Below are 288358 nucleotides of genomic sequence, written 5' to 3'. Positions count from 1 at the left end.
CTTCACCAGATGAAAGATGCCAAAAGTGAATATTTAAATGTAAAAAAATGAGAACACATTGCAGTAAGCCTCCTAGGTAAGGGAGACTTGAGAGGTTATGATGTACTCTGGATTCAATTTGATATTTTCCCTTATTGTTTGGATACATTCCACCCAACTAGTTAATTGAAATACAGAAACACTAAGCCAAGGGTTATTATTCAAGACTGAATAACACTTACAGATACAAACATTCATCCGAACATTTCAGATTGTACGATTTTCAAAGAGAGCCTAAATTTCTGAGAACAGGCACGGTATCATTTTCATTTGTGACCTTCATATCTTTTCTCATATTATGGGAAACGAAGATTCTTTAGCTCATTATTTTTCATTATTTTTAGAATAATCAAATAAGTACTTTTGGCATCTCTACAATATCTCACTCCCTTTGTTAGATTGGAACTCTAGCCATACTAATTCCATCAAAGCAAGTTCTATAAACTCTCAAAGCCTCTGTTTTGACATCTGTAAAATGGGGATAGGAACAAAATCTATATATAAAGAGTTCATCTGATTGTTAGCTTATACATAAGATTTATTTTTCACACACTAATCACTTAATAATGATTTATCATCACGTTGCCATCAGTCATCAAGAGTATCCCAGAATTAAATAGAAAAGAGTACCCTAGAATTTTTAGACTTTATGTGCCTATATATCTTCTGTTGAGTATGTATCAAACTATCACACCTTGTGGCTCAGAACAGTACAAAGATATTACCTTATAGTTTGCAAGTACAGAATAGGTTTCACTGAGCTAACCTCCAGTTGTTCACAGAGCAGCATTTTCTCTATGGCCTCTAGGAGGAGAGTCCGTTTTCTTTCTTCCTCAGCTTCTGAAGGCCTCCCCAGGCCTTGGCTCCTAACCCCTTCCTCCATCCTCAAAGTCAAAAACATAGCACCTGCAACTCTCTCAGACCCCGTTCCTCCTGCTTTCATCATTCACTTACAAGGACCCGTTGGGGTTATATTAGATTTGTTTTGATAAACCAAGAGATTCTTTCTGTTTTAAGATGATTAATTACTCACATTTACCAGGTAAGGTAATATATTTACGTGTTAGGTGGTAAGGTAACATTTAAATGTTTGGGAAATTTCAAAGTGGGTATCTTTGGGGGCAATGAGTTGATTGTAATGACTCCCATAGTTTCCATGGTGGATTCAGTATTGGCTATATTTCTTCTATCTCTGTGTGATACATATACAACAGTAATGATGAGATATATTAAGTTCATTACTTCCATAAGGTAATCATGACACCTATTTCGGTGTATTTTAAACAGTGACTAGATCCTCTTTAGGATATTTTATTTAAATGTGGAATACTTGGTAAAGCATATAAACCATTTTGACACTTTAATTTTTAACAAATTTTTAAAATCTTTACTGTTGAGAGTATTATAGATGTCGCCGTTTTCCCCACCATTGCTCTTCTCCACCTGAATTCAGCCCCACCCCAGGACTTCACCACCCTATTGGCTATGTCCATGGGTAACTCATATATGCATATAAGTCCTTAGGTTAATCTCTTTCCACTATCCCTCCCCTCTTCCCTCTGAGATTCCCCAATCTGTTCCATGTTTCCGTGCCTCTGGTCCTATTTTATTCATAAATTTATTTTGTTCATTAGATTACTTATTCATTTATTTTGATTTTTAGATTAAATTATTGATAGCTATGTATTTATTGCCATTTTATTGTTCATATTTTTATTATTTTCTTCTTCATCTTAAAGAAGACTCTTCAACATTTCATGTTAGGTGGTGATGAAATCCTTTATTTTTTCTTGTCTGTGAAGCTCTTTATCTGACCTTCAATTCTAAATGAAAGCTTTGCTGGGTAAAGTAATAATGGTTGTAGATCCTCGCTATTCATCACTTTCAATATTTCTGGCCTGCAAAATTTCTGTTGAGAAATCAGCTGACAGTCATATGGGCACTCCCTTGTAGGTAACTAAACGCTTTTTTCTTGCTGCTTTTAAGATTTTCTTTGAGTTTGACCTTTGGCATTTTAATTATGATGTATCTTGGTGTGGGACTCTTTGCATTCAACTTGTTTAGGACTCTGCACTTTCTTGACTTGTAAGTCTATTTCTTTCACCAAGTTTTCTGTCATTATTTTTTCAAATAGGTTTTCATTTTTTTGCTTCCTCTCTTTTCTTTATGGTACCCCAATAATGTGAATGTTGGTACACTTGAAATTGTCCCAGAGACTCTTTACACTGTCTTCATATTTTTTAATTCTTTTTCTTTTTGCTCTTCTGATTGAGTGTTTTTTGCTTCCTCATATTCCAAATAATTGATTTGATTCTCAGAAAACTCTACTCTACTCTCGATTTCCTATAAATTATTCTTCATTTTAGGTAATGTATCCTTCAATTCTGACCGGTCCTTTTTTATGTCTTCGATGGTCTTACCAGATTCCTTGAAGTTCTCACTAAGTTCCCTCACATTCTCACTAAGTTCCTTGAGCATCCTTATAACCGTTATTTTGAACTCTATATCTAGCAGTTTGCTGTTTCCATTTCTTTTAGTTCTTTTTCAGGAGATTTCTTTTGTTCTTTCATTTGTGACATATTTCTTTGTCTCCGCATTTTGGATGCTTCCCTATGTTTGTTTCTATATATTAGATAGAGCTGCTATGTCTCCTGGAGTTGGTAGAGTGGATTTATGCAGTAGGTGAACTGTGGGGCCCAATTGTTTAGCCTCTCCAATCACCTGAGGTGGGCACTCTAGGTGTGCCCCTGTGTGGGCTGTGTGCACTATCCTGTTGTAGTTGAGCCTTGATTGTTGTTGGTGTCACTGGGAGGGATTGACCCCCCAGGCCAATTGGCTGTGAGGACCAGCTGTGACTAAAGTGGAAGAGATGTTATGCAGGAGGCACCCCTATGGAGTAGGACTTGCTTCAGAGGGGCTTTGGTGCTCACCAAGTCTGCCCCTTGTGTATGTTGCTCATGGATGTGGTAGGATTGTAGCTTCACATGGTCTGAAGCTGTCCACAGAGTTCATTGGCTCTGGGGCCTCCTGGGAGTGCAAAATCAGCCACTGCCTGTGCACTGCTTGGGGCCATTAGGCAAGAACTACAGAGTGATCTGAAGATGGCTGCTACTTGTGTTGGGTTTGGAGGTTCCTAGCAGAGACCAAGCTATAAATCATGGCAAGCTGCTGCTAGTGTGAGGTCTGGGGCCACTCATCAAAAGGTATGAGGCATGCTGAGTCCAGCTGCTACTTGTTTGAGAGATTTTAGGAAAGTCTGAGACAGGACAGGCCATTCACATGGAAAAGCCACTACAAACAGCTTGAGTGGAGCTACAAATTGGGTGGGGTGAGATCTCAGGGAATCACCAGGGCAGAGAAAACAGTGTGGACCAGGCTCGTGGAAACTCAGATATGGCTGCCAGTCAGCTCTGTGATGGGGGAGGTCTCAGTGTAGGAACAATGACCCCTGCAAGTACCCCTGTCTGGGAGAAATGCCACCCCCAATTTCTTGCTCTGATGGCAGACAATACAGTTGCTCCCTCTATGTCCCTGGATCCCACGAGCCACTGCCCCTGCTGGAGCTCAGAGGGAGTGAGTCTGAGTAAGTCCCTGTCCTGGCCCTTTAAGAGGAACTGCCTGGGATTCCAACAGTGTCTGTGTCTCTCAGCTACACTCACTGCTGTTTTTTAACAGACCCAAGTTGCGGAGACTTTTCTTCCCAGCTCTGAACCCTGGGCTGATGGTTCTGGTGGGGGGCTTGGACCCCTTGCTCCTCATGGGATGCCTCTGCAGCCAAGATGTACCTCCCAATTAAAAACATACCTCATGTTCTGCACCTCCATCCCTCCTACCAGTCTTAAGGTGGCTTCTTTAATTCTCTAGTTGTAGAACTTCCATTCAGCCAGATTTCCAACAACTGTGAATGATGGCTGCTCTGTATCTTAGTTGTAATTTTGGTATGGTTGTGCGAGGATGTGAGTACTGCTTTTACCTACACCGCCATCTTGGTTCCTCTCCATTTTGCCACTTTAGAATTGGTAGTTTCCTTAAAGGAACACAAATGTATGTTGAAGGTTGATTGAATTGATGCATAAGAATAAACTGTTAATGACATCTCTATAACAATTTTTCCTGTATCCTGGGGATATATCTGTGAGTGCTACCTTATTATCCAATAAGAGAAGGTACTTTGTGAATGCCATCAAAATCAATTACTATTTGTCCATCTCGGGGGGCCAATGAGGCAAAGAATTAACCTCCAACAAATTTCAGAAATCATTTACGAGTTGATGGCTAAATCATTTACTGCTGCAGGCGCCAGACCTGTGGAACATTTGCAAAAATGCAAGTTGTAGGGTACAAGTGTCATGACAGCATTTAAAAAATATTTGCTTATTTATTCTAAACTTTCAAATTACCCTGAACTTTAGGACTTACATTTTAATTTTACTAATAAATAAGTCCCTAAAGCCAAACAAGAGATTCTTAGGTTCTCTGAAGCAACCCGAAATTCTCCAGTCACTTAGTTAAATCATTCCAAAATCTACATTAAAGTTAAATGTTAATGTCAAAACCTGAATCTATATTAACATTGCATTAAATTTCTGTGATAATGAACACTCTTGTAAATTTTTACTTCTATAGATGATGAATTGTAGTAAAAATCAATTGCCTAAGATGAAAAAAAATTCATATCTTAACACTTTTTCATGACCCAGTTACCTTTTAAGTTCTAAGATATTGAAGTAGATAATAAAAATATATTAATTGAAGTTCTATTTTGGTAAATCTCTTTAAAGAATTTTATCATTTGTTTTGAAATTTTAAATATTAAAAGCAAAAATCTAGTGTTTTCTACTCTGACATGTTGTGAGCTTGAATCGTCACTTCCATTCTCAAAACAAAAAATAAAATAAAATGAACAGCCTGAAAATCAACAGCTCTTAGATCCATCACGGAATTGAGGTCACATGGCAAACTTCGGCCCCCAAAATAGGAAAGCGAAAGAAAGGTGGGTATCAGTCCATTAGTATCCAGGAATAGAAGCCCAAGAGCAGAAGCCCCAGCTGGGACCAATGTTGGTAGGAAGCCTTTAATTTCTGATTGACAAATGGCTAGAGACTAAGTGTAGACTAGTATGATGATAATTAACCAGAAGACTATAGGATACTTCCCCTGCCCTTCACACCTTATCACCACATCAGTCAGAGCACTGTATGACAATGGTATTAGAGCTAAAAATTACAATGCTCAGACCCTAGTTAATGAGTCTTTAGAAAAATTCATTGACAGCAAGGGTGACAAAAACAAGAATAATACAGAAATTTTAGCATAGAATACCACTACAAGAAACTGTAAACACAGCTCAACTTCTAGACAGATACACTAAAACCTCATGTATGAGAGATGAAAATTATAAGAAATAAAAGGAAATGCTAAATATCAAAACAATGCAATGGAAATAAAAAAATACATTTGATGGGTATTTCAGTAAACTGGATATATTAAGGAAACATCAGTGAGCTAGAAGATATGTTAATGGAAACTTCCAAAACTTAAATGCAAACACATAAAAGAATGAAAAAGAGGGCCCCAAAACACCCAAGAACAGGGGAACAATTCCAAAGTTTAGAATATATTTGTAATGAGAATACCAAAAAGAGAAGGTGAAAAAGAAAAATAAGAAACATTTGAAGTAATAATGGCTGAGAATTTTACAAAATTAATGACAGACTACCAAACCACAGACACACACACACACACACACACACACACACACACACACAAATGCTAAAAATAATAAGTTTATTTTCTAGCTATTTTATTTCTCATGTAATTTTATTGCAAGTCCCCTGAGGCAAATATTATTATCACTATTTCACAAAGAAAAATTACTGAACTTAAGTAATGAGCAACTACAAGTAAACTACAACATGAGTGACGTTTTTACCTTCAGCCTCATGCTTACATTTTAAACTGTCAGTGCCTTTATGTGTGTGTTTTTCCAAAATGACCCAAGTCATTGGAGACTCAATACTTAAAATTTCAGAAAACTAAAGCTAATGAATAATGAGGTTTCCTTTTCCTGCAAGAATTTCCTGGTGTATTTTCTGTACTTAAAATCTTTGAATTTAGGATTTGTGATTTTCTGTGCAATATCCAAAAATACTATGCATAAAATTCTCCAAATTGCTATTTAACTCCTTCAAGAAATCATTTCAAAGAGACACAAATTTCAAACAGATCTGCAATGAAATATTAAAGAGAGCTAAATTGTTCATCACTGGAGAGTAAAAATGTACATTATATTATTTTGGGCTCCTAACCTATGAGAATGTAGATTTTGAAGCAAAGAGAAATATTTGAAAATAAGTTTATCCTGGCTACATATAGGCAATTTAATCACCAAAGCTTTAGTCTGTTTGAATGTCTTTGTAAAATTCAGAACATTTTATTACTTCCATGTGAGGGTATCTTTTCCACTCCTCTATAGATAATATATATTCATTTCTATAAAATGTTCCTAGAATAAAAATAGACTATGAATAAAATTACTAAGAAGATGTCTGATATTTATGAGTAACAGAATAAAGACACTTAATGGAATGGTATAAGCATTATCAATATTTCTTTAAAATCTTTATTATGCATTCTGGTATATTGCTCAATTGATCCACGTCAGCCAGAAAAAGAAAGATAAATTAATGAGGGTACACGTGAAAGTAAATTCATACTAGGTCAGGAAAAAAAAGAAAGAATAAATGAAGCATTTGTTGGAATGTTTTCAGACTACTCTGGCAGTAATTAGGTGATTCGATGAGACTTTACATTTCATTTTCAAAAGACTAAAGATAGTTTAATAGTGTTTATCTCTACATAAAATTAACAGATACAATGTTTCCTAATACCACCTGGTGAGTTTTTATTTAAGTAATTTAGATATTTAGGTATTTATTATTTGAAGCTTTTATTGTGAAAATTGAACCTCAAAACAAGTACCACAAGAGGTAAATATATTTGGAGGGATGGCTAGTGAAGTTTGATATGCCTAATAGGAAAAGTAGAATGATTTCAGGATTACTGAGTAATCTGTATTTACTCAAATATCTACTCCAACACTTGAAATACTAACTTTAAAATCAATAACATACTATGTGTGAATAAGTCTCAGGAATGAGGGAGAGAGAGAGATGCAACCTGTGTTGGGACAAGGAAGTCCAAAGTTGAACTGGTAAGATGCCAGAGATCAGGCTTTTCCTAAAATGAAATAGAATGACAAAAAAAAAAAAAAGCCTTGCATGGCTCAGAAACATTGTGCCAAAAATGGCATTATATTATTTGTTCTTTCTGGACCAACAGATGGGAATTTTAATAAAATAATATCCACCAATACAAAAACATTTACACAAAATTTAATGTAATAGTGTTCTCCAGGTCCATCCATGCTGTCACAAAGAGTAAAATTGTCTTTCTTTTTATGGCTGAGTAGTATTCCATTGTGTAAATGTACCACAGCTTTTTTATCTACTCATCGACTGATGGGCACTTGGACTGCTTTCAAATCTTGGCTGTTGTAAATAACACTTCTATGAACATAGGAGAACATGTGTTCTTTCAAATTAGTGTTTCAGGATTCTTCGGATAAATTCCCAGAAGTGGGATCACTCAGTCCTTAGGCAGTTCCATTTTTAATTTTTTTTTAAAATATATTTTAATGATTTTTTAACAGAGAGGAAGGGAGAGGGATAGAGAGTTAGAAACATCGATGAGAGAGAAACATCGATGAGAGAGAAACATCGACCAGCTGCCTCCTGCACACCTCCTACTGGGGATGTGCCTGCAACCAAGGTATATGCCCTTAACCGGAATCGAACTTGGGACCTTTCAGTCCGCAGGCCGACGCTCTATCCACCGAGCCAAACTGGTTTTGGCCATTTTTAATTTTTTGAGATAACTCCATTCTGCTTTCCACAGTGGCTGCACCAGTCTGCATTCCCACCAATAGTGCACAAGGGTTCCATTTTCTCCACATCCTCACCAACACTTGTTGTCTGTTGATGTATTGATGATTGCCATTCTGATAGGTGTGAGGTGTTATCTCATTGAGGTTTTAATTTGCATTTCCTGATCATTAGTGACATTGAGTATCTTTTCATATGTCCATTGGCCATCTGTATGTCCTCTTAGGAGAAGTGACTATTCAGGTCTTTTGCCAATTTCTAAATTAGACTTTTTTGGTGTTGAGTTTTATAAGTTCTTTTTCATTAACACTTTATCAGACATAACATTCTGATAAAGTGTTATATCTGATATACGTGAATATACGTATATCAGATGGGTGAATACGTTCTCCCATCAGTGAATTGTCTTTTCATTTTGTTGATGGTTTTCCATGCTGTGCAAAAACTCTTTTGTTTTGTTTAGTCCCATTTGGTTATTTTTTCTTTTATTTCCCTTGCCCGAGGAGATATATTAGAAAAAAATATTGCTCCAAGAACTGTCCAAGATTTTACTGCCTATGTTTTCTTCTATGACTTTTATGGTTTCAAGTCTAACATTTAAGTCTTTAATCCATTTTGAGTTTATTCTTTTGTGAGGCAGGTGGTCTAGTTTTATTTTTCTTATGGATCTGTCCAATTTTCCAAGCAGCATTTGTTGAATAAATACAAAATAAACCAGTGAGCGAAAGTCAGTACCATATTATTTCATTCGTTGTGGAATTCAATGAACAAACTTAACTACCAGGAAAAATAGATACAGATTCATAGAGAGCAGACAGACAGCTCTGGTGTGTGTGTGTGTGCGTGTGTGCGTGTGTGTGTGTGTGTGTGTAGAAATTTGGGAAGTGGAAGAGGAATTGAGAAAGAAAAAAAGAGGAAGAACTCATGGAGTTGGACAACAGTGAAGTTAGTGATTGTGGCAGGGGGTTAAGGTGGAAGAGGGCACAGAGGGGATAAATACTGATGGATAAAATAAAGTAAATTAAAATAAATTAATGTAATAAGTTTAGAAACAATAGTAAAACAATCAAGAATGGGAAAATGGTATTTAAAATATGTATTCCTATATAACCTAAAATTGTGCTCTCATCAAATGATATACCTAATAAAGATTATACACACTTAACTTCACATTAAATATTATTTGAATTGTTTTAAAAATGTAAGTAAATGAAGTGGCTATGTAGCATATTCAAATCCCTTTCATTCAATAGTAATATCATTAGTGAATTTGATTCTGTAAAGTGAAACAGATGGCAAACGTCAATTGCTTATCCCAATACATAACATGTGCAAAAGGTTAATTGAATTGCCCAATTATCAATTCAGAAAACAAATATGCAATACTATCCTCAAAAAATTAGACATAAGTCAATGTACTTTTTATTTATAGTTCAACTCAACTAGTGTGGTTATATTAATTACTATAATGATTTTAGCTTTATTAGAAACAAATATTTAAATGATTAATTTATTTTATAAATCAAATGTTCTTTGATCTCTTAAAGGAGAATTTTATGCTCATGACATTGCAAATGACATTCAGATATGCTTTTACTCAATATGAGTGCAGAGCAATCTTTAACCAATAATGGTGGCAATTTGTTGATCTGTTCCAGGTGCAAAACCCAATACACCAATTTCAAGCCCTGGAAGTTCTCTCAGGCAAAATTAACCCTGGAAATCATATTGAAGTGATTAAAAATTCTGTGAAGAAGATAGTGATGCTAGCTGGCTCTAGTCTCTGAAATATATGAAGAAAAAAAATGGTGGAAAAAGTCAATCCTGGATCATAAATTTCAACTCTGCAGTCAGTAGGCATCTCACTTGTTACATCCTTATTTTTTTATGTTTTCATAGTTTTTATCTCCATATTATTCCTTTATAAATTTCATTGTCCTAACTGCAATTAGCTCCATAAATGGAAATACCCTATATAATTCTCACCTCTATGTGTCAGATTTAAACTATATATATATATTATTTTAATGCCTGTGTATGTGGGTATGGGTGGGTCTTTAAGCTTGAAAACTACCTATCCTCAAGTACCTTAATGGAAGGTTCAGTGATAGAGATGAACACCTAGTAGTAGTTTAAATAAATTTCAAATGAATAAATTAATATTTCAGGTTTTAATGTTCAGCAATTTCTAGAATTCTTAGCACCACTGGAGAAAATGATAAATGTCCATGTTAATAAAACTTAATGTAGAATATCTTTCCAAGGTCCATATTCATATTTTGGAATTATTACTGGCCATTACACAAATGCCCCCATTGAACCCCAAAGTTAGACTATCAAACCTCAAACTCAAACTATTACGCCAATACCTCAGTTGAACCTCAAACCTAAATTAAAACATACTATTTTATTTTTTCAAGTATGTGCTAGTCATTAGTGTCCTAGAGTTAAATCTCCACTGACTCTTGACTATGACCTTGACTTTGAGTTTCTCAACTACTCTCTAAATTTGCCTAAAAACTATAATTGTTAAGTCCACTCCACTGCCTGAAGATGTTGATAAGTCTTCTACAATTTGAACCACATTTTCTCTTTCCCATGCACTTCTACTTCAAGCCACTAGCATTTCCCCTAACATGCTCTGCAGTCTTCCACTTCTAAGCCTTTCCTCAAAGTGTTCCTTCTATGTGGGAAGCGCTCTCTCTCTCTCTCTCTCCTCTTCTCCACACCTTTCATTTACAGTCATACAACTCTTAGTAATAAAGTAAATAAATTACCTTCGCTTCCTGACAAAACAGGAAAAAGTGAGCCCCAGACACTAAATACATTGTAGGTCATTATATTTTAAAAAGTGTTTTGTGGGTTATGACCTATTATCAATTATTAAAAATACCTATTGACCATAAATAAATGAAAAACTGGATAAGATTAGAGCTTGTAGAAATAAGCAATTATAGTCAATATAATGGGGAAAAAAGTCTCTCTCTCAGAGCTACTGGGAATCAGTATTCAGTTATCAGACTGAAGATTTAATAATACCAGAGCAGAGAATTGAAAGCAAGAATTGTGATAAGAGAAGTTGGTGGAGGTAGGCAAAGGGGGACATCAGTAATATTGTCAACCATAAAATTAAAATTAAAAAAAGAGCTCAGTCAAATAAAAGAAAAAGAACAATGATAATCATTACGGATTGCTCACCCAAGGAGCACAAAGATCAGCTGGTGACAAACTATGGGACAAATCCAGAGTATATTGTGGCTTACAGAAAACTGCCTAGGGTTCTTGCATACACATATGAAGGAGAGAGGCTTCCTTCATCTGGAACAGGTTTTATCATTAACCCAGGTAAGCACAGCTCATATGCTACAGCCCTTAGAAAATTAACAACTCAACTGTATTTAAAGAGAGAGATAAAGGGAGAGGAAAAGGAAGTAGAGACAGAGGAGGAGGAATAGCAAAAGTAGCGGGATAATATTGGCATGGTAATAAGACTCCTTGTCATTATAAAACAATTCCAGAAGAAAATAATAGACTTAACCAATACCTGAACTGTATAGATTACTGGCCCGTAGTAACTCTCGAATGGGGGTTACTAGGTCACATTCAGTCAGTAACAAATAAAAAAACAACTAAGTAAACTATGATCAAATGAATATTTTCCTAGGAGTCAGCAATTCTGTGTGTGTGTGTGTGTGTGTGTGTGTGTGTGTGTGTAAAAATATATGCATTAAACAAACATACATTGTTATGCTTTTTAACAATCAAATTCCATGGTGGAAATTTTGCTTTCACTAATATTGTCCAATATGGTTGCTGCTGGCAAGTATGGCAATACTAAAGATACAAGGCATGTGGAACAGCTTTATAAATAAGGGAATCTTATATTAGACAAAGGTCAGTGGACATAATTTTATTTTACCAACAGTACACATGCAAAAGGCCAGATTGAATATCATTTTTTCTTTTTACCCTCCTAGGCATTTTAGTGCTTGAATGGTCAGAATGTGTATTTTGCATCTACTCACAAACACTCTGCATTATTAAATTTTAGAAGAACCACATTGAAAATTAACCTGACAAAAGCATGTGAAATTCCTGTAAGCGATATTCTGTGCATTAGAAAGAAAGAAGCATTTTGAACACAGCGGATGTTGAGAATCACACAGTGTGAGAGGGTATTGCCTCCTAGAGACACTGTGTCTTATTTTTGAGGTCTATCTGGGCAGCAAGGAATTAGAAAGGCAGGGCAGCTTTTAGCTAAGTGTTCCCACCGAAACTCTAAGAAATGGAAATGATAGCACTGAACAATCCTGCTCTCATCAGGGTCCATTGGGGCCAGCAATGCCTCCACTGATGCCTGCTGCCAGCATTGCATTGGCAACACCCACCAGGTTCCACCGCCTGGTGGTCAGCATGTCATAGCTTGAGGTCAAACTCCCAGTCAAGGGGACAATTTGCATATTAGGCTTTTTTTATATAGGATAACATCTTAGTTTCATCATTTGAAGAAACAACGTGCTAAACACTGTCTGACAAAAAAAAATAAATAGAATCATGTGTGATTTGAAAATTTATCTCCCTAATTAAAAAATACTTGGAAATTAAGTCAACAAGAAAACAATGAAGAAATAAGAAGACAAGAAATAAAGAGAAAATCATTATCTATCTATCTACATCCCATCTACCCCTCTTTCTGTCTTTAGATACATTTTTAAGTAAATATCATGATTGAAACTTCAGTAGCCATCATATAATCATGAATGGTAGCCGGAGGAGGAAAGTTGTTACACCAAGAATAGCAAAAACCTAGGGAGAACTTTGGCCTTAGCTGGCATCATGACACCGTGAAATAATCAATTCTGCAATAGCCAACTCCTAGTAAGTTACCTTGATAGTGAGTTACCTTTAGATATACAGTATATTTTCTACCTTGCAATTAATAGCAATATATCCCAACCAATGTTTATGATAAAAAGAATCTGAATCTAATATAAGCATAGTAAAATACCACAAGGGAAATAACTTTTTTGAATAGAAGAGTTTGGTCACACATTTTCTGTCTGGAAAGATGTTCTTACATCATTAGTAACTGTGGCACTGAGTCCTTAGCCCCTGAATTATAGGCTTAAATATCCTTGAGGACTTCTCTACAATTGCATCTCAGCTTCTATATTATAACTAGAGTCCCGGTGCATGAAAATTCATGCACTGGAGGGGGCGTCCCTCAGCCCAACCTGCCACTCTCACAGTCTGGGGGCCCTCAGGGGTGGGAGGCAACCCGGTGATCAGGGGAAGGCGACACCCCATTACACCTCTGCTGCTGCCACTGCCAGCAGCGCAAGCCTTGGTCGGCCTGGTTACCTGAGCCTAGGGCCGCCCTGGGTGGCTGGGCAGCTGCCATCTGAGGCTTGCCTGTGCCATGGGCCATCCCTGGGTGGCTGAGCAGCTGCCATCCAAGACTTGTCTGTGCCTCAGGCCAGCTCTGGGCGGCTGGGGGCTTTAGGGATCGGGGGACTCTGGAGGCAGGTATGCGAAGTGGCTGGGCTCTCCTGGGGGCAGGCCTGGCCTTGCCGCGTGCCTGCTGCCCCAGGGGAGCTGAGAGGACTGGGCGCCGCCATCTTGTGACTGTGGGCGCTGCCATCTTTGAGGGTGGGACAGTCATAGTATTCTATGAGATTAACCTGGGAACATATATGCATACTAGGGGCCCAGTGCATGAATTCGTGCACCTTGAAAGGATCTGTGGGCTGGGAGGTTGCAGTAGGCACAGGTGCGGTTCTCTGGTCCCTCCCACCCCAGCCTCCAGTCCCCTGTCTGCCAGCAGCCCCGTTCCTACCACTACTGCTCCCAAACACTGATGGCACCAGCTCCGCTCTCACCCACTGATGGTGCGGAGCAATTGGGGCTGGCGCCAGCAGCAGGTACAAGCGGGGCCATCACTGTCAGCAAGTGTGAGTGGTAGCTGCTGCCTCTATTGCCCCTCAGGAGCAGGGGGCAGTGGAGAAGCCCTCAGGGGCGATCAAGGCCAGCAGCTGCCACTCACACTCGCTGATGGTGCCGAGTGATCGGGACTGGCACCGGGCACTGAAAGCAGGTGCAAGCGGCAGCTCTGGTGCCAGCTTCAGGTGCGAACAGGACCTGTGCTGGCAGCAGGTGCAAGTGCCAGGTGGGACCGTGGCGCAGGGGAGCAAAGAATTTCCAGTAACCACCAGAGGCTTGCCCCAATGACAGCAACTGGCACCCCACCTTGGTTTGGTGCCCAAGCTCACCTGCTCCACCATCCCACCATGGCCAACGCCTACCATGTTCCTCACATGCCCCCTGGTGGTCAGTGCACATCATAGCGACCAATTGTTTGGTTGTTCCTCCATTCAGTCTATTTGCATATTAACATTTTATTATATAGGATATGCACAGCCCATGGATACAGACAACAGTGTGGTGAAGGCCTGGGAGGGGCAGGTACAAGGTAGGGAAGGTCAATGAGGGGGAAAAAGGGACATTGGTAATACTTTAAACAATAAGGACAAATTAAAAACTAAAAAATAAATACATCAAAATAAGAAGAAAAAATGGTTAATGTATTATTCATTTGTATCTTTTATTTCTTTGGAGCAGGCTATATTTGGTTAATTGATTTTCACAGCTCATTGAGTTATGTCTACCTGCCAAATGTCACCTTATTTTCTTCAGTGATTTTTTTGCACTGACCACTGACCACTGTTCCTACCTGATACTAAGCAATGTTCAAGAATAGATGTTTCTCATATTATATGTAAGCTTTGGTTGATATCCAGAATGCTAAAATGGTTGTTTTTATAAACTTTGTCCATCTGTATGGTTGTTTTTGTGGACAGGATTTGCTAACCTTCTCACATAGTGACAGTGGATAATTTCTCCCCAGCACTTTTGGATCTCAAGTTATAAGATGTTGAATAATTCAGAGTGACTGAGGTAAAGATTTGCACTATGCTGAAGGTTATGGGACAGATACAGCTTTTCCAAGGGCAAAGTCTATAAGACAGTTCAATGAGAAGCACTATTTTTGTTTAGCGTGGACTGGAAAGGAAATATCATGCATTCCCTTGGATGAACCAGGTTTTAAAAAGATTCCAAAGTACAATTACCTAAATTGCTACATTTCCCTTAGTCATGGTACCATTGATATGTCAGTATCAATATTTAGAAATAGTGAAATGACATTTTACTTGGAAATATATTCTGATGTTAGTTGCTGACACTTGCTTAGTTAATGAATGCCCAATAAAGTGCTAGATATTACCTGAAAGAAATCACCACTTCATTTCGCCAAATACCCACTTAGGCTTAAGTGACATTGGATTGTTCTCAGTGGGGTAGTCACAAAACAAATTAGGGAAGAGTGATAGAGTTTGAACATGAGTAGATAGCAATCTACATCCATAGCTTGTCCTTATCCATATATATTTAAAATATTGATACATCTACAGAAGGGAAATAAATGTATTGACAAGAACATCATGTTTAATTTAGTCCAGAAAGTGAATAGGAAGTAGTCACAGTCTTCAGAGGCTTTACGAAAATAAAAGGAGCATGTAAACCTGTTATTGCAATCATTTTGTGAATTAAGCTATAGCAGAGATCTGAGTCTTGCTAGGTAGTAAAAAGAGAGAGTGACTAATTACACCTGGGTTGGGGCAGATGGCCAGCAAAGACTCACAAAATCATATACTGTTAAAGCGTCTTTGGTGCTCATATGGGACAAGGGATAAAACTTTGTTCACACAGCCATATCATAGACAACATGACCCTTGTTGACATCATCCACAATATACATGCACATTGTATATTTAATACAGTTAATATTTTATATACATTTAGTTATGGTTCAGTTACTTTCAGTTTCCTTCATGGTGACATGTAGTCTTTCTATTGCTTCAAATTTTCAATTTTAAAGTAAATTAGGCACCAGGAATGCTATAACCCAGCCAGAGTAGCTCAGTGGTTGAGCATGCACCTAAGAAGCAGCAAGGTATGGTTTGATTTCAGTCAGGGCACATGCCCAGGTTGCAGACTCAATCTCCATTGTGGGATGTGCAAGAGGCAGCCAATCAATGATATTCTCTCTCATCATTGATGTTTCTATCTCTCTCTCCCTCTCCCTTCCTCTCTGAAATCAATAAAAATATATATTTAAAACACAAGAAATGCTATAAACCAAACTGTTAGCTTTTGAGGAAGTGTTTTGCTTTGTTCTTTTAGCAGTAGCAATTGATTGAAGATACACACTGTTTTTGCACTCATTTCCTTAACCTTTCAATTCTACTTATCCATACTTTATTTCTACAAAGAAAATATGTTTTCCCCCAATTTTATTTTTTAGTTCAGCTTCTAATGCTTTCCCATATATATTTGTTTCCTCGCTTGGATATAGCTTAATATCCAAACAAATATTCATAATTTGCAAACCATTTATAAAAAAATTTTAAGTGTATTTGCATTAATCAAAATCATCAAAATATTTAGATTATTCAGATATATTATATCCAAAGTTGAATACCGTCTTCTTAAAAGGCAATACTCTTTAAACTGCAAAATTAGATTTCTATTCAACTCAGCATTGTTTTCTTTACTTTTTCATTGTTTTTTAAATTATTTTTATTTTTTGAATCCTAACCAGAGGATATTTTTCCATTTATTTTTAGAGAGAGTGGAAAGAAAGGTGTGAGTTTGGGAGAGAGATAAATACTGTACCAATGTGAGAGACAAATCAATCGGTTGCCTCCTACATGTGCCCTGACCCTGGTTGGGTATTTAGCCTGCAACCTCAGTACACGCCCTTGACCAGGAATCAAACCCACAACCCTTATCAGGGGTGGGCAAACTTTTTGACTTGAGGGCCACAATGGGTTCTTAAACTGGACCGGAGGGCCGGAACAAAAGCATGGATGGAGTGTTTGTGTGAACTAATATAAATTCAAAGTAAACATCATTACATAAAAGGGTACGGTCTTTTTATATTTTAGTTTTATTCATTTCAAATGGGCGGGATCCGGCCCGCGGGCCGTAGTTTTCCCACGCTGCCTTAGGTCCATGGGCCGATGCTCTAACCCAGTGGTTCTCAACCTTCTGGCCCTTTAAATACAGTTCCTCATGTTGTGACCCAACCATAAAATTATTTTCGTTTCTACTTCATAACTGTAATGTTGCTACTGTTATGAATCGTAATGTAAATATATGATATGCAGGATGGTCTTAGGCGACCCCTGTGAAAGGGTCATTCGACCGCCAAAGGGGCCGCGACCCACAGGTTGAGAACCACTGCGAGTCTAACCACTGTGCAAAATTGGCTAGGGCTTTCATTGTTTGTTTTTAAATAATCTGTCACATCTTCAAAATTGATGAAATTTTGCCATCACTGGTTACCAAGAGTGATGAAACTCATTTTACTTTAAGCATAATATTACATGCTCCAAAATATTTTAAACATTTTAGCTAATATTCTTTAAAAAGTTCTTGTTCAATTTGGATTTTAAGCAACCGTGTGCTTCTAGAAGATTTCCTGTGCTCTATTTGTTTCCAAAATAATCATGACAGGGAAAGCTGACTTGACCCAGCAAAATCAGAAATGCATTAATGTTTCAAAAAAAAAGCTGAGATAGTAAGATTAGAATATTTACACCTGAAATAGTAATTACAACTAACACTATGATACAAACTAAGCTTCAGGTGGCAATATAGACCATTCAAGACACCCCAGGGGGTTGCAGCATTGCCTGGCCAAGGGGCCTAACACCCCTAGGAGGAAGGACCAGTTTTCCAATCTCTCTGAGGTATACCCACTCCACCGGCCAGGCTATTTGGGGAAGGAATAAGCAACAATAAAGGGAAAATGCCTCTGCTGGGCACATGTGCAGTAGAAGAAAAGATGGTGAAGGGGATGGTGTTTTCCTGAGACATGCACAGTAAGAACTAAGATGGCAACCATAGGGGCCATACCCAGCCTAAGGAGGGGGTTGGATAAGAAACACAGAACAGGAAAATTCTAGGAAATGAATTGGTTGGGACAGGAACCCAAAGCAAGTCCAAATGGATTGGGAAATTGATTGGTTAGTTTGAAAAAGCACATGGTCCTTCCCAAGCCCAAGAAAATAGAATCCAGAAGAACAAAACTCTCTCTCACCCAGTCATGTGCACTCTCCCCTTTCTCTCTGCCTAGCAGCCATGCGGGCTTAGCAGCTGCCTGGGGTCCTGCCACTGTGTGGGCTCCAAGAGCGGCTCCAAGTGCAAACCTGAGTATAGCAATGCAGAGCCAGCATGAGCATGGCCAGGAGCAGAGGCTGTATTAGCTGGACTTGACAGAGGCTAACTTGGACTAAGCTTAGTCATGACAGAGAGTTTTTGGACACTGGCCTTTGTTCTGGGCCTGGTGAAGACAAGGTTGGACTTGTTCCCCAGTGGGACAGAAGAAGAGGAGACATTAGGAACCTGGGTGCAGCCTTCTATTTCAATCCAAATAAATCTTACCACTAACTCCCCCCGACCCACCATGTGTGGATCCTGGGAAATGCTTTTCTCACAACTACATGAAAAGAGCCCATTTCAACTAGCAACAAATATACCAATAATAAAATGTAAAAAGATGTTATTACTGACTATTGTAATTGAAATAGGAATATTGTGAAAATTGAAGGACATTAATTAAATACTGGTAGCTTTGTTGAAATAGAATAATGACTCAAAGTGAACAAATGACCAAAACCAATTCAAGAAGAAATAAAATACATATATAGACTAACACATTCAGAAATAAAATTATTGATTAAAAATCTTCCCCCAAAGTAAGGCACCTATGGCTTAAGTGGTGAATTATATCAAGCATATTAAAGGTTTGAAGTAGAAATAACACCAAATCACTAATACACTTTAAAAAAAAAATGAACATTTTTCAACTAATTTATTCTGAGGCCAATATTTATTACCCTGATACAATAATGAGAACAATATATTGCAAGAATATAAAATTAATGTCTAATGTCCATCATGAACATATCTGCAAAAATTCTTAATGAAGTATTAACATAATTCATTCAGTAAGTAACATGTAATAGGGATTAGGCACTATGACCAAGTCAAATGCAAGGTTGATTTAATATCTAAAACTCATCCTATTTAATAAAAGAGAAACATGATAATTAGCGTACATCCACTACCTTTCCCATTGGCTAATCAGGGTGATATGCAAATTAAACTGCCAGCCAAGATGGTGGCCGGAGCCAGGCAGCTTGAAACTAACATGAGGCTTGCTTGCTTCAGTGACAGAGGAAAACAACATTTCCCGCCTGCCTTGCCGGCCTCTGAGCTTGCAGTTTGAAATATTGTTACAAATATAGAAGCTAAACAAAACCCTAGAAACCTGCTTTCAGCCCGCTGGGATCTCAGAGCTGGAGTTGATACAGTGTTTCGATTATAGAACCCAAACAAACCAGATACCTCCTTTCAGCAGCAGAGGCCTCAGAGCTGGAGCCAGAGCTAAAGCTGGCCCAGAATAAAAAAAAAGAAAAGAAAAAAAGGAGCAGTTGGGAGCTTCAGTCACCCGCCAGCCTGAAAACAGCCCTCATCCCCTCACCCAGACTGGCCAGGCACCCCAGTGGGGACCCCCACAATGAAGGGTGTGTGACCAGCTGCAAGCAGCCATCAGCCCCTCATCCAGGCTGGCCAGGCACCCAAGTGGGGACCCCCACCCTGATCCAGAACACCCTTCAGGGCAAACCAGCCAGTCCCCACCCATCACCCCAGTGGGGACCCCCATCCTGAAGGGTGTGTGACCAGCTGCAAGAAGCTATCAGCCCCTTACCCAGGCTGGCCAGGCACCCCAGTGGGGACCCCCACCCTGATCCAGGACACCCTTCAGGGCAAACCAGCCAGTCTCCACCCATGCACCAGGCCTCTATCCTATATAGTAAAAGGGTAATATGCCTCCCATCACTGGGATCAGCGGAGCCGCGAGGCCTCCTGGCACCGGGATCAGCGTGACAAGGGGCAGCACCCAACCCCCCTGATCTCCCTGAGGCTCTGTATGTGACAGAGAGCGGGGCCACAACCTCCCTATCCGCCCTGCTCTGTTCATGACAGGGGAAGGCGCTCAACCCCCTGATCAGCCCTGCTCTGTGCCTGATAGGGGGAAGCTCCCCAACCCCCTGATCAGCCCTGCTCTGTGTGTGACAGGATGTGGTGCCCCAACCCCCCCCCCCACCACCATGGGCCCTGCTCTGTGTGTGATGGGGGCAGCGCCCCAGCCCCCTGATCCCTGATCAGCCCTGCTCTGTGCCTGATAGGGGTGAGCTCCCCAACCCCTGATTGCCCTGCAGCTCTGTGTGTTACAGGGGGCGGGGCCACAACCTCCCTATCCGCCCTGCTGCTCTTCGTGACAGGGGAAGGTGCCCCAATGCCCTGATCAGCCCTGCTCTGTGCCTGATAGGGGGGAGCTCCCAACCCCCTGATCACCCTGCGGCTCTGTGTGTGACAGCATGTGGTGCCCCAAGCCCCTGATTGGCCCTGCTCTGTGTGTGATGTGGTAGAGCCATAACCTCCCCATCAGCCCTGCCCTGAGTGTGACAGTGGCGGTGCCCCAACCCCCTGATCCGCCCTGCTCTGTGTGTGAAGGCGGGTGGTGCTCCAACTCCCCTATCGGCCCTACTCTGTGAGTGATGGGGGGAGCTCCCCAACCCCCTGATTGGCCCTGCTCTGTGTGTGACTGGGTGGCGCCTCAACCTCCCCATTGACCCTGCCTTGAGTGTGACGGGGGCGGTGCCCCAACCCCCCAATTGTCCCTACCCTGAGCGTGACTGAGGGTGGCATCACAACCTCCTAATTCGCCCTGCTCTGTGCATGACAGGGGTCAGTGCCCCAACTCCCCAGTTGGCCCTGCTCTGAGCCCGACCAGGGGCTGCACCTAGGGATTGGGCCTGCCCTGTGCCACCTGGGAGCAGGCCTAAGCCAGCAGGTTGTTATCTCCTGAGGGGTCCCAGACTGCGAGAGGGCACAGGCCGGGCTGAGGGACTCCCCCCCCTCCCCCCCCGAATGCACAAATTTTTGTGCACCGGGCCTCTAGTTTAATATAATATACTATATTAATAGAACAAAAAACAATTGTATCTTAATAGATACAGATAAAGCATTTGACAAAACCAGACTTCTTCTTTTTTTAAAAAAATATATTTTATTGATTTTTTACAGAGAGGAAGGGAGAGAGATAGAGAGTTAGAAACATCGATGAGAGAGAAACATCGATCAGCTGCCTCCTGCACATTCCCCACTGGGGATATGCCCGCAACCCAGGTACATGCCCTTGACCGTAATTGAACCCGGGACCCTTCAGTCCGCAGGCCGACGCTCTATCCACTGAGCCAAACCGGTTTCGGCTAGACTTCTTGATAAACTTACAGTAGAACGAATTTCCTCCACCTGATAAAAGACATTTATGAAAAAACAGCAACTATCCCTAAACGTAATGGTGAAGATGCTGATTGCTTGGTTCATCAGATCACAAACAAGGAAAGGTTCTCTTTCATCCCTTTGATATAATATTTTACTCGAGATTTCAGCCAGCAAAATAAGGCCAAAGAAAGAAAGAGCAGACAGATTGAAATGAAATAAAACTCTATTTGCAAATGAAAGAATCTCATATGTAGATAATACCAAATACTTAAGAACAAACAAAAAACAAAATTATAGGCTACAAAATGGATTTGTAAAAGTCTCATGTATTTTGAAACTCTAGTAACAATTGCTTGGGAAACAAAATTAAGAAAATAATTCTATCATAATGGAATAAAAAAAATAAGATGCTTAGAAATAAAATTTAACAAAATTAGTTCAAGGATTATAAGCTAAAAACAAGAAAACATTGCTGAGAGAAATTTTAAAAATCTAAATAAACATCAATACATTAAAAGATAAAATATTATCAAGATAGAAATTCTCCCTCAAAGTGATCTAAAATCCAATGCAATTCTTATAAAAATGCCAATAGGTTTTTCTTTTTAATAGAAATTGTTAAACTGATCCTTAAAAGCATATGGAAATGCAAAGAACCTAAAAAGCAACAATTTTGAAAAAATAACAAAGTTGAAGAACTTAACTATCTTATTTCATAACCTCTATAAAGCCAGATATATCCAATAGTTTGATATTTGGCAAATAAGCAATAAAACAGAATAGAAAATCCAGAAATAAACTTTTATATTTATAACAAACTAATTTTTGATAAATATGTCAAGACAATCCCACAAGGAAAGGATAAACTTTTTTACCAATGGTAATGGGAAATGGAAGAAGAGAAAAACTGAGACTCTTACCTTACAGATTACATAAAAATTAACACAACCTGGACAAGTCAAAATGGAAGTGGTAAACTATAAAACTTCTAGAATGAAAGATGGAGCTTTTCTTCTGTGCTTCACTCCATAAGTTTTACAGTTTTATATTTCATAAGGGAACTGTATACAGGATATACATACAAAACTTTTACAGGTTGATAACATACTTATAATCGGTGAATTTAATAATATGTAAATTGTAAAGCGTTTTGTAAAACAACAAATTATGGTGAAATCTAGTATAAGAAGGATGGGGGAGAGTATAGGAGGATATGGTGAGGCCAAATAAATAAAAGAAAAAATTGAGGATTAGTTGCCAAAATTGTGGCATTCTTACCACTGGTATCACCTCTTGAATCTAATATCAACACTTTACATACATATATAATTTTTAAATAAGGACATTTTTTAGAACAAGGCTACTATGAAATGAATGTTTGTTTCCTTCCAAAATTTACATGTAGAAATCCTAACCCCCGAGGTGATGGCATTTGGGGATGGGGCCTTTGGGAGGTGGTCTTAGTGCCCTGATAAAAGAGGTCTGAGAGCTCCCTTGTCCCTTCTGCCACATGCAGGTACCACTCGCAGATGCCTTCTGTGGACCAGAAAGCAGGACCTCGCCAGGTATGGAATATGCTGGTCTTGATCTTGAAATCCCCAACTTCCAGAACAATTAGAAAAAAATTTCTGCTTTTCATAAGCCACCCAGTCTGTCATACTTTGTAACAGCAAATCCAAATAGACTGAGACAAAGGATTATAGTTGTGCAAATCAATATTGATTTGCCATTCTTGGTTTGGATAGAATAATCACTTCTTTCCAAAACTACAAAGCTTCTATATCACTTGACTTGAATTATTTTTTTTCCCCCACTCACACCAATAGCACAAAATGTACTTTCAAAACTAGTATCTCTGTTATCTATGGTGTAGTTACCAGGCAAAAAGCACCTCTGTTATATTTTACACCAACAACCTTGTAATCTTCTGGCCTCTAGCTATTCTTCCATTTAGCACATTCTCCACCCTGTAGCTGAAGTGATCTTTCTAAAATGCTAATCTGATTCCCAGCTTCACAGATTAAACCTCATTGATGGCTTCCCATTTCAATCACTATATATTTTAATTTTCTGAACATGGATGAGCTGCTATGTATCTGCATCGTGTTCCACCTCACATCATGTTCCAGCTTACATGCCAGCTAGCTCAAGTCAGAATGTGCCATATTCTTGCTTGCTCCAAATCTTTATATATTATTTTCTCTGCTTCCAGCATCTACATCTTTACATCATCCAACAATGTATCCCCTATTCCAGCTGACTTTATCTAGCTCATTCCTAATCATCCTTTTAGACTTATCATATTCTCTGGAAAGCCTTCCTTAAAGTCCTTCAAAATCAAAGCTCCTGCTATGCACTCCCATTGTATTATTAACCTTTGGGGCAATCAGAGCTCCAAAGTACTGTGTGTATTCAATCTCTCTATATAAAAGCCTAAGTGACTGAAGGACCAAACAACTCGACTGGTCGACCGGTCGACTGATCACTATAATGTGCACAGACCACCACGGGGAAGATGCCCAATGCAAGCATTGTGGTCAGTGTGCTCCCATAGCAGGAGTGCTGATCAGCTGACCAACCATTCCAGGCAGCCCACCAGCACGGTGGCAGCCACTCATTCCTTCAGTAGTCCTGCAGGTCCAATCTCCAGAGAATGGGCCAGGCACCAATGGACCGTCACTGCCAGCATGATCCCGACAGTGCTACCAGCCTCCTGGAAGTTGGCCTCGGGCACTGCAGCCATTTACCCTCCCTAGATGCTCCACAAGGTAGAAATGATATAAAAGTGGCTTCCAGATGGCTCCCTACAACGGGTGTGAACATCTGCAGGACGGATCCAGATCCCAGGCCGGCAAGGGCATCCCACTGCCCAACTGAAAGGCCTATCCTGTCTCAGGCCCTCCCCCCACCCCCCTCGGGACGGGCGCCATATGCAGGGCTCATGGCTGGCAACCACCACTGTGATGGTGTGAGCCTCTCCTGATCAGGACTGACTGGGTGTGAGCCTGCAGCAGGCGCAGAGGGGCCGGGATGAGCAGGAGTGGCAGGCAGGAGTGGCAGGTGGCATTGAACTGCCTGTTTTGGCCCAATCCCCACCGGCCATGCAGAGGGACCCCACCCATGCATGAATTCATGCACCAGGCCTCTAGTAATTATATAATGGAGAAATGAATGAATGACTTAATTTTGAATATAATATCAATAATTCAGCTGAGCAAAATTTAATGTTAAGCCCTGTGAAATTTGGCATATCGGTTAAAGTATGCGCACATTTCTAAGCTCTGGCCAACTTTCTATGATTAAAGCTATAAATTAAAGAAACAACTTGCTGACACTTTGTCAGCATTCAATCAACTCCCCCAAGTGAGTACCTAATTTTCTTCTCAAATAAATTTTCTCCTTCCACACTCCCTCTGGCAATAGACTGGGTAAATACATGAACCTTGAACTGAATTCTGTAGGACATTTAGGCTCTTTTAATATGGAAAACCTATTTTAAGATTTAGAAATTTACATTCTTATTTATATTTATGTCTCAGCACCTGGGAATAAAATAACACATTGGTAGATTAAATATTTGTTTTTATGTTATCTATTAATAATTTACATTGGTAGTATAGAGAGCTGGGAATTGGTATTGAGTGTATTTGTCATTTTTAATAAATATGTTCTGAAGGGCAAGCCATCAAATGACTTTATAAGCCCAGGAATGATTTATTAGCTTGATATGTTCTACTTTTCATAACTAAGGTATTTAAAAACTCCAGAATGAATATATCTGGGAAGGCAGTAAGGAGAGTGCTGATTAATGTGCTCTTCCATGTGCAAAATGATATATTTTATTATAATTATATAGAAAATAAATCTTAGATATTAACATCAAAACTATATATGTTATATTAAAATATGAGCTTTACATTTATGTCTTAGTAGGGGCTAAATAGGGATTGCACCAGAGCAGATATTTCCATTTAAAAATTTTTAATTTTATTTTTTATTGTTTATTGACATTATGATAACTCTTTCTTCTAGTAGAAACAAATAATGCTGAAGGGCACACTAACAGTTTTATTAAGGTGAGAAGAGAAACAAATATTACTTTTGAATATGCTATCATATTTATACATAATATATACTTGTGTATATATGTATATAATTTATACATACACACTCATCAGTGAGAGCAATGCAAAAATAATCTCTTAAATATTAATTTAAACTTGGAACATAAGTAAATTGAGACATATTCTGTTAACTTTAATAGATGTTGAGTGAGAAGTTGAAAGTGAAGATGACTATTATGAATTGAATTATACTTTTCTAAAATTCAGATATTTAAGTATCTCAGAATAAGACATTATTTGTAAATAAGATTATTGCAGATGCAATTGATCAAGATGAGGTCACACTGAAGTAGGGTAGTCTTTTAATCAGTATGCTTGATGTCCTTACAAAAAAAAAGAATTCATATGAAGAGAAAAGACATGCAAAAAAAAAAGAAGATGACATGAAAACATAGTGAGAATGCCACCTACAAGCCAGGAATGACAAAGATTGTCAGGAAAACACCAGAAGCTAGGAGAGAAGGATGGAACAGGTTTTGCCTTATAATCCTCAGAAGGGAACAATCCTGCGAAAATACTGATTTCAGACTTCTGTGAGACAGTAAATTTCTATTGTTTAAGCCAACTGGTTTGTGGCAGGTACATTGTGACAGCCGCCCAAACAAACTAATGAAGATTTTAGCTGACTTGAACTCTAAGTACATTTGTCAAAGGTACATTAACTCACGATGATTAGTTTGACCAACATGCATGCATTGGTGTGAGGTGCACATCCATCTTCCTCAAGTGAGTGTCAATTAGAACGGTTACCTGTGCCTGCTCTGTCTCTTCAAATTACGTTTTTTGGCCGTTAGTATGCTTGTGATTTTTCTTGATTGTAGGACCTGTTGTAATTGGTAAAAGAAGCTGTTTAAATAGGCTCTTAGTGACGTGGTGGTAACTGTGGGGAAAGCATTCTGTAGTCCTATGGTTAGGCCTCAGACTTGTAGAAAAACAATGCCTTTGGACTGTGAACTTCATAAGTGTTTCTCAGTTTTTTCCTCTTCCCCTTGCTTGGGACAGGGTGGCCAAAATGAGCTGAAGATGTTATTTCCTTCTCTCACACGGAAGGCTAGAGTGGGCTGGCTTTGGGTATTTCCCTTCCCCCAGGCTTATTATGCTCTGATAATAGCCGAGCTGTAGGTTGGCTCTGATTAAGTAGTTTCTCCTAAAGGCAGGGCTTGTTAGGAAGAAGACTGCTCTGGCATATTTCACTATTCTCACAGAGAGATATCCCCTGTGTGTTCCAATGCCAATCACCATGAGCCTATTTGGATATTTTAGTAAAAAAGATGCTAGTCTATGAAGCTCAAGTAGAAACTATTTGTTTTCTTGACTTTGTCGTGTGTGTGTGTGTGTGTGTGTGTGTGTGTGTGTGTGTGTGAAAATTTGTAGCCTGTAAAGTTTAGGATTTAAGGTATTAGAAATCTGTATCTCCAGTTCCATTGTTTTTCATACTGTTAACATTCTACTTGTAAGTCACATGTTGATTATTTGTTCACGTTTCCCTTTTCCCTGCACTAAACGCCTAAAAGATATGGAGCAGATATTACCTACATGCTTTTCTTGGATAACTATATGTCTGCCAGATACTTGATTCTTGCTGAATGACAATTGTAAAGACTGACAGAAATACTGAATGAGCTATTGGAAGAACAAAAAATATGGATGTGATGATATTGTACATAGAAACCCCTAAAGACTCCACAAAAACTACTAGATTTAACAAATGAATTTGGCAATATAGCAGGATACAAAATTAACACCCAGAAATCCATGGCATTTTTATACTCCAATAATACATTCTCAGAAAGAGAAATTAAACGGATAATCCCATTTACCATTGCAACAAAAAATTAAGATACTTAAAAATAAACTTAACCAAGAAGGTAAAATACCTGTCTCAGAAAACTACAGGATGTTGAAAAAAGAGATAGAGGAAGATATAAACAAGTGGAAGAACATACTGTGTTTATGTATTGATAGAATTAACATCATAAAAATGTCCATACTACCCAAAGCAATCTATAGATTCAATTACACCATGAAATACTATGCAGCAGTAAAAAAGAAGGATCTCTTACCCTTTGAGAAAGCATGGAGGGAACTGGAGAGTATTATGCTAAGTGAAATAAACCAGTCAGAGAAAGACAAGTATCACATGATCTCACTCATAGGTGGAATCTAACGAACAAACTAAACTGATGAACAAAATAGATCCAGAGACATAGAAGCATGGAACAGACTGCAGAATCTCAGAGGGAAGGCTGGGGACAATGGGTAGGTGGGAAGAGATCAAATAAAGAACTTGTATGCATACATGCATAACCCATGGTCACAGACAATAGGGTGGTGAAGACCTGGGGCGGGAGGAAGGAGTGGTCTAGAAAGGGTCAATGAGGAGAAAATGGGACATATGTAAAAAATGAAGATTTAATTAAAAAATGGATGTGATTAGTTCAATGTCATTTATATTATTCTCTGCGGGTGCTGAGGAAACTCAGAGAGCGGCTACAACATCCTTGTAATTTTGTACATGTGCTACAATGTAGAGACAACTGCTAAATAAAGATCAAGTTAATGTTTATATTTCCCCAGAGGAAATAGTTGAATCTCAAGACAAGTTGTTGCCTTCAAGGTAGTAGATGGGTTTTCATCTGCAAAGAGGAGAAAAAACAAGAAATTTAATCTTTTGTTGTATTTCCAAGCTAAATCGTCTTAACCTCTTAGATATATTCCTCGTACTGTTCACAAGAGGCAAAGGGCAAAAGTAATTCCCAGCACTGCTTCCCTCTCCCTGGCCGCCTGTGTATCAATGACTTGGGCCTGCACATGCTCACTGCTGAGGGAAGATATTAACCTTATTCTCTCCAAACACAGCAGACGCCTAGAAAGTGTCCTTCCTCGCTTTGGGACCGCAGGCTATGTTCAGAACAGCCCTGCAATGACAGCATTTAGACGGCAAGGAACCATCAGGATGATGTAAGCTTTCATGAGGTGGCCATGTGCTGATTTTAAAGGATCACTACCTGTGATCTGGGAGTGCATCACCTTGTGAGAAACAATCTAGTGTGCTTTCTGAATTGTGAAATTTTGATGTCACACTTAGCATGGTGGGTTTCATTTATTTTAATATGATGACCTCTAGTTATTTCATTTTTATTCACATTTAGATGTATGAAATCATTCTAAATATTATAAAAGCTAATAATCCATCTTAAATACTAAAAGCACAATGACAACCTTACATATTTTGTTATTTAACTGTCATGCCCATAGATGATGATTTAAATGTTAAGTAAAAATAGATTGCATTATTTTAGAAATGCATTTTAAATTCTTCAGAATTATAACATTCATTGCAATTAATTTATAATTCTTAAAACCAACTGGCAATTGCTATTCAGAATTCCATTTTCTGTACTGACTGTAAAAGGGCTAATAGCAGGGAAGCAAATTCATCCTTCACAATCCAGGAATACAAGATACTGACTGGGATGATGGAACTTCATCACAGTGTTTCATCCTCATACCCAATGCCTCTGGCTGCAATTGAGAGGTATGATTCCTCTTCTCCATGTGTCTCAATAACCCATTTCACACTTTGCTTTTTTTTCAGTCCTTACCTGAAGACATGCTTATTGATTTTAGAGAAAGAGGAAGGGAGGAGAGAAAGAGGGAGAGAGATTGATTGATTGCCTTTTTCTTCTGATGATATTTTAAGCAGACAGAGTAGAAGTCAACCTGGGGAGCAATTCACCTGTGGCAGTAAAAGAAACTTCTACTTCAGTGGTTACCTCCTACAAAAACATACTTTAAGATTTTTGTTGTTGTTGTTGTTAATCCTCACCCGAGGATGTTTTTCCGTTGATTTTCTTTAATATATATTTTTATAGATTTCAGAGAGGAAGGGAGAGGAAGAGAGAGATGGAAACATCAAGGAGGAGAGAGAATCATCAATTGGCTGCCTCCTGCAAGCAGCCCCACCGGGGATCGAGCACGCAACCCAGGCATGTGCTCTTGACCAGAATCAAACCCGGGATCCTTCAACCTTCAGGCCGATGCACTATCCACAGAGCCAAACCAGCCAGGGCATTCCACTGATTTTTAGAGAGAGTGGAAAGGAGGGGAAGAGACAGAGAGAGAAAAAACATCAATGTGAGAGAGACACATTAATTGGTTGCCTCCCCCACAGACCAGGACCCAGGATCAAGCCTGCATTGGAGGTATGTGCCCTTGACCAAATCAGACCCAGGACCCTAAAATCACCAGGCTGATGCTCTATCCCAGTGATGGCGAACCTTTTGCGCTCGGCGTGTCAGCATTTTGAAAAACTCTAACTTAACTCTGGTGCCGTGCCACATATAGAAATTTTTTGATATTTGCAACCATAGTAAAACAAAGACTTATGTTTTGATATTTATTTTATATATTTAAATGCCATCTAACAAAGAAAAATCAACCAAAAAAATGAGTTCTCGTGTCACTCTGACATGCGTGTCATAGGTTCACCATCATTGCTCTATCCACTTAGCCAAACCAGCTAGGGCCAAAACACACTTTAAATAAAATGTTTGGCAAATTATAGTTTAAAACATGAGTTTTATAAAATACTAGTAGCCCATCGTGCGATGTTGACCGCAGTAGACTGCCCGCCGCTTCCGTGGGAGCCGCTGGGAGCGGTGCTGCTTCCGCAGGAGCCGCATTGCTTCCGCGGGAGCCGGGAGGGACCTGTGCGGAATCCACCGGAGGCGGGAGGGAGCCACGCTGCTTCTGTGGGAGGCGGGCCCGCTATCTCCTCTCTGGGCCTGCACTTGGCCATGGAGGCTGCGGGCCAGCCCCCTGTCCCTATCCTTGTCTGCTCAGGCTCTGGGGGGCCAGCCCAAGCTGGGATGTGGCGGCTCGCTGGCCCCCTCTCTCTGTCTCTGTCTCGGGCCTCTCCTGCGGTCACAACCTCCTCCTGTCTGGTCGTGATCCGTTATGACGGCCTGGCCACAGCCCCTTCAGTGTGGGGGTCCCCGCTGGGGTGCCTGGCCAGTCTGGGTGAGGGGCTAATGGCTGTTTGCAGGCTGGCCAAGGCCCCCAGTGGGGACCCTCACCCCATGAGGGTGTGGCCATCCTGGGTGAAAGTCTGATGGCTGTTTTCAGGCTGGCCACAGCCCCCAGCCACCCAAGCTCTCAGTGGAGGCTGGCTGGAAGCAGGTATCTGGGATTCCTCTGATTGGTTTTCATATTTGAGTTCAGTGAGAGATAAAAGGTGGTATCTCTTTATCTTATCTGCATCTGGAACCCTGGTTTTACATTTTAACTAATTTGCATATTCTCTCTCTCTCTCTCTCTCTCTCTCTCTCTATATATATATATACACATATATAAATATATATGTATATATACTCTCTCTCTCTCTCTCTCTCTCTCTATATATATATATATATATATATATATGATGTAATGATATTAGTATTCATTTTTTCTTCCACTTTTATGTATCAGGGAACCACTTCCCATACAAAAATTAATTGACTGAATATTGTATTAAAATGTATGAAATAAAACAAAGTACTTTATCAAAGAGAATATGAAAGTTTACTATGAAGTTACTTTTTTCAAGGACAATCTGTATGTACTATTTATGTATTATTTTTCCACAAAACCTTAATGAATCAGAATAGACACTGCATCTGTTCTCATTTTTTTTTAAGGTTTAAATAACAGGTGTCCAAGAAATTGATGCTTGTAGGGGTCATTTTTATACTATATTGGGTAAAACATTCAAGCTCTGGAAAAAATAAATTTAGAGGAGCAAAGGATTATTAGGAAGAGTGAACCTGACTTAGAAGTGCTTTGTCCAGTAGCTTACATGCAGTGAGATATTAATAGTTTTTTTTAAAAAAATTGAAATTTAATGATTTCTAGGACAGCTTCTTTTTTCCTAATAATAATAAACATTTATATTTTTATTTTGCAGGGTATATTTTTATTTATTCAGAGGAATAATATTTATTTACATTAAAAATTACCTTCTACTAAGTGTCATAAAATAAATATATAAACTTGGCATGAACAGAAATTAGTGCTCTAGTTTAGTTAAAAACAAAGGCAATTCTTTGAAACTTATTTTTTAAAAAGTCATTGCCAAGTATAGGGAAAAAGGCAGTTAGTTGATGGCTACAACAGCTATCTAGTTCAAACTACCAATTTGTGTGCAAATATATAATTTTGATGTTATGATATTAAATGAGGAGATTTAAAACTCATCAGCCATATTAGAATCATTAACCAATAAGGGGTTACATCAACATTGTTTTGTAGTTTTTAAGCTGATTATTTGGCTGGCCAGGTGGAGATTTTGCAATAATTGTGTTGGAATATCTCCACTTGATGGGTTATTTTCCCGCTGATTCTGTTAGAAAATGTTATTTCCTAACTAGCATGTCAATCTCACCACTGATCATGTTTTCTTTTTAGAATCCTCAAATCCTCAAATTGGTTTTCATATTTGAGTTCAGTGAGAGATAAAAGGTGGTATCTCTTTATCTTATCTGCATCTGGAACCCTGGTTTTACATTTTAAATATTTATAGGATTACCTATCTACACTAATAAAAGACAAAGATGCTAACTGACCATACCTGCACTATGCCCAAGCCACGCCCACCAGCCAATCAGAGCAACTATATGCAAACTAACCCAACCAAGATGGCAGCCTGCAGCCACGGAGCTGGAGCAAGCAGGAGGCTTGGTTGCCCCGGAGGAAGCCAAGCTTCCCGCCTGCCCTGGCTGGCTGTGGCCTACCCAAAAAGCAACAAAGTTTCAATTATAGAAGCTAAATAAATCCCAGATACCTGCTTCCAACCAGCCTCCACTGAGAGCTTGGGTGGCTGGGGGCTGTGGCCAGCCTGAAAACAGCCATCAGACTTTCACCCAGGATGGCCACACCCTCATGGGGTGAGGGTCCCCACTGGGGGCCTTGGCCAGCCTGCAAACAGCCATTAGCCCCTCACCCAGACTGGCCAGGCACCCCAGCGGGGACCCCCACACTGAAGGGGCTGTGGCCAGCCTGCAAACAGCCATTAGCCACTCACCCAGGCTAACCAGGCACCCCAGCGGGGACCCCCACCCTGAAGGGGGTGTGACCAGTCTGAAAACGGCCCTCAGCCCCTCACCCAGGCTGGCCAGGCACCCCAGCAGGACCCCCACCCTGAAGGGGGTGTGGCCACTCTGAAAACGGCCCTCAGCCCCTCACCCAGGCTTGCCAGGCACCCTAGCGGGACCCCCACCCTGATCCAGAACACCCTTCAGGGAAAACCAGCCAGCCCCCACCCATGCACCAGGCCTCTATCCTATATAATAAAAGGATAATATGCAAATTTACCCTAACAGCAGAGTGACTGGGAATCACTGATCACTATGACACACACTGACCACCAGGGGGCAGATGCTCAATGCAGGAGCTGCCCCCTGGTGGTCAGTTTGCTCCCACAGGGGGAGCTCTGCTCAGGTATAAGCCAGGCTGACTGCTGCCAGTACAGTGGTGGCAGTGAGAGCCCCTCCCTTCTCCCTAGCAGCACTAAGGATGTCTGACTGCAGCTTAGGCCTGCTCCCCCCTGGCAAGTGGGCATCCCCGAGGGCTCCTGGGCTGCCAGAGGGATGTCTTATTGCTAGCTTAGGCCCAATCCCCTGGGGAATGGGCCTAAGTCAGCAGGTGGTCATTCCCCAAGGTGTCCAAGACTGCGAGAGAGCACAGGCCAGGCTGAGGGACCCTCCCAAATGCACAAATTTTTGTGCACCGGGCCTCTAGTCTACATATATATAAAAGCCTAAACGACTGGCCAACTGGCCGACTGGACAGTAGCTATGATGTGCACTGACCACCAATGGGCAGACACTCAACACAGGTGCTGCCAAGCTGTGGTGACTTGGCAGCTGTGGTTCTTGGGTAACACACCCAGAACCAGAGAGGAGGAAGCCCGACTTCAGGGTGCATCACCTGAGAACCACCCTATCTAAATCTAGGACCCCTTGTAGGAGCTGGTTCCGGCCTGATCCCCACAGGCCATACCAAGGTACCCCACTGGTGCATGAATGGGCCTCTAGTTTTTTATAACTGATTAAGCACTCCATGTTTTGTATATAGGTATATAACATCATCACATATTGCAATGTTGTGTTTAATAGTTATTATTCTCTAACAAAGTAGTATAACTGGATCCATAGAGCTGGAATCTTAAACCATTGAATTTTCTTCTAATTGAATAAAAATCTTTTAATTTATAATTCTTAATATATTTTCTTTTATGTCCTCGGAGGAAGGAGTTAAAATAGATGAACTATAATCTATTTATTCACTCCAAAGTGTCTAGGGAAATAAAATCAGAAAGTATAATACCTGCTCTAATCTTTCTGTCAACTGGGCTCCCAAGGAAATCACTTGATATGTGCCAGGAGAAAGATATTCTGCCTTTAAAATGCCCCTAGTATAAATGATCCTGGCTAAAGGATGCTATCTAGTATCTAAGACCTATGATCTATGGTTCAATGAGGCATGAATCCCTGGGGAACATCACAGTGTAAAATTGAGATGTTTTATTGAGGAAATGCTTCCCATTATGTGAGGAAACCCACAAACCTCACTTAGAGGCCTCATCTAATCTGGGCCAGATAAGGTGAAAGAAGTACCTGGGGAGACCCTTGATGTTCTTGACTTCCCTATTCCTTGTCAGAATGTCTTGATTATCCTATTCTTTCATTTATTTAGTAAAACTAGACTCTGGTTAAGATCTATGACTTGTATGAGTCTGAACTGATGATCATATACTATGTGATAGCACATGTTACAATATTTAAAATGTTTTCTGGTCATTTTTACTTATCGCTATTTATTATATGCCTCCTCATTTTTTTTTTTATGTTTTTATTTAATTTTTTTTCCTGGAATAGTTCCTTGAGAGATTATCTTTCCCTTCATGAAGGGAGCATCACCTTATAAGTGCTTCCTTCTTCTTAGATGGTACATTCCTGAAATTCATTTGGAGCAAAAGGTATATAAACTTTAAAAGTGTGTTTCTTACTCTAACTGCTCCCATAATTGAAGGGTGATGAGGAAAAGGAAAAAAAATTACAGTGAAAAGTTCACGTATTTAAACAAAACTACATAGGTATAATTCCCATCAAATGGTGTTGATAATGTAGTTCCTTTCCTAAGTTTTATTAAAACATATAGAACCTACCTCACAAGTCTTCCTTTTTTGCTTATGAACATAGTATATTTATGGTAAAAATGAGAAACAATGTTTAATCTTGGGTTTATATATACTTAAAAAGCCTCATAATTTTGAAAAAAATCTTATGTAATTAGAGAAAAATACAAATGAAAGACACAACATATAAAAATAAAATCCTTTAAGATTTTGACTAGAACTTTCAATTATTTCCCTTAGCATTCATGTGAATATATTTTATGGCATGTTCTTTAGTGTTCAAATTAAGTTTTAAAAGTTCTTTTTAAGGACAAAGAGAGGGAGCGATTACAAGAACCCAGACATAATTGCTGATACAGTGGCAGTCTCTTGTACAGGAGAAGTAGCCAGAGGTAGAGGCATGGGACCACTGCCTACCTGAGGCCCCAGGGAACACATTGTGAAAATAAATACCCCAATCCTCTCCTTCTCCAACTTCGCATAGGCTTTACTAAGTAGGAGGAGTTAGCAGGCCAAATATTTGAATTGAAGCAAACCATGAAGGTCAGACTACTGATTCACATAAGAGAATAGGGAAAGTTGGGAGGCATAATTAGCACTTTGCCTAATTAACACATAAAAGTTTCCATTCTCAACTTAAAAACAGGCTCTGTTTTGCATGGGTGAGAATGCCAGAGCATATTGGCTTAACTCTCAGTGTGCCTTGTGGTAGGATTTTGGTGCTGTCTGCATGAGAGCTTTGATTTTGAACAACTTCTCATCTGAGTCTGCTTCCTCTTCTCCCCCAAACAGAGTCCTTTATGTTTAAGAGGTGATAAATATAATTTCATTTTTTTCAGATTTTCTCTGTATTCTATCCCAATAATGGACTCTATCACCTTGTCTGGACAAGGCTGTGTACAGGCAGAAATGAGAGACGGCTTAGCTAGGGCCCCAGCCACTAACATGTTCTGCTGCACCAACTTCAAGAACCACTCTTTTGCCATCTGCTTATTTTCCATATTCTTGATGCTGAATAAGTTTATTAAGATTATTTTCCTCTATTTAACAGATATATTTAATACTTTTTCCCATTCAACTCCTTGCTTGCACTCCATCTGTACATTTCCCTTATGCATACATTATGTCAAGAAATCAAACTCCCTAAACAATTCAGAAAGTACAGGCTAGCATTGCAAAATTACCTAGAAAAGGCACGTTCGTGGAGGGGTGTGTACTTTCCCACACTTCTAAAGCATTTAAACATTTGAGTATCCAAGCATGTAGCCAGCATCCCCATTATTTCACGTTATGATGTTTAAAAACTAAATTAAATTATTTCTGAGCCAAAAAAAGAGATATAGTTAAAATGTTAGTAGCATATTGACATTAGCATTTTAATTTAGTGATTTTAGAAAACATGATTTATTAAGGAATTGGGTGAAATTGTAAACATGGATTTCTTAAATGAACTGGAATCCAAGAAAAAATTAAATGCACTGAAAGATTAAATATCGAGTAAATATATTTTTAAAATTATATATGTGTATAATATATATATTTATTTAATATATAGGCAAACATACTTCACAATTATTTTAAATGTTATCAAGTATTTATGTGCATGAAATAATAAAACTAAAAATAATAGCAATAAAAATGTTAAAATCAATAACAATTCATAAATATAAATTTATGAGGTTTAAAATAAATACAGATATAAAAGATAGGAAAACAAGAGCATCAATTGCATGCAGGAGATAAACAAAATTTTACTTTTTGTATTATGACTTATACATTATAGTATCATTATTGATTAGACAATGATAAATTAAAGATGCATATCTTATTTTAGAGAACAACCACTAAAATGGTTGGAATGGTATATCTAGAAAGTCAATTAAGATGAAAATGAAATAAAAATTAAGGTGAATAAAAAGTTTTAAAGATGAGAAAAATAAGAAACAAATATCTAGAGCTGATAGACAAAAATATATTTACATGAAATAAAAACATACTAAATTCTACAATTAAAAAACAGGCCCTGGCCATTTTGGCTCAATTGGTTGGGTATTATCCAGTGTACCAAAGAGTTGCTGGCTCTTTTTTTTTTTTTAATTTATATTTATTGTTGACATCACAGATGTCCCCTTTTTCCCTATTGACCTCTTCCACCCTGCACTCACCCCCTAGGCCTACCTCACTCTTGTCTGTGTTCATGGGTTATGTATATATGCATATAAATTTCATGGTTAATCTCTTCCTTCCTCCCATGCCCATGCTCTATGTCTCTGGATCTATTTTGTTCATAAGTTTATTTTGTTCATTAGATTCCACATATGATTGACAGATTATTTAAAAACAAACAATGAAAGCGCTAGCCAATTTTGCTCAGTGGTTAGAGCATTGGCCCATGGACGTAAGGGCTGTGGGTTTGATTCCTGGTCATGGGCATGTACTGAGGCTGCAGGCTGGATACCCACCAGGGTCAGGGCACATGCAGGAGGCAACCAATTGACATGTCTCTCTTACATTGGTGTTTCTTTCTCTCCCTCATTCACACCTTTCTTATCATCAGAAAAGTAGTCTGGGTTTGTATGCCAATGAATTTGAACACAGTTGAAAAGGGCAAAAACTTTGACAAACAAAATTTATCAAAACAGACAGAAGAACCATGATTCTGAACTCCCCAAACAACTTTATAAGAAAGGCAAATTACTAAATAGTATATTTGATTAATTTTGACACACATTGCTTAATAAAGTTTTAGACAAGATCAGGTGCGTTCAGGATGGTATAGAGGTCAAATATGTGATGAGGGAAGATGATTTGACTTTGAGTTTGATGCACATAATCCAATATACAGATCATGTATCATAGAAATATACACTTGAAACTTATATAATCTTATTAACCAATGTCACCTCAATAAATTTAATTTAAAAAGACTGTAGAAGCCATGGTAAAAAGAAAAGTTTTAGAGGTGAAGCATACCATTTTTTATAAAGGGAAATAATTTGTGCCATTGAGTTTTATTGTAGGGATGCAAAGTTGGGGAGCATCTGAAAAGCAATCAATGTAAGTAACTATATTAAACAAAGAAACTCAATTTTCTCAATAGCTGCAGAATGCACTTCCCAAAATTGAACACTATTCATGATAAAAAAATAAAAAAAAAGCTGTGCAAACAAAGATCAGAAGGAAATACTCTCAATCTGATAGAGGATATCACGTGATTTTTCTAATAGTGTTTAATTTTAATATGTAGAATGTTCTTTTTTAGAAATATTTTCCCTCTAGTTATAAGTTTAAATCCAATTTAATTCATTTCTGTGTTTTAGTTTAGACTTTAAGACACTAACCATGGTTTCATCTTACTTATACTTAACATCATTAAAATGAGTATGCCCTGGCCAGTTTGGCTCAGTTGGTTGAAGCATCGTCCTATACACCAAAGGTTGCAGGTTCAATCCCTGGTCAGGGCACATGACCAGGTTACAAGGTCGATCCCTGATTGGGGTGCATTGGGAGGCAACCGATTGAGGTTTCTCTCACATTGATGTTTCTCTTTCTCTGTCTCTCCCTCTCCCTTCTTCTCTCTCTAAAATCAATAGAAACATATCCCCAGGGGAGGATTAAAAAAACAAGAAGTATGAAAAAGGCTCTTGTTCACATTCTGTTAGGCAACGTGGCATATGGTAGTTTTGGAAATAAAAGGAAATAGATATCAGTTATTAATACATGTTGCCCTTTGGGAGCCTGATATGGAAATAGTCTAGTTATAAATACCTATTTTATCTTTATAAATGCTAGTTGCAAAAAATCATATAAAATTAAATTCTATGTTCAGTAAACCAGTATGCCTGTCTTCCTTACACATTTTAAAACACATTTCCAGTGTGTTTATCTTCTCTAAAAGCCACTCAACTGAAGTGATTAAACACATCATCGCCATTGCCATCCAGATCATTTACTTGTGCTACAGGCTTTGTAGGTTCATTACCAAACAATTGTTGTGCCTATTAGATGGATCTTTTCCATAGCGCTCTAGTCCTTTCTAAATACTCATATGGGAATCATGTCGTTACCACATTAGTGTAAGATTCTCATTAAATTATGTGGTTTGCTAGTAGTTTACTAAATTAATATCTGTATGTAATCTGGATGATCGTTCAGTAAATCAGGAAAGTATCAGGAATAGAATATTATTTCTAATATTTAATTATCACCCAAAACCCCAATGGCTTGGTCAGCATTATATATACTTGCTGTAATAGCTAAAGGCATAAAATTTCAAATTAGCTCTTATTGTGAAGGCACTTAACTAATATATATTCATTTTGCAAATATTTTTAGAATCCTTAGTCTGAAATATTATATTTTTAGTATTTTAATTTTGGTGCTAAGTCTGAGGAGAAGGGAAACATTTTCAGACTCATGAGTAATTCAGTTTTTTGCTATTTATTTTAAAATGTTTGATATAAAAACAGTTCATTCATCTAATTGTAAGCATTTACAAATAGCTTTTTAACATATTTTTAAGGCATGATTTTGATAAACTATGTCATTTTTCTCCTTGGAATTCTATTTTAGTCATCATGATAAATAATTTTATATTCATCTATCAAATCTGGACTTAGGAAATGAAAATTAGTTCAACGCAACTGTAGATTGAAAAATGAGAACACAATTAGAGTTGTTGTATCAGGAACAGTTTCATTTCCTTCACCGGTAGTTTTCAAAAAGGAAATAAGAATAGATTAGTTGTTCCAAAGATGGAGTAAAAAGCTCATAAAGCAGATATAAAGCTCAAAGAAGACTTGAACAAAAGTGGTTGAAAGGCGCCACCGCCTAAAAATAAAACCTCGAGAAAATCACGTTCAATTATAAGTGGAATGGCTCTCGACCACTTGCTAAGGACTATGCTCCATTTGCATTGCCCAAATTCCATCTGCATTGCTGCATTCCATCTTGATGAATTGGAGAGTTATGAAAACATTTATAAAATTAACAACTTCCAGCTTTCCAGCGAGAATATATTGACTCATTGCTAGGTTTTAAGCTTATAGTATTGCTATTATTTAATTCATATAGTAAATCATTGGGGGGGGGGGAACCCTTCAGCTTCATAATCCATTGTCAGAGAAGAAACAAGCATTGCATAATAAAAGTAAAATGTTCCTTTGTCATTTTCCTCTTTTAAGCTTTGAATTAAATTATTATAAGTCTTATTTAAATTATAAAAAGGTAAAACATCTAGAGAACCAAATGAACAACAAAATTGAAACAGATTCATAGATACAGAGAACAGACTGATTATTGACAGAGGAGAAGATGTTGAGGAACATTGGTAGCTATAGAATAGTCACAGAGATGAAAATTACAGCATAAGACATACAGTCAATAATATTGTAATAACCATATATGGGGCAAGGTGGGCTCTTGAAATATCGGGGGAACTATTCTGTAAAGAACATGATCGTCTGATCATTATACTGCACATTTGGAACTGATACAGAATAATATTGAATGTAAACTATAATTAAAAAATAAGAATAATAAAGGACTTTGCAAAACAAAATCTTTTCTTTGTAATTAAATTTTTATTTTTCTAATTACTGATTCACACACAACTTTGATCATCCCGTGTAATTATTTTATTTTTATATCTGAAAATGAGGGCCTGAATTTTGGGTGCTTAGATTTTCTACAACTATAAAATAATTTCTAACAATGGCAATGACAAATTGAAGTTAATTACTATTAGATGGGGGAGAAACCAAGATGGAGGCATAGGTTAACACCGGAGATTGCTGCCTCGAACAACCACTTCAGAGATATAACTAAAGGACTGAACGGACATCATCCAGAACCACAGGAAGGCTGGCTGAGTGGAAATTCTACAACTAGGAGGAAAGAGAATATCATACCCAGACTCAGCGGAGGCGCAGTGCTGAAGTGAAATACTCAGGTGCGGAGTGCGCGCGCGGAGCGGGCTGGCAGCGAGGGCACAGTTGTTGTTTTCAATTGGGAGGGAGTTTCAGACTCTGAGCTCCAGATCCGGGCGAGTCTCTGGGGACCCAGACTCAAACGGGAGAAGCGGGACTGTCTGGCTTCGGTCGGAACTCGAAGGCAGCTTTCTCTCCAAGGTTTGCAGAGGTTGCTGGGACTCTGAGAGGCAGAGCCCCTAGGGACGGAACTGAGAGCAGCCATAACTGCTTGCTCTGCCCACCCTGTAGATCCCCGGGGACCCGCCCCGCCCAAGCCTTGCGCAGAGCCATTTGCCAGATAGCCTCAGGCAAACGCTAGATTAGCACCGCCCTAGAGATCCAGCACAGAAACTCTCCCACTGCAGACACAGCTAACTCTCATAGTCAGTTAGCCTGGAGGTCAAATCACCCCCGGTATTGCCGACAACAATCAAGGCTTAATTACAACAAGACTGCGCACAAAGACCACTAGGGGGTGCACCAAGAAAAGATAAAAAAATGCAGAGACAAAGAAACAGGATGCAAATGTCAGAAATGGAAGATATAGAGCTCAAAACCACACTTTTAAGGTCTCTCAAGAACTGTCTAGAAGCTGCCGATAAACTTAGTAAGGCCCGCGAAAAGACTGGTGAGACCGCCGATAAATGTAGTGAGATCCTCAAGAAATCTAATGAGATCCTCGATGTTGTGATAAAGAACCAACTAGAAATTAAGCATACACTGACTGAAATAAAGAATATTATACAGACACCCAACAGCAGACCAGAGGAGCGCAAGAATCAAGTCAAAGATTCGAAACGTGAAGAAGCAAAAAACACCCAACTGGAAAAGCAAAATGAAAAAAGAATCCGAAAATACGAAGATAGTGTAAGGAGCCTCTGGGACAGCTTCAAGCATACCAACATCAGAATTATAGGGGTGCCAGAAGATGAGAGAGAGCAAGATATTGAAAACCTACTTGAAGAAATAATGACAGAAAACTTCCCCCACCTGGTGAAAGAAATAGACTTACAGGTCCAGGAAGCGCAGAGAACCCCAAACAAAAGGAATCCAAAGAGGACCACACCAAGACACATCATAATTAAAATGCCAAGAGCAAAAGACAAAGAGAGAATCTTAAAAGCAGCAAGAGAAAGAAACCCAGTTACCTACAAGGGAACACCCATACGACTGTCAGCTGATTTCTCAACAGAAACTTTGCAGGCCAGGAGGGAATGGCAAGAAATATTCAAAGTGATGAATACCAAGAACTTACAACCAAGATTACTTTATCCAGCAAAGCTATCATTCAGAACTGAAGGTCAGATAAAGGGCTTCACAGATAAGAAAAGCTAAAGGAGCTCATCACCACCAAACCAGTATTATATGAAACGCTGAAAGTTATCCTTTAAGAAGAGGAAGAAGAAGAAAAAGGTAAAGATACAAATTATGAACAACAAACATGCATCTATCAACAAGTGAATCTAAGAATCAAGTGAATAAATAATCTGGTGATCATAATAGAATCAGGGACATAGAAAGGGAATGGACTGACTATTCTTGGGGGGGAAAGGGGTGTGGGAGATGCAGGAAGAGACTGGACAAAAATCGTGCACCTATGGATGAGGACAGTGGGTGGGGAGTGAGGGCGGAGGGTGGGGCGGGAACTGGGAGGAAGGGAGTTATGGGAGGGGAAAAGAGGAACAAATTTAATAATCTAAACAATAAAGATTTAATTAAAAAGAAATAAATAATAAAAAATAAATAAATAAATAAATACTATTAGAAAAATCACCAATGACTGAACCAAACTTGGATTATGTCATATGGAATACACTTACCACCTTTTAAAATATTTAAATAAATGTATACTTAACAATGTATTCTGGTTTAATGAAAGAGCAAGAGGTGACTGAATTGGAGCATCTTGAAATAGGCAATCAATAATGAAAATCAACAAAAATGAACAGAATTATTATTTTTACTTCAGAATTATTTGCGTCTTAAACCCTATGGTTATTTAAATAAAAACACATGATCCTAATGTGAGTTACCCTATCCATTGATTGACATTTAGTAAAAAAAAAACAAACAAACAAAAATGGGGAAAGCAACAGTCAGCTTCCCTCCAGAATGAAGCAACCATGGTGCTCATGTCAACTGGCTGTTGAGTAAGAAGTTAGGAAAAGAACTCAGCATCTTGCTGAAATACAGTATTGTAGGCTGGCTATATCTTCAGGCAATTAGATATAACAAATAATTATTGTCAAAGAAAATTTGAGCAGCAGATAATTACTTTTTAAATATTATATTTATAGCTAATACCTCTGTATAAATCTAAGAAAGGATATACAGGATGTATATTAAAAAAGCAATAATACACTGATTAAAAATAAAAGAACAAAATAAATGAAGAGTTACCATATTTATGAATACATGACTCGGTACAGTTAAGCTATTAATTCTTCTCAATTTGATCTATAGATCCAATGCAATATCACTCAAAATCTCAGCAGGCTATTTTATAGATATTGATAAACTGATCATAAAATGTATATGGAAAGGAAAAAGATTTAGTATAGCCAAAGAATTGCGAAAGAAGAAAAACAAAGTTACTGGATTCATACTACTGTGTTTCAAGGTTTAATACAAAGCTAAAACAATCAACATACCGTTATGGAGGAAATAAGAGATTCAAAGATAAATGAAACAGAATGGAGAACCCAAAAACAGAACAGTAAAAATGTGTTTGTTTGTTTTTTGTTGTTTTTCTCAGAAGCAAAAAGAAAATTCAATAGATAAATGAAAGTCTTCAATAAATTATTATGGAACACTTGGTCATCCATATGCAAAATTAAAATTAATGTACTTTAAACCTTACCTAAAAATTATCAATATAGAGCATATTCTTAAAATTCAAAGCTAAAAATTTTAAAAGAAAACATAAGATAAAGTTTATGTGACCTTGGTTTTAGGGATCAGTTTATAGATATAATAACAAAAGCACAATAACAAAAAATAAGTTGGGTTTTATTAAAATTTAAATTATTTGCTCTGTAAAAACACTGTTAAGACAATGAAAAGACAAGTCACTACTGGGAGAAATATTTGAAATTTATGCACCAGACTTGTATTCAAAATATACAATGAACTATTAAACACCACTTTAAAAATTAATAATACATAAAGGACCCATATAAACCCTATAGCAAAGGAGATGTATGGGTATTAAATAAGCATATGAAAATATGCTCCACATCATTTCGCTTAAGGGAACTGAAAATTCAAATAATGAGTTATTAATAAACACCTACTAGAATGGCAAAAATAAAAACACTTCACACTATCAATTGCTGGTGAGGATGTAAAGTAAGAGGAAAACATACCTACCATAAGGTACAGCAACTGTTATTCTCCATGTTTACCCAACAGATTTTAAAACATATGTCCACACAAAAACCTTGCCAGTGAATCTTTATAACAGCCACAGTCTTAAGCACCAAAAACTGGAAGCAATGGAAATGGCCATTTAGGCCAATCCATAAGTGGATAGGCAAGTAAGTTGTGGAACATTAAAAAAATGAAATACTATTCAGCAATAAAAATGAAATAGCTGTCAAGCCACACAATATTATCATTGTCTTGTTGGGGTTAAGTAAAGAAGTCAGTCTGAAAAGGCTACATGCTGTATGAATGCATTATATATTCCTAGAGAATGCAAAACTATTGAATCTGTCAATAGAGTAGTGATTTACAGCTAGTTTGGAAGTTGGACAGGTAAAGCACAGATGATACTTTTGGGGTGGTGAAACTCTTTTGTATGATACTGGATGACAGATACTAGATACTACACATTTGTCAAAAGTCAGAGAACTTCACAGCACAGAGTTGAACTGTATTGTCTGCAAATTTTAAGACGTCATCTAGGGAGTAGGGAGATTCCAGAATCGAACATGCATTGAGACAAATGAATCTTGCTGCATTACAAAAGTTTGATATGACCTCATGTAAGAAGATAGGCTGAAATGGTGCTGACCTAAGTGACTTTGGAAATGAGTGGAGAGAACATTAGATGATCCCAGAGAATATTTAGTACCAACAAGTAAGGAAGTGCTACAAAATAAAAGCAAAATTATGACCTTATGTCAAGGGACATGGGTGCTACCTGAAAGTGTTACCAATAACCAAAGCTGTAACAATTTAAGCAACACAATAAATAATGTAGTACTAAATTATAACCCAAAGTATAAAAACTACCCATGAGCCTACATTGATAGAAACAAATGATCAAATAAGTGAATAAAGGAGATAAATAACCTTAGCAGAAGAATTCAAAATAATTTATGTAGATACACCTCCCTTGAAGAGATGGAGCCTAACTCTTACTCTTTATGTGGGAGCTGTTCGTAGTGATTTTCTTCCAAAGAATACAGTATGAAAGGGGGGGAGGGAAAGAATCACTTTACAGTGGAGAAATCTGAGAAACATTTCCTCAGTCAGGTGACTAAGTTTAGCATCAACAGTGCTAAATCATTTTGTTAGCATGTACACTTGATATGATGTGATAAGAATGGAACCTTACCTCTGTGGTCTTCCTTCCAATAACCTTTAACTCCAGCCTAACCAAGAGAACATCAGAAAAAATATCCCAATAAGGGTTATTCTACAAAGTATCTTACATGTATTCCTCAAAACTGTTAAGGCCATTCATCAAAATCAGAGAAAGTCTAAGAAATGTTCACAGTGTGGAGGAACCTACCAGACATTATGACTAAATGTAATGTGCTATCCTGGATAGGATCTTGAAACAGAATTAAGACAGGTAAAAGCTAAGGAAATATATAGACCTTACTAAAAATCTAGTAATATTGGTTGATTTGTTGTGCCAAATATACTATACCAATGTAGGATGTATTAATTAAACAAAGAGGTCATTAGACTGAGATGGCTCTAATGTCCTGGTGGCCACATGAGCAAATCAAAATCTACACCTGCAAATGCCTCATGGTTACAAAATCGAAACCTAAGGACAGCCAATCAAAAAAGGCCGTCTAGGCTTTAAGCTATAGCCAGCCAATCATAATTTTCTTACTTTGCTTCTGTCTTTTCTATGTAAATGTCTCTCACAACTCCTGTTGTTGGAACTCTCTTAATCACTTCCAGTTTGACTCCCTGATTCAAGTAAATTGTGTTCATATAAACTCTTAAAAGTTTTAACACACCTAAGTTAAAATTTTCAAAGATATAGAAGAAACAGTGGTCAGGCTATATGGGAACTCTATGGACTATCTTCACAACTCTCCTGGAAAGCACTTCTAAACTTAGATTTATTTTTTAAAATGGGTTTCTTAGACTCCTTAGTGAAAAAATGAATACTTTATTGCATACTAAATGGTCTTTTACAGGATGGATTAAATGAAATTCGCATAAGATGCATTTTATTTGTGAGATAATAAATGAAACCATTTTAAACTGCTACATTTAGCACAGCCACCATGGCTCAGTGGTTGCACGTCAAACTATGAACTTGGAGATCCTGGTCAGGGCACAGCCTGGATTGCAGGCTCTATCCCCAGTGGGGGATGGGCAGCAGGCAGCCGATGAATGATTCTCTCTCATCATTGATGTTTCTATCTCTCTTTCCCTTCTTGTTCTCTCTAAAATCAATAAAAAACATATTTTTAAAGAAATGTTAAACTGCTACACTTAAATTTGTTATATTCTAATAAAAACTTCTAATATTATTCAAGTTATGTCTTATTAAGGTAGTCTTTCACTAGGATTTATAAGCACTATGATTTTCTTATTAAATATATTCTTAATTACTTAAGGCATTTGCATATAACCTTTTAAAATTTCAATAGCTATGTTACCAATTACTGAATATTAGAACTGAGGTAGCAGTGGGATGCTGGGAGAGTGGGTCATCCACATATCTATGATACATTTTCTTTTCAAACCCTTAAGCCTTTGCCCCATCCATTATCCTTTCATTATATAGGTAGAATGAATTATCTTATCACTGAATATTGGAAATAACTGGCATGTGAAACTCAGCTTTCTCCATCCTCATTCCTTTGGGAGTTTTATACATATACAGATGCATTCTGGTCACCTGACTTTAATAGAGACAGACCCTCTTGCAGAGCCTAATCATTGACATAGGTGTACAAGAAAGTTTATCTAATTTGGGGTGCAGGCCAATTTTTCTGCACATCTAAACTTTATCCTAGTATATCTATGTTTTTAGTAAAATAAACGACACTTTGAATACCATTGTAATGAACTAGTTGTTAATAACAAGAAAGGAGAATAGAGAAGGCCAGAGGTTATGGGCATATTCCCTGCAAAACACTGGGGGAGAAATCCAACAAAGGAAAAGCAGATGCATACTCAGTAAAGTTAGGGTGACTAGAGAAAGTTCTTGCCTGTCAATCACACCTGGGAACAAAGATGATTGGCCAGAATGGGCATGGCCATTGCAAGGGCAGGACAATTTGGGAATAGATAATCGCAGAAACAAAGACATTCACTCTCTTGTTGCGTTGGACTATTGGCTTATGGGGCTCTTTTTCTCCTACTCTCTTCCATTCACCCCAATGGCCCTTGGCCACGTAGACCCCAAGAGCAGTGGAGGAATGGACTGCAGTGGAAAAAATGCAGGCTAAGCTGGCCCAATGCTGAACTGCACATCTCAAAGTCAGTGTCCAGCTCAAACATGGGAGAGAAACACTGGACACTGGCTTTGATTTTAGCTCTACTGAACCCTCAGCTACACTTCTTCCATGACTGGACTAAGGGATATGGGATTTTAGAAATGAGGGGGTATTATTCCATGAAAATAATGCTTTCTACTATACCTCATTCTCCCATGGGGGCCTCAGGAAATGCCTCTTCCAGAGGTACCCTAGGAAGCCCACTCACATGAGCACTCCTTTGTCAATCTCAACTGATTCTAATCCAAGGCAGGGAGCATAGACATAGTATTAATCGTGACTTTCCCAAGTTCCCATTGGACTCTAGAGAAAAACATGGACTTGTGTTTGTTTATTTTATAAACTAGTGACCCAGTCTACAAAATTCATGCACAGGATATGGGGTGGGGGGTCCCTTAGCCCAGCCTGTACCCTCTTGCAGTCCAGGAGCTCTTAGGGGATGTCCGACTGATGGCTTAGGGGAGTGGGCCTAAGCAGGCAGTTGAACATACTGCCAGTTGTTTCACTGTTCAGTCGATTTGCATATTAGGCTTTTATTCTGTAGGATATATTTTATTTTAGTTAGCTTGAGCTTTTGAAATTAAGTCCTGATGTTGGGTGATGTATATGTGTTTTGTGGTAGCTGGAAGGCACACTAGACAAGGATCTATGGCTGACTTTGTTCTTCAGGCAGATGCCAGTGCCTTTCCAGACACATGAAGGAGGACTCTCTCCTGTCTAATCTTCATGCCTTCTCTCAGCTCTAGCGTCAGGGAGGAGAAGACAGAAAACTTGTTGAGATTCTTATCCACTTCAGTATGCCAAGAGATCTGGTACCACCAGAGAACAGTTTACCTGTGTTTAATCAATGATTTGTTCTTTTTGAAGATTCTGGTGCTATAACTGTTACATTTTTATTTATAGTGGAGAATAAACTAGAGAATGTAAGGAATTAAGGTAATTTCTATGAATTAGAGTGGCAGGATTGAGAACTGCCATTGCCAGGTGAGAAATCAAGCCTTGACCCCATGAGATCTACTCTTGTCTTTTCAACCTGTTCAGAGATTCTGTATATCCTGCAAAACACAGGTGGTTATAAGATATAATTAAAGTTTTAAAGGACAAATAGCACTTATCCATCATTATGTATCATTTAGTAACCATTTATCACTCAGTTGCTGAATAATCTATCATAGGCCCCTTGTTATTTTGATGTAACTTAAGCTCATGTTGCTCCAAAGGATCCTCTTATTAAACAATGAAATAGCACTTCAATAAAAACCTTGGGGTATAGTAGCAGAAGGGGAAATACAACTTAGTAAGCTAACTAATGGTCTCTATGGATAAGTGTATATTAGACAATGTGCATTTCTAAATAGAGGAACTGATTTGTCCTTATCTTATATAATAAAAGGATAATATGCAAATTGACCTAAAGGTGGAATAACTGGTTGCTATGATACACACTGACCACCAGAGGGCAAATGCTCAATGCAGGAGCTGCCCCCTGGTGGTCAGTGAGCTCCCACAGGGGGAGTGCTGCTCAGCCAGAAGCTGGGCTCACAGCTGGAGAGCACAGCAGCAGTGGTGGGAGCCTCTCCCACCTCCATGGAGGTGCTAAGGATGTCCAACTACAGGGAGTGGGCCTAAGCCATCAGTCAGACATCCCCTGAGGGCTCCCGGACAGTGAGAGGGTACAGGACAGGCTGAGGACCCCCCACCCCCCACCACTACCACCAAGTGCATGAATTTCATGCATCGGGCCTCTAGTATGTAAATAAGAGAGCCTTGGGCTAGAAAGCTGTTTCTAGGAGTTTTATTCTCATAGGAACTTCTACTTTACTTTATGCTTCTCCCAGTTCTAAGTTATAATGGCACAGAATAAATGTTTGGCACTTTGAAGTGCATTATTGTTACCGAAGTACTACCTGGCACAGTGATCTAGGCTGCAGAAAGTGCTTAATGCCCATCCCAGCTGAGAGTGATAGCCATGCCTCACTGACATTCTTGCAAAATCTATGAGTAATTCTAACCAGATGGGTGATAGTCACAAATCTCAACAGAGCTTTCAGTTGTTTCCAACTCCCAAGACCTCTAAGATTGTGAAATTTAGCAAAAGGAAGTAGTATGGTAAGCAAAGTTAGAGCATCTCCTCATACATAATGAAATATTCAATAAAGAGCAAAGGGACATTGTTGAGAGCTGCCGAATTCTTGTTGTGAGCAGCACTGCTACATGACTTCTTTGCAGGAACTGAAGGGACCAATCATTTGCCCATATTTCATGCACAAAAGCCAGCATTTCCCTGAATTTCTTCAAGTAATCACATTTTTAACATAAATTCTATGTGTGAACTGACAGTAAAAAGGGCAAATTAGAAGATCAAGGGGAGATGAGCAACAAAACAGGTGTCTAGAGACTCTTGAAGCCATAGACATTACACTTGGATACTTATTATTACTTGAATACTTACTTCTAACTTCTATATTTCCAATCCAGATGCCACAGAGGACTTGTAGAAACTGTACATCAACAGTTTTAATGTGGACACAGAAATCTTAAATAGGAAGAAATGCTGTATGTTCTGCCTACTTCACTTGACATAGATAACTCTATTTCTGATCTTAAGAAGCAATCAAAGTTAAACCTAACTAAATAAACAAGTAACCTCTACTGAACTTTGCCATGGGATGATAAGTGCCAGAACTAAAAATACCTTTAGTATCTAATTAATATTTTCTGACCATAGATTGCACAACATTTATATATTTATAAAAATAATATTACATTAATACACTGAAACTAGTCAGAATGTATGAAATAAATGGCATGTTCATATTTTTAGATATTAATGGTCCTATATTCTTTTCTTCAAGAAGAGTCTTCTATATGCATGTGTTAGATCACAAAAACATTAAAAAGACATGGCTCTTGCCTCAAGGAACACACAGTATAGGAGTTATACAGTCTGAATATTTTCAAGTAATGTGGACTACTGGTATTTGGATGTACTGAATCATTCATCTTCTCTGGATATTTGGCATTGTAACCAGTTCTGTAAAGACTGTCATCATTAAAGACAGCTGCTTTCAGATGTGCAACATATCTCCAATTCTTCTTTGACCTGATTAAGCTTACGGCATCTTCTAACAGAACCTCATGACAAACTCTAGCACATGAAAGCCTGAAATTGGTTCAACTTGCAGAGTCAAAATTCCAAACCGTACACATCTGCTTGCTGCCACTATTCCAATTATAAATGTCAGTCACCAAATGTTTTTTAAATGTATCTTTATTGTTGAAAGTATTACAGATGTCTCCTTTTTTCCCCACATTGACCCTCTCCGCCCTCCCCCACGCCTACCACTAAACATTATGATCACTGCAACACTCTACAAAATATTGAAAGTTCATATCACTTTCAGAGTTTGTTTGTAAGTCTGGACATGGGACTGGTTCTGTGCCTCATCCCACCATCACTACCCCACTCTGGCCCATGCATCATTTGGTAAGGTCCTGAAGAACAGACCCCACGTCTTATTCATTCATTCAGTATTTGAAGCATGAGTAGAGCATCGAAAATGGAAGAGTGGCTCAGCATGATGAAGCCCCCAGTGGTCGGCATACTGCGGCTCGCGAGCCACATGCGGCTCTTTGGCCCCTTGAGTGTGGCTCTTCCACAAAATACCACATGCGGGCGCGCACGTACAGTGCTATTGAAGCTTCGTGGCTTATGCGCAGAAGTCGGTATTTTGTGGAAGAGCCACACCAAGGTTCCAAAGAGCCGCAGTTTGCCGACCACTGGGATAGACTATAAGATGAGGAGTGAAGCAGATCATATTGTTAGAAATCTGTTTGCAGTGGAAAATGTAAATAGCGTGCATATCTCTTTTCTTATTCTGTACAGGAATTCTAAGGCTGCCTGTTTCATCATTAGGTGATTTGAACATACCTGAATTGATATCATGCCAGAACATAATACTATACACTAATTATAAGAATTTTCTACATATATAATTTTATATATTTCAAGATTACTTATTTAAGGAAGATTTTTATATTTATACTTAACTAATTTTTTATTTTAGTTTCACTTCTATCTTTCCCTAGATTTCCAATTTTTGCAATGTGTGTATATGAAATATGTTAATGTGTGAGGGTTCACGTATAATTCTGTATTTTGAATGCCCCAAATGTATAATGGGTTCTCATAAAATTTATTAGAAATGTAACATTTATACCTCATTCATCACACAGTTTGGACAATAAGTATAAAATTTCTATATAAGAACAAACTTCCTTTAATGTAAAAATATTATCAAAATATGTAAATTGCTCAAAAACTTTATATATACTCTGTTTACTTACATAATATGTTCTGAATATCATATATATTTTTTTCTTTTTCCTTTCTTTCATTACCTCTTTGATTCAGACCACAATAATGTGAGTGACAGCTGTTATCCCTTAACTAACCATAAGCATTTCATCACACCAATACCTTACAGTCCCTAAAGGTATCTTTCTATAACACAAAATTGAATACAAAATTTAAGAAAACACAATTAAAATACAATTGTTAACAATATTTAAAAAACAAAAATTACACACACATAAAATCTAAAATACCTTTATATTTCACACATTGCCCAAAGCATAAAGTCCACATTACTGAGTATGATATAAAAGAGCCATTGCAATCTTACCACAACTTGATTTTCCATTAGTCTCTTAATTGTCCATGTCCCAGAGACATGAAATATCTCCATTTTCTAAATGAATGTTGCTATAAAATGATTTTTGAGTTGCTCAATGAAAAAAAGTATATTTCCAATATTTCCTACATGCTATTTCCCCTGCTTAGACTGCCCTCCAATGCCAGTTGCTTAAGGGGCTCTACAACTCATTCATTATGACCCAGTGTATGTCCACCTTCTGCAAAGTTTCCCTCAACTCCCGCCTCTGGCTCTCCAGCGTGCTTCCCTGACTATTCGCATTATGATTTCTTATTTACAAATCTATTTTCATGTGAGGAGGCAACAAATCTTTAGCTGCCAGTTGTATCTTCCATTTTAGTTTTGTAGTTGGACTTGTACTCAGAGAAGAGCCATTTTTTTAAAAAGAAATTATTGAATTTGAGGTCCCAGGAGAAAGTGAAATTATTCATGGGTCCATCTCTTGAAGAATACCCAGGTGTGAAGTATGCACATACAATCCAAATGGAGAGAGAATCAAAACAAAGAATGGGTCTCTTATTCCCTTGATAGTGACTTTAGAGAATAAAGGTGTTTGGTGGACAACTTTTGCCTAGGAATTGCTGAAATGCTAATTTCTAATGTGGAGACGAGGCTGGAGCTTGAAAGTAAAAGCATCCAAGTAACTAAGAGATTAAACAAGCACTGTGGGGACCAAAGAGAACCACACTGACAATAAATGGGTTGGTATAGGATCCTCAAACTCTGAGGATGTGTTAAGTTATGGAAAAATGGGGACCTATTTTATAAACGTATTTGTTTTTATCTATATTGTTTACTTTTGAGTAATTCTTTGAGTTCCAGATTTTATCAGTTTAACTACGAGGAACAAAAGGAAGAGTTTTTTGTAACCTAGAACCTCCCAAAGGTGAGATACAATTTAAGGAGACAGAATTGATCAGTATTCTTTCTTACCCTTATATCCTGTTTCAATTCAGGGGGAGTTTGAATTTTATTATTCTTGAAGATTTGGTAATATATTGTGCTAATTCCTCAATAATAGTTCCTCAAAGCTCTATAATACATCAGTTGTGGTTTAATCCTTGTTTGATGGCTCTTTATATGTATGTTCTTAATAGAATCTACACTAATAAAAGAGAAAAATGGTAATTGGCGTACAGCGATACTTTTTCATTGGCTAATCAGGGCTATATGCAAATTAACTGCCAACTAAGATTGGCAGTTAACTGCCAACTAAGATTGGCAGTTAACTGCCAACAAGATGGCGACTAATTTGCATATGTAGGCATAATGCAGGGAGGCGAAAGGGAAAGCAGGAAGAAGCCCCCTGCCACTGATAGTGATCGGAAACCCAGGGGGGAGCTAAGAGCTGGGGGGCAGGGCAAAGGCGGCCCTGGGGCCGCCTTTGCCCTGCCCCCCAGCCATGATCAGAGAATCAGGCACCTTTGCCGCCCTGGCCAGTGATAGCAGGAAGTAGGGGTGGAGCCAGCAATGGGAGCTGGGCACGGTCGAAGCTGGCAGTCCCAGGAGCTAGGGGTCCCTTGCCTGGGCCTAAAGCGAAGCCCACGATCGCGGCGCCCCCTGCTGCCACTGCAGGTCCCTGCTGCCTGGGCCGGACGCCTAGGCCAGAGGCGTTAGGCCTGGGCAGGGGCGGAGCCTGCAACCGTGGGGAGCTGGGGATCCCCTGCCCAGGCCTGACACCTCTGCCGGAGGCCTCAGGCCTGGTCAAGGGGCCGATCTGGTGATTGGTGACCGGAGGTTGATGAGGGTCAACTCCTCTGGCTGAGGCATCAGGCCTGGGTGGGGGGCGGAGCCGGGGATTGGGGGGATATGATGGTCCCCTTGCCCAGGCCTGAAGCCTGGGTCAGAGGCGTCAGGCTTGGGCGGGGGGTGGAGCAAGCGATCAGAGGGAGATGGGAGTCCCCTGCCCAGGCATGATTCCTGGGCCAGAGGCCTCAGGCCTGGGCGGGGGCCAGAGCCAGTGATCGGGGGGAGATGGGGGTCCCCTGTCCAAGCCTGACACCTCTGGCGGAGGCGTCAGGTCTGGGCAAGGGGCCGATCAGGCGATCGGAGGGTGATGGGGGTCAATGCCTGAGGGCTCCCAGTATGTGAGAGGGGGCAGGCTGGGCTGAGGGACACTCTCCCCCACACACACACACCCAGTGCACGAATTTCGTGCACCGGGCCCCTAGTTGTATTATAAAATACTAGAGGCCTCATGCACAAAATTCGTGCAGGGGGGAGGGGAGGGCCTCAGCCTAGCCTGCGCCCTCTCACAATTTGGAACCACTGACTCCTAACCACTCACCTGCCTGCCTGCCTGATTTGCCTAAGTGCTCCCCTGCCAGCCTGATGGCCCTAACTGCTCTCCCCTCCTGGCCTGATCCCCCTAACTGCCTATCTGCTCTCCCCTCCTGGCCTGATTCCCCTAACTGCCTATCTGCTCTCCCCTCCTGGCCTGATCCCCCTAACTGCCTATCTGTTCTCCCTTCCTCTCCACACCCTTAGGACCCCTGGCACAGGTGTGCTGAGAGATCTCCGCCGTTGCTCTGCCCCTGTGCTGATTGGTCATTACATGACAGTGTCCTGGCCAATTTGCATATTCCTCTATTATTAGTATAGATAAATAAATGTATCAATGAATACATTTTTATTCTGTACACCTGATATGCTCTTCTGCAAAAATACTATTCACAAGACCTAAAGTAGGTGGGACCATGAAAGTCTTTGCCAACATATGAGTACACAAAAGGCTACTATTTGTTTTAAACTATTAGTTTTCATTTTAACTTTTTTCCTAGATGTTGAATGAATCTCCCTCCTTTTAGCTACTGCCAGAGAAAATTATTGTAAAAGAAATCCCCCCACCTTTTATTCATTGTATTTAGAAACCAGGGAAGCAATCTTTTGTAGAAGGAATTAAAATTCTCTGAAGGAAACAGATATAAGAATATCAATTTGCTGTTTTACAAAGCATTTATTTTTTTCATTATCTCCAATGTAGTCTGATTAGTTGAGATTGACTGGTCAGTGCCAGTTTAGTTAGCAAAGTCCAACTTTAACAATAGAGGTTAACGTTAAATATTTCATGTATACTTCGTTTAGGGAAATTTGTGTTATTAAGAAGAATACATATTAGCATTGATAGTTGATAGTAAACACTGGAGTGCCATTTATATCCCCTCCTACATTATTTCCATAAGTTGATAAATCTGTTTTATCCTCTTTATATAGTTAAGGTAATCACATCTGTACTTTTTATGAAATACTGTCCACAAATTTCCAGGAAAGAAGGTTCTTATAAATGACTTAAGTTAAAATGTTAAACTAATAAGTGTTGGCTCCAGTTAAATATTAAAGAAATATGCTCAAACTGTGAGTATGGGTAGATCTTAATTTTTGTAGGTGATAGTTGATGCCTGCACCTGTCAGACTGTAAGCTGACCTGATCGTCGGAGTTTGGTTTAATTTGCAGGTGTTATTTCTGATTGTACTGCAACAAAAGCCCCCAACTGCCAGTTTACTTATTGAAGCTGGAAAGGAATTCATCTGAGAAGAGATTTATCAAGCATCATTTGAAAAGTATTTGTCTATACTCAATGGAGTTTTTATATTTCTTTGATAACATTTTTCTTGCTATTGATAATTTGAAATGTTTATGGCAATTTAGCAGATGCACCTTAAGCTGCCATTTTTTTTCCAGAATCTGTCAGATGACTGTGTAAATTTCTTGGTAGTAATAGTTAAAGCCTGTTACTATTGTATAATTACTCATATCTTTATAGAAATCTGGGTGGAACAACTTATTCCAGATATATGCCCAGACTTATTCCAGAATTGAATAGTAATTCAACTCCATCTCTGTGTGCCTGTTAAGTGGAAAGGAGCATTTGAATTTATAATTTATTATTTATTTCACTTTCAACTGAGTGTCCACTTATTGGAAAAGGAGCCAAAATAGATTTAGGTGACTAATTATTTTGCTGCTTCATTCAAATGTTAAGAATGCTTAACAATATCAAACCAAGCAGAGGGATACGTATTTTTTTGTTCTTAAGTTTCAGTATTTTTACTCTTGAAACAACCTGGTTAAAGATTGCACATTTCAAACTGCAGCTCATTTTTATAGTTTCAGTAACCAAAACAGTGTTTTCAAAATACTGCAGCCAGCTGCTGGCTGGTCTATGCCAACCTAATCTAATAACTTGGGTGGGAACCCTTGTCTTCACTCCATTGCTTTTTCCTTCATGCAAAAGGTAAGTGATTCACTGTTTTGCAATAAGGGGTTGCAAAAGCAGTTGATTAACTTTGATGCTCTCTGTTGAAATAGCATTTAGATATGCTTTGTTAAGGATAGTAAAAGTCACTGTTCAAGACAATACCAACTTTATTTCTTAAATTTCTGATCCTCTAGAGCAGATTTCTTGAAAGGCATTAGTTAACTGCTGTTAAACCTGACCTTCAGGGAATTGTTGACAAATACTTCACTTCATTCTTTCATTTCAGGCTTTCTAAGTCTTCCAACAAAACACTTATTGGCTTCCTCCATCTGATTTTTATAGTCATTCATTTTGCTACTCTTAGGAAATTAAAAGAATCTATTCTTTGTCTTATAATTGGTATTGGCACATAACATGCCTGTGTTAATGCAACCAACTTACTAATTTAACAATAGCTTTGTTAGGACTTTACAAATCTGTGGGGAAATCAGTCAGTGTAGTCATATTCATAGCCTACCATCCACACAGAACATGTAAGAGAGAGAAGAAACCATAAACCCCATGTCAATACTGTTAAACTCAGTCACAGTGTTTTTTGAATAGTAAAACTACAGCAGAGCACTTTCTGGAAATGAATTTGGTTTTAATAGCACATGGCTCTAGGGATCTTTTCATTGTCTGATTTAGAATGCCAGCCCAAGTGTGGGATTTAAAAGCTGAAATAGCTTGGTTATTCATGACATTTTACTTTAGTGCTACTAATGTGGATTATTAAAACATTTGTTTTCCCAGTGGGGTTTTCATTCCTGGTGTTTTGATTGTGATAAGAGCGGTAATCCTTTAACTCTCCCCTTGGGTATAACAAAATTCTTCCAAGAAATGAGACTCAATCATAGATTTCCTATAAACAGGGTAACCTTTAACCACTGCAGAGAGAGCTGACATTGACATTTCTTGCTTCCGCGTGTCTATTAATTTTATGTTTCACCTATGTCTATGTTAGCACATACCATTTTTGTTTTATTGGCTGGCTCCTCTTCTGTGCTAATTTGTTTTCTATCCTGTGGGCTAAACTGTTCTCTGCATATTGATAAAAGGAGAGCTTTTTCTGATTATTCCTATTAAAACAAAATAAGCCAGCTTTCCATTTCAGCAGTGATTAACAACCAAATGAAGCTTACCTATGATGACTGTAATATCAGAGCAAATGTGCATGCATCCATACACACACATTGCCTTCTGACGCACTCTCCAGCAAACTGTTCATTGTTAGATCATCAATCCTATCAATAAAATGTTTTATGAATTTTCTGATTTTTTTTCTTTGCAGTTAGTAAATTAGAATGACTTCTTCATTCCTGGGGGTAATTTACTAATGACTGACACAGTCTCTCATTTTCAGCAGTGTGTGCAACACAGCTTCACCATGCCCTGTCCCAGGGACTGGGCCCATACAGATAGCTGACTTGAGCAGGCTGATAACTCGATGGCTTTCAAATGGATAATCTTTATTTTTTGTGGAAAATGTTTCATTTATTCTTTTTAAATTGAATTTATTGTGGTGCCATTAACTAATAAAATTGTATCCGTTTCAGGTATATAATCTGCAATACATCATCTGTATGTTGTGTTAGGTGTTTACCACAAAGGTCAAGTCTTCTTCCATCACAATTTATACCCCCTTTACCCTCTTCTACCTCCCTCCTCTACCCTTCCTTTAAATATTTACTCAATACAACTTCAAAGATGTAAGAAATATAAAACAATTGTATTCATGGGCAGTGATACACCTATGATAGGGGGAGAGAGAGAGGGAGAGAGAGAGAGAGGGAGAGAGAGAGGGAGAGAGAGAGGAGAGAGAGAGAGAGAGAGAGAGAGAGAGAGAGAGAGAGAGAGAGAGACTTAGGGGCAGAGGGAGACAAAGAGACATTAGTTAGTCTCCTTCCTTTCTCAACCACACACATATTATGTACATATATATGAGAGAAAAAGCAATAAAAACACAGAAAAGTACATATCTTAGCAACAGCAAGCGTACTGATGAAAACCTAACCATATAAAAAATCAGAGGAAGAAAAGGAAACAGATGTCAGCTACATAGTCAATCTCACAGGGGTAAATAGGGGTATGTATATGTTTCTTTGACTGTATTATAGGTACATAAAATATAATTTACACACACAACATCACACACATTAATTATACTAATTAAGTCTTATGGAGCATGACTCATTCATTTATTCATTCATTCATTCTTTATACACTAGTCCATTCAGCATCCGTTATGTACTTTTACTAAATGCCAGATGATATTATAGCTGTTTTTAATCCATGTTAAATGTTATCTCTTTTTAATAAAAGAAATTATTTTTTCTTGGTACATGAGGTTTACATAAAAGTAATATTATTCAATGTCAGCACTTTAAAAAATCAGGAAATACCACAACCATTTTAGTAGTTCCATATATATTTTATGTAATGGTAAATGGTAATTAAATAAACTGAGGGAAATCTTTTTTTAATTTTTTAAAAAATATTTTTTTATTGATTTCTGAGAGGAAGAGAGAGGGAGAGAGAAATAGAAACATCAATGATGAAAGAGAATTGCTGATTGGTTGCCTCTTCCCGCCCCCTACTGGGGATTGAGCTCCTACTGGGCATGTCCCCTTGACCAGAATCAAACCCAGGACCCTTCACTCCCAAGTCTGACTCTCTATCCAGCTAACAGCGATGGTGAACCTATGACACGTGTGTCAGAGGTGACATGTGAACTCATTTTTTTGGTTGATTTTTCTTTGTTAAATGGCATTTAAATATATAAAATAAATATCAAAAATATAAGTCTTTGTTTTACTATGGTTGCAAATATCAAAAAATTTCTATATGTGACACGGCACCAGAGTTAAGTTAGGGTTTTTCAAAATGCTGACATGCCGAGCTCAAAAGGTTCGCCATCACTGAAAATATTATGAGAAAATATTGAGAAAATATTATGTAATGACTTGTTTCAATTCAGATTAATTAACAATGGGGCTTTTATTTTCATCTACTAAAATTACACTTTTCTTATACAATATCCTAAAAAGAATAGTTGAAGATAAGTAGACACAAAGGTTGTTCTCTTAAAACACTCCTAGGTATTTATCTGGATTAATTTTAGTAACTTGTTTCTAATCAGAAATGTGTAATTAATAGCGGCAGGAAGAAATCATCTTTCCAATTACTGAGGAGATGACATGCACTAATTAAATCATATAAATTCTTTAAGCTTCCACTCAAATTTTATTTTACCTTTAAATTTTATCTAACTACTTTCTTTTAAAAATTTGCTATTTCCTCATCTCCACTCCCATAACACAGTTACTCTTTTACAGCACTTATAGCTCTTTCTCATATACCTATTTTCCTGACATCAAGGACAGAAATTAATCATGTTCTTACAGGTTTTGTAGCTCTAGCTTCCAAATGGCCTTTGCCTCCAGCTTCTGAAATGTCTTCTAACTACCTTCATTTAAGAACTTCCTATTTCTGCCTCTCTACTTCCACAATGCATTGTTCATCTCTCCTTTACAGCATATATAGCTCTTTTTCATATACCTCTTTCAGACTTCAAGGACAGAAATTAATCATGTTTTAATGGGCTTTGTCGCTTCAGCTCCTAATTCGTGCATGTAGTAGTGTGGATGTTTTTCTATAAGGGATTGACGATAAAAGACATAAGAATGTTAAATAATGTTAGAATGAGACAATTCTTACCTTACATACAAAATACCAATGTGAGTGTGTGGAAGACACACCATATATATGATGTATATTCATACAGATAAAATGTGTGTATATATATATATATACAAAATGTATAAAGGAATCATTGGAAAATACTGTTTCTTGTCTTTGGAATCCCTCAAAGATGTAAAGTGTTTATTTATTTACTTACTTATTTATGTATTTTTTAAAAATTCTTTATTGTTGAAAATATTACATATGTCACCTTTTTCCCCTTTTAGCCCCCTCCAGCCCTCCCAGCCCCCCCCCCTATTGTCTGTGTGTGTGGGCTATGAATGTATGCATATAAGGTCTTTGATTGATTACCTCCCACCCACCCACCCCAAACTTCCGTCTGAGATTCGGCTGCCTCCTGCACACCCCTTACTGGGAATCAAGCCTGCAATGGGGGCATGTGCCCTGACTGGGAATTGAACCGAGACCTCCTGGTTCATAGGTTGATGCTTAATCACTGAGCCACACCAGCCGGGCTCCATATTCTCTTAATGGCACTAGTAAAGCTGCTTCCTGTGCTCCCCACTAGGGTATAAGTACTAAGGAAGGACAGAATATTTTAACACATATAACTCATATATATTTTATACCTTACATAGAATTTTTGAGGTATTAAGTGCCCATCAGTAGATGAGTAGATTAAAAGATGTGGTACATTTACACAATGGAATACATGCAGCAGTAAAAAAAAAAAAAAAAAAAAAGGATATTTTACCCTTTGAGACAGCATGGAGGGATCTGGAGAGGATTATGCTAAATGAAATAAGCCAGTCAGAGAAAGACAGGTAACACCTGATCTCACTTATATGTGGAATATAATGAACAAAATAAACTGAGGAATAAAACAGATCTAGAGACACAGAAGCATGGGACAGACTGATGAATTTCAGAGGGAAGGAGAGCGGAGAAGTGGAAGAGATTAACCAAAGAACATATATGCATAACCCATGGGCACAGACAATAGTGTGGTAGGCTTCGGGGAAGGAGGTGCAAGGTGGAGGGGGTCAATTGGGGGGGGGGGATCTGCAATGCTTTCAACAATAAAGATAAATTTTTTTAAAAAATATTAATAAAAAAATTTGCCCAAAAGAATGATCACTAGTACGAACTTAGGTCTTTTAAAATCGATATGCCATAAAAACAATTTATAAATATTACTTTAATCCTTCACAAAAACTTAAGAGGTAAATAATATTACTGTCCATCATTTACAAATTAGAAACAGTCTTTTACAGGTCGAATAGTCTAAATAATATTATCTTTCCAGGCTTAAACCACATACAATATGAGTCTGTATTACTTGTTCAGCCCATATAAACGACTCATATCATTCATTGTAGCAACTTAAAAAAAGTATTAAAATATCAATGGGATATCACATTTTTAACAATACATTTCTCTGAGAAGACCTCAAAGATCAAGTAGATTCCAATGTATAACTCTAAACAACTGAATTCTTTGACATGCTATCTAGTGTTTGAAATTGAGTTATTTAGGTTTTGAAGTTATATACCAATATGGTTTCAGGCTAATTCATGTTAAGTCAGTCTTTCTAGAAATAATTAATTGTAGTATTGATTAACTGGTTAGGCTATCTCCAGTGTTTAATAATAAAACTATAGCAAAAGCAGTGAGAACAAATTACTTAAATTTCTAGTGTCAATAACTTTGATATATGCATTAGGTTATCTTCCAAAATTTTTCTAGCGACCTGATTCAAACAGCAAACTAATATGATACTGTATGTCAACTGTAATTGAAATGATAAAAAAAAAACCTAGAAGAGTTCACCTTTGTCTGGTGCCTGATATGGCTGCTGGGGCTCTTCATTCTCAGACTTTCCCTGGGCCCTGCCAGGCTCCACCCCAGGAGATAGTTTAGAGGGCACCCAGGGTTGGGTTAGGGGGGGTTGGGTCAGGGGGGTTAGGTTAGGGGGCCAGTGTGAAGGGGCCTGCGCAGGCTGCCACTGTGAAGGCACTACAAGGGCTGCAGGGAGCTCAGAGCGTGGGGAAGACTTCACCGGTGAGTTCAAGGACAAACACATCACCACTTCGCAGGCATCATTCGAAACAAACAAGTTAAATACTGGTGGGAAAAGAGTAAATCTTGCTATATGGGATACAGTAGGTCAAGAGAGATCCCATGCATTGGATCAAATTTCCTATATGCTGAGCTGGTAAAAGACATTGTAAATTACAGATTCGATATTTTATCTGCTTTTACACGTGCAAGGTGCAAAAATATGTCCATTAGTTTCATTGATGACTGTGAAGTGATTAGTATTTGGAATAATGCCTAATCTTTCTAACTCTGACACACAAAGATCACAGCTCCCTTCACTTATGTCTTAACTTAAAGTGGAATGTTTAAATTTTCACATATAATTTACTTGAACTATTGCTGCTGTCACATGTTTGGCCTCTGAAAGTCCATCTGATGACTGAATTACAACATTTGCCTTTTGGTGTGTGTTGTTTCCTTTATGTGTATGTGTGTGTATGAAAGAGATGGTGTCTGCCGATTTTGCTTTAGAATGCTTCTCTTAGAAATCTTTGAGTGGAGCATGCTGAGTTTCACTTCTTCAATGTCTTTAGTTTTTTTCTTAGCCTTCATATGAGACGGGTTCACTAGTGTGAGAAGAGAGGAAGAGGTCCCGGGTAGTAGCCACTCACCAGGACGCATCATACAGCATATCAGTGTGGTTTATGCTCCGGAGGCAGCACTTTTAGATCTTTTGTGAGTGAGTTGCATTCGTTCAGTGCTTGCCAGAGATGAACACAGAACATTACACTTAATTTTGTAAGAGCTGTTCCGAGTTTCTGTGAAGGGAAACATTTCATGTAATGCAGTTACAGCAAACAATGGAAAGATTTATTATGAAATTATATTCTTGTATACTTTGTAAATTAGCCTCTCATCAGATTTTTTTTCATTAAGCATAGGACTGAAATTAAATTTGTTAATTTTAATAGAATCAGGTACTACTAACAGAAGGAACACAAATTATAAAAATTAACATAAATTGTTTTCATTATAATATGTATATATGTATATGTATGTATGTTTCTATTTCTGTTGTACTTGGAAAACAAATATTATGTCTAAGAAAAAATGAAATGAAATGAAATAAAAAAAACCTAGAAGATTAAGGATCAAAGCACATTTCTATTATGTAGTTTTCAGTATGATATTTTGCCTTATATCTAATTCAAACCAATACTAACCCTTATAGTAAAACAAAGGCTGTTATTAATATCTCTAACTGGATGCTGACATTTAATTCATATAATTCAATATTGAGTATTCATATTATCCATAACCACTTCTGATTCATAGAGTAAAATAGAGTCAGAGTTAGTCATCCCTGAATGATGCTGCTGGCAGTATGAGAGAATAACAATGATTAGTTATGGAGTATTCATGACTGAAAGACATCTGGTCTTTATGATGAATACTGGCCTGAGAGATCTGAATTTGCAATTTGTGATGATAGAATATGGTGGACAAAAGAATGACAGGCCTATAGTGTTAGATGCCTGCCCTTTGAAAAACTGGGGTTGAAAGTCCTTATCCATCCAGGCAATAAAATACTCATTGGGTGAATCAGGATACACAAATGGATAAGAATTCAAGATTATAACATAAAGTGAATATTAAAAAGTTCTGGTTATAGAAAATCCTTAAAATTTAGTTTTGAATAATTATATATGAAAAATGATTTATTCTATACAATTAGAAGGGTGTTTGGAAGTTTCAAAATGTAGGGTAGTTTTTCTCATGTTATAAAATATAAGAAAAGTGGGATTTGTATTAACTGGGATCTGGGATTTGAAAGTGTTACCAGAGACATAGGGATATTCTCAAAAATTTCCATTTTTGTTTGACATGATATCTGGGCTAGGGAGTCCACAAAAACTGATTTTTTTAATGGAGATAAAATCTTTAAATAAGAGTTTAAATTTAAACTGATTTTGAGTTTTTTAAAGCCCCATGGAACATTATTTTCTCACTAAAATAGAAAATAATTTGTTGAAGGGCTAAAACATGGCAGCCAGCAAGACTGGAGTGAGAGAGAGAGTGTGAGTGAGTAAGGGAGTGAGAGGGGACTGTGTGGATGTTCATGGTAGGTGTGTGTGTGTGTGTGTGTGTGTGTGTGTGTGTGTGTGTGACAGTTAGATCTCCCTGGAATCAGGTTCTTCTGGACAGGGAGCCCCTGCTACCACAGCGGGCACTCTCTGGGCTAGGACACCACTCCAGATTGCTCAGTGAGCTTCAGAGAGCACCGTACACTGGCCAGAGTTGTGCCACCTCAACTACAGTCATCAGGACCCCCGTCACCCCAGTGCGGACTCCAGGACTCCTGCAGTGAGTCCTAGAATGCATGCCACAGTAGCCAGAGTCGTGCTCAGAGTTGCAGAGTGCACCCCAGCCCAGCTATAGGCTCTAGGACACCACAGTGAGTCCTCACAGGGATAGGGATCCCACAGTGAGTCAAAGAGTTGCACACCACTCTGGCAGCAGGCTACAGGACTGCACAATGAGTTGCAAGCCAGTGAGACATCAGGCAACACTTCCCATGAGTGCGGGGCCCTTGAGCACATCTACAACAGCTTGCATGAAGTTGGGGATGAGTCACATACTCAGACAACCTGTGAAGAGACTCCATCTGTGAATGGGACAATAACATTCAAGACCTAACTACATCAGGAGAACCCAAATAGCTAAAGTAGGGAGCTTTCCTAGAGCACCCAGCTCAGGAGATCTGAGAGACTGCAACACTGGGTCCCACAAAGCACCTACTACATAGGACCACCCCAAAAATCTGGTTGGCATAGCATTTTGATCTAATGCATAGAAACAAATGCAATGGGACAGTCAAAATGGGAAACAAAAGAAAGAAAAGGAAGAATCACAAGAAAATGGACTAAATTAAATGGAGGAAATTAATTTTTCATAGACATAATTCAGAGTAATAGCTATAAGGGTGCTCAAACGTCCTGAAGACAAATACATGCAACTCAATGAAAATTATAAGGAGCTGAATGAGAAATACACCAACATGAGTAAGAATCAAGAGGAACTGAAGAATGACATAGCTCCAATGAAATATACAATGGGCCCTGGCTGGTTTGGCTCACTGGATAGAGCGTCGGCCTGGAGACTGAAGGGTCCCGGGTTCGATTCCGGTTAAGGGCATGTACCTTGGTTGCAGGCACATCCCCGGGGGGGGGGGGGGGGGCGGGTGCGGGAGGCGGCTGATCGATGCTTCTCTCTCATTGATGTTTCTGGTTGTCTATCCCTCTCCCATCCTCTCTGTGAAAAAGCAATAAAATATATTTAAAAAAAAAAAAGAAATGAAATATACAATGGAAGGTTTCAACACTAGAATAGAAGAAGCTGAGGGCTGAATCAGCGAGTTAGAAGACAAGGTGGAAAAATCACCCAACTAGATCAGCACCCAATCAGAGCAGCAACTAGATAAAAACAAAATTAAAAAGCAGGAGGAGATTATGGGAGTTTTGGGACAACACAAAATGAAACAACATCCACATAATAGGGATGCCAGAAGGAGAGGAAGCTGAGCAATGAATAGTAAACCTGTTTGAAGAAATAATGACAGAAAACTTCCCTGACTTTGGGAAGAAAAAAGTACCACAAGTCCAAGAAGCACATAGATTCCCAATCAAGATGAATCCAAAGAGACCTACATCAAGATACATCATAATTAAATTAGTAAATGTAGAAGGCAAAGAAAGAATCATAAAGGCTGCAGGAGAGCAACAGAAAGTTACCTACAAGGGATCCCCCATTAGACTATCAGTTGATTTCTCAACAGAAACACATCAGGCAAGAAGGAAATGGAATGAAGTATACAAAGTGGCGAAAATCATGAGGCTGAATCCAAGAATACTCTATCCAGCAAGGCTATCATTCAAAATTGAAGGGGAAATCTGGAACTTCACAGACAAAAAAAAAAAGAAGAAGAAAAGAAAAGACTAAGGAAGTTTATTAGCACCAAACCAGCAATGCTAAAGGAACTGTTGTAAATAAATAAATAAAAATGGAGGAAGGAGCACAGGCGTAAAGAATAAAAATGGCAACAAACAGGTACCTATCAATAATAATCTTAAAAGGTAAATGGATTAAATGCTCTAATCAAAAGACATAGGGAAGCCGAATGGATAAGAAAACATGTATACTGGCTACAAGAGACCCACTAAGAACAGAGGACTCACACAGACAGAAAGTGAAGGGATGGGGAAAAAAAATATTTTTTCAGGCAAATGGAAGTGAAAATAAAGCTGGGGTAGCAATACTTATATCTGACAAAATAGTCCTCAAAGAGAAGGCCATAACAAGAGATAATGAAGTTCACTTTATAATACTAGATTGATGCAAGAGGATATAACTTTGGTAAACATTATTGCACCCAATACAGGAGCATCTAAATACATTAAAAACTTCGGAAAGATATCAAGGGAGAGATAAACAACAATACAATCATAGTAGGGGACTTTAATACCCCATTGAAATAATTGGAGATATCTTCTAGACAAAAGATCAACTAGGAAACAACAATCCTAAATGACTCACTAGATCACATGGAACTAACTGACATCTTCAGAACATTTCACCCCAAAACTATGGAATATACATTCTTCTCAAGTGCATATGGGACATTTTCAAATATACTAGTAGATCATATGTTAGGACACAAGCTAAGACTCTACAAGTTCAAGAAAACTGAAATCATATCAAGCATATTCTCAGATCACAATGGCATAAAATTAGAAATCAACTACAATAAAAACACTCAAAAACAATCAGACATATGGAGGCTAAATGGCGTGATATTAAATAATGAATGGGTTACCAGAGAGATCAAAGAAGAAATAAAAACATTCTGGAAACAAATGATAATGAAAATGCAACAATCCAAAATCTGTGGGACACAGTGAAAGCAGTCCTGAAAAGGAAGTTCATAGCACTATAAGCTTACCTCAAAAACAAGAAAAACTTGTAATAAGTTATCTGACACTACAACTTTAAGAATTAGAAAGAGAGCAAAAAGAAAAGCACAGAGTAAAGCAGAGGAAATAATAAAGGTCAGAATGGAAATAAATGACAAGAGACTAAAACAACAAAAAAATATAAAAGATCAATAAAACCAAGAGCTGGTTCTTTGAAAAGATAAGCAAGATTGATGAACCTCTTGCCAGATTTACCAAGAAACAAAGAGAGATGACCCAAATAAACAAAATCAGAAATGAAAGAGGTGAACTAACAACTTACCCCATAGAAATACAAATGATCATAAAAAAAAATACTATGAACAACTTTATTCCAACAAACTAGACAACTTTGACCAAATGGACATACTCCTAGAAAAATACAATCTTCCCAAATTTAATCAGGAAGAATCAGAGAATCTGAATAGATCGACAACTACTGATGAAATTGAAACAATAATCAAAAAACTTCCAGCAAACAAAAGCCTTGGTCAGGAAGAATGGCTCCACAGGGGAGTTTTACCAAACACTCAAAGATGAACTAATACCTGTCCTCCTCAAACTATTCTAAAAAATTCAAGAGGAAGGAACACTTCCAAGCTTTTTATATGAGGCCATCGTTACCCTAATCCCAAAACCACATAAAGACACTACAAAGAAAGAGAACTATAGGCCAATATCACTGATGAACATGGATGCTAAAATCCTCAACAAAATATTAGCAAATTGGATCTAGCAATACATTACATACAAAGTTTATACATCATGACCCAAGGGGTATTTATCCCTGGGATGAAGGGTGCTACAATATCCACAAATCAATAAATGTAATATATTACATAAATAAATTGTAAGATAAAAACCACATGATCATATCAATCGATGCAGAAAAAGCATTTGACAAAATCCAACATCCTTTCTTGATAAAACCTCTTAGCAAAGTGGGAATAAAGGGGCCATACCTCAACATAATAAAAGCCTTACATGACAAACCTAGAGCCAAAATCATACTCAATGGACAAAAACTAAACCTTTTCCCCTAAGAACAAGAACAAGACAGGGATGCTCTCTCTCACCACTCTTATTCAACATAGTACTGGAAGTGCTAGCTAAAGTGATCAGACAAGAAGAAGAAATAAAAGGCATCCAAATTGGATGTACAGAAAGCTATGTACAGTAGACTCCATAAAAAAAACTACCAAATTTAATAAATGAATTTGGCAATGTAGCAGGATACAAAATTAACACCCTAAAATCCATAGCATTTTTATACACCGATAGTGTACTCTCAGAAAGAGAAACTAAAATACAATCCTATTTACCATTGCAACAACAAAAAATTAATATACTTAGGAATAAACTTAACCAAGGAGATAAAAGACCTGTAGTCTGAAAAATACAGGATGTTGAAAAAAGAGATAGAGGAAGATGTAAACAATTGGAAGAATATACCAAGTTCATGGATTAGTAGAAATCAACATCATTAAAATGTCCATATCACTCAAAACAATCTATAGATTCATTGCAATCCCTATTAAAATACCAAGGGCATATTTCACCAATCTAGAACAAACACTCTAAAAATTTATATGGAACCAAAAAAGACTCCAAATAGCCACAGCAATCTTGAGAAACAACAAAGTTGGAGAGATCACAATACCAGATATCAAGTTATACTACAAAGCCACCATACTCAAAACAGCCTGGTACTGGCATAAAGAACAGGCATATAGATTAATGGAACAGAACAGAGAACCCAGAAATCTACCCAACCCATTACGCTCAATTAATATTTGACAAAGGAGGCAAGGAACATACAATGGAGTCAAGACAGCCTCTTCAATAAATGGTGTTGGGAAAATTGGACAGACACATGCAAAAAAATGAAGCTGAGCCTTGCTGCAGACGGACCAAAGGCCTGGGTCCCAGGTGCCAGAGGAAAACTGGTGCGGGCAGCCAGGGGATGGAAGGCTTATTGCACAAATCTCTTCATGCAATGGGCCTCTAGAATATCCTAAGAAATCAGAAACACTCATCAGAAAGAATATATGCACTCCTATGTTCATAGCACCACAATTTATAATAGCTAAGATTTGAAAACAGCCTAAGTGCCCATCAGCAGATGAATGGATTAAGAAACTGTGATACATCTATACAATAGAACACTACCTGGCAATAAAAAATAAATAACTCTTACCATTTTCAACAGCATGGATTGACCTGGAGAGTATTATGCTAAGTGAAATAAGCGAGTCAGAGAAAGGTAAGTATCACATGATCTCACTCATGTGTAGAATCTAATGAACAACATAAACTGATGAACAAAAATAGACCCAGAGACAGAGAAGCATGGAACAGACTGTTGAACCTCAAAGGGGAAGGAAGGGATGGTGGGTGGAAAGGGATCAACCAATGAACTTGTGTGCACATATGTGTAACCCATGGACACAGACAATAGGGTGGTGAAGGCCTGGGATGAGGTTTGGGGGGTGTGATGGGAGAGATCAATGGGGGAAAAGGGGTCATATGTAATACTTTCAGCAATAAAGATTTAAAATAAATAAAATGAAAGGTAATTGTAAACTTGAAAATATATTAAAGTCATAAAAAAGAGAATAATTTGTTGTAGTTTTTATTAGTTTCTATTCATCTTTTGCTCACGACTGTATTTTTCGAGCCTTGAGTAGTAGTAGCAAGCCTTATTTTCATTAAATAGAAGCCTATTTTATTTTATCTACGGATGAAGCACTAAAGAAAGGAATAGTTTTCTCAATAAAACTGAACACAGTTTCAGTAGAACTCAAATAGCACTCAACCAGGATCATGCCCGGGATTTTTCTGTGAATGAGTTGACAGAAATTTAGAAGCTGTTTGACCAGCTGCTCCGGCTGTTTGGCCAGCTGGTCTCATCTGGTGTTTGAATCTTATTAAATATTCTCAGCTTAGTTCTGTTCTTCCGTTTTGTAAAATTCAGAAGATAAACATGTATTCATAGAAAGGTATTGAGTTCATGCTGAAGTTAGCTAATTTTCTAATTTATAATTAGAACATTGGTGTATTAATTTGTAATTTATATATGGAAAGATAATTGCTATTTTGAATTTTTAATATGTTCATAAAGCAATATAAATTGCAAGACCTGCAAGTTTAATTTTCAGCAATAAAAGGAAAAGATGATTATTTATAAGAGCATCATGACTTGTTTCTTTGTGAGTCTTTTTTTTTTTTTCACAACTAGGAATATTTCTGTCTAGATAACTGGCATCTTCCTTTACTTGTGGTATTTTGTTACACTAACTCACCATTACCCTGTGCCAGGATATAGCTATGCTACAAATTAATTAATCTCATTTATGTTTAAACTTTTTAGATTGCCATCTTTGATGGACTTTTGGAGAAGCCCCACAGTCTTTTGAGAAACTGTCAGAACAACCCTGGTTATATGACCCTGGCCATAGGCGTTTTCTACAGGTACCTAACGCTATTCTACTTATGCTCATTCTTACTTTTTATTTATTTTTTTTTCTTTTTAGAGACACAGAGAGGAATAGGGAAGGAGGGAGGGAAACATTGATATAAGAGAAAAATATCTATTGGCTGCCTCTTATCCTCTACTGGGCATCCAGCCAGAAACCCAGGCATGTACCTTGACCAGGAATCAAACCATAAAACCAGCACTTTCAGTGCCCGGGACAATGCCCAACCACTGAGCCACACCAGCCTGGGACTCATTCTTATTGAATTCAGTTTCATTAGGCAAAATTTAGTAACACATTAAATTTTGAAAGTTTGTTCTATTTGGGTCACTGTTAGTTCTGTGCCTTAATAACCCCTTCCCCCAAATGCCTGCATTTATCAATCTTTTATTGGTCTCATTAAGAAGCTCCAAGAATGTTTGATGCAAGTTTTATTTAATAGTAAGAAACCTGAGTTCTTTGCTTCATGTTTTCGTTCTCTATTTTAATTTCACAAAATTAACTTTAATTTTTAACCACATAATATAATATGCCAATTCAAGTACAAAGGATTCTTCCAAAATTAGGCAGGGGAGAACCTAACAACCATAAGACAATATTTTTAGGAAGAAAATTTCCTCTTACTAATTATGTTTATTGCAAGTCATAGAGATGTTTACTTAGAAAATGAAAAGTTGATGCTAATCTTTATAAAAGATTTTGAAGTAAAACTTAAAGGTCTGGATCTCATATCAAACCACTCAAATACCTATATTCTTGAAGGAATGGTATTAAATCATTCTTATATATCATTATAACTGTGTACACATACAGAGCATATTTATGACTCTAATTTTTTAAAGTACATACAGAATGATCATTCTATACAAATATTAAGTGAGCTTTTGCATTTAACTGTCTTTAGTTTGATATTTTCACACTAATATTTATAAATTGACATTTTTAAACAGTTATTTAGTACTGAATTGTATAGAAGTAATAATCCATTCCATATACATGAACTTGTTGCAGTTTTTGAAAATTTAATAGTTAATGTTGTAATAAGCTATCTTGTTCATATAGTTTGATAGATTTGCTCAAATTTATCATTAAGGCTCATTTTTATAAGACAAATTGATGAGACAAGGAATATGCATGCAACTTGCAAATGTTGACTTTCAAATAACACTCAAAATAAGCTATTTTTATTTACTTTTGAATCACAAAATACCAAAGGCCTGTTGTTTCATATATTATTAAACATTTATTATTTTTTAACACAGTCAAAAACTGGCACAAAAATGTATTTTAATAATATCTTACTAAAACATAATTACTACACCAGATAAATATATCTTGATGGTATTTTTCTTTATCATCATCTTCTTTTTTAAATGTTACATGTAGCCTATCATACTGCTTAATAAGCAGAATTCATTATATGTATTTTTATTTTATAATTTTAATCATAAAACCTGTTTATTCAAAAAATCAGAAGTTAGCTGGTATAGAGAAGGTGTTCATAAAAATTTCATTTGTATTTACCTTATAAAACACAACATTAATGAAATATAACAACAGGCTTGGAAAGCAAAAATATTTAAGATATGATATTTGATAGTTATATAATCTTTTGCCAAAGGGTTTCAAATTATTCCTTCCCCCCACATCACATTGTATAATACAAATGTATATAGAATTCACATTTTCCATAAGGATTCTCTTAAATAGGGAAAAGGATCCTTATGTGTAAAAGAGTAGAATTGTTTATGCCTCCTTTTTATGTGTTTTTTTAATTGATTTTAAAGAGAAAGGAAGGGAGAGGGAGAGACAGAGAGAAATAAACATCCATGTTAGAGAGAAACATCAATCAGTTGCCTCCTGCATGCACCCCAATCAAGCGAGGATTGAACCCATGACCTGGGAATGTGCCCTGACCAGGAGTGGAACTGGCAACCCCCCAGTGCATGGCACAGTGCTCAACCAACTGAACCACGCCAGCCAGGGCTGTTTACACCTTCTTTTTATGATTACTTTAGATATATGTCTATCAAACATCTATGGAGTAAGAATACATAGAGAACACTATTCTATTATTAGGACTAGAGGCCTGATGCACGAAATTCCTGCAAGAGTAGGCCTTTCTTCCCCTGGCTGCTGGCACCGGCTTCCCTCTGACCCGGGCTTTCTTCCAGCCGCTGGCAGGCACCCGCGACCTGGGCTTCCCTCACAGTCCCAGCTTTGTCTGGAAGGTCGTCCAGATGGACATCCGGAAGGATGTCCATATTATGCTTTTATTATTATAGATGTTTATTTTGTATGCATCTAAGACTTGATAAAAAAAGAATGAGGAAGTTATTTTAAAAATCATGATAAATTAAGTTGAATTTTAGATTTATTAAAGTCATATTCTGAAGTCTCAGGAGGTGCAACCAGGTTGTTATGTTTTAAATAATTTGGTCAGATTAAGTAACAAATTAATTGAGCAGTTTAGTACCCTCATGGGGTTAATTTATTCAGTGTTTTAATTTAAGGGTAAATGTTTGTAAACAGACTATTTGAATGGCTAACCACGTTAAAACACTCTTGCCTCTTGGCAGAAGTAATAATCTATTCCATATAAATGAACAAAAAATATATATACTGAGATTTCAAGGATATTTTTTCTAAAGGGCTAATATAGTAGACAAGCATATAGCACTTCAATATTGCTTGGCGGAGTGTTAGGATTAATGCATAGCGCTCTCTCTAAGTGGTAATGTAAGCCAAAATTTAATCATGCACTTAAGCAATCATTCTCGGTTTAAATTTCTACTTACCTCAACAATTGACTAGTCATCAATGAGACTGCTAATCCCTTAAATAGAAAGGATGTTTGCATCTAATTCCTCTCAGTAAAAAGGTTTGCATTGCCAAACTAATTTCAGAAATCTTTACAAAAGGTTTAATGTTGCATGAACTTACTCAAAGTTATATTAAAATAAAACTGTACTTTTCTTTAATAGTTTAACACTCTGTTTATATTTTATTTGTTTATTAATTTTGTATCTTTTCAATGTGCTTTAATTGCACTGGAACTTTAATTGAGCTGTAATTACATTTTATTGCATGCATTGGTATGAATTTAAAAATATGAAAGCTGAAATGTGGTGGATGAAGCAATTTCATACATATAGCAAAACTGTTACGGTAAAGAAAAGTTTTGTCATCTTTTTTATAGTATCACTATCAGGCACTTTTAAAATTAAGCTTGCAATCCAACCGCATTTCATTAATCTGTTCTTTTTATTTTCTGATTATCCCTTTTCTCACCTCTCTCTGTCCTCTGTGCTCTGGGAGTTTCAGCCTTTGTGAGTTTCCTTGTTGTCTGGCTGTATGTTGGATTCAGCCAATGGGAAGGCTCTTGAAGGAGGTGAAAGCTGTGAGGGAAGACTGGTCTGGGTGTTTAAACTTACTGTTCTGTCCATGGCTCCCTTCCTCTGTCCTCACCAATGCTGAGGGCTGTGCCTCCTCCAGACACCTAGCTGGAGCTGGGCTCTGGGAGAAACTCACCTTCCACCCAGGATTGTACTAGCTTCATGCTGTTACTAGTTCCTGGGTGTTTATCTCTTCGTGGTGACCTGACCTTCACCTCACCTCTGTGTAGAGTTGTCTGTGAAACTTACTTCAGTTAAACATTTTGAAGACCATCTGTTTTCTGCTGGGACCTTAACTGATACATTATCCCTACAAATTTATGTCAGTTTCTATTATGTGTCTTTCCTTATTCACTAAGCACCAACTAAAGTGTGACTATACATCAGTTTGCAAAACTGTTGGTTCAAGCTCTCATTATTGCTTAGACTAGAATAAGGGCTCTTCTATTACTCATTTATGTGGATGTTTACTGATTGGATTAGGCTGGCATGCAAAGTCCACTTATTAGCAAACTTTGTGGAAAAGCAGGTCATCTGAAAATACTATAAGACTTTCTTTTGTTCTGCCAGCAGGGATAGGAAACCTAATAATACACAAAGAGCAAGATCTCGAGAAAAATGATTCTTAATATAAATATTTATTTCATGTACCAATCAGTTCCTACAGCTTTTTCTGCTGTTAATAAGTATCTATGGGGAAGTGATAAATTTTTCATCGTCTATATTGTAGTGATGCTTTGACAGTATACACCTATGTCATAACTTAACAACATGTATGTATTAAATATGTGAAATTTATGGAATGTCTAAAAAAGATGAAAAAAATATAAGTACTGATATTTGTTTGGATTTTTACTTGTTTGTTTTTAACCATCAAAACTGCATTTTCCCCCAAATCCTACAGAAACCTTGATGTATAAACAGATATATAGATATATTGTGTGGCCTGGAGCAGAGATGGCTGTTTGCCTATCCCTTGGCGTATAAGCACCAGCCCTATGAAGCCAGTGTCCTTCTGATCCAGTGAACCCTGATACGTTACTCTGTTCATGGAGGACATAAAGGACAATCCTTTGTAGAAATATTTCTAATAACTTATGCTTACACATTAAAGATTTAATAGTCAAATGCCTAAACTCCAACTATGGGCAAATAGTCATTTATAAAAGCTACCTTTCTGTAGTACCTAATGTGTGACTAATAAGATCCTCGGCATTTTGTATGAATGATCCATAAATTCCTTAAGAACTCTTTAAAACGCGACTTTTATTTATAGATGAGAAGCCAAAGATTTTGAGAGTGTATGTGACTTCCGCAGTCATATGAGTAGTAAAGGAAACAGCCAAGACTCAACCCATATCTGTCTCCTTCAATTCTATTCCCTTATGACTTGTGTCCATATGAAGATATTCTAACTTTCAAAGACACCAAGATACTGACTCATAGGACATCAGAATTGGAAAAAGAGATAAATAATTGCCACTAAATCTCTTAAACAAAAACCAAAAAAAGGAGAGAAACAAAATGTGTGTTCTAAGGCCATACTTGTTATGATGAAACCCTCTTGGGTTCTACTCCCACTCAACCTCGCAGTTGTCAAAATGATCTATCCACTGAGACCTTGAAGATGGGCATGAAAAATAATAAAAGTGTGTGAATCTGGAGGTCCTTGATTATGTTATGTTTGGTTGGTTGGTTGGTTAGTCTCCAGTAGACTTAATTTCTTGAAACAGGGATATTAGAAAGGAAACACTTTACTTTCTTTTCTACTCTCAGTGTTTCCTCTTTTCCTCTATAATGCCATTATTCAATAAAATGCTACTGTAAACTTAATTTTGATTGGAGACAATTTTTTAAGTTAATAAAAACAGAGCCATGGCTACAAAAAATATTGTGGAAAAATTAAATTGAACCTACAATTCTATACTAAATTATTAAGTGGGATAACAAGATAAAAATATTGTTTAGACTTTCAAGAACTCAGAAAGTTTATTAACCATCAGTGTTCCTGAAAGAATATACTGATTTTTCATTTTAGTCCTTATTCGAAACTTAAATTCACTTAATGCAAAAAGTGTGTATCATATATTCTTTCTCTAATGTCTCTGATAGAGGTATACTTATTCACATTTTAGTTTATATTCTCTCTACACATTAAATAGAGTTAAATAACAAACACAGAAATACATTTACATACAAATCTACACACACTCTTTCAAACACACAGCTTGCTCTCTTACACATATAAGGGTCAGCACTACTAATTTGTTGTGTTTTAAATAATTCTTATTGCATACTGGATCTTTAGTATTGATTAATTCACTAGGACAAATGTATTTTTTAAAGTAGAAAATCGGGTCTATTCAGAACAGGTTCATAGATATAAGGTGTCCCAATAATGTATACACACACTATGAATAATTATAAAGGCAGTGTTTATTGAATACATTTCATTTTCAAAACTGAGCTATATGTTGTTAAAGTATGTATAGTGTACTTTTTTTTGGGGGGGGGGGTTCTGTATTTTACCCATTCTTTATCATTATTTCTTTTTCCACCTTGACCACCTCAATTTAGAATACAACATTTAAACAAAGATACAGAGCAATATAAATAACCAAAAAGAGTTTTTACAGAGTACATGCTGGAATCTCAAAGTATTGATCCAACAAAGTAAGTGGAACAACGCATTGATCTAGGGAGAATGAGAAGCAGGTGAGAGCCAGAGAACGGGAGAGATACTAGATCTCACAAAGATTAGAGCCCATCTTGCAGAGAAAATCAAAGGAAGACTGGAAAGTTGAAAGCGCAGAGAGATTTTAAAGTGAAACTAAGGGAATTGTGACCCAATAATCTTGTTTTGAAAGTACAAGGTGACACCATCAGCAGAGAATAAAGTTTTGAGGAAAGTCTCAGAGGAGGAACAATACTCAGATGGGTGAAGTTTAGATCTAGTTCCTGTCTAAACAGAGGATTGGAGAAAGGCACTCAATCCCACCAGTTAGTTTTCTCTACGTGTTCAGTCAGAAGCTGGTCCACCCCAGTGATTGCTGTGTTCTAATCATAGGGCTGCCCTGAACCCATCCCCAGAGTTTATCTGAGGCAGAATTCACTGGGTCACATAACTGGTAAAGTTGTTGCCAATTCTAAATGAACAGTGAGTTTCCCAGGATAAATTCTATTCAGACCTTACTAAATCAAGAGGTAGCTCGGTCCACCTTGATAAAAACAGAATATAATAAAGACTTTAAAAAAGGAATAAAAGTAGAGTGTTCCTGTTGAAATCCAAAAAGCGAATGCTGAATCCCCCCTGCCTCCAATCTCAAAATCTATATTATTCTCCGCATGAGTAAGAGAGAAAGAGAGAGAGAGAGAGAGAATAGAGAGATAATAGATAGAGAGTTCTTTCTAAAAATAAAATTGGAGGTCACCCACAGTAGCATAAAACCTTCCCGTGCTTCTCATTTTGCAGAACCACACTGCCCCATACGGTAATGTCAAGTTACATGTGACTACTGAGTACTATAAATGTGCTGGTTCAAAGTAAGGTGATCTGTACATATAAAATACACAGTGTATTTCAAAAACTTGGCAGAAATAAAAAAAGTAAACTATGCCAGTCATACTTTGTATTTGGATTCTTGATTGTTAATATTTGGATATACTGGGTTAAATGAAATATTACCTAAAATAATCTCACCTATTTGTTTTTATTCTTTTATAAATGCACCTACTAGAAGATTTAAGATTACACATGTGGCTTGTTAGTGCTTTTTGCATATCTGGTAGCCTAAATGGCCACATGAAAACTGAGAATGCGGTTCTCTGTTCAAAATGCAAGGAAAAAGTTCTCTTCTAGGAGCTAAAATTTTCTTCCTTCTGCAGTATCTCTGTCCATCTGTCATGGGGTGTCTCATTTGCTATTTAATATTTCTCTCTCTTCAGCATGTGTGTCATGTTGTGCAAATATACTTCAGGGCAAGGACAAAGGCAGACCCCATGACTCAGCACATGTGCTGGCCACCAGCTGAGGAGTTACTCCTCCCGGCTGCACTGGTTGGACACAAAAGAAGTTAGTTAAGTCCTCAATGTCAAACTGTGAGTTAGGGTCCATTGAAAAGTCAAAAAAAAAAATTCATTGGTTTCAATTTCAGCACTTCAAGTAGATAAAATGGAATAGAATATATCAGGAAAGGGTAGTAAATAAAATATTAGCATACAAAAGAAACTAGTGAAATATTAGTATTTTGTAACATTTTTGTATCAGTGTGTGTGGGTATACGAGGTCATAATATAAAACATGTATTCTCCATGAGTTGTAGTCAAAAAGTTTGTTGGGGGTTAATGGGGGGGATGAGGACACATTTGTAATACCTTAACTAATAATAAAAAAAAAAATTTAAAAAAAGTTTGAAAAGTCCTGAAATATACCACATAGACCTTTTCTTATTCCTGCCCCTTCTCTTCTTTCTATACTAAAATCCTTACATTTCAGGCATAGTTTAATTTTCTGAGTAAACCACACTCTCTGAACCATTCTACATAGAAAAATTCTACACGCTGAGTTTTTTCTTCATATGTCACCGTCAACTTAGCAAAATCTTACTCATGTTTAAAACTTAGTTAAAATACCGTTGACTCTGTAAGCTTTCCACACACTCTTCTTAGCACAATTCCTCCATCCTTCACCTACCACTGTTGTTTTGAGCTAGCGTTTTGGTAGATCTCCAATAGGGTGATAGCAAGATAGTCCCTAAAAGCTTGAAAAGTATTAGGATGCAAATCACCTCTTTGACCCAACTCTGTCACACAGACTTTTATTAGCAAGTAGGAACCAAACCTCAGGCAACCTATTCAGTGGGTTTAGAGAGTCTTAGCTTTGGGTATTTTTGAAACACTTTATGATAGCCAGGGAGAAAGGGGACTAGGGGCGAGGTGGAGGTGGACAAAGGGGGTGGGGAAGTGACTTTGCTTGGGATGATGAGTACAGTGCAGTGTGCAGATGACGTTTATCGCGTTGCACACTTGAAACCTGTATGGCCATGTGAACCAATGTCACCGCAATAAATTAAATTTTAAAAAAATCACTTTTCATGAAAAATTACCTAAGGCAAGTGTGACTACATTTTAGGGGTGGGTTTTGGAGACCAAACCTCTTTAGACTAAATCTTTTAACAGTCCAGCATGGAGGTCGATGCCTGAATATATTAGACACATATGAGGATGAGTAGATTCTTAGTTGGTCCTGTTAATGCTGGGGGAAGGGAAGGTTATCTCTAAAATACTTTAGCTAGTTAACATACTGGTATATTGAACTTAGTACCATATGTTGAATTTACTAATCTGTACACTAATTTCTTTACTAGGGTAACCATAAACCTACATAGTCTGGCCAGTATGCTCAGTGGTTGAGCATTGGCCCACTAACCGGGAGGTCATGGTTCGATTCCTGGTTATGGGCTTGATCCCCAGTAGAGAGTGTGCAGGAGACAGCTGATCAATGTTTCTCTCGCATCGATATTTCTCTCTCTCTCTCTCTCCTTCTCCCTTCCTCACTCTAAAATCAATAAAAATATTAAAACACACACACACACACAAAAAAAACAACCCACCTACATAGTAGAACCTATGAAATCAAGCTAAAAACCCTTTAAAAGAAAATCTATAACTTTAAATTCTCACATTATCAAACAATAAATTAAAATACAATGCTAAAAAGTTAGGGTATCTGTCAACATCTTCATTGCTAATAGAGCAAAGAAAAAATTAGTCAAGAGACCACACCTGTAAAGTTACTGAAGAGTTAAAGAACTATTTATTGCTAAGTTTTTAAACAAGAATTATTAGCAATTATTTGGAAGTACTTGTAATTTATTATTTCTTTCCTGTTTACTATTTTTTTTATCTTTCTATTTTAAACTTTCTTAAATTCATTTTGTTGCATGGAAGCATCTCAGTATATTCTTTCAGGTATGCTGGTAATCAATAAACTTTCTTAGTCTTGAGAAAAATATTTCTATGCCACTGACATACACTCTATAGTATTATAGGATCAATTAAATCATTTTCCAAATACTTTTGTAGATAACTGTTCTATTGTCATAAGCAATGATTTTTATATTTAAAAATTACTGGTATATTTTTAATTCTAACATTCCTATAGATCATATGTTCATTTTTAAATTTTAATATAGGTATTAAAATGTCACTAAAATATGCCTTAATGAAGATAACTGTACATTCTGCCTGGTGTTCATTGGGACTTTTAACCTGATGATTTGTTTCTTCAGCATTAACAAATGTTTTATTATTTCTTATATCCTCATCTTTCTCTTTTAGGACTTCTTGTGACTCCTATTTGAATAATGATGTAATTTTTTATATATCTTCAATTTTTCCTAACTTTTCTCAGGTATATTATTTTTATGCATAATGTTGCAATGATTTCACAGAAGATTTTCTGGTTCAATCGTCTAGATCACTAATTTTTGCTTAAGAAATTTTCATTCAGGTAATCAGTGCCTTTATTGTTTTTCTCCCTTACCCACTTTAGTTTAATTTCCAAGATAAACAATGATTTTCTTGTAGATGTAATATTATAAAAAAGCAATAATCTTTTAGAAATGCTGAATGAATAACTTACTTGAAAAAATAGCATTTGTGGAAAAACACAGACATTGATGATTAAGAATTGGAAACGATTCAGGTGAGTTGGCCTCAGAATTGAAAAATTTTAGGCCTATGAAATCAATTACTGTTAGTTATGCTTTTCTTTTAATATATTCAAAATGTGATCTATTTTAATGTATGATCTGTCTAACCATCTTGTTTTTTAAAAAATAGAAACTACATTTTTAAAATAAAAGAAATAATTGTCATTTTAAAAAGCATAATGTCCTTGTTCTTATTGGCTTATAAAATAGGGGTGAATCATAGATTCAAAGAATTACTGCATTTAAAGTAAATGTCATGATAAAGGACAGAGATCCTTAAAAATATGATGCAATGTTTTGAACTTTGCAAATTACATATGCATAAGTTATTAAATAGCAATTGGTTCATATGCAAAGCTACTGCTACTATGTCTTATTCTGTAGTTTTTTAATTACCGTAGTCAAAAGGGTTGGTTATTTCAAGTATATTTCAGTTAGGATTAATTTTTATGTAATTTTTAAGTAAGATCAGTAATCTCTGTATATTACTGAGAAGACTCTATTAGTAGGCCACAGACTTAATAGGTGAATTAGGACACAACGTATTTACTTTGTGTGGGAGTAATATTTTGACTGTATTTGAGAGGATCCTGAAACTTAGAAATCCCTTATTTTGCTTCTGACCCCAAAGTGAATTAGAGCTTGGTCGGACAAAACATTTGCTTCAATTACATTTTAAAAGAACGCTATTTATCCTACAACTAGGTAAAGCATTTATTCTAGAGTTTTATTTTTTGTCATTCGGCCCCATCATTCCTCAATTGTCTCTGCCTCTTCCTTAGAAGAAATAAGAATTCTCCTGTAATTATAAAAGTTGAAACCGGGGACATGACCACAGGCAGGTAGTCAGAGGTGCAAACAGGTGTTACCACTTCCTGCGGTAAAGCACCAGTTTTGACACAGGAAGAATCTTAAAGAGAATCTCCTTTACCACTGCCTTCAGGTTGTTGGGAAACCCCGGCTGCTTTCAATCTCCCTGGTTTCTAGTGAATCTCACACTGGAGATTAGATAACAGTAGTGGCCTCACCCTGCCTTATAGTCAATTTTAAGAATCATTAACAGCAGTAAAGTTGCCAGATGTGCCTTGAGTGTGAGATTTAATTGTTCAAAAATCGGGTCTGAGGGTCAAAAGTCATCTAAGCCTGGTAAGCTGGTGTGTTGTGTTAGGTAAACTCATCAGTAGAAAAAGTTTTAAATCTAAGAGGCAACTTCACATTATTCATAAGCAGCTCTCTATGAGTTACTGTGTCTCTCTCAAAGGCTTAAGTTTTCTTCGTAAGGATTCCTGCTACAGGTAAAGGACTTCTGAGATCATCACTTATCCCAGAAGGGCAGTCACTGCTTTGTCAGCATCCATACAGAAGCAGCTTGAAGAAGGAGTGTATTCTCCTTTAACTCCAAGAAGATGCTAATGATTGCTCCCATTTTCTCAAGCTGCAGACTGTCCCTCTGCCTCATGACAGGAGTTTTGGGTGCCCTTCCTCCACCCACGCTGATGAGAGGGCCCTGTTCCTGTTCTTCATCAACTTTAGGGAAAAATCCTAGAATGACACAGGTGTCTGTCATTCCCATTGGCTTCCCTTTTGCTTCAGAGGCTGGACACCTCCTTGACTTCATTCTACATTTTCCCGTAGCTGCTCTGTTCTAAATACCAGCTCAGCACTGAACTTGACAATTTTTTGAACAAACATTATCTCGTCTTTTTGGCTTCTTCCCAGAGGCAAATATTTATGTTCTATCATTGTTTCAGATTCCACTTGTATCATTTAAAAGAAAAAAAAAAAACCCTGTGTTGCTTTTACTTCATGAAAAAACTAATTTTATATCTACATTAAGCTGAATGCAAAGGAAAACAAGCCCGGGGTGCATGTTTATAGATTCGTGGCCACTGTCCTTTGGCCTTAAAATGTCAGGAATGGCACTTTGGATGGCTTTCTGTTTGCATGTTTCAGCCCCTGAGCATAGGAATTGACTCAGACATTTATTGTCAGACTAGAGGCCTGGTGCACGAAATTCTTTCACCGGGGTGGAGGAGGGGGTCCCCTCAGCCCAGCCTGCATCCTCTCCAATCCGGGACCCCTCAGGGGATGTCTGACTGCTGGTTTAGGCCTGATCATATCTAAACTGGCAGTTGGACATCCCTCTCACAATCCTGGACCGCTGGCTCCTAATTGCTCACCTGTCTGCCTGCCTGGTTGCCCCCGACTGCCCTCCTCTGTCAGCCTAGTTGCTCCTCACTGCCCCCATGCCAGCCTAATTGCCCCCAACTACCCCCCCCTTCTGGCCTGGTTGCCCCTAACTGCCCCCCTCTGCTGGCCTGGTCACCCCTCATGCCCCTCCCCCACACCGTCCTGGTCACCCCATGCAGCCTGCTTGTTCAGTCATTTGGTCGTCCCTCACTAACCCTCCTGCCAGCCTGGTTGTAGGCAGCCATCTTGTGAGGGTGTGAGGGTTAATTTGCATATTACCTCTTTATTATATAGGGTGTTCTTCAGCCACCAGAATATCAAGTCTCTGTAGCAGGTCATTCTTTGGTGGATAAATTACTCCCACAAATCCTCCATCCCCTGGCTGTGGCTTAGGTCTTACATGTTTCAGCATCATCAACATTAATCATTACTGTCATGATGTTTGTGGTGCAGTTGGACAAACCTGGATCCATACATACAGCCGGAGAACATTTAGCAACATCTTAATAGTCAATTTCTTCCTCAAGCTCCTCAGGAGAGATTCTGGCCTTTCTTTATTGTTTATGTGAACTAGGGGAATTCTAGGCATAGCCTCCGCTTGGAGATTGGAAGGACACATTTGCCAGAAGGCCATCTTCATCATAAAGAGCTCTCCCGCATGGGGATGACCCCCACACCCACATTCCAACCTTTTCCTGGTTGTATGTTTCCGTTTCCCAAGTTCTCTTTTTACCAGAAGGATCTATTGTATGTTGTTTTTTCAAGCTTGACTCATTTCCCCCTGAAATTAGCTTCCATGACATAATAGACTATTAGGTATGTTGACAAGAGTCTATTGTTTCTTGGTTTTCAATTTTCAAACTAGTGAGTTTTCACAGTCCTTAGGCGAGAAGTTCATGCATAACATGTGGAGCGAAGGGAAGAGTGCTCCTTGGGGAAGGGGGATGAAAGGAGAGGAGCCCTAGGCTGCAGTCTCAGGAGACGCCAGGGCTTCAGAGACATGCTGAGCCAGTTTTAGACTTCTCCAGAATTGTAAGACAATCATTTGTGTTGTTTTAAATCACTAAGCTTGTTAGAGCAGCAGTAGAAAACAAATAGAGGTGAGAAAGGACATTCTAAAAGAAGAATCTGCAAAATGCAAAGGCCTTAAAGCATAACCAATTTAGAGAATGGGGGAGGTTTGGAGGGTTTGGAGTCGCATAGTCAGGTAGAAGGGCTATGGTAGAGATTCATATCAATAGAGGCAAGTAAGGTTACTCACAGCCAGACCAAGGTCTTCTGCATTTGATTTTGTTCCTACTCACCTCAGGATATTTTTCCCCTTGATTTTCAGAGAGCGTGGAAGGGAGGAAGAGTGGGATAGAGAGAGAGAGAGAACCATCTGTGTGAGAGAGACATATCAATTGGTTGCCATCTGCACAAGCCCCTAGCAGGCTGGGGAGTCAAACCTGGAACCCAGATATGTGCTCTTGACCCGGAATCGAACCCGTGATTCTTTGGTGCCTGGGCCAGTGTTCTAACCACTGAGAACACTGGCCAGAGCTGGTCTTCTGCATTTTAAAGCAGATTTCTATCTTTAACATAATTCTGGCAGTAATGACCTGGAAAAACTGGAAGTATGAGACCAAGAGGATTTTTACAGTCTATAGAATTTTACTACATTCTATCCACATTAGCCCTTCACAGAAACTTAAATTAGATGAATACAAGAGAATAGGTTTTGTTAAACATAATAATATTCTCTACCATGCTTTTATCTTTGCTCATAATGATTCTTCATTTTCACTTATTTCATATAAGAATGAGCATAAGGGACCATTATAATAAGTGTAGCAGTGTACTGTAATTTCTCCTAGGACTTTACCATATGGCACCTGTCTCTTTGTTATTTAATTTAACTTGAGCTGTTAAAAATCAGACTGGTAAGAGCTCATATGTCATACTCATTAAAGTGTCATATTCTTTAAAGAATCTACACCCAAAGAGACATAAATCCCTTTGATAAGGTAAGAAATATTTTTATGCTGTACAGCTAAGAATAAAAACTCAGTAAATGCACAAGAAACAAAAATTAAATGCATTTTAAAATAGAATTGCAGATAATTTTGCCTATTCAAGTCCTTGCTTTAATAACTCATTTGTCTTGAAAATGCAATTGATTTTATTTTTATTTTTTAAACAATTTTTTCTTTATTTATTCTTAGAGAGAGGAGAAGGAGAGAGAGAGAGAGAGAGAGAGAGAGAGAGAGAGAGAGAGAGAGAGAGAGAGAGAGAGAAACATCAACCTGCTGCCTCTTAAATATCCCCTAATGTGGATCAAATCCACACCCTGGACATGTGCCCTGACTGGGAATTTAACCAGAAGTCTTTTGGTGCATGGGACGATTCCCAATCAACTGAGCCATACCAGCTAGGAAGGAAAATGCAATTGAATTTAGATGAATGCAATTAACTATTTAGGTGAATGTAACTCATCATTTAATTTGCCTACTTATAATGATAAACAACTTAAAAAATGACTCAATCCAAATTATATGGAAGTAAAGATTATTGTGCTCACTTCAGCAGCACATATACTAAAATGGGAACAATACAGAGAAGATTAGCATGGCCCCTGCGCAAGGATGACACGCAAATTCATGAAGCCTTCCATATTTTGAAACACCAATCAGAAAGGATATATGCATCCCTATGTTCATGGAGGCACAATTTACCATAGCTAAGATTTGGAAACAGCCTAAGTGCCCATCAGCAGATGAATGGATTAAAAAACTGTGGTACACAAGGGAATACTATGCTGCAGTAAAAAAGAAGGAATCCTTACCATTTGCAACAGCATGGATGGAACTGGAGAGCATTATGCTAAGCGAAATAAGCCAGTCAGAGAAAGATAAATATCACACGATTTCACTCATTTATGGAATATAATGAACAACATAAACTGATGAATAAAAACAGATCCAGGGACAGAGAAGCATCGATCAGACCATCAAACCTCAGAGGGAAGGTAGGGGAGGGTGGGGATAAGGGGGAGAGATCAACCAAAGGACTTGTATGCATGCATATAAGCCTAACCAATGGACACAGACACCAGAAGGGTGAGGGTATGAGTGGGGGGGAGGGGGGCAATGGGATGATAAGGACACATATGTAATACCTTAATTAATAAAGTAAAAATAATAATAATTTTAAAAGATTATTGTCAAGCATCAGCATTAATAAAAATGCAAATTGCCTAAACCAGTTTGGCTCAGTGGATAGAGCGTCAGCCTGCGGACTGAAGGGTCCCAGGTTCGATTCCGGTCAGGGGCATGTACCTGGATTGCGGGCGCATCCCCAGTGGGGGATGTGCAGGAGGCAGCTGATCGATGTTTCTCTCTCATCGATGTTTCTAACTCTCTATCTCTCTCCCTTCCTCTCTGTAAAAAAACAATAAAATATTTTTTAAAAAATGCAAATTAATACAACCTTGAGATATTTTACACTGACTAAAGCAGACATTATAAAAAAGTACTCTAGAAATACTGTGGTGATATTAGTATACATATTCCTTACAAAGAAGATTTTATAAACTCTACATTTTTGTACCAAATAAATGGCATTATATAGCAAAAACCATAAGATGTTTGTCCTCTTTAATATAATTATCTTATTCTTATAATAATTCAACAGTCTATAATGATTTTATCCCTATTTTTAAAGACATATTTTTATTGATTTCAGAGAGGAAGGCGAGGGAGTGATGAGAGAGAATCATGGATCGGCTGTCTATTTCATGTCCCCTACTGGGGATTGAGCCAACAACCCAGGCATGTGCCCGGATCAGGAATTGAACTCTGACCTCCTGGTTCATAGTTTGACGCTCAACTACTGAGTGACTCTGGCCAGGCTCATTTCTAATTTTAAAGATAATAATTCAACAGAAATAAAGAGTATATTATCGCAAAGATGTTTCCTTATAGTATATATTACATTCAATTTAAAAATGAGAAATAATTGTATTTAACGTTAAACTGCTAAATCATCCTACACCAACACTGTCAAGTATTATGCACACATTAAATATAGCCATGATGAGGAACATATAGAGAAATAAAAATGGCTTATTATAGATAAGGTAAAAATATCATAATACTCTGAGCAAATGTTAATAAAATTGTATTTATGTGTAGATTCTGGGATGCCAAAATGAAATCAATGCGGTGAATTGTTTTTATTTTCTGTTACATTTTTAGGAAGAAAATATTTTTTTAAGTTAATGAAATTTTATTTACAACAAAAGGAATAATTATCTTTATGAACAATGTGAAATTCAGATTTATATTTACAATTCTGGTGTAAAAAATGCAAAAAATGTAGACAGAAGTTACATTTTTAATTACCTAAAATATTTGAAATGCATTTTTTAAAGATTTAGTTTTAAATGTAGGAGTACCTATATTGAAACAATATCCTGAACTTTTTTAATATAAAATAAATGACTACTGCTGCTTTTAGGGATGTCATTATTCTGGCCTTATAACCTGCTTACTAACATCCAGAGAAGATTTCTCTTTGGCTCCTTCATCTTGCATATTAAATTCACACTGCTAAAGTGTCTATGAAATTCCTTGGAGAAATATTGATATCCTCAGAATTAGCCAACATGGTAGCTGGGGACACAGAGATATTGTGTGATCTGAAAGGTTTTATTTGCATCCAGCCACCCTGGTTTTCTAAAGATCTGCTATTTATAATAATTATTTCTAGAAATAGAAATTTTAGAAAATTTAGAATATACTAAAAATATTGTGTATTCGTAAGAAGTATGAATGTCTTATTTCTGGTTCTGATATTCATGACCAAAGTTTTAGATTTATATGATGTGTAAATTTTGGAAAAGATTTTCTTTACATACTTGAGCATTTTTTATATAGTTTAATTTTATTTAAATTTTTATTTATAATATTTACTCAAATTCATCAAATGCTTTTTAAGCACTAAACTATGTCATCATAACATAATTCTTAATTTGTAATTATAAGATCCCTGAAATTTTAAAAAAGTGCATTTTTGTAACCAGTCTATTATTGTAAATTTTTATACTGAATTCAATTTTATCTTACTTTACTCAATTTTTGTATTTAATTTCATTACTAAAATTTCTCCACATTTCTTATGTACTGTATTTGTCAAGCTTTGATGTTACACTAATGATGGATTGATTATTTTTGGTGTGTTGTAAACACTTCTATGAAATTGATATTTCTGTTCTATGAAACTTAACTTGAACTCCTTCCAAATCATATAGGCCTGGTACATATTTTACTAATAGGTATTTTTAAATGTCTTTTCCTCAAGAAAACCATAACCTTCTTAACTGTTTTTTAAACCTTTATTGCTGAAAGTATTGCATAGGTCCTCCTACTTCCCCCATTAAGATCAGGAACAAGACAGGGATGTCTGTTTTAATCACTCTTATTCAATGTAATTTCGAAAGTCTGCACCACAGCAATCAGAAAAGAAGAAATAAAGGGTGTCCAAACTGAAAAGGAAGACTTAAAACTGTCATTATTTACAGATGATGTGATACTGTATATAGAAAACCCCAAAGATTCTACCACAAAACTACTAGAATTTATAAGTGAATTTAATAAAGTAGCATGACACAAAAAAATCCAAAAATTAGTTGCATTTTAATATACCAATAATGAACAATCAGAAAGGAAAATTAAGAAAACATTCCAATTTAAAATTGCATCAAAATGAAATAAAATTCCTATGTATAATTTTAACCAAGGATGTGAAATACCTATATTTGGAAAATGTTCAACACTGAAGTAAGAAATTGCAGAAAAATATAGATAAGTGGAAGCATATAATGTTTTCATGGGTAGGGAAAAATAATATCATTAAAATGTCCATACTGCACTGGCTGGTTTGGCTCAATGGATAGAGCGTTGGCTTGTGGACTGAAAGGTCCCAGGTTCGATTCCAGTCAAGGGCATGTACCTTGGTTGCAGGCACATCCCCGGTCGGGGTGTGCAGGAGGCAGCTGCTCAATGTTTCTCTCTCATCGATGTTTCTAACTCTCTATCCCTCTCCCTTCCTCTCTGTAAAAAAATCAATAAAATATATATTTTTTTAAAAATGTCCATACTACCCAAAGAAATACATAGATTCAACACAATCCCTAGGAAGATACCAATGGCATATCTCATAGAACTAGAACAAATATTCCAAACCTTTATGTGGAACCACAAAAAAAAAAAAAACCAAATAGCCACAGCAATCTTTCTTTTTTTAAATATATTTTATTGATTTTTTACAGAGAGGAAGGGAGAGGGATAGAGAGTTAGAAACATCAATGAGAGAGAAACATCCATCAGCTGCCTCCTGCACACCCCCTACTGGGGATGTGCCCGCAACCAAGGTACATGCCCTTGACTGGAATCGAACCTGGGACCCTTGAGTCCACAGGCCGACACTCTATCCAGTGAGCCAAACCAGTCAGGACACCACAGCAATCTTGACAAAGAAAAACACAGTTGGAGAATCATGCTGCCTGATATCAAATTATACTACAAGGCCATAGTAATCAAGACAGCATGGTACTGGCATATAAACAACTACATCTATAATAATAAAGGCATAATATGCTAATTAGACTGGATGACCTTCCAGACGAAGCCAGGGCTGTGAGGGAAGCCTGGGTCCTGGGTGCCTGCTGGAGCCAGAGGGAATCCCGGGTCCCGGGTGCCAGAGGGAAGCCTACTCTTGCACAAGTTTTGTGCACTGGGCCTCTGATATATCAATAAAACCGAATAGAGAACCCTGAAATAAACCTCTATTTTTATGGTCAATTAATATTCAGTAAAGAAGGCCAGAACATACACTGGGTTAAAGATAAATGGTGTTGGGAAAATTGGACAGATATGTGCAAAAAATGAAACTAGACCACCTTCTTACAATATACACAAAAATAAACTGAAAATGGATTAAAGACTTTAATGTTAGACTTAAAACCATAAAAATTCTAAAAGAACACAGAGACAGTATAGTCTTAGACATTTCTCATGGAAATATTCTTTCTTATCTATAATAATCCTATCTAATAAAAGAGAAACATGGTAATTAGCATATGACTGCTACCCTTCCCATTGGCTAATGAGGGCAATATGGAAATTAACTGCCAGCAAAGATGGCGGCCAGCAGCCAGCCAGCTTGAAACTAACATGAGGCTTGCTGGCTTCAGTGACAGAGGAAAACAACATTCCCTGCCTGCCTTGCCGGCCTCTGAGCCTGCAGTTTGAAACATTGTAACAAATATAGAAGCTAAACAAAACCCCCGAAACCTGCTTTCAGCGAGCCGGGATCTCAGAGCTGGAGTTATACATTGTTTCAATTATAGAACCCAAACAAACCAGATACCTGCTTTCAGCAGCGGAGGCCTAAGAGCTGGAGCCTCAGAGCTAAAGCTGGCCCCGAATAAAAAAAAAAAGAAAAAAAGGAGCGGTAGGGAGCTTCCGTCACCCGCCAGCCTGAAAACAGCCCTCAGCCCCTCACCCAGACTGCCAGGCACCCCAGTGGGGACCCCCACACTGAAGGGTGTGTGACCAGCTGCAAACAGCCATCATCCCCTCATCCAGGCTGGCCAGGCACCCCAGTGGGGACCCCCACCCTGACCCTGGACACCCTTCAGGGCAAACCAGCTGGCCCCCACACGTGCACCAGGCCTCTATCCTATATAGTAAAAGGGTAATATGCCTCCCAGCACCGGGATCAGCGGATCCGAGAGGTCTCCTGGCACCGGGATCAGCATGACGGGGCAGCGCCCAAACCCCCTGATTGCCCTGCGGCTCTGTGTGCGACAGGGGGTGGGGTCACAACCTCCCTATCGGCCCTGCTCTGTTCGTGACAGGGGAAGGCACCCCAACCCCGTGATCAGCCCTGCTCTGTGCCTGATAGGGATTGCGGCTCTGTGTGTGACAGGGTGCAGCGCCCCAACCCCCTGATCGGCCCTGCTCTGTGTGTGACAGGGTTCGGCGCCCCCCCCCCCCTCACGGGCCCTGCTCTGTGTGTGACGGGGTAGAGCCATAACCTCCCCATTGGCCCTGCCCTGAGTGTGACAGGGTGCAGCACCCCAACCCCCTGATGGGCCCTGCTCTGTGCGTGACAGTGTACAGAGCCCCAACCCCACTGATGGGCCCTGCTCTGTGCATGAAAGGGGGCAGCGCCCCAACCCCCCTGATGGGCCCTGCTCTTTGCGTGACAGGGGCAGTACCCCAACCCCCTGATCAGCCCTGCTCTGTGTGTGACAGGGGGCAGTGCCCCAACTCCCCTATCGGTCCTACTCTGTGAGTGACAGGGGGAACTCCTCAACCCCCTGATGGGCCCTGCTCTGTGCGTGACAGGGGGAGCTCCCCAACCCCCTGATCGACCCTGCTCTGTGCGTGACAGTGTACAGAGCCCAAACCCCACTGATGGGCCCTGCTCTGTGCATGAAAAGGGGTGGCGCCGCAACCTCCCCATCGACCCTGCCTTGAGTGTGACAGGGGGCGGTGCCCCAAACCCCCAATCTGCCCTACCCTGAGCGTGACTGAGGGTGGCATCGCAACCTCCCGATCCGCCCTGCTCTGTGCATGACAGGGTCAGCACCCCAACTCCCCAATCGTCCCTGCTCTGAGCCCAACCAGGGACTGCACCTAGGGATTGGGTCTGCCCTCTGCCACCCAGGAGCAGGCCTAAGCCAGCAGGTCGTTATCTCCCGAGGAGTCCCAGACTGCGAGAGGGCACAGGCTGGGCTGAGGGAGCCCCCTTTCCCCCGAGTGCACAAATTTTTGTGCACCGGGCCTCTAGTCTATAATAATAAAAGCTTAATATGTTAATTAGACTGAACAGCTGAACGACCTTCCGGACATCATTCCAGATGAAACAAAGGGGACTACATCAAATTAAACAGTTTTTGCACAGCAAAGGGAACCATCAACAAAATGAAAAGCCAGCCCACTGAATGAGAGAACACATACGCCAATGATACATCTGACAAGGGGTTAATATTAACATGTAATTTTCTTTTAACCCTGTTGATGCTATGGATTACATTAATTGACTTTTAAATATTGAACCTGCCTTACATATCTAGGAGAAATCCCATCTGTTTGTCTTAATTATTCTAATAATTGCTGAATTTTATTTGCTAATATTTTGTTGACATTTTTTTGCATCTTTGTTCATAGGAGATATAGAACTATAGGTTTTAGTTTGTTTTTTCTTATTATGACTTTGACTGGTTTGGGTGTTAGGGTAACACTGGCCCAAGTGATGAATTAACAGCAATTCATCTGTTTCTATCTTCTGAAAGAGATTATACAAAATTAATACAAGTCCTTCCTTAAATGTTTGGTAGAATTCACTAATTAACCTATCTGGATTCAGTGCCTGCTAATTTGAATTTTGCATTGGATAATATCTGCTAAAATGTTGACTGTTAATGAGAAGCATGGGGTATCTTTTTAAAAAATTTTAATGGAAGTATCACTTGAATTTCTGTACTTAGTAAAATACTGGTTTTAGAGTTAAGATTATATAAATTATGCACGTTATAAAAAATTAAACATCAATTATTATTTCCTTGAAGGTACTTTTCCCCCCCCTGAAATGGGTTAAAAATTATGCAAAAATATTTCCATTGCCTGTGGAGAAAATCTCCTTAGATCTATTAATAAAGTGTGCAAAAAAGCATTAACATAGCAGATCCGATTGTAATTCTTTGAAAGACCTGCTTAGCAGTTTGACCACTGGCTGGTGCCCAGGAACTTGGATTTGGGGGAGGATTATTATCACTCTAATGGATAAGAGTGGCTCACTGTGCCTAACCTGTTTGTACAAACTATGTGATTCGTACAGGTACTCCCTTCTTTTCTTCTAGGAGTCTGAAATTTTGATACATGCTAAGCAGAGGGTGTTTGTGTGACCAGCCCCTTATAGAAACCCTGGACACTAAGTCCCTAACGAAATTCCTGGTAGATAACATTCCACATGTGTTGTCAATTCTTGTCGCTAAGGGAATTAGGCACAGATTCTGCGACTTCATTGGGAAAGAACTCGGAAACTTGCACCTGGTTTCATCCAGACTCTGTCCCATAGGCCTTTTCCCTTTGCTGGTTTTGCTTTCTGTCATGTCCCTGTGATAAATTATTGACTGTATGCTGACTTCTGTAAGTCCTCCTAGCAAATCACCCAACTGGGGGCTGATCTTGTGGATATCCAACACATAAGGTGTTTTATAGCAGAGAATTTCCGAATATTATATCAACCTTTTATTCCTAGAATAAATCCACTTGATTATGGTATATCAGTTTCTTAATGGGGTGTTGTCTTCTGTTCGCTCATACTTTTAAAACTTAAATCAGTACTAATGTTAAATTTGTCTGTAATTTTTATTTCTAACTGTTTTTTTTATCATGTTTAAGTGTAATTTAGAAGTTTCCCTTTATTTTCTATGAGCTTGGAAAAGTTGGAAAAACACAGGGACTATCCAGTCTTTGAAATGTTAATAGAATTTTCCTTTGAAAGTACCTGGGTTTGATGATTTATTGTGAGGACGTTTCTTAGCACATTAATATATGATAAATGGAAATTAGCCTACTTACGTTTTAATCCATACTAAGGTTAGTTTTAACAAATCATATTTCCCTAGTAAATGATCATCTTATCTTTCAAATAAATTGCAGAGAGATCTTAGAGTCTTAAAAGAATGTACTCTGTTTCAATGATTACTTCCTCCTTGTCTCTTCTTAATTTTTTTTTTTTTTTATAATTTATGTTTTCATCTTTTCTCTTAAGTTGTCTGGTAATTGGTCTTTTTGAATACATTTTTACTAAAACAAATCATTTTTATTAATTATATACCAACTGTTTCCCAATCTTTACATTGTTGAATTTTGCTTTTGTCTTTGTTCTTTCCTAATCTTGTTCTTTTATTTTGCTTATCTTTCTTTTTCCATTTTTTAAAGCTGGGAATTTCATTTACTTATATTTTTTATTAAATTTATTAGGGTGACATTGATTAATAATTTATATTGGTTTCAAGTATACATTTCTATGATACATGATCTGTATACTGCATTGTGTCCCCAACACCCAAAGTTAACTCATCTTCTGTCACCATATATTTAGCCCCTTTTATCCTAGACTACTTCCCAATCCCCTCTCCCTCTGGTAACCACAATACTGTTGTCTGTGTCTATGAGTTTCACTTTTATATCCCACATATGAGTGAAATCATATATAGCTCTTAGCTTTTTCTGACTAACTTATTCCACTTAGCATGATATTAATAAAGTCCATCTATTATAGAAGACTGGAGAAAAAACAAGCAATGCTTAGAGAAATGGAGTTACACTTTATTATTTTTACACCAGTGGGCTCAGAGAAAAATTTCAAAATTTCAAAAATTTCAAATTCTGGGCAACAACATGGAGGAAGTTGTCTATATCTTTTTCAGTCCTTTGTCTCCCAAATATGGGGTTTTCCAGTCCCCCTTGCAAGTTCTTAAAGAGTCCTATGTGCTGGGGCTTTGAGACCTTAACCAAAGGCCTGGCCTGGCACCAGCACTAATAACTTCGTCTGGGGTAGGTTTGTGGCCTCTCTAATATGGGAGTAAACAGGTCTTGCAGGACCAGACAATTAAAGGGGCAGTGACTAGATTCAGATTACTAGCCCCCAAAAATGTCTCTTTCCCCATCACATCCATATTGTTACAAATGCTATATTTTATCTTTTCTTATGTCTGAGTAGTATTCCATTGTATACTAGTATATGTACCACATCATCTTTATTCAATCCCCTATTGAAGGACACTTTGGTTATCTCCATGTCTTGGCCACCATGATAATGCTGCAGTGAACATAGGGGTGTATATATCTTTACAAATAAATGTTTTCAAATTTTTGAGGTCGATACCCAGAAGAGGGGTTCCTGGGTCTTAATTTTTTTGGCATCTGCCATACTGTTTTCCAAAGTGTCTGTACCAGTTTACATTCCCACCAACAGTGAATGCTGGTTTCACTGTCTAGTTGAAAATAGACATTCTAACAGGTTTGACGTGGTATCTCGTTGTAGTTTTGATTGGCATTTCCCTAATAGCTAATGAAGTTGAGCATCTTTTCATATCCCTGTTGGCTATTTGTTTCTTCTTGGGAGAAGTATCTCTTCAAGTCCTCTGCCCATTTTTTAATTGGATTGTTTGTTTGTGTGGGAAACTCTTATATTTTTTAACTTTTTTGAGAAAATGATTTAAGGCTATAAAACTTTATCTGGCCACTTCCTTAAGTTTCCCCTACAGTTTGATGTAGAATATTTTTATTATGATTAAGTTTTAGAAAACGCATTGCTATTTATTGTAATTTATATTTTATCCACAGTTTAATATAAACAGAAAAGTTTATATTAAGGGGAGGCTATGCCTAGAATTCCCCATAGTTCACATAAATGATAAAGAAAGACCAGAATCTCCCCTTAGGAGCTTGATGAAGAAATTGACTATTAAGATGTTGCTAAATGTTCTCCGGCTGAATGTATGGATCCAGGTTTGTTATAGAAATAGTGGAACTATAGTTAACATACAATTAGCATACATTATAAATATCAAAAAGGCCACTTGTTTTAAATTTCCAAGTTGATCATAAGTAGCTATAGCAGTATAACACCTGTGAAATATAATTCATTATAACAATATAACAGCTATATATAGCCTTCACTTTTCACTAAAGAAATAAAACAAACAAACAAAACCCACAAAAACTTCCTAAAACAGAACATGAAATAGCTTGAAAGTAATGAAAATATCCTGTGTTAGAAATAAAAGAGTTTTCTTGATTTCCTATTTCTACCTGACAGAGGCCAAAGAACTTCAATAGTTCACAAGCTATGCTGAGACAAATTAGATAAGAAACATAAAAAAAGATATTTGTGTAGAGTACATTGCTCACAGATGCAACAAATTGGTCTTTCTGAAAATGATACCAGAGCAGTGGAGGCAGCTAAGGGCTTGTTAGCAAGTCCTACAGGTCTCAGGGGGTTCTAACTGTTCAAAGTCAGAGCAGAACACAGTCCAGTCTATTTCCACAGAGGTTCAAAAGAGGTTGCAAAACTTACTCTGGAAATCTTCAGGGAAAAAAATACTTCACTACTGTTTTCCGGTAACTTTCTATACCAGTATTCTCCGAATAATTTTCAAAACCATTTTAGGTTGGCCCCCATGACCCATGAATCTGGCGACACTGATGGGAGTCATATCATTCTGACCTCACTGAACCCATGTTAGTGGGCAAGAGTGTCCAGTTACTTTTAGCCATGATAGGCAGGTTTCCTAAAGTGACCTTTGTTGTGAGGTTTGTTCTGTATATTGTTAGCTCTCCTTTATAGAACATATTTTACTATTTCTCTTCCTATTTTTTTTCTTTTTGTTACTTATTGTCAAGAGATAGATAGAAGCCTGCACAAGCACTGCTGCTCTGAGTTGCTCTGAGTCCATATATTCTTCTAAATTCTTCCCGACTACGCCAGGGCAGGTTCCTTCTCAAACCCTGCCCACTGTACTAACTGTGGGGAATTTAGTCCACGTTCCTCCTTATCCTCTGCTCTCTAGTTACAGGTTTGGGTTTGAGCCCCTCCACCTAAGGCTGGACCTCCTTAGACACCGGGTTGTAGACGAAGAAGCCATGAGAAGTTGAGGGTATATAAGAATGAGTCTTTATTGCAGGAGCCAGTGACCATAAGCCATTAGACAAGATAGTCCTTCATAACAGTGTCCCCATTAGGCAGCCAAAACCCTGCTGGTAAATACATATCTTTCCCACACAGTAGTAGCAGTCTCTGTACCCACAGTTATTGTCTGAGCAGCCACACGCCTCCTCCAAACTCATTGCCTTGCATTGTAACAGTACCTGGGCGCTCTGGCTCAGCAGTTTCTCCTGTCTCTCCTGCCCACCACACTGTCTGGTTAACGTAGTAGCTATACCTGAGCTCTCTGCGAGCTTTTAGCCTTACATCGTGGCAGTATCAGCTCTCAGCTCCATCTGAGCTCCCTAGTCTTTTACCCTTCCTAGCTGCTCTCTAGCAGAATAGCTAGTCAGTAACCTGTACATTACTCCAGAGACAAAGAAGGCTAGTTGCCAACAGTGACACCAATCATTTGGGTCACAGAAGGGCACAGCATACTGTGAGATCGCTGTGGCCTTGCAGCTATTTATGATCTCAGCCTTGGACATTTGATTAGGATTCCCATGCTCAGAGCAGCCTTGGCCATCAGGCATACTTTCCATAAGGCCTCTACACTCTAATTAGCCTAGGATATTCAGGGAATCTGGCGTGGTTCCCACACTTATTTTTGTGCGAGCATCTAGTATTTTAATAATGTCTCCTATGTTTATGTCTATAATAATAAAAGGGTGATATGTTAATTAGACCGGACATCATTCCAACGTCATTCTGGATATCCTTCTGTACGAAGTGGGGGCCAGAGTGAAGCCCGGGTCCCAGGTGCCTGAGGGAAGCCTGGGTTCTGGCAGCCGGGAGAAGGAAGGCCTACTCTTGCACAAATTTCATGCGTTAGGCCTCTAGCTTTTCTATAATTTTCATTCCCCCTACATTCTCTCTCACATCATGTACTTACTCATACAGGCCATTGCAAAACTTTTCTCTATTGGTTCCATGTAGTTTCCCCTCAGTAACTGGTTAATCTTGTAAGGTTCCGTGATTAAGGCACCACTCTCTCTCACCTGAATTATTGCAGTAGTTATCTAACTGGCTTTTGATTTTTACCCTTTTCTCTTAAAATTTATTCTCAACATGGAAGCTAGTGTGATTTTTTTAAATGGCAAACAAATGTTATCCCTCCTCTGTTGAATAATGACTCCAATAATAATGGCTTTCAGTATCTCCAAAATTACTTAAAATGTTCACTGATGTCCAACACGTTCTGAGCCTTTCTTTCTTATATCTCCTTGACTCTATTTCTTACTACTTCTCCTTTATAGCATTTCACACTCCCTGGATGTAGGGCTATCGGTATTACATTGATATTGCTCCTGCTTCTTCAGTCAAACTTTTTCACGTGGTGAGGGAATGGAGGAGCTTCTGAGATTCCTGTAGAAAATAAGGCAAACATTTAATCAATTTTAATGGCACTTTAAAAAATAAATAAGAGCTGATAAAAATACAGTTTTAGAAAAATGTTTCATTGAGATCATAAATCTGTTTGCTTATGATTGTGAATAGTTACTTAAAGAGAATATTTAAATTTCTATTTTTGAACTTATACTTTAGAGTCATTTCCTTTGAATAACAGTGAGCCTAGGATGCTTCCCAGGGTCGTGTCTCCCGATGCCGGAGAATGAGCTCCGTGGACCAGAAGATTCAAGCAAAAGTGTGAAAAATTCATTACAAGCAGATTCAGACTCCCCACATGGGGATGGGGGCCCAATAATGGGCTGCCCCCTTTAAGCCTTGTAGTCCAGGGATATATATTTGCTACAAGCCTGCTTCTATATCTATCTCTGTTGCCACCTGATTGATTCCAATTGTTCTTGCCCAGCAGGGACCTGAACTTTCTCTGCTTCCATGCATTAGTACACCTTGTTGCTGCAGGCTCTCCCTTGTTTTCCCATGCTCCTGCTCTGAGTCCAAAAACATTTTATTGTTTTTGCTTGGTCCATTTCTGTGATTAGGCTGCTCAAACTGCCATGTCTGCCCCTGCCTATGTTCTGTCTGCCTTTGTTTTCCACTGGACCCCTGCCCTATCTGCCTGCGTTTCAAATTAACCCTTTCAGGTGAAAATTAATGATGCCTATTCCAAAATAACTTCTGCCTCTCAAGTGGTTCTTCCCTCAAATTTTGGGAGTGTGTGGTCACATGTCCTTTCTAAAATCCCAGTGTAGTTCTGATAGACTTTGTAGGGAGGACAAGCTCCTTATTCCCACCCCAGGACAAATTTCCCTTGAGTCTGAAATTACTATGGAAAGTAATTACCTTATTGGAAAACCATAAAGACAAATTATTTATTTTTTGAAACATTTTCATCCTCCACCGTTCATTAGATTCCAACAATTTAACATAAAAATTATTTAATAAAAAGTTTTTAATAAGAATTTCTAAATAAGCCAGTCAAAGAAAGATAAGTATCATATGATCTCACTCATATGTGAAATCTAAGGAACAACATAAACTGATGAACAAAAATAGACCCAGAGACATAGAAGCATTAAACCTACTATCAAACCTCAGAGGGAAGGTGGGGGAGGGTGGGTGGGAAGAGATTAACCAATGAACTCATATGCATAGAGGTTAATAGGGGAAAAAGGGGACATAAGTAATATTTTTGTAGACAAATAAAAGGCCCTATGCTAACCTGACTAGCTCAGGGAAGGCCTGCATGGCGGTTTTGCAAACTCAAAGACCTAAAGTAACTACAAAGGATGGTCTGAAATTAAAACTTCAACTAAAAGCAATTTATAGTGGTTAGTCATGTCCTAGGCCAGTATCTTCCCTGACAAAGGTCAATCTTTACCTTACCTGAGGCTATTGCCTTTTTGCATCTAAGATAACACACCTGTGAAGTCAGGGTAACTTGTAACTTCCCTTTTTCTGGACCCCTCGGGGCAAAACCAGCTGAGCCTGGGCAGCCAACACTGAGACCATAAATCCCTTCATTGTTATTGTCATCATGTTAATTGTTAGCTGTTAACTATCCTGTACCCGCCTCAATTAAAGAAGTATGTGTCTATCATTTTACTTTTTATGCTTTCCAGAGGCTTCTTACATTATCTTCCTATTTTTAAATTCTTTTTTTCTTTTTGCTCTTCTTCTTGGATGTTTTTTGCTCCTCATATTTCAAATCATTGATTCTCAGATTCCTCTACTGTTGAATCTCCGTAAATTATTCTTCACTTCAGTTAGTGTAGGCTTGATTTCTGACTGGTCCTTTTTTATGTCTTTGACTTTCTCACTAAGATCCTTGGTATGTCCATATGTTTTAGGAATCAACTTGTCAGTTCACACATCCAAAAATAAACAAACAAACAAAAACAACAAACACAGCTGGGTGGGTTTTTTTGTTGTTATTGTTTTTGGGCAGGACTTGCGTTGAATCAATAGAGTAATTTAAGGATTATTTTTATTTATAAAACAATGTCTGACAAATCATAAGTGTTAGGTCGGAGAGAGCCCAGGTTCGGATGCATGCAGACATGTGATGAGATAATGGACTTCCCCTGGAATTTCTCACAGATCAAGGTGCCAGACACAGATACAGGCTTCTTTCCCTTAATCCACATACCCCCCCCCCCTCACCGCCCCCCCCCCCCATTCCCTGCAGCAGAGAATTCCTCAGCTCATGTCCCCGCCCCTCACCCAACCACAGTATAAAAAAAGCGCCCCCTCCCTGTTGGCGTGAATCCATGTGCCCTGTCCTTGGGGTACGTGGGTCTCCGGGGGACGCAGAATAAACCTTTTCCTTTCCTTTCTTTTCTGATTCACTGGACTCTATTTCTTGCGCCGCCTCCTGAGCCACCTAACCTAACAATAAGTACTGGATACTTTTCCATTTCTGTAGGCTTTCTTTAATGCCTTTCAACAATGTTTGTAACTGTCAGTATACAAGTGTTGAGCTTATTTTGTTAAGTGAATCCCTAAGTATTTTTTTCATGCTATTGTAAATGAAATTGTTTTCTAAATTTTCAAGTTTTTCATTGCTGTTGTGTAGAAATGCAACATTTTTATATTGATCTTGTGGAGAAAATACAGTTTTGCCGACTTTTTTATTTCGGTCAAGTGATATTAACTTTGTACATCTGGCTTCCAGAACTATGAGGAAATAAATTTTTGTTGTCTTTAGTACAAAATTTATGGTATTCTTTTATAGTAGTCAAAGGACACTAGTTAAATATCTATTCAGATTTTCTATTTGACTTGAGTCAATTTCTATAGTTTGTAATTTTCTAGAGAGCCATCCAGTTTAATCCGGTTAAAAAAATTAGTTGGTGTTATGCCCAGAATTCAAGATCCCCAAGAAACCACGCCAGGGAGCCAGTCCGATGCAAAAGCAGAAGGTCCTTTATTGAGTTAGCTAACCCGACCCGGGCATCCAGTCGACGCAGCGACCGGAAACCGAGTGCTACTCACGAGAAAATCAGGGCTTTTAATAGTGAGGGGAGGGGAGCTGACTGTGGGCCCTCCAATTGGCCAGGCGCCAAGTTGGGTCTTGTTCCCGGGCGTGGCCAGCAGGGGCCTGGACCTCCGGGAAGAAGGCACTCCTCTGCCTCTGCCCCAACATGGAGGATCCAGGGCAAGATAGAGGGCATAGCCCTCGCCCTTTCAGTTGGAATACATGTTTTTGGTGTCCTCTTATAATCACTTTGTTTCTCTATGATTGGCATTAATTTCCCTTATTTCACACACATGTTTCTCAAAGGACATGGACAGAATGTTCATAGAAGACTATTTATAATGGTCATGCAATGGTCCATTTTATGTGTCAACCCCACTAAACTATATTGCTCAGTTATTTAATTAAACACTAATCTAGCTTTGCTGTGAAGGTATTTGCAGATGGGATTGACATCTATAATCAATTAATTTTTAAGTAAAAGAGATTACTCTTATTAATGAGGATGGAACTCATCCAACCAGTTGAAGACTTAAAAAATAAAAACAGGTTGCCCAGGAAAGAAGGCCTCAAGACTGTAACATCAAATCCTTCTGAGTTTCTAGCCTGTCAGCTTGCCTTGCACCCTTTGGACTTGCCAAAAGTCCCAAAACTGTGTGAACTGATTCCTTAAAATATGGAAAACAAAGACTAGTTTAAGAAGCCAGAGTAGTGGCTGTCTTTGAAGGGAAGCATCATGAGAGAACCTTCTAAGATGGCCATACTCCTTTACTTGACCTGGATGGTGTTAACACCAGTGAGTTCACTTTGTGAATATTCATTAAGTTGAGGCTTTATGATTTGCTTATGCATAGTTTTTCTCTCTCTTTCTTTTTCTCTCTCCCCTCTCTTGCTCTGTTGGGTATATATAGTAGTGACATGACATTGATTACATTATAGCAGTGGTTCTCAACCTTGGCTGCACACTAGAATCACCTGGGAATCTTTTTTTTTTTTTTTTTTTAATATATTTTATTGATTTTTTACAGAGAGGAAGGGAGAGGGACAGAGAGCTAGAAACATCGACGAGAGAGAAACATCGACCAGCTACCTCCTGCACATGTCCCACTGGGGATGTGCTCGCAACCGAAGTACATGCCCTTGACCAAAATCGAACCCGGGACCCCTCAGTCCGCAGGCTGACGCTCTATCCACTGAGCCAAACCGGTGCTGGCCTGGGAATCTTTTTAAAATCCTGATTTCTGGGCCTCATCCTCTGGAAATTCTGTTTCTTTGTTATGGGGTGGGGCCACAACATTAGTAACAAAGAAACAGAATTTCTGGAGGATGAGGCCCAGAAATCAGGATTTTAAAAAGATTCTCAGGTGATTCTAATGTGCAGCCAAGGCTGAGAACCACTGCATTATAGTCATACTTCAAATTTCCACCATTTTTTCTACCGAGTCAGGGATTTCTGAATAAACAGTGCTGAATACAAGATGATGGGCTAAGAGCAAGCCTTGGAGAAGTAACACAACTGTAGGCTAGTTAAAGAGCTCCAGAGAGCTCTTTATTGTACTTAAGGGACAATGAGGTCCAAGGTCCTGGAGATTATTTTTTTTAACTTTATTTTTATTGTTGACACTATTACAGATGTTTCAATCGCCCCCTGACCCTTTGTCCACCTCCACCCAACCCTCAATCCCCTTCCCTCTGGCCATCACCACTCTGTTGTCTGTATCTATGGGTTATGCATGTATGTTATTTGGCTAATCCCCTCACCTTCTTTTATTCAGTCCCCCCTCTCCCCTCAGCTCTGACAGCCATCCTTCAGTTCCATGTATCCATGCCTCTGTTTCTATTTTGTACCTAAGCACCAGAGCTAATTTGAGGCTTAAGAAGATGTATTTACATTTCAAAAGATTAGAGGGAAAATCCAGAATTCTCTATACTTTTCTAACCTCATCCAAGGAGTGAATGTTTTGTCTCTCAGGGAGAGAAAGGAGCAGCTCCCACTTTTTTTCTGTATATAAGCAGAGAAATCCAGTTTTATTCATCCCTTATAATGAAAGTTCTGGCCACTTATATAGAAAATCTTTACAGTTGGCTTTTGTAATACTAGCCCAGGGGTAAGCAATTGAGGAAGGGAGCTAACACATTACCATATAAATAATAATAAATAATCTGGGTCATAAAAAATACACTTCATGTACACATTATAGATAAAATCAACATGAAAAACTAGATAATTTTGGTATCTTTTAATACACTTATTAACCATTTGTGTAATAATTTTTGAAGTGCGGGCTGAAGGATTTTGATCCATTTTTCTTTTGGGTTCATGTCAATTTTAATTATAGGTTTTAGTTGCTGGGGTAGCACTTCAATCACAGGAGAGGAATCCATTGGAAAGGGAACAAAAGGAAAGATAAAAGACACAGAACAGGTATGAACCTAAAGGGAATAATCCCCATGTGAATCAGAAAATTCGAGGTTTATTAAAAAACATATCAATAACAGTCATTGACTCTTTATTGTTTGTGAGTTTGGGAGAAGAATAATGATATCAAAGTTGACAGCCATTAGTTGAAAGTTCTGTTAGTTAAAAAATAGCACTATATGGAAGAATAGAGAATAATTGCTTTCTTTGATTTATTATTAATGAATAGATAAGAGTCATAAAAGAGGGTACTTCTGTGATGCTAGACATTTCTATGCAGTTTGTTTCTTACGTAGCCTCACTCTTTACCTTCAGGATCCCTTTAATCCCAGTATGGATTAAATAAATAACATGAATCACAGTCTTAAATCTGTTTTAAATCTATTATTTGTGGTAAAAAGTCTTCAAACACTGTTTTAAAAATAAAAATCGCTTTGTTATTTGAGATTCACTGTGGTGTAGCAATTTCATCTTTCTGAGGAAAAAAAAAAGAATAGTCCTGCTGATACACAAGGCAGAGGCTACAAATAAACTGAATGAATGGTAACTCCCTAGAGCAAGTATTTCAACAGTAAATTTTAACAACATGATTGAAAAAGAGTGAACTAGTCCATTAAGTTTGTTTTATTAGTGGGCAAGCTTTCACACCAAACAGAAGCAGTTGCCACCATCCCCACAGAGTGATGTGGTCTTCCCTAAGTAATTCTCTCTTCCTCGCGGGCAGAGTCATGAACTCTACCTGGATTACATGGGTTTAGAGAAAAATCAGCTGAGCAGTTGACATTCTTTACATAATGCTTTTGATAATGCGCTCTCTGCAGTGAAATACACGATCTTCCTCTGTGAATTATATTCAACTAAAGGAGTTATTACTTTTTGGGGGGATTTTTGAAATTTTCTAATAATCCTATTGTTTTCTCCATTTTAAAAATTGAACTGTCATTTTACAATTAATTTGAACTTCCCTTTTTATATTAAGGATATGAGTACTTTGTTAAATATATTTAGTGCAAGTATCTTCTTTTTTTTTTAATACATTTTATTGATTTTTTACAGAGAGGAAGGGAGAAGGATAGAGAGCCAGAAACATCAATGAGAGAGAAACATCGATCAGCTGCCTCCTGCACACCTCCCACCAGGAATGTGCCCGCAACCAAGGTACATGCCCTTGACCAGAATCGAACCTGTGACCCTTCAGTCCCCAGGCCAACACTCTATCCACCGAGCCAAACCGGTTAAGGCAAGTATCTTCTTTCTTATCACTGTTTGCCTTTTCTCTGTTAATTGTGTTTACTTAATGAACAGAAATTGTTAATTTTAATGAAGTCAAATCTATCAATCTTTTCTTACCTGGTTAGCATATTTTGAATCATGTGTAAGATCTCTTCTGCTATCCTATATCATGGAACTATCCTCTTAAAGTTTGTTTTTGTTATCTGTCACATTTAAGAAAATTATTTTGCTGATATAAAGTTTGTGTTTCATTTAAGGGAGAATTCAATTTTTGGTTTTTTTTTGTTTATTTGTTTGTTGTTTTTCTTATGGCTATTCAATTGACTCAAGACTTTCTTTTAAAGTCCACCATTTTCCTTGGTATTATTAGCTATCCTTATGTCATCTCTTTATAATACTCTCTTAAAGAAACGAAAAGGTGAGTGACTTGAGAAGATATGAAACTTATGGTGAATCCACTTAAATTAAGGCAGATATTGAGTGTTGGTATAACCCTATTGCTGTGTTGGGTTATAGTTAAATGGCTGTCAACTCTAATAATTACTTGAGATGCATACTATGTTTTATATATTTTTATATATTCCACAATGGGAAAAATTGTAATCTTCACATTAGAAGAATTTAGCATCGAGCTGTCAAAGACATTTAACAAAATGATTACAACAACAAAATAACTTGGACAACGTAGATAGATTATTTAGCCCCAAAATTGAAAGTTTAAACATCAAAAACATTATGGTTCAAAAATTTTGATAATCTATTTTAAAGATAATACTCTATTACAACTAAAATATAATTAAGTGGAAAGTTTTGTGTAGCACTATCAATGAGCAATCAATACTTGAGTTCTGACAATTCTAAGAATTTCACACATTGCATCTGGAAACAAGGTAGTGCTTTTTAATGGGTCAAAATATTTCATTTGTTGCGTCAAATTATTTAAATTCTCAATATATTGCTAATTAGGAATAGGTCAGTTTCAAATATTCTGCTTAACTGATTTTTGAATGCATGACCAGAATGCCGTTAAAGAACAAGGGCAGATTTGGAAATGCCTCATCCACACACATCATGCTCTTATGTTCTTTCATTCTGCAGTTTGACAAGGATCTCTCCCATTCATCCAGTTCTTCAGTCACTCAGTCAGCACCCAACATGTGCCAGGGACACTTCTGATTCAATGTTTAAAATCCTTAAGAAAATAAACTATTGAACCCCTAACAATTTCTATGTTTAATAATAATAATAAACACCTTATTATTCTCCTCCTTGTCTTCATTATTAATGAAGTTATTAGTTTTTTGTTTTGTTTTTAAATATGGCTTATGTCCTAAGGTAGTATTTGAGAAAAACAAACTGTCTCCTTAAATTCCCATGATAAACCCTAGTTATAAACATGAAGATTGAGATTCACAAAAGCTTAAGTATTTGACCAAGATACTGTAGCCAGTAGAGCTGGAATAACAAACCTAGTTTCCTTGGCTGTATATCCTTCTTTCAAAGAGATGTGGATAAAGAAAGAAATGAATTAGCTCAGTGAGTCCTGAGTAAGTTTGAGTATGTGTGTAGCATAAATAGATAAATTGCATGTGGTAAGGCACCATTTTCTTAGACATGTTATTTAAGACTTCCCTCTTTGTCCACATTTTTCACACTATACTCTATTTCTAAACAGACTGGAAGAAGAACTACACCACACCAACCTGCTGTATAAAGTTCCTTACAAATTTACAAATGCACAGCTAATAATAATAATTAATATTATCATTGAGAAGCATAATTCAGGCAGCTTAATACTCATGTAATCCTCTTTAATAGCCCTATAATGTAGATGACATTATTATCCCTATTTTACAGATGAGGAGACTGTGGTACAAATGGCTATTTCTCTAGATCACAAAGATATTAAGTGGCCCAGCAGAATTTTAGTTCAAGCAGTTTGGCTCCAGAGTCCACATAAAAACTTCTACAAACTGCTACTTTTTTAAGGTATATGTGTACAATATATATGTTTCTTCATATAGCTGTAACCTCTGTGAACTAGCTTTACATGTTGGAATAAATAGTGAATTTAGGATTTCTCTAGATAAATATGTATTTGAAATTAAGCTATTTACATCACTAGGTTGAATATTTTACCTCACATAGCCAATAAAAAATAATGCCTGACTTTAACAGATACCCAGGAGGTAGTCAATACAGATAATGTTAATTCTATTTTAAATATTAGGAAATTATACTCATATAGAAAAAGTGTAGAAAGTAATTAACACATAGCAGAGTTATGACTAAATCTAAGCTCTTCTGTTTCAACGTATGCTCAATTGTAACACATGTACCACTCTGGTGGCGGATGCTAATAGCATAGGAGACTCTGCATGTGTGAAGGCTGGGTCCATAAAGAACATGTCCCCACATTCCTCTTCATATTCTATGGAACTAAAACTGAACTAAGCTAATGTCTATTAAAAAGTACAATGAGCACTAAGGAAATATTGGAAAACTCATAACTTATGTGGATAAACAAGATATTGTAATAGCAAATGTAGATAACTACAGAGATCATAAGAACAAAAGTAATTAATTTTAGAGTAACAGTAGTAGAAATTGAGCATGATAATGGAATAAGTATGGAGAGTGGTATAAGACAATGACAATGTCTGAGGTCCTTGCCTTCCAGATTTGGATGGAAATGACGAGGTGTATTACATTAGGAAATATGGAAAAAATGTCTGCAAATAAGGAGAGAAGTTTATGAGGCCAGTTTGGTATGTATTGAATTTAAATTCATTTGGAATTTTCAAAAGGACACCCATATCTCAGGATTCAAAGGGGAACTCTGGATTGGTGTTAAATTGGCAAAAAATGAAACTAGACCACAACTTACACCATACACAAAAATGAACTCAAAATGGATAAACAAACTCAAAATGGATACAGGACTTAAATGCAAGACAGGAAACCATAAAAATCTTAGAGGAATCCACAGGCAGCAAAATTGCAGACATATGCTGAAACAATATCTTCATTGATACAGCTCCTAGGGCAATGAAAACTAAAGAGAAAATAAACAAATGGGACTACAACAAAATAAAAAGCTTCTGCACAGCAAAAGAAACTATCAACAAAACAACCAGAAAGCCCACTGCATTGGAGAACATATTTGCCAATGTTATCTCTGATAAGGGTTTAATCTCCAACATTTACAGGGAACTCATACAACTTAACAAAAGGAAGATAATTCAATCAAAAACTGGGCAATGGACCTAAATAGATACTTTTCAAAAGAGGACATACAGAAGGCCAAGAGGCATATGAAAACTTCTCAAAGTCACTAATCATCTGAGAGATGCAAATCAAAACGACAATGAGGTACCCAGACACATAGTTTCACTTATCTGTGTGTCTGCTTCTATGCCTATACCAGGGGTCCTCAAACTACGGCCCACAGGCCACATGCAAATACAAATATTGTATTTGTTCCTGTTTTGTTTTTTTACTTCAAAATAAGATATGTGCAGTGTGCATAGGAATTTTTTCATAGTTTTTTTTTAAAAACTATAGTCCAGCCCTCCAACGGTCTGAGGGACAGTGAACTGGCCCCCTGTTTAAAAAGTTTGAGGACCCCTGGCCTATACCATGCTGTTTTGATCATTATAGCCCTATAGTAGAGTTTGATATGAGGTAGTATGATGCCTCCAACTTGTTCTTCTTTCTCAGGGATATAAAGTACAGCATGGATAGTATAGTCAACTAGAGGCCCGGTGCATGAATTTGTTCAGGGGTGAGGTCCAGCTGGCCTGCCCTGATGGGGAAGATTGGGAGGTTGCTGCTGGCCCTGCCCCAATTGGGGTGCAGGAGGCAAATCAGGGGTGGGGCCCCAAGTGGTTGGCAGGCCAGCCCCACCCCCTGGTCTAAGTCTGGTCAAATTCTGGTCAAACTCCCAGTCAAGGGGACAATTTGCATATTACCCTTTTATTATATAGGATAATAATGTAATAACTATGTATGGCACCAGGTGGGTACTAGGCTTACCTGGGGGATATTAATGTCTAACCACTATGCTTTACCCATAAAACTGATATAATACTGAACGTCAACTGTACTTGAAAAAAAAAGAAAGTGTCAGATCAGGGAGGATACTAGTTTGTAGGCTCACACATTGGGCTTCCATGATTTGGTAAATAAAATCACTTTTGAGCAAGAAAAACAATTAGAAAGTATTCTGTAAAAAGGAGATGGAACATATTATATATATATATATATATATATATATATATATATATATATAATATGAGCAGAAGCTAGCAAGTAAGAAAGCTTAAAAAATGAAGATACTTAATAAATATTTCTAATAATTATAACATTGAAAAGTATGTTAACAATAGATAAATTTGGAGCTACAACAACTGTTTGAAAAGATAATATATAAATGCTTAAAAAGTTAAGATAAAAGTGAAGCTATAGAAAAGAGAAAATAAAGATAATTGCTCAATTATTTACCAATATATTTTAAGGCATCATTAAGAGGATAATATTTAGTAAAATATAATTTACCCAAACTGTCTCCTGGAGAAATGCAATGTATTCACTCAATTTCCACCCAATACAGAAATAATATCAACAGCTGCCTACCAGAGACGCACCACCACCAAGCGTTTTCGCAGAACTCAATCAACTCTTTAAGGTAGGTAATTCTGATCTTATTTAAATTATGTCAGAAATTAGTTTTTAATTTAATCCTCCAAATTTTGTGAAGCAGATATAACATTAATACCAATATGTAGCCAAAACTGTATAAAAAATAAAACTACAAAGAAACTTTGCTTAATGCTTTCAGTTCAAAAATCCTACATTAAATATTAACAGCAGCATGCATAAGCACATTAAAAAAAGAATACACAATGAGGAAGACAATTTTAAATCAAAGACTGGAAAATACATTTTTAAACGTTGATAAATAACCTTGGCCAGTTTGTGTAGAAACTAGCATTCTCTTAACCCTTATAAAGAACAATGTGTTAATATCTACTAAAATTACAAATGCAGTACTGTTGTCCTCAGCAATTCTACATTAGGAAAATCAACCCAATATATACCACACATGTGAAATAATGTGTGAACATGGTTTCTGAATTTTCATAGAAGTAGCACATTGAAAACAACTTACTAAACATCTATGGATCCAGGATAGACTCAATACATTTTTACATCAAAAGAACAACATTGCCGAAACCGGTTTGGCTCAGTGGATAGAGCGTCGGCCTGCGGACTGAAAGGTCCCAGGTTCGATTCCGGTCAAGGGCATGTACCTGGGTTGCGGGCATATCCCCAGTAGGAGATGTGCAGGAGGCAGCTGATCGATGTTTCTCTCTCATCGATGTTTCTAACTATCTCTCTCCCTTCCTCTCTGTAAAAAATCAATAAAATATATTTAAAAAAAAAAAAAAAAAAAAAAGAACAACATATTGTGTCTGTACAAAAGTGCATTCTGTTTATTTATTATCATGAGTAGAACTTGAATATATTCTGAAAACTTTAAAATGAATGTATTAAATTCTGTGAATTAGTTCACTTTCGTGTTAAAAGGAAAAATATGTATTTACTATATATATCTGCATATATACATATATATATATGTGATATGTGTGTGCATGTTTGTCAATATATAAAAATGACAGTATTTAATGACAGTGAATACCTGGATAAGAGAAAAGAGAGTATGTAGAAGCATAAGTAAAGTTTTTGGTTTATACATTTTTATACTTTTTGATTTTCAAATATACAACTGTATAAATCTTTAATAATTAGATAACAAACGAATTTTTGAAACAAAATAGCAGGAGCAGTTAATGATGATAAATTTACTTTCCTAAATTTACTTGACCATTTGTATCTCCTTCAAATAGCCCATAATAACAAACAATAAAAGTAGTGTTCTGTAGACTACACTTTTGGAACATATAAAATTATGAAAATTATTCCATAAAACTAAAGGGAAAAAATTCTTAGTATTTTGTCATACACTGAAAATTGCTGCCTCAAAAAACTCCATAATCTGGTGAACATGTAAAGCATGTGTTTCTAACAATAAAATTATATGATTTCATAAAAGTGACATAAAATTATAAATATTGTGACAGGAGGTTTGCAACAGAATAAGATAAAATATTTGGATATGCGTAAGCTTGAAACCACTTCATGCTAAAATAGCACCACTAGTCCTTTGAATGACCTACATTTTTAATTTGGCATGAAAACATTTCAAGCTATGTAGGGAAACTAATGAGGCTGATACAACTGTGAAAAGCAATAACCTCCACTACTTTATTTTGGAGAGTTTATTAAGTCCATGCGTGAGGTAAACTAAGACATCTTTTCTTTAAGAAAGAAGACATGTGTTTACATTGTTTGACTGAATAAAAATAAATATTCCAAATGTATAAGATGCCTGGAAGAAGTCCAACATCATAAGTTATTTTCGAACAAATGTGTAGTTCTGAAAATTACTCCATGAAATGATTACAAACACAGTTTTAGTATTTCTTGGAATGTTTCTTTAACTATTAAAGAAACAAGAGCACTGTGAGGAAACTAATGATATTAAAAGACAAAAGCAGCTACTCTGGCTTTAGATTGGATATAAACTTGCACGTATACAAGCTAAAAACATAGCTCCAAAAGTAATCTTCTTAACAAAATAGTGTCTTTCTTCTAAAGCGATTTTGATCAATGATAACAAATCTAAATATTTCACCCCAATACATCTGATAAGAAGTTCATTCAAGTGCCATAACATGACAGAAAAAACAAAACAAACAAACAAACAAAAACAACAACTATAAAACTGCTGAATCTCATGAATAATATTTTGTTCTTTCTTTTTCTTGAATGTAAGCAAAACCATATACAGGGGTTTCTAAAAACAAAACAACAGTTCTGTACTATTCATTATTTTTGGAATAAATTTCAAGTTAAGACCAAAGGAGATGGGTCTTGCTGCCACTACATATAAATTCTAATAGCCCTTATATAAAAAGGTGATGAGATGAAAGCTAAGCAAGCAGAGTATGTGATACATATATGCTTTGATTTATTCAACATCCACTCACCCATTCACTAATTTCTCCAATAAATACTGAATGCAATGTGTTCTCAGCACTGGGTTTAGATAGCTAAACCACGGAGCTCATGGACCGGTGGTGGAGAAGCATTATTCATGCTACTAGGCTTTCTCAGATTAGGAGCTGTAAGGGGACAGGGTGTCTAATATAAGTGGGGCATCAGGGAAGACTTCTTGTATGGTTGACACTGAAGAAAGGCTTGAAGGTTGACGAGAAGTCAGTCAGAGGAAGAGAGCAGTGAAAACCAGAAGAAAAAGTTTTTAGGAATCAAGTCATCGACAGGAAGTCAGTCCCTAAAAAGCCACCAAGACAGGGAAGCAACCCAGATGCCCATCAATGGAAAATTGGGTAAAGAAAAGTCAGTACATATACATACAATGGAATATTACTTGGCCATACAAAAGAGTGAAATCTTACCATTTGTGACAACGTGAATGGACCTAAAGGGTATTATGTTCTATGAAAATGTCAGGAAGAAAATGACAAATACTATATAATTTCACTCATATGTGTACCCTAAAGAACAAAATAGATGAACAAACAAAATAGAAACAGACATACTTATAGAGAACAGAATGATGGTTGTCAGAGGGAAGAGGTTTTTGGAAACTATTTGAAAAAGGATTAAGCACAAGTTGGTAGTTACAGGGATGTAAGTTTTATAGTGAGTAATATTGTAAAAGTTATGCATGGTGCCATGTGGGTACTAGAATTATTGGGGGGAATCACTTCATAAATTATGTGATTATTTAACTACCATGCTGTAAACCTGAAACTAATCTACACTAATAAAAGAAAAAAATGGTAATTGGCGTATGACGCTACCCTTTTCATTGGCTAATCAGGGCTATATGCAAATTAACTGCCAACTAAGATCAGCAGTTAACTGCCAACAAGATGGCGGCTAATTTGCATATGTAGGCACAATGCAGGGAGGCAAAAGGGAAAGCAAGAAGAAGCCCCCTGCCTCTGACAGTGATAGAAACCCAGGGGGGAGCTAAGAGCTGGGGGGCAGGGCAAAGGCGGCCCTGGGGCCGCCTTTGCCCTGCCCCCCAGCCATGATCGGAGAATCAGGTGCCTTTGCCGCCCTGGCCAGTGATAGCAGGAAGTAGGGGTGGAGCCAGCGATGGGAACTAGGCACGGTCGAAGCTGGCAGTCCCGGGAGCTAGGGGTCCCTTGCCTGGGCCTAAAGCGAAGGCCACGATCGCGGGGCCGCTGCAACTGCGGGTCCCCGCTGCCCGGGCCAGACGCCTAGGCCAGAGGTGATAGGCCTGGGCAGGGGCGGAGCCTGCAACCGCGGGGAGCTGGGGGTCCCCTGCCCAGGCCTGACACCTCTGCCGGAGGCCTCAGGCCTGGTCAAGGGGCCGATCCGGTTATTGGTGACCGGAGGGTGATGAGGGTCAACTCCTCTGGCCAAGGAATCAGGCCTGGGTGGGGGGCGGAGCCGGGGATTGGGGGGATATGATGGTCCCCTTGCCCAGGCCTGAAGCCTGGTCAGAGGCATCAGGCTTGGGCGGGGGGTGGAGCAAGTTATCAGAGGGAGATGGGGGTCCCCTGCCCAGGCATGATTCCTGGGCCAGAGGCCTCAGGCCTGGCCTGGGGCCAGAGCCAGTGATCGGGGGGAGATGGGGGTCCCCTGTCCAAGCCTGACACCTCTGGTGGAGGCGTCAGGCCTGGGCAAGGGGCCGATCCTGCGATTGGAGGGTGATGGGGGTCTACACCTCTGGCCAAGGCATCAGGGGTAGACCAGGGGCAGAGCCAGCAATTGGAGGGGTCTGGGGGCCCCTGCCCAGGCCTTATGCCTGGGCCAGAGGCATCAGGCCTGGGCTGGGGGCAGAACCAGTGATGGGGGGAAATGAGGGTCCCCTGCCCAGGCCTGACGCCTCTGTCAGAGGCATCAGGCCTGGGCAAGGGGCCGATCCTGCAATTGGAGGGTGATGGGGGTCAACGCCTGAGGGTTCCCAGTATGTGAGAGGGGACAGGCTGGGCTGAGGGACACTCCCCCAACACACACACCCAGTGCACGAATTTCGTGCACCGGGCCCCTAGTCCTATATAATAAAGAGGTAATATGCTAATTTGTCCGTGATAATGTCGGAGTCAAGTCCAGGCAGAAGCTGGTGGGCAGGGATGGGGGTGGGGACTTCTGCCCTCAGCGCAGGCAACGCTGGTCTGCCCAGTGCTAATGTCAAGCTGCCTCAGAGGCAGAGGCTGCTCCCAACAATTGGTGGGCGAGGACAGGTCCACGGCCAAGCCCGAAGCCACCCCAGCCCCCACAGGTCCCGGGATGGATGGTGGCTCAGCGATGTCTCCATGCACAGCTCCCAGGGGCGGCTGCAAGGGGCGTGGGGCCTTGCTGTGGGCTGCTGTGCTCCTGCTGTGCTCCCGCTGCGCTGCCGCTGCGGCGGCCTAGAGCCAGAGTGGGTGTGCACAGACTGAAGACTGTGGAGCCTGCTAGCACCACTCCAGCCCCACAGCTGTGAGCCTCCTCTTCCTGCCTGGAGCACCGGACCCCACCCCGTGCTTCAGGCAGGGAGAGGAGGCTCGCAGCTGCTTGCACCCTAGGCCACACTGCCTACACCGCCACCTGCCTGGCTAGCAGGGACCACAGTGTTGCAGGAGATCTGCTCCTGCCCCTGATGGTGGGATGAGTAGGAGGGCACTGGATGCAAGGAGGGGACCTCAGCCCCGATGGGGAGCTTAGGAAGTCTGACTGAGCAGGCGCTGTTTCATATCAACTGTTATTCTGCCATCTTCCTCCAGCTCTCCAAGCTAGTCACCCTGCCCCACCTGCCTGGGGGAATTGGCTCCGGGCTCCCTCCCCAAGCACAGACTGTGGGCCCAGAGACTTGAGGAAGAGTGCCTGGTGGGGCCCAGGCAGGGGCCAGTGCAGAACTACCAGGGCAGAGCTGCTTCGGTGTCTCGGTGAATTTTGCAACCGACCCAAGGAGGAAACCAAGAGGGGAGAGGCCGGGAGCTGTGGATTTCCAGCACTTTAGTCACTTGAAAACAGCCCCGCTATGAATGTGAGGCAGCTGTACGTTCAGCTAAGAAGTGAGGGGGCTAGACACCACCGTTGCTGGGGTCTGGTCAGTCAGAGGCCTGAACGTCCACCACGAGAATGAAAAAATGGAGGAAGGGGCCCGGAGGAAGGGAGGACAATAGAAGGAAATGTGTCTAGTCTTTCCCCAGCCCTCTCCCTCTTTACACTGCCTACAAAAGCCCAGACCCAGCCACAGTTCTGTCTCCACCTTTTAGTTCCCTATTCTCCAACCACACCGAAAAGAAATAAGGAAGGAGTCAGAGAAACCAAGATGGCGGCATAGGTAAACACCTGAAATTGCTGCCTCGCACAACCACTTCAAAACTACAACTATAAGACAAAACGGACATCATCCAGAATCACAGGAAGGCTGGCTAAGTGGAAATTCTACAACCGGAAGGAAAGAGAAAAGCACACTGAGACTCAGAGGAGGTGCAGAAATAAAGTGCAGAGGTATGGAGACACACGCGGAAAGGGATGGCAACTGAGGACGCGGCTGTCTTTTTGAATCAGGAGGGAGTCAGAAGCTCCCGACTGCTCTGAACTCCAGGTCCAGGTGAGTCTCTGGGGACCCAGACTCAAAAGAGGAGAAACTGAACTGTCTGGCAGGGGGCGGAACTCGAGGGCAGCTTTCTCTCTGAGGTGCTTGCAGCGATTACCCCAGGTCACTGATACTGGGGGCCTCTTAGGGCAGGGCTGAGGATCAGCCATAGCTGTTTGCTCCTCCCTGTTGATTCCCTGAGACCCCACCCCACCCAAGCTGAGGCTTTTGCATAGGAATGGCCTGTCCCTTTGCAATCTAAAATTACCTAACAAACTGCAGCTGGTCAGAGAGACCCAGAACATCCAAAAGAAGGCCCAAGACCCCACAGCAGCTTGCATTGCTTCATAGCTGGATGTCATCTGGGCACATCAAAACCCCAAACAAAGAAAAGGAATCAGCAAATCTCTCTGTAGCTCCTGCTGGGTGGCCTCAGGCAGAGGCTAAATTAGCACCTCCTTAGAGATCCAAGAGCCAGTGTACCCATTGGTCAGAGTGGGCCCATCCAGATTACAACTCCTCAGATCCATAAGGGACACACTCAGGGGGAAGACTCAGTGAGCACCAAAGCCTCACTGAAGCAAGTCTTGCCCCAGAACAGTGTCTCCAGCACAGAAGTTCTCCCACTGTAGACACAGCTGATTCTCACAGCCAATTGGCCTGGAAGTCAATTCCTCCCAGTGAAACCTACAACAATCAAGGCTTAACTATAACAAGACTGTGCACAAAGCCTACAAAGGGGTGCACCAAGAGTGTCTACCTCAGGTAATTGGGGAGGTTGAGCCACTGGGCCCTATAGGACACCTAGCACAGAAGCCACTCTATCAACACAGGGAAGCAGCCAAAATGCAGAGACAAAGAAACAGGTCAGAAATGACAGAAATGGAGGAAAGCAAACTACTGGGTATAGAGTTCAAAGCCACGGTTATAGGGTTTTTCAGAAATTTTCTAGAAACTACTGATAAATTTAGTGAGACCCTCAATAAACCTAGTGAGACCCTCGAGGATATGAAAAAGGACCAACTAGAAATTAAGCATGCACTGACTGAAATAAAGAATATTATACAGAGATCCAGACTAGAGGATCGCAAGAATCAAGTCAAAGATTTGAAATACAAAGAAGCAAAAAAAAAAAAAACCCAACTGGAAAAACAAAAAGAAAAAAGAATCCAAAAATATGAAGATAGTGTAAGGAGCCTCTGGGACAATTTCAAGCATACCAACATCTGAATTATGGGAGTGCTAGAAGAAGAGAGAGAACAAGATATTGAAAACCTATTTGAAGAAATAATGACAGAAAACTTCCCCTACCTGGTGAAAGAAATAGACTTACAAGTCCAGGAAGCGCAGAGAACCCCAAACAAAAGGAATCCAAAGAGGACCACACCAAGACACATCATAATTAAAATGCCAAGAGCAAAAGACAAAGAGAAAATCTTAAAAACAGCAAGAGAAAAACAGTCAGTTACCTACAAGGGAGTACCCATACGAATGTCAGCTGATTTCTCAATAGAAACTATGCAGACCAGAAGGGAGTGGCAAGAAATATTCAAAGTGGTGAATAGCAAGAACCTACAACCAAGATCACTTTATCCAGCAAAGCTATCATTCAGAATTGAAGGTCAAATAAAGAGCTTCACAGATAAGAAAAGCTAAAGGAGTTCATCACCACCAAACCAGTATTATATGAAATGCTGAAAGGTATCCTTTCAGAAGAGGAAGAAGAAGAAAAAGGTAACGATAAAAATTATGAACAACAAATGCACATCTATCAACAAGTGAATTTGAAAATCAAGTGAATAAATAATCTGATGAACAGGAAAAAAAAAAAGAAATAAAGGAAGGAGTCTGCTGCCTCCAGAAAGTTATCTATATACCTGATCAGCAGGTTGCCTCCTGCAGAGGTTGGCCTGACTGTGGCCTAGGCCCGCTCCTCATGGGGACATGGGGAGCAGGCCTAAGCCATCAGTAGGACATCCCGTGATGGCTCCTGGACTGTGAGGGGGGGCAGGCTCGGCTGAGCACCCCCCCCCCACATCATGCACAAACTTCGTGCACCAGGCATCTAGTATAAAATAATATTGAATGTCAACTGTAATTGAAGAGTAAAAAAAGTTTTGCTCTTTCTGGACTGATAACAATTTTGGTTATAGTTTGAATACTAAAATTTTACTTTAAAAGTATTTTTTTTATAATCAGAAAAATAACTTATCAAATGAAAATTTAATGGGAATTCAATGATACCCTTAGTTCTTGGACCACCCAAGTGTCTTCTGCCATTTGGTGGGTATGTCCTGTGCACACTGATAGTTTTTTGCCTCAGATTTGCATCTCTCTGCTTAGAGATTCCTCTGGCTATAGTAGTTTGCTTGAGCCAAACTTAGGAAGTCAGGGACAAGACTGGGAGTCACTGTCTCCAGGAGGAACCCTCTCACACTGCGGGAAGGAGGTAGATAAATAAGCCATGTTTCTTGCTCCTCAATGAGGTGATCACACTATACGTACCAGTCAGTCTATCAAAATGATTTCAGAAGAAGCTGAAACAGTTGCTCTACTGTTGGGCATAACAGTAACCCATGCATGAACACACCCTTTATTGTTTCCTTCTGCCAACTACCTCATTTCCCCAACCCCTCATCTGCTTTCCTGATTTCTCTAAAATAAAGTGCTTAACACCACATAACTGTCTCAAGGTCTAATGATGCCATTATCCAAGTTTAAAAAGAAATATGTTAATTTTATATTTAACATGTCATCAATTACAATATGTATGAATGATAACCTTTTGCACTTTAATAATGGAAAATTATAGAAGTCATCTAAAATATAAAAGGGAATATTAAGTTTTTCAAAATTATTTTAAAGGGTACATGAGGAATATCACTGTCACATAAAAACATTTTGTCTGTTTTGGAGGGAACATGGGATTAGAAACACAAAGTGAACAAAGAACCAAGGCAAACAAAAGTAGTTCATATAGTGGAGAAAAATGACATAGTCTTCAGTTTGGTCTTTACATTCTTCTTTCCTACCTTTCATTTTGGGGACAATGATCTGGTAGTGAAGGCATGAGGGAGATAGAGAAAAATGAATGAGAAGAATATGAAGAAAATACCTAACTATGAAATCAGTTCCATTCACTATTTAACCACCAGCAAGCTATTTAACTTTCTTAAAATTGAATCAGAACTTTATAAAAGACTCATCATATTATATTTTAAGTAAATACTCTTTTTAAATTTATCTTTATTTATTTATTTTTTTTATTTCAGAGATGAAGGGAGAGGAAGAGAGAGATAGAAGCATCAATTATGAGAGAGAATCACTGATTGAGGGGCTACCTCTTGTACACCCCCTACTGGGGATTGAACCAGCAACCCGGGCATGTACCCTGACCTGGAATCAAACTAGAACCTCCTGGTTCAACCACTGAGCCACACTGGCTGGGCTTATCTTTATTTTTGAAAGTGAAATCAGTCAGAAAGAAAAAAAAATATTGTATCATCTAACTTACTGGTATATGTGGAATCTAAAAACATTGAACTTTTAGAAACAGAGAGTAGAATGGTGGTTTCTGTTGTTAGTAGATGAGAGGTAGGAAATGGGGAAATATTGCTCAAAGGGCATAAAACTTTCAATTATAAGACGAACAAGCCTCAGCTTCTGATATATAGCACTAGAGGCCCGATGCATGAAATTCATGCACCGGTAGGGTCCCTAGGCCTGGCCAGACATCAGGGTTGATTGGGGCCTTCTGGGCTTCCTTTTGGCTTCTGACCAGGGCCTTCCTTCCCTTGGCTGCCGGCTGCCAGCCAGGGCTTTCCTTCATTCCACACTACCCCCTGGTCCTTCGTTCTGCACCACCCCTGGTGGTCAGTGCACATCACAGAGAGCAGTTGAACTCCAGGTCAGTTGAACTCCCTAGGGACAGTTTGCTTATTAGCCTTTTATTATATAGGATGGTGAATATAGTTAAAAATACTGTCTATATACTTGAAAGTTGCTATGAGAGTAGAGCTTTAATGTTTTTATTATGGTAAGAATATTTAACAGCAACTACAGAAAAATTGTAATTATGTGAAGTGAAGGATGTGTTAACTAACTTTACTGTGGCTATCATTTTATAATATATATGTTTCAAAGATCATATTGTGCATCTTAAAATTATACAATATTATATATCAATTATATCTAATAATGTTGGGGGAATGGATATCAGCAGATTTTTATCCATAATAATAATTGATTAACTCCAGATGGGTACGTTTTAAATATAGGTTTTTATTTATTTATTATTTAGACAACTTTGATTATTACCATCCCTAATTCACTGGTGAGGAACTGAGCCTTGATTATACGAAACTAAGGCCATATGTTATTAGGAGAAAGAGCCAATGTTTGAACTCAGGTCTGTATGCTTTGAACTCAGATCTGTATGCTTTAATGCTCATGTAATTAACCAAGTAGACCTGATATTGTTTCAGTTAAAATGTAATTTAGATAATTTTCCTCATTGTGAGAAACAATGGGTCAATATTCACTAGAATAAACTCTCTAAATAGCACACTTCTCTAATTGCATCTTTTAAGCCACTACTGACTAAAAAGCCAACATGATTGATTGGCATGTCTCATTTTGTTTCACACCATTATTTAAATTTCTTAGTACTTTACTACTGTGTAAGCTAAACTGTGAAATATTTATCAAATACCTATAAAAATCAATGACCTCTCAAAAACCAAATTTATCCTGCTTCCAGCTTACTGCTTGATAGTAGATGGGATACTAGACTTTCATTGGTGTTAAATGAGAACTCCTAAACCTTCTTGCTGCACAGAAAGTTTCCAGGAATAATGATATTTGGCAGATTGTATTGACCATCCTTTAAGATGGGGATAGCACTATTGTTCCTACTTCAGTTAATAATGCCAACATTGAGAGCTGCCCACGGAAGAGACTACAGTGTGATTTGAGAGACATTACGAAGAAATTTTTTCCCTTTCTTCAAAAAATCACAAAAGAGTGCTCGCTTCGGCAGCACATAAACTAAAATTGGAACAATACAGAGAAGATTAGCATGGCACCTGCGCAAGGATGACACGCAAATTCGTGAAGCATTCCATATTTAAAAAAGAAAAAAGAAAAAAAAATCACAAAAGACAGACAGATCTAATCACATAATAGTTATTTGCCTAAGTGATGCCTATTCAAATTATACAATCAGGTTTTTTCTAGCACTTTAGTAACTAAAACCAACCAACTGAGAGCAATATATATATATATATATATATATATATATATATATATATATATAGTCTTTAAACTTTGCTGGAATAAAGTTGGAAGCCAGGCACTGAGCCATCTGGATGTATGAACCTGTGCTGGAAGGCACAGCACCAAGTGAAGAAGTGAGAGGACAATGAAGAGACACTTGCTGTTGACCTGGTTGTTAGATACACAGATGTCCAAACTTTTGGGAACTTACTCAGAAATAGGAGCTTGACCAATCAGAATTTTTGAACTGTACCATTTCTATGAGTTTGACTGTCTATAGAACCAAAACTGTATTACTAACAAATAGTCCTTCTTCTGAACAGAGTAACTAATACAAACATTAATTTAATAATTTATTATAAATTTTTTAAATAGTATACACCAATAAGTGATACTTGTAGCTAGCAGAATGCTTAGTACCTTAAAATATCATCTATTTAATTCACACTAAAACACATTAAAATTGTAAGAATTCTCCCCAGGTTTATAGATAAGCAGACTTCCTCAAACTGGTTTACATCATTGTCAAGGATCAAGGTATTAATGTCAAATTTGAGATACAAATCTACATCTATCTTACTATAGATATTTTTCATCTTTTTCTATCACATTCAGAAATAAAGTTTCATCATTAAAATATTTATCCTTCATTCACATCATTTTAATTTAATAACTAGCTGATTAAATTTGGTATGATAAAAAATTTCAGTGTACTAATGTCTTATGGGCTAGAGGTATTTCTGTTTGAACAAAGATTAGATATATTTAGCTTCAATAACTTGACTCATTTTCTATTATGAGAAATCAAGGCATTAATCTTAAATTAGTTCCTATTTATAAATTTGGTTTATAACAACAGATTTATAATTTTTTCTAATATTTTATTGTCTTATAAAATCTGTCCTGGCAACTTTTGTAAGTTAGATATGATTAGGTAAATTGGGGTCCTCATTGGAGAGGTATATTTAAGTAATTCCAGATCTAGACAAAGCCAGCCATTCCTCCTCTTGTCTGGAAAAAAAAAAGTTATGGCACTATTTTATAGAGAGATAGGCAGTCATGTCAGGGGAATGAGTGTGGGCTTTCCAAGTCTGACAAATTTTGGATTTATTGTCAACCTGAGTCATTTACCAGGTGTGTGGCCTTGGGTCTATTTTTGAACCTCATTGGGCTTCAGTGTTCTTGTGTTTCTCTAAAATAAAATGACCGTCCACCTGTCATCCAAGGCAGCACACAAACACCAGGAGTTGTTTAGCAAATGTGAGATAAGTCAAGTAAACTACTATGAGACCTGGCAGGTACTCATTAGTATAACTCATTAGTAATACTCCTTAGTATTACTCATACCACTCATCCCTATTATTAATTGGGTTGTTAGGCTGTTTAGGGTTTCCTTTTACTCATTGTACTACCTTATACAGTACTAGAGGCCTGATGCATGAAATTCATGCAAGAGTAGGCCTTCCTTCCCTGGCTGCCAGCACTGGCTTCCCTCCAGCGCCCGGGACCCAGGCTTCCCTCGCAGCCCTGGCTTCGTTCAGAAGGTTGTCCAGAAGGACCTCCAATCTAATTAGCATATTACATTTTTATTATTATAGATAGTACCCTCATATGTTCTATTTAATGGAGGCTTAATGACTGTGTGCTTCTGACTATGTGAATGTGTGTGTGTGAGTGTATGCATATGTTTGCATTCTTGAGAGAGAGAGAGAGAGAGAGGTGGTAGGAAGAAGGGAGAGGAGGAGAGGGAAGAGAGAAGAAAGGAGACTGGAAGTACAGAAGGGAAAGAACAAAAAAATCAAAGTTAAAGGGGAAATAAATACACATGTAAATAAGACTTTTTAGGATTAAATAACAAACATTTGATTATTAAAGAAAGTAGTTTGTAATAATGACATTGGTTTATAATAATCTGAAGAAAATAAAGCTAAATCTAATGCAACTGTCTGCATTACCCCCCCCACCCCCCCGTAATACTGTTAATTGAAGGTAGAGGTTGAAATCTGAAGTAGGAAATTCGACATTAGACTTTTATTCTCCAATCCACAGGCTTTTAAAATTGTATACATTACTCACATTAAGCCCTTGACAATTAGGGGTAAATTCGGAAATATTGCACACTGACATATTTACAGAAACGATTGATGTCAGTATGTTTAAAGAAGACACAGCAAATACAGTGTTTGCTTAAAGGGCATCATGCAAATTAACTTTTATCAAAAATGTTCAGCGCTGTTTATTATTTTAAATTGTAAATTGCAGTCTAATTATCTCTCCACACATTTGCAGCGCTTTTGGTTGCATCAGGGAACGCACTAAGATTGTGAGGCTGTTGATGGAGGTTAGGAGTAGTCCTGGCACATTTGCATTGGACCCTTTCCTGGTGGCCTTCTTGGAAAGAGATGTACTTTGCCTCCCCCACGTTGTTGTCCCATGAGCTGCCAGGCATCTGGTATAGCAGATGGGCTCTGAGTGTACCTGGTACAGTGACACAAGCACAATCAGTGCTTTCTCCACTTCTGCGTGAATGTGCTTGGACTTTACTAGTTAGAGAGCATTTGTCTACCCTGAAAATATGTATTGAGCCTCAGAAATGTGGCAGACCGTGATGGCTAAAAGTTGAATACGGACAGGAAATTTTACCTCAATTATTTTTCACTCCAAGATAAATGCTCTGCCCAATTTTAGACTTAAATCCTATTTGATGTTTTTCTCCACAGGTTTTCTAGGTTCTGGTAATCCTGTCTCTTTATGCCATATTACTTTCATTTTCATGTGATGTTTCTTTTTATTTTGTTTGTTATATTCTTTTATTTTATTCTTTGATTTATACCCTCTTCTATGTGCTTGCTTTGTAAGTAATACTGGGTCTTGGATCATTATCATTCTAAGTCATTTGAAGAACTTCTTTTCAACATGCACATGTTTTAACTTTGCCCCAAGTTTTCTGAGTATGTCTAAGTGTGCCTTAGTCATCTGTTTCTACCCGGTTGTGTATTTCCTACTGACACTAATCAATCACCAATTTAAAAATGACCTTAGGTTCATTACAATATGCCTTTTCCTTGAATTTTAGGATTCAAATTTTCTGTGGGGGGAGCATCAGTAAAAGTATGCCATGACTTTGGTAATAACCTTGTATATTTTTATGGCATAGACAGATGGGGGGAGATGCTGTATTTAAGGGTCTAGTACAATATACTTAAAACTGAATGGGCAAAAATAAACCCTGCTTATAAACAGCAGTTAATTATCTCTGGATATGTTTTTGCTCTACTCTGTAGAGTCTTTGAGCTGAAAATATTCAGTGAGTTGCAGTGTCTTGAAATGTACCCATCATTTATTTTAAATAAACTAGTTTGTTAGTTTTGCTTTTATGAAATAATTCAAACAAACCACAAAGTAAATAACTCCTGAGATCTTTGATATGTAAAAATCATTATATTCTAACTGACCACCAATAAAACAGACTCAAATTAACCAATATTTAAAAACTCTTTAAAGCTCTATTTGCCAAAATTACCTTTTCTTTCCTACTTATCTCTACCTCCTTCCATCCTTCCCATGTTAGATTCAAAAACATGAATTTGCCATATAAAATTGAACATACTGTTCTTCCCCTACAGTTTATATTCCTATAAAGATGATCTAAATAAATTTGAAGAGAAATTATCATACTTCATTAATTTTGATTTGTCACATGATATTTATCTTTAGTCCCTATGTTTATTTCTCCCACAAGAAGACAATAGCATATGACTTCTTTCATAGTTTTGTGTAGAAGCTATCACACAGTTACTGTGATTTGTCAGGAGCAAAATCCAGACAGGGAAAAAGTAGACTAGCATCAGAAACATCTCACTAAGTACTTTAGAAATAAAAACTGGGGTGATCATTTCATAATATATACACATATAGCATCATTATGTTGTATACCTGAAGCTAATATAATGTTCTATGTCAATTATATCTCAATTAATATAAAAATAAATAAAAACTGTTCATAATCTATATACGGCTGAATTTAATATTTACTATTTACATTTCAGACCATGCTTCAGAGACAACTGATTTGTTTAATAAATGTCTTCATTTAGTCATACAATTTTGTGTTAAGTGAGTGATACCATATCCTAAAAATCATCACATTCCTTTGCCGTGAATTTGAAATGATAATGACCCAGATGTTTGGACGTTCAGGTATATTGGAAAAATAACATTATTAAAGCAAGGCAAGACACATAACAAACAAAAACATGTGCAAAAATGAATAATGGGTCAGTCATCTCAAATTCAACAAGTTTAAGGGCTAAATATATTTGAAGAAATTGGTACATTTTGCCAAATTTTTACACTCTCCAAGTTTGATTCCCTGATTAGTTGCCTCTTATGTATCACCCTTATCTCCCTCCCCACTGGTCCCTACTGACAGTCTGGACACAAACCACGCTGTTCTCAGTGGAAAGCAGATGCTCTGAGCCAGTGACAGTCTCATCCCGTGGCTGCCCAGCACGTTTCTTTGTCACTAGGGCAGCATCACAAAGATATGCTCTGTTCTTTACAACCTCTGTACCTTGCTTCTGTTTTCTCCACACCTCCCAGGGCTTTTAATGGTTTGCGTCTCTTTATCCTACATTAACATTTCCTGTAATAATCTATTGAAACTTCGCTACTGACCTATTTTAAAGCATATTATTTGAGAATATTACCAACCGCATTATTTAGAGTACCCTGTATAACAATTCACAGAACAAAAAGGGTTATAAACGAAAACATCAGGGAAGTAATTGCTATCTGTTCTGCCTTTTTCCTTGAACAATAGAACTGAGATTTTCCCTGCTTTTCTTTGGATACCAAAAAGTGCAGTGCCAAATTTGCAGCCATAGTTTAGAATAATTATACCTAAGTCTACATAGAGCTTTCATGTCTGATATTTTTTCTTATGTATATTTTCCCTGCGCCAATTAAATATTTGCATTTCAATATTATTGCCAATACTTATATAATTTCGGAAATGATCTCTCTTCTTTAGTATCATAAGGGAGTTTATGTGTAAAGAGACAACACAAGAATGTCTTTTGAGCCATTGCTATTCAACATTGTATTGAAAGTTCTAGCCAGAAATTATTAAAAAATAAAAACAAATAAAAGGCATGTAAACTGAAAAGGAAGTAAAATTCTCTCTATTCACAGATGACATAGTACTACCTGTAGAAAATTCCAATGACTATAAAAGAAAGCCACTGGAGCTAATAAACAAATTCATCAAAATAGCAGGATACAAGATCAATGCACAAAAAATCAATTACATTTCTATAAATATGCAATGAACAACTAAACAAAATTAAGACAGCAATTTCTTTAATAATGACATCTAAAGAAACAAACTATCTAGGAATAAATTTAACCAAGATGGTAAATGAACTATACACTGAAAACTATAAAACATGGCTAAAAGAAATTCAACACCTAAATAAAAGAAAAGACAACCAGCATCCACCTATTGAAAGACGCAGTATTGTTAAAAGGGCAATACTGTCCACAATGATCTATAGAATCAATTAATCCCTACTAAAACCCCCCAAACCTTTTTTATTTTTTCACAAAAATGGAAAAGCCAATTCTCAAATTCATATGTAATTTAAAGTCCCCAACCCCAAAATAAAAATATTTTTAATTAAAAGATTAGCAAATCTGGAGTACCTACTTTTCTTAACTTCAAAACTTAATACAAAGCAAAATGATCAAAACAATGTGGTACTGGCCTCTAGTAGTATATAAATGCTTTTATAACTCAACAACAAAAAGACAATGAAATCAACCTAAATATGAGCAAAAAACTTGAACATGTATTTCTCCAAAGAAGAATACAAATAGCCGACAACATTTGAAAAGATGCTCAACATTTATGTCATTAGGTAAATGCAAATCAAAATGACAATTAGATACTACTTCAAACTCACTAGAATGACCATGATTCAAAGAAAACAAATAAAAAATCAGCACATAAATGTTTGCAAGGCTGTGGAGAAATGTGTGTGTGTGTTTTTTTTTCATTTTAAGTTTTTTTTCTTTCTTTATTGATTAAGGTATTACCTATGTGTCCTTATCCCTCCATTGCCACCCCCCTCCCCCCATTCATGCCCTCTCCCCCTCGTGTCTGTGTTCATTGGTTGGGCTTATATACATGCATACAAGTCCTTTGGTTTATCTCTCCCCCTTACCCCCGCCCTTCCCTACCTTCCCTCTGAGGTTTGAGCATCTGATCGATGCTTCTCTGTCTCTGGATCTGTTTTTGTTCATCAGTTTATGTTGTTCATTATATTACACAAACTAGAGGCCTGGTGCACAAAAATGTGTGCACTCAGGGGGATCCCTCAGCCCGGCCTGTGCCATCTCGCAGTCTGGGACCCCTTGGGGGATGACCACCTGCTTGCTTAGGCCCGCTCCCTGGGGGTTTGGGCCTAAGCTGGCAATCAGACATCCCTCTGGCAGCCCGGGAGCCCTCAGGGGATGTCCACTTGCCAGCGGGGAGCAGGCCTAAGCTGCAGTTAGACAACCTTAGTGCTGCTGAGGAGGCAGGAGAGGCTCCCACCATCACCGCTGTACTGGCAGCTATCAGCCTGGCTTGTGGCTGAGCAGAGCTCCCCCTGTGAGAGCACACTGACCACCAGGGGGCAGCTCCTGCATTGAGCGTCTGCCCCCTAGTGGTCAGTGTGTGTCATAGTGACCAGTCATTCCCAGTTGTTCTGCTGTTAGGGTCAATTTGCATATTGCCCTTAATATATATGGGAGTGCCTGGCCAGCCTGGGTGAGGGGCTGATGGCTGTTTGCAGGCTGGCCACAGCCCCTTCAGGGTGGGGGTCCCCACTGGGGTGCCTGGCCAGTCTGGGTGAGGGGCTGAGGGCCCTTTTCAGGCTGTGTAAGCCATCCAGTGGGGACCCTCACCCCATAAGGGTGTGCGCAGCCTGGGTGAGGGGCTGATGTGATATTTATCATAAAGTTACTTTATTCCTGCATCTTCTTAATTGTTTCTTCCTTGTATTTGCACTTTTTTCTTTCCTATTTGGGGAGACTTGGCTTTTTGAGGTCTTTGTCTAGCTCTAGTCTAGTGGTAACCACCTTGCTGGGGTGAATGTCCACATGGACAGTTGTACTGTTAGTTTCCTCCCATTGCACTCACTCCATGCAGATGACATATTTCTTCCTGTAAACCTGGAGTACATTGCCAATTTGCTGCCCTTCATAATGTCCTCAACAACCTGAACTTCATCATCCTTTCAGAGGTGCATGGATCAAACATTGTTCTTCTGCTCAGCTCTTTAAAAAGAGGAGAAGGCATCATCTTTCTGCAAATGTGGGAAGGTGCATGGAAATGCCTTTTAGTTCCGGCTCAGGTCAGAAGTCACAAAGGGACTTTGGGAAAGCAAAAATGGTTCAGCCATTAAAAAAGAAGTTTGGAGTTTTATCAAAAAGTTAATCATGGGATTATATATGACCCAGAAATTCCATTCTAAGATATGCAACCAAAAGAATTGAAAGCACATACTCAAACAAATACAAGTATACACACGTTCATAACACTATTCACAGAATTCTAAAGGTGAAGCAACACAAATGCCCATCACCTGGTGAAAGGATACAAATTGTTGTCTATACCTGCAATAGGGTATTCTGCCCTTATAAAAATGAATAATGGATACATTGGAGTTCCTGATGGGAAAATGACTGCAGGAGTAGGGTTAAACTAAAAATAGAGTTCTTAGGGTAAGCCTTCATGAAGACAGTCAAATGCTAAAGTAGATTTCAAAGCTCTAGGAAAGATGGTTTAGCATTTATTCCAGGCGAGAGCGCTCCAGGCAGGGAGGACCATTGGAACAAGGCTGACACTTGCCTGGCATGTTGCAGAAATTACATGGAAGGCAGTGTGTATTAAAAGGTGTGTTTAGCAGGGAGAGCAGCAGGAGAGAATATCACAAAATGTCATAAAAGCCAGAACATGTAGGAATTTTAAGGGCTTTTTTCTTTTTGGAGAAAGGACATCACTGCCAGGATGAAAATGATCAAACTAATATTGTAGATGACCTGTGCTGATTCATAGGGACAGACAGTCAAAAGGCAAGGAAAGAAGAGTTAGGATCCCAGGTAAGAGAACCTGTTGGTTTGGGCAAGTCTGAAAGCAGGAGAGAGAGTGGGATATGGTTGGGCTGTAGAGAGTTTGTGGGCAGCATCTTTTTTGTGGTGTGAAATGGCAGTGACCTCAAGAATAAGTCCCTTGTTTATTGGCCAAAGCATCTGGATGGTTTGAGTTGCCATGAGCTAATATGAGGAGGGTTGCAGATAGAGTAAATGGTGTGAAGGAATATCATATTTTTAAGGTTATAATCCTGTAAAGCTTATAGACTTTTCCACACCAATTTATTTATTATTTACTTAAATAATTCACTATTAATCATTTCAACATAGAAATTTTTAATTTTTGTATTTGTTCATTAGTTTTAGTATAATATTCAATAAATAAATCATTCCATCTCTCACAATAATACCATGTTTAGGAACGATTGAATGATGGCCTTAGTTTTTATTGATTAATTTAATTTTTTGAAATTTACTTACAAATGAATAATATACATCACTTCAGGTTTTCTTTTCCAAATAAGGGTAACAGGTGTTCATGGAGTAATTTATATTCTTCAATCTTTTATAGGTATGTATCATGACCCAATACTAGTGGTGCAACCTTACACCTTAAAATAGTTTTGTTTTTAATAAGGTGAAAGTTTGACTTCTGTATTAAATCTCCTTCAACCATCTATTCACCAACTGATCTCTATGATAAATCTATTTAGAAAAATATATCAACTCACATTTTATGCTTCCTAGAAGAAGCTGACTGCAATAAAGTTACTGTGTGTTTTGTACCCCTAAAGATTTTAGGCCTACGCAAATCATAAAAAGACAAACTTAAAGAAAAATCTAAAATAAATGTACTGGATTAGTACTCCCCAGGACAGTTTTGCTCATTTAAATGACCAAACATGCATCAAGGAACAGAGCCTTGGGGCTAATTTTGCCCAGAATCTAGTTGTGGTTAGTGTTTACTCAACCACAGATAAGTCAACTTGGTTTGACAAGGAAAATAAAATATAAATAGTTTTGCTCTAATCAATATCCTGTACAGAACCATACAAAGATCAACAGTGAGAAGAATTACTGCATCTGCTACTGTAAAACCAAACAGAAAAAGCTATTTTCATTGTTGTTGTGTTCTTTATGCTGACTTCAAAAGTAACTGAAATGTTTTCAAATATAACTTTGAAAGGTAAACTATAGTAGCTAAATAGAATGAAGATTAATTATATGAGACTTAAAAATTCAACTGAAATGTGAATGTATTTTTGAGTAATATATCATATATGACAGAGATTAGAGATCTGAAAGTACAATGCAAATTGATAAATAGCACATTGATTCTCAAGATCTTTTAAATAAACTTATTATCCTAAAAAATTCTATATAAAATAAGAAATAAATTCTTCATATTCTACATGACAATCTTATTACCACATGCAAATTTAAAGGAAACTATTTAGACATAGTATAAATATATTTGCACTACATACTCTTTACCCTTCCTTTAGTGAAACAAAAACCATTTTAGCAAAATTCTTCAGTGCTTGCAAGATGAGCAAAAGGTTGTAAGAAAAAAATATTTATAGAAGAAGTGTCTGGCGGTGGTAGGGGTTTCACTGCCAATAAGCGATTCTCTCAGACACGAGCTGACACAGCCCAGCCAGCTGAATGTCTGTCCTACAATTCATCTTAATTCTGACTCTCCCTATCTGAGGATAGTGTAAGATCCCACAGGTTAAGGGTTCAACTACAAAATCACACTCCCTCCCCCAACTTCAGTTGTTAAGTACAGTTATTACCTGTACTTCTGACTTGCTTATAAATCAGAGATTCCAACAACCCCTGCACAAGCAGCTCACAAAAGTCAAAGAAACATTTTACTCACTGGATTGCTCATTTATTATAAAAAAAAATATATATATATAACTCAGAAACATCCAGATAAAGGGGATACATAGGGCAAGGTATAAGAAAAGGACACAGAGCTTCCAAACCTTCTCTGAGGAAACCATTCTCTTCAAATCTCCATTTGTTCACCAACCTAGAAATAATACAAACCCTGCCCTTTTGGGTTTTATGAAGGCTTCATTACATAATCATGATTGATTACCTCCTTGGCCATTGGTAATTAATTCAACTGCCAGCACCTCTCCCCTCCCTGGAAATCAGGGCATGGGAATAATAGTTCCAACCCTCTAGTCACAACTGGTTCCCCTGGCAACCAGCACCCATCTTTAGACGTTTTCCTAAAGTCACCTCATTAATATAATCCAGTTGTAATGAAAAGGGACTTGTTATGAATAACAAGACACATATTTCACCTCTATGGCTCAGAAGATAGTTCAGAAAGTGAGGGCAACAGACCAAACATTATACAAGATGCTTCCCCTTGTTCTTGCCTCTAGGAAATTCCAAGGGTCCGTGGTTGGCAAACCGCGGCTCCTGAGCCACATGGGGCTCTTTGGCCCCTTGAGTGTGGCTCTTCCACAAAATACCACGTGCGGGTGCGCACGCATGTGCAGTGCGATTGAAACTTCGTGGGCCATACGCAGAAGTCGGTATTTTGCAGAAGAGCCACACTCAAGGGGTCAAAGAGCCACATGTGGCTCGCAAACGACAGTTTGCAGACCACTGTCATGCTGGGAGCCAGGAACCTTGGACAAAGACCAAATATATAAATATATAAATATATATGAGACTTATATGTTGAATATCTGAATGACCAGCTATTTATTTCTTATACATTACAATAAAGAAATTTGCTTTGTATTTCGATTTGCTTTGTATTTTCGGTTTTTTGACAATAAGGAAAAAAAAAGACCGCCGTTAGAAATGGAGTCCTTTCTTGCCGAAACCGGTTTGGCTCAGTGGATAGAGCGTAGGCCTGTGCACTGAAGGGTCCCAGGTTCGATTCTGGTCAAGGGCATGTACCTGGGTTGCGGGCACTTCCCCAGTAGGGGATGTGCAGGAGGCAGCTGATCGATGTTTCTCTCTCATTGATGTTTCTGGCTCTCTATCTCTCTCCCTTCCTCTCTGTAAAAAATCAATAAAATATATTTAAAAAAAAGAAAAGAAATGGAGTCCTTTGAGTCACGAGAAAAAGCATTTCAGGAGACTCACCGTGGGAGGTTGGGGTTTCCTGGTAAGATTCATTGTAGAAGCAAAATCAAAGCACTGTTCCTGTGTTCCCCGTGTCCCATTTTCATCCCTCGGCATAGAAAAAGTCAAATATTGTCTCTATCCAGCCCAGAAATAAGGCCGGATTGGGCATTTTATGCCATTGGTTCAGTCCATGTCTGTCCACATCTGGCTAGTTGTAGTCTGTTCCCCACTGCGCTTCAGCTGACACTGTGGCCAGCCCTTGAGTCTGCCTTGGCCCCAGGTCACTGCTAGGGCCATATCCAGGCCATGGAGACAAAATGCAAATGAAAGGGGCAGCACATGTGTCACTGTGCAAGAAATAGAGAGCTTCTTTGATAAACTGACACTATATTATCTGAGGCTTGGGCATGGCCAGGCACTTCTTCAGCCTGACCAATCAGCTTCCCAAGCTTTTGCAGGCTGGGGATGGGTTTCCCCCTAATCAATCCATTTTTTAGATCTTCTGAGGTGGGTACCGGAAATATTGGGGGGAATAGTTTATACAGTGTATGATTATCTAATCACTGTGCTGTTCACCTGAAACTAATACAAAATGATACTGAATGTAAACTGTAACTGAAAATAATTTTTACATTAAAAAAATTCCTAACTGTAGTGGGTCATGATGGGTAATCAGAGCCTAGGCCTGTATCGTGCTTGACAAAGGTTTGTTTTCACCTTAAGGAAGCCTGTTCATTGTCTTTGTGTATCTAAGAAAACATACCTTTGAAATGAGAGGGTAATTTTCTTTTCCTTCCCTTCCAAGGCATAACCACTGGCACCAAAGGACAAGACTACAGGACACAAGGCCACAGAACCCCTCACTGTTACCTTGCTGCCCGCATGCCATCTCTATGCACTGTAAATGTTAACTATTAACTATCCTTTGCGCACCAATGTAACCAATGTATGTGTCACTCCATTTTTCTTTTTACCAAATTTTAGAGGTTTCCTGCTTTGCTTTCTCCTGTCTCCTTAATCTACCACTGCTGAATTTCATGCGACCCTTCTTGTTTCTTCTCCTTTAACTCTAATGTATAAGATAAGCCGCAAAACAGAAATTTTCTTGAGTATTTTCTCAATCTGTTGAGATTGTGCTTCCAGGGATGTTCTCAAAATTTGGATCAAATAAACTATTAAGACTATTCTATAGGCTGAATATTCTTCTGTTGACACCTCATGTGAACATCCTCTTGACCATTTAAGAGGTTTGATTTAAAAAAAAAAAAAAACTATTGGCTTTAGTGTGACTTTTAGTTACTATTGCCTCTTTTGGGTCTCAATGCAGTATTTAGAAGAGATGATATCTCTTGTCTTGAAGCTAGTTATGTTCTCCTGGCCCTTTTTTGTCATTCCTGTTGGAGAGAGACCACCTGTTGGCTGATAGTTGCCCAAACGTATTTTAAACTTTTGAGAGAATACAGCATATTAGGGAGATAATAATAATTATTTGCAATTAAACAGTGCCCATGGTTTGGAGAGCACTCCTGAGCCAGGATCCCCATGACCCATGCCATCTGGAATCAATTAAGTCAAGAAATAATCCCAAAGAGAGAGATACTTCTTTGAGCCAGTTGGCCTGTTTATGTATTTCATCATGTAACTGTGTGTTGTTTCTCCAGAAGTGGCCATCCAGTGAGCTAGTCCTGAGAAATGGAGGCATTGGAAATCAGGGAGAAGTTTGTGAGGGAAAGTACTACAGGATTACTAACATAGCAAATCCAACAGTCAGTTGAAGGTTAGATTACCCACTTTTGCAATAGCCTGATATATGTGAACAATGGTATTATCTTTCCAGGCGAGCACAAGGCAAAAGGTGGACAAAGAATGATATGGTGTAAGAATTAGGGTAAGGATGGTTATAGGCAAAAGGAGGAGTAGAAGGAAATATTCTTGATCTGACATTTTTAGATAAAATAGGTTGCCCTAATGTCAGGTACTTCTATTCCTAATGAATTTGATTTTGCTGCCCCTGCATTTATGTAATACCAAATGTCAGGTGGAGCCTTCTTTATTTGTGAAGTATGTACCCAAGGTTCAGCACCTTGAAATTTGGCAATGATGTCAGTGGTCAAGTGTAAAAGGTAGGGCCCTCACCATGAACTCACTTTTGCAAAAGCATCAGAGTGAAATAATAACTATCTGTAAATGATAAGACTTACTGCCCATGATTAAGAATCTGATGAGAATTCATTGGATAAGAAAATGTAGCTATTTCTGTGGCAGGAAATAATTTAAGATAATAGTTGGACAATGAGAATAGTGACAAATTTCTGTAAAATTTAAACAGTTTATGGAATATTTATATCAGTCTCATATATGCATACACATATAACCTAAGAAGGTTTAACATAATTTCTGATTTGATAGTGCTTCCCACATAATTTAACATACCAAATATTATATAGTGGAAGAAATACATTTTTAAGATGTTCCTGAGACCCTCTATAAAATCCCCAAATTAGTTTGATGTCAAAAAGAATTTATTTAGAATTAGACTTTGGGGAAGTTTATGAAAAATATTTATATAAACAAAGTAATGAAGACTGGAGGCAAAGAGAAAGTTACACAGTTGTGAGTACAACTTAGCTCTTTTAATACTGAGAAGACTGGGTTTCCTAAGTCATCAAAGATATTATAAACATAATGTGGAACACAGTAAATTATTTTGTGAGACACAAATTCTTTGCTGTCCAGGCAGGTTACCTAAAAGTTAAAAACAATCACATAATCAAAAACACCCTTTGCTTTCAATTTCTTATTCAGAGAAGACCAATAATCTAAGAAACCTGTTCTTTTAACAGAGAAAAACAAAAATTCTAATTTTGCACTAGTGCATTTTTTACATTAAAACTTGTATTTTAAAAAGCTTATGTAAATTCATTTCAATTTAGCCAACATGACCACATAGAAAATATCCTTCTCACAAATCTACATGTTTTTATATTGATTCAAGTTTTGTCATGTCTTTTGTTCTGTTTTTGTTTTCTCTTTTTGAACACACAGGCATTTTACTTTCTTTATCTATTTTTTTTACACAGTTGATTCCTTGCACCCTTATTATTTCTAAGTAGATTTAATTACATATGTTGATTAGATCTTAACCCTTATAATTCATTACCCCTGGTAAAACTAACAATTAAGAAACTGTGTATTGTCTGTTTTACTGGCATTCTGTGAATTGGCTAATGTATAAATACATTTTATAATTTCTAGAAGTACATTTTTCCTTATAGTAAATTTTTCAATGCGTGACAAAACATTTTTACTAGCAGACCAAATTATATTTAGGTACTCTGTAAAAGAAAGCCCACAGTGCATAAACCTATATTCAATAATGAATTTTTCAGTATTTTATTCAATTTAGAAATGATTTAGATATGTAATGAATATCTATCATTTAACTTTCTCAGTCTTATACCTTTAAGGTTTCAAGTTACCAAAAATATTTTGGAAACTGTTTTTAAGTATATATAATATTGCACATAATCATTGTTGAAAAATTCAATTATAAATTGTATCACTCAATCATAAAATTCTATCTTACTTATACCTATTAACTTGCTTAAATTACTCATGAAAACTCCATGAGGCATTAAACAGCTAACCATTATCTTAAATTATTTTTCTTGCTGACAAATTCTTAACAGATACAATAAAAGTTACTATCCTCCCAAAGACCCAAAAGGACTCCTACAGATAGGGAAAAAAAAAAAAAAAAAAAGATCTAGACAATTCCCCCAAGAGCTGGCAACAGTAAGGAGGACCCACGCCACAGAAAAATGCAACTCACATTCTTATTTAAGCATATTTTGGGGCCCCAAACATAGTATCTGAGCTGCCTGTACACACAAGAACTAACAGCCTGCATGGCATGATCAGGCAGAAAGCCAACCCAAGTTCTCGGGACACAAAACAAGACAAGCAAGAAGGCAGCAGCTGTCCTTAGGAAAGGATTGATGCCCGCCGTGAGTATTCCAAAACCAAATTCATGAGTCAAGTTGCTACAAAATGTCACCTTCCTTCCCTGACCAGGCACTACAGGGATCCAGGAGAGCACATTGGCAAGAATTCTCACCCACTGACACTTCTGCCGGTTCTCCCAGGATGCAATCTGCAGGCTTCCAAGAGAATGGGGTTTGAAGTAGAAAGTGTAGTCCCATGTCTACCAGAATTTAGAAAGTTTTCCATTATGAATTGTAATGTTTGTTGCATAAAGTAAGCCGATGTTCTTAAAAGTGGCGTGCTCAATTCTTTGAAACATCAGGACACCACTTCTTGAGCTGAACTTTGAGTTTCTCATAAACAAATTAATACCTACGAGGGATATGCATTTGGTTGGGGATTCTGTAGTGTTTTACACTGTACCTCACTGCATTAAAAGTTTCTAAAATAGGTGGGTGACCTGGTGTAAACATATTCTATGAGCAACTTATCCTAGCAGGGAAGTCTTAGAGTTAGTTCTAACAGCTTTAAGTGCCCAACCTGTGCCCATTAATTTTGCAGCTTTGCTTCTGAGAGTCCTCTTAGATATATTATTCCTTTCACTAGAATATTTGTTTAGAGTGGCAGGTACCCTAATGGCTTTTAGTCGTCCAGTGTGTGCGTATGTAGATTTTGATGGTCAAAACAGTCTGCTTTCTTGTCTGTATTTGCTAACGTCCCTGGGCTGTTTACGCTGTGGACTTGCTTGAAGCTTTCTGAGCTCACAAACGCTAGCATCTGCTGTGGGCTCCCTGTGTAATTACCCCAGAACTTTCCAGTGCCCCAGGACATTTCTGGGGGAAATATATATCACTCAGAGGGTTCCGTGAAGCCTGGCCTGGGCATCTTCTTGGCCTATGTGCCTTTATTAGTCAGCTTCCGATACCATTACTGGGGCCAAATGTGTGAAACACATAAACAAGTAACATAGTTGTCTATTATCATTGTCAAGTACGTATACTGTGCATAATTGTATTACAATGCCTTTATAGAACTAGTAGCACAATAGCTTTGTTTATATCAGCATGACATATACACATAAATGCACATATACACATGTACATACACATACATGTTTTTAAAGGTATATATATATCAAAGCTGCCAGAGAGTGGAGCTCAAATCTGAGAGTGACTTTCCCACAGCCCTCCCTAATGTCAAGAGGAACAGTGAACTCAATGTCCCCTTACCTTTAGCATCAGCTTCATATCTCATTGTTGTCACCAATCCGTGAAAAATTATTTAAAAAAAAAATTCAGGTGTTATAAACAAACTTTAATGCTTCATGAAGTGGACAGTCTCCTTTCAGAGACTGCAAAATAGGCATAAGGCAGTAAGCTTTATAGGATAAAGAATAAAATATAAGAAAGAGGAAAATATAAAATATCTGATTGGCTGGGGCCACACCGCCAACTTATTTGGGAGTGAGAATGAACAAGGAAATAAGAATAGACTCCAGAGTCGGCTTGGTGTTTGGGGATTGACTGACTGGGTCTACGGTCATGTGCTCTGTAATGACAAAGATACATTCTGAGAAGCGTGTCATTAAACAATTTTGCCCTTGTGTGAAATCGCAGAGTGTACTTACACAAATCAAGATGGTATAGCCTGCTACGTACATAGACTATGTGGTGTAGCCTCTTGTTCCAAAGCTAAAAACATGTACGGCATGTTACTGCACAAAAACATGATATTGAGTCAATCACAAGAGAAAACGATGAAATCAACAGTGAAAATAAATTAGAGCGGTATGAGCCTGCTGCTGACGCAACATGGCAAACTGTTTTACAGCAAACTCTAATGTGTCGACTGAAGAATAATATTGACTTTTTCATAAAAAAGGATTTATTTGGGAGAAAGAAAAAGTGACAACTCAATGCATGCAGACATGATAAGCCACATGCACACGCTGGTCTGAGTGATAAGATGGAGGGCTATTTATAGAAAGGAGAAATTTTAATGATAATTACAATATACTTCTAACTAAAAGATAAATCAAATTAATACAAAATTTTGCATTGCAGTTTAATATTTAGAGAAAAGGAATATTATAGCTTTAAGAATTTATTTTAACTCAAGAAAGAACAGTAAAAACAAATTATCTAAATGTTCAATTTATTACCAGATAACCTCATGATTTTTATGGAAATGCTGAAATCATTCCATTCATTCCATCTTCTACTCTGTTAAGGAACTGAACCAGCAACCACTTGGTGCGGGGAACGACGGTCAACCAACTGAACCACATAGGCTGGGCTGTTTAGCAATTTTAAAATGAAACATCAAATTCTCTGAGTATTAGGTTTTACGTTGGTAAAATAAGTGTATGGATTATGCTCTTCCAAGAGTAATTTTTTGGGTGCATAAATTTTTTTTAAAGTGCTTAAATGTGGAGATAGCATATCAGTTTGGATTGTTAAACACTATCAACGTTGCATTTTTTCTGTCCTCTGAATGTTTTGTATATTTTATGCCATTTTAAAAGTTTTAATATATTAGTACAAATTTTAAACAGAAAAGTATAGCAGTGACATCAGTTAAACCCAGCTTTTGTTTTAAGAATTCTTCAGCTTCTTTTAACAGATTATTCTCATTTCATTGTGAGTAACAAGTCTGTGTTGGATACCTCATTTTTAATAACCAGGCTTTCTAGGAAAGAAAAATTGTAGACACTGTCATTCGGCACCAAATATACAAAAGCCCTGGAATACTTCAAGTTTCAGTTATGGCCTTCTAATTTTGAACTCTTCACAGAGATGACAGAGTCTATTCTTTCCAGAAGGTTCTGCCTTCCACTGCTGCCGCCTCTGCCCATGGTCCTTGTCACTCTGTCAGTTCCTCCTTTGCTAAATTTAAAACTGAATAATGAGGTTACCCACAGGGCCCACTTCTAGGACGTTATCAGGCTGAGACTTTTAAAAAATGTTCAAACTGCATCTCAAATTCAATTCTTATGATGGAAATATGACACTTGGGGTAAAAGTAAGAATGGCTGGTCTGGAATTTCATATCAGATTTTAATAAGGAGTGTATCTCATGGTATTTTCATTTTCATTTCGAGAGAATTTTTGTTAAGCGGTAGAGCAGTTCTGATTTTTACTTGGGTAACTTCTCTTTGAACAGAGCATTTAAATAGATTGGAGGCTTATTTGCTTTTTCTTTTATGGTATGAGGGGCTACACATTTCTTAAAAAGAAGGATATGGATACATTATTTCTTGGGGTTTTATTTAAATTGCTGTTGTACTTTTGGAAAATATTTCATCTTACATTTAAAAAGTCTGATTGTGCATCTTGGTAATATCCTAAGCTTATAGGCACAAAAAGAAAATAATGACTTTTGAGAAGTGATATTGAACCACATAAAGGCAAGATGAGCTTTTCTCTTTAGGTTGTATCAAAAGACAAGATCTATAGTTCAGGTTTGTATATTTAATGGATTCAGCAATTAGCTCCATTTGATCAGCCATTGTAGGGAATCACTAAGTGTGTTGCTTTTCAGAAATGCAAGAGGCTTACATTAATGGGTTTCTGCTTCAGTTTTACCTCTGACTTTAAAGGATGTAAAACCCAACTGTTGTCAGGGTTTAATGCTTATGAAATATTGTAATATGTCTGAAACCCCGTTAAGTTAAGACAAAGATGAAAATATGGCTTATTTCATTTTAGTTTATATGGTCTCAACTCCTAATATGACACTCCCCTCTAAATGTGGTGCCTCAAGTAGCAATACCAAGGTCTAGAATAAAATACTCTAGACTTGGTATGTAAAAAAGTTAAATACATTATTATTTTGTGTGTACTTAAGGAGATGCATTAATATGCTTGAGATTCCTTTGAGAGTATCTTACCATCTTTATGGGATTTGACTCTGCATTCATCTTTTTGGATGATGAAAACCATTTTTTTGTTTCTGTTTAAGTACAGAGTTATAGTTAATTTAACTTAACAATTATTTTGTATTGATTGAATTGAAGAAACCTTAGAGCTTACCACACATGTCATATGTGATATGTGTGTATTTATATCTACAAAACAAGTAGAAATTTACTAACTTGATGAAGATCAAGAATTTAGTTCAATAAGTAGAAATCAGGTAACCTAATTTAAAATTTAATGTTTTTTTTCATTAATTTTTTAGCTAACAATATTATTATTGCATCTACATTTATTGACATTTAATGTGAGCTAGGCATTTTACTCTACAACATGATATTAAGTGGCATTTTTTGTTTTATCTAACATTAATTTGCTATTCATTCACATTTATGCAAGATTTCTTTAAAAGGAATATAGACTGGTTAATCAATCAGCACCAAGATCTACTACATATGAGAGAAGGCTAAAGAGCAAGTAGAAGGCCTTTTCATTGATTTATATGAATAGAGAATGCTAAGCATTTTGCTTTCTCTTTTCATTCCTGCACTCAGCTCTAACTCCAAGCCAAGTGAGATGGCATCAAGAGAACTCTTTGAGCCTAGCTGGCATGGCTCAGTGGTTGACCTATAACCAGGAGTTCACGGTTCAATTCCTGGTCAGGACACATGCCTGGATTGCGGGCTTGATTCCCAGTGTGGGGCATGAAGAAGGCAGCCCGTCATTGATTCTCTCTCATCGTTGATGTTTCTATCTTTCTCTCTCCCTTTCCCTTCCCCTCTGAAATTAATAAAAATATATTTTTTAAAGAGAGAGAATTCTTTGAGATATTAGGAGAGGTAATCTCTAAGAGAGAAGTCCTACATATTACCTATCTGTCAATGCTTGGTAAGCTTCAGAATCTTTTATATTAATTTTAAGCTGCTTCATAATATTTTTTAAATATTTTTATTGATTTGTGAGAGGCAGGCAGAGGGAGAGAGAAATAGAAACATCAGTGATGAGAGAGAACTATTGATTGGCTACCTCCAGCACATCCCATACTGGGGGATCAAGCCCGCAACCTGGGCACGTGCCTTTGACCGGAATCAAAACCAGGACCTTCAGTCCGCAGGCTGATTCTTTATTCACTGAGTCAAACCAGCTAGGGCTCAATCTGCTTCTTGAGTGGTACACAAGAGAATTATTAATATACACTCACCCATGTCCTTATAATTTGGGAGATTTAGAGACTGGTGTCTGAATCTCTTCTGGAGAATTCAGAAGGGGTGTGTTGGCTTGATTAGCTATCAATGGCATGGAGTGAAATAAAGACATGAATGAGTAAGGCTTGCTTTTTCAGGTTTTGACTCTTTGGTTGAACCATAAGGACAAGAGTGGAAATAAATGACAATAAAAAATATCAATGAAACCAAGAGCTGATTCTTCAAAAAAGATAAATGAAATTGATGAGCATTTAGCCAGACTCACCAAGAAAAAAAAAGAAAGAAGACCCAAATAAATGAAATCAGAAATAAAAGAGGCAAATTAACACTGACCCTACAGAAATACAAAGGGTTGTAAGAGAATACTATAAACATCTATATGCCAATAAACTGGACAACCTGGGTGAAATGGACCAATTCCTAAAAACCAAAAGTCTTGCAAAACTCAACCTTCAGGAATCAAAAAGCCCAAATGGGCTGATAATAATTATTGAAATTGAAACAGTAATTTAAAAAAGAAAAGAAAAAAGAAAAACTACCAGAGAACAAAAGTCCGGGACCAGATGAATTTACAGGGGATTTTTACCAAATGTTCAAAGAAGAAATAACACCTATCCTCCTCAAACTATTCCAAAACCAGATAATCCTTAAAACATACACACACACACACACACACACACACACACACAGAATACGGGGGGGTGGGGGGGGGGGAGCATTAGTAAATCAGATCCAGCGATGCATTAAAAAGAGCATACATCATGACCAAGTGGGATTTATTCTAGGAATACAAGATTGGTACAATATTAGCAAATTAATAAATGTGATACATCACATAAACAAAATGAAATATAAAAATTTCATGAGCATATCAATACACACAGAAACAAAACAAAACATTTGACAAAATCTAGCACCCACTTTTTGATTAAAAAAAAACTCTCAGCAAAATAGAGGGAACATACCTTAACATAATAAAAGCCATGTATGACAAACCTACAGCCAACATCATACTTAATTGGCACAAACTAAAAGCATTTCCTTTACAAAAACAAGATAGGGTTGTTTGCTTTCAACCCTCTTATTTAAAATAGTCCTGGAAGTCCTAGCCACAGCAATCAGACCAGAAGAAAAAAATGAAAGGCATCCAAATTGGAAAGGAGAAAGTAAAACTGTCATTGTTTGCAGATGACATGGTATTTTACTTAGAAGACCCTAAATACTCCACGAAAAATAACTAGATTTAGGAAATGAATTCAACAAAGTAGCAGGATACAAAATTAACATCCAGAAATTAATGGAATTTTTAAACACCAATAATGAAGTCTCAGAAAGAGAAATCTAAAAAACAATGCCATTTACCACTGCAACAACAGCAATAATGAGATACCTGGGAATAAAATTAACCAAGGAGGTAAAAGACCTGTACTTGGACAACTATATGACATTAAAAAAGAAATAGAAGAAGAATCAAATAAGTGGAAGCATCTACTGTGTTCATGGATTGGAAAATTTAACATCATTAAAATCTCCATACTATCCAAAATAATTTATAAATTCAATGCAAGTCCTATTAAAATACCAATGGTATATTTCACAGATCTAGAACAAATACTCGAAAATGTATATGGAACTGAAAAAGATCCAGCATAGCCACAGTAATCTCGAGAAAGAAGAACAAAGTTGGAGGAATCACAATACTTGATATCAAATTATACTATAAAGACATTGTAATCAGAACACCCTGGCACTGTTATAAGAACAGGCATATAGATCAATGGAACAGAGCAGAGAACCCAGAAAATGTCCCATGCCATATGGTCAATTCATGTTTGACAAAGGAGGAAAGAGCATGAAATGGAGTAAAGACAGCCTCTTCACTAAATAGTGCCAGGAGAATTGGACAGGTACAGACAAAATAATGACACAAGACCACCAACTTACACCATACACATGAACATAATCAAAATGGATAAAGACTTCAATGTAAGTCATGAAACCATAAAAATCCCTGAAGAAAGCATTGGCAATAAAATCTCAAACATTTCACATAGCAGGAGGTGTATTGCTGATACATCTCCCATGGCGAAAGAAACAAAGGAAAAAATAAACAAATGGGACTACATCAAACTAAAAAGCTTCTGCACAGTAGAAAAATACTATATCTTTTGATTCAGACCTAGCATGATTGTGAACTCAAGTAAAAAATAAAACTAAAATGTAGAACTTTTACTTTCAGGAAAAGTTAAAAATGTGGCAAAATAATCTTTAATCATCATCCTCAAAATGAAAAGGGAACCCACTGTATGGGAGAACATATCGTCAATGATATATCTTATAAGGTGTTAATTTCCAAAATACATAACTCATACAACACAACAAAAGGAAGATAAACAATCCAATTTAAAAATGGACAAAGGACCTGAATAGACTCTTTCTCAAAGAGGATATACAGATGGCCAAGAGACATATGAAAAAAGCTCAATGTTACTAATCAGAGAGATGCAAATTAAAATGACAATGAGGTACCACCTCACCTCTGCCAGAATGGCTACCATCAATAAATCAACAAGCAACAATGCTAAAGAGGATGTGGGGAAAAGGGAACTCTAGTGCACTGCTGGTGGGAATGCAGACTGGTGCAGCCACTATGGAAAACAGTATGGAGTTTTCTCACAAATTTAAAAGTGGAACTACCTTTAGACCCAGCAATCCCTCTTCTGGGGATATATCCTGAAAATCCCAACACCAGTCAGAAAGAATATATGTACCCCTATGTTCATAGCAGTGTTATTTACAACTAGAGGCCCAATGCACAAAATTCGTGCAAGATTAGGCCTTCCTTCCCCCAGCTGCCAGCTCCGGCTTCCCTCTGACACCCAGGACCCGGGCTTCCCTCGCAGCCCCAGCTTCATCCAGAAGGTCACCCGAGAGGATGTCCGGTCTAATTAGCATATTACACTTTTATTATTATAGATAGACAAGATCTGGAAACAACCCAATTGCCCATCAGTAGATGAGTGGATTAAAAAGCTGATGTATATTTAGACTATGGGATACTATGCAGCAGTAAAAAAGAAGGATCTCTAATTCTTTGAGACATCATGAATGGTTCTGGAGATTATGATGCTAAGGGAAATAGGCCAGTCAGATAAAGATAAATAATACATAATCTCACTTATATGTGAAATCTAATGAACAATATAGGCCCAGAGACATGAGAGCATGGAACAGACTGACGGATCTCAGTGGGAAGGGGCATTGGTGCAGGAAGATAATAACCAAAGAGCTTATATGCATAGCCCATGGACACAGACAACAGTTCAGAGAAGGCCTGGGGAGGGTGGAAGCTGAGTGGATGGGGGTAAAGGGAGGAAAATAAGGGACATCCATAATACTCTGAACATGAAAAATAAAGAAGTTAATTAATTAAAAATAAGACTACAGTTTGCATGATACATGAGTGCTTTTGGTGTTTCCTTTAACTTCTACACAATTACATGGTGCAAATCTGGGTGAGTAGCAATGGAGTCACAAGTGAATTCTTAAATACTGGCATCTGAGCATTTGGCATCAGATTTACAAAGCCCTTTTCCATGTGTAACTGAAATCAGCAAGTCAGATAAGAGTAAACTTCCAAATTTGCCAAAATAAATTTGCTGGAGATATAACTCAGCTGTCAGCAGCTGACAGGGTCAAAAGTTGGTTGGCTGAGCTAGAATGTAGAATTTGAGAAATGAGCAGCTGAGTTGGAAATGAAAATGCTATGCTTTCTTAGAGGCGGAAAGCAAATAGGACATGGTGATATGGTCTGCAAGGTAGATCTGAGAAAGCACTGATTTTTTCATTGTGTAGCTATGCTTCCCTTCCATTTATGACATGAAGTTATTGCTGAAAATGAATGCCTTGTGCCAGAAAGTAAGCCAAAATTTTAAAGATGATTTGAAAGCATCACTAGTTGAGAATAGTAACCAAGGAACAAAATGAATATATATATATATATATATATATATATATATATATATATATATATCCTATCTAATAAAAGACAAAAAGGGTAATTGACCATACCTTCGCTACGCTTCCCATTGGCTAATCAGGGTGATATGCAAATTAACCGCAAACCAAGATGGTGGCCAGCAGCCATGCAGCTGAAGCGAGCAGGAGGCCTTACTTGCTCCAGTGATGGAGGAAGCCAAGGTTTCCCACCTGCCCCGTCCAGGCTCTGAGCTCCGAAAGCAGCAAAGTTTCAATTATAGAAGCTAAACAAACCCCAGATACCTGCTTTCAGCAGGCCATGGCCACAGGGCTGGAGCCGGCTCTCAGCTCCAGTGACAGCAACGAAGTTTCAATTATAGAAGGTAAATAAATCCCAGAATCAAAAAAGAGAAAAAAAGAAAAAAAGGAGAGGCTAGGAGCTTCAGTCGCCAGCCAGCCTGAAAATGGCCCTCAGCCCCTCACCCAGGCTGGCCAAGCACCCCAGTGGAGACCCCCACCCTGATCTGGGACACCCTTCAGGGTAAACCAGCTGACCCCCACCCATGCACCAGGCCTCTATCCTATATAGTAAAAGGGTAATATGCAAACTGACCCTAACAGCAGAAAGACTGGGAATGACTGGTCACTTTGACACACACTGACCACCAGGGGGCAGATGCTCGATGCAGGAGCTGCCCCCTGGTGGTCAGTGCACTCCCACATGGGGGAGCTCTGCTCGGCCACAAGCCAGGCTGATGGCTTCCAGTACAGCAGTGGTGGTGGGAGCCTCTCCTGCCTCCTCAGCAGCGCTAAGGATGTCTAACTGCAGCTTAGGTCTGCTCCCCGCTGGCAAGTGGACATCCCCCGAGGGCTTCCAGGCTTCCAGAGGGATGTCTGCCATCTTAGGCCCAATCCCCCAGGCAACAGGCCTAAGTCAGCAGGTGGTCATCCCCCGAGGGGTCCCAGACAGCGAGAGGACACAGGCCGGGCTGAGGGACCCCCCCCCCCCGGAGTGCACAAATTTTTGTGCACCGGGCCTCTAGTGTGTATATATATATATATATATATATATATATATATATATATATAGTTTCCAAGGTAAATGTTCTAGTGCCGTGGTTGGCAAACTGCAGCTCGTGAGCCACATGCGGCTCTTTGGCCCCTTGAGTGTGGCTCTTCCTAAGCCTTAGGAATACCTTAATTAAGTTAATAACAATGTACCTACCTATATAGTTTAAGTTTAAAAAATTTGGCTCTCAAAAGAAATTCCAATAGCTGTACTGTTGATATTTGGCTCTGTTTACTAATGAGTTTGCCGACCACTGTTCTAGTGGATTGAATGTATCAAAAAACCCATCTGTAATTTCTGTTGATAGATTGTTCAGGTCATGATACAAAGAAATTTAAAAATTACATACCAATATATTGCTCCTGCATTTATGTGTTTCATATTTATACTTTATGGTATAAATTGTGTTTAGTAGTGTTTTTAGCTGAGATCTTATTATAATATTTGAGATGTTATTTTTTAATACATCTGTATTATGCACAAACTACTTGTTGAAAATCTCAAATTTATCTAAAATATTATTTACTATTGTGCACAATGCAAAAAGTCATTTGACTAAACTCAGCTGTTAAAAAAATTAAAAAGCTTTTTATTGCATGTGTTTGGTCCTATGTAAGAATTTTATTGGTAGATAACTATTTCCTAGAAGTTTAACATTAGTTTATTTCAAAATAAGCTATTTAGTTAAAGCTAGCTAAGATTAATTTTGAATAATAATATTCTTATTGCATTAACATTCATAACCAATTCAACTAATCACTCTCATCCTCTATTTTTGAATGCTTCATAAAACAGCTGTATACCACATTTTGATGAACTAAAATTAGATTAAGTTATCATATTGAATTTCATCTTAGGCCAAGATCATAATATTGAATAACAGAATAGCAATTGAGTATAAATAATAAAGTAAAATGAAGAATTTCATTAGAAACATTTTTACATCCAAACTGAGTATTTCTGGAATTACATTGGAGAAGGGTATTTGAATGGCATTCTGAAGCCCTAAGAAATTGTCTAGATTTATAGATCAGGAGGCCACTAAGAAGTCAGATCTTATATTACTCCAGAACATGTTTTTAAAACCTAGGTCTCAAACTATATATCAAGGTATTTGAGGTTTGATAAACTTATACAATTAAATATGAAGGATTTAAGAAATAAATAGAAGAAAGTATTCATTTATTCCTAAAAGGAAAAGTTGATATCTGGTATCATGTAACCTAAAAGACCATATGAATTTTTTTCCAAAAAATTTACTAAGTGAAATTTTATTTTCCAGATTTTTATATTGTACACACAATTTTGAAAAGTCATTCCATTTTCTAAAACTATAGACAATGCATACTTATAATGGGGAAAAAATCCCTCCTAAATCTTAAAGTTTTGCATGTTTACAAATTAAAATTTCATTGCAAGTCTATTAATATCTGCATTTCCACTTTTTATGGTGTACTTTTTACTAATTAAATAGAATTTTAGTGTAGTAGAATTTTATTTATAGTCTTGTTTTTATAATCCACCGTACGTTTTTCTAGCTATAAAACTTTTTATTCATGTTAACTTACATGCTGTGCTATATTAAATTAAGCTCATTAACATAGGTATCTTATCATTTTTATTTATAATTTAGATAGGTGGTTTCAGTACTTGATTTTCGTCCTTAGGCTTTTAAATATTAGTGTACTGCTGAAGAATAGGTTACCACAGTAAACAGAATATTTAAGTGGCAATGTATAATAATTTAAAATGGCATGGCAGAACAATTAAAATAATCTGCTTCTAAATATTAAATGTTGAGAAAAATTTTGAATTTTTATAAAAAGATCATAAAACATAGTTATGTTAAAAAGATAGCTTATTTTTCATGGATCCTAGTTAATCTTTATATCAGTTGATGTCTAATACAGTTTACTTTGTTAAAAGTATTACTTTGATTTCATTCTGAAAGTACTAGTGCTACTCTCCACTTCTTTTACTGAAAAAAATTTAGATGACTGTGAGCATTAAATGTTTTATTTTCCTTATTTTTTGCTCAGTATCTACATTTACATAAATATAATCCAGATCAAGTAATATACATCTATTTTAAAACAGATACTTGCTATTATTACAAACAAGTAATTTTCATCTCTCTGAAGTTTAACTGTGAACACTTTTCTTTTGTTCTTCATCCTTCATTCTTTTAGCTGACTGTGGCATAATAATTTACCCATACTGTGTGCTCAAACTTATAATATTGTTGACCAGAGGATGTGAGTTAAATGTGACTGCTTAAAAGTCAATAGCTGGAGAGATGCCCTTTTGGGGATGATAGTAGTTACCTGGTCTGCAGGTTTTTGGCTAGCTCATTTTGAAGCTCAGCAATCACCTTGAAGTTTTCATCTTCCATTGTCAAGTACTAAGGAGAGGCCTGATTTGCACTTGAGTGAGACTACCTGTAATGTAGCAAACGGCATGAAAAACAAAAAAATCTTTCACATCAGGGTAGACATTTCATTATTTATCTGCAAAGATAGCAGTTTCAGCTAGGGACATACAACAATGTAGGTTTGTCACAAGCTTTTAAAAAGTCATAGCAAATCAAAAGGACAATGCAGTATCATCTCACACCTGTCAGAATGGCTATCATCAACAAATCAACAAATGACAAGTGTTGGAGAGGATGCGGAGAGAAAGGAACCCTCATGCACTGCTGGTGGGAATGCAGACTGGTGCAGCCACTGTGGAGAACAGTATGGAGCTTTCTCAAAAAACTGAAAATGGAACTCCCATTTGACCCCGTGATCCCACTTCTAGGAATATATCCCAAAAAACCAGAAATGCCAATCAGAAAAGATATATGCACCCCTATGCTCATAGCAGCACAATTTACCATAGCTAAGATTTGAAAACAGCCTAAGTGCCGTTAAGCAGATGAGTGGATTAGAAAACTGTGGTACATCTACACAATGGAATACTATATTTTGGTAAAAAGGAGCGAATTCTTACCATTTGCAACAGCATGGATGGAACTGGAGAGCATTATGCTAAACGAAATAAGCCAGTCAGAGAAAGATAAATATCACATGATCTCACTCATTTGTGGAATATAATGAACACCATAAACTGATGAACAAAAACAGATCCAGAGACAGAGAAGCATCGATCAGACTGTCAAACCTCAGAGGGAAGGTAGGGGAGGGTGGGGGTGTAGGGGAGAGATCAACCAAAGCACTTGTATGCATGCAAAGTCTAACCAATGGACACAGACACCAAGGGGGTGAGGGCATGAGTGGAGGTGGGGGGCTATGGAGGAATAAGGACACATATGTAATGCCTTAATCAATAAAGAAAAAAAAGCCATAGTAGACTAAAATACGCACTCCCAACTAAGCAGCATGAGTGATGGTTGCTTCATATCATTTACAGAATTGTAATGTATAATGCCTTATGGAATCTGTAATGATGTATTTATCCTAAATGGTGAGATCACTGTTCAAATTAATTCATATATTGGATTTTTAATAATAATTAATATTATTTTTTTCAAAGATTTAAGCCTATTTTGTTTATTTGCTTGGATTGTGTGTGAGTGCAATAGATGCAAGCTTTACATAGCATAAAGGTTTTGTACACATTAATAATGCCTAAAGAAAGGGCATTTAATTTGGAAGATTGCCATTGAAATAAACACAATCTCCAATTTCTTTATAAATTACTAGAGGCCCGGTGCACAAAAATTTGTGCACTTGGAGGGGAGGTGGGGGGTCCCTCAGCCCGGCCTGTGCCCTCTCACAGTCTGGGACCCCTTGGGAGATAACGACCTGCTGGCTTAGACCTGCTCCTGGGTGGCAGAGGGGAGGCCCAATCCCTAGGTGCAGCCCCTGGTTGGGCTCAGAGCAGGGCCGATTGGGGAGTTGGGGCGCCTTCCCTTGTCATGCACAGAGCAGGGCGAATCGGGAGGTTGCAATGCCACAATCAGTCATGCTCAGGGTAGGGCCAATTGGGGGGTTGGGGCACTGCCCCCTGTCACACTGAAGGCAGAGTCGATGGGGAGGTTGTGGCTCCACCCCCTGTCACGCACAGAGCAGGGCCCATCAGGGGGTTGGGGTGCTGCCACTCTCACACTCAGGGAAGGGCCGATGGGGAGGTTATGGCTCTACCAAGTCACGCACAGAGCAGGGCCCATGGGGGGGGTGGTGGTGCGCCGCACCCTGTCACACACAGAGCCGCAGGGCGATCAGGGGGTTGGGGAGCTCCCCCCTATCAGGCACAGAGCAGGGCTGATCAGGGGGTTGGGGCGCATTCCCCTGTCAGGAACAGAGCAGGGCCGATAGGGAGGTTTTAGCTCTGCCCCCTGTCACACACAGAGCTGCAGGGTGATCAGGGGGTTTGGTTGCTGCCCCTGTCACACTGATCCTGGAACCAGGAGGCATATTACCCATTTACTATATAGAATAGAGGCCTAGTGCATGGGTGGGGGCTGGCTGGTTTGCCCTGAAAGGTGCCCTGGGTCAGGGTGGGGGTCCCCACTGGGGTGCCTGGCCAGCCTGGGTGAGGGGATGATGGCTGTTTGCAGCTGGTCACACACCCTTCAGTGTGGGAGTCCCCACTGGGGTGCCTGGCCAGTCTGGGTGAGGGGCTGAGGGCTGTTTTCAGGCTGGGGGTGACTGAAGCTCCCAACAGCTCCTTTTTTTCTTTTTTTTTTCTAGCCTGGGCCAGCTTTAGCTCTGGGGCTTGGCTCCAGCTCTGAGGCCTCTCCTGCTGAAAGCAGGTATCTGGTTTGTTTGGATTCTATAATCGAAACACTGTATCAACTCCACCTCTGAGATCCTGGTTCGCTGAAAGCAGGTTTCTGGGGTTTTGTTTAGCTTCTATATTTGTAACAATGTTTCAAACTGCAAGCTCAGAGGCCGGCAAGGCAGGCAGAGAACGTTGGTTTCCTCCGTCACGAAGCAAGCAAGCCTCATGGTAGCTTCAAGCTGCCTGGCTGCCGGCCGTCATCTTGCCTGGCAGTTAATTTGCATATCTCGCTGATTAGCCAATGGGAAGGGTAGCGGATGTACGCTAATTACCATGTTTCTCTTTTATTAGATAGGATTTTTGCTTAATCCCTTCACCCAGCCCTCAACCTCTCCCCTTTGACAGTTATCAGTTTGTTCTGTGTATCTATGCTTCTGTTTCTACTTTTTTGTTAAATTATTTTATTTATTAGATTCCACATATAAGTGAAACCATATGTAATTTGTCTTTCAATCTTAATTACAAACACCATGCATTAGATAGCATATGTATATATAGATCGAGTTGTTTTGCAAGAATTATTTTTTCTTGGCTAATTTAGTGTACAGTCAAACCTTGGTTCACAAGTGTCTCCCATCTCTAACAATTCACTTTTCAACCCAACATCCCTTTCATGCTGATACTTGTGTGATGAGTCACATGTCTCTCAGGCAACAAAGGAGAGAAAGCTCGAGTATGAGTCAGTTTATCACAAAAGCTCACATTAACATTTCAGGAATTGTGTTGAGAATATTCTAATGTTTTTTTTTCACTTTTGTTGCTGCTTATTATTATTAAATTTTCATCTAATTGTACATCTCATTTCCTTTTTGTTAAATTTTTATTTATATTTTATGTCCTTTTTGTTTTTAAAGTGTTTACTTATAGATTAAACAGTACACTAGTCATGTACTGTAAATAAGAAAGGTTAAAACAGGGAAGCATCTGGGGTCTAGAATGCATTGATTTAATTCACATGATTTCTATGGGGAAAAATGCTTTGGTTTTTTGAGCCTTCCAGAACGAATTAAACTTGAGAATTGAGGTTCCCCTATATAGAATTTGATAGGTCTGCAATTTTATTTGGAGCTCTATTTCATGTTCTCAGATACGATTACAACCCTATGCCTTTTTTTTTTATTTATGACTTCACAGAGGTTTTCTAATTTATTTAAACATTAAAACACAACTTATGCATATTGATCTCCCTCTATATACTAGATAAAGCAGTCATTAAAAATGCATAAGGATGAGGAACATGCCATGAAGGAATTTAAATAGCAGGAAGAAATAATACTACACTATTATAAAAGTGTGTGCTTTATGAAGGAGTAAATATGAAAAGGGCAGAGAGGTGTCTGAACTCCATTTGTGAGAAAATGGAAGGTCTGAAATTGGCGAGTATCCTCTCTTGGCTTTGGACAATGGTCAATGAGGAAATAAAATTCAAACCTTTGGCAGTTATAAAAATGAATATATGGGAAGGCTAAAGCAAAAGTTCCAAGCAAGTAAATTCAGCCTAAATAGTCTCTGAAGCAAAGAAACAGAGAATAGGGTAAAAAGTTCAATTATTTTGTAATATACATTCAGAAGGAATGAGATGCAAAGATAATCATGATAATAGTGTTGATACTGCACACAGTGGGTCTGAGGCAGCCTGTCACTCCTGGAGTCAAATTAAGCAGAGACAGGGGTGAATCATTTATGAGTGTTTATTCTAACAATGCCAGCAATATTCCAATAATTTCCCGGAGAGCAATCGGTCACCCCGAAATTCTGTCTCCCTCTTCTCACCAGGTGGCTGATTATATATGGGTGAAGGAGAAGATGACTCCGTGCCGCTGGGAGCTACAGTGTAACAGGAGCAGGAGTGGGGAGGGTCTGTAGTCCAGCCTTTAGTAACACAAAGTTCGATAAAAGGTGGCTAATCTATATATATATAAAAGGTTAAGTGACCAGCCATGTGCCCATCCAACCAGTACATATTATGTGCACAGGAAATTGAAGAATAAACATTGACTCTTGCACGCGTGATACATATAAAGCTCTCGCTAGTGCCAATCACATGTGTCTGTCATTGTCGATTGTGAGTTTGGTTGTTCTTGTTGACATTTCTATCATAGAGAAAGGGCGGATAGCATTATTAAAATATTTCTTCTAATTAATTTCCTTTCAATGTGCACGAATCCATGCACCGGGCCACTTGTCTTCTATGATGTTACAAACAACTCAGCACATTCCTGGGACCAGAGACTGGTCAGTGTTACTGAGGCAAAGATCTGAAGGGGGTCAGGGCCTGGGCACAGCAACTAAATCACAGTATGTCCTGTCCTTGGTCTGTCCTCAAAATGTATTTCTTTTCTGAGTAATGGACCCATTGAGGCATCTTATCTTTTCCCAGCCTTGTTTCATCTTCCAGTTACCCAGGGTCTGTAAGCAAACCTCTTATCCTAGTTAGTAAGGTGAGTAATTATTAAACAACTATGGCTCTATTCTTATTCCATGCCCTTCCCCCATCAGTATGAAACAAAATAGACCTTTTGTTTCCAAAGTGGAAACGGGATCCTTCAGTGAAGTTGCAAGATAAACATGTGGAGGACCCACAAAGTTTCAAGATAAACATGTCAAGGACCCACGTATGGGAGGGTGAGATGTAGTGGTGAGATTTGTTGGATTAGAAACAAAAGACTGCCCCAGGTCCCCAGTGTCTCCTCTCTGTCTGTCCTTCTGTGGGAGAAGAGAAGTCCACTCTTGTTTTTATCAAGCCCAGAAGAAAGCCAACGTGCAGAAATTCTGGACCGCAGTTCAGTCTCTGTCCCCATTCAGGTGGGTTAGCCATTGCTTCTGACTGGGCCCTGCTGCCCTGCATTACCCCATCCAGGGTCCAGTGTCCAGGCTCACGCTTAGAGCCCATCTGGAGTCTGCACAGCTGGCAAGCCACATGTGGAGGCCCTTCTTGGGGCCTGCAGGGCTGCTAGGCTGACATGGCTGTAAAGGGAGAGAGAACGTGTGAAGGAAGGAATGAATGAACATGAGTTACTGAGCCAGAGGCCTTTGCTAGACTCTGATTGCATTATCTTGGGCTTGGGAAGGGCCAAGCGCTCTTTCAGACTAACCAGTTTCCCAATCCTTTGCTTGCTTGTGTTAGGCCCTCTCCCTAACCATCCACTTCGTGGGTCTCTGGAGTTCTGTGTCCCTTATCCAGTCTGATCCTTTTCCCACGCTAGGCACATACCCTTTATGGTCATCTTGGCTCCTACTGTGCTGGCCTCATAGTGGAGGGACCTCCCCCTATGCTACCTGGGCTTCCCCTGGGCATGTGCCCAGCAGAGGAATGCCCCTCCTTCTCCCGCTGACCTGACCCTCCATAATCCCGGGACCAGAGGATGGGCTGTTCCCTGGGAAAATCCTAGCTTCCTACACAGAGGAACAAGCATGGCAGGGCAATGCTGCTTTCCCCTGGAGTGTGCCTGAAGCTGTAGCTTCCGACCTAATTAAGCTTAGCCAGTGTTGTTCCCTTCTCTTTTATTAGGCCCAATGTCTCATTCCCTTTGCTCCCTTCCTTTATTAATAATTAACTAACTACCAATGCTAGCATTTTGGCTGGAATTCTGATATTTTATATTAAAACTAGAGGCCCAGTGCATGAAATTTGTGCACTGGTAGGGTCCCTAGCAGCTGCCAGCCGGGTACTCCCTCCCTTCCCCTGGCCAGCCTGGCCCCCTGGTCAAACTCCTGGACAACCCCCGGTGGAGGGGACAATTTGCATATTATGCTTTTATTATATAGGATTATTTCTAAACATCTCTCAGTAGTTTGCTTAATGAGACCTGTTAAGAACAGTAACAGGTTTAATAATTGAAAAAGTTATTTATATCTGGAAATGCAGTTCTTAATAGATTTCATAAATATAATAGAATGTAAGAGTCATTAGTAACATAAAAGTAATTAAGAAATATAAATGTGTTTTAAATCAACATAACTTGTGCATGCAGTTTTTCTTAACTCACCATTTTATTCAAAATAGCATCATGTATGGTATGTCAATTTTAGTTTTAAAAAATATTGTTCATTGCACTGTCTATGAAAGCTAATTCTTGTACATCTCAAAAATGATGCCGGAACCAGTTTGGCTCAGTGGATAGAGCGTCGGCCTGTGGACTGAAAGGTCCCGGGTTCGATTCCGGTCAAGGGCATGTACCTGGGTTGTGGGCACATCCCCAGTAGGAGATGTGCAGGAGGCAGCTGATCGATGTTTCTCTCTCATCGATGTTTCTAACTCTCTATCTCTCTCCCTTCCTCTCTGTAAAAAATCAATAAAATATATTAAAAAAATAAAATTAAATTAAAAAATGATGTCTATTAAATGAAACTGAATTCTTCTATTCACTTTTTTCAATTTAGTATAATAATATTTATATATATTCATATAAATATCTTAATAACCAAGATTTTAAAAGCCAAGATTAGCAGATCATTGTTTTGGTATTCTCCCAGAGTTTAATCACATGCCTTAGATATGGTAGATCTATGCCACAGTGTATCATTGAGGGCATCAATAATCTGGATATTTAAACACAAAGATGATATCCTATGATGTTGGTCTAAATCAATGATAGTGATGAGGGCAGTATGTTTTTTGAAGAATAAGAGTCAAATTCAACATTATCTTGGTGTTGGATGACAAGTATTACTGGATAAATTCATTTTACTTCAGAGCAAAGAGTGTGCTTGAATAGCAAAAATGCACTGAACACTGGAAATAGGTCCGGAGAGACTTGAATGTGTAAAGCCCTGTCCGTCCTTCTCTCTGGAGATGTTTGATTACTTTCTAGACTAGTGATGGCGAACCTTTAGAGCTCGGCGTGTCAGCATTTTGAAAAACCCTAACTTAACTCTGGTGCCGTGTCACATATAGAAATTTTTTGATATTTGCAACCATAGTAAAACAAAGACTTATATTTTTGATATTTATTTTATATATTTAAATGCCATTTAACAAAGAAAAATCAACCAAAAAGATGAGTTCACGTGTCACCTCTGACACGCGTGTCATAGGTTTGCCATCACTGTTCTAGACGAATAAACCAAAAGATCCTTTCTCTCCCTTGGAAGATACAATGAAAAACCAATCTCTCTTTTTCTTCTCTCTCTCTTTCCTCCTATATCTCTTTCCCCTCCTTTCCTCCCTGTTTCCTTCCCTCCCTCTCTTCCTTTTATAGGAAGAGCAGATGTTAAAAAATTTGTCTCCTACATTTTATGGTTTTTTTCTTATGATATAACACCACTGTGTGTGCAGCAAATGTCCAGTCTATATTATGTTATTCTGTGGGGATTTGGATACTAAGATCCTATTCTAGCAGTTGTTTTTTTCTCTGCATCTGTCAGTATATGCAAATAAAATGCTATCAGGCTAACCTATTAACTTGTATGCAAAGTAATCTCAGATTCTTCACAGTTCCTGACTTTTTAGTCTGGTAGCAAGGATCAGGTACTGTCAGAGAGATATTCATCTGGAATAGGTACACAGTAGGTCTGTGTATCCAGTGACTTAGGGAAGTCCATGGGAATCAGTGATATGCTGACTAATCTGCATGGTGCATTGGGCAATATGTAGTTTTTTTTTAAAATGTATATTTTTATTGATTTCAGAAAGGAAGGAAGAGAGAGAGTTAGAAACATCAATGGAGAGAGAGAATCATCAATCAGCTGCCTCCTGCATGCCTGCTACTGGGGACTGAGCCCACAACCCAGGCATGTGCCCTTGACCAGAATCGAACCCAGGACCCTTCAGCCTACAGGCCAATGCTTTATCCACTAAACCAAACCAGCTAGGGTCAATATGTAGTTTTTACATTGCCCGCAAAGGAGAATGATTTGGAAACTAGTTACAAACTGGAAATTGGGAAGTAAGATTGAAACAAGTATCTAATGAAATTGGACTGTACAGAGTTAACAGGCAAGGAAAGACGTTATTGGACTGCTGCAAATGGGAGATCAAAATTGAACTTAAGTCTACAGAAACAAAATACAGGAGGGTATTTAAGCTCTAAGGTGAGTCAGTGGAAAAATACTGGAGGCTGCTAGGAAGGAGGTTGTTCCATGTGATTAGGTGTTTTGCATTTGCTAAATGGTGTCTACTGAAGTTAAGCCCCTACCCCCTGCCCCCAATAAAGACTGGGAGATAGGAGCAATATCTTCCTTAATAATTATATCTCAGAGTTGGTTCCTAGGTCTTTGGGTTATAAAACTGGTAAGAGGGTAGGAGAAGGTTTAACTACCTTGAAAAGATAGAGTTTGAAATTTTAAGTTTTCTAAAGAAAATCTATATATATAAAAGCCAAGTGACCAGAATGATCAGAACGACTGGAACGACTGGTCACTATAATGTGCACTGAGGCAGCTAACTGGCCTGATCGGGGCCCCAAACTGCCCCCCAACCTCCCGCGGCCCCTCCCCCTGGTTGGTCTGGCCCCTGATAGGCCCCCCACCCAGATCAGGGGCGGGGCCCCCTCCACCCTGATTGGGGGTGGGGCTGGCTGGCCAACTGCTTGTGGCCCCTCCCCCTGGCCGGCCCAGCCTAATCAGCCCCTATCAGTGCGGGCCGGCTAGACCCCACCAATTCGTGCACCGGGCCTCTAGTGCTCTAATAAAAGGAAGATCTGGTGCCTATAGTTAGGGAGCAACCTGTCTAAAGTTTAGTCAGGCTGAGGGAAATAATAAGGCTGCCTTAATCACAAGCAGTCCAAAGGATGTGCTTGTTGTTGTTTGTGTTGTTGTTGCTTGTTTTCTCTCTCTTTCCTCAAGGCAAGAGGAGAAAATATCCAGAGGTTCCTAAAGTTAGTATGAGGCTTTGGACTCCTGAAGGTTTGTAAAGGTTCTTAAAATTAGTATGAAGTTTTGAACTATATTAAAGATTTGGGGGGATTCCTAAAGTTAGAGACCTCAGTGGATGATTTCGTTCTTGAAATTACCAAGTGTAGCATTTTGAGATGCCTCTGCTTATTGATGCCATGAAAATGAGGAGTGCAACCTCATTGATATTGTAGACAGACAAGACAAGACTGAGCTTCCTCAGGCAGTTCCTCACAAACCAAGGATTGGACGCCATTTCTTAGACTAAACCAGGAACCTGAAGGATTACGAACAAGCTAGCGTGCCTCATGGGAGACCCTGTAAGATGCCACATTGGAGGCACCACTGAACTACATCTCTTATTGATATACACCCCAAACAGGGGCCCCAAAGTTAGAAACAATAACAGTTTCCAGAGACAACATGTTTGCCCACTAGGTTATAGTTCTTGTTTAGGGGCCTGATATTATCTTGCCTCTTCTCCAAAACATCATGATTTGCACCTTAGGGTGGTTATAGAGTGCCTAAAGAATCGCCATTGGTAATTCATATGTCACTCGGATGACTGCAGAACTGCCTCCGAAATAAGGTCTCCTTCGGTTACTCACATGACCTTCCCAGAGAGATAATTAACTCATTATTTAGGCATACTCTTTGGCAGTTTTAACTACCATGTTAGTAATTCAATTAGATAAGGTGGTATAAGCTGTCTGTAACTTTACCTCAAGTGATTAATGACACTATCTCAACACTGAAAGACATTCAGGTTAGCCTCAGCTCCCTGGCTGGAGTTCCCACTGGTGGCAGAATTTCCAGACCTCCACCTTGCAGGCTAAGGCAGAAACTGTGTGCAGACATGATGTTGTATCTGGAATAATGCATTGAGACAGGCGAAAGAGTCGACACAGAAAATTAAGGAAAAGACACCTGACTTTTTAAAGGACTGAGATTTCTTCGGCTGGCTACATCCAGGACCCTGGAGAGCATGACTGAGGTCATCACTGGAAGTTTCCCTCATTCTGATGCCCAGATTCCTGCTGACAGTTGCTTTAAAAGCTACCCAAACCCTGAATGGATTTTGTTCTGGTGTTAGATGAATCAGATACTGATGGAGTGGGATATGCATGAGAAAATTCACCAAGGAACTGAACCATGTGGAAACCAGGAGTGAATCTGTTGCAAGACAATTCACCTTGAATATTTTCACTTTTCTGCTGCTTACAGGTCTTTGAAGCAAAGGCACCTGTTTGAACAACAAGCACAAAAGAAAGCATTTCTGCAAAGTTAGAAATATCTGAAAAGATTTGGACACAAAAAAAATCTTTCTTTCCGTTTCCTGGAGGCTTGAGTGTACATGTCCATATAGTAACCCGAGAGATGCATTTCTCGTCTCCCCAGAGGAAAACTGCTTAGTAAGTAATTGCTCTTACTCTCTAGTAGGGAGAATGAGCACATGTGTCAGCTGTCTACAAAACTCAGGGTTTCCTAAAGTGTCTTTATTTGAGATGTCCTGTGGAGAATCTGTTACTACCCTGGCTGCTTTTTGTGCTGTAAGAAATTACCTGCGTTGCTGACTGAGGGATAGGGTAGGGTGTCTTCTGTCAGTATCCTATATAAATAAAAGCCTAATATGCTAAGTGTCCAGTCATCTGGTCGGCCGTTCAACCAATCAAAGAGTAATATGCTAATGATATGCTAAGACTGCTCAACTGCTCACTATGATGTGCACTAACCACCAAGGGGCAGACAGTCAACCGGTCGACCAGTCGCTATGACGTGCACTTGACCACCAGGGGGCAGATGCTCCGACCAGTAGGTTAGCTTACTGTTGGGGTTTGGCTGATTTGGGACTGAGCCCTGAAGTCCTCCCCTGGTCCCTCCCCAGCTGGCCAACGTCCCACATCTCTCTCCCTGGACCTGATTGTGCACCAGTGAGGTCCCTCAGTCTGGCCTGCATCCTCTCGCAATCCAGGACCCCTCGGGGGATGTCAAAGAGCCAATTTTGGCTCCATCCCTGCAGGCCAGGCTGAGGGACCCTGCTGGTGCACAAATTTTGTGCACTGGGCCTCTAGTTAGTATATAAAAAAGTTTCAGGATAACTCATTAGCCCACAAGTAGAGTAAACTCAATTATTTCACAGTTTTTGATATAGTTTTTAAAAATTTAGATTCAGGGCCATTTTGAGACTTGATCTAGGTTCAGCAATTTTGTGGGTTACTGTGGAAAGGAATACTAAATGATGAGCTTCGCAGAGCTATTATCCAAGGATATAAGCACATTTTATGGAAATAATTGTATGTGTTCTCCTAAATCATCAGTGAAAGTGGCATAGAAACACAATAAACAATTAATACAGATTAATACAAATACTCATGTGTATATTGTCATTCATATGTCATATCTGCTTATAGATAAAATTCTGTTTCAAGCTATGTCCACTCACTAGTGTTTGTTGTAGGTTAATTCAAGGGCAGGTAGTCCATTAATTTTATTATATAGAGGGTATCCCCCAAAATGTATCCACACTTTAACAGTTGATTGCTCAATTTTGAAAATGAAATGTATTTCTAATGAACATTGCCTTTATAATTTTTCAAAGTGTGTGTATACCTTTTTGGGGATACTATATATTTTTTTCTTTCTCTTTATGTATATATACATATATCCTCTCTCTATATATATATTTCAATATGTTTTCATTTTTATATGTTTTCAATAACTCTGGTTGTATTTCTGTGAAGCTAATTTTCATCATATTTAAAAATTTCCAAAAATGTGTTCACAAGTATGCCACCATTCCCATTCTCTCTCTCACTTTTTGTCAGGTCTGGCAGGGAGTAAGGAAAGAAGTATATAAGAGAGGTTTTTTTGTTTTTTGTTTTTTGTGTTTTTTTTTTTTTTACTAAAGCTGCTTAGAAAGGCTACCAACTGACTAATCTTTCTTAATTCTGACATATTTCACAAAATAAGTTAGAAAATGACAATTCATATATTAATTGGAAGTATATGTTATTTTAAAAACAAATCAATTCATACAATTGTCAAAATGCACTTAATTAGTGGCTTGATTCAAAATGACCACTTGTATTAAAAGCAACTATTGGTTTCACAAAATCCATTCTATTATAAAAACTTCTGTAATCATATACCACCATCCCTTTCCAAATAAATTATCACACATTTGTGTATGTGTAAAACCTAGCTTCAACTCTTTTTCTCCATGTTCCTAAGTTCCCTTTTGCCCTCCCTTTTACATGATCATGAATTACATGGTCCCCTCATTACCTAGAGCTATTCTATTTAACTTCCTCCCTTGACTTTATCTTGATTTTGTTCAAAGTATCACAATGTACATTTTCCTGGCCAAGTTCTAGAGACCTATTCTCTAGTCTAGGCATTAGCCACTAACTGTAAGTTTAATTGACTAGACAGGCTGATTTCAAATTTAAACAATTCAGAACGTCTTTACTTGACTGACACTAGAAATGATATTAGTGTGATTTAAATGTTTGTGGCTTGAAATAAGGCATATTATAGTATAATGTGTATAGTAAGGATCAAAGTTCATTATTTCATCATCAATGCTCACATACTATTTATTGGAAGCACACTTTATTAACTCTAGTGGAAATCAAACTTAGAGAACTTTGTTAGAAATTTTAAACTTGTTGGAAATTTCTCTTAGAGTCTATGTTTGTGTAAATAAAATATAGTAGAGACATAAATCCTCCCATAGAGTGGAGTAATGACAAGATTGACAACACCAGTTTCATTTCGTATGCTCTTTATACTTGGCAAAAGCAAATTCTCTGATTACCCAGATGGCTTTCTACATTTCACATGAGATGAATATTGAATGCAAAGGCAGAAATCATGCCTGACAGACTGTAATCCTGGATTTTTGGACTCACGAGACTATTCTGAAGCATGTCAACTGAGTAAGCAAAATTAAACATTGCTTGATATCCAGAGTGAGATTTCTCATTACGCTTTTACTTTATCCTTCATGTCAATAATTGTGCTTTTCATTTTATCCCAGACTGTCATTACTAGCATAATGTTAGATGATTATAGGAGACAAGTAGGGGAAGAAACACATACATGTTATTTACATTTAAACTACCCAGGGCTATAAAAAACTATGTTACTGCAAACTGAGAATCTTACATACCAACTTTTAATTATTTATACAGATATAGACACAGTAGTAAAGAAGAGTTGACAAATTGTATTCCATTCTATCAAGCCGAAGCAGCTCCACATTCTAAACGAAGCTGCTCTATTAAAATATTAGTTAACACAATGCTTTTCAATTCCTAATTTAAATATTATCTAATTATAATTAAACTATAATTCTCTTTCTTAGAAAAAGAATATGTGTATTTGTATATTCAAATTTCTATTGTTTCATTTTCCAAGCTGATATGAAATCTTTAAAATATTCCTGTAACTTAGGCTCAGCTAAGACTGAATAGAAATGATAGCTTGTTGTGTTCATTAGAGTATTTAATGCTCTTGTTGTATTTCCTGAGGCATATACTCTCATTGCATATGCATAAGAATAGCATAGGGGAAGACATTGACAGTATGGTTAGTTTAAGTTTTAGGATTTTTTGTCATGTTTTCTGTGTCCCTACATGCATTAGATTTTGGAAATGATTTATGAATCATGTGCACAATTGCTTAGTGTTGAAATTGCCTCTGCAAGAATCCAGTCTGGATTGTTTGCTATTACTGACAGAAATGGTGGGTTCGGGTTTGTTATACAAAGGAAATTGAATATCAGTCACTAATGTTTTTGTAATGCTTTCAATATTTAAAATATATTATATTTTTGTTTTATTTATCTTTAGAGTAATTCTTTGTAGATAATAAAAATATCCCTATATTAAAACAATGTGTTGTAGTTGGAGGTTGATGATCTTTTTAATATCTTATTAAATTATGAAATATTTTTGAGGTTTCTGGTTAACTGGAGAATCATAAGGAGAGTCCCAATATTTCTTGGTAAGAGGAATATTTTCTGAGTTTATATCTGGGAAAAAAGGACATCATGCATTGACTTCCATTGATATTCTTAACGGTTTATTTTTACTACTAGGGGCCCAGTGCACGAGCTCGTGCACCTTGAAAGGAACTGTGGGCTGTGAGGCTGCAGTGGGCACAGGGGCGGGTCTCCACCATCCACTGAGCCCCTTCCCAGCCTCTCCCTCCATGGTCCCTAGTCCCCTGTTTGCCTGCAGCCCTGCTCCCACTGCCACGTTCCCACATGCTGACGGCACAGAGCAACTGGGGCCAGCACCAGCAGCAGTTGCAAGCAATGGCTGCTGCCCCAATCACCCTCCAGTAGCTGGGGGAGGTGGAGAAGCGATTGGGGTTGGCTCCGGGCGCCAGCAGCAGGTGAAAGAGGCGGCTCCTGTGCAAGTGGAGCCTGTGCCGGCAACAGGTGCTAGCACCAGAGGGACCATGGCTCATGGGAGCAAAGAATTTTCAGTAACCCCCAGAGGCTTGCCCCAATGACAACGACCAGCACCCCACTTTGGTCTGGCGCACCGGCTTACCTGCTCAGCCATCCTGCTGCAGAAAACACCTGCCATGTTTCTCACACTCCCCCTGGTGGTCAGCGTGATCATAGTGACCAGTTGTTTGGTTGTTCCAGTTGTTCTACTGTTCGGTCTATTTGCATATTAGGGTTTTATACATATAGATATGTATGCTATTCAACTGCATAGATGTTATAATTTTATACTGTACTTCATTTTACTATGGCATCTGTAAGAAATAAGCAAACATAGAAATATAAAATATTAATATTTTTACTTGCATTTCACCTGAGGAGAAGTAGTGTTCTTGAGACCAGAAACTATATCTGGTAGGGAAGGTCTAGATATGATGCTCACAAAATCATTCTCCTTTGTTCTTGTCCAAAAGGGTCAAACTGTTTAGAACAGCCGTGGGCAAACTACGGCCCGCGGGCAGGATCTGGGCCATTTGAAATGAAAAAAAACTAAAAAAAAAAAAGACCGACCCACTTTATGTAATGATGTTTACTTTGAATTTATATTAGTTCACACAAACACTCCATCCATGCTTTTGTTCCGGCCCTCCGGTCCAGTTTAAGAACCCATTGTGGCCCTAGAGTCAAAAAGTGTGCCCACCCCTGGTTTAGAAGCTATATAATATAGGATAGATGTTAGAATGGCAATTTACATCAGGAGAAAGGTCAAAATACACAAGAAAAATATTTGTATGGTTGTGATAGCACACTGGGAAACTGGATAACATATGGGAGAGACAGACATTACAATCGCAGGACATAATTACATATGGCAAAATAATATATCTGTATTTTAAGACTATTTTAAGGTTCCATTTTATATTTTTTTATTCAATTATTGAACAAATGTTTATTCAGTTCTCTTTCATGCAAGATTCTTCTAGAAACTATTAATGCATCTGCTGGGGCCCAACCCCAGCAGGCCCAGGGGTCCCCAAAGGTGTGGACGGAGTCGGTGAAGAAGAAATGACACAGAGACAGCGTTCAGTTGATCAGCAGCCTAGCCAGGATCTCTAGCCAAGTTCTGGTCTGGATCTCCAGCCAAGTTCTGGTTAGGATCTCCAGCCAGGTTCTGTGTCCATGTTCTCTTGCTAGGTTCTCCAGCCAGGTTCTCCAGGTTCTCCAGCCAGGTTCAGTCACCAGGTTCTAGTCAGGTTCTCTTGCCATGTTCTATCCAGGTTCTGTAGCCAGGTTCTGTCTCTAGGTTCTGTGGACAGTTTCTGTCCAGGATCTTTTGCCATGTTCTCTCGCTAGGTTCTGTCTCTAGGTTCTGTGTCCAGTTTCTGTCCAGGATCTTTTGCCATGTTCTCTCCAGCGAAGTTCCTCTGTCTCTAGGTTCTGTGTAGGTTCTGTGTCTAGGTTCTGTGTCCTGTTGTCTTGTTACATCTGTATTTATACCAGTTGATTCCAATCCTATCAATCTCTATTACAAAGGTTAGGGCGTTTCTTATCTCCATTCCAGGGAGTAAAGATTATGTAGCTTAAGCATGATTGTTCGTAGTTAAAGTGATTAATTACCCGCCTGGCACTTAGTTAAGGGGTTTTATTCCCTCCCTAACTTCAGGGGAAAATCCCTACCTGGGGAAACAACCTTTCTCAGAGACCTTGGTTAAAACACATAGTGCCAAGAAGGTGAGCAAACATATTAAGAACAGTATGCCATATATGCCAGGTCCCTTGAAACAGCAAGGATGGACCAGCTCCCGGCATGCATCAATAAACAAAATAGACAAAACTTTTGCTTTTATGGCTTTTTATTGATTCTGACTATATTCTAAACTTTTGCAAACTGTTTCAGTTGTGTTAGTTGAGTTAGAAGAGTTTATGTTTTCTTCTTCTCCACATGTGGAAAGGAGAGTGGAGCAATAATGACACATAGTAACAAAATAATAAAAGGAATATATGGGGAGGAATTGGTCAGCTACGTTTTTCTTGCTTAGCTGGAAGACTTTCCCATTAAGAATATTAGAATTTCTGGATATTGCTTAATAATACAGATTTATTTTGTCACCCTGGTGATTATGTTTGGTTTCTAATTCATGTATTGTCCATATAGGAATCATCTGCTTTTCCTCAAACCATTAACTGATTAGGGTTTTCAGACATACCACAACATACACAAAAAAGAACGTGTAAATAAAATAGCTTGTGATTTTCAAGAATATATATAGATTTTTTGTTGTTGAGTTTAAATCATCTCCAGATTGGTCTGATTTGATGATATAATAGCTGTGTGTGTTTTTTGTGTGGAAATTTTATTATTTGTTTGTCTGGCATAGCTGTTATTCCACATAGAGTCTATCATAGAGCTCCAAGTTATCCCTAAAGATTTATATGGTCTTATACTCCTGATTCCCCACTTATGCTTTCAATGATTATTCCATGATTAGTCTACATGACATGATGACTCATTTGACTTCTATTTCTGTGTAACTAATTACCACGAACTTAGTTGTTTAAACAGCATCAGGTATTAGCTTGCGGTTCTGCCAGTCAGAAGTCCAGTCAGAACATCACTGGATTCTCGCTTCTCAGGTCTCACAAGACTCAAATGAAGGTGAGAGCCAGGCTGCACACCCATTTAAAGCTGAGGGTTTTCCAAGGTTATTAATTTTCACCAAACTTATTTTCTCATGGCTGTTGGACTTGGGCGGACTTTATTTTCTTGCCTGTTGTCAATTGGAGGCTGCTCTTAGCAATAAAAAGCCACACACATTCCTTGCCACATGATTTTTTAAAAAACTATCTTTATTGTTGAAAGTATTACAAATTTCCCCTTCTCCCCTCCCCCATTGACTCTCTACTCCCTATTCCTGCCCTCTCCCCAGGCCTTTACCTCACTATTATCTGTGTCCATGGGTCATGCATATATGCATATAAATTCTTTGGTTAATCTCTTCCCACCACCACCACCACCACCACCCCTTCCCTCTGAGAATCTTCAGTTGTATGTTTCAGAGTCTGTGGATCTGTTTTGTTATTCAGTTTCTTTCCAGTGGTTCTCAACCTTCTGGCCCTTTAAATATAGTTCCTCATGTTGTGACCCCCAACCATAAAATTATTTTCATTGCTACTTCATAACTGTAATGTTACTACTGTTATGAATCGTAATGTAAATATCTGATATGCAGGATGGTCTTAGGCAACCCCTGTGAAAGGGTCGTTCGGTCCCCAAAGGGGTCGCGACCCACAGGTTGAGAACCGCTGCTTTATACTAAGTAAAATAAGCCAGTCAGAGAAAGACAAATATCACGTGATCTCACTTACTTGTGGAATCTAATGAACAAAAGAAACTGCCACATGCTTTTAATCCTTGAATAAAATTGGGGATAATCTTGATGACAAATTCCTTTATAATGTGGAATGTCTTTCATCAAGAATATCTATACCATTTTTAAGGGTTCACTTGGTCAGGTCCACCCCTGTCCTAGGCGGGGAACCTTTTTTTCTGCCAAGGGCCATTTGGATATTTATAACATCATTCGTGGGCCACACAAAACTATCAACTTAAAAATTAGCCTGCTTTGGTCAAACATTCAATTAACTCACCCCTAATGCCTTGGTAGGACCAGATCAAATGATTTCACTCACGGGCTTATACAGTCTTCAGGCCCGGCGTTCCCCACTCCTGACCTAGGATAATCTCAGTTTTTAAAAAATCAACTATGCCATTTTATATAACTTATAATGTAGCTATCCTTTCATATTTACTATTATTAAGACCTATACACAGTATGTATGTCAAGGTCAGGAATCCTGTGACCATCTTAGAATTCTGCCCACTGGCAACATCTGTAATTATGCATTAATGCAAAATTTATCTGTGTTCTCATAGATATGTAATACATTTATTTTGTGTTTTTTAAATTGATGTTTTAAAGATAGGGAGAGAGAGAGAAAGAGAGAGAGGGAGAGAGAGAGAAAGAGAGAGAGAGAGAGAGAGAGAGAGAGAGAGAGAAAATATTAATGTGAGAGACAAACATTGATTGGTTGCCTCCTGCATGCACCCTGACCAGGGATCAAACCAGCATCCTGGGTATGTGCCCTGACCAGGAATCAAACCCACCAACTTTTTTTTTTCTTTTTTTTTTTTTGGTGTACAGACGACACTCCAACCAACTCAGCCACACCAGCCAGGGCTATTTTTTGTGTTTTAAACTTAATCTTTTAATGACCCTATATACATAAGAAGGGATATATTCTTGTTTTTGAGAAGTTATCATTTTAATGTAACTTTATTTCTCTTGCATCCAATTTGCAAAGTTTAAGCCACAGTAAGATATCATCATGTGTTACTTTCATGGAAAATTCCAAGGAAACACCTAATAAATGGAGATAAAGAATTATTAAAAGAAATAACTTTCTTGATGTCACCAATTTGATTAGTGGACATAAAAGGAATTGCACCAAAGGGTTCTGGATCACAGTTTTATGCTTTTTTTCTCTATTAACAAATTGTAAAACACCAATAATTTGAAATGTTTGCTTGGCCAATGTGACTCAGTGGTTGAGTGTCAACCCATGCACCAAGAGGTCATCAGTTTGGTTCCTGGTCAGGGCACATGCCTGGGTTGCAGGCACGATCCCCAGTGAGGGGTGTGCACGAGGCAGCAGATCGATGTTTCTCTCTCATCAATGTTTCTATCTCTCTCTCCCTTCCTCTCGAAAATCAATTAAAACATTAAAAAAAGAAATGCTTGGTGTTACTTCTAATCTTATTAAAAATCAATATAATAATGTTCAATTCTACTTAAAGATGAAAAATATAAGCAGGTTCATAAATCTAAGTACAATTTAGAATTGTATGCTTTTTAAGATATGTATATCATTTTAAAAGTTATTTATGAGTACAAACTTGGATAATCTGATCAATAATCCACTATAAAACTTGTATGTAAAAAATTATAAATCTTGCATATGTATATCTGATTCAAAACCCATATTATTGAGGTTTATATTTAATTTGGAGGTTTGGGTTTAATTTAGAATCCTAAATTAAGTCATTTTTTTTCAATAAATATATCTTTAGAGCTTGGTGTCTCATATATATACTGTTGTAGGTTATGTGGAGGCATATGGAAGGAGGGAACAAAGATAGAAAAGTAAAGAATATTGGTTAGGCTCCAGCCGGTTTGGCTCATTGGATAGAGCATTGGCCGGCAGACCAAAAGGTCCCAGGTTCAATTCCGGTCAAGGGCACCTACCTCAGTTGAAGGCTTCTCCCTGGCCTGGGCCCTGGTAGGGGCTCCTGCAGGAGGCAACCAATCTATGTGTTTCTCTCACATCAATGTTTCTCTCTTCACACTCTACCTAAAAGCCAATGGAAAAATATCCTTGGGTGAAGATTGACAACAACAAAAACAAACAAACAAAAAAACACAAGATCCAATGCTGAGATTCAGAGGAGAGCTTGAAGGTTAAAGTTGAGGACATTGAAGACTTGTTAATGAGGAGTGAAGAAGGTTTATCCAACTGCTACAAGGAACTACATACATGTGGTGATCATGAAACTTTAATGACACTAACAGAAATTGGTAAGTGTTTTTCTAATGTTTAGCAACCTAGGTGTTGACAAAGAAAGGCATCCATTTGGACTAACTAGGGTTGGTATGATGGAGACAAAATTATCTACACTAATAAAAGAGAAAAATGGTAATTGGCGTACAGCGATACCTTTTTCATTGGCTAATCAGGGCTATATGCAAATTAACTGCCAACTATGATTGGCAGTTAACTGCCAACTAAGATTGGCAGTTAACTGCCAACAAGATGGCGGCTAATTTGCATATGTAGGCACAATGCAGGGAGGCGAAAGGGAAAGCAGGAAGAAGCCCCCTGCCACTGACAGTGATCGGAAACCCAGGGGGGAGCTAAGAGCTGGGGGGCAGGGCAAAGGCGGCCCTGGGGCCTTTGCCCTGCCCCCCAGCCATGATCGGAGAATCAGGCGCCTTTGCTACACTGGCCAGTGATAGCAGGAAGTAGGGGTGGAGCCAGCGATGGGAGCTGGACACGGTCGAAGCTGGCAGTCCCAGGAGCTAGGGGTCCCTTGCCTGGGCCTAAAGCGAAGCCCATGATCGCGGCGCCCCCCGCTGCCACTGCAGATCCCCGCTGCCTGGGCCGGACGCCTAGGCCAGAAGCATTAGGCCTGGGCAGGGGCGGAGCCTGCAACCGCGGGGAGCTGGGGGTCCCCTACCCAGGCCTGACACCTCTGCCGGAGGCCTCAGACCTGGTCAAGGGGCCGATCCAGTGATTGGTGATCGGAGGGTGATGAGGGTCAACTCCTCTGGCTGAGGCATCAGGCCTGGGTGGGGGGCAGAGCCGGGGATTGGGGGGATATGATGGTCCCCTTGCCCAGGCTTGAAGCCTGGGTCAGAGGCATCAGGCTTGGGCCGAGGGAGATGGGGGTCCCCTGCCCAGGCATGATTCCTGGGCCAGAGGCCTCAGGCCTGGGCGGGGGCCAGAGCCAGTGATCGGGGGGAGATGGGGGTCCCCTGTCCAAGCCTGACACCTCTGGCGGAGGCGTCAGGCCTGGGCAAGGGGCCGATCAGGCTATCGGAGGGTGATGGGGGTCAACGCCTGAGGGCTCCCAGTATGTGAGAGGGGGCAGGCTGGGCTGAGGGACACTCTCCCCCCCCCCCCACCCAGTGCACGAATTTCGTGCACCGGGCCCCTAGTTGAGGAAATAATTATTAAATGATGTACCATGAAAAGTAAGCAGGGTAACTGTTGTGCCCAGATTTCAAGATTCCCAAGAACCCACAGGGAGCCAGCGAGTCCGATGCAAAAGCAAAGAGTCCTTCATTTTGAACTAGTTTGGCTCCCCGACCACACTCACCGATGCAACGGTAGCCCAGTGGCCGAGAGAGAGCGAGGCCTGATGGGATTGTGGGTTTTATAGTAAGGGCAGGGGAGGGAACTGTGGGCCCCGCTGATTGGCCAGGCGCGAGTCGGGTCTTGTTACACAGGATGTGGTCATCTCTCTGGCGAGCACGTCCCTTGATTGTCATTGGTTAGTTTAAAGAAATCCTGGGCGTGGCCAGCAGGGGCCTGGGCTCCTGGGAAGAAGGCACTCTCCTGAGCACATGGCGGCCGCCCCAAAAATGGAGGACCCAGGGCAAGATGGAGGGTGCAGTCCTAGCCCCCCCCACCCCCCACCAGGGCAAGCTGAGCCCAGGCTCCAGGGGCCAGTCCGGTTGCCGGGGGTCCAGCAGATCGACCAGTTCCAGCCCAGACAGGAAGTTCACGTCCTCCGTCTCGTTCCCGGGGGCGCCGGCGATCGCCTCCTCCTCCATCTCCTCGGGCGAGGGCACGCACCCCGCCCTGCCACCGCTGCTGCTGCGTGGGTCCGGTCCGGGGGTGGCGGGCGGGTGGCGGCCTGCGCCGGGCTCCTGCCATGGGCTGGAGAGTCGGTGCCCGAGGCCGCCAGCAGCGTGGTCAGGCTGTGCCTCATGGGGCCCGGCCCACGTAGGCCCCGCGACGACTCGCCCTTTCAGTAACAAAGGGGGAGAAACACCTGAAAAGACTATGAGAAGAAGAGAAGAACTATAAACCAGAGCCAAAATCATCAATAAACAAAAGAGAATAGATAGAAGTGACCTAAATATTAAAAGTCATTAGCATATAGATTAGGACTTCTCTTTAGACATTGATGTCAATGAAAAATGAAAGAATTACAAGCTTCTATTTGAGATAGAAAGCAAGATTTGACCTAAGATCAACTTGGTGAATTTATTGGGAAATATGAAAATGTCTTTTAGTCTCAGAATAGTCTTCTAAGGAAGACATTTTTAAAAAGGGACAGAGGAAGATATAAACAAGTAGAAGAATATGCCATGTTCATGGATTGGTAGAATCAACACTATTAACATTTCCATACTACCCAAAGCAATCTATAGATTCAATACAATCCTTATTAAAATACCAATGGCCTAGAACAGGGGTGGGCAAACTTTTTGACTCGAGGGCCACAATGGGTTCTTAAACTGGACCGGAGGGCCGGAACAAAAGCATGGATGGAGTGTTTGTGTGAACTAATATAAATTCAAAGTAAACATCATTACATAAAAGGGTACGGTCTTTTTTTTTTTTTAGTTTTATTCATTTCAAACGGGCCAGATCCAGCCCGCGGGCCGTAGTTTGCCCATGGCTGGTCTAGACACATTTTCTTCCATTGTCCTCCCTTCCTCTGGGCCCCTCCCTATGTTTTTGCCTTCTCGTGGTGGACATTCAGGCCTCCGACCGACCATAGATAGCCCAGCAATGGTGGTGTCCAGCCCCCTCACTTCTCATCTGAATGTACAGCTGCCTCACAGTCCTAGCGGGGCTGTTTTCAAGTGACTAAAGTTTTGGGAATCCGCAGGTCCCAGCCTCTCCAGTCTTGGTTTCCTCCTTGGGTCGGTTACAAAGTTCACTGAGACACTGAAGCAGCTCCGCTCTGGTAGTTCTGCACCGGCCCCTACCTGGGCCCCACCGGGCACTCTTCCTGGAGTCTCTGAGCTCACAGTCTGCACTTGGGTAGGGCGCCTGGAGCCCATTCCCCCAGGCAGGTGGGGCAGGGGGGTTAGCTTGGAGAGCTGGAGGAAGGTGGCAGAGTAACAGTTGGTATGAACAGGCGCCTGCTCAGTCAGACTGCCTAAGCTCCCCATCGTAGCTGAGGTCCCCCTCCCTGCCACGGGCCCTGCTCTGTGTGTGACAGGGTAGAGCCATAACCTCCCCATCAGCCCTGCCCTGACTGTGAGAGTGGCGGCACCCCAATCCCCTGATGGGCCCTGCTCTGTGGGTGATAGAGGGCGGCGCCCCAACCCCCTGATGGGCCCTGCTCTGTGCATGACAGGGGGCTTCGCCCCAACCCCCTGATGGGCCCTGCTCTGTGCATGACAGGGGGTGGCGCCGGAACCTCCCCATCGACCCTGCCTTGAGTGTGACAGGGGATGGTGCCCCAACCCCCAATCGGCACTACCCTGAGTGTGACTGAGGGTGGAATCACAACCTCCCGATCTCCCTGCTCTGTGTATGACAGGGGGCGGTGCCCCAACTCCCCAATCGGCCCTGCTCTGAGCCCGACCAGGGGCTGCACCTTGGGATTGGGCCTGCCCTCTGCCACCCGGGAGCAGGTCTAAGCCAGCAGGTTGTTATCTCCCAAGGGGTCCCAGACTGCGAGAGGGCACAGGCCGGGCTGAGGGACCCCCCCTCGCCCCCGAGTGCACAAATCTTTGTGCACCGGGCCTCTAGTATCAAAATAAAAACATCTGCACAGCAAAAGAAACTATCAATAAATTAACAAGAAAGCCCATTGCATGGAGAACATATTTGCCAGTGATAACATCTGAGAAGGTGTTAATCTCCAAAATATATAAGAAACTCATACAACTTAACAAAAGAAAGATGAACAATTCAAATAAAAAAATCAGCATGGGACCTAAACAGAAACTTTTCCAAAGTGGACATACAGAAGGCCTAGACTCTAGGCCCTAGAGACATATGAAAAAGTGCTCAACGTCACTAATCATCTCAGAGATGCAAATCAAAACAACAATAAAGTATTACTTCACATCTGTCAGAATGGTTAGCATCAACAAATCAACAAATGACAAATGTTGGCAAGGAAACGGAGAAAAGGGAATCCTCGTACATTGCTTGTGGGAATGCAGACTGGTGCAGCCTCAGTGGAAAAAAGTATGGCATTTCCTCAAAAAACTAAAAATGGAACTCCCATTTGACCCAGTGATCCCACTTCTAGGAATATATCCTAAGAAATCAGAAACACCAATCAGAAAGGATATATGCACCCCTATGTTCATAGCAGCACAATTTACAATAGTTAATATTTGGAAACAGCCTAAATTTCCATCAGCAGATGAGTGGATTAAAAAACTGTGGTACATCTACACAATGGAATACTATTCAGCTATAAAAAAGAAAGAACTCATCATTTGCAACAGCATGGATAGACCTAGAAAGTATTATGCTAAGCGAAATAAGGTTGTCAGAGAAAGATAAGTATCACATAATCTCACTCATATGTGAACTCTAATGAACAAAATAAACTGATGAACAAAAATAGATCCAGAGACATGAAGCATGGAACAGACTGTGGAACCTCAGAGGGAAGGCAGGGGAGAGTGGGTGGGTAAGAAAAGATCAACCAATGAATTTGTATGCATATATGCATAACCCATGGACACAGACAATAGAGTAGCAAAGGCCTAGGGTGGGGGGTGGGGGCCAGAAAAGGTCAATGGGAGAGAATGGGGGACATAGGTGATACTTTCAACAATAAAGATTAGCCCTACCCAGCTTGGCTCAGTGGATAGAGTGTCGGCCTGCAGACTGAAGGGTCCCAGGTTCAATTCTGGTCAAGGGCACATGTCTGGCTTGCAGGCTGGATCCCTAATAGGGGGCGTGCAGGAGGCAGCCAATCAATGATTCTCTCTCATCATTGATGTTTCTATCTTTCTCTCCCTTTCCCTTCCTTTCTGAAATCAATAAAAATATATTTTAGAAAAACATTAAGAAATTCTTAAAATGAATAAAAAAAGGAGTCAGATCATATTCTAAAAGAAGATGTTTATAATAATGTTCATAGCAATTTTATTCACAGCATTCTAGAGCAGAAGATCAAATGCCCATTATTGGGATAATAGATAAATAAATTGTGATATACTCATATGATAGAATGTGGCAGCAATAAAATAGAATAAACTATTGATACATGACATGAATAAATCTCACATATATTTTCCCATAAAACACACACACGCACATACACACAAAACACAACATAATACATACTTTTGATTCATATCATGTGAAGTTTTGGAATAGTAGAAGTGATGCAACATTAAAAAGAAAAGCAGAAGAGTGGATTTTTAGTATATGTTGGGTTAAGTCAGAAATGATGTATGCCCAGCTGGTGTGACAATGGTCGAGTGTCAACCTATGAAACAGGAGCTCCCGGATAAATTCCCAGTCAGGGCACATACCTGGATTGCAGGCTCAATCCCCAGTAGGGGATGTGCAGCAGGCAACTGATTGATGTTTCTATTGCTCTCTCTCCCTCTCCTTTCCTCTTTATGAAATAAATAAAAACATATTTTTTAAAAAAGAAATAATATGTGAGAAATTTGGGGGAGATATAAATATTTGATATCATGATAGGGGTATGTTCACTATAATTATATGCATTTGTCAAATATGTGTAGATAAGAGTCATATATTTTAGGTAAGTATGTTAATAAAGTAATCATATTAATAGTAGTAATAATTTAGTAGAGATGTACAGACATAAATTGCAAAAAAAATGGAAGACCGTTGTATTTATAATTATAGGTAAAGAGATAATTATATTACCCACTTAACTGTGAATGTTTAAATTTTTCATAAAACAGTAAAACAATATACACTGACATTAGTAAGTAGATTTGTATTGCATTTCATATTTTTAGAAAAAGAGAGCAAAAAATATAGAACTGTGCATTGAATTTGATTGCATTAAAATTTTTTAAAGTTATGTATGATTTGGGGGGCATCCTTATCCTAATTAGGGATGCCAATGGATCAGTAACTATAAATATTCAGGGTTTTATTTTAAGTGACAACTTGGATTTGAGAAACTAAGTCAGTGTCATAGGTTTGAAATATAAACGTTCAAATAAGTGATAAGACTTCCAGAGATGAGATGACACAAATTGCATAGGGATAGAGGCTACAGAGATGCACATGTAATTTTGAAGAAAGTTTTATTTTGAGATCTGGAATAACTGAAATCAGAGAGAATTTCAGATAAACAAATAAACTGAGAAGAAGAGCATAGGAACTAAAGTTAGGGAAGAAAAAGTCTTCAAATGAGAAATGAAAAATGGGTTAAAAATCTGCAGAGGTTGAAAAAAAAAAAAAACCACATACGAGACAATTATATTTTCCTACTGTGAGGTGCTTATCATTTTGAATCCAACTTCAACACCAGTTAGTGGCAGAATCAAGATTCCAAAAGGTTTAATGAAATAGAATGTTTAACCATCAAAGAGCTTTGGTGGCAACATAAAGAATGAAATACAGTGTATGTAATATGATATATAAAATATTTTGAATTTTAATTTGTGAAAATGAGTAGTAATAAGTTAAAATGTTATTTACTGATTTTGTTTTCACTCCTGACAAAACAACATTGAAACAATTGCTAGCGTTTTAAGTCACCATCAATCATTTCAAAGACTCAGTTTAACAAATATGATTTGATTTGCTGGTTTAGTTAGTTAGTTAGTTAGTTATCAGCTTTGAAAGAATTCTCAGTATCTCAAAAAAGCAGCAGGATTGATATTTCCAGTGACTGGCTTTTCAGTACATTATACCAGCTCTCTCAGGAGAGACTTTAAGAACAAAAAACAGCCTTTAAAAAGCAGTTCTAAAAATGTGTTTTTACTGCATTTTAGTATGGAAAATTGGCCATTATTAAAAAACCATGAAAAATATTATATTAAAAATTGGCCATTATTTAAAAACAAACAATAAACATCCATCACACAAACTAACAGATGATGTATTTACCTGGGCAATTTTTTAAAAAATATTTAAATTATATTCATTTGTTTTTAAATACATGTGAAAATGATCCTCATTATTCATATACTAGTAAGGACAACACACTTATATGATCAATGGATTTTTACTGAGACACTGACACATTTTAGTTAGGAAAAGATAATATATTCTATAAATTGTGCTGGAAGTGCTGAGTACAATATGATAAAAAAGAATGTTGATACACCATCACATTTTACACAAAGCTAACTTAAATTGGATCATAGACCTAAGTATAAAATGTATCTGTAATAATTCTAGAAGAAAATATAGGAGAAAATTGTCCCAGTGTAGCATAGGCAAAATTTTCTTAGGCTAAAGAAACAATAACCATAAAACATACAAAAATGTTTAATCAAATTAGAAACATTTGTTTAGTACAAGACAATGCTCAGAAAATGAACATGCAAGCCACATGCTTGAGGAAATTATTTACAACATATATCTGCAAAGAAAGGACATACAAATTATGTAAAAACAAAGCTAAATTAGAAAGATAAAAACTACTAAAATATGCACAATAATTGAATAGACAGTTAAAAGTGGACATACAAGTGGTCAATGGCCCATGAAAATATGTCCAACATGGAATTCCAGGCTCAGTTTTGAAACATAAAGTTTGAAGACTGTCACTCCCATCCTTATAACATATCTGCAGAGACAGGAGTATATGGAAAGGCACAGCTGAGATCTGCTAATGCAGAGCAGGAGCCAATAAAGTACACGGAACCTTTGATGAATTATGGGAGGCAGGGTGTTGGCTGCTTCGGAGTTAGAAACTCTTAGCGGTCCTATTTGTAGGGAAGCATACTTCATGAACCACAACAGGATCTCATGTTGAAAAACAAAAGTACATGCGTGCGTACATACATACATACATAAATGCTTACATACATAGATAAATCAAAACCAAAGCACCTCTTGTCTTTGGCAGGGGGTGGAAATTTAACCATGTTCAAATATTTCCAGAGTATACCCCAGAGTAAAGACTTCCTCCGCAGTGGAAAAGACTTCGCCAGACATTTATCCAACACAATAGAATGAAAATTACTCAAGTCCAGCCCCTCAAGCCTCCCTGTCTTATCTAAAGATAGTGGGGTCAGTTGAGAAACACATCCTATGCTACAGGCCAGGAACAGAGGCGCACTAAAAGATTGAGACTCAGTTATAGAATTGTAGAACACTTTCCCTCCACCTACGTGTTGACCACATACATAGAGCTCCAGTAAAGTAACATGGATGACTATGGAAATAAGCAAAGGGTTATATTTGTTTAAGGGGTTATTTATATTCTTAAGAAGAGGCTTTTCTAATATCATTAATGCAAAGCTTCAGATTAAAAGCTTATATACCTCAGTTCCTATTTATTGATCTGTAATGTTTGACTTAAAGAATTGTATACTAAAAGGCAATAATAAACACTATCTGAAATGGGAAAAGAAAGGCATACCATACTAATACATTAATCAAAAGAAAGCTGGAGTAGGTATAGTAATTTCAGAAAAAGCAGCCTTCAGAACAAGGAAGATTATCAGTGATAAAGAAGGATATTACATTTTGATAAAGGGCTCCATTTCTCAAAGAAGACATAAATCCACAACGTGTTTACACCTAATGGCAATACATCAAAATGTGAGTCAAAAAGTTAAAAAGTTGCAAAGAGAAATAGGTAACTCCATTAGTAGAGATGCATGGATAAAAAAATGTGATATATACATACAATGAGATATTATTTAGCCTCAAAAAAGGGAAATCATTTAACTGGAAATCAAAATAATGAGATATTCCTATATATTCCTATTAGAATAGCTAAAATAAAAGAAAATTAAATTCCTGAAAATTCAAATGCTTGCAAGGATGCTGAGCAGCAGGACTCTCACCCATTGTTGATGAAAATGCAAATGGCTATAGCAGCCAAACTTGAATGATTTTGCAGTTGGTTATAAAGCTAATCACAATCATCCTCCTAGGTATTTTCCAATTTATTTGAAAACTTATATTTACACAAAAACCTGCACATACTTATGGAAGATTTATTTAGAATTGCCAAAAAGTAGAAACAATGAATGTGGTTATCATCAGGTAAATTGTAAACCAATAGTAATAGACCCCATGCAAAGAAATATCACTCAGTGAGAAAAAGATAGAAGCTCTCAAGCCATGAAAAGTCATGTAGAAACATGAAATGCATATTCCTAAGTGAAAGAAGCCAATTTAAAAATGTATGATTTTAATCTGATACAATTCTGGACAAATAAAAACTTACAGACAGTAAAATAGTGATTTCCATGATTTAGGAAAAGGGGTAAGCAGATGAAGCACAGAATTTTTTAGAGTAGAAAATTATTCTCTATCTATAATAATAAAAGCATAATATGCTAATTAGACTGGATGACCTTCTGGACGAAGCTGGGGCTGCAAGGGAAGCCTGGGTCCCAGGTGCCACAGGGAGGCCAGTGCTGGCAGTCTGGGGAAGAAAGGCCTACTTTTGCACGAATTTCATGCACTGGGCCTCTAGTGTTACTATAAAGGTGGGCGCAAAGTGTTACACATAAGTGCAAATCCATAGAACTTTACAACACTTAAAATGAACTTTAATGTATGAAAAATTAAGGATAGAGTGATTTAGGAGGTTGGGAGATTCTAAGACTGAATTCAGACTATGATAAGAGAATCAGACTATGACAAGAAGGTTTGGATCCTGGAACAGTAAAAGGATACTAGGCAAACACTTAGAAATTATGTATAATGCATGAGGTTTAATAATAATGTACCAATATTCATTTGTTAATTGTAAAAAATACCACATCAATGTAAGATACCAGGAGAAACTGGGTACAGAGTATAGAAAAACTCCATATGTCTTCACAATTTTCTATAAATATGAAATAGTTCTAAAATAAAATGTTTATTAAAAATACCTTCAACATCATTAGTCACCTAGAAAATGAAAACTAAAACCAATAGAAGGCTAAAATTTAAAAGCCTCACAATATGAAGTGATAGCAGGTATGCAGAGCAATCTGAGCTCACACATATGGTTGGTTGCAGTGTCAAACTTGGAACTACTTTGAAAACCAGTTTGATAATCTTGTAAAGTTAAAAAATTCACTTCCATGTGACCTAGCAAATTTATCCCAAAGAGATGGTATTGTCATGAAAACACAAGTTTTTTAAATGTCTTATGAGCAAGTACAAATCCTCTCTGTTAAAAAAAAAGTCAATACTTTTAAAAAGACAGAGGCTATGTAGAATATTTACATATTTGCTACTTCTTATCACAAACAAGTAAAGTTTAAAAACTAAAAAAAATTCATCAGTACCCTAAACTTGGAACCATGATTGATATGTCTATTAAGCAGAAGAATAAACAAATCTAATTGTGTAATACTCATAAAAAGGAACACTACTCAGAAATAAAAAGGTACAAACTATTGGTAACAACACAAATAAATGTTACAAACTTTTGCACAGAGAAATAACAAAATAGGGCTATCATAATATTTTCTGCATGCTTTTACTTACTTGAAATTCTACAAAAGGCAAAATTGTTCTATAAGGATAGAAACAAGATTATTTACGGCTTGGGGCTGATTGTGGGCAGATAGAGGTATCAACATACTAAGGACCCAAAGGAAATTTCTGAGGAGACAAATATTCTTATATTGATTGGGGTGGCAGTTATGTGGGTGTGTGCATTTGTCAAAACCATGGCCTTACCAACTTAAAATTTGTGCATTAAAACAGACATTTTACAATAAAGATTACTTTAAAAAACAGAAGTAGGTATAAAAAATACTGTCACCTGTGTATTTTGTATTTTGACATCTTTATTACTTTCATCCTACAACTTTTATGGAATATTTTTCTTTCAGGCCGCAATTGTATATAGATATTTCAAATTTATTCAAGTGATCATTTGCATACCAAATATTTTATAGCTAATATATATATTCAGGTACTTGAAAAATCATGCAGAAGATACTAAAAACTCTGCTTAATGTATTAGTCACATGATGGTACACATAGGATGAGAGATTGTATAATCATTAAACAACATTTTTGAAAAAGCAATGTATTTGGTTCTATAAACAGCTGCAGAATGAACTGAGGTTAAACCTTCTCTAATCTTCCCTCTGCAAACCTGACTTGAGTTCATATGTTTGCCATCTCTGGCTACTGTAGGAAATGTGTTTAGAGACAAAGTTAATGCCCATCTCTTAAAAAAAATAACAGTATACCTGTTGAAAGTCCAATTGACCACTCTGCCCTGTTTTCCCTGGAATCCAAACCCTAAGTGTTTTCAGAGTCTAAAAAGTTAGAGTTTTGAGTTGAGATCAATTTGCAGGTTTATTTTATTTGTGTTTTTCTTTTAAAAAAGGTGATGTAAAATGGCATCAAACTGACATAGTTTAATACCAAATCTCCTTATATACACTAGAGGCTCATTGCAAGAAAAGATTTGTGCAATAGGCCTTCCCCTTCCCTGGCTGCCGGCACTGGTTTTCCTCCGGCACCCGGGACCCAGGCCTTCACTCTGGCCGGAGCCTTCAGTCTTCATGGTTCCAGCTGGAGCCTTCAGTCTTTGCTCTGATGCTTCGCACCTACAAATGCAAATTAACTGCCATCTTTGTTGGGTTAATTTGCATACTCTCCTGATTGGCTGGTGAGCATAGCAGAGGGACAGTCAATTTACATGTTTGTCTATTATTAGGTAAGATTATATTTATCATATAACAAAAATATGTGATACAAAAATGTGGGAGAAGGAAGGACTAAAGATGACATCTAATTTTTTCCCCCTTAAATTGCTCAGAAATGACACAATTCAATAAGAATAGTTTTACAGGTGATGGGAAGGTTTTGGGAGAAGGTTGAAGAAATTTATGTATGTCAAATTGCTATCCTTATTTTATAGTTTTTTGGAATTGTGATTTTTAAGAGATTAAGAATATTCCTGAGGCTATGCTATTATTCACTGAAAATTTTGAGATTTCATTTTGTTTTTCTTTTTCTCTTTCAGTTCTATCATCAGTGGACCCATGCAACCACAATCATTACTGCATACAATCCCCAGACATTCTGATTTAGTACTTTGGGGAGGAAGTTCAAATATGTGTTTTTCAATAGACTAAGAAATGAATTTGGCAGTTTGGTTTGCCCACGAGGTATAGAATGACTACATTGTACTACGTAAAATTATCCAACATAGGAATCTCTAAGTATCTCTCTTTTAAAATATACTTCAGGAAGAAGGGAGAGGAGAGAGATAGAAACATCAATGATGAGAGATAATCATTGATCAGTTGCCTCCTGCATGCCTCCTACTAGGGATCAATCCCACAACCCAGGCATGTGCCCTGACCTGGAATCGAACATTGACCACCTGGTTCATAGGTAGATGCTCAGCCACTGAGCCATGCCAGCTGGGGTCTAAGTATCTCTTAAGATTAATGTATTCAAGATTAAACTGTCTTTTTATTCTGTATGAAAACTTAGATCTTTCACCATATTTGACTCTCTTTTTCATTTAAATAACATCCTCAAGTAATTTAAAGATTACTGTAAAGTCAGAAAGATAACTCTGCTATGTTATCAAACCATATCCAATTTTCTAAATTCTACTACTTTCATTTAAACATAGAAAAATGTGCCTTTGTTAAAGGAGAATGAAATACAAAACCTGATCTATGATATTCCCTTTGTAGTTCCCTGAAAATGAATGTGAAAGAATATTAGCAAAAAGCAGAATTCATCCTGCAGAATAAAGGAGGATTTGAAAATATACCATTTGACTTTAAAATGAAAACTTCTAATGTAAACCAAGTCCATTCGAGATTCTGGGGTTTTTGTTTTGGTTTTAAGTCAGAAATCTTTTGGTTGCAGAAAAGAACTTCAACTAGGCTGGCTCATATAAAAAGAGGAAGCTGGGGTAAATAGGTTTCAGTAAACACATACACACATACACAATAAAGGTTATAAAGTTAGTGCAGCCAAGTTCTATGTATATGCAAACAACACCTGTCTCAGCAGGCAAATGTAATCAATCTCAATCTCGCTCCGGCTTCTTTCTATACCAATTTGCTGTCCACTCCTTTCTTGCCTGTCAGCACCAGTTTGTTCTTTTCCTCATCTTGTGAATGGTGTCACTGTGAACTCCCAGCCCCAATTCAACATTACAAGCGTTGCTCCACAGGTGTTACCTGAAGGCTACGCAGGCTTTTTGGATGATACACAATTATTGGGGCACAGTGTGTAAAAGCAGGGAAGAGGTGCAGTTAATATTTCCTCACAAAGTAGGATGTGCCCTCCTGTATTAGTCAGCTTGGGCTGCCATTACAAAAATACCTCAGAACTGATTAGCTTAGAGAATGCGATGAATTTTCTCACAATTTTGGATACTAGATGACCGCTAAAATCAAGATCCCACCAAATTCATTTCTGCTGGCGGCTTCCTTCCATGCTTGCAGACAGCTGTCCTCTCACTATGTCCTCACTTGCCCTTTTCTCCATGCATGTGTGTGGAGTGAAAGAGGGAGCCAGTGAGCTCTGGAGTCTTTCTTATAAGGACACTAATCCTCAGGACTCCATTTACTCTTTTTTTTTCTTTTTAAAATATATATATATATATATATATATATATATATATATATATATAATTGTTTTATTGCTTAAAGTATTACAAAGGGTATTACATATGTGTCCTTCCCCCCCCCCCGCCCTTGACAATTTAAATATATATTTTTATTGATTAAGATATTGCATATGTGTCCTTATCCCCACATTACCCCCTATCCCCCCCCCCCCCCCGCTCATGCCCTCACCCCCCTGTTGTCCGTGTCCATTGGTTAGGCCTATATGCTTGCATATAAGTCCTTTGGTTGTCTCTCCCCCTTACCCCCACCCTCCCTTACCTTCCCTCCAAGGCCCAACAGTCCAATCAATGCCTCTCCGTCTCTAGATCTACTTCTTTAGAAGCCCTATCTCTAACTATAGCTACTTGGTTTTAATTTGCATTTCTCTCATAATTAGTCATGTTAAGCACCCACTGGCCATCTGTTTGTTTTCTTTTGAGAAGTGTCTACTCAGCTCTTTCACCCATTTCTTAATAGGATTGTTTGAGTTTTACAAATTCTTTATAAATTTTGGATATTAACCCCTTAACAGATGTATCATTGGTGAATATGTTCTCCCATTAAGTGGGTTGTCTTTTCATTTTGCTGATGGTTTTCTTTGCCATCCCAAAATTTTTAGTTTGATGTAGTCCTATTTGTTTATTTTTTGTTTCCTTTGTCAAAGGCAATATATCAGATAAAATATTTCTACAAAAAATGTCAGAGATTTTGCTGCCTATGTTTTCTTCTAGGATTTTTATGGTTTTGTGGCTTACATTTAAGTATTTAATCCATTCTGAGTTTATTTTTGTGTGCAGTGTAAGATGGTCTAGCTTTATTTGTACTTATCTGTCTAATTTTCCCAACACCTTTTATTGAATAGACCAAATCTAGTCCATTGCAAGTTTTTACCTCCTTTGTCAAATATTAATTGAGCATAGTGCCTTGGGTTAATTTCTTGTCTCTCTCTCTATTCTGTTCCATTGATCTATACACCCATTTTTATGCCAGTACAATGCTGTTTTGATTACTATGGCCTTGTAGTAGTTTGATAATAGGTAGCCTGATTCCTCCAATTTAGTTCCTTCTCAAGATTCCTGTGGTTATTTCGGGTCTTTTGTGGTTCTATACAAATGTTTGAAATATTTGTTCTAATTCTGTGAAATATATCATTGGTGTCTTGATAGGAATTGTGTTGAATCTATAGATTGCTTTGGGAACTATGGAAATTTTAATGATTCTAAATCTTCCTATTCATGAACATGGTATATGTTTCCACTTATTTATATGTTCTTCAATTTTTTTTCTTCAGTGTTTTATAATTTTCAGAGTACAGGACTTTCACTTTTTTGGTTAATTTTTTTGCTAGGTATTTTATTCTTTTTAAACAATTGTAGGTAGGGTTGTTTTCTTAGTTTCCATCTCCAACAGTTCATTATTTGTGTATAAAATAAAACTGATTTCTTGATATTTATTTTGTATCCTGTTACTTTACTAAATTCATTTATCAATTTTAATAATTTTGGTGGAATTTTTAGGGTTCTGTAGATTCAGTATCATGACATCTGCAAATAATGATAATTTTAATTCTTCCTTTCCAATTTGAATGCCTCTTATTTTTTCTCATTGTCTGATTGCTGTGGCTATGTCTTCTAGTGCTAAGTTGAATGAGTGGTGAAAGTAGACACCCCTGCATTGTCCCTGACCTTAAGGGAAATGCTTTTAGTTTTTGTCTGTTGGCTATGAGACTGGCTGTGGGTTTGTCATAATGGCCATTATTTTGTTGAGGCATGTTCCCTCTAGTCCCACTTTGCTTAGAATTTTTATCAGAAATGGGTGCTGGATTTTGTCAATTATTTTTTCATCTATTGATATGATCATGTGTGTTTTATCCTATATTAATGATGGCAAACCTATGACAGGCGTGTCAGAGGTGACACGTGAACTCATTTTTTTGGTTGATTTTTCTTTGTTAAATGGCATTTAAATATATAAAATAAATATCAAAAATATAAGTCTTTGTTTTACTATGGTTGCAAAGATCAAAAAATTTCTATATGTGACACGGCACCAGAGTTAAGTTAGGGTTGTTCAAAATGCTGACATGCCGAGCTCAAAAGGTTCGCCATCATTGTCCTATATTTTGTTTATATGGTGTATCACATTTATTAATTTCCAGATAGGAACCAACATTGCATTCCTGAAATAAATCCCACTTGATTATGGTGTATGACCTTTTTCTAACTATATTTTATTGATTTTTTTTTTTTTTTATAGAGAAGAAGGGAGAGTGATAGAGAGTTAGAAACATCGATCAGCTGCCTCCTACTGGGGATGTGCCCACAACCAAGGTACATGCCCTTGACTGGAATCGAACCTGGGACCTTTCAGTCACTCTATCCACTGAGCCAAACCGGTTAGGGTGGTGTATGACCTTTTAATGTATTGCCGGCTCCAGTTTGCTAATACTTTGTTGAGTATTTTAGCCTCTATATTCATCAGAGATACTGGCCGAAAATTTTCTTTCTTTGTAAGGACTTTATCTGGCTTTGGAATTAGAATAATGCTGTTGAGGTAAAAGAATAAAATGTTAATAAATACATATCTATCAATAATCACTTTATATGTAAATGGCTTAAATGTTCCAATCAAAACACATAGGTAAAGGGAACCCTAGTGTACTGTTGGTGAGAATGCAGACTGGTGTAGCCACTACGGAAAACAGTATGGAGTTTCCTCAAAAAATTAAAAATGGAACTGCCTTGTGATTCACAAATCCCACTTAGAAATATACCCTAAGAATCCTGAACAAATTGCTACAAGAGATGTCTGAGATGCCTAGGTGTTTCATGTCTTACATTTAAGTCTTTTATCCATTTTGAGTTTATTCTTGTGTATGGTATATGTTGGTGATCTAGTTTCTTTCTTTCTTTCTTTCTTTCTTTCTTTCTTTCTTTCTTTCTTTCTTTCTTTCTTTCTTTCTTTCTTCTTTCTCCTTCCTTCTTTCCTTCCTTCCTTCCTTCCTTCCTTCCTTCCTTCCTTCCTTCCTTCCTTCCTTCCTTCCATTTCTTTTTTGCATGTACCTGCCCAATTTTCCCAACACTATTTATTGAAGAGTTTGTCTCTTTTCCATTGTATGCTCTTGCCTCCTTTGCCAAATATTAATTGAGCATAGTGCCTTGGGACAATTTCTGGGGTCTCCGTTCTGTTCCATTGATCTATATGCCTGTTCTTGTACCACTACCAGGCTGTTTTGAGTACGGTGGCTTTGTATAACTTGATGTCTGGTATTGTGATCCCTCCAACTTTGTTCTTCTTTCTCAAGATTGCTGCAGCTATTCAGGGTCTTCTTTGGTTCCATATAAATATTTGGAGTGTTTGTTCTAGGTCTGTGAAATATGCCATTGGTATTTTAGTAGGGATTGCATTGAATCTATAGATTGTTTTGGGTAGTAAGGACATTTTAATGGTGTTGATTCTACCAATCCATGAACATGGTGTATTCTTCCACTTGTTTAGATCTTCTTCTATTCCTTTTTACAGCATCCTGTAGTTTTCAGAGTATAGGTCTTTTACCTCCTTAATGAAGTTTATTCCTAAGTATCTTAATTTTTTTGTTACAATGGTAAATAGGATTTTTTTTTTAGTTTCTCTTTCTAAGAATTCACTATTTTTGTATAAAAGTGCTATGGATTTTTGGGTGTTAATTTTGTATCCTGCTACATTTCTGAATTCATTTATTATTTCTAGTAGCTTTTTGATGGAGTCTTTAGGTTTTCTATGCACAGTAATATGAATTTATTATTTATGAAATTTTGAAGAATTATAAACAGACATTTGAGTACTTCACATCATTAAAAGTGTGCAAAAATATTTGTTGTTTGGAATGTTTTGGGCTCACTTAATCCACAGTCTCTGTATATATGGTCAAATGTAAAGATTTAGGAAAACTCACACTAGAGTTTAATGTTTGACATGAAATACTGTCCCACTCAATTTGATGTCAGGTGCTGCTTCCTTGGCCATTATATGCAATACCCCCCAACAGTCAATGAGGAATTAACAAAGTTGGAGGTGTAGAAGTGTGTTTTAGGCAGAAAAGACAATATTCAAAAGCTGTACTATATTCAGAGCGATGCTAGTGGCTGTATTTTGTGAAGGCAGGCAGAGCAAGCAGAGAAATAATCATGTTAAGAAGCTGACATGTTGAAGGAGAAGTAGGATTTCAAAGGGTCTTCTAAACCATGCTACATGAAAATAATGAAGTATTGCTGAAAGGATTTAAGAAAGAGGCAGATATGGGAAGACATGGGATTTAGTAGCCTTTCACTAATTTCAAATATTCTTCTTGGGAAGAATATTTAATGTTTTTCTAACGGTGTTACAAACAATACAAATCCATCTTCATACCATGTCTTCTTGTTATCAAACATCTTGAAAATATACGCCAATCTTATATAGCCATTCTCTTAGAGACACCACTGTTCCTTAGAATAACTTACTGCTGTTCTGGAAATGCAATAGACAGGGACAAAATTGAAGACTGAGAGCTTAACAAAGAAGTGTTCACAGCAGGAGGAACTGGCCCCAGGTGATAGCAGTAGGGAAGTAGAGAAGAGGCTGCTTTAGAAATATAATAGGGAAATATAAAATAGTTTTAGCTGATTTGAAGTGAGATCTGAGAAAGAGGGGGGAATCAAGGATGAGAATCATATTTCTGGCTTCACCTACAGCATTGCAAATAGTATCACTCGTTGAAATAAAAATACATTAGGAAGAGTAAATTTTGTGGGGGAGCTGTGATAGACTACACTTCAAACATGCTGAGAGGAGTTAGACATAGCACATATAGATGAAAATGTTTAGCAACTTTGTGCTTTTGTTGTTGCTGCTATTGTTGCTTTTCATGTCTAGTTAGATCTCTAATTTTAGAATTAAATTGTTTATCCATAGACTATCTCTACCAAATTCCATTTCTTTTTTTAATTTAAAGTTTTTATTGTTTAAAGTATTTCGTATGTCTCCTTTTTCCCTAATTGACCTCTCCCCAGCCGCTCCCATCCCCCAGATTCCATTTCTAGATTCTGTCTTACAATAAACAAAAAAAAATACTGCAATGACAGAGTTCAAAATTGAAGAACATGCATCTATTTTTACTATCTTATTAAATAGAAACTCATGTGTCCTTAAAAATGTTTTAATAACTATATAATATAAAAATAATCAGATGTACTTCTATACTAAGTACAAAGTAACATACTGAATGGCTCAACTAATGCCATTCTCAACATAGTAACAATGTGATTTTAGACTTGTTCATTAAACTGTCCATATATCATACAAATCAAGTTTTAGCCACAGTAGTTTTACAATTATATTGCTTTATATTTGTATATAAATTTTTGATTTTTTAGTTTTTCTAAATATTTGGTATAATTTTTTCTATAGTCAAAATAGAAAAACAAAAAATAATCATGCCCAAATATAAAGTAATGGGAGAATTATAAAGTAAGGTTTACTTGCAGTCATTCCAAGATGGTGACAGAGGCGGTGGAAGCTACATTCATCTCCTTCTAAAACCAAACTGGAATTACAAGTAAATACAGAACAATCAACCTGAATAACCAACTGAAGACTAGCTGGCAGAAGCCCCGTAACCAAGGACTTATAAAATAAGCAACCTTGAGACTGGGAGGAAGGAAGAGACACATAAAGTTTGGCCATGCTCCCACAGGCAGTGGCTGAGACTCTGAAGAAATATCTGAACTGCAAAGGCTCCCCCCCAAGAAGTGTGAGGCCTCAACCCCAAGCCTGACTTGCCTCGGAGCATGAGTGCTGGGAAGAGGTGCTGACATAACATCTAGCTGCAGAAATCAGCAGAGATTCTGTCTGCCAGGGAGAGATGGTAGAGACTCAATCTTGGCTCCAGCAAAGGGAGGATAGAGTGAACTAGAGTCATGTGAGGAGAGACTGACGTTTGTGGCTCTGGGGAGAGAGCTAAAGGGACAAATGCGAAAATTCCTATGCGAGTCACTCTCTCCTATCCCAGATATCATCTTTCTGGGTAGAGCACTCCCTTCCATATGGCTTCAGCCTGGTAGAATTCAATAGCCCCACATTCTGGACTCCCTGTAGCTCCACCCTGCAAAGCTTGTGTGCTGCTGAGGAGTCAGCTGTCTAGGCTGGGGCGCAGAGTTCTAGACTGAGTGGTGTGACTTTGGGGTGGCGGCCATTCATCCAATTTTCTGGAGAACCTGACTGGTGCCTCCTCCTTCCTGGAAATTTTCTAGCTCCACTTTCTGGACCTCCAGTGGCCAAATTCTCCTGACTCCATGTCTGGGCAGATTCTGGTACAGACCGAGTTGGGTGGCTCTGAGGAGAGAACTACCGCCCCCCCCCCCCCCCCCCCCGCTTTCTACCCCAAGTCTGACCAGCACTTCCCCTCACAGGGGATCCGCTAGGCTCACCCTCCTAATTCCTGACAGGCTCAACCTGCTGAGATCAGGTTCCTGGAAGAATCTGGGACAGGTTGAGTTGTGTGGCTCTAGGATGAGGGCCATTTTCCCCTTGCATGCCCGACTGGTACAGAGCCCTCCATTCTCATGGTGAAAGCTTCAACTGTTTGAGCCTGATAAACTCTGCTGGCCTCACCCTGATGACTCTCTGAGATTCTGCCAATATCCTGATGGACATAGATGCCAAAATACTAAAAAAAAATATTAACAAATCAGATCCAATAATATATGAAAAAGATTATTCACCTCAACTAAGTGGGATTTATCCGAGGGATATAAAGATGGCACAGTATTCCCAAATCAAGAATGTGACACATCCCACAAACAAAATGAAAGATAAAAATCATATTATCATAACAATAGATGCAGAAAAAACATTTGATAAAATTCAGCACCCATTTATGATAAAAACTCTCCGCAAAGTGAGAATAGAGAGGACATACCTCAACATAATAATAAAGGCCATATATTATAAACCCATAACCACCCTCATACTAAATTGACAAAAACTACAAGTATTTCCCATAAGATCAGAAACAAGACCACTCTTATTCAACATAGTACTGAGAGTCCTAGCCACAGAGTTTAGACAAGAAGTAGAAATAAACATCATGTACAAAAAGTTAATTCAAAATGGATCAAAGACTTAAACATAAGTTACATAGAAAAAAAATATAGGTACCTGAGTGGTAGAGAACATTTTATGGACTTGACCCCCAAGGCAAGGGAGGTAAAGGCAAAAATATATGAATGGCACTATATCAAAATGAAGAGCTTCTGCACAGCAAAAGAAATGGACAACAGAACAAACAGGCAGCCAACCAGATGGGAGATGATATTTGAAAGCAGTAGCTCCCACAAAGGTTTAATTTCCAACAAAATATATAAAGAACTCATAAAACTCAACACCAAAAAAATAAACAATCTAATCAAAAAGTGGACAGAGGATCTGAAAATACACCTCTCTCAAGAAGACATACAAATAGCCAAAAGATATGTGAAAAGATGTTCAACTTCACTGGCAATTAGAGAAATGCAAATTAAAACTATTAATTAGGAAGAAGTAAAATTGTCATTATTAGCAGATGACATTATATTCTATGTAGAGAACCATAAGGATTCCAGTACTAGACCTGATAAGTTAGTACAGTAAAAGCAGGATACAAATTGAATATTCAGAAATCAGTTGCATTTTTAAACTATCATAATTAACTGTCAATAAAAAAGTGAAGAAGATGCAAATAAGTAGAAATATATGTTTATGGATGGGAAGAATTAACATCATTGAAATTTTTATCCTACCCAAAGCAATCTATAGAGTCAACACAATTCCTATTAAGATGCCAATCATGTACTTTGCAGAACTAGAACAAATATTCCAAAAATTATATTGAACTGTAAAAGACCACGAATAGTTATAGCTATCTTGTGAATAAAGAGCACAGTTGTAGGAATCATACCACCTGATATCAAACTGTACTACAAGGCTATCCAATATAATAAAACCCTAATATGCAAATGGACCGAACCACGGAACGACCAGTCACTATGACGTGCCCTGATCGCCAGGTGGCAGACGTTCAAAGCAGGAGCTGCCCCGTGGTGGTCAGTGCGCTCCCACAGGGGGAGTGCCACTCAGCCAGAAGCCCTGAGCCCAGCTCACAGCTGGCGAGCGCAGTAGCTCTGCGACAGAGACAGCGCTAAGGATATCCGACTGACGCAGTGGTTCTCAACCTGTGGGCTGCGACCCCTTTGGCGGTTGAACGACCCTTTCACAGGGGTCACCTAAGACCATCTGCATATCAGATATTTACATTATTATTCATAACAGTAGCAACATTACAGTTATGAAGTAGCCACAAAAATAATTTTATGGTTGGGTCACAACATGAGGAACTGTATTTAAAGGGCCAGAAGGTTGAGAACCACTGGACTGATGGCTTAGGCCTGCTCCTCACAAGAGGGTGCAGGCTGGGCTGAGGGGCCCCCCTGAGTGCACGAATTTCGTGCACTGGGCCTCTAGTACTAATAAAAGCAGCATGGCAATTGCATAAAAGCAGATATTTGTTTGTTTGTTTGTTTGTTTGTTTGTTTGTTTGTTATTGGAGCAGAATGGAGAGCCCAAAGATACATCCTTACGCTCACATAATGTTTGACAGAGGATGCAAGACCATACAATGGAGTAAAGCTAATCTATTCAATAAATGGTGCTGGGAAAATTACAAAGACATGTAAAAAAATAAATAAATAAAACTAGACCACCTTTCTTCACCATACAAGGATAAACTCAAACTGGATTAAAGACTTAAATATTAGATCTGAAACCAGATTCAGATTCCTGTAACAAAACATAGGCAGTAGGTCTTAGACATTTATTGTAGCAATATTTTTTGGATATATCTCCTCAGGCAAGAAAAAAAAATAAACAAATGGGACTATATCAAACTACAAAATGTTTGTGCAGCAAAGAAAATCATCAATGAAAGGATGACCCACTGAGTTAGAGAACTTGTTCACCAATTATGAATCTGATGAGAGGTAAATATCCAAAATTTATTAAGAATTTATAATACTGAACACTAGAAATCACACACAATCCAATTAAAGGATCAGCAGAGGACCTGAAAAGTCAATTTTCAAGGAAGGACCCGTATGAAAAAATGCTCAATATTACTAATCATCAGAGAGAGGAAAATTCTGGCAGGTGTGACCTCACACCTGCCAGAAGGCTACCATCAATTAATCAACAAACAAGTGCTGGTGAGAACAAGGAGAAAAGGGAACACTCATGCTCTGTTGTGGGAATGCAGATTGGTGTAGTCACTATGGAAAGGAATATGGAGTTACCTCAAAAAATCAAAAATGGAACTTCCTATGACCCAGCGATTCCAGTTCTGGGAATATATCTAAAGAAATCCAAAACACTAATTCAAAAGAATATATGCAACCCTATGTTCACTGCAACATTATTTAAAAGCCAAAATTTAGAAGCAGCCCATCAGTAGATGAGTGAACAAAAAAGCTGTAGTACATTCACACAATGGAATATTACTCATCTGTAAAAAGGAAATCTTTATCCTTTGTGATAGCATGGGTGGACCTGTAGAGCATTATGTTAAATGAAATAAGCCAGTCAGAGAAAGATAAGTGCCATACAATTTCACTTATATGTTGAAATAGAAATAGACTCATAGGTACAGAGCACAGACTGACAGCTGTTAGAAGCAGCCCATCAGTAGATGAGTGAACAAAAAAGCTGTAGTACATTTACACAATGGAATATTACTCATCTGTAAAAAGGAAATCTCAGCTGTCAGAGGGGAGGAGGATTTGGGGACTGGGTGAAAGAGGTGAAGGAATTAAGCAAAACACAAACAAACAAACAAAACTCATAGAAACAGACAACAGTGTGATGTTTATCACAGGGAAAAGGGTGGTGGGGGCAGGTAAAAGGCAATAAAGGGGGTATAAATGGTGATGCAAGGAGATGATTTGGGGTAGTGACCACACAATGCAATATACCAGTGATGGTGAACCTTTTGAGCTCAGCATGTCAGCATTTTGAAAACCCTAACTTAACTCTGGTGCCGTGTCACATATAGAATTTTTTTTATATTTGCAACCATAGTAAAACAAAGACTTATATTTTTGATATTTATTTTATATATTTAAATGCCATTTAACAAAGAAAAATCAACCAAAAAAGTAAGTTCTCCATCACTGCAATATATAGATGATGTTTATAGAATTTGTACACCTAAAACCTATATAATTTTATTAACCAACGTCATCCCAATAAATTCAATTAAAAATTTACTTGAAGAATATGGATATGAAATGAGAATCAAAATCTAAACTTTTATATTGTAGAATAATCAAGGAACAGTCCTAAATAGCTGGTTATTTGGGATTTTGTCAAGTTATATGAAATTGAAACAGAGAAGAATGTGCATTTTATTTAAAGACAGTGAGGATAAAAGGAAAGTGAGGATGCATTCAGAAACTCGAAAAGAGCAAAGCTCTGCATAACAAAACTTGCTGGAGAATCTATTTCACTGCTGCAGTGGTATCTGAATCATTGAAGAAAGCAATTCGGGTGAAGCATTTTCTACAAGAGATTGTAACACCGATGACTTTGTTTTATTTGGAAACATGTGCCTCTTAGAATGAAAGGTAGGTATGTGTGTGTATGTGTGTGTTGTGTATATGCGTGTGTTTGAGCATGGTATGCATGGAATGACATTATGGATTTCCACGGAGTTCTTTTCCCTTTCCCATACTTACTAGTGCCTTGTACCTTTGTTCCATGTGAAGCAAAAAGATAAAGTATCAAGAGCATATTCGAGTTGTTAAGATTTGCATGAAGATTTAGGCTGTGTGTGTGTGTGTGTGTGTGTGTGTGTGTCTAGGCAATGTTACAGAGAGTGAGTATTCCAGGTACCTAGATTTCACTGAATAATGGGGACCACACAAGAAGGTGAGGTGGGAGAGAAGGACTGAAGACCAGGGGGTGTGGTGGAGTGCCAAATCTCATCACTTAGAGAAAGACTGCGCCTGGAATAAAAGTGCAAACTTTCCCCCAGGTTCCACAGGCTTCAGAATAGAAAATACAAAGATGCTTTAAACAGAATCTCTACCTTCAGACTGCTGTGCTTTCACATTGAAGAAGGAGTGCAAACATTAGATTTTTATTTGTTCTCTAACACTGTAAAAGCTACGTGATGCAGGTCTAAAACGTAGAAGATTCTGACTTCATAAACTGTACACCTTTCTGTTTTCTAATTTCCCAACTCAAAGCTTCCCGTGTGCCCTTGGTCTTGACAGCTTTAACAACACTTCATCTTTAAAAAAAAATACTTAAAGAGATCTTTGTGGCTAAAGTCCTTGGTATTTGAGCCTCAAAATTGGATTTGCTCCATAAAGCAAGTATAGGTCAGATGAGATTTTGCACGTTCAGGGCTGCTATGGCTATAGATGAAGTATTGCCATTTGCAATATGGATGGACCTGGAGACTATCATGCTAAGTGAAATAAGTCAATCAGAAAAAATTAAGAACCATATTATTTCACTCATATATGGGATATAGAATTAAAAGTAACAAATGAGAAAACAAGAAAAACAAAAAAATCCTCATAGTCATAGAGAACAGTATGGAGGTTAACAGAGGAAAGGGGGTAGGGGGGAGTAAAGGTTAAAGGGTGCAAATATATGGTGATGAAAGATCTTTTGACTTTCGGTAGTAGACGCACAATGCACTGCAGAGATCTTGTATCATAGGAATGTGCACTTGAAATCTATAAATCTTATTAGCCAATGTCACCCCAATAAATTTAATGAAAAAAAATAAACAAGTTTCTACTAATAACAAAACTTGAGTAAACTAATTTTATTTTCTGACTAGAGGCCCCATGCATGAAATTTGTGCACAGGTATGGTCCCTAGGCCTGGCCTGCAATCAGGGCCATCTTCTCCGACTGCCAGCAGCCGGCCCTGCCCCACCCCACCACCCACCCCTGGTTACACGTTTGCCATTGGGCAATCGGAGCCTGCCGGCTGGGGGGGGGACCAAGAGGTTGGCCGTTCCTGCCTGCTTGCCGGCACCATCCCCTGCTGCTAGTCACCCTCTGTGTGTGGAGCTACCAGCAGGGCAGGGGCTTTAGCTTTGTGCCAACCAAGTCTGCCGCCACCCACCCCCAGTTCCCTGCTCCCCATCAGATGATCGGAGCCTGCCTGCCGGGGGAAGGGACTGAAAAGTTGGCCTAAGGCCCCAATCGAGCGATCAGGGCCTGTGGGCTGGGGGAAACTCTTGCACTGACCATCTGCCCCCTGGTGGTCAGTGCTAGTCATAGCGACTGGTTTTTCTGCCATTTGGTCGATTTGCATATTACCCTTTTATTATATGCCATAGGACTAGAGGCCCAGTGCATGAATTCATGCACGGTGGGGTCCAGCTGGCCCAGCCCCAATCAAGGTGGATCAGGGCAGGGCCTGTCAGGAGGAGGAGATGGCGGGAGGCTGGCTGGCTGGCCTGCCCCAATTGGGGCCTGATCAAGGTTGAGCCATCTGGGGGAGGGGCTGCAGGAAATTGACCAGTGGGCCTTACTCCCGATTGGGGGGGGGGGGCTATTGAAGGTTGTGCCAGCCATGGGGAGGGGCTGTGGGCAGTGGGCTGGTGGGCCCCACCCCTGAATGGGCTGGAATGCTGGCTACAGTGGGCAGCATAGCTACTGGTCGTTCCAGTTGTTACGGCATTCCGGTCGCTGGATATATATCCTATCTAATAAAAGAGAAACATGGTAATTGGCGTACCACCGCTACCCTTCCCGTTGGCTAATCAGGGAGATATGCAAATTAACTGCCAGCCAAGATGGCGGCCGGCAGCCAGGCAGCTTGAAACTAACATGAGGCTTGCTTGCTTCAGTGATGGAGGACTCCAATGTTCCCCGCCTGCCTTGCCGGCCTCTGAGCTTGCAGTTTAAGAAACATTGTAACAAATATAGAAGCTAAACAAAACCCCAGAAACCTGCTTTCAGCGAGCCCGGGATCTCAGAGCTGGAGTTATACATTGTTTCGATTATAGAACCTAAATAAACCAGTACCTTCTTTCAGCAGCAGAGGCCTCAGAGCTGGAGCCAGAGCTAAAGCTGGCCCAGAATAAAAAAGAAAAAGAATAAAAGGAGCAGTTGGGAGCTTCCGTCACCCACCAGCCTGAAAACAGCCCTCAGCCCCTCACCCAGACTGGCCAGGCACCCCAGCAGGGACCACCACCCTGAAGGGTGTGTGACCGCGGCAAACAGCCATCATCCCCTCACCCAGGCTGGCCAGGCACCCCAGTGGGGACCCCCACCCTGATCCAGGACACCCTTCAGGGCAAACCAGCTGGCCCCCATATGTGTACCAGGCCTCTATCCTACATAGTAAAAGGGTAATATGCCTCCCGACACCGGGATCAGTGTGACAGGGGGCAGCACCCAAACCCCTTGATCGCCCTGCGGCTCTGTGTGTGACAGGGGGCAGGGCCACAACCTCCTTATTAGCCCTGCTCTGTTCGTGACAGGGGAAGGCGCCCCAACCCCCTGATCGGCCCTGCTCTGTGACTGATAGGGGGAGCTCCCCAACCCCCTGATCGCCCTGCGGCTCTGTGTGTGACAGGGTGCAGCGCCTCAACCTCCTGATCGGCCCTGCTCTGTGTGTGATGGGGTAGAGCCATAACCTCCCATCGACCCTGCCCTGAGTGTGAGCGTGGCGGCGCCCCAACCCCCTGATCGGCCCTGCTCTGTGGGTGATAGAGGGGGGTGCCCCAACCCCCTGATCTGCCCTGCCCTGTGTGTGACAGGGGGCGGAGCCCCAACTCCCCTATCAGCCCTACTCTGTGAGTGACAGGGGGGAGCTCCTCAACCCCCTGATTGGCCCTGCTCTGTGCATGACAGGGGGGAGCACCCCAACCCCCTGATTGACGCTGCTCAGTGCGTGATGGGAGGAGCTCCCCAACCCCCTGAAGGGCCCTGCTCTGTGTATGACAGGGTACGGAGCCCCAACTCCCCTATCGGCCGTACTCTGTGAGTGACGGGGGGAGCTCCTCAACCCCCTGATCGGCCCTGGTCTGTGCATGACAGGGGGCAGCGCCCCAAACCCCTGATCAGCCCTGCTCTGTGCATGACAAGGGGGAGCTCCCCAAACCCCTGATGGGCCCTGCTCTGTGCATGACAGGGGGTGGCGCCGGAACCTCCCCATCGACCCTGCCTTGAGTGTGACAGGGGGTGGTGCCCCAACCCCCCAATCGGCCCTACCCTGAGCATGACTGAGGGTGGCATCACAACCTCCCAATCTGCCCTGCTCTGTGCATGACAGGGGAAGGCGCCCCAACTCCCCAATCGGCCCTGCTCTGAGCCCAACCAGGGGCTGCACCTAGGGATTGGGCCTACCCTCTGCCACCCGGGAGCAGGCCTAAGCCAGCAGGTCATTGTCTCCCGAGGGGTCCCAGACTACGAGAGGGCACAGGCCGGGCTGAGGGACTCCCCCCTCCCTCCTGAGTGGACAAATTTTGTGCACCGGGCCTCTAGTATATCTATACCTCTTTTGTCACTTGGATATAAGAGATTATAATGCTTGGTTTGTAGGATTATGGTTAGAGCAAATAAAGTTTATTTATAAATTAAAGCATTGAACAAAAGCATTTTGTATATTATGAATATAATCAATATATTTTCAAAGCATTTTAAAATATATTGTTATTTTTGATTTTGTGTTTTAAAAATCCACTAAGTACTATTAGAATTAATTTTTAATTTTTTAAATTAGTTCAGTAGTTTTTAATTAAAAAATATGAACTAAAATTGATTTGCAAGAATTCAGCTTCTATTAATAACTTAAATGAATCACATCTAAGTAATCATTCTCCTAATATTAGTTATAAACTGTATAAATAATGGAGAGATATAGTATATATACATAATTGTTTGAAGACATGGATAAGAAATCGAAAGCAAGATGGTAAACAGAAGGAAACAATGCTTAAAAGAAAAAAGAAAAATACATCTATCAGACAACATAACACATTAAACTTTCCAATTTACACAAGCCATTTTACTGGATACTGAATTTGGAATTAGAATTTGTGTTTGCAGAGTTCTTGCACACTGAGGAGAAGCAGCTTAAGTAAGGAGAGAGAAGCAGAAGGGGAACCACCACTTGTAACAATTCATCTCTCACCTATGACTGATCCTGAGGTGCCAAAGCAGGCTGAGATGACATATGCAGGCACAAGCAGAAGCCTCCTTAGGAAGCTAAAATTTCTGACTCAACAGGATTAGGAGTATAAACCCTACAGAGATAAAGGATTTGGGCAAAAACCTCATATTGTCAGCAAAAAACCAGAAACCACACCTTAAGGATAATGAATATATATCAAGATTAAGGGATACACTTTAAGACTAAAAAAAAAACTAAGATAAATTTGCACAATAAACCTAAAACCAACCTTACTCCAAATCCAGGAAGTTCACCTTTAATTGCCAGGAAGAACCTCCGGTGGGTGGAAGTGGATGTTAGTGCTATTAATGATTTGGATTCTGTATAGGCCTACTCTAGAGTAATGTCTATGTTGTTGTTTTTTACAAAAAAGTTAAAAATATTCAAATAGAAATAAATGAAATCTCTCTATATAAAACCCTAATATACAAATAGACCAAACGGTGGAACAACCAAACAACTGAACAACCGGTCGCTATGATGTGTGCTGACCACCAGGGGACACGTGTGGAAAAAGGCAGGCATTGGCAGCAGGCGACAGAGCACAGAACTTGACAGGTGTCGGCCGTGGTGGGATGGTGGAGCAGGTGAGCAGGGATGGCAGACCAAGGTGGAGTACCGGTCGCTGTCTTCAGAGGGAGCCTCTGGTGGTTACTGAAAATTCTTTGCTCCTGTGCGCCACAGTCCCACCCAGCGCTCGCACCTACTGCTGGTGCCTGCCCCGCTCGCACCTGCTGTTGGTGCCAGAGCCACTTCTCGCACCCACTACTGGTACGCAGTGCCAGTCCTGATCACTCGGCGCCGTCAGCGGGTGCAAGCAGCAGCTGCCAGCCCCAATCACCCCTGAGGGTTTCTCCACTTCTCCCCCTGCTCCTGAGGGGCAATCTGAGCAGCAGCCACTGCTCTCACACACTGCTGGTGCCAGCCCCAATCACTCCATGCCATCAGCGGGTGCGAGCAGGGCCAGCACCATCAGCATGTGGGAGTGGCGGTGGTGGGAGCAGGGCTGCCAGCAGACAAGGGACTGGGGGCCGCAGCAAGAGGTGCCTGCTGGGCAGGGACGTGGAGGATGGGCCAAAACCCACCCCTATGCTCACCACAGCCTAGCAGCCCACAGTTCTTTTCAAGGTGCACAGATTCGTGCACTGGGCCACTAGTAAGGACATAAAGAGAGAAAATATGTCTGTATAACTGTACATGTTTTATGTTTTAAGCTCAATGTTATTACAGAAGATTCAAAAAATTTAAAATATAAAAAACTTACAGTAAACTAAGGTTAATTTTATTACTTAAGAAAGAAAAATATTTTTATAAATTTAGTGCAGACTAAGTATACAGTGTTTATAAAATCCATAGTTGTGTACAGTAATGCTCCAGGCCAGGGGTGGGCAACCCCTGGCACTCATGCCAAACATGGCACGCCAGTAACTTTTGCTGGCACGCAAAATCCTCTCTTATAATCTTCCATCTACAATTGTGAATCTTTGTTCTCAGTGATGAATTTTGTTAAGTCTCATAATAGGAGTAGCCTGACAGATGAAAGTAGTAGCTCGTGCATATCTCTGAAGGTCACGAAATATAAACCTGATGTAAAATCTCTGTCATCAGTGATGCAGCAGCAAAAGTCCCACTGATAATATCAAACGGAGTCATAAAGTTTTCTGTCGGACTATCAGTGTACATGTTTACATTAAAAAATAAATGTATTTTTCATCATCATATACTGTGTTTTTGTCGCTCTAATGAATTTTATTTTATTTCTTCAAGGTTCTTCACATACGTACACCTTAAGAGATATCAAGTAGGTATAACATGTTCTCAAAAAATTAGGGCTGGCACAAGAAGAATTTTGAGTCAGAGATTTTGCTGGTTTTGGCATGCACTCACAAAAAGGTTGCCCACCCCTGCTCTAGGCCTTCACATTCACTCACCACTCACCCACAGACTCACCAAGAGCAACTTCTAGTCCTGCCAGCTACAGTCATCATAAGTGTCCTATACAGGTGTACTATTTTTAACCTTTCATACCATATGCTTTTACTGTGTCTTTTTAAAGTTTAGATATGTTTAGGTACGTAAGTACTTACTATTGCATTAGACTTGCCTGCAGTATTCAGTAGAGTAACTTGCTATACAGGTTTGTAGCCTAGGACGATAGGCTATACTACATGGCCTCGGTGTATCGTAGGAAATTCCATCCATGTTTGTGTAGTGTACTCGGATGTTTGTTACATAACGAAATCGCCTAATGATGCGCTTCTCAGGACATGTCCCCATCGTCAAGTGACACATGACTGTTTAGTTTGAATTCAAGGATCATGATATTCAGCTCATTTCATGAGCTCAGCAGAACTCAATTATTAAACATAATAACATGTCCCAAGAAAAAAATCACAAACTAATATTCCTCACAAGTATAAAAATGCCTTTGAAAATAACTGGAAGTAAATTCATCAATATGAAAAGGAAGGAATGTACATTATGATCAAGATTATTTTAGACATTCAAAAATGAATCAAGGTCATTTACCACATTAAGAAACTCAAGGAAGAGAAAAACATGCTCATCTTCATATATGTAGAAATAACATTTGACCCAATTTAGGTAATTAAAAACAAGAATTCTTAACCAGCCAGAAGTAAAAGAGAACTCCCTCAGAATTTCAAAGGTAAATTACTAAAATCCTAGAATTAGTGTAAGGCTTAATGGTAACATTTTGAATACCCTTACACGAAGTTCAGAAAAAAGATTTAAAAAAAAGTTTTCCCTCAGCCCTTTTACTCAACATTGAACCCAAGGTACCATCTAGGAGATTTGTTAAGAAATAAGAAGAAAAGGCATAACAATTGGTAAGAAAAAATGTTAATATCATATTCACATACACCATGTTCAAACAGAAAAATTTAAGGAATTACCCAAAAAAGTGTTATTAAATGATTCTACTTAACTGAAGTTAAGACTATTGCCATGCCACTTTGGGGTCCCCATGATTCTGAATTAACAGACAAAAAAGGCAATTACTGTACTGGCTGGGTGATTGATGCTCATTACGAAGGGAAAATTGTGCTACAACTGTACAGCAAAGGTAAGAACATATCTAGGACACAAAAGATTGCCTGGGATGTCTCTTAGCACACCATGCTGTGATCAGTCAATGGAAAAGTATAACAATCCAAAGTAGGCAAGACTGCAAATGGTCGGCAAACTGTGGCTCGCGAGCCACACGCGGCTCTTTGGCCCCTTGAGTGTGGCTCTTCCTAAGTCTTAGGAATACCCTAATTAAGTTAATAACAATGTACCTACCTATATAGTTTAAGTTTAAAAAATTTGGCTCTCAAAAGAAATTTCAATCGTTGTACTGTTGATATTTGGCTCTGTTGACTAATGAGTTTGCCGACCAAGTACTTCTTCAAAATAGACTCGCCCGGGCCGAAAAATGACTTCTGCACATGGGCCACGAAGTTTCAATCGCACTGTACGTGCGGGCCCGCACGTGGTATTTTGTGGAAGAGCCACACTCAGGGGCCAAAGAACCGTATGTGGCTCATGAGCCGCAGTTTGCAGACCACGGGTCTAGACTCTTGAGAAATGAGTGTTTGGGTCACCCCACCAGGCAAAGAACCACAAGCAGCTAAGGTACTTATGAGGTCAAAGGGAACACAAAATAAGTAGTAAATTTTACCCCCGTTAAAATTTGATTTTCAAGTTTTATTAATCAAGAACAATCATATTTATGTGTTTTCAAAGCATTTTAACCTGGTATTTTATATAAAACTAGAATTTAATATTTAATAAAATCCCCTGTCCCTGACCTTAACTTTCTGACCTCCTCTCTGAATACTCCCTAATTATCTATTCACTTCACTCTTGGAACTTGTTGTTGCTAGAACATGCCAGGGCACTTCACTTTAGGCTCATTAATCCTGCTGTTCCATTTGTCTGAAAAGATCTACCTTAACTCCCTCAGCTTTATCAAGCTTTTCTCCTGGAATCAGATTATATATTGTAATTGGCCCTCATCCTCAGGTTCCAGCCAATTCCCTTATCCTACACTGTAATTGGTTTCTTTTATAGCTCTATGCAGCCTCTAACACAGTGATTCCCAAAGTGGGCGCTACCGCCCCCTGGTGGGCGCTGCAGCGATCCAGGGGGAAGGTGATGGCCACAGGTGCATTTGTTTTAACTTTTTTTGTATTACCTTTCTATTCTGAGTTCAATAAATAGTTTCATAATTTCAAACTTCAATGTTTCTAATTTACACCTTTCTTTACTATATTTTACGAAAAAAGTAGAAACATTAATACATATATCTTTCTGTTTAATTGCTATTAAAATTTAAAAAACATTAATTTCCAGGGGGCGCTGAGTAATATTTTTTTCTGGAAAGGGGGCGGTAGGCCAAATAAGTTTGGGAACCACTGCTCTAACATTACATTTATCTATCTACTTATCTATCTACCATCCATCATATACTCTTGTCCTCATCACTGTTTAATAAGTTTGTATATGTCCTTTATTAATTGATATATGCCAACTATGGAAAATAGTTTCTGATATATACTAGAGGTTCAATAAATAGTTGACCAAATAAATGCAGATTCCCATTACACCCTTTCTAATAATTTGTGTTGCGAATCACCAATATTTGTAAAGTATTTAATTTTATATTTTCTGCATTTCAAATGTTTTGCCCATAAAAAGGTTGAAGCACTAACATCTGGCATTTATGTATAACTTTATTATTAATGAAAAAGGCTGTTTCTTTTTTTTTCTTTAGAATTCTGTAACTGAAGCCCTTTTTAATCTATTTAAAGTATAATGATATTTGAGATAAAGTCAAATACACAATATGGTAATTGCATACAAAGTGATAGCAATGTATTAGTAAATGTAAAATAAGAAGGAATAAAATCTGTCATCGATTTAGCACACCATTGCTGCAGTTGAATGCATATTTAGTGATTGCATTGCGGTATCTAAAGAAACTGAGAGAAGCATAATAGGTTTTACAAATCTCATTATTATATTACAAGAAATATTTATTTGTGAAAAGAAGAAAAACATTTTTCATAGAAATAAAATCTAAAAGTAATTGATTAAATGGATTGTTGAGAAAGAATCTCCCATATAGTGTTTTTGCTTTTTATTTTGGTCCTGAAGACCTCATATTAAATACTATATTTCAGTGAAAACATTTCTGAGGAACTATAAGAAGTTTAATTCTCTGATAATATAATGGGATATTTTATTTTTAGAAATATCACTTACTACATTCTTTGAAGTACCATTTGCACACAATAAAATTAATTCATTTTAAGCATTTAGTTAATGAGTTTTGACTACTATAAATCTTGCATCTGCCTTCTTTCACTCAGCATAATGTTTTGATATTAATTCAAGTTGTTCCGGTTATATTTATAAATTTTCAAATCTGTGTTATGTTCTAATGCATATCGCAAGCATCATTTATTAATAGAGATCTGTATTTTTTACAGTTTTAAATATTATCAATAAATTATTGTTTGTGAAAATATTTTCATTGGCTACAGTATTTTTGGGGTCATATGGCAAGTGCATGTTTAACCACATAAGAATGTGTGTTGCATGATCTTTGTCTCATTTAACATTCCAACCAACAAAGTAACAATTTAATATCTAGGTTGTGGCATAATGATTAATTTTCCTTATAGATATCCACTTGTGCTAGCACCACGTGTTGAAAATACTTTTCTTCTCTAAGCACCCATTTAAAAAGTAATGGGCCATATAGGTATGGGTCTATTTCTTTTTTGTTCCAGCTTTATTGTGATATAAGTGACAAATAATGGGTCTATTTCTTGATTATCTGCTTTGTATAATTGACATACACATTTACCAGTGCATCACTATCACAGTACCTTGATTACGATAGTTTTATATTAAGTCTTAGAATCAAATAGGAATATTTCCCTATATTTTTCTTTTGGGTATATCTAGATCCTTCAATTATATGGATGTATCTAACACATGTATCTATATATATTTCCTCCTTTACCTCTACCTGTAGCTCTCTCTATATTAAGTCTTCAATTTCTACTGAGTGCTTGGGAATGGACATGTGTTTGATTGGGGGCGGTGTTCAGTCTATAGACCAGTTTGGGCATAGTTAACTTATCAATAGTAACTATCCAATTCATGAACATGAATACTTTATACTTCTTCAGGTGTTTCTAATCTCTCTTAACAATGTTTTCATTGTTCATATTTATCATTGTTCCACTATTACACATATATTTTACAGTTTGAAATTATTATGTTTTAAAATATCATTTTCAAATGTTTACTACTAGCATATGTAAATACAACTGATTTTTATATTAATCTTTTATCCTACAGCCTTGTTAAATTCATTTATTCTGGTAGTAGTTTTGTGGGCACTTAAAGATTCATTCTTTGCCTAGACTTATTCACTCTTCTGATATAAGGCTTGTTTTTCAACTGTAGAATCAAATAGTATCCATATATACACTTCTGCCAGTCCTTCCCTCCTCTCCACTTCTCAGTTCCTCAGATTCTAGACACCTTAATTTCTCCCACTCTGAGAAGACTTAATGTCTTCTCAACTCAGTGAAACCAAAACCATTGTGCTCTGCTAAGGATATCATTCCTTAAACTTCTGTCCACAAAATGCTTCCAGGCAGAAATCTGGTGTGATCATAGAGTACACCTCATTTATTTCCTTCTTATAGGATAACAGCCATGTACTGCCTTTAATACAATATCTATAAACAGTTGTGTTATATATAATTTAGTGTTTTAGTTGTTTACAGTGAAAGAGGGAATGCAATACTAATTTGTTCATGGTTCAGAAACAGAGTATAATTAGTTTCTTTAATATGTTATTGCTCTAAAATAACAATTTTCAACATTCATCTCATTACACACCTAAACTAATTACTAAAATTGTGTAGCACACACATGAAAATATGTATATATTTTGTCCAGCTAGTGTGGCTCAGTGGTTGAGCATTGAGATTTGATTCCCAGTCAGGTCACATGCCCAGGTTGTGGGCTGGATCCCCAGCGGTGGGGGGGTAGGAAGGTAGGGGGTGCGGAGTGGGGGCATGTTCCGGATACAACCAATCAATGATTCTCTCTCATCATCGATGATTCTACCCCTCTTTCCCTCTCCCTCCCTTTCTCTGATATCAATAAAAACATATTTAAAATATACATATACATATATAAATAAATCATTATATAGTATTATATATACACTGAGTGGACAGATTATTATGACTGGCCAGATTATAATGACCACCCCATCAGTACAATGAAGTGAATTAGTTATGCAAATAATAATAAAGCCTTGAGAGTATTTGCTTAGGAAGTTTTCAATATTCAGTATTTTTGGAAGTGTCAATGAAGTACTGATGGGGTGGTCATAATAATCTGACTGGTCATAATAATCTGGCCACTCAGTGTATATATCATATATACATATGATCTGACAAAATGTTACGTATAATTTTGATTCATTGCACACTGGCTATTGTTGTGTTGGCTATTGTCACTTTTCATTTGACAATCCAAGAGAAAAGAGGTCAGTGCCTCTGACTTAATAGTCAAGTATTGCATGTTTTAAAAATTATTACAGCACACCAGTGTGCTGTGGCTCAAGGATTGAAAACCACTGCTCTATAAAATAAAGACCATCTCCTCTAAAATGGTAATTTTCAACTTTTTTGTATATGTTAAAATTTTTTACGGAGATTAAAATCTTTTTCCATACTACAGTGCAGCAATTGTGGAAATCAGATTTCCAGCCCCTCTAGGGCTTGTTTCATACTTTTTCTGAATAATTCTATAAAGTCTATATTCTTTGCCATGTTTAGGCATTGCAGTTTCTACTCAATTAGCTTAGTTGTCAACTAATGATTGTACTGAGATTTCATTAAATACCTGGAATCAATGTCTCATATTCCCCTAGGAAGGACTCTGTGTGGGTGTTGGGGCATGTCTTCAACATTCAGCTGGTCAGGTTACAATTCTGCTTTTATCTTTATTTCCTGCTTGAGCAGAGCCTCAGGGTCAGGCCAAGGCTGTGTCAAGTTTCTCTATGGCATAAACACAGACTTATTCATGTGTGTGGCTTTATAGCTTCCCAGGAATATGTTTGAGCTTCGCAGACTCTATGAACTTCGCATTTCTCAACTTTTCCTTTTAAGCTTCTGTGGTTTGCCTATATTTTGCCCTACTCTTCTTTTTCTCCTCAGGGCAACCAAAGTGAATCAATGTCCTGTCATTGTTTTCTGACAATTACTCCTGGAGAAAAGGTTATTCGTCCAGAAGAGCTCAGAGTCAGTTCAAACATAGACAGACTTGCAAGTGGATTTTTACAGAGAATGAGGATTGAAGGAACTATAATCCCATGTTGTCTCCTCTGATGGCTGCCAGGCTTGGTGTCAGCATGATTCTGACCTATTGGTTTTAAGTCTACTGTAGGGATGGACAGAATAACATAGCAACAGGCAAATTACAACATCAGGAAGCTTTCTGTGCTTATTAAGAGCCGGCCTTCCCCGCTCCTGCTCCACTTTAACATATACTCTCTGAACTGCTGCATGCAAGCCTTTGCTAATTTCCAGATTTCTAAAAAGTTGATTCTGGCATTTTATGTTGTCAGTTTTATCATTACTTTTATGAAGGAGAGAATTTTCCAGAGGCCCTTATGCCACCATTTATTCTATAGTTTCCTGGGGATTATATTTTAAATTGCTTCACTTCATATCTTTTATTTTTGGAGAGAATGAAGGTTGCTTTATTGCTTTCCTAGTGGTGAGGCTCAAGGTTGATAAATAACTCCAGCCAATAATGTATTACAATGAAAATAAACATAAACGTGGAACATGAGAATCACAATTTGTAACTCTGTAATGATTGCTCTTATAAGGGAGTGTGCCCTGGCAGTTGTTCAGAAAGTCTGCCTAACATTTATTCAAATGGAATGATAGTATGTGTTACCATTTTATTTTTATATATTTTTCTTTAGGTTAAAAGATCATGGTAGATAATTACAGGTATAAATATTGTATGAAGGTTTGCAACTATGTGTATGACAGGAGTGGCAGTAACAACTTTGATAAATATGCCATTTTAACACTTTATGAATAAAAATGTTTGGTTGCTCAGTCTTAAAAGAAATAAAAGCCCAACTTTCTGAAAAAATAAAGTTATGAAATTCCCAAGGATTTAATATTCTTTTGATTATAATTCATCAGCTAATATCTCTTTCCTAATTCCCTAATACATATCCTATCACGCCCCCAAAAAAACCTGTATAAATTTCAGTTGAATTAAGACTATGTGCTTATTAAAATTAATAATCCTGATAGCAATATATGTCACATATTATATTATTAATATAATATCAATAATCACATACTAAAATATGAAGGCTTTTTGTGCTAAAAAGAAATATTTATTAGGATGCTATCTGTCAACAAGCACTTGTAGGCATGAGATGGTTTGGTCAAGCAGTCCTTTAAATTTGATGTCTTAATTGTTAATAATAACCTTCTTGACACTCAAAAACAACCATAATTTTTTGTCACGTGAGAATTTTCTTTACATGGTTTCTCTACAGAAATAGAGATAAATAAAGTGAGAGAGAGAGAGAGAGAGAGAGAGAGAGAGAGAGAGAAATGCACCTAAAAGAATCTTGAATGTGCTCACTTTTGCAGCTTATCTCACATCACTCTCTTCACACTCACTTCAGTCTAGATATTGTGAATCTCCTTGGGTTTTGAGTCTGCCCTCTGATACCAGCTCCCCTCTGTCAGAAAGACCCTTCCACCTATGTACTGGCTATAGGTTAATCATCTGTCAGATTCTATTTGAAACATTACTTCCTATCGCTGCCCATGTATTACCCAGAGTAATTCATTAGGTCCCTTTTAAATGTTTTCATAATTCATGTGCTTCCCTTTCTACAACCCATTTTTTTTTAAATCCTTAAAATCAGTAAGTTTGGAATTTCTAACTTCCCTGCAACAATCAAGCCTTTAGTGTATTTCATTCTTCATCTAATAGCAATTACTTAAGACATCAATGGTAAATAAAATGTTTTTTCTTAAATGTCTTCAGGCATGTAATTTTTCTACTTCCATGTCACTATAAAAATATCAACTCTCCTCTATCCATATTTCTGTCTATCTCTCTCTCTACCTACCTAATCTATATATAGGTAGTTACCTTTTTCTGTTGTCCCAAACTATTTAGAAGTTTATCCAGTGAACTAGTGATTAACAGTATTTCATTATTTTATATATAATGCTAGAGGCCCAGTGCACAGATTCATCCACCTGTGGGGTCCCTTGGCCTGGCCTGTGCCCTCTCACAGTCCATGACCCCTTGGAGGATGTCAGAGAGCCAGTTTCAGCTCGATCCCTGCAGGCCAGGCTGAGGGACCTCTCTGGGCTCAGGGTGCAGGTGAAGCAGATTCAGGGCCAACAGTGCTCCAGCAGCAACCTATCCCGTGGCCAATTCGGTGAGGAATTGGGCTTCCTCCTCTACTGGTCAGAGCACCCTGGTGGTCATTGCCTGCCATAGCTACTGGGTGAACAGTCGAATGGTCAGAGGGTTGTTTAGGCATATATATATATATATATATATATATATATATATATATATGTAATCTCATTTTAAAAATATGAAGGTTTATTTTGCTAAAAAGAAATATTTATGTGGACACTATCTATTAAGCATGAACTGGAACTATATAGAAAAACCAATAATAATGGTAGCATTTCAAATCCCTGTTTAGCAATTGAGCTTGAGGTAAAAAATGTCTTGGGAGTATCAAATCATACCTTTTTTCCTTAAGAGCCACTCCTCACCTTCTTGAGCACCTGTTTTTCATAATCTTGATTCAATTACATTCATTCATCAAAGAGCAATTCAAAAGCAATGAATCATACTCCTAGAGCTATTATAAAATGAGAAATGTTACCTGAAAATGCATAAGATACATTGCAGCCTATCACAACAGGTAGAAATGTACTATTCATATTCAAAGGTAAATTAGGGTCTAATGAAATGATTGTTTACACTAATGCCAAGCAGAGATTTTCAAGTTGTGATGTGGTGACTGCAAGAACATTTCAGTCTTATAAATTTCATATTCTCATGAATGAATGGTAGAGTTTTACAAAAGTTTCATGACAATAATACACATTTTTAGGTCGCTTGTCTGATAACTATTGATATGGATATAAGTGCATGCATATTATTTTACTTTAAAAATGCTCAATTTTAATTCCTAAAGGTACATATTTACAGATAAAAGATCCAGAAAGCAAAGTTCTTGGTGATCTATTTTTTTAGAATTTAAAGAAATTTAAAAGCCAAAACGTTTGAGAATCACGGATTTATGAGAGTACATATATATTTAGAAATTCACATTTATAAGTGAAAGAGATATTTAATACTCTTTCTGTAAAATTAAATTGATATTTAAATTACTTCACCTTTTTTGGAAAAGTATAATATTTCAGTTATATTTAATGATGACAAAGGTTATTAAGAGGTATTTTTAGTCTTTCTCATAAAGAGAAAAAGTTGTTAAAATTCAGAAATATACCTGGAGAGTATTATGCTGTTGGAAATAAGCCAGTCAGAGAAAGATAAGTATCACATGATCTCACTCATATGAGGAATCTAATAAACCAAAGAAAACTAATGATCAAAAATAGACTCAGAGTCATAGAAACATGAACAATCTGTTGAACCTCAGAGGGAAGGCAAAGGAGGGTGGGTGGGAAGAGATCAACCAATTAACTTGTATACATATATGCATAACCCATGGTCACAGACAATGGGGTGGTGAGGGCCTGGAGGTGGGGGGGATGTGAGAGGTCTGGAAGAGGTTAATGGGGGGGAAAAAGAGGTCCTATGTTATACATTCAACAATAAAGATTAAAAGAAAGAAAAAGGAAATACAAAATATACACATTTTTAATTTTGAGAAACACATTTTTTTTATATCCAACAGGCAGGTTATATATTCAATCCAGAAAACATCTGTTTAGGTATATACATTTAGAAAATTAACCAGGCCATAGGAAAATAACAATTTGTAGCATTTTTAATAATTACATATTAAATGACTCAAATATAATCCAGTACATCATCCATTAAGGCTCCAGTATTTTTGCAAAAGCTATTTGAAATTAAAATGGAATACCCAATGGATATAATTACAAAACAACTCAAGTTTTATTCTACATTATAGTAATTGATCCTACAATGAGATTTATTCTGTAATCATGGCACTCAATGACATTTACAACTAGAGTAAATTAAAGTAAATGAAGAGGAAAATTGCCTTCTTTGTAATATTTAGTTCATGATAGGCTTAAACTACTATGTCAATCCATGTTCATCAATAGAAGTTATGGTGCTTGCAGACATAATTGAATCAAAATATTATCTCCAAGAAACAGACTATGTTACACAAGCATAGAAATGGTGTTTTTTAAAAACTGACTTCCTTTTCAAGTCCTTATTAAAATGTATTTCAAACAGTGTATAATTTGTAGCACTATTGCAGATGATCTCTTTTTTTTATTTTAATAAAAAGAGAGAGTTTGAAATTGTACTCTGTAGCTCCAGGGTAACTTGTTCCTTTAGGATTCTTTTTAGAATTTATATTGTGCTTATCTCCACTAGTTAAATTAGAATCCCAATGATGAATTCAAAACATTAAATATAGATTCTTGGGAAAACTATCCCAGTGAAATTTATAGATTCTAATTCTGAATATCAGATTATTGCTTGCTAATAGGTTAACTTTATGTTTATAGGAACTAATAATGGTAATTCTAGTGAGAAGCTAAATTGAGAGCAGATCAATCCCTCCCCCCTTTGTTTGCACCACCATAACCAAGCCCCTAACTTCCATAATCTCACTCACTTTTTGGTGGATTGACAATGAGAAGCAGGGAGGTCTGCGTGCTTGTGCACATGGCACTCTCTGCCCCGTCCAGGACTTTCCCCTAGGCCAGTGGTCAGCAAACTGCAGCTCTCGAGCCACATGGGGCTCTTTGGTCCCTTGAGTCTGGCTCTTCCACAAAATACCACGTGCGGGCATGCACATACAGTGCGATTGAAACTTCGTGGCCCATGTGCAGAAGTCAGAATTTTGTGGAAGAGCCACACTCAAGGGGTCAAAGAGCCGCATGTGGCTCTTGAGCCGCAGTTTGCGGGCAACTGCTAGGCCCAGATAGGGAACTGGTCCAGGACTTCCCCCTAGGCGCAGATAGGGAACCCAGTCCTCCATTTGTAGCCTAGGCAACAGGCCTTCAGCGTGAACTTCAACGGGTGTGGAAAACCTGCGAAATAACTGGAAGCTTAGCATGTAACTAGAAAGAGTGTCTAGAACAATGATGGCGAACCTATGACATGCGAACTCATTTTTTTGGTTGATTTTTCTTTGTTAAATGGCATTTAAAGATATAAAATAAATATCAAAAATATAAATCTTTGTTTTACTATGTTTGTAACATTTGCATACCCTGAAATGATGGGAGGCAAAAGAGGAAGGACAGGACAACTGTGATCAGAAACCCAGGCAGCAGGCAAGAGCTGGGGGGCGGGAAAAGGCGGCCATCAGAAAGCCGGGCTGGCCTGCGGCCGCATGATCCCTGTGACAATGGGGGTGAGCGGGGGCCCGGGCGCAGGTCGCGTCATCCCTGTGGCGATGGAGACAAACGGGAGCCTGGGCTCAGCCTGTGGAGATGGGGCGGGGCAGGCTGCATGATTCCCTCACCGATGGGGGTGAGTGGGAGCCCGGGCACAGGCCAGCCGAGTGATCCCCGCGGCGATGGGGGCAAGCCTGAGCCGGTCGCAGGCGAGGCGGCACCCGGGCACCCCAGCACCTGACATGAAAAGGTCGGGAATGAAATGGCTTTTCCCAACCACATCTGCAAATATCCTGGGGAAGGCATCACTCAAGAGTTCACAACTCTCTTACTTGGCAAGGAAGAAAAAAGTTGGCAACGGAAACAATCCCTTACTTTAAACTTAAGGTCCGTCTGGGTAAAAAAGAATATTTCCAACGTAAAGTAGGGAGCAGGGAAAAATAATATGTTCTCATGACTTCCACTGAAGTTTGAGCATATGACAGAGTCAAAACAAACATACAAATTAAAACAGACAGTGGACATTCAAATGACCCAAATTAACTGTCACTGTTTGTTCCAATAACAACAATGCTTATGTGATAATATAGTTAAACAAACATACAAAACAAGTCACATGATAAGAGAGGTTCAGCTTCTAAAGTAAATTGAATATGTTCTTTAAAAATTCTCATGTCCTCCCATCTGACTATAATTCTTAATTTTCCAATCAGAAAATTACCCCAGGTGATCCAGTAACATGTAGAACTCCAGTAACCTAACTTATTTAAAAAACAAACATCCAAACCATTTTTAAAATATTTAAATTGATATTTTAGGGTTAAAATTATAGAAGATATTTAGATCCAAATATATTTTCTGAATAGAAAATATTTCAATTTTTGATTTAAAAAAATAAACATAAAAAATATATAAGTGACACATTTTCCCAAGAAACTCTGAATTAGTACCTTTCCCTCTAACTTTCTTCAAATTAAGAGAATCTATGGAGTTCCCTATACTGCACAAGTTTTAATGAAAGAAAATAAGACTTTCTAAGAGCATCAAATACATGTTTTCTTATTTACAAACATATACACTCTTCTCTCTCTCTCTCTTTAAAATATATTCTTACTGATTCAGAAAGGTAGGGAGAGGGAGAGAGATAGAAACATCAATGATGAGAGAGAATCATTGATTGGCTGCTTCTTACACGCCCCTGTACTGGGTATCAAGCCCACAACCTGGGCATGTGGCCTGACCTGGAATCAAACTGTGACTTCCTGGTTCATAGGTCAATGCTAAACCACTGAGTCACACCAGCCGGGCTCAATTCTTATTTATCAATTCATTCCAAGGACATATACAGCTTGAAAAGCTTTGGAAGTAGTTTCAAAAAAACTAGCTTTTAAGTAACAAGAAAACAGTTATAGAGGAAAGTTTAAATTAAAAGAAAAAAATTGTTTTAATTTATTCAAGAGTGGGAACATCCTCCAAGAAAATGTATACCTTGACTGCGGATGGCTGGGTGGCCTTATCACACCTTAGAAATTCAAATGCTTTTAACAATGACAAGAAAGAGAGTTTCATCTCATTTCTCTACCAGGGTAAATGTCTGTCAACAGAAGGTGGACATCAATAAAAGGAGGGGCTTGCACAATCAATCTAGAAAGTCAGCAATCTATGAATAATCCAGAGCTGAGTATTTATCTCCTCCGCCACACACCCTCCCTCCCAGCCAGTGAGCAAGATAATTACTCTCAAGTCAAGCTAAGTGCCCCCCAGTCACAGTGGCCCAATGCTGACATGTAAAGCATACAAATAATTCTCACTCTGGCATAAAAGTGACAACTTTCTTAGAAGAAAAGCAGATACTGTAAATTTCTCAAAGTCTTCCTGAAACATTTTTTTAAAGTAATTTTTACTTCTTTAGAAAAAATGCATACATGGCAAACCATCTGTAATAAAAGGCCCATTCTATAAAATTTTACCTGGTCCTACTCATATCTGCAATCATAATCATATTTATAGACAAATATATCTATACTAATAAAAGAGTAATATGCTAATTAGACTGGGAGACCTTCCAGGAGACCTTCCAGATGTTCTTCTGGACAAAGCCATGGTAGTGGAGCTGAGGTAGAGGCGATTAGAGGTCAAGAGGGGAGGGCAGTTGTGGGTGATCAGGCTGGTGAGGGAGGGGCCATTGGGGGTAAGCAGACCAGCAGGGGGGCCAGTTGGGGACAAGCAGGCCATCAGTAGGTGTCAGTTGGAGGTGATCAGGACAGCAGGGAGGCAGTTTGGGGTGAGCAGACCAGCATGGTGACGGTTGGGGATGAGCAGGCCAGTGGGGAAGGAAAGTAGGGGCGAGCAGGCCAGCAGGGGGGGCAGTTGGGGGTGTTCAGGCTGGCAGGGGGGCATTTGGGGGCAAGCAGGCTGGCAGCAGGGGGGGCAGTTGGGGGTGAGCAGGCCAGCAGGCAGAGTGGTTAGAGGCAATCAGGCAGGCAGGCAGGCAGGCAGGAAGGTGAGGGGTTAGGAGCCAGCAGTCCCGGATTACAAGAGAGATGTCCGACTGCTGATTTAGGCCTGATCCCTGTAAACTGGCAGGACATTTTTCGAGGGGTCCCAAATTGGAGAGGGTGGAAGCCAGGCTGAGGAACACACCCTCCCCCATGCACGAATTTTGTGCACCGGGCCACTAGTATATATGTAAAGCCTAAGCAACCATCCAACCATCTGACTGTCTGACCGTCCAACCAGTAGCTATGACAGGCACCAACCATCAGGGGGAAGACGCTCAACACAGGAGCTGCAGAGTTTGCAGTGACTTGGCAGCTGCAGTTCTCAAGTGATGCACTTGGAACCAGAGAGGAGGGAGCCCGATTCTGGGGTGTGTCACCCGAGAACTGCCCTCTCGCAATCCTGGACCCCTCGAGGGATGTTGGTGAGTCAGTTTCCACCCGATCCCCACAGGCCAGGTCAAGGGACCCCACCTGTGCACAAATCTGTGCACTGGGCCTCTAAGATATATATATATACTAGAGGATATGTTTTTATTGATTTGAGAGATAGGAAAGGGGAGGGAGAGAGAAATATCAATGTGAGAGACAAACATTAATTGGTTGCCTCTCGTAAGTGCCCCAACCGGAGATTGAACCTGCAACCTGGGTATGTGCCCTGACTGAGAATCAAACCTACAACTTTTTAGTGTACAGGATGATGCTGCAACCAACTGAGCCACCTGGCCAGGGCTGATTTTTTTTAACATGTATAGTTTCCTAGGGCTGCTGCAACAAATGACCACAAACAGTGATTTCAAACATCAGAAATTCATTTTCTCATAGTTCTGGAGGTCAGCATCCAAAATCAAGGTATGGGCAGGGCTGCCCTCCTTACAGAAGCTCTATAGAAAATCTGCTCCATGCCTCTATCACTTCTGGTGTTTGCTGGCTTCTTTGGTTTATGCAAAATGTTCCAACTTCTGCCTCTGTTCTCACATAACCTATTTTGTTTGTCTTCTCTGAGTGTCTCTGAAAAAGTCACTTGTTATTGGAAAAGTCACCTGTTATTGTCCACCTGGATAATCCAAGATAATCTCCTTATCTCCCTTAACTTAATTACATCTGCAAAGACACTTTAACTAGGGAAAGATTCTCAGATTCCAAGGATTGAGATGTGGACATAACTTTTGGTGAAACTACCATGAAGTTACTACAGAATGTAATGAAAAATTTGGACTAAAAGGAATTGATTTCACTTATATGTGGAATACAATAAACAAAATAAAATTGAACCAGAAGTATGGATATATGAAACAGATGGGCAGAAGTCAGAGGGGAGGATGATGAGGGGGACTGGATGAACAAAGGTGAAGAAATTAGCCAAAGAACATATATGCATAACTCATAGACACAGACAATAGTGTGGTGATGGCCAGAAGGAGGAGGGCAGTGGCTGAGTGGAGGTGAGTAAAGGGGGTGAAGGGGAACATCTGTAATAGTGTCAACAATAAGTAAAAATAAAATAAAAAATAAGAATAATTTAAAAATATTAATTTGAATGATACACCCATATTTGATACTGCAGGCTCTATAGATTACATCTTGGATCTATTTACTCCCCTCCACTCGATTTTATCCTATCTAATAAAGAGGGAATATGCTAATTGACACACATGCCATTGCAAAGATGGCGACACCCACAGCCAATAAGAAGGGAATATTCTAATTGACTGTCATGTCCTCAAAGATGGCAGCACCCACAGCCAATAAGGAGGGACTATGCTAATTGCTGCCAAGCCCTCAAAGATGGCAGTACCCAGTCCCCTCAACCCCACCTGGGGCAGGCCTGGCCTTGCCACTCACCTGCCTCTGGAGTCACCCAGTCCCCTCAGCCCCTCAGCCCCCAGAGGCTGGCCCGATGCACAAGCAAACCTCAGATGGTGGCTGCCCAGCCACCCAGGGCCGCCTGAGGCTCAGGTAACCAGGGCCGGCCGAGGCTTGCACTGCCAGCAGTGGCAGCAGCAAAGGTGTGATGGGGCATCACCTTCCCCTAATTGCCAGGTCGCCTCCCACTCCTGAGGGCTCCTGGACTGTGAGAGGGGACAGGCTGGGCTGAGGGAACCCCCCTCCAGTTCATGAATTTTCATGCACTCGGCCTCTAGTTGAGATATAATTGACATAGAACATTGTGTAACTGTTTGTGTTGAAATAATTTCAAACACTTCTCATAAAGCATTACTTTCTTAGATAAAGCAAGGAATACTAAATTACACAGACATAATAAAAGTAAATACAGTGGGGCCTTGACTTACGAGTGTCCCGACTAATGAGTTTTTTGAGATATCAGATGTCTCTCGGCCGATTTTTTGCATTGAGTTGACAGAGTAATTTGAGTTAACGAGCTCCTTAACGAGCTCGGTCTCGGAACGAATTAAACTCATAAGTCAAGGCCCCACTCTATAATATGAGAGAGAGAGAGAGCACCGAATCCTAACCACTAGACAACCAGGGAGGTACCCCACTGTATAATAATCAACCTCTGATGGTTTGCAAGTCAGCATGTATTTCTTTTCTACTAAGTCCCTGGATTTGGTTTGGATTCTATGCTTTCCCATTATATCAAATCTTAAAGTACTGGCCAGCAAAAAGCAATTGGCCTTGCTTGGCAAAGCAGTATTTCTGTGTCCCAGGACAGGCTAATCAAATGCTCAACCCCTCAAGTTTCAAACTTCAGTAAAGTTACATTAAGACAAATATAATTATTTGAGCTGATTTTTCCATCCTATCTTTGTCTGATCAAACTATGTGTTAATTTTTACACCAGAGCTAACATACCTTCCATCCTTACTAAATTTGATTCCCCTGTTTGTTTTTGTTTTGTTGTTGTTTTGTAAGCTCTCCTGAAGTAAAAATCAATTTTAACAAACCCCTCCCTGATATCAGATGTCTACCATACAGAGATTGGTTGATATTAACTTCATCCCCATCTCCAGGGGTGGCAACTATAGAAGTCAACTCCCATTGTCCCAATGACTTGCTAATTTATCCAGACCTAAGTCCATCAGTGCATAGAAATTCCCAGCTATAGACATTGTTCCAATTCCATATGAGTAATTCCAATTGATAAAATCTAGTCTTTTGTTAAAAACAAAATTATAGGAGTGTACACTTTGTCTCCTGGATGGCATTGTGTAAGAATATGAAGCTTGCAAATTTTGTGAGACAACAAATTCATTTTTTTTTCATCTCCAATCACAGCAAAAATCTAATAATGTATAGTGAATATCCTAGAGGTTGATACAATACCAGACCAAATGTCAAGTAAATCCTGCCTTATCTGCTCATTATAGAGTAAGCTGGCCTTACACATTACTTATTACTTTTGCCAGCTTGGGTTTTCTGTTAATATTTGTTATTAAAAGCATCCTAAACTATGAATATTTATCATATTTTCAAATATACTATTTTTTATTTAATTTAGAAAGCATCCAAATCATCCTGATTATTACTCAGGATTATATATTTTCAAAGGTTAATAAGCCATCCATTTCATTCATTTTCTTTCACTTTCATTTATCTTGTACTTAATCAATTAAAAAAGTACTGATATATTGGGATTTCTTTGTTATATGACTTTCTACTGTCTTTTTAATTTTTTCACATTTTTGTTATAAATTTTGATGGATAGAGGTCCCTAATTTTTAATGTAGTCAATTCATCAATATTTTCCTGTATGTTTTGTTATTTATGGAGTTTCTACAAATCTCTTCCATTTCAATTTTATAAAACTTAAAATACTTTATAGGTTGTTGCCTAAAATTTTCACAGGAACCTCCCACTTCAAGCTATATAATCTGTTACATTAAAGGGAGTGAATCTAGGTAGAGTTACATTTTGCAAAAAGATAATTGAACATATTTACAAGCTGATAGAAAGTATAGAATTAAATGTAATATAAAAATCTAAAAGCTATCTGAAACTTAAATAAATATTTGTGAGAACTGTGATGTAAAAAAAATTATTCAAATTTGAAGCAATGGACAATCGCAGAAAGATTGTAAGACTCTGTTGCATGGATTACAAAACTAGTGAATCAAGGAATATACCATAACTAAGATAAAACTAAGTGAAAATATTTAAAGTACACAAAATATTCCCAAGTTCTATACATTCTATATAAGTAGTTCATTTAGTTTGTAAGAAAACATTAGAATCCCAAATGATAATTGAGAAAATTAAATGAAAATTCTGTTTCATATAAAAAATGGTGGACACACATATGGAAAAATGTTATTCTTTTATGGTAATCAAAAAGCATAAAGTTAAAGTTAAACAATATTATTTTACTTACTATATAAACTGATTAATAATAAGTCTTAAAGAAAGTGTAGGGAAAAATCTTTAATTGATGTATAGTAATCCATTTGGAACAACATGGCAAATCAAGAGCCATAAAAATGCATGGAAATGGGGTGGGGGTCTAAGCCATCAGTCAGACATCCTTAGCGTGCTGCCGTGGAGGCAGGAGAGGCTCCCACCACCACTGCTGTGTTTGCCAGCTGTGAGCCCTGCTTCTGGCTGAGCTGCGCTCCCCCTCTGTGTTGAGCATCTGCCCCCTGCTGGTCAGTTTGCATCATAGCCACCTGTTGTTCCACCATTCAGTCAAGTTGCATATTAGCCTTTTATTATATAGAATAGTCTCATTTGTTTATTTTCTCCTTTGTTTCCCTTGCCTTAGGATATGTATCAGTACATATTTTACTACTAGAGATGTCTGAGATTTTGTTGCCAATGGTTTCTTCTAGGATTTTTATGGTTTCACAACTTATATTCAAGTATTTTATCCATTTTAAGCTTATTCTTTTGTATATGTAATTGGTGGTCTAGTTTCATTTCTTTGCATGTATCTTACTCCCACACTGCCCTCCCCCCACACACCCCCTCACACACACACTTACCCCACAAGACCTTCACCACCCTATTATCTGTGTCTATGGGTTATGCATATGCACATATGAGTTCATTGGTTGATCTCTCCCTCCCCTCCCTGCCTTCCTTTTAAATATCCTCTTACTTTCAAGAAACATACCTTTAACAAAGTACAAGACATTATATTAAAAGTTTCAAATCCACTTTATAGACTTTCTACGATAAGAAGCTAAAAGTAGGCAAACTTAAGACGTGTCTAGCAATTAATGCTTTAGTATTTTTGTTATTTTAAAAGATCTAGATGTTTAACAACCTTTATTATTTAACCCAGCAAAACTGAGAAGATTTTTTTTTGTTTTTTGTTTTTTATTAGTTAAGGTATTACAAATGTGTCCTCATCCCCCCCATTAACCCCCAACCTCCCCCCCCCAACCCCCACCCCGCACACTCATGCTCCCATCCCCCTGTTGTCCATGTTCATTGGTTTGGCTTATATACATGTATACAAGTCCTTCGGTTGATCTCTTCCCCTTACCCCCGCCCTCCCCTACTTTCCTTCTGGGGATTGATAGCCTGATCACTGTTTCCAAAACTGAGAAGTTTGAAGTCACCAAAGACCTTGGAAAACTAGATATAGGCACATGCAATTATCCTCTGAAAAGCTCCATCAAAAGCCCTTCATTTTAGTTACATCTACTTACTGAGCCCTAACAGCTCTATAAGATCTCCAAGCCAATCACAATCCAGGGCACTTTCCTGGCAAATTCTGCAACAGGGATCACATGACCTTGACAACTTTTAGGAGACTAGAGGAAAGGTTGGGGAGTAGTGAGATATCAGGCCCGCAGCTGGCTCCCAGGACTGCAGCAATTCCCGGGGCCTTCAGCCTCTTGGATTGAAACCTGCCACGTTCTTCCTTTCGCAAGGGGTCAGTGCCCCGCTCCTTGCAGAGTCTACAGCTTGCACAAAGACACTGCTGCAGCTCCCACCCTCCAGGAGAATTTGGAGCATTTAAAAGGACTTAGGTTTACATTCTGTTCTTTAGTTATCTTAGCCATGTTTGTATGCTTAATTAGCCAGAGGCTTTGAAAGGCCTGACTGAAAGTGAGATGCCCAAGGTTGCAGCAGAGAGGGTAGCAGGAAATGGTAACCTTGCAGATACCCATTCACCCCTGTGACCAATCAGGTTTTTGAAGAAAGGCCTTGGCGAGTGGGTCAGAGCGGAGCAAGAAGTCAAGAAAAATGTGGTTGGCTTACCTGCCATGTCAAGGGCCACCCTTGGTTCCATCTCTTCATAGATGATGCTCTTTGTGGGGGGCAACAGGGGCATAGGACCCACATGAGCTCTACTCCTCATAGTGGCAGGACTGTTAAGTAAGTGTTTGCAGTTCTTAAAACAACTGCCTGCAGTTTTGTAGCAAAGAAAGGGTTAAAAACAGCAGCTGCTCTTGGAGGGGTTGGGGGACACGGGTAAGTACAGGAGGTGAGCTAAGAAAGCAGGCTGCTCCACTTTGGGGAGAGGCAGGACTGTAAGGAAAGTGTTCCTTAATTCATTTGAAATTGTGGTAATATAGACTTTATAAGTTGTCCTAAATCCCTAAAAGGGCTATAAACATTTGCAAAACAAATTTAACTGGAGAACAGAGCTACAATTTAGAGACCTATTTACAGGCCAGACTTTTGTGTCCCCAAGTTGGTACTGGGGCTAAGCTGTACTACAACAGAAAATCAATCTCTCTTCTTAAAGTTTGAGGGACAGTTTTTTCCCAATTATCCCAGAGGTGAATCCTGTGGTTTTCTATTTGAATGAGAATAGAAGAGATTACAGGGGAAAACAGAGCCACTGTCTGGGCTGAACTTCAGGTCATTTGATTCATACTGTATTGGCCAAGCTGTATTGCAATAGAAAATTAAATGCTTGAGCTTGAGGTCCCTAAGTCCTAGAGAACTTCCAGTTAAAAAGGAAGCAACCCAATGGGGAGTCCGTTGCCCATGAGGAAAACCAGGAAAAAAAAGAAGGAGAAGGACTTCTCAGGGATGATAGCATGGTGAGGGATACGGCTGAAAAAACAGTGGAAGTCTGGGAAGGGCATTCCTGACCCAAGGACCTACTGCCTCTGAATCCAGTTCCAGGCGTCCCCAGAGTCTGGAGTCAGACCAAACCGAGATCTGCCTCGCATTAAGCATCCTTGAATCTGAGAATGGACCGAACCGGATCAGATTCAGATATAAGCATCCTTACACCAGAGATAGGACAGAAATAGGAGACAGCCGAAAGCATTCTTCACAGCCAGATCCCAAAGGGACAGCCCAGACACTGGGTTTTCCATCTCACCAAAGACCAGGATTTGCAGGGAGAAACTAGAACCTAGAAGCTGCTAAAGTCCCCAGAATCAGTGAGACTTCGCACTTACTGACTGAGGAGGAGGGGCACCTAGTAGAGCGTCCAGGAAGTTCGAGGAGAAAGAGATGTTTATTCTCCCCGTGTGGGCCACCAAAATGTTAGGGTTTGGCCTGTGGTGCGGGCTGTGAAAGAATTCACAACCTAAAGAAGAGATGCAGAGAGGAAGCTTATTTTACTTCCAAGGGAGGAAAGGGCCAAGAATTGCTGGTCGAAAGAGGGCAGGGAGCAGAGAGGGACTTCCACTTTTAAAGAGTGACAAGGCCCTAACCGGTTTGGCTCAGTGGACAGAGCGTTGGCCTGCGGACTCAAGGGTCCCAGGTTCGATTCCGGTGAAGGGCATGTACTTTGGTTGTAGGCACATCCCTAGTAGGGAGTGTGGAGGAGGCAGCTGATCGATGTTTCTAACTCTCTATCTCTCTCCCTTTCTCTCTGTAAAAAATCAATAAAACATATTTTAAAAAAAATCAAATAAAATAAAGAGTGACAAGTTGCTGTTGCTAGGTGATAAGGAAGGGAGGAGGGTTCTGCTGAAATTGAGCAGATACCAGGGGCTGTCTTGAAAAGTTGCATATAGTGCCTTAGTTTTAAATCAAAAGATCATTATAGCCCTGGCCAGGTGGCTCGGGGCACATACCTAAGTTCCTGGTTCCATCCCTGGTCTGGGCACATATGGGAGGCAACCAATCCATGTCTCTCTCTCTCTCTCTCTCTCTCTCTCTCTCTCTCTCTCTCTCTCAAATCAATAAAAGTATATCCACAGGTGAGGATTAAATTATGATTATTATATCAGAGGATTTGTTTCTGGGATCTATTATGCTTCATTGGTTCATTTGTCTGTTGTGCGAAATCATGCTACCTCAATTATAGTTTCAAGTTGGGACACTTGGTAGTGTAATTCCTCTGTTTTTGTTTCTTCACGTTGGACTTAACCTGGATATTCTAGGTTGTTTGTATTAAATACACATTTTAGTATCAGCTTATTTTCACAAAGCATCCTCTGGATGTTTGGGGTTTCATTGACTAGGTCAATTTGTGTTGAGAATTACTTTCTGCAGGACTCTAAATTGTTTTTTTAAATGTCTTCCTGGCTTATTAGTTTCAGATTAAGAAACTCTCCAATGTGCAATTCACTTTTCCTAATATTTATTCTGTCTGGAAAGAATAGATCCCTTTGAAATTGTGAGTTAAACTTTTAAATCAATTTTGGAATATTTACAATCATTATCTCTTTGAGTACTGCTTCTCTGACTCAACTCCTTCTGGAAGCCCAGCTATCCCCATATTAGATCATTTTATTATAATGATTCTTATTTTTTCGATGTTTCAGCTTATACGGTTTTTACTGATCTGATAATCTGATATTCTGCTGACTTTTTACTACTCAGTCTTCAGTTGCTAAATTTATTTATTGAGTGCTTAATTTCAGCTGTTGAATTTATAATTCTACAATAGCCATTTGATTCCTTTAAAGAACTTTATTTTCTGGTTCAATTTTGTTTGTTCTTTAGAACAATGGATTTGCTGAATACTTTGATCTACTCAATGGAATATTTTTGCTTTTTCTTTGTTTTTTTTTGTTTTGTGGTTATTTTTCTGTATAGCTTTCTAAACTACATGGCTTCGCTTAAAGGGGAAAAAAAAAAAACCAGTGTGTCAGGCTCAGTTTTGTTGTTGTTGTTGTTTTTCTTTTTTTTTTACTTTTAGCTCCTAAGTAGTTAGCATCTTGACTTTTAAGTCTCCAGATTTTTCTCTTCAATCCCATGAAACCACCAGAAGCTCTCTGTTCTTCTGTGAACTAACAAAGCCTGGATTCTAAGACTCTAGCCATGTGCCTAGAACATTGTGATTATTGACTATAAACTAACATCTCTACATTTCTCCTCCCTCAGGACTCTGGGATCTCCTAGTGTCATTGCTTCAGCATTTCTCTTACATAACTGAAAAAAAGTTGTTGTTTTTTTTTTACCTCTAGTCTATATATCTATATATTTTGCCTAGTTTTCAGGTTGTTCCTCCCCCCCACCTCCCCGCACCCCTCAGGAGCATTGGTGGTAACACTATTTGCAAAATGTTCAAAATATTCTATTATATTCATAAACAAAAGTGACACCAAGATGTTTTTAATTGTTTCTTTTTATTTCTTTTGAAATTCAAATTACTTATTTTCTCAGTAGTAGCAAAGAGCTGCCTCCACAGGGTCCCTCGGCTGGAGGAGGGCAGGGGGTCAGTACTAGCCACCCATTCTGGGGTGCAGAATTGGAGGCCCCGGGCAGAGGGCCCTCAGCCACGCATTAGAAAGTGAACTGCAGTGCGCCTGCTTGTGTGGGTCACCTGTGGTCAGCACCTTCCAGGAGTCCCAGGTTTTCAGGTGTGGGTTTTCTCTGCCTTGTGACATGGGGTCGATCCTGGAGAGCCATTGTAGCCGTGTCCCCTTCCCCACACGGTTTGTGAGCTGCTGTGGACGTCCTGTGTCAAAGCTTATGCTACCCGTGTGTGGTGTTCCCAGGCCCCTGTAGTGTGACATCCTTGTGAGGCCTGGGGTTCTATGTGCGCTGTGCAGGGCGGTTGAGTTTGGGGTTCTGGGGAGGTTGTAAGCTAGAGGGATGCTGTAGAAATTTAATTTCAGGGAGGCTGAAGACACCAGTGTGCAGGAAAGGGCCTGGCCCTAAAAGGTGGACCCCTGCCCCTCAGTCTGCCGCCAACGCTCCATCCACTGAGCCAAACCGGTTCGGCAAGCTTAGTCTTTTCTGGGTGGAGGGGTGAGTGGCCCACAGCCTTATAGGTGCTCACTGGCTACCTGGGCCAGGATCTCCCTGATGTGGATAATGAGCTTCTGGTGCTGGGCAGGGTCCCGCTCTGTGGCACCCTGCAGCCTGGTCACGTGGGAGCCCGGGCTGTGGAGCAGGGTCAGCGAGGCCATGTGGGCGGTGGGAGCCTGGTCCGGCCAGCATCAGCCTCTCCTCCAGCACCAGCCCCTGCTCTGTCCAGGGGAGCGCTGCTCCTGCTCCGCCTGCGCCTTCTGCTCCTCCGAGGCCTGCATCTTCCAGAGGTGCGGCGGCTCTGCCTCCCAGGCTTTGCTTTGGTCCAGCAACTCTTCAGTGAAAATGGGGAAGTCAAAGGTGAAGCCACTGAAGTCTCCAACAAGTATCCATGCTGGAGGGTATTCAGGAACATAAGCGCCGAGCCCGAGTCCTCTCCCTTGGTCTTCTTTTCCTGGTTCTCCTCCATGCACATCTTTTATTTTTATTTTTTAAGTTATCTTTATTGTTGAAAGTATTACAGATGTCTCCTTTCTTTGTTTGTGTGTGGATGTGCGTTTCCCATTGACCCCTGCACCTGTACTCGCCCCTGCCAGGCCTTCACCACCCTATTGTCTGTGTCCATGGGTTGTGCATATATGCATACAGGTTCCCTGGTTAATCACTCCCCACCCACCACCCACCCTGCCTTCCCTCTGAAATCCATGTCAGTTCCGAGCTATTCTGTTCATCAGTGTATTTTGTGCATTAAATTCCACATGTAAGTGCGATCACGTTTGCTGTTGCTAATGGTAAGAGTTTTTTCTTTCTTTTGTACTGCTGCCTAGTATTCCATGGTGTAAATGTAGCACAGCTTTTTATCCACTCATCCGCTGAGAGGTACTTGGGCTGTTTCCAGATCCTCCACACACATCTCGAAGGCTTCTGACCGCTGGTCTGTCTGCAGCTCCTGCAAGTACTGCCGCCTCTGCGGGGCCTCGTCCGGATACCGCTGCTTCTCTGCGGGCTGCAGTTTGCCCAGCACCTGATGATCTCAGGAAAGGGCAGGTCGGGGTGGCGCCGCAGAACTTCTGGCGAGGCTCATTCAGGAAGCGCACATGGCGGTGACCTGTGCTTTGGGACCCTTTGTCAGGATCTTTGCTTCTCGGCCTTGAGCCAGCTGTGCTTCTTCACAGGTTCCTCCTCCTGAGACCTCCCTCTGGCACACAGCCCCTGGGTCCTCCCCGTGATCTTTATTGACAGCCACCAGGAAGCCCCAATGCTGCCCAAGAGCCTTGCTACCTGCCAGGAGGTGGCGTCAGGCTCCCTGGGGCCATGTCAGGTGCCTGGGGCCTGTTCTTAGCCTTCCGGCTTGCACCTGCAAAGACACTTTTCTGGACTTCTGGCAGCTGCAGCCTTCTAACCCTTGATTATTTCTTTTCTTTTTTTCTTTTAAGTGAGAGAAAACTAAGCCCTCATTATATTCCAAATATGCTCTATAATCATTCTTTAATTTTCTGTGTAAAAATAAATTGAAAGTAGTTGGGGGGGAAGGAGTAAATTATGTGAAGAATTATTTGTTCTTGATTTTCTTCTAACCCCCGAGTGTGCAGGAGAATTGTTTTAGAGCTAAAATGCACGAGTCAGTACTCACTCATTCAATAAACATTAATTGAACATTTCCAAAGACCAGGCAAATAGTCTTGGGCTTTGGAATTTATGGAGTTTACATCTAGTGCAAAATAATATTATACCACAATCATGTCATGTGTTAAGTATACCATGTTATACAAATATATGGTATAGGTAGAATAAATATCTAAAAAATATATATCTGGGGTAGTGAGGACTGATTTCATGTACCTTTATATGTATTTGATTTACATTTTAATTATGTATTTGTCCTTCAAATGATGGTTCGGGTTGCTATTATCATGCCCCATATGTACGACTGTGATAAAATGCACTGTGACCAGCTGCCCCTTCTGTTCTGACACTTTTGTAAGTCATTTGACAAATTATTATTTTAGACTCTGCCAGGAGTGCCTGTGTCTGTCTCCAGAAACGCTGCCTCTTACCCTTGGGGGCACAGTGTTTTCCTTCAGTCATGCGGCTGCGGATTGCTCTCATCCAGCCAGCGTGCTGCCCTCTCCCTGGCATTGACATTTATGCCACATTGCTTCATATTATGCTCTGTGCATCCCTGAAGAATTAATTCTGCCTGCCTTTTATATAATTCTCCTTGGTTAGGTCATCGTACTTTCTCAAATTTAGCATTCAGGTGAAATTCCTTAGCGAGTGAAAAGCCCAGTTTCTCCCTCCGCTATGACTTACTGGGGACTATTTTTCTGGCCTCAGATGTTTGTGTGAGTAGAAAGTGAAATTCTCAGAATATGTGAAGAGAAGGATTGAGTCACAAACTCAGGTACAAATAAAATAAACCTTTCTAAGTAAATAATTACATGAGCTTTCTATAATCTAAGTAATACATTTGCAACTCTGGTTCCCAAGTCATAACCTTGACTTTGAAGAAATGTCAAAGCAACTGTATCTTGGATTTATGTGCACTTCTTCAATGAACATTCACAAAACATTTCACCATCCAAGGGTTATCTCATTTGTCCCATCCAATTGATCAAATTCTCATTATGATATTTTAAAGCATAGCCCACAAAAACAGCAATCATATTCATTGATGCAGTATTCTGCCATTGGAAAGTCACAAAAGTAGTCTTTCAATACCTGATGTCTACCAGCCAAGTTTAATGGATAGTGTTTTAGCTCTCTCTTACCCATTATGGTCTTCAAATCCTGGTCCCCTCCTAGATGTTGATCAGTGAAATTACCTAATTATTCCATTTTTTCTTATTGCCCTTAACCTTGTTTTTAGTTGTTTTATTTTTCCCCGCCTCTGTTTCCTTTGCCATATTCAGTGCTCTTCAATAAGAAAGGGACATATGGTTGTTTTATATTTAACTTTTCCAGGAACCTATATACACTTTTCCATAGATGTTGCACCATTTTACATTCCCACAAAAGATACAAGGGTTCCAGTTTGTCCAGATTCCAAATCTGAGTATATGTCCAAAATAGTTGAAATCAGGATCTTGAAGTGATATTTGCACTCACAAGTTTATTGCCGTATTTCAAACAATGGTCAACATATGGAAACAACCCAAGTTGTTTTTTTTAAATTTTGTTTTATTGCTTAAAGTATTACAAAGAGTATAGCATGTCTTCTTTTTTTTCCCCCCTTAATCTTTCCCCGGCCTCTCCTACCCCTCAGTGTCTTGTGACCATTGGTTATGCTTATATGCATGCATACAAGTCCTTTGGTTGATCTCTTACCACCCACCCCAACCCTTACCAGCCTTCCCCCTGTAGTTTTTGACAGTCTGTCCAATGTTGCTCTGCCTCTGTATTTATTTTTGTTCATCAGTTTATAATGGTCTTTATTATCCATAAATGAGTGAGATCATGTAGTATTTTTCTTTCATTCACTGGCTTATTTCACTTAGCATAATGCTCTCCAGTTTCATCCATGCAGTTGCAAATGGTCTTTTTCCTCTTCTTAAAGAATACCTTTCAGCATTTCATATAATACTGGTTTGGTGATGATGAACTCCTTTAGCTTTTTCTTATCTATGAAGCTCTTTATCTGACCTTCAATTCTGAATGATAGCTTTGCTGGGTAAAGTAATCTTGGTTGTAGGTTCTTGCTATTTATCACTTTGAATTTTTCTTGCCACTCCCTTCTGGCCTGCATAGTTTCTGTTGAAAAATCAGCTGACAATCAAAATCAGGTAACTAACTGTTTTTCTCTTGCTTCTTTTAAGATTCTCTCTTTGTCTTTTGCTCTTGGCATTTTAATTATGATGTGTCTTGGTGTGGTCCTCTTTGGATTCCTTTTGTTTGGGGTTCTCTGTGCTTCCTGGACTTGTAAGTCTATTTCTTTCACCAGGTAGGGGAAGTTTTCTGTCATTATTTCTTCAAATAGGTTTTCAATATCTTGCTCTCTCTCTTCTTCTGGCACACCCATAGTTCGGATGTTGGTACGCTTGAAGTTGTCCCAGAGGCTCCTTACACTATCTTCATATTTTTGGATTCTTTTTTCTTTTTGCTTTTCCGGTTCGGTGTTTTTGCTTCTCTGTATTTAAAATCTTTGACTTGATTCTTGAGATCCTCTAGTCTGCTGTTGGATCTCTGTATGATATTCTTTATTTCAATCAGTGTATGCTTAATTTCTAGTTGGTCCTTTTTGATATCCTAGAGCCGTGGTCGGCAAACCAAGGCTCGCAAGCCATATGCGGCTCTTTGTTCCCGTGAGTGTGGCACTTTCACAAAATACCACGTGCAGGCACACATGTACAGTGCGATTGAAACTTCGTGGCCCATGCACAGAAGTCAGTATTTTGTGGAAGAGCCACTCTCAGGGTGCCAAAGAGCCGCATGTGGATCGCGAGCCGTGGTTTGCCAAGCCACAGTTTGCTGACCATTGTCCTAGAGGGTCTCAATAGATTTATCAAAGGCCTCACTAATTTATTGGCGGTTTCTAGAAAATTCTTGAAAAACCTTTTAACCATGGTTTTGAACTCTATATCCAGTAGTTTGCTTTCCTCCATTTCTGTCATTTCTGACCTGTTTCTTTGTCTCTGCATTTTGGCTGCTTCCCTGTGTTGATAGGGTGGCTTTCTGTGCTAGGTGTCCTATAGGGTCCAGTGGCTCAGCCTCCCCAATTACCTGAGGTAGAAACTCTTAGTGCACCCCTTTGTGAGCTTTGTGCACAGTCTTGTTGTAGTTAAGCCTTGATTGTTGTAGGTATCACTGGGAGGAATTGACCTCCAGGCCAATTGGCTATGAGAATCAGCTGTGTCTACAGTGGGAGAGCTTCTGTGCTGGAGACACCCTTATGGGGCAAGACTTGCTTCAGTGGGGCTTTGGTGCTCACTGAGTCTGCCCCCTGAGTGTGTCCCTTATGGATCTGAGGAGTTGTAATCTGGATGGGCCCACTCTGACCACTGGGTACACTGGCTCTTGGATCTCTAAGGAGATGCTAATTTAGCCTCTGCCTGAGGCTACCCAGCAGTAGCTACAGAGAGATCTGCAGATCCTCTTCTTTGTTTGGGGTTTGGAGGTGCCCAGATGACGTCCAGCTGTGAAGCAATGCAAGCTGCTGTGGTGCCTGGGGCTTTCTTTTGGATATTCTGGGTCCCTCTGACCTAGCTGCATTTTTTTAGGTAATTTTAGATTGCAAAGGGCCAGGCCAGTCATATGCAAAAGCCTCTGCACACAGCTTGGGTGGGGCAGGGTCTCAGGGAATCAACAGGGCAGAGTAAACAGCTATGGCTGATCTTGAGCCCTGCCCTAAGAGGTCCCAGGTCTCAGTATCCCGCGGTAATCACTGCAAGCACCTCTGAAAGAAAGGCGCCCTCGAGTTCCGCCCAATGCCAGACAGTCCAGTTTCTCCCCATATGAGTCTGGGTCCCCAGAGACTCACCCGAAACTGGAGTTCAGAGCAGTCAGGAGGTTGTGTCTCCCTCCCGATTGAAAAAGACAAACATTTCCTCAGTTGCCAGCTCTTTCCATGTGCTTCTCCTTACCTCTGCACTTTACTTCTGCACCTCCTCTGAGTCTCAGTGTGTTTTTCTCTTTCCTTCTAGTTGTAGAATTTCCACTAAGCCAGCCTTCCTGTGATTCTGGATGATGTCCGTTTTGTCTTTTAGTTGTATATTTTTGAAGTGGTTGTGCAAGGCAGCAATTTCAGGTGTTTACCTATGTTGCCATCTTGATTTCTCCTCTTTTTTTTAAAAAAAAAAAATATATATATATATATATATATATATATATATATATATATATATATATATATATATATATATTGATTTCAGAGAGGAAGGGAGAGAGAGATAGAATCATCAGTGATGAGAGAGAATCAATGATCGGCTGCCTCCTGCATGTTCCCTGCTGGGAGTCAAGCCCAGAACCTAAGCATGTGCCCTGCTGAAAATTGAACTGTGACCTCTTGATTCATAAGTCAGTGCTCAACCACTGAGCCACACTGACAGAGCAACCACCCAAGTTTTCAATAAAAAAATGAATGGATGAAGAAATGTCACACAAAAATGTGAGAATATATATATATATATATATATATATATATATATATATCCTTAAAAACGAATGAAAATCAGCCATTTGTAATAACATGGATGAATCTTGAGGACATTATGCTAAGCAAAATAAATCAGTGGGACAAATAATTTATGAATCTACTAATCTGAGGTATTTGATATAGTAAAACTCATACAGTAGAAAATACTATGGTGGTTTCCTGGGGGAAGGTAAGGGAAAATGGGAAGTCATTTCTCAATTGTTATAAAGTTAGATATGTAAGATGAATTAACTCCAGGAAATCTGCTATAAACATAATGTCTATAGTTAACAATATAGAATTGTACGTTTTAAAGTGTTCTCACTACAAAAATATTTAAAAACCAAAGGGGCAGAAGGAAATCTGAGGATGTGTCAAATATATTTAATATCTTCATTGTAGTGCCATCATTAATGTTTCATATGTCCAACTCATCAAATTGTGTACATTAATTGTGCTCAGTGCATTTAATGTCAACCATACCTTAATAAAAGTAAAAGATAAGGAAAAGACACATCAAACTCATTTTGAGTAAGAAGAAATGTAATGAATTCTCTATTCTACCATATTTGATACATTATTACAACATCAAAAATTTGTAGGTACAGTAGTTCCTAGTTTTTGTAGAAAAATCACTACATGGCCTAAATAAAGTGGCCTCTTTCCAATTCTAAGGAGGAGGTCTTTAGAGTTAAAGCATATTGACTGCTGAAACTTCCTAGTGTACTAAGGAATTAAGATAGCAACTTGGGATATTGCTAGAGTTGGTGAAAAGGTAGGACAGAAACATCATATGATGATTTCCATCTCATTCTTTTTCTTTAATTGTATCCATCTCCTTTAATTTAAGCATTTATTGAAAGTTTTATGTAATATAAACTCATAATTTAAAATACATGCTTCCAAAATGTGTTCCTTAGAATACAATTCCCATGTGATGCTCCTCACAAATGTATCTGGGTCATTGGTCAGGTAGCTCACCTGGTCAGAGCATCATCCTGATAAGCCGAGGCTACTAGTTTGATCCCTGGTCAGGACAGATACAAGACTCAACCAATGAAAGCATAAGTAAATGGAACAAGTTGATGTTCCTCTCCCTCTCTCTCTTCTTTCTTATTTCTCTATCTAAAAAAAAAAAAAGATAAGTATATAAATAAATGTATTTGTCAGTGAAAACATTTTAGGAATTCTGCATAAAATAATCTTATTTTATACTAGAGGCCCAGTGCATGAAATTCATACATGGGTAGGGTCCCTAGGCCTGGCCGAAGATCAGGGCTGATTGAGGCCTTCGGGCTGCCCGCCAGGGCCTTCCTTCCCCGGCTGCTGGCAGCTGGCCAGGGCCTTCCTTCATTCCAAGCTGCCCCCTGGTGGTCAGCGCATGTCATAGTGAGCAATCAAACTCCCAGTCTCCAGATCAAACTCCCAAGGGGACGCTTTACTTATTAGCCTTTTATATACATAGATTCTAACAAAGAATTTTGTTAACTTTTTTGTTAACTTTTTGTATTTCATCAAAACTTATTTGACCTAAAAAAACCCCAAAGAAACAAAAAAAAAAATACAAAAACAAACAAAAAAAAACAACTTATTTGACCACACAGATTTTATTTGTGTTGTTACATAACCCTTAACATCCGTGTTGTCCATCTTGTTTTGTTTTCATCTAATAAAACAAAAACATATCAAGGAACTAGGGTTTACTTAAACGCCATAAAGTAAGTATTGTACAAAAATATATGTATGATTAAGATTAAAGTGGTGTTCATTGACTCTTGTCCCTCCAGTTTATCTTTTATACTATTTTCAGAGCTGGTTTTCTCCAGTCTTCTGGAAAAAAAAACAAATCAAAATAATGCTACCAGAATGAGTCTGTATGCTTATGTTTAAGATATTTTAATTTAATATCCATGCACTCTATAATAATAATGAGTGTTATGGTCTATATTCAATATACCTTGTCATGTATAAATTCTTCTAAATTTTTAGCCATTATTTCCCTAAAGCAGTTCCTAAGTGGTATGTTAACCCCTTATGGTGTGTCATTTCAATCTCTATATGTCGTTTAATTTTCTTTTCCACAGTCAAAACCATACTAATCTGTCATAGTTGCACAATAGTAAAGTTATATTTTAGTTAAATATTACTTCTCCTACAAGAAGAAGAGCTCATGAGTTATATCTCAATTATAGAATACTAGAGGCCTGGTGCATGAAATTCGTGCATGGGGGGGGGGGCGGGGCGGGGCACTCAGCCCGACCTACACCCTCTCCAATCTGGGAGCCCTCAGGGTATGTCCTACTGATGGCTTAGGCCCACTCCCTGCTGCAGTCTGGCCTCCCTCTGCAGGAGGCAACCAGGCTGATCAGGGGAAGGCACTTCCCCCTTCACCCCACTGCTGCTACCACTGCCAGCCGCTGCAGCCACCAAGGTTTTTTCATCAACACATACTCCAGTTCCTTCACCATAAGAAAATGACAACTTTCTTTAGCCATTGTCAAGATATTTCTTTCATAGGATATGACATTTCTTTCTTTCTTTTTTTTATCCTCACCTGAGGATATTTTTCCATTGATTTTTAGAAAGTATGTAAGAGAGAAAGAAAGACAGAGAGAAACATCAATGTGAGAGGGACACTTCGATTTATTGCCTCCTGCATGAGCCCTGACCTGGGCCCCAGCCAGGGAGGAGCCTGCAACCTAGGTACATGCCCTTGACTAGAATCAAACCCAGACCCTGTGGTCAGCAGGCTGAGGCTCTATCCACTGAGCCAGCAGCAAACCTTCATTTTTTCCTTCAGGAGTGAGGTGGAAAAACCCTAGATCACCTTCTTGGATTCTTATTATGCAAGTTACCAAGAACACTACAAGTGGCATACTGGGAGCTTAGCCAATGAGCGGTCAGAAAAGGTGTTTCCTCTGCAGCTCACATGCAGAGGAGGGACTGCCGATGCACCCTGGCAGGCAGGCCCTGCTCTTTGCGGGCCTACGCCATCCGTGGCTTGCCTCACAGCGCAGCAGTCCCCTCCTGCCCGCCCACCTGCACGTGCAGCCTCCCTCCTCTTGAGCGGTCATGACTGTTATGGCATCCCGGCTAATTTGCATATTACATATATATATTTAAATTCAACTTACTACATAGGAAATAGCATTGGTGCATCTCTCAACTTTAGTGCATTGTTTTGATGATATGATGTATGCAGTGTTTGATAAATGATGAGTCCATTTAATAATTATTTTCCCCTCTAGTATTCTTTTTTTTTTTTAAATATATTTTATTGATTTTTTACAGAGAGGAAGGGAGAGAGATAGAGAGTTAGAAACATCGATGGTAGAGAAACATCGATCAGCTGCCTCCTGCACATCTCCCACTGGGGATGTGCCCGCAACCCAGGTACATGCCCTCGACCGGAATCGAACCTGGGACCCCTCAGTCCGCAGGCCGACGCTCTATCCACTGAGCCAAACCGGTTTCGGCTACCCCTCTAGTATTCTTAGTGTTTATAACCTGAAACACATTTTTTGTTACTTTATTTCTTTTGCATAAATACTTAAAGTACTTAAAAGCAAAGTGTTTAAGTCAGAAATCTTTCTAAATACCATATAGTACCTGAAACAGGGATAGGCATATAGCAGACTTATATAATAAACACTTAAATAATAAACACTTCTTAGGAAGAGTTTCTAGGTTTGGTTTTTTGTTGTTGTTTGTTTGTTAGTTTGTTTTAGATGTTATTACTCTTGTCTAAACATCTCCACAGGAATCTTTAGAACATTTTTAGAACACAGGGAGACTAGAAGTCTAGTTTCATTCAATAGTATTTGCATAACTAAACGTGATAGAGAAGCAAATGAATTTTACTTGCAGTGAAGACTTTTGCTCTAGTAGAATTCTGCTAAGTAAAGCTTGTACTTTCTGGCCCGTAGAGAATTGAAGATTATGCTCTGTGAATGTCCAACCAAGCTAAATATGTCTAGAAAAATAACTTCTCTGTCACATTCTATTATATGGGTGAATAATAAAACAGGTAAGAGAATAAAAGGCTTATATATTTTGGAATTTTATACTCAAGATCTCTTTACTCATACAAAAAACATGGAAAATCTAAGATGAATAATTGAAAAATTTAGGAAACTTTTGAGAATTTGTCATTACTAGATTTAATGCTTACATTTTCTTATATTTTTATGTTTCCTCCGTTCCATATTTAGTGAAGTAGGACTGCTTCAATTTATATCATCAAAGCCCTCTTACGTTTAGACTTGTTCATTTCCTAGAATAAACACATTATGGTCTATTTTGCATATAGGGTCTGAATTATTTAGAGAACATCATGACTTTCATTTTCCTTTGAACCTGGGAAATCAACTTCTGTCCTGTTATGGAGGGAAGGAGCATGTTGATGAAATATTAGTTAACTACTCTGTGCTACCCAAAGCACCTAATTTTCTAGGGAAAAAGAAAATAGTGTAAATGTTTTAGAGACTGAAATACTTTAGAGTGGAATAAAATAAGCATTTATTTCTGCTAAGTCTTTTTTATGATATTTTGAAAGGGGTATAAAGAAGCTGGCAGGGACTGACTGCCTTTTATAAAACAGATATGAACTCCTCTCTGCACATTATAGCTACCACGCTGTGAATGTCCTCCAGTTTTCATGTATCCAAATAACATACAACCATCCTGAAAAGTATTTTCCAGAATTCATAGTTTGATTGGCAAATGATTCATTTTCTTTCTATACTTCCTATATAATGAAGGACTATAGAAAGCTACTTTTTAAATTGACAAGAGTATTTGGCCATGTAAAGAAATATCTTCATAAAGACCATATTTTATTTACACTCAGGGAAGGGGAATTTGGAGAATTTCTGTTTAGTTCATTGGAATCGATCAACACCCACCAGAAGCACCATTTTATCTTATCTCATCTTTCTTATTTTCTGGCTTAGTCTTTTCTAGTTATGGTGTATGAAAGTGTGCGTCTTTTGCGTGTCTGTGTGAAGACAGAGAACATGCCTTCCTTTGGCTCCTTTTTTCTTATGCCTTATTTACCCTCTCCCTGTATTATCTTCTATCAAGGTCACACTTTTCTACTTCTTTTTATTAAAAAAAAATCATTTATTGATTTTAGAAAGAGAGGAAGAGAGACATAAAAACATGGATGAAACAGAAACATCAACATCAAATGGCTGCCTCCTTCATGACCCCTACTGGGGACTGAGCACCCAACCCAGGCCTGTGCCCCAATGGGGAATCAAACAGGTGGGCCTCTTGGTGCCTAGATCAACGCTCAACCACTGAGCCAAACCATCACAGGCCACAAGTGTCTACTTATGAAATGTCTCTAGTAACTATGGAAATGGGAGGAAAGATATAAAAGTGTGCATTAATAATTGAAGGCTTTTGTCCAGACACCTTATGTTATTTATACTTACATCTCATCAATTATTACAGTGAAATGCAACCACACTTTGTGACTAGAAGGAGGCAAAGCAGAAATACTATAGATTAGAACTAAAGACTAAAAGAAATTAGTTTAACCTATTAATAGCCTATAATTTATCTTTAATATTTAACGGGAACACAAGTGAAATGCTTCAGTTTTAACAAAATCCTTGATCTACAATAATAAAATGTTATTAAAAGCACTGAGCCATGATTATGCTTATTACAAAAAGAAACACAGATTAAATCCTATGTGGTATTTGCTAATTGTCACAATAATTTGGCTACAGGTGGCAGAAAGGAATTATTCTTAATTCCCTGTGAATTACTCTACCTGGCAGATGTGGGCCCTGGAAATGTAAACACTTTTTGATTCTTATTGGCAAAGTTGAATTTGAATTTCTAATTTTTCAAGGCAGAATTCCTAATGAGAGTTGAAGTGTATTTATGTCTTCCTTGTGCTTGCAGAGTTCAAGTGTTGGCCGTAGAATATGGAAGAATTCATACAGAATTGGTGCTTTCCTTCTTTGGCCATCTTCTTTTTGAGATTTAACTCTTCAATTTCCTGCAGGTATAATATGGTTTTCCTGGACCTTGTCCTCTGATTCTTTAAGTCAGCAAGTGTGCTTTTTAGAGTTTTAGTCACCTACATGGTGCAATACAAGTCATTTCATAGAGTCAAAGTCATAAAAATAAGGTATTCAACTAATGTTCTCTTCTTTAGCATTTTGACTTTTCTCTTCTATCCACCTAAACTCTCCAGGACATCTGATGTATATATTTCTTATCTGCATGATATTTGGTACAAATAAGAGCTACTTAGATACATCTGAAGCATAAGTCTTAAATGCTAATTTTTAGAATTGCTCTCAAAAAAATTGCTAGAGTAATGGAAGTGAATATATATCTGAATATCCTGACACATTCTATAAAAACTCACAGTTCAACAATAAAAGCCAAAATATGAGGAGGTAACCTGTTGTGGATAGAGTATTGGGGGGAGAAGTAGAATAAAGACAGTGTTCCCAGAGAGTAGTTGACTGGCTTGGGGTGTTAGAAGTTAAAAAATTAGAATGGCATTTATGTATAGGGACAGCCCAACAAGATTGTCAAAGCCCAATTATAATGTGAACTACATCGTTATGGAGGGATTGCTGGGCATGGTATATTGTAACTCAGAGTGAGAAAGCATTATTTAGTTAGTCATTTATTAGATTTTATTGGGGTGACATTGGTCAACATGAACATATAGGTTTCATGTGTGAATGTCTAAGTTACAAAATCTGTATATAGCACCATGTGTCCACCACCCAAAGCCATGTCTTCTCCTGTCACCTCATGTTAGGACCCCCTTCTCCCCTCACCCCTGGCAAGTGGACATAATACATAGAGTCAAAGCAGAGAGAGGAAGATATCCTAATGGGGGAGGATGTAGTAGCAGAGGTGGGGCATCAGTTACATGATGATAGAATAAGGCGATGGAATGGTAATTGGAGCCCCATTCTCACTTTCTCAGAAGGAGTTACAAACCCAGAACGGAGATGATGAAGCATTGAGTTGTCAAATTACTTTCAAGTAACTCAAGAGAAAGTTCTTTGTATTTATTTTATTTCCAAGGTTTATAAATATTTTACTTTTTTTAAAACTTTGTTTTATTGCTTAAAGTATTACAAAGAATATTGCATATGTCTCCTTCCCTCCCCTTGACATTCCCCCAGCCCCCCCTACCCCCCAGTGTCTTATGTCCATTGGTTATGCTTATATGCATGCATACAAGTCCTTCGGTTGATCTCTTAACACCCCCTCCCGCCCCCCCAACCCTCCCCAGCCTTCCTGCTGTACTTTGACAGTCTGTTCTATGCTGCTCTGCCTCTGTATCTATTTTTGTTCATCAGTTTAAAATGCTCTTTATTATCCATAAATGAGTGAGATCATGTGGTATTTTTCTTCCATTGACTGGCTTATTTCACTGAGCATTATGCTAAGTGAAATATTTTACATTTTTATTTTTTATTTTATTTTTTTAAAATATATTTTATTGATTTTTTACAGAAAGGAAGGGAGCGGAATAGAGAGTTAGAAACATCAATGAGACAGAAACATTGATCAGCTGCTTCCTGCACACCTCCCACTGGGGATGTGCCCGCAACCAAGGTACATGCCCTTGACTGGAATCGAACCCGGAACCTTTCAGTCTGCAGGCCGACGCTCTATCCACTGAGCCAAACCAGTCACGGCTATTTTACATTTTTAAATAAACATTTAAAAATAATTTTAAAAGGCCGAACCGGTTTGGCTCAGTGGATAGAGCGTCAGCCTGCGGACTCAAGGGTCCCAGGTTCGATTCCGGTCAAGGGCATGTACCTTGGTTGCGGGCACATCCCCAATGGGGGACGTGCAGGAGGCAGCTAATCGATGTTTCTCTCTCATCGATGTTTCTAACTCTCTATCCCTCTCCCTTCTTCTCTGTAAAAAATCAATAAAATATATTTAAAAATAAATAAATAAAATAATTTTAAAAGACCTCACTGCACTATTTCAGATCTCACATGTAAAAAGATCAGAAAGTATCATTCCCATCACAGAAAAGAGAAAAAACCTAAACTGAAAATCAGTGATGTTTCCTGGACCCCTCAGAGAGCTGAGTTTGCAGGGCAAACCATCATGCAGCAGCCCTGAGATAAAGAAAAATCCAGAGTCACAGCATAGATGGACTATTTAGAACAGAAAGACACTGGCGCTATAAACTGGTAGGAACATTGGCTTGTAAATATGCTCAATTGCTGGAGGCTGAATATACAAAATCCTGAAACTGGCTTTGTATAATGAGGAACAGCAAAATTTTGTAGGTTTTATCTCCTGACAACTTCTCATGATAAAAATACAAGAATCTCCCTGATTTTTGAAAGAAAAGAATAATTATTTAAAAATATACCCAGAACATTCTCTATAACAAAGTCCTACTCTCTATGGGGAAAGCCTGCTTTTTGATTTTTTTAGAATAAAAAATGTCTTGATTGTAAATCTGGGCAGTAAATGTACAAGATGAACCTGGAGCATCCTATAGTGTTAAAAAATATTCACTATTATGAATATATGTCAAATAGGTACAAAAACCAACTGAAAAGATGAAATGGCTAAAGCGGGAACAATTTAGCAAAAAACAATAAAGTAGTATTATGTTATACCCAATGTATAAAATAAATATCCATGTTTTTATATTAATACTAGAGACCCGGTGCACAAAATTCATGCATGGGAGAGGGGTCCCCTCAGCCCAGCCTGCACCCTCTCCAATCCAGGACTCCTTGGGATCGGGACTAAACCGGCAGTCGGACATCTCTCTCACAATCCTGGACCACTGGCTCCTAATCACTCACCTGCCTGCCTGCCTGGTCACCCCTAACTGCCCCCCCTGCCGACCTGATCCCCCCAACTGCACCTTCCCTGCTGGCCTGATCGCTCCTAACTGCCCTTCTGCCAGCCTGGTCACCCCTTACTACTCCCCCCTGCCAGCCTGTTTGCCCCCAACTGCCCCCTCTGCCACCCTGGTCTCTTCTAACTGCCCCACCCCCCCTGCCGGCTTGGTCACCCCATGCAACCTGCTGTTCAGTCATTTGGTCGTCTCTCACTAACTCCCCTGCAAGGGCATGAGGGTTAATTTGCATATTACCTCTTTATTATGTAGGACTAGAGGCCCGTTGCATGAAGATTGGCGCAATAGGCCTTCCCTTCCCCTGGCTGCCAGCACCAGTTTTCCTCCGGCACCCGGGACCCAGGCCTTTGGTCAGGTTGCAGCGGAGAAGCCAAACCTCTTCAGTCTTCAGTTGTCTTCAGTCTTTGCTCCGCATCTGCATATGCAAATTAAACACCATCTTTGTTGGGTTAATTTGCATACTCATCCTGATTGGCTGGTGGGCATAGCAGAGTGACACCAATTTGCATGTTTCTCTCTCATTAGTGTAGATTATTATACAGGATAAGTAAATGATTAATGAAACTAATAGATGGAGTGGAAGAGACATATTTCTCATGCACAATAATTCCAAGCAATGAATGTAGATGTTTTGCCCTTAAGAAGATGGAGTATAACCTCCCACTCCTTAAATCGAGCTGCCTGTTGTGTTTTCCTCCCAAAATTTATATTCTGGAGAAGGGGGTATAGGTGGAAAAGGTTACTTTTAGCAGAGACATTTGAAAAACACTACCTCAGCTAGGTGATCAAGGTTAACATCAACCGTGATAAATCATGTTGTAGCATGTACCCTTGATGTGATAAAAATGGTTCTTTATCTCCATAATCTTCTCCCAAATCTATAACCTTAGTCTAATCATGACTAAACTACCAGACAAATTTCAACAGAATTACATCTTACAAAACTCCTGATCAATATTTCTCAAAATTGTCAAGGTAATAAAAAACAAGGAAGTCTAAGAAATTTAGGCTCCAAGATATGGTTACAGAAATGAGGTTACTAAATGCATTTTGGTATTCTGGGTGGGATCCTTGAATAGAAAAAAAAAGATGCTAGGTATAAAAACTAACAATCTAAAAAATACTTAGTTAATATAAACATCACCTCCTTAATTGTAATAGATGCACCATACGATGAAAGATGTCATAGTAGAGGCAACAGCCTGTTGGATATATAGGGAATCTCCGCACTATTGTCACAACTTTTGTTAACCTAATTCTGTTCTAAAAAAGGAAAGTTTGTTTAAAAATGTATATGGGACTACATCAAACTAAAAAGTTCATGCACAGCAAAAGAAAACATCACAAAATGAAAAGGGAACTCACTGTATGGGAGAACATATTTGCCAATAATACATCTGATAAGGGGATAATTTGCAAAATATATATAAAGAGCTTATATAACTCAACACCAGGAAGACAAACAATGAATTAAAAAATGGGCAAAGCACCCAGATAGACACTTCTCCAAAGAAGGTATACAGATGACCAAAAGACATAAAAAAAACTCAGCATCACTAATCAGAGAGATGCAAAGTAATACTACAATGAAGTTACACCTCACACCTGCCAGAATGGCTACCATCAATAAATCAACAAACAAGTTTTGGCAAGGATGTAGAAAAAAGGGATCCCTGATGTACTGTAGGTGGGAATGCAGAATGTTGCAGCAACTCTGGAAAACAGTATGGAGTTTCGACAAATATATAAAAAATGGAAATGCCTTTTGACCCAGCAATCCCACTTCTGGAAATATAACCTAAAAATCCTGAAACGTCAATCAGAAAGAATATATGCACCCCCATGTTCATAGCAGTACTATTCACAATAGCCAAGATGCAGAAACAGCCCAGGTGCCCATTAGTAGTTGAGTAGATTAAAAAAGTTGTGGTACATATACACAATGGAATACTATGCACCTTGGGGGAAAAAGGAACTCTTACCCTTTGGGACAGCATGGATGAAACTGGAGATTATTATGCTAAGTGAAATAAGCCAGTCCGGGAAAAACAAATACCATGTAATATTACTTATATGTGGAATCTAATGAGCAAAATAAACTGTTGAACAAAATAGAACCAGAGGCTTGGAGCATTAGAACAGACTGAGTGCTGTTAGAGGGGGAAGGGGAGGAACTGGATAAAAGAAGATGAAGTAATTAGCTAAAGAATATATATTCATAGACAACAGGGTGATAAAGGCCAGGGGAGAAAGTGAAGGGGAGGTGGGCAAAGAGGGGAGAACATGGGGGATATCTGTAATATGTCAACAATAAAAATAAATTTTAAAAGTATATTGCTGAAATAACGTTATGATGATTGAAATGTCTTACTTATAAAGAAATATTTCACTGAGAAATTAATGATTCTAAGCAGCTCTTGGGACAAACTGTAAATCAACCAAGTTGCAGAATTTCTTAAGCATACTACTAATAAAAACACTGAATATTTTAATATCTTTGGATTTCAATTAAAGTTATGATCATTGGGATAGGAAAAATTTTAAATATTTGTATCTAAATATATAGTAGTCTAAGATGGTTAAACTGGTCTTGACATAAAAACATAAAATATACAACATAAACTGCAAGAAAGCAGAAGGAAAAAATAGCAAAGAAATAAAACAAAAACTAATAATTAATGAAAAATAGTAGAAGTAATTAATTATAAATGATTTTTTCTGAAAAATACATTTATCCAAATAAAATAATTGTGAACCTAATTAACAAAAAAGAAATATCCCCCAAAACACCAAATTACACATGACAAGGATAAATTCTCTAGTGAGACATGAGATATTTAAAATGTTTATTAGCCAAATGTCTATGACTATATATGTCATAAAATAACCTTGACTAATTGGAAGACTTTCTATAAATATATAATTTATAAAAATTGACCTAAGTACATTAAGAAGCCTTAACTTAAACAAAATTACCAAATTAAACCAAATTATCAAACATAGCATTATTAACTAATGGGTCAACCTAAAATTGTGTGCTTTTTAAAGTAAAGCAATATGAAGACCCAAAACATCACTTAAGAAATATTCTTGCCATGAATGGGCCTGAGTTTTGTCTAAATCTAGCCAAAAGTTAATGAAAAACATGAAGAGGAATCTGAAAAAATATAGTATGTGTGTAATTTTATAACAATCTTCTCTTATACTTTAAATATATAATATCAGTAAAAAAATTAGTAATGGCCAAAAACAAAAAAAGAAGAAATGCAAGAGTATTGTACTAGATGGAGAGACTAAAGAGATCTAACAACTGAATGCAATATGTAAACCTTGGTTGTATCCAGGAGAAATATAATCATATACATGAGAGAGAGAGAGAGAGAGAATGTGTGCATGTGTCTAAAATGGGTAATTAACACTTGATCGTTTGGTCATTGTTTTATTCCCTCCAGCACTTATCTGCATATGGCAATACTTTAATAAATGTATGTTGAAATAATTTAGCTATAAGTCAGGTAAAATTGTACTTAATTATTCAGTTTGTGGTCCTTCAATGCAGGCAAAATAAAAAAATATAGGTAATACAATGCTTGTTAAAAATCAAAATAAATATTTTTACTAAGCAATATAATTTTATTAAATATTAGCTGATTTTATAAATCCATAAGTATTATTGACTTAAAATTTTAATGTCAAAGTTTATTTATTTATTTTTAATAACAACATGGCTGTCTCCATTCCTTATAGGAAACCACTTTGATGTGGAAAATCTTTAAATGTTATTTGTGACAAACTCGGGATTTATTGTCTAAGAATATCAAATGTCTTCTTGAAAGTGTCTGATGTTTCCCCTTATTAACCATATTTATAAAAAAACTATATGCTTTCTTTCTTTCACTTTGTATATTATTCTACAATTTAATAAGTTCAAGGGAAGTCTGATGGTACAGCACAACGGAAGAGTCTTTGTTAGCCAAGTTATTTAGCTAGATTCCTTGCTCTGGGTCAGGCAACGTCATCCTCTGGATTAAAGCTAACAGGCTACTGTTTTTTTGTGTGTGTAGCTTGAGAGATAAAAATGGCATTATATCTTTCAATGGCTATACAAAAATAAAAAGTAGAAAAATATTTTGTGTCACATGAAAATTTTATGAAATTTAATTTCATTTTCAATAAAATTGAGTAATCAAAGACCATAAAGCTGTAAATATATGCTATCTATCCTGTTGAAGAAATGTCGCTCACCCCTGCTCTAGAACATTGTGGAATCCTGTCTGAGCATCAGATAATCAGCCTCCACTTGCTACTTGTCACAGGACTCCTTATCTGGTACCTTTAGCCTTGCCCATGGCTTGGGGTTATGACTTGTTTCACCTGGAAAGAGGATAGTGCAGAGTGAAGTCTTCTCAAATTTCAATATACATAACAAAAATGATACTATTTCCAGTAAACATAATAATATAAAGATCCTAATGTAGGATAAATCACTGATGCCACTTAACCATATATTTAAGAATAACCAGACAAAATAATCATTTTGAAAGAATATCTGTCAATACTTATTAAATTTACACCATCCAAATATCTACTAAAAACAATTCCACTCCTACGTGTATGCCCAAGATTAATAAAATGCATATTTTGAATGAAAGACATACACAATAAAGTTCTCAGAAGCTTAATTAGGATAAAAATATTGGAATAACCCAAATGTCCATCAACAATGGAATGTATACAGAATTTGTTTGATATCAATGTACTGCAATACTACAAGTGAATAACATGGAATAAAAACGATTACATGCCATGCTATAAATAATGAAAGAATCTAGACCAAATGTATCTGTATGAGGCCATTTACTGAAGTACAGAACAGACAAAACTAATTCATGGTGCTTTGGCTACAAATAGTAGTTACCTATAAGGAAGCATGACTAGGATGGGTGTTGGAAATGTTCTATATGCTATCTATCAGTGCTTTCATAAACACATACCATATTTCTATCACTATCTCCACCTCTATTTCTATCTCTATGTACATATACAAATTCATAAACAAACATGCATATGTAAATATTTATTGGGGTATATGTTTAATATTTTGTGTATTTTAATGGTTACTTGTTGTCCCACAATTTTAAAATGAAGAAAGCTCAGATGGTACAGTACTAGTACAACTGAGAAGTCTTTGATAGCCCAGCATTTTTTAAAAAGAGTGTTTGGATTGAAAAAACTAAGAAAAATAACCCAGACAGACAAAAAAAAAAATTCTTAGATATTTGGTTTAAATTTTCTGGAATACATTTTTAATATTGATTATTTGTTTCACTTCTTTTTAAGATGCAATACTATGCAAAGAGAGTAACTTTATTGATTGGGCAAATCTGAAAACACATAATATGAAAAGTGAATTTAGATAATATAATGCTCCCACTGGAAGGTGTATGAAATATGAATTGCTAAATATATGAATGAATTATATGGTCTTCATTTTCTGAAACTATGCAATAATTTTGACATTGAGATCAGCATATAAATACAAACATATTTAGAAAAATGATTCAAGATCCATAAAAAGCTCTTTAAAAAAAACTATTTAATTTCAATTTTCTTAGCCTTAAACAACTTATCAGCATTATTGCTACTAAATACAATTCTTAGAAACCAGATGAAATGGCAAAATTCACTACAACTTATGCTGTTGTACTAAAAACACATTTCTGAAAGAATAGTTTTCTGTTCCTTTTTCTCATGGGATCACTTTAGGACAATTCCAGTATATAAATAAATTGAAATATTTTCTTTAGTGCCATATTACTGACATTTGATCTGTAATGTTTCCCCATAAAAGAAGATTGTGCTTGGTTTTCTAGAACTCCTTATGCTCTAATCTAGTTTAATGAAGACTCAGAGTAGCTGAAGTACCTATTTTCACATAGTTTAGGAAAGCTTCCTAATCAAATCCACATCAAATTTTGAAAATGGTTCCTTTAAAGTAAAAACAATAAAATGGTCTAGCGCTCAGTCTTATTGGTAAAATGGACAAAGTGAGCTCTCTAAGAAATCTATACAGTATATAATCATTCCTTCATAATTGCCCTTGTGAATTAAAACCAAAACAATAAAAAATAACACTGTATAAAGTACAATTGTTAACTTGACAGGCTTAAACTGCTGGAAGGCCAAGACTAGATCTTATTATCAAAACAAATACTTTGCATAAAATATCATGAAGAAAACATCTTAGAAGATATTGTAAAGCTATTTTAGTGTTTTACTTTTCTCAACTTTGATTTATAGAGAAAATTAACCTTTGCATTTAGGAGTTCACAATGAGCAAAATTTCTTTTCCTTTTTGTTTTTTTAAATCCAGTTTTTCTGCTACAGGCAGAGCTGCTTCTGGACGAAGGCATTAAATCATGCTTCTAGCTCTGCCTTATTATTTTATACACTTCAGGATGGAACTAGAAATACCTTCAAATAGAAATTTATATGGTAGCATTAAATAACTTCAACTTCTATGTACTTCTTCAAGGATGAACTAAGTGTTCATGTGCAGCCTGTGTGTAATAGTCAGGCAGAAGCACACTGAAGATCTTTAGAGAGTAGGAAAGGGCTGAGACTTTCTACACTTTTCAATACTTGAACGTTTTAATGGTGTCAGAAGCATTCCTAGCAACCATTGGTTTTTATGGGCTATTTTTTTTTTCCTGGAAGTTCCATTGATCAAAATGATTTTGGTAGCTAAAGCTCTGAACAACAGAAAAATATTGATATCAACAATAGACAATGTATCTGAGTGAAAACAAGACAAGAGGGCCCAATGAGAGAACATAAAGTGCAATATTACATAATATAAAATCTACTGCAGCCAGCCAGTAGCAAGTGTTCAAAATTAACATGATCAGGTTGATGCTCCAGGCTGAGGCACGTTCATGTAGCTCCTACTAATGATCCCCTAATGGACCGCTTCAGTGCATGATGGGGTGCTTTTTCACATAATTTTATTTTGCCACGAGCTGACTTTCTTGCCCAATTCGGCTCTTATAAGGAATAACAATGCTTGAACTGAGAATCTGAGAGGAAAGTGCAACTTGTGCAGAGACATTCTGAAAGATAATCACAAACTAGCCCAATCTTCCAGAATGATTTGCATTTTCACTCAATTGTTGCCTGTAAAATGATATCATTGACGGATGATGTACTGAAATAACCGAATAAGTAATGGAAAGGTTATGAAATGATGCCAGTACTCGGTGGACTCTGTGATCCTTTTCTCAGGATAGAAGTTGGTAGTGCAAGTCCAAGTCCTGAAAGTAAGCTCCCCTCCTAGGGGGCTGTACAACCTCATGGGACCTGGAGTGTCAAAGCTACCTTGTTTGTACTGACAGGAGAGAGCATCCTAATGGGGGACCCGAGGGAAGGACTGGGACACTGTGCCTGTCAGGGCTAACCGTAAAATAATTTCTTGATTTCAGTGAGAGGGTAGGGAGTAAAATACTATTTTTGTTTTCTAAGGTTTGGGATTGAAGTTGCAAACCTTTAGTTAATAAGTATATGTGAAGGAACTGCTTGTCCTGGTCTCCATGCAGGACTGTACATCGCAGGACTATTTGTAATGGTGAAGCACACACATACAGAGAAGCACGCGTTCAGCGTTCCACAGAATTACCTTCTCATTTATCTTTCAAAATCAGGAGGCATCAGGTTGAAAACTATCTGCTATAGCTTTATGAATATTAAAGCGCTTTTGGCAATCTACTGTGCTTCCCAGAAGTTTCACCTGCCTTCTCGAGGTAGTGTTTCCAGGATTGATAGCAATCAAATATATACCACCCTGTTTTATGCCCCCTCTTTTGTCATTTAAGGGTCCCCAATGGTCCAAAAATATATGTCAGCTAACTTTAGGTTGAGTAACATATGTCCTAGAAGATAAGGTGGAGGACTACACTATAACAATTATTTTTTGTTGATACCTTCAACCAGGGATCCTCAAACTACGGCCCGTGGGCCACATGCAAATACAAATATTGTATTTGTTCCCATTTTGTTTTTTTACTTCCAAATAAGATATGTGCAGTGTGCATAGGAATTTGTTCATAGTTTTTTTTAAACTATAGTCCGGCCCTCCAACGGTCTGAGGGACAGTGAACTGGCCCCCTGTTTAAAAAGTTTGAGGACCCCTGCTTCAACCCTAATCATTTTGGAGACTTTTATGTTGCATTGTTCTATGAGACCCTCAGTAGAACATACCTACTAAACACTCATAAGTAATACAACATTATTTCAAAAAAAATTCAATATATATATTCATTGTGTCTTGCCCTATGCCAAGTGCTATAGATACAAAGATGGAGGACACAGTTGGTCCCTATTGTCATGGGCTTGCAGTGGATCACTCAAGGACCACACAACAGCAAAATGCAGTTCATGACACCTTCCTAAAACCCGACAAGCAGAAATAATCTCGCATGGTGTGTAGCTCTTCATGTGCACCTCTATTAAATATTTAATGAGCTGACTTGCTGTTGATGTACTTACATGTCAACTGTTCCTCACAGGTGTGCACTATTGAATAGCTATACAAGACATTGATAAATGTCATTTAAAATTCAATAGAACTCATATTTTATTTCATAAAATAAATGATGCTGTGTTTCTAAATCACTAAGAGACTGCTAAATTTGGGTCTCAGGAATATTCCAATAAAGGCAGCCTCCTAACTATTCAGGCAGTAGATTGGTAGTACGATGTTGCTTGCTATATTACAATTTTGACCAAAAAGGGACATAAATAAAAGACCTTAATAATACCCTTATCTTACATTGGGTTAATCATAAACAAGCAGGAAACTGTTGAATTTTGGTAGCATTAGTTATCAGGAATATCGTCCCTAAAACTCGAAGAAAGTGTTTTGTGAGTGACTCATAGTTAAGGATCCGTACGTTTCACCCATTTGGCAGTGATTATCAAATGACATATTCTTACTCTTGGGGAACATAGTGATATAATCTTGCCACTTACAAATCACAGCCCATTCCTGAGAGAGTTATACATATTCTTTAATAATTTAACTCCATCCTACAAAGTTGTCTGAGAATAAGTTTATGTTTTGGGTTGCAGGATTACACTGAGGAAGGAGGTTTGAATGACTATTTTATCTATTGTTCTTATGCAGAATTTTTAGTTCCATCAGCTTAATCACAGGAATATGAGATCATTTTGATTACATAGATTTAACAGGTTGTTAAATATAATTCTTCCTATTTTCTCAGTGTTGGCAGAGGCTCCAAAATGGAAAGCAAAGTGATAGGTTGAGAGGAATTTCACATTTTACAGTGAGATGAGTGTTTATCCTATTTGTTAAGAACAAATGAAGGAGGTGACCCAAACTGGATTCTACTAGGCCTGGCTAATTGTCACTTTCAGCTTATGTAAAAGGGTGAAGGGGCCAGGAGAGGGTTCTGGTTAATGTGCTACATTCTGGTCCTCCAAGGGGCAAGGAAATGATGGCTCCACCTTTCTCCTCATCAGGTCAGACATGTTTACCCTGGAGTCTGAGGAACAACAGTTTATGTTTGACGTAAATACGAGTGGTTAAAAGGCCAGAAGCTCTGGACCTCTGCCTGCAGGTACAGCAAAAGGAAGTGCCTGCAGTTGCCTTGTCATTCATTGGGCAAGAAGCAGGACTCTTGGCTCTCATCCACACAGAGAGACAGAGACAATAGTGGCTCATCTTCACATGAGCTCACCCGAGAGAATACACAAAGGTTTCCTAATGAGATGGTGATGAGGAAGCCAAGAAAAGAACCCAACGTGGCTAAAGTACAGGGCCAAGAGGCCTTATCAGCTGCAAAGCAAATTAATTTAGACATTTTCACCTGGAAGGAATCTCCAAAAGTGACCCACAAAGTGGGGCACAGCCCCTGGATATGAACACAAGACTGGATTCCTGCCTCCAGTTCCCTCCTCAACCTCACATCCCTCACCAGACACTGGAGGAGTCAACAATTGTAGTCAATGAGTGAGGAAGTCAGTACAATGAGGAGAGAAAAAAGGCCAGCCAACGCTTTTGTTACAATGTCCCACGCCAGTGTGGAGAGGAAAGGTTTAAAATAGAAAAGAGTTGGATGTTCTGGCATTAATCTAACCCCATTAATTGCTGATATATGAATATTTGTATGACTTAAAATACTGAAAGTTTACAGGAATATTTTGTCATTCAATCCAGGGACAGGAAAGGAGGAATATAGAGAGAAGACTAAATATTCATTGGTAGGGAAGATTGAAAAAAAAAAAAAGGAGTTGTCTTTGCATCCTACTGAGTCCAATTTATGCAATAAGGTATGTAGGCAACTGAAGATTTAAAAATGATCACTTTTTCAGAAGATACAATTCACAATAGGTATCAGGATGTCAGTGTGTATAATCCCACTTTTCAAAATCTCACCTTTCTAAATCATTTTATAATAGACCTTTAAAATAAAAGTAGACAACAGAGTTGAGAAGTTGACATATTTGGCTAAATCACACAGTTTTCAAAACTACATAGGAGAAAAAGGCAGTAGATTTTACTTATAGATTCTGAAATTTTATAAATCCCATAGGTAGTTTAAAAACCATTTGATAAATTTATTGAGCATATTTGAAAATAGAGACCGTGGCAAATTAATATATTTATTGATTTCTATATGGAATTATAATTTAACATCAAAATTATGCCCAATATATAATGACATAGGAAACTATCGTACAATATACACAATATATTGTTAATCAAAAAATCTGGAAACCAACTGCATTAATCAGGGTTCAATCAGAGGACAGGAACTATACATTAATTAGAATAAATATATAATATTGAGAATTATTATGTAGAAAGAAGGAATTAACTTCAAAGAATACAGTAAAGACTACAGAAATATAGGCCATAGTCACTGTCTTTAGGGCTGAAGGCGTAGCCCCCAAGGAAGGACAAAGTTTGGAAGATGCCCTCCCCCAGTTGCTAACCAGGCCGCATTGCTGAGGGTGCAGGTCTGGCCCTGATGGTAGAAAAATTTACTGAGGTGCCACAGACCAAAGCTGGTCAGCACCTGCCAGACTGACTGGGAAGCTGCTCATGGGGGTGGTGCTGCTGGAATCTGCTGAGGTGACTCCGCCAGCTGCCTCCAATGCAGCTGGTACCTGGTAGGAGAAGAAAGACAACACAAGCATTCCAGAATCAAGAAAAGTGCTTTTCGCCTCCAGTGTCCTTCTGGCGCCATCTACTGACAAAGCTTAAATGTTGTTCCAGCTGCCTAAGGAGAAATATTCGCAGAGCAGAAAAGGGCAATGAAAAAATGGATTTGCAGCTGAGAGGCAATCGAGTTATAAGAGGCCTGCCCACTTTATTATGGAAAATGTATAAAATCTGGAAGAATTACATATATATTGGTCAATGAATAGATATGTAGAGATATAAAATATTTTGGCACATGGGAATCTGAAAAATATTTCAGAATGCTATAAATGATATATCATTTAATACAGGCAATTAATAGGACAGTACACATATTACTTTTTATTTTCACAATTTAAAAAGAAGTGGCCCTGCCAGTGTGGCTCAGTTGGTTGAGCGTTGTCCCATGCACCAAGAGGTTGCTGGTTCGATTCCTGGTCAGGGCAAATGTGGGTTTTGTTCTTATCCCCAGTAGGGGGCGTGCAAGAGGCAGCCGATTCGATGCTTCTCTCTCATCAATGTTTTTATCTCTCTCCCTCTCCCTCCTTTTCTCTGAAATTAATAAAAAATAAAATTTTAAAAAAAGAAGCAAGAACATGAATAGTACTAGCACATCAGTTATGTTTTCTTATGAAATAAAATTTAAAAGGTGCCCATCATTAGGAGAAATAGCATACAGTAAGTCTATATACATATATGAGAAAATAAAATTCATACTGTGTTAGAATTCTGGACACTTTATCCACAAAATTAATGAAAATTAATATAGCCAACCTATTATTTTCTCTACCAAAATTGCTTTCTCTGAAAGATTGGTTCTGCTAACTTAGATCAGTATAATTAGTTTTCTGAAAAAATATCTCTTTTAAGCAGGTGTGAAATTATCAGAGCAGCCTAGAATGTGAAGATCTTTGCATTATTTTTCTTTCCAGCCACATCCTATTAATGCAGTAGTTCTCAAAGTGTGGTACCAGGACCAGCAACATCAGCATTACCCGGGAACCTTCTGGAAAGCAAGTCTTTAAGATTTACCCTAGTCCCACTGAATGGGAAATTCTGACCATTGGCCCAGTAACCTCTGTTTCCTGACGATCTTTAGATGATTTTGACGTATACTAATATTTGAGAACCACTGATAGGTTTTGCTAATGTAAGTTTTCCTCACAATTCCTCCAGATATAGAACATTGAATGGACATCTCTTGTTATTTGACTACGTTTTATTCTAAGGGCTGCTTCTTCTGGTAAAGCTTCCCATTTATTTTGGTCATGTGCATTGAGCAGACTGTGAATATTGCTATCTGGAAGTTATTATGTATGGAAAAACATTAAAATACTTTAACATTCCCCCCCCCTTTCAAAAATACTTGTGCAGTTTAAGTATTTGGCATCCCAGATATCTGAACTTTTGCCATTTGGAGCATTGAAGCAAATATCAGGATCCAACAACTAAGCTAGTAATGTGATATGTTAAAATTGAGCAGACATGTGAATTTAAATTTTTGTTTTTCCATGAAAAATAATAAAATTCTGTTCACTTTCAGAGATTTCTTTATGTCCTAGAAATATCATCCTACTGAATAGCATTTATTTTTACTTGATAATCAAATAGTTTTAAAGTTCTGTAGGATAATGCCACCAAGTTACTTAAAGTAAATATTTCTGAAATGGATTTTTCATTATAGACTGCTTTTCTTTTTCCTCAATATTGAATTTTAATTTAAAGCATTTATACTGTTTTCTAGGAAACTGCAAGTTTTCAGATAATGTTGTTTACTCATGTATACAACTTGGGGGTTATAGTCCACACAAATCTAATGTCATGCTAACATGTTCAAGAATTTTCGTATCCAAATAGTATCTGGTTATAGGCAAAGGACCAGTCTCCCACGGCTCATTTCATCTCCCATTTTTAGGATTGTGATCAGGCAAACAGACCAAGTCATCCCCAAAGTCTGAGATGATACAGTTTTTTTGGTTGCTGTCATTTCCAGCCAGCATTACCTGCTCAGATTCTGCACTGGGCAATGCCCACACATACCCAGCAGATCATTTGTGCTCTGTCTGGCATCAGCTTGACAAAATTTCAACTTCCATCCCCATTTCCACAGACACGAACAGTCACTACAATGGACTTACTTGCATATTGGCTGTTCCTTTTTCCATTGCTCTTTTTACTGTGACTTTCAGTAAAAGGTGCATTTATTCATGGTGTTTGATTCAGAGTGAGGCTGTTGGACAGCATATCAATTCTAAGGTGCTGGACTCTTAACACATTACCAACAAAAAGACACACACCCTCTCTGCTATAGGATATGAAGAAAGAATTGTATTAGATTTCCATTCTATTAGGCAGCTGTGTCTTGATTGAGCTAGTGTAGTGAGGTCACAAAGTCAGATTTCCCTAGTGAAACATCCTCTCGTGGTATTTCGTAAGCATTTATAGAATTCCAGTCCTCCTATCACACAGGTTTTGAAAAACATATCAAGAACTCATTGAGTGATTCTAACTCATCTGTAAAGAAAAACAGCCCACATTTAAGAAGAATTTGCAAGTTAGCTTGATGAATTCCCTCCTACTGTTCTTAGCGTAAGAACTTGATCTTTTTTTCTTCACCCAGTTTTCATTTTACTGCGTGAATTCCAAAATGTTCTTCTACCCCAAAGGCAATTTCTGCTTAATGTATTTCCCTTTATGTATACTTCTATGGCAGAACTACAAATGTTTTATCCTTCTGAATTAAATTCTGCACCAAACTGCTTTAAAAAATAATCCCTTCACATTTTATTAAAAATTTCATGCACTCTTCCCCTCCCCAGCTTAATGACATATTATTGACAGATCAAATGTGTGTTTATTTAGATTGTGCAAGGCAACTTTATAGCATGTACAGCATGATGATTTAATATGTGTATATTGTCGCACAATACTTCCCACAGTTGAGTTAATTAACACACCTATGACCTCACATAGTACCTTTTTGTTTCATTGAGAACACTTAAGATATACTTTCTTAACAACATTTAAGTATAAAATACAATATTAACATTAATACATGTTGTACATTAGACCCTCCGAACTTATTCATGTTATAACTGAAAGTTTGTAACCTTTGACCAACCATTCTCCATTTTCTTCACCCCTCTGCCCTGGCAACTACCATCCTACTGTCTGCTTCTATGAGCTCAACCTTTTTAGATATCGCAAATAAATGAGAGTAAGGTGGTATTTGTCTTAGTGTGTCTGGCTTATTTCACTTACCCTAACATCCTCCTGGAGCATCAATGTTATTACAAATGACAACATTGTCTTTTCTTGTGGCTGAATAAGATTCCGTTGCAGGTGTGTGTGTGTGTGTGTATGTGTGTGTGTCTATGTCTGTGTGTGTGTGTGTGTGTGTGTTCTTCTCATGTCCTCTCTTGATAACTTTTCCTGCCATGCTGCTATTGCCTCAAGATCATAGATGACTATGGTAAATTGGATCTGGAATTGAGGAGCATAATCTTACTTCAACTACAGATTGAAAGAGTATAATTGTGCTTGTAACCATAGAAAGGATCAAATGAAAATTCAGAGAGTGTTACTTGGTATAAATACTTACTGATTAAAAACAAACTGTTCGCAAAGAGTTATCTCAGACCTGGAACTGGTATAAAGTTCAGAAGCATAATGTTTTGTATGGCATATAAAGTGAAAATAAGAAAGTTGTTTAACCTTTACAATGATTGATTATAACACTGGGGATTTCCAGAAAGCAGTAGCTGGTTAAGAGTGATTATTTTATACCATTTTAGCAAGATGACTTAAACTTGATAGAACAGGTTGATTGTTTCTATTACTTTGATGACTAGCAATGGCATAATTCATAGTAGGTCTGAAACTGAATTAAGTGAAAGGTTATTACTATAGTCTTACAAATTAAGCAAGATAACATTTTTAAAAACACAAATATATGCAATATTATATAATTTTAGATTATAAAGATAAGAAAATAAAAATCACATAATTTCTCTAATATAAATTACCCATTGTTAGCATTTTCTTTTCCGTCAACTTTATATTTATATATGATCATATTTAACTTGTTGTTTATACTCATTTTTTATAAACATTTAAATTTTGAACATTATGTCATTAATTATTCTTATGCACAAATTTTAAAAATAATGTTCTGGCTTTCATTTTATAAGTGTATCATCATTTTAAAAGCATTTCAATTGCAAGGCCCATAGATAGTTTTAAATATTATCACTATAATAAAGACTCCTTCAAATAAGTATCTTAAGTTAGTTATACTAATTACTTTCTTATGATATATTTTCAGATAGAAATTGGAGAATTCAAATTGCATAAAAATGTTTCTGATTTTGCTAAGTTAGCATTCAAACACCACTGACTCTCCCAAAAACATTGTTCAGAAGTGCCATAATATTATCATTAATCATCCATAACCTGGGTAAGCTTCACTTTTCCTTCCTGTGTTAAAATGGAAAGTTAAGAATATTGTATGTTGAATATTCTCTATTTAGTGTATGCAGACTACATTAATAGATCTAAACACTGTGGCAATATTTTTTTTGGCTACTTTAGTGTTGTGTTTAATTTCATTTTTATAAAAATGCAAGGCTTAATGAATAAATGAACCATGAAATAATGTTCTCCAAAGGATGGACAATTTATATCATAGGAAAGGATAATGTTATCCTAGAATTGCATGTTGACAGATTGATTTACATTTGTTTTCTTTGTGTTTGATGCACAAGCTTTTTAATGGCAATTCATTCATTAAACTGACAAGGTATACCTCTTATGTGCATGACACCATGGTGATGCTGGGGTATATATAACTGAATAAAATACAGCCTCTGGCCTCAAGAATTTTAAAAAACTGAAAGGAAAGAGACATGAAAATAAGTAGTCATAATACAGGATGAAAGGAACCCGGAGAAGCGTGAAGGCTGATGGCGTAATACTGATGGATGCAGTTGCTTCTATCTAAGAGAAACAGATAAGTTGGCATCAGTGGGGACTTTAAATGTTGAGGGGAATTTTACTCTTCTTCAGAAAGGTCATTTTTTTTTGCAGCTCTAAAAATAATGCAAGAACATAAAAATGCTATTATATTTCTTAAAATATCAATGCTAAAAGGAATCTTTGAGATATATATACACACATACACACACACACACACACACACACACACACACACACATACTGAGTGGCCAGATTATTAAGACCACCTGACGTTTGTAGGCAAATTAGCCGTACACTCCATTGTATGGGATATGGAACCCGAAGGCCTGTTCGAATACCTTTGCTGTCTGCAGTTACCAAGATAAAACGTCTCCAATTCGCACAGGAACACAAGGATTGGACAGTCGAGCATTGGAAAAAAGTCATGTGGTCTGATAAGTCACGTTTCCAGTTGCATCATGCAGATGGCAGAGTGAGAATTTGGCGGAAACAGCATGAAAGCATGCACCCCACATGCATGAGTACAACCCTTCAAGCTGGTGGGGGCAGTGTTATGGTTTGGGGCATGTTTTCCTGGCATGATTTGGGCCCTTTAATTCGTGTGGAACAACGTCTGAATAGCACAACATACCTAAGTATCATTGCTGATCAAGTTTATCCTATCATGTTGATGACGTATCCCAATGGAGATGGCTTCTTCCAACAAGACAATGCGCCATGCCACGGTGCTCATATTGTGCAGGAGTGGTTTCAAGAACATGAGGGAGACTTTATCTTGCTTAGGTGGCCCCCACAATCACCAGATCTCAATCCAATGGAGCATTTGTGGGACGAAGTTAAAAGAGCCATCAGGCAGCTGGTTCCACAACCATCAAATCTCACAGAACTGGACAGAGCTATTCATCAGGCATGGTGTCAGATTCCTCGCAACACCTTTCAACATCTCGTGGAGTCAATGCCAAGAAGAATCGCTGCAGTATTGAAGGCAAACGGTGGCCCAACGAAATACTGATGGGGTGGTCATAATAATCTGGCCCCTCACGTTCAAATATATCCCACGTTCAAAGGCTGTTAAATCGCGTTGTTTACCCATATCTTCAGGAAAAAAAATCACTTCTACTGTCGTGGTAAACAACCTGCTTCCCTATTTATAATGGTCTGGCCCTCTAGCAACTTCAGAGTGAAATTATAGCTAATTTGCCTACAAACGTCAGGTGGTCATAATAATCTGGCCACTCAGTCTATATATTATCAAGACATAAATAAAATATTTGGGACATCAGGCAATTTAACAACCAAGACTCAGTAACTCACAACTATGGATTAATTCTATGAGAGGTCTCACCTTGAACATTACTTTTATCTAATTTTTAGATTATTCTGAGCAAGAGACTTAGCTCTTTAAAACTTGCTGTGGGGGTGTGGGGAAGAAACCTTCAGTGAAAGTACTTAGGTCTGTTGATTTGGGCCAAACAAGAGTAAATTGAGGCTGGATAGCAAGAACATCACCACCAAATAATTCTGCCAGAAAAATCCATCGCCATGAACATAGCACTTTCTCTATATTTATAATTGCTACTTAAATTAAAATGCATTTAAGAGACTGGACCTTAAAAGTCATAATCACAAGAAAAATATTTATTTATTTATTTATTTATTTATTTATTTATTTATTTATTTCAATATCTGGTCTGTGTTTTATTATTTTTCCTTTCTGTTTGAAAATGTATCTTTATTGTTAAAATACTACAGAAGTCCCCTTTTTCCCCCATTAATCCTGTCCACCTCCACCCTGCCCCCAGCCCACAGGCCTTCCCCCCACTATTGTCTATGTCCATGGGTTATACATATATGCATATAAGTTCTTTGGTTCATCACTTCCCACGCACCCCCCTTCCCTCTGCGATTCATCAGTCTATTGCATGCTTCAATGTCCCTGGATCTATTTTGTTCCTCGGTTTGTTTAGTTCATTAGATTCCACATATAAGTGGAGCTTCTTTCTCTGACTGGCTTATTTCATCCAGTGTAATACTCTCCAGGTCCCTCCATGCTGTCTCAAAGGGTAAGAGATCCTTCTTTTTACAGGAGCCTAGTATTCCATTATATAAATGTACATAGCTTTTTAAAAATATATTTTTTATTGATTTCAGAAAGGACGGGAGAGGGAGAGAGAAATAGAAACATCAATGATGAGAAAGGATCATTGATTGGCTGCCTTCTGCACGCCCCCTACTGGGGATTGAGCCAGGAACCCGGGCATGTGCCCTTGACCAGAATCAACCTTGGACCCTTCAGTCCCAAGGCCAAGGCTTTTTATCTACTGAGCCAAACCAGGTAGGGCTGTACACAGCTTTTTTAACCACTCATCTACTGATGGGCACTTGGGCTGTTTTTCCAGTCCGCACAGTCTGCATTCAAACCAGCAGTGTACTAGTTTCCCTTTTCTCCACGTCTTCTCTAGCATTTGTCATTGCTAATTTGTTGATAGTAGCCATTCTGACAGGTGTGAGATGATACCTTATTGTCATTTTAATTTGCATCTCTCTGATGTTTAGTAACTTTGAGCATTTTTTCATGTCTCTTGGCCCTCTGCATGTCCACTACAAAGAAATGTCTATTTAGGTCCTTTGCCCATTTTTTTTACTGGATTGTGTGTCTTCCTTTTGTTAAATTGTATGAGATTTTTATGTTTTTTTGGGGGAAAAAACTTATCAGATGTATCATTGGCAAACATGTCCTCCAAGACAGTGGGATCCAAATTCACTTTGTGGTTGGTTCCTTTCACTCTACAGAAGTTTTTATTTTGATGTAGTCCCCTTTGTTTATTGTCTTCTTTATTTCCCTTGCCCTGGGAGATTTTTCAACAAACACATTGCTATGAGATGTCTGAAATTTTGCTGCCTATAGTTTCTTCTTGTATTTTTATTGGTTCACAACTTACATTGAAGCCTTTTATCCACTTTGATATTATTTTTGTGTATGGTGTAAGTTGGTGGTCTAGTTTCATTTTTTTGCGTGTATCTATCCAGTTTCCCCAACACCATTTATTGAAGAGACTGTCCTTACTCCATTGTATGCTCTTGCCTCTTTGTTAAATATTAATTGAGCGTAATGGCTTGGGTCAGTTTCTGGGGTCTCTGTTCTGTTCCATTGACCTATATGCCTGTTCTTATGCCAGTGCCAGGCTGTTTTGATTAAAATAGCTTTGTAGTATAATTTGGAATCAGGCTTATGATCCCTCCTGCTTTCTTCTTCTTTCTCAAGATTGCTGTCTTTGTGGTGTCTTCTGGGTTTCATATACCTTCTTGATGTATTTGTTCTAGATCTGTGAAATATGCTATTGGTATTTTAATGGGGATTGCATTGAATCAATAGATTTCTTTGGGTCGTATGGACATTTTAATGATGTTAATTCTTTCAATCCATGAAAACATTTATTCCATTTGTTTATATCTTCTTCTAATTTTTTCAGTGTTCTGTAGTTTTCTGAGTGCAGGTTTTTGTTTTTTTTACTTCCTTTGTTAAGTTTATTCCAAGGTATCTTATTTTTTGTTGTTGCAATGGTAAGTGGGATTGTTTTTTAGTTTATCTTTCTTAGAGTCCATTATTGGTATGTAAAAATGCCATAGATTTCTGGGTGTTAATTTTTTTATCCTGCTATTTTTCCAAATTCATTTATTAAATTTATTAGCTTTTTGTTGGAGTCTTTAGGGTTTTCTATGATCAATATCATATAATCAGCGAATAATGACAGTTTTAAGTCCTTCTTTCCAATTTGAATGCCTTTTATTTATTTTTTTTGTCTGATTTGCCATGACTATGTTGAATAAGAGTGGTGAAAGCGGACATCTCTGTCTTGTTCCTGTTCCTAAGTGAAACACTTTTAATTTTTGCCCATTGAGTTAGAGGTTGGCTGTAGGTTTGTCCTATATGGGTTTATTGTGCTGAAGTATGATCCCGCTATTTCCACTTTGCTGGGAGTTTTTCTCTAAAATGGTTGCTGGATTTTGTTGAATGCATTTTCTGCATCTATTGACATGATTATATAATTTTTATCTTTTATTTTGTTTATGTGATGTATCATATTCATTGATTTTTGAATATTTTATCAGCCTTGCATCCTTGTGATAAATTCCACTTGGTCATGGTGAATTTTTTTAATATGCTGCTGGATCTGATTTGCTAATATTTTGTTGAGGATTTTGGCATCTATGTTCATCAGGGATATTAGCCTATAATTTTCTTTCTTTGTATATAAATAACTCATACAACATTACCAAAGAAAGACACACAATCTAATTTTTAAAAATGGGCAAAGGGCCTAAATAGACACTTCTCCAAAGTCTACATATAGGTGGCCAAGAGACATATGAAAAAGTGCTCAGTCACTAAACATCATGGACTTGCAAAATAAAATGATAATGAGGTATCATCTCACACCTGTCAGAATGGCTACCATCAACAAATCAACACATGACAGGTGCTGATGAGGATGTGGACAAAAGGGAGCCCTAGTGCACTGCTGGTGGGAATGCAGACTGGTGCAGCCACTCTGGAAAACAGTGTGGAGTTTCCTCAAATAATTAAAAATGCCATTTGACTAAGTGGTCCCACTTCTAGGAATAGATCCTAAGAAACCTGAAACACCATTCAACTGCATTTTTATACTTCCAGTAGCATTTAGGATGAGTTTCCTTTGTTCAAAGCTTATTGTGACTGAAAAGAAAGAAACATCAATTGAGCTATCAGCTGTTAAAGTGTGTATACATTTTTGGGGACATCCTGTATATACAAATGTTGTATTATTATACCTGAAACTAATATGTTATATGTCAATTATGCCAAAATTAAAAATGTATTTTTTAAGATTGATATTTTTAATTTGGGAGCATTTTCAGTTGAGAATCATGAGCTGGGGTTTAGTCTTTACTCTGTAAACCATGCAAATAATTAATGGTATGAACTTGGTACAGCCTTTTGACCTTTCTTGACATAGCTTTCCTTATTGGTGAAAACAGGAGAAACCTCCAAGTCTCTTTTGACAGTGTCTCGAATTATCTTTGCTTTTTTCTTTGTTAATTCCAAAATTAATTTGGAATTTTATTATTAACTTTACTAAATGGAAAGGCCATATAGTTAGCTTCTGGAAACTCTCATTCTAAATTGTAATATTATCAACCATCAATTTCCTCAATGACAGTGCATTAATTTATTAAAACCTTTTTTCCCCACTCCCACAGATAACTTCCTTCTACAGGTTAAATTTGTTGTCTTCTATTTCTATTTGATACATTGTTAAAATGCATGTCCAACTTCAACACTTACTGTAAATTATGTTTTAAAGTTATAATTACATGCTTTAATTGTCTTTTAAATGCAGCTACAAAATTACTATATTTATTCTGGGTTGAATGCAGGTGGGATGCAATATAAAGTATACCTTTTCTGAACAGAGGGATAAAATTGTGCAAATCAGCTATAATTGCTGGGCACGGGTGTATAGAAAAATGATTTTATAAGCACCGTATTCCTTCATCTTATTTTGAGTAGGTAATCATAGTTTTTCTATTTGAAAAAATTGTCACTTTAATTTGCTAAGCACTTGATTGGTTGAATATCACACACTTCTACTTTTTTGCCGAGTGGCCTGCTATGGGGTTGTTTTCCACAAAATGTTGAGAGGTTGTGTGTTTTTTTTGTATTTTGTTTGCTTGCTTGTTTGTTTGTTTACTTGTTTGTTTTTGTATGACTTTCTACTATGTTGGAAGCTATCAGAGAGGAGAAAGTAAACATTAAAGTAAAACTCTAAAAAGTAAACACTAAAATATAGACTGTATTATGGTAAACAGGTAGTTTTTGTTATGCTACCTGTATAGGTTGTTATAAACATAATTAATAATTGACTTCTGATCTAAATTTTAATTTTACCATTCCTAAACCAAACAGATATGCCAGCATAAAAACAAAAACAAAATAATCAACTCTTACCAAAACTGGTTAGGTAATATTCACTAATTATCTACAAAAGGGTTTGTAAATTTTGTGAAGTTCATGTTCAGAAATAAAAGTGCAAGTTCTTCAAACATTCAGATAATGCTTGTATAGTTTGAAACCGATTACCTAATAATTCTGGGAACTTAAAGGACTCTTGAATTAGTCTTTAAAAAAGACATTATTAACAGCTATTACTTTGACATGTTGAAGATAATAAGGCCCAGCATCAAGGCTAATTTAGTAAGATAATTACAGATATAATGTGTTTAATTGAGATTATGGATAATATTGCCTAAGTATAGCAATCTCAAAATGAAGAGTGAGCTTATTCAGTTGTTAAAAATGTGGCCTTCCTAATAAAAACACAAACTATCCTATCATTTTAATCTAAAATTAATTTGTACAACTGTTTCCATTAGCTGTAATTTTCCATGTTATCAATTCTTCAGTAAATTAACAATGCTTCTTTTTTATATGCAATTATTAGTAGTTGGGGTTGACATTCATCATATTTAAAGTGGTTATTAACATAAATATATCTTATTAGAGATGTCAAATTTAATCATTTGAATTAATTTATGAATCATGCATGCATGCACTCTACATGTAATAATCAAGACATAAACTTTAGAAGATATATTACTGAACTACTATTCTATTTTGTATATTTTGTTTAAAATAGTACCTGAGCATATTTGTATATAATTAAACCAAAGTGATATTTAATTTTTATATATTTGTATTATCTGTTCAACTACTTTTGCTTATAAATTCCATTATGTTATAGACCATACTTAACATTTCACCATCTCTTTAATGACAGATTGTCTAGCAACTTTAAACATGGTTTACACATGTAGCTAGCCCTACAGTTTTTCTATAACATACCCTAAATCTCAGTAATTTACTATAAAAAAATTGTATCACCTTTGCACTTTATAAATCAGTACTGAATTTATTTCAGTCTACTCCTCTGACACAATGAGGTAATGTGTTGGGCTTACTCTCTCATTCTAAACATCTATAAAAATTGACAAAACATAAAATATGACATTTTTCAGGCATTGTGCAATAGGCAGTATAGATCTTAGAGAAGAAAAACCCATGGACCTGAGCTTTCATCCTATTGTCTTCTCTGACTACAGAGCAGGGATGTGAGGGCAAGTGGAGAATCGCTGTCTTGATTAGCTGAGCAGGCAGAAAGATATTTGAGGGTGCTGAGGCCTTTGGCATTTGTGGTGATAATCCTGGAAAGGAGAGTCGCTCAGAGAGAGGTGACTAATGTTTATATGATGTTCCTCTTCAATTTTGGGCTGAAAGTTGGACTGTATATAAACCGAGTGAGGTACTATCAGGCTCAAAATATAACAGTTTCTAAAGAAATGAGTGTTAAATATACTGGGGACTGAACACTGCTGGAAATTCTGGACTTCCAAACCACTCAGAATAGAGCGCCTCTGTGCTAGTCAGCATTCACGTGAGAAAATAGAAGTCTATGCTTTAAGAGTAAAGCCTGCCCTAACACAGGTTGAGAAAGCTTTTGACAAAGGGCTAGTTAGTAAATACCTTAGGACTTCTTGGCCATATGTTCTCTGTAGCAACTACTCAACTTTGCCATCTTAATGCAAAAAAAGCTACAGACAAAGCATTAACAGATTGGTGTTTAAAAAGTCTAAGAAACAAAAGCAAACCGTAGACTGAATTTGGCCCACGAACTGTAGTTTGGCAACCTCTGCCCTAGAATGTGTGCTATATAGTAGAATTAAGGACAAATCCTAAGCAGACCTCCTCAACAGAGCACAAAACCAAGCCTGACATGATCAATTGGTAACACCATCTGAGAGGTAATAAATTCATCCAAAATGAAAAAGTAAAGCAGTACTCAGGCTTTCCTATCTTCTTTCTCCTCCCCACACACTATCTAGTAGTTTCCCTTATCTACATTGCAAATTACCTGGCTGGATACACATATATACATGCACACACATGCATGTATATTCAAAGACCATCCTATGCTATGTAATAAAAGCCCAATATGCTAAGTGTTCGACCATTCATTGGACCAGTCAACCAGTCACTATTATGTGCACTGACCAACAGCGGGTAGACGCTCCAACTGATAGGTTAGCTTGCTGCTGGGGTCTGGCCAATTGGGCTGTGCGAGATGGGCTGGACATGCCCTGGAGCCCTCCCGCAGTCCCTCCCTGGCCCCGATCGTGCACTGGTGGGGTCCCTCATCCTGGCCTGAGCCCTCTTGCAATCCAGGACCCCTTGGGGGATGTCCTCAGGCCAGGCTGGGGGACCCCACCAGTGCATGAATCTGTGCACTGGGCCTCTAGTGTATATATAATGCATGTCAATCCTATATAATAAAAGGCTAATATGCAAATAGACCGAACAGTAGAACTACCAGTTGCTATGACGCACACTGATCACGAGGAGGCAGGCTCTCAATGCAGGAGTGGTCAGTGCACTCCCATAGGGGGAGTGCTGCTCAGCCAGAAGCCGGCCTCACAGCTGGCGAGCACAGCAGCAGTGGCAGGAGCCTCTCCAGCCTCCGCTGCAGCACTAAGGATGTCTTCACTAAGGGGAGAAGGCCTAAGCCAGCAGTCAGACATCCCCTGAGGGCTCCCGAACTGAGAGAGGGTGCAGGCTAGGCTAAGCCCCCACCCACACCCCTGAGTGCTCGAATTCCATGCACCAGTCCTCTAGTATATCTATATAAGTATGTCTATACATATGAATAATCACAGTTCATATATGGGCATTCTATATGTATATGTATAAATATATATATATGTATATATATATACATATATATATATATATATATATATATATATATGTTTATATTCACAGATCAATATATACAGTTGTGCAAATTCAATTGTGATTTGTAAAGTTTTAGACCTGTAAGAATAATCTGATTATTGTTACAGGTAACCTAGCACAATTTTTTTAAACCCTTCCTTTTCAGATAATATTCAGCATAGACTTGCTTACTAACACAGTATTACTGCACTACTTTACTTTTCTATAATATTGACTACTTTTTTTTCATTCACTTAACATATTTCTAAGTGTCATAGGTATTTTTACTCTTTTGGTTTTTATGCCAGTAGTATTTAGAAATTTCTGACCACTTGCTTTTTCCAAAAATGTATTTTTTTGCAGACTTAACTAAAGGGTAATTTCACAATAATTTGCTGAAATTATACAGCCCTCAAAGTACACCTTGTTTTTTTTAAATATCTTTATATTTTTAGCATATAATGACATTTTTAGGATCTCATAGAAGGGATGTGGGAAGTTGTTTAACTGTTGGAGCATGTCAGAAGATACTCAAGTCATTAAGTATTAAAATTCTTCTCTGAAGCTAGTACCATGTTAGGGTTACTAGTCAGGGACTAGCCCAGAGTGGGTCTGCCTCAGGCTGGCCTGTAGTGTGTAGGTTCTTGACTTGGTGTAGGAAAGATTTCACAACTCAAGCCCAGATGGGTTTGAAAGAATGTTTAATAAAGCTGGGGAAAGGAAAGCAAAACAAAGGAATACATGAGGGCAGAAAAAACAATAGGAGGTGCTCTGCTTTGGCTCTAGAAATGTTTTAAGAAAGTGGTGAGCCAAGGTGGGATGTCGAGTATGACTCCCTCCACGTTCTGTGTGGAGTAGGGTTCGGTATCTGAAAGAGGAGCCGCACAACAAATGAGAGAAAAAGACACTAGATAATTTTGCAATATTGGAGGACCAGGCGGGCAAGTCCAACTCAAAGAGAGGGACTTCCACTGATGTTCAGGCCGTTCCAACCTTTTATTTGGTCTAGGGTAGCCCTAGGGTAAGGTTTGTTTGGGGTAGCCCTAGGGTAAGGAGGTTTGTTTGGGGTAGCCCTAGGGTAAGGAGGTTTCAATGACACAGGGATCAGCGGACAAATTCCAGGAATAGATTAAGTATCTGATTAGCTCATCAATAGGTTTCTGGGAATAGGCAGGGTATCTGATTAACAATAATCAACAAGAATCTACATAAGTATCTAAGGAATTAAGGGAACTAAGGTGGGGATGCTTCAACTATTATTACCTAAATTAACTGAGTGGTTCCTAGATTAACTGGGTAGTGCACAGCCCTGACCTTTGCTAGGACTTTCAAGCCCTGACCTTTACTAGGACTTTGAAGGGCTACTAGCTTTTGGGGGTCTCTGTCTAAACTCAGCTAGTGAAGACGATGAATGGTCTCCGGCAGTGGGACTGCTGTCAGTGAGGGTCACAGTGACAGCAGTGAGCCAAGGAAGGGATGGTTTAGCTCACTGGGAAGTCAGAGCAAAGGGGGGCCTTGGAGATAGAATCAGGGGGTGAGCCAAGGTTGAGCTGCCACCGCCCACTGCTCCCCTGGTTGCAAGTCTCATGGGGACCCTTAGAAATGAAAAGTTCATTCCCACAAATGGGCATGGGCGTGCTCCAAAGTGCGCCCACTGTGTCTTTGTTGAGGGTTTGTTGTTGTTGTTGTTGTTTTTCCACAGGTTAAGAATCTTAGGGGAGGGTTTCAGTAGAATATTCATCAGCTTTCCAGGTGCATTTTTAATATGCTGATGCATCAAAATGAGTGTATGGGGGAGTTTGGATTATTCTCTGGTCTGTTTTACTGTTTTATTATTATCTTAGGTCTGCCTGGCTTTAATGCTTTCTTTGCTATTTGTTCCCAACTTCATCTGTCCTTGGGGTTAGCTGGCACAAATGGTCTATTTTTGTTAGACCCAGGTGATTTAAGTTATATATTATCTAGTTTTAGGGAGGGGAGGTTTAAACCATTTGTTCTCAGTTGTCCTTGGTTGGGGAGATAAAGTCTTGTGATTCACCAGCTGGCTGTAAAAGTTCAAATTATTTGGCCTTATTTAATTTTCTTGTCTCAGTTTCTCCATTCCACTTGCCCAGGAATTTTTCTAGCTTCTCACTATCCTACCTCATTAGTACTGAAAATTTGAAAACAACGTTCTTATTTCTCAGCAGATACATTATTCTTGGACAATCAGGATGCAGCCATATTAAATAAATAGAGATCAATATAATTTAATAAATAGTATAAAAAGTTAATACATTTTAGAAAAAAAGATAATTACTTTGGCAAGAGATAAGAGTGTACATTAGCCTGGCTGGTGTGGATCAGTTGGTTGAGGGTTGTCCCATGCACCAGTAGGTTGCCAGTTAGATTCCTGATCAATGTACATGTCTGGGTTGTGGGCTTGATCCCCAGTAAGGAGCATCCAGGAGGCAGCCGATCATTGATTCTCTATCATCACTGATGTTTCTATCTCTCTCCCTCTCCCTTCATCTCTCTGAAATTAATAAAACATTCAATTTACATTAAATTAAATCTCTTTAAATCTGACTGTTCACATAAAATGAAGTCTATTTGAATCTGACTGTTCACATGAAATTGATTTGAATCTGTTTCAAGCTAGAAATGAGGATAGTCTTCTAATTATTTTAGCTCTACTTTCCTTAATGTTGTCTTTTAAATAATCATTAAACCAGAAAAAAACCAGTATGGCCTTATTTTCAAATTAACTTAACCTTACTATTGTTTGATATAATTTTTATTAGAGAATACTATTTTAATTCATAAATGAAAATAAGACTTCAAATGACAGTATTCTTGGAAGATGAAACACAGCGAGCGACATATTCAAGCTGGAATAAAAATGACTGACAGCTGATCATTTCTTGAGGCCAGATTTTGATGGCTATGAAGACTCTAGGTACAAGCAGAGAGGATAGAAATGAGGTAGGGGAACTAAGATGAATTACTTTTCATTCATTATAATCCTTAGGGGGAGACAGGGAAGTCATAATTTGGCATGAAGTTTTTTAGTATCTTGGAGTTAGCTGGAGGACACTAATAAATATTAAATCATAAAAATACGTAAATCTTTTTATTCACAAAGGAACACTAAAATACGTATTGGTAAAAATGATAACTCTTGGCCGAGAGTCCTTGCCAAATGTGCCAGCATTTGCCAGCTTCTCAAGGATTAAGTTCCACTGGAAGAATTTACACCTGGTACCTAAATGTAACCTAGATGGCTGTTGGATATTTAGACAAGTTTCAGCAAAATTAATTATTAGCACAGAGAGAGGGGATCAGCTTCAGAGTATTCCTTTGTGGGCTGAGTAAATCTACATGGAAACCATTTTTGGAAGATAATATTCAATTATGCAGTAAAATTACCATGAATCCATAAGGGGAAGGGGGGAAAAATCATCTGTTACAGCAAATATTTCAAAAAAAGTGAGTTCTCCCTCATTTTTCTCAATCCTTTTTATATTTTTCATTTAACACATTTCCCTTGTGAGTGAATAAGTTGAGAAAATTCAATAAAATAGTGTAAAATGAAGATAAAAGGCATTTATATGGATCATTTGATGACTATAGACTTTTAGAGCCATCAGAGTATCCAGAGTGACAGAGACCTAGTCTTAGACATTTGTGTGTTAATTTAAAGAGAAAGAAGAAAACTTGTTTTGTACTTTAAACTGTCCCTTAACAATTTCATAGCCTGTCGGAATCTCAACATTTCTCAAAAAACTCTAAACATCACTGATAACAACAAAAAACTGATTAGCTTTGTATATAATAATTAGATGTATAAACTTGAAATTATGGAAAGAATACAATTATTATAATGCCAATCAAGGGTATAAGAATATTTTTTATTCTTTCTGATCAACAGTGGGAAGGGAGATACATGCAGGATGAGAGGTGGTGAGTTTTGAAATTCTTTCCTACCCCCTGAAGGCTCTGGGGAATAAAAATCCTTGTCTTATTACCCCTGAGGATAGATTTAGAATACCTAGGGAAGTTGTAATCTCAGACCCAGTATTTGTTCGCTCTTGACCCATACTGAGGAAGCATGAACTGATTTAAAATTTGTTGATAGCATTTCTACTTCTGGGGAGGATGTGTACTACGTTTTGTGCAGACTCCCCCTTAACACTTATGATGGAGTGTGCTACTTGACGTTGCTATGTTAAGGGATCTGAGACTATACTTTTTATACTATGGCTCTCCATTTTGGATATTAACCCCTTATCAGATGTGTCATTGGCAAATACATTCTCCCATACAGTGGGCTCCATTTTCATTTTGTTGATGATTTCTTTTGCTGTGCAGAGCTTGTTATTTTGATGTAGTCCCATTTGCTGTCTATAGTTTCTTCTAAGATTTTTATGTTTTCATGACTTACATTTAAGTCATCCATTTTTTAGTTTATTTTTGTGTATGTTGTAAGTTGGTCTAGTTTCTTTCTTCTTCTATTTTTTTTCCACATATACCTATTCAGTTTTCCTTATTTAAGAGACTGTCTTTATTCCATTATATTTTCTTGCATCCTTTGTCAAATATTAACTGAGCATAATGGCTCAGGGTTAATTTCTGGGTACTTTTTTCTGTTCCATTGACCTATACGCCTATTCTTGTGTTAGCATCAGGCTATTTTGTGTACAGAGGCTTTGTAGTATAACTTGATATCTGGTATTGTGATCCTTCCAACTTTGTTCTTTCTCAAGATTGCTGTGGCTATTTGGGGTCTTTTTTGGTTCCATATAAATTTTTGGAGCATTAGTTCTAGATCTGTAAAATATGCCATTAGTATTTTAATAGGGATTACATTGAATCTATAGGTTGCTTTTGGAAGTATGGCCATTTTAATTATGTTAATTATACTAATTCATGAACACAGAAAAATGTGTTCATTTTACATATATATATATGTATATGTATATATATATATGTATATGTATATATATATTATTTTTTCTTCTAATTAGTTATATCTTCTATATCTGTTTTCAACATCTTGTGGTTTTCCAACTACAGGTATTTTACCTCCTTGGTTAAGTTTATTCCTAAGTATGTTAATTTTTTTTTTTTTTTTGCAATGGCAAATGAGATTATTTTTTACTTTCCCTTTCTGAGAATTCATAATCCTGTGTGAGTCTCTTGTTCTGAGGTGGGTCTCTTGTAGAAAGCCTAAATTTGGGTCATGTTTTTTTATTCACCCTATGTCTTTTGATTGGAGCATTTAATTTATTTACATTTAAGGTTATTATTGATAGGTACTTACTAGTATTAATTTTAATTCTTTTTTTATTAATTTCAGAGAGGAAGGGAGAGGGGAGAGAGAGATAGAAATTTGCATGATGAGAGAGAATCATTGATCGGCTGCCTCCTACACATACCCCACTGGGAATCAAGCCTGCAACCCAGGCATGTGCCCTTGACGGGAATCGAACCTGAGACCCTTCAGTCCACAGGCTCTATCCACTGAGCCAAACCAGCAAGGGCTAATTTTAATTCTTTATGCCTTTCTCCTTCTTTCTAATTCTTCTTATTATTACAACAGTTATTTTTAACATTCCTTACAATGCTGGTTTGGTGGTAATAATCTCTTTTAGTCTTTTTTTATGTTTAAGAAACTATTTATCTCATGATCTATTTTGGAAAAAATAGCTTTGCTGGATAGAGTAGTCTTCTTTTTATTACCTTAAATACTCCATGTCTTTTCCTTCTTGCCTGTAGAGTTTCTGATGAGAAATAAGCTGATAGCCTTATGGGAGCTTCTTTGTAGATAACAGTGCTTTTATCTTGCCGCCTTGAAGATTCTCTCTCTGTCTTTAATTTTTGGCATTTTAATTATGGTGTGTCTGGTTGTGATTCTGTTTTGGTTATTCTTGTTTTGGACTGTCTGTACCTCCTGAATTTGTGTGACTTTTTTCTTCACCAGGTTAGGACATTTTTCTGTCATTATTTCTTCAAAGAGGTTATCTATCCCTTGATCACTTTCTTCACCCTTCTGTCACTTCTATGATCCAAATATTGTTATGTTTCATGTTGCCCCACAGCTCCCTTAAGCTGTCCTCCTGTTTTTTTAATTATTTTTTTATTTTTGGTTCTCTGAGTAATTTTTCTGCCCTGTCTTCTAATTCACTGATTCAATCGTGGCTTCCCCTAATCTGTTATTTATTCCTTCCAATGAGTTCTTTATTACTGCTATGTCATTCTTCATTTCTGACTGGTCATTTTTCATAGTTTATAATATATTTTTCATGCTGTTGAGCATTCTTATAGTCATTTTTCTGAACTCTGTATCTGATACTTTTTATCTTCATTTCATTTAGTTCTTTTGGAGAATTCTCTTGTTCTTTCATTGGGGTTTGTGTTTTTTTTCCTCACCATTTTACTGCCTGTTTGGGTTTGCTTCTATGTATTAGGTAGATCTGCTACAACTCTCAATATTTTTTTTGAGTGTCTCTGGTGAAGGGCACTATCAGTCACTGTTTGTGACTGGCCCTGAGCACTGTGTTTGAAGCTATCAGCAATCCACAGCTTATGGCTCCCTCTGCTGGGCTTTGTGCCTTTGGACAGGACCAAGATGTGCACTAAAGTCTGCTTTTCCCAGCCTCGAAGAAGATCAGGCAAAGACTCAAAGCATGCAGAGATCTTCCTCTGCCCGCAGGCTGATTGTTACTGTCATTCTCTTAATGAGCCCTCAGGCTCTGCAGGATGGGGAGAGAGGTTTCCAACAGGGTGGAGCAATTGCTCCCTTTACCCTCAACCCCCTCCCCCTGCTCCCCCCCCTCCCGCCCCCCCACCAATCAAAAGCTGCCTGCATGGTAAAGATCTGCCTAAAAAGATACACTTTGCAGTATGGAGGAATGACAGACAGCACAGGAAACCAGATGGCTGCCTTTTGAGCTATAATCCCATAGCCCCCAACCCTGGATTCTCCTTACACAGCTCCAGTGCACTCCGCCCTCCCTCTGCCAGAGCCCAACGTGAGTGGCTGCACATGAAATTTTGTGTTTTGGCCCTATTAGAGAATGCCTGCATATCTAGCCATGTCTCTCTGGCAGACAGCAACCCCACTGCTTTTCACAACCAGATGTTATATGGGCACCTTTCTCAGTTCTGGTGCTCTGGACTGAGGACCCCATCTTGGGGTTGAGACCCCAGAGTTTTCAATGGAAACCCTTTGCAACTTCAGCTGAGATATCCCTCTGGAACTTCAGCCGCTGTCAGTGGAAGCCTGGCCAGCCCTCTTGGCCTTCACACTTCCTACCATTCTCTATGCAGTCTCCACTTTCCATGCTTGGTTACCAGGGTTCTCTCTTCAGCTAATCTTCAGTTCATTATTCAGGATATATTTTAATTGTAATTCCAGTTTGGTGCTGGGAGAGTGTCAGTGTAGCTTCCACTTAACCTGACACCATTTTTCTTAGCAAATAATTTTAATCAAGAAATTATTTGGGTTAGAATTCTCCATTATTATATAATCACTTGGACCACAGACATTTAGACCTGACACAGAAATATTCAGGTTGTTTTACCATAACAAATAGAGAAATGTGTGATTAAAAACTGTATATTACTGTATCTGTCTACCATTTATTATATGTTTTAAAATAACTGATTTTTTTTTTTATTAAGAAGCATAATGGAACTGAACCAGAGTGAATGCTAACCAAATATTTACAAAAGCTCATTGACTTTTATAATTTTATTTATAAGAAAACAAAAATAAGCATGTAGACATTTTTATTTTTACTGTAATTTTTAATTAAAAAGTGTTATCACAAAAAGTAACTGACCTAAACAAAGCTTGGGTTTTTTTATGTATATATATTTTATTGATTTTTTACAGAGCGGAAGGGAGAGGTATAGAAGTTTGAAACATCGATGAGAGAGAAACATTGATCAGCTGCCTCCTGCACACACCCTACTGGGTATGTGCCCGCAACCAAGGTACATGCCCTTGATCAAAATTAATCCTGGGACCCTTGAGTCCACAGGCTGACACTCTCCACTGAGCCAAACCGGTTAGGGCGTAAACAAAGTTTTTGTTGTCACTATTTTTGTTTTAGGAGAGGACAGTGGATTTTTCTTTCTGGAAAGTTTGGATTTATCCTGACAGCAATACAATAGTGTAGCGTGGACTTAGTTTTCAAAAGTATAAAGCTTGCAGACTAGGTGAGCAATGGGAAGCATAACTCATGATGCAAGATAGTAGAATAAACTGATAGAGCTCTTATGAAGTGCAGGAACATGGGGTGGAGAGAGGAATTTCTGTTTTTGTTTGATTTTATGCCCAAAATTCAGGAGGAATTTTTAATGTAAATATCTTGAGAGCAGAGAAATCAAAGGTAAGTGGTTAGGAAACCCAGTCGGGGAGCTACCTGAAGCTGCAGCGCACCTCTAGCACTAGTATGGCCGTTAGGGTAGGGCTGCTATGTTCACAGCTACTACGCCTCAATTTCTTCAGAAGTAAAGTGAGAATAATAATGGTAAGTAATCATCGGGTTGTTTTGGAGATTAAATAAGCTAATTATATGAAGCACTAAGAATACTTGGCACAGTGAAAATCTTCCACGAATATAACCTTTTGAATATACTATGGTACATCTCTTTCTTGACAAATCTCCCATTGTCACAGAGCAGAGAGACACATCAATGGGGAAAGTGCCAACTCCACAGGACAAAAAGTGCTACAGAGTAAAGCTTAAGGAAACTGGAGAGAACAACTATTCCAAAAGTGATAAATAATTAGCAGCTATTATTTATAGAGCATATTGCCATAACTTTCTTTAACTATATTGTTGGCGAAAACTATTTGCTTCAGAATGAATTTTTAACTACTACAAATACATACAAGGAGAATCCTAAATGCAGAAATAAGAACTCTGACCCATATTAGTAACAGGTAGGGAGAAAGAATTTGACAAGCCCAGCCAGTGTGGCTCAGTGGTTGAGTGTAGACCTCTGCACCAAGAGGTCATTGGTTCAATTCCTGGTCAGGGCACATACTTGGGCTGTAGGCTCCACCTCCAGCAGGGGGCATGCAGAAGGCAGCCAATTGATGTTGATGTTTCTCGCTCATCTATGTTTCTAGCTCTCTCTCCCTCTCCCTTCCTCTCTCTCTAAAATAAATAAAAACTTTTAAAAAAGGATTTGACAAGCATGGATATATAAGAAATTATCAGGAGAATTTTAAGAGTGCAAGAGCCAGAAATAGAATAGATCTACACACATACATATACTATGTGTATGCATACATGTTTATGTATTTACATATATAAACACCTGCTATAATATATGTTTATACATAATTTATAACTCGTTTATATTTATTTTTTAAAGTAAATTAATTTAGTCAATCATGTATATGGCTCTTTAGGCCATAGATGTGATTTGATATCATTCTTTATTTACCTTCCTGCTGCCTGAGTACAATACTTAACAAACAACTCTCATTAATTCAAATCTCTTAAGGGTCATCTACATTGCACATACATACTGACAGATGCATTACTATAACTGGTAAATCATAAATAAAATATTCAAAATTTTAAAGAAGATATTTTTAACAAAATGTCAGATCATGCTTTGGCTATTAGGGTTCTTTTGTGGTTCCATACAAATCTGATTATTTTTATTCTATTTATTTAAAGAATGACATTGGGATACTGATGGGGATTGCATTAAATATGTATATTGCTTTGGGTAATGTGGCTTTTTTAACTATGTTGATTCTTCCAATCCATAAACACAGGATATTTTTCCATTTTGTTGTGTCTTTTTCAATCTTTTAATAATGCTTTGTAGATTTCAGTATATAGGTTTTCATGTTCTTTGTTTATTCCTAGGTATTTTATTATCTTGGTTGAAATTGCAAAAGGAAGTTTTTTCCTGAACTTTTGTTGTTTATATACTGGAATGCAGTGTATTTTTAACATTGATTTTGTATCCTGCACTTTATTTATTTATTTCTGATATTTTTTTGGTGGAGTCCCTAGGTTTTCTATGTGTAGGATCATGTTGTCTGCAAAAACTGACACATTTACTTCTTCTTTTCTAATTTGGATGCCTTTTATTTCTTTCTCTTGTCTCATTACTCTGGCTAGGACTTCTAGCACTATGTAGAATAGGGGTGAGAGTAGGTACCCCTGTCTTGTTCCTGATTTTAGAGAAAAAGCCTTCAGTTTTTCACCACTGAGTACAATATTAGCTGAGGATTAATCATATATAGCCTTTATTATGTTGAGGTACTTTTTTGCTGTTCCTATTTTATTTAGTGTTTAATATGTTTTTCTGCAGCTACTGATAAGATCATATGATGTTTATCCTTTTATTTACATGGTGTATTACAATGATTGATTTGTGTGTGTTGAATGATCCTTGTGCCCCTTGAATGAACCCCATTTGATCATGATTTATTATTTTTTGCATGAACTATTGTATTTGATTTTCTAGGATTTTCTTTATATATATAGAGGCCCAGTGCATGAATTCATGCATGGGTGGGGTCTGGCTGGCCCGGCCCCAATCAGGCCAGCCGTGGGGAGGGGCTGTGGGCGGTGGGCCGGCTGGTCCCGCCCCTGAATGGGGTGAGGAGGGCTGATCAGGGGCCAGTGGCCTGTGGGAGGGGCCACACGTGGTTGGTCAGCCAGCCCTGACCCTGATCGGGGTGGGGGGGGGAGATCAGGGGCAGGGTTGGCTGGGGGGAAGGGCTGCAGGCCAATCAAGGGCAGGGCCAGCTGGAAGGAAGGGCCGCGGGGCGTTGGCCGGCCAGCCCCACCCTCTGATTGGGCCAGTTTTCTGGCCACAGAGGGCATCATAGTGACAGATTGTTCTTTTCATTACAGCGTTCCAGTCACTGGCTTTTTATTTATATAGATATTTTTATTTATTTCAGAAAGAAGCAAGAGGGAGAGAGAGATAGAAATATCAATGATGAGAGAGAATCATTGATTGGCTGCCTCCTGCACAACCCCTACTGAGGGTTGAGCTTGCAACCCAGACATGTGCTCTTGACTGAAATCGAACCTGGGACCCTTCAGTCCACAGGCCAAAGCTCTATCCACTGAGCCAGACCGGCTAGCACTAAGATTTTGTTTAGAATTTTTGCATCTGTATTAATCAGAGATATTGGTCTGTAGTTTTCTTTTTTTATGTTATCCTTGCCAGGTTTTGGTATCAGGGTTATGTTGGCCTCAAAAAATGTGTTAGGAAATATCTCCTCTTCTTCAATGTTTTGGAAGAATTTGAGAAGGACAGGTTTTAAATCTCCTTTGGATGCTTGATAGAATTTACTTGTGAATCCCTTTGGTCCTGGACTTTTACTTTTGGGCGGTTTTTGATGATTGTTTCAATTTCTTCAGTGCTGATTGGTCTATTTAGATTTTCTACTTCTTCATGATTGAGTCTAGGAAGGTTACATATTTCTAGGAACTTATCCACTCCTTTTATATTATTGAATTGCATGGCATATAGTCCTGCATAGTATTCTAGTATGATCCTTTGTATATCTGTGATGTCTGTGATGACTTTTCTCCTTTCAGAAGAAATCTTGAGTTTGATGTTGTTGGCTGAATGAGTATAATAGCCCTCTCATTCCATCATCCATATTAAATAACCAGACATCTAACACCACATTCTACCTTCTAGCATCATTCAAGTTCTGATTTAAAGGACATTATAATACATTTTGCTAATCCTCCCATTTGCAGGTATAAGCACATGAATATATTAAATGACTTACCTAAGTATTCAGGGATTGCTAAATACAAGAATCAATGAGGCAGTGTCGCTCTACCTTTTGTGTATTTAGACAGATAAAGCTGTAGATGTGTAAAAATATTTATTAACTTTATAATAGGAATATTTTATTTATATCATAATATAAATACTATTTAATTAAATTAAAAATACATCAGAGTTGGTGAAATATTTTAGATTTATAAAACTCACTTTGTACCAGGGAATATGGCTACTTTTTTAATATTTTAGGGGATAATTTCATTGGTTGCTATTTTACAGTTGTCCAACCTTCATAAAGAAAGAAAACACACTGAAGCCAGTTTGGCTCAGTGGATAGAGCGTCGGCCTGCGGACTGAAAGGTCCCAGGTTTGATTCCGGTCAAGGGCATGTACCTGGGTTGTGGGCACATCCCCAGTAGGAGATGTGCAGGAGGCAGCTGATCGATGTTTCTCTCTCATTGATGTTTCTGACTCTCTATCTCTCTCCCTTCTTCTCTGTAAAAAAATCAATAAAATATATTTTTTTTAAAAAAAGAAAGAAAGAAAACACATAAAAACAGCATAATTTTGTTTAGAAGTTCAATAGTTAGAACAGAAAATATGATTATAAAATGCAGTAGCCTCCTTACCCATAATTTTGCTTTCCTCCATTCAGCTACACGCAGATCAACTGCTACCCAAAAATATTAAGTGGAAAATTCAACTAATAAACAATTGAAAAATTTTAAATTGTGCATCGCTCTAAGTAATGTTATGAAATTTCCCAGTGTCCTGCATGGATGTGAATCATTCCTTTGTCCAGCAACTCCAGGCAGTAAGTCTGATTAGTCATGTAGTACCCATCTTGGCTATCAGATCAACTTTTGCAGTAGTCAGTGCCTGTGTTCAAGGAAGCCTTATTTTACTTAATAATTTTCCCAAAGTGCAAGAGTAGTGGGCTGGTAATTTGAATATGCCAAGGAGCCATCATAAAGTGCACTCTTTAGGTGAAATGTTGAATATAGCACAATAAAATATTTTGAGAGAGACCGCGTTCATGTAACTTTTATTACAGCATGTTATGATTATTCTAATTTGTATTAGTTATTGTTGTCAGTCTCATACTGTACCGAATTTATACATTAAGCTTTACCATAAGTATGTATGTAAAGGAGAAAACAGTATACTCAGGGTCTGTGTTATGTGCAGTGTCAGGCATTTACTGGGAGTCTTGACTGTATCCCTGGCGGACAAGGGAGACTCCTGTAATTAGGTCCTCCGAGATTGTATCATTGCAAGAACTGCTATGAACCAGCATGACTGACCTGTTTCCATGTGTTTAACTATAACTTACTTTCAAAGCTATAGAAACTAGTCTTATCCAGCATCTAATCATCTACTACAATTTTCTTTAATACCTTGGGAACTTCTCAGTTACACTATAACAGAGCAGTAAATTTAGTGAACAGAGTGAACCCACTCATGCCAGTAGTGTGGCTTGTACTGTGTAACAGATACCAACACAGAAAGTTTGTCCTCTCACTGTCAGTCTTTCTTCAGGAGAAATTCAGCTGTGGTGCTGTTTTCATTAGAGCTTTTCTACTGAGAATTTTATGGTTCAATCTTTTCTTTCCTCTCTTCTAATACATTTAATACAATTTTAAAGATGTATTTTAATTTTGAAGAGACTGGAGGGTGTGTGTGTGTGTGTGTGTGTGTGTGTGTGTGTGTGTGTGTATGCGCGCATATGTGCAATTTCCTGGCATGCACTTTTAAATTATCCCAGGGATTATGAAAGTCACTTATCCTTGATGCAGATATCCTATATAATAAAAGCCTAATATGCTAAGTGTCCTGTCGTCTGGTTGTCCATTCAAGCAATCAAAGCATAATGTGCTAATGATATGCTAAGGCCACTCAACCACTCGCTATGACGTGCACTGACCACCAAGAGGCAGACAGTCAACCAGTTCACCAGCCACTATGATGTTCACTGACCACCAGGGGGCAGATGCTCCAACCAGTAGGTTAGCTTGCTGCTGCGGTCTGGCCAATCCGGACTGAGCGAGACAGGCCGGACACACCTTGGAGCCCTCCTGCAGCTCCTCCCTGGCTGGCCAACCTCCCACGCCCTGATTGTGCACCACTGGGGTCCCTTGGCCTGGCTTGTGCCCTCTCGCAATCTGGAACCCCTCAGGGGATGTCAGAGAGCCAGTTTCGGTGTGATCCTGCTCAACGCAGGAGCTGCCCCCTAGTGGTCAGTGCACTCTCAGAGGAGGAGCGCCACTCAGCCAGAAGCCTCCTCCTGCCTCCGGAGCAATGCTAAAGATGTCTGACCAATGGCTTAGCCCTGCGAATGGGCCTAAGCCCTCTGTCAGACTTCCCCTGAGGGCTCCCAGACTGCGAGAGGGCGCAGGCCAGGCTGAGGGCCCCCTCCCCCTGAGTGCATGAATTTTGTGCACCTGGCCTCTAGTTAATAATAATGAGTGGTAGATTATTTCACATTGCAGACTTATTTTTGAAAATCAAAATACCTGTACCATATGAAAGGAAAATATCATGATTGTACTTTAAAAAGTTATGAAACATATGAAGCTTAGTTCTTACTAAGACACAATGACACTTTCTCTTTTAAGTTGATAAGATACTCAATGACAGATTTTCTCATTTCCTCTCTTGGCATTAGGTTGAAATTGTACTGTTCAGTGAAACCCTGGCTTTGACTGGACTCTGAGACCATATGTCAAATTAATTAGTGTAAATTATAATACCTTTTTTAAAAAGACATATATTCTGTTTTCCATTTTTTAAATATCTGCATACACATGTTCAGAACACAGACAAAACTGAATACTGTGCACTAATAATCACCAGCAACTAAAAGATAATCCCTTAATAAATAAACTTATCCTTGAACATGTTTTATTCACAACCTCAGAAATGCTCAATGAAACAGATGGAGCTGGCATAGTGCCTTAAAGGTCAAGAAATTCAGACTAGGTACAACTGTTGAGTTGGAAGGGAAAGAATATTCCAGACCTGAGGATTGTCTCAAGAAAACTCTTTGGTCGTACCCTGCTCTTCAATAATCATCTCATATTGTCAACAGAAAGTTTCAAACGGAACCCACTTTTTATGATGATATATGATAAAAAGAAGAGCCAAAGCTCAGATTACAAAGGGGACTGCGCTGTTGATTTCACCCCTGCAGCATTTATCTTCCTTAACTTTACCACATCTTGCTTCTAAAACCAGAAACCTAGATTAAATATAGATTCATGAAATAGTTGATTCTGTTATTTAGAAATTTTAACTCTAGCATATCAAAAATAACATGTTAAGCATTTTAATTTTATGTTGGACCTGGATACACCACATATATTTTTATGTGAATAAGCCACATATATATTATGGTATTAATATAAAATAGTAGGTTTTACTATAAATAGTGTGGTTTACTTTTCTGCCGGGATTTCATGCTCTTGGGTACAGAATTCAAGAGCAACCAAGGGATAGGTTCTTAGAGTGTAAATGCAGTTAAGCCACTTTCTTCTATTTGCATTGTTGTCTGAAGAGAAATCTTCATTCCATTTTAATTTGGGTGACATCTAAGGAGAACAAATCTAGTAGTTTCATTATTTCTCATGGTTCTCTAAATTATCAACCATTTGTTATTTTTGTTAAACTTTTCAGGCATGTAATGGTTACTGGTATTTACAACAGCCCTGACCGGTTTGGCTCAGTGGCTAGAGCATCGACCTGCGGACCAAAGGGTCCCAGGTTCGATTCCGGTAAAGGTCATGTACCTTGGTTGCAGGCACATCCCCAGTAGGGGGTGTGCAGGAGGCAGCTGATTGATGTTTCTAACTCTCTATCCCTCTCCCTTCCTCTCTGTAAAAACTCAATAAAAATATATTTTTAAAACAAAGAGACTGAATTTGTTCATACTCAGCAGGAAAGTGTGCAGTCGTGAGCACAGTGGATCTTTCCACACCATACTGTGCTACAAAGGAATCTGGTAGGGACTTGGCCAGCAGTGCCCATGAAGGGGAATAGATCATCCTTGTGCTGGGAGAAAAAAATAACTAAAAAAGGAGGATTGAGAGTCCTAGGGGCTTTGAACTGAAGTTTCCAAATTTGGAAAATGATTATCCTAGCCCAAATTTTATGTCTCATCACACCCTCCTTGTCTCAGTAAAAGTTTCATTCTTATTGTTTAATCAAAACCACTGGCCAATGCACTATTTTTTATGGTTATTACTAATTTATTATATAAATTCTTAAGCAGAAAGATATAATTCCTCTTGCCTCTATCTTACTCTGAAGGTAAAGAATGTTACTTTAGCTTAGCCAGCCTGAAGAGAATATCCCAAATTTTCTGATTAGTTTGGTTCCTTTTTCCCTTGATAGTATCTAAAATAAATTAAACCCATGTGTTGATCTCCAGCATACATTAAACTCCTTACTTTGCGGGATTTAACTTCAAATATGTCGCTAGGGTTTATCTTCATCGAATTAATAGCCAGGACACCACAAAATAAAAACTCTTAAAGGGGGTACAATGTTGCCTTGTGAAATGGTTTCTCTGACAAATGTCTGCCTAAAGTACTGCTACTCAAATTTAATGTGCATACAAAGCACACAGGGATCTTGTTGAAATGTAAATTTTAGGCCAAAGTTCTAGAATTTCTGATTCGTTGGGCTTGGACTGAGCCCTGGGGCTCTGCATTTTGAACAAGCTTTCAGCTGATTCGGAGACAAATGCTCTGCCTCATGTGATGCCTTCTACCATCTTCACCTCTCCATTTCCAGTCACAGGAGGAGACAGAAGACATTATATTCTTCCTTCATTAACACCTCTCCATTTACAATAGACAACAGACAAATCTAAGAACCTACTTTTTGTTTTTTACTTCAACCCTCCTTCACATACTTTTCTTTTTTTAATATCTGTTTTTTTGTTTTGTTTTGTTTTTTGCTGATCTGCACTTTTCTTCTTCCTGAGCATAGGCTTTATCTCCCCTATATTTCCTTCAAATTTTTCCTGCTGCTTTCTGAAGTAGTTATTTCCCTAATTAAACAACTTAGAGAGTTGGGGTGGATTCTGACTCCACTACAGCAGATGACTGACAGTCAAGTGGGATGTCTTTATAAATATCACTATGTGCTAAAATGTTTTTTAATGCCCTAACTGTTTGGCTCAGTGGATAGAGCATCGGCCTGCGGATGAAGGGTCCCGGGTTCGATTCCAGTCAGGGGCATGTACCTTGGTTGCGAGCACATCCCCAGTGGGAGGTGTGCAGGAGGCAGCTGATTGATGTTTCTCTCTCATTGATGTTTCTAACTCTCTGTCCCTCTCCTTCTTCTCTGTAAAAAATCAATAAAATATATATTTTTAAAAATGTTATTTAATAATCACATCTGAAAAGGGAAAACAATAAATTTGGAGCATTTTTATAACTGTTTATTCATATAAAACACATGTAACTCCAACAGACTTTGAGGAGGCCTGTGTTTTTTTCACATAATAAATAAGAAATCTTATTTACTCACTAGATGATCAAAAGCAGTAAAAACGTGAATATACATAAAAGTCCTAAAGGCTTTATTTGAGTGCCTTTCTCCTCAGAGAATGTTTATAAGTGGGCTGATGTTTTCAGGATAGAGCTCGAGGAACTGTTTATATAATCTTTCTATGGGTAATTTAACAACTAAATTTTTAATCTGAGAAAAATTTAATTATGTATATCACATATTTAGTTATAGAGTTCAGACAGTAGGTACAATTGGGATCCTAGGGCACTTCACTTACTCTAAAGTGTTATATTCAGAGTGGAAAGTCTACATTCACAATGTTTTAGTAAAATAGTAAACTGTATATGCTCAGTTGATTATTCTGCTTTTCATATATATTATTTTTTTAGCAATATATTGAAACATTAGTATTTTGTACGTTTTTGGTTACATGGAGATTAATAATTAAAATTATTGCTTCACTAATTTTTACCTATATAGTAACATGTCACAGATTATTAATAGTATTAAGTAGCAGTTTATTTTTCTGTGTTGTTTTATTTAATTTTCCTTCTTAGCAGAAGTTTTATAAAAATAAACATTTAATTTTCTCCCATCTGTTCTGTATATTCAGAACTTAATAAAACCAAGTTGATTACTTCCTGAAGTAATCACCACCAATCTTTTACAGTACAAGTGTTTATTAGTATACAAAGTAATGATCTACTGGGAAATGTCAAATAAATCTTGCTACTAGTCAGATTTATGATGGAAAAATCAACAAGAAAATAAGTTAAAGAGTAGAAATAGAATTTTAGGTGAAGAGTCTATAAATCACCCTTGTCTTTGGAGGTTAATAGAAAAGTTTTTGTAAACTCTGCATGCAATTTTGACAGAACTAAAAACCCATCATTCTCTATATCTCTAATAAGTAATTTAATTTAACATAATCTCAGAAAATACTATGTTTAAATGATAAAAAATAGGGTGAAATGAAAAGCTATCAAATATATTCTTTGAAAATGTTTTCATTCATGAGATTATGATGGTCCATATATTGGTGCATACCTATTTGGTGCATTTATTTTGTGGCTGCTGTTTTAAAGTCCCTATTATTCTTGATTCTGTCACTTGTCATATGTCTATAGACACAACCAAATAACTGGTCTATTAAACCTAAAATTTGAAGGATTCTATTCTGTAGAATCAGGTTAAATGCTAAAACATACAGCAGTAAATTTATAGTTAATCTGAATCTTTCCTCAAAGTATTACCCTATTTCTCATATCTCTATGTCATTTTGGTTTGGTTTGTTTGTTTGTTTGTTAATCCTCACCCAAGAATGTATTTCCCATTGATTTTTAGAGAGAGTGGAAGGGGGGAGGGAGATAGAGAGTTACATCAATCAGTTGCCTCCTGTATGAGCCCCATGGGGGCCAGGGATCGAACCTGCAGCCCAGGTAGTTTGCTTGACCAGGAATCAAACCTACAACACTTCGGTGCATGGGTGAGGCTCCAACCAATGAACAACACTGGCCAGGGCTATTTCAGGTTGTTTTTAACCATATTTATGTAACTCTGTGCACTAGGGCATTTCCTTTTTACTTTTCGTCATCTCTCCAGAATAACTACAATATTAAAGAAAGTATATTAAGTAGAAGAAATCACAGTCAGAAAGTACTCCTGCATAATTGAAACAATTTTTCATTTTAGTGACTCCCTTAAAAATATATCGTACTGTCATAATCATATTTGTTTTTTCCATTTTGCCTTTTTACTTGAGAGATAAAAATATTTATGGAAAATTAAGATCATTACAATTAACACAATATATACCTATGTTATATTATAATGTAAAATGGTTGGTATTTATTATTTTTTAAAATCATAATTGTTGAAAGTATTACATAGGTCCCATTTTCCCCCTCATTAACCCCCTCCAGCTTGCCCCGAGCCCCATCCCAGGCCTTCACCACACTATTGTCTGTGTCCATGTGTTATGCATATATGCATACAAGTTCTTTAGCTGATCAACTCCCACCCACCCACTCTCCTACATCTTCCCTCCAAGATTCCGCAGTCTATTCCATGCTTCCGTGTCTCTGGATCCACTCCATTCATCTGTTTATTTTGTTCATTAGATTCTACATATGAATGAGATCAGGTGATACTTGTCTATCTTCGACTGGCTTATTTCGCTAAGCACAATACTCTAAATGTTTGATATTTAAAATATAAATTTACTAAGTTATGAATTTGTGTGACTTACTTTAAGTATTCATGGCATGATTAATACACTGGTATGTACAAAATCTTAATCCAAATTTGTAAATTTAAGGCTAATTAACATTATAAGTATCATTGTCTGTTCTAATGCCCTATCACTGACAAATTAGCTTGCTGGATTTTAAGACAAATTTTGATTGGGAATTGCATGGTGTTTCATATATATCTGATTGTCAGTTTTGTGATAAAACCAGTTGTCCTTACATGATGATGTCCAAGAATCCAGCAAGCCAACAATTTATGCCAGAGGTCAACTATCAAAGCATATAATCTGTTAGTCTTCCATCTTTCATTTTACAGAGAATCCACCACATAATCCCAACCATGTGGCCAGTGTATCCTTCCATCGGAATCAGTGGAACACTTTTTCTGCAATGTTCTCCACTGTATATGGAAGGCAGAAATAGCAACTTCTCTATCACTGTATCAGATGGCAGAAGGGAAATTTTCCTAAAAGCACAGTGGGAAAGGGGCAAGGAGGGGGACTCCAGCAATAATGCCAAACATTAAGAAAAAAGTTGTAATGAAAAAATTGATAAGCTGAATGACTGTCTTCTGATAAGTATCTGTTTTGTTTTCTTTCTTCTTTCATTGAGGTGATTGATTCTGTCTCTAATTTGCATTCATCATGATGTACTCACCTAAAAGCAAAGACGTAGGAGTGAGAACTTTTAGACTAGTCTTCCCTACTCTTCCCACATCGAAAAGAAAATTGATGGAGGGAGAAGATGGCAGTGAATTAAGTGCAAGCTACACTGACATTCTCCCAGGACCAAGCTGAAATTACAACTAAAATATAGAAAAATCATCCTGAATATCCAACTGAAGACTAGCTGGAGAGAAGCAAGGACTTAAAGAGGAGGCCACATGGAGACTGGTAGGAAGTGCAGAGGCACAGAGTGCTGGCTGGGCTCCCAAAGGCAGCAGCTGAAATTCTGAAAGGTTATATTGTCTGCAGTGGGTTTCCGCCGGAAGTCTAGGATCTAACCCCCAAACAGGGCTAGAGCTCCAGAGCTTGGAAAGGTGCTCACATAGAACCTGGCTGTGAAAAGTACTGGGGGGTGGGGGGCAGGAACCCAGGGACAGATGTCTAAATACACAGACACCCCCTTAAAAGACCAACTCACTAGATTTCATTTGCAGATACTTAGGTTAGTCTCCGACAGTGGTAGGCAAAGTAGACTAGAGCTGCGTGAGAAGAGTCTGTGGTAGGTAGCTCAGCAGGGAGAGAGCAGAGGACAACCATTGGATCCTGTGCTGAGTCATTACCCCACACTGCAGAAACCATCTTTCTCAGGCAGAGCATTCCCATCAATGCAGCTTTTGCCTGGGGGGCCGCGGGGGAGGGGGCGGGAGAAATTGCCCCATCCATTGCAAAACCCCTTGCCCTACCCTGTGGGATTTATGCCCAGCTGAGCTCTACAGCCTGAGGTTCATTAAGTGCTAAAACTAACAATCAGTCTGCAGGCAGAGGTGATTTGAGTCTTTGCCTGACATGCCTCTGGGCCCAGGGCTAAGAAAAGCAGATCTTGATGGATAGGTTGGTCCTTGCCATATGCATCCAGCCTCAGTAGAGGGAGCCACAAGCTGGATTGCTGATAGCTCTAAACAGGGTAGTCAGGGTCAGTCATACACAGCATCTGATATTGTCCTGCACCAGAGACCTTATAAAGAGGCCCCAAACCAATAAACTCAGTGGTCAGCTTCAGAGAACAAAAGAGCAAGATCCAATAGGCTCCGCAAGCAGTATATCCACAGGGAGATATTGGCAAGCTCCAAACCCTACAGAGAACTCCACCTAATGTGATAAGCAGCTCCAAAGCAGCCTGAATGCAGTGTTGAGCCTCACTCTGAGCCAGCCTGCGGGTCAAAGCCCAGCACAAAGGAGCCAATAGCAACCAAGACCCAATTACAACAGGAGGGCCCACACAACACATACAAGGGACCTTATTAGAGCACCCAGCTCTGGTCATCAGGGAGATTGCACCACTGGGTCCCACAGGTCATCCAGTACATAAGGCCTCCTTAGGAAGACTGGGAGTCCTATCAGATCTGCCCAATACAGAGAATCGGGATGGTAAGTCATAATTCTGCTATACAGAACTTATTTAATTCTAGTAACAACCAACAAGTCAATATTATTATTGCTTCTGCATAGATGAGGAAATTGAAGCACAAAGTTAGTGACTTGTCTAAGGGCACACAGTTGAAAAAAGGAAGAAGCAGAATTTGAACCTTGCTATGTGTGACTCCAAAGTCTGCTTTTAAAGAACTCACATTTCTGTTGAGAAAGCAACAGGCAGTTAAGGACTAACTCCCTATTCCCAATAGCTAACACACTTCATTTACTGATCTGCTCTGCTACTCACTGGCATGCAAAAATGCACAAACATCAAAAGTTATTAATATCTTTAAATAAAACAGTAAAAACCCAGTTTGGCCTCAATTATGAATTATAGCGTGAAGGGAACATAAGTGAGAATAGGTAAGAAACTTTTGGATTTGATGACCAATACACGTGTTATCTACTATTGTACAAATAATACGGAGTGTTTATATTTTCAAGACAGCAAACTAGTACATGTGACAATTCTCAATATATGTTTTTGAAAGGATTTAACTCCGTGAACTAAATGTCACATTATTTCTATGATGACCCTTTTTTATGTCCATGCTTTGGTATTTTATTTACTGGTGTGTGTGTTTTTTTGTTTGTGTTTTTTTTGGTTTTAGCAAAAATGACATATGAACAGATGGCTGATTTTAAAAGTACTACCTCCTTCCATAAACATGTCTCTGACCAGATGGACAGCAGGCTTCAGTGCCAATAGTGGGACTTTACCATATGGACAGGAAGGTCTATGGCAAGAGACACTATGTTCAGCTTTGTACCTCAACAAAAATCATGTTTGATTAATTGTCAGCCATCCTTAGTTTTTGTGGCCAGGGAATCAGGAAGCAATATACCATTTAAGTAAACTATTGAAAACACCATCATCAAGATATCTAGCTGTATTTTTGACGATATGTATGTATTAATTTTTTGACAATTGCAATATTAGTAACTTTTGATGTTTGTGCAATTTATGAAATTCAAGGTGATAGAAATAACTGTTTTTAGTCAAATCTATTGAGTTATAATTTATTTAGAGTAAAAGTCACCTTTTAGGGATATAATTTTATAAATTTTGACAAAGTTATACAGTCATGTAACCACCACCACCATGAAGACAGAGCATTTCCACCTCCAAAACAGTTTGCTCGTGCCATTTCTTAAAATGGTGAATTACATTGTTTGGTTTTTGAATGGTATACTAACTTGCTTTTATGGAATAAAGCTCACCTGGTTTTGAGTTATTCTTTTTTATATAATGAAATTTGGATTTAATTGACTGAAATTTTGTTTAGAATTTCTTCATTTATGTTCATGACAGATGTTGGTCTGTAGTTTTATTTGTTTATTTACTTATTTATTTAATGCTTTGCAATCTTTTATTTTTTTACTTATTATTTTTAAATTTAAGTTATTTATTGTTTAATGTATTACATAAGCCTCCTTTCCCCTCCATTGACCTCGCCCTGGCCGCCCCCAACCCCCAGCACATGCCCTCACTCTCCCCAACTCACCCCCATCTGTGTCCATTGGTTTTGCTCATATGCATGCATACAAGTCCTTTCGTTGATCTCTTACCCCCTCACTCCCACCCCCTGCCTTCCCTCTCAGGTTGGACGGTCTGTTGGATGCTTCTATGACTCTGGTTCTATTTTTGTTCATCTGGTTCTATTTTTGTTATGTTGTTCCTTATATTCCACAAATGAGTGAGATTATGTGATATTAATCTTTCTCTGACTTGCTTATTTTGCTTAGCATAATACTTTCCCGTTCCATCCATGCTGTTGCAAACTTTTCCACATAGAGCAGTTCAGGAAATATGGTGAGCACTACTAAACTTTTCAGGGGAAAAATCCCGTTGCTACACACACCATTCCTCCAAATTGAAAAGCATGGGGCATTCTCCAACTTAGTTTATGAGGGTAGCATTAGGCTGATCCTGCAATCAGACTAAGACATTGCAAGACATTAAAACCACAGTTTTTCCCCTGAAAAGTTTAGTAGTGCTCACCATATTTCCTGAACTGTTTTATGTGGAAAAGTTTCTAGTTACATGTGCCACTTCTTTAAGAGAAAAGGGACTATTTAGTTTATTTTTTCTTGAGTTAGCTTTTATTAATTGTTTATTTATAGGAATTTGACTATTTTATCAAAATAAATTTAGTAACATAAACATTTTATAATAATACTTATGATCATTTGAATAATTATAGAATTTGTACTCATGTCATGTCTCTTATTCTAGATATTAGTATTTTGTCCTTTTGCTTTTCCCCCATCATCAGTCTGCCTAGTGGTTTATCAATTTTATTGACCTCAATAAAACCAGCTTTTCTTGTCATTGATTTTCTATATTACTAGGGGCCTGGCGCATGAAATTCATGCACAGTATGGTCCCTAGGCCTGGCTTGTGATCAGGGCCATCTTTCTGGTTGCCGGCAGCCGGTCCCACCCCCTGTCGCCATGCACCCCTGGTTTCCCGTTCGCCATCAGGCAATCAGAGCCTGCTGGCTGGGGGGAGGAACCAAGAGGTCTCCCTCTGTGTGTGAGGTGACTGGCAGAGTAGGGGCCTTGACCTGGCACCACCCACATCCCCTGCCACCCACTTCCAGTTCCCTGTTCACCATCAGGCAATCGGATGGTGGGGGTGGGGGAAAATCAAGAGGTAATCCATTCCCACTTGCTTGCTGGCCCTGCCCCCACCAGGGGTCACCCTCTGAGTATGGAGTGACTGGCAGGGTGGGGGCATTAGCCTGGCACAGCCCACATACCCCACCACCCAC

This window comes from Myotis nattereri, assembly GCF_964212035.1.
Source record: "Myotis nattereri genome assembly, chromosome: 11".
Classification (NCBI taxonomy): domain Eukaryota; kingdom Metazoa; phylum Chordata; class Mammalia; order Chiroptera; family Vespertilionidae; genus Myotis; species Myotis nattereri.
This window is presented reverse-complemented; position numbering follows the sequence as displayed.